This window comes from Coccinella septempunctata, chromosome 3 (genome assembly GCF_907165205.1).
Source record: "Coccinella septempunctata chromosome 3, icCocSept1.1, whole genome shotgun sequence".
Lineage (NCBI taxonomy): Eukaryota > Metazoa > Arthropoda > Insecta > Coleoptera > Coccinellidae > Coccinella > Coccinella septempunctata.
In genome coordinates, this window is record NC_058191.1 from 12311499 (window position 1) to 12553763 (window position 242265).

At 36.7% G+C, this 242265-nt stretch overlaps 4 protein-coding genes across 4 annotated transcripts; 1 reads left to right on the top strand and 3 right to left on the bottom strand.

Moving 5' to 3' along the window:
• Nucleotides 1-762: 762 nt before the first annotated feature.
• On the bottom strand, nt 763-1917 carry LOC123309030. Its single transcript, XM_044891878.1, has 2 exons — nt 968-1917; nt 763-903 (listed from the first exon to the last, which is right to left on the bottom strand). The coding sequence occupies exon 1, from the start codon at nt 1624-1626 to the stop codon at nt 1039-1041; it is 588 nt and encodes a 195-aa protein (XP_044747813.1). The 5' UTR covers nt 1627-1917; the 3' UTR covers nt 763-903; nt 968-1038.
• Nucleotides 1918-5738: 3821 nt separating this feature from the next.
• On the top strand, nt 5739-28830 carry LOC123309032. Its single transcript, XM_044891879.1, has 4 exons — nt 5739-5932; nt 8854-8989; nt 18423-18683; nt 28720-28830. The coding sequence occupies exons 2-4, from the start codon at nt 8855-8857 to the stop codon at nt 28801-28803; spliced, it is 480 nt and encodes a 159-aa protein (XP_044747814.1). The 5' UTR covers nt 5739-5932; nt 8854; the 3' UTR covers nt 28804-28830.
• Nucleotides 28831-30844: 2014 nt separating this feature from the next.
• Nucleotides 30845-72146, bottom strand: LOC123309027 (nose resistant to fluoxetine protein 6-like). Its single transcript, XM_044891875.1, has 12 exons — nt 71813-72146; nt 71583-71761; nt 60108-60331; nt 51265-51341; nt 51018-51208; nt 38579-38739; nt 37001-37166; nt 36753-36946; nt 36557-36689; nt 33174-33360; nt 31538-31680; nt 30845-31110 (listed from the first exon to the last, which is right to left on the bottom strand). The coding sequence occupies exons 1-12, from the start codon at nt 72012-72014 to the stop codon at nt 30988-30990; spliced, it is 1980 nt and encodes a 659-aa protein (XP_044747810.1). The 5' UTR covers nt 72015-72146; the 3' UTR covers nt 30845-30987.
• Nucleotides 72147-79235: 7089 nt separating this feature from the next.
• Nucleotides 79236-183220, bottom strand: LOC123309028 (glutamate receptor U1). Its single transcript, XM_044891876.1, has 8 exons — nt 183097-183220; nt 182820-182902; nt 87552-87716; nt 85711-86044; nt 83324-83488; nt 82917-83262; nt 82615-82865; nt 79236-79699 (listed from the first exon to the last, which is right to left on the bottom strand). The coding sequence occupies exons 1-8, from the start codon at nt 183161-183163 to the stop codon at nt 79479-79481; spliced, it is 1632 nt and encodes a 543-aa protein (XP_044747811.1). The 5' UTR covers nt 183164-183220; the 3' UTR covers nt 79236-79478.
• Between the last annotated feature and the right edge of the window lie 59045 nt (nt 183221-242265).

Below are 242265 nucleotides of genomic sequence, written 5' to 3' on the forward strand. Positions count from 1 at the left end.
TAATGCTTTTCCTTTCGTTGTTGTAAGACGTGAACCAAATAGGGTATTTTTGCTATTGAAATCTCCTCCGGCGACGAATTTGGGGCCCAGTGTTGAGAAATAGTCGTTGAAGTTTTCATTCTTGATGTTGTGACGTGGGGGGCAGTAAACTGAGGAGACTGCTATTTCGAATGATGCAAGTTCTACCTTTATTGTTGTGGCCTGTAACAGATCTTTCCTATATTCTGGCAGTTCGATATGACTTATCGAGTTTTTCACAATGATGGCGGAGCCGGCGTGAGCGGTGTTATCCGGATGATTCGAGTGGTAAGTAGTATAGTGCGGTATCTTGAAGTAGGACCTTTCAGTGAAGTGAGTTTCGCTTATCAGTAAAATGTCTATAGAGTTATGATGGAGGAAAACTTCTATTTCGTTTTTGTGTTGAAGAAGGCCATTGGCATTCCATTCTGCTATTTTTAGAAAGTTACTGAATTTTACTGATGAGAGTGGTTAACATGTTCAACATCATAGTGTTTTGTTGAATTAGTTGTTGAAACATAATTTTGAATTCACCCAGGAATCTGTCCATCATGTTAGTGATATCATTTGGTTGTTCAGGTTTGTTTATGTTGTTGGTTGCGTCTACATAGCTCCTTGTTCCTTGCTGGAAGTGATGTGGTAGTTGGGATGATTGTTCCTGATGACTTGATCGTAACCTTGGAAATTGTTGGTTATTCAGAGCTGGTGGTGTTTGCTGTATTTGTGTTGTGGAGGATGTGCAATATGTTTTAGAGTGTCCATATTGCTGGCACCTTGTACATTGTGTGATTCCTCTTGTTTTTATTGGTGGTTCGATTTGTACCGCTCTGTTTTGGAGGTAATTCAGTTTGTACACATCTTTGTTATTTTCAGAGGGTTCTAAATCTACAAAGAAAAGATTTAGCGGCTCTTTAGTTTGTCTATGCCTTCCATTGATTATGTTCCTTACTTTATGTCCGTAATTTTCCAGATCTTGCCTAATTATATTGATGTCTGTTGTGTAATGCATGTGTTTGATCACTACTCTATATGCACGATCTTCTTTGGGTTGGTGTGGTGAATTATATCACTGTCACGCATAAACTTTACGAGTTTTCTGTAGGATTCTGGTGTAGTGCTGTTTACTTTGATTGTGTTGTCTGCTAAGCATTTGGTGGTGTATTCTTCATCTTTTACAACAGCTTTTAATTTTCTTGCCATCACTGCATAATCCACAACCCCATAGATGTATATCGGGGGTGGTTTAGGGATTTTACTTGGGCTGTTGTTTGGTTGGGTATCCTCGTTCGTCCTACTCAGAGCATTAAATGTATTCCGAATTTCGATGGGGGTTGTAGTGCTTGCGTTTATTTTTCTTCTTTTTGTGTTTGTTGTTTTCACTATTTGCCATTCGTTATTGCCTGTTGCATTGCTTTCGAATCCGTGGAAATCCTCGTCACTTGTTGATGACATTCGATGGAAGTGAGCACTGGTTTTAGTTGTTGGGGCAGTTGTGCTTGGAGAATAATTCATTGGTGTCTTCACTGGGGTAACATTTGGTGTTTTTGTTGGGTGTATTACATGATGAGAATCGATTTCTGATTCATTTGGGGTCGGGGTCTGATTCATTTTACCTAATCAGCGGTACGCCACTGGTAAGTAATCAATGTTGACGAGATGATAACATCTTGACCATCTGCACTGATAAGGGACACTTTTTGAGTCCTTTTTCTCGTTAAAGTTCACTAGTTTTATATGTCTTTTGTCACAAGTTGCCAATTTTATTGTTATCTGATGTAGTATGAATATTTTGAATCACAAATAACTATACCAATTAGCATTTAATTTAATTCAATTTAATTCACACCTCGAATACGATTTTATCGCGTCAATATGGGGAGCGGATAAACAGATAACCATTCGCGGCGACAGCTGTTCATTGAATACATACAAAAATTGAGTAGAATTTTTGAATTTCGAGTTATTCCATGTATCAATCATTTATATAACATCATATTTGCATTTAGTTTTCGTATTATATTTCCCTTTCCTTAACTTTTCTCTCATGAAGCTCAAATTTTTGCAACTGTTCTAATAAACAGCATACATCAACAAATAATTATGTTTGATCTACTATTTCGTTTTCAACCATTTCATTATTGTTAAGCTCCTCGATAATTTGGTGTTTTCAACTAGTTCCCCGATATTCGAATAATCAAATGCAAGTGATTTTCAATTTTGCTGGAAATTTTATGCACAGATAACTAATATTGTATGCAGCGTTGCCGAAACCGTAGAATCAATGTATAGTTATCTTTTTCTAGCCCCTTGTTAGAGAATTCAATGTTGACTTCAAAACAATCCCGAAATATCGGGATTCATTCATAATAATGAATGAAATGAAATTTTTCTTTCTATGTCATTGATATTTCAAATTCTCAATTAAAAATTTTAAGAATCATTTTATATGAGGCGAAAATTCATGAGTGCCTCCAGATGAATCAGAACTAAAAGAGATCAAACCAAATATGTGCATGAAAACTATATACCTACCCAATATTATGATTTGTGATTGATTCATATTATCTTCGAACTTCTGTAGGAAGTTTTTTTGGAGAAATCAATTCCTCTCTTTACAATCAAAAATTCTGGAAATTGCAATAGACTTCAAAGCTCCCTTGCCATCTAGTCTAGTTTTTCCCATGCTTGTGGAGCCAAATGCACCTACCAATTTCTTGAATTACTATAAAAATAATTTTAAACAATGAAACAACTTACTTCCCAAGAAAGAAAAGAATAATAGATAGACATTATTATGTCTTTTCATATCAATCATCGACTGCTTTCTAGTTAAAGGTCTAATACGTGGCTAGTTTACAAGCTACAAGCCGGCTTTCTCACAAGCTGCTCGTAAACTAATCCAGTCTACACGACGCACTCGCTCCGTTAGCTGCTTGTGAAAGCACCCAGGAAAAAGTGCCGGCGACTTTACAAGGCTTTTGAGCGAGCTAGCTTGTAAATTATCCATGTGTACTCACAAATGGTTAGTAGCATTATAAACACGTGGTTTTTACTCGCCAGACCTTCTGGAAAAAAATATCATTCCAATAAACTATAAACCTACAAGGTTTAGAAATGGACACTTCTGAAGAGTTTTGTTGGCATAACATAAATATATTGTCTATATGTCCATAACGGTTATCAGCTGAGTATTGGAAATCTTCTTTATGAATTGAGAAATCTGAGATTGCTGTCTTGATGTTAGGGTCTGAAGCGAAATTTTTAGGATAGGGGGGAAACGTCTTTCTTCCCGGAGATTCAGAAATAAAACACCTAAAATTTTTGGGCGTACAACTCCAGTCAGATCTGAAATTTTCACAGCATATTAATCAGCAGAAGAAGAGTCTCTCGAGAGGAATCTTCGTTATGAGAAGGGTGAAACAGTTGGTCGGACAGCAAGCTGCAAAGGAGGCATATTTTGGTATCGTTCACTCAGCAATTGCATGTGGTGTATTGGTGTGGGGAAATATGCCTGGTAAAGAGAACATATTCCTGAAACAGAAAATGGCTGTTCAGATTATGTGCAATGCTGGTCGTACAACTAGCTGTAAACCATTGTTAAGACAGGAGAATATTCTCACTTTGACTTCTCTGTTCATACTTGCCTGTGTCACTTACATCTCTGACCACAAAGACGAATTACAGAAGAATAACTTCAACCACAACTATGCTACCAGAAATGCAACCGAATTCATCATTCCCTTCCACAGACTGACATCAACTCAACTAAGTGTAAATCACACAGCGGTGAAGATATACAATATGTTACCAGGAAAGTACAAAACGCTTAATAGAAGGAAGATTCGAACAGTACTCAAAGAAAAACTGGTTGAAAAAGCCTACTACAAATTGGAAGATTACTTCGCAGACCCAATAGACTGATATGCATATATATACGTTTGTTAACATTGGTTCTTTTTTGTGTTCTTGTCATATACCTTCATGTGTGCATTTTAAAGGTTAATATTTTAGTGAGCAATATATATATTTTTGATTTGTAATATAATACTTCTATTTACTAACACCCCATGTATGTTTGATGGGTCAAAAATTGTATATTGGTGATTGTACAATTTACAATAAACAATAAACAACAACGTCAAAACTGTTTCGATGTTTGTCCAACAGCTTTGAGAATTTGTTTGAGCGTTTGAACTCCGTCCAATCAAATAGTATTAATTGATACTCTTGATCAGTTAATTGATATTCTTCGGTGCAACCTTGGGGGTAGATCGCTGAAAAACTAACTTGCTAAATTTGCCGGCTCTAAAACGAGCGCAGTTATAGAAACTTTCTCACTAAAAATGGAATGAGTGGAATACTCACAAGGAATTACTTAGAAAGTTATCTTGAAATGGATACGGGAAATTAATGATATGAATGAATGTTGATTTACAGGATTCGTATAAAAAAAAAGAAAATCCTAAGGTGCCATTAATTAGCATTCCGGTTAAAAACCGAACGGAGCAATTACTGAAAAGACTCATAATTGATCAACTGATAAAGTTTTTTCACGTTTTTATCGAGGTTGTCCGATGTATATTACTCAGACCACTATCTAGTGCCGTATTAGGATCTACGCTATCGATAGTTTTGTATGATTCTTAGCGAAACCGTTCAACTTTCTTTTGAAAAAGAGTCAGTTTCAAAAATTTTGATTTATTGGGGTATTCCATCAAAAGAAAATCAAATCAAATATCATAGAGTTTCTAACTGCTTGCTCTTGCAGAATGTGTTTTATATTTATACTGAGTGACAAAGAACGTATGAAACCCAGATTTAACGAATTAATTAAAAATAGTGGGACCTTGAATGGAATAACATTTGGAGATTAAATCAGATTTTGTTTAGGCATGTATGAGGGCAGTGCAAGTGTGAGAAGGCGGTGAAAGACTATGGATCCTCAATTTTTTGTGGAAAAGCATGTGTACCATACTGTCGGAACTGTGATATGGGGGCTATTTATATATTTATGGTCTGGGGCTATTGCCTATGAAAGCAATACCTTTGGTATTCATCAGAGGCAAAATGACCAACGTGCGTTATATTTAGATACAGGAGGTGGAGGAAAAACCCAATCTGCCCTATATTCGGACGCTGTTCAGCCCACTTTTTCAAAAAGATCATGCTCGACCACATTTAGCCAGAGTTACGTTGCTTCATTTTGAAGACAACTAGCGGAACTGTGACAGCACAAGATGTCATGGATGACATACCTCTAGAGGAAATCCACCGCATCTTATTATTCTCATTAGGAGTATGCACTGTTGTGTTTCTAAATGCATAATAAAAGACATTTCAGAGGTACAGCCATTATCAATTTTTTTCCTTTTTTTCCAACGGTTGTATTTTTCTCGAATTTTGATAGTGCTCATCAACTACAAAGCAATATATAGGTATGCTGCATATTAAAAAAAAATGGAAAGTCCCATTTAGCATCATTAAGTTAGGTAATATCTTTCCTGAAAGATATTAAGTACCAACACCTTACCACCAATAACGTACTCATAAAAGTTTTCATTATTTTTTCATATTGGCGGACATATATGAAGTTATTTCTATATTTTTCTTCTTGTCCCACTTCCACATCCCAAAACACTAATAAATAATTAGAACTAAGTGACCAGTTATTTCTGTATCGTTACTTCTTGAATAGGTGTCATTAAACTTCATCAATATTCATCGAAGAGATGCAACGCGCGCCAGATAATATATTTCATTGCGAGCTGTTAGGAAAGTGAAAGTTCTTACTATTAGTGTGTTGGAATACCAAGTGTTACTCAACGGATCCTACCGGATTGAGCTCTTGAACGCCAGAACGTATGTACGTTATGTGAGAGTGACATAAACTTGCACCAAGAATTGATCTAGTCACGTAAGTTTAAATGGTTCATTCGGTCGAAATTATTATTCTTCTTTTCACTAAAACGATCTAATATTAAGCTCCACACGAGAAGTGTGAAAAGTGGAAGTTTATTAATACGGCAGAGGATATCGAAGGAATACAAACAAATCATTATTTGAACATTTTATATGTGTGCTGCTTGAAAATCACTTTTTTATATGAATCAACAACTCTATTTCGCATTTCAACACCGCTGTTTATAGTGGAGGAGCGGAATCTTCTTTGCCAAAAAATTGATTTTCAATATCGCAACATTCAATTTTTCGCCTCTCTTTTGAAATAAACGAAACGGAAATGAAATTTTTTCACACCAACTTCGTTGAGTTGAGTTTCCGCTTTCCGTATTTATCGTAAAGTGGGTACTTGAATAGAACACATATCTAAAAATGAACGAAACCATATTTAGGAACCAAATGAAATTTGATTGAAAATACACGTTGCTTCTTGGTTTTTGATAGAGAATCCATCATCCTTCAATCACTAGATCACTAGATATTAGGTGGGCAACATGGACTGTGTTTGAATTTAAAGCTTAGTAGTTAAGGCATTATTCGTTTCTGAATATTTAAAATATACAAGAAGCTTGTATTTTCAATTAGATTTTATGTGAACCAAAAAATGTCTCTTTCACATTTTAGATGTGGGGGTGGTCCATTTTCGTCCTCATTGTATATCTGAATATTCATTCAATTTGTAGCATATTCTCTTTGGTGTTAGATAGCTCTGATTCTTTAATACAACTATAATACCTCTTTATCGAGGGTGATATAGAAAGTCAATAAGCAATCGCAATTCTACTGAACTGCAACATTTTTTGGGGGGAAATAGTTATCTGTTATGAATCAAAATTCGAATATTCAACCTTAAACTTTCGACTATTTCAGCATTAATTGTTCCATTTGAAATGAAATACATCTATGAATTACAATAATAATATAGGTATTTCTGTTTCATGATATTTTAATTTGATAGAAAATACCTGTCATCTTCATTAAATGAATTTTGACAAAGAAATCATAATCTCCGACTCCAAAACCATACAAATAATACGATTTACTTTTATAAATCGATTTTCAAAATCATTTCGAATGTTCAACCTTCAATTTTCAAGTATTTCAGCATTCATTATTCCAAATGAGATGAAATACATTTATGAATCACAATAAAATTGATTATATTTTAATTTGAAAGAAAACACCTGTCTTTTTGATGAAACCAAATTTAACAAAGAAATCATAATCTCCGACTCCAAAATCATACCTACATATACTTAATTTAGTTTTATAATAGCACGTGGTTGGACAAATATTTTTCTTCTGAGTTTTTGTAATTAGAACTGATCGAGGTTGGCACTCATTAAATTTCGAATTGAATTGGAGCTGAATGACAAGAGTCGTTCTTTTTTGAAAGCTTTCCAATCGGCCGGTTGCATTCCCATGTTTCGACATGATATATAAATTTGGAAAGGCCTATTGATCAATTACTAAGCAAAAAATTTCAGTAAGGAGTTCAAAGTACAGGGTGGGCAAATTTCGATGTTTTAGCACTACAGCTTTTAAACCAGTGGAGATAGACAAAATCTGATACCCCATTCTCGGTCTCTTTTTCTGAGAAACTAATAGAGGAGTAGTCATTTTTGGCCACCTTCTTTTGTTTTCGAGTTATAAGCGAAAATTGGAAAAATGGCGATTTCGAAATAAATGTATATCTCTGCTAATACTCATGATAGAGTTCTGAAATTGAAACATTATACAGGCACTTTTTTGAGTAGAATCCAGTGGCGTGCTTGCCTTTTTAGCAGAATGTTTAATTATGGAGCTATGACCCAAAGTTATGTTTTTTTAGATGGGAACACTAGATTTCTGTGCAATTTTTTTAAAACCTTAATTTTTACTGATTTCAAAAATATATAACATCATATGGTTTGTATTAATATAAATAATAAAAAATGGTCAAAAACCTTTTTTCTCAATATTTCTATGGTTTCAACTTTTGATGAGAATAGAAAAATGTAGCATCTTATCATTACCACAGTCCCCTTATATTAGTCCTTTCATTTCTATGCTTCTTACTCAATTTCTCCAAGATCCAAATTTTGTGAAAATTGGTAAAAAGTATAGAAAGAAAGACATTTCCGGAAGGAGACTGCTCTTGTTATAGGAAGCTCTATTTTTCTGTGCTCGTCAAAAGTTGAAACCATAGAAATATTTAGAAAGAAAGGTTTTTGACCATTTTCTATTGTTTATATTGATTATTGATATAAATTATATGATGTTATATATTTTTGAAATCAGTAAAATTAAGCTTTCAGAAAATTGCACAGAAATCTGGTGTTCCCATTTAAAAAAAACATAACTTTGGGTCATAGCTTCGTAATTAAAATTCCTGCTAAAAAGGCAAGCACGCCACTGGATTCTACTTAAAAAAGTGCCTGTATAATGTTTCAATTCCAGAGCTCTATCATCAGTATTAGCGGAGATATAAATTTATTTCGAAATCGCCATTTTTCCAATTTTTGCTTGTAACTCAAAAACAAAAGAAAGTGTCCAAAAATCACTACTACTATTGTAAGTTTCTCGAAAAAAGAGAACGAGAATGGGGTATCAGATTTTGTCTATCTCCACTGGTTTAAAAGCTGTAGTGCTAAAACATCGAAATTTGCCCACCCTGTACAAAGCATCGATTTCAAAAATGTCATTAACATCAGAAAGGTGGTTTGTGTGATTTCACAAGCACCAAGCACAATGCTTTAGGACATACACGTAAACAACCAAAAATACTTTATTCGTGACAACACAATATGGATCCCACTCAGCTGATCAGGAGTATCTTTTATTAGATTTATATTTTTTCTTCAATGTATGTATTTTTTCATTTACGTTATTTTCCAGAATGAAACATATAATGATAATTTTGACATCTGCTCTATGTGCCAACACTTTGCCAACAGGAAGTGTATCTGGTGGTGTAGATATCCACGTTAACGACGTATCCAAAAATTTTCAGTTTCCTACAATCAACCCAAAGGTGAGTGAAAAAAAAGAAACAGAATATTTTGGGTCAGGAATTCAAGATAAATCACGATCAGCAACCATATTTCAAAAAAGACTTTTATAATCTTATTACTCAGCAGACTTTGAGTACGAAAGGTGGTTCTGAACCTCTTCTTCATTTATATTGTACTGGTACCTACTAAATACATTTTCTAGTGTGTCTTACAGAACATATTAGGTCATTTGACATTGAAAACACATACCTAGATAGGTATGTCTAACAGTGGGCTCATGCAGTGTTACTAACACGTGAAACTTAAGATAGGGACTAATCTAATTGGTAGTTGGCTTTCAGTTGATCGTATTTCTGATGCCCTTTCGATTGCTTTTTTTCTCTGGTCTATGTTCTAAGTAACACTCCATAGACCGCGGTGAATAAAAGTAAGTGTTCACAGTTCCGCATTTCCCTAGACAACAAGCTTCTGTGGATTTGTGGAATAAGCATGTTGACATTCCTGCTAGAAAAGCAGCAAAGACTCTGATGGCTTTCAGAACTCAGGCTATAACCAGTGCCGATTTAAGGTTCTTTCGGGCCCTGGGCGCAGGAGATCTATGAAGGCCCAATAGAGCTCAAGTTCCACATAATTTTATATTTTATAGTTCTGTGCTTCATGCAGTGCAACTCATTAAAACAATTTAAAATCGGGAATGTTGGATTCGGCAAACTGCTATTAGATGATTGCCGGTGATGGCATGCATACATGCATAAATTCGGCATTCAAAGAGCTTTCTAATGATGCCGATGGGAAAAAAACCAGATGTATTTGTAAAATGTGTCAATTTTGAGCTCATAATCATAATATAAAAGGCTCAAAGTTAGGATTCCTTCAGTTTTTGCCTGAAACTGCAATTCGATAGGTGCAATTGTAAGCTAGAAGCAGTATTTTAAAAGTTATACCATTTTCATTGAAAGTTATCAATAAACTCGAAACGAACAATGTGGTTCCATAAAACTCCCCTTTTAGTTACTTAGTTACTCGAGTATTTGAGTACTCAAATATCGAATCTTCAATGAAGAAAAACAAACTACTTAGCCATATTTATAGAACAGAAAATATAATTACGGCCGGTTTCATAATCAGACCTAAAGTCGCTTTAATTTTAAAGCATCCTTTAACCCTACTAAAAATGACAGTAACGTCCAGTTTCATAATCAAATTTAAAGTCACTTTAAGCTTAAAGCTTCCTTTACTGTCATTTTTAGTAGGGTTAAAAGAAGCTTCAAAGTTAAAGCGACTATAGGTTTCATTATGAAACCGGCCGTAAAGGAAGCTTTAAGCTTAAAGTGACCTCAAATTTGATTATGAAACTGGACGTAAAGAAAGCTTTGAGCTTAAAGTGACATTAAATTTGATTATGAAACTGGACATAAGTCGTAGATTTGAAATATTGAGCTGAATCAATAAGATTTCGATTCAATAACAGAATATAGGCTCAATTTATTATTCAGTTATTGATGAACGACTCAATCAGATCAGACTAATTTTCATTTAATAAGTTTTTTGTAACTCTTGGCATGTAACGTTCAGTTTCATTATCAAATTTAAAGTCACTTTAAGCTTAAAGCTTCCTTTACTGTCATTTTTACGTCCGGTTTCATAATCAAATTCAAAGTCACTTTAAGCTTAAAGCTTCCTTTACTGTAATTTTTAGTAGTTTTAAAGGAAGCTTTAAAGTTGAAGACGCTTTAGGTTTGATTATGAAACCGGCGTCCAGTTTCATAATCAAATTTAAAGTCACTTTATGCTTAAAGCTTCCTTTACTGTCATTTTTAGTAGTGTTAAAGGAAGCTTTAAAATTAAAGCGACTTTAGGTTTGATTATGAAACTGGACGTTACTGTCAATTCGGAAATTTTCATTGTTAAACTGAATAAGGTGTTCAATCGATTTCTGCTGCTGTTCCAAAAAACTTATTTGTTCTAATTTCGTTCCCTTTGCATCAATATCTACTTAAAACTCTGCTTTCATCTTGCTTTGTATTTCACGAATTATATCTACATTTCTATCATTTGTTATACAGTGCACGTCAAAATTATGGAACAAATTCATTTTCTCAGAAGAAAAATATTTGGTAACAAAATCCTGAAGCAGGTCAATGTTTGTTTAACTTTTACCAAATTTTTATGCATTTTTGAAGGATTTTTGTTACACCCTGTGCCATCCCTATATCAAGTCCTCTAAATTTTTTGAATAGGGAAAGTGGTTCATGTGGTTTTTTTGGCAAGGTTTTTGTATCTTCTTTACATGTGTGCAGAAATTTTCAAGAAAAATATTTTTTTTTGTGAAAAATTTGTTAGTTCAAAGGTTTTCACTAGATGCACTTTGTCACGGCTCATTTACTTTGAGACGATGGTACCGAATGAAAGTCGACCATTATAGTTTTGTTCATGCATAACTTTCAACCCCAAGCGCTTTGATTATTGCATCCAGAACAATGGTGGTCATTTTGAACATTTAGTTCAACTTATCTTGTAATGCACAATGATTCACCGGGTGGTAATTCAATGCCGAAATGAATTTCCAATGCCACTCCATTTTTTTCTCCATTAAAGGTTTCGTAGGGGTTGAAAGTTGTGCATGAACAAAACTGTAATGGTCGACTTTTATTCGGTGACAAATTTCATCATGTACCATGATGAAGATGAAGAAGATACCTTGCCAAAAAGTACCACATGACCCACTTTCCCTATTAAAAATATTTAGAGGGCTGATGGGGATGGAACAGGGTGCAACAAAATTCCTTCAATAATGCATAAAAATTTGGTAAAAGTGAAATAAAAATTGACCTGTATTAGGATTTTATTGCCAAATATTTTGTTCGATAATTTTGACGCGCACTATCTATACAATATTGAATCAATTCTCTGCATTAATTCTATTCAATTATTTCCAACTCAATCGCTTTGCATCTATCAATAATTTTTTCTTCCCTTGTCCCTAGATTTCTATAAGCTGGAGAGCTAGTGAACCCTGGGAGTAACGGTCTCCCTGTAAGGTTAGAAATTTGTATACTTACGATTTATGACATGCTAAGAGCAATAGCCATGACCTGGCAGGCGTCAGCCCTGCACGTCATCAGCCCCTTTATTTTTTGGACTGTTAAGTAAATTGAGTTTCAAAACTTGTTTCTGTAAATTTGAAAATTTAATAGGATAAAGTTTATTTATTGTACATCTTAAAAAAAAATTGACAGGCGATTACAATAAGCAGAAGTATATGACAGATCAATTAGAAAACGTACAGTTGATGAGGTAAAATAAACTTTATCCTGTATACTTAAAATTTTTATATGTTTTCAAGTAAACGTCTCAGAGTAAATATGTACAATGCCAGGCGGTTTTGAACAGCATAAGACCTTGACAGGCGAGGGGACAGCTGCTAAGGGCGTGCAAATAAGAAAAATTGTGCAGTGATATTGTGCATTGTTCTACTTAATATTAACATTTCACTAAAAAGTGTGCAAGATGGAATTGGAACACGTGGTTTGTGTGATTTGTAACGAAGACGACGAGACTACGTTGAATAAAAGTAAATCAATATTGAAAATAAGAAAAGACAATAATTTAAAATTTAAAGATATTTCTTTGCCAGAGGAAATTAACGCAAATACTGGTTACCATGTAAAATTTTATGAAAACTTTCTTGCTGTGATGAAAAAATATCGCACAATCATCATCAACTTCATTTAACTTCTTCAAATCTACCAGGTATTTTTTATGAACTTCCTATATTTTTTACTAGGCTTTATTCTTTAATTGTAACTATATTTTTGATTTTATTACGTGGTACAAATTTTATCATTATTAAATATATATTAAATAGAAATTATTCATAATAATGGTACTGTAACAATAATTATATTAATGTGCAAATCACGATTTATTAATTATTATTGACGGAAATAAAAATAATTACGTAAAAATAAAAATTATAATTAATTATTAAATATGAATATCTCAATGGCTTTTTTTTATAGAAATGTCATCGACAAACGTAGAAACAGTGACAGTAGCCCCTCCAATAGCTACTGAAGAAAGCGGAGCATCAGCATCTGCTGAAGTGCCCGTTACTAAAACTAGCCATGCTGATAGGCTATGTGTGTTTTGTCGAAATAAATATAAACAAGTGAAAGGGCGGTACCAACCTCTTCACTCGTCAGAAAGAGCAAGTTTGATACAAGTTTTGAAAGAATTTGGCGAAAATAATGAATTTTATGAAAAAGTTAGCGCAGATTTAAGCCCATTGATTTTTTATCATAATAGCTGTCGAACAATTGCCATATATACTTTACAAGAACAAGCGAAGACAAAATCACCACCGAAGAAGACTTGGAAATATTTTCACAAACTGGCTTTTGATGAAATGCAAATTTTTATCAGCGAGGAAATAATAAATAAAAAAAGGACATTTTCATTCACATACTTATGTGAATACCACTTTGAATTATTACAAGGAATACTCGAGGAAAATGATGAAGATGTTGATGTTAATTTTAGTATCCAGCGGTTTGAAGCTAAATTGTTACAGAATTACGATGAAATTACAATTATCATTTACTGTATGCGTTCATGTAACATATCTTATTTGCACGCCCTTAGCAGCTGTCCCCTCGCCTGTCAAGGTCTTATGCTGTTCAAAACCGCCTGGCATTGTACTTATTTACTCTGAGACGTTTACTTGAAAACATATAAAAATTTTAAGTATACAGGATAAAGTTTATTTTACCTCATCAACTGTACGTTTTCTAATTGATCTGTCCTAAACTTCTGCTTATTGTAATCGCCTGTCAATTTTTTTTAAGATGTACAATAAATAAACTTTATCCTATTAAATTTTCAAATTTACAGAAACAAGTTTTGAAACTCAATTTACTTAACAGTCCAAAAAATAAAGGGGCTGATGACGTGCAGGGCTGACGCCTGCCAGGTCATGGCTATTGCTCTTAGCATGTCATAAATCGTAAGTATACAAATTTCTAACCTTACAGGGAGACCGTTACTCCCAGGGTTCACTAGCTCTTGGACTATATATCTCGCATGACCAAGCATCGCGCCTTCGGCGCACGTCATTCCAGATTTCCCCGACTCTTCTCTCGACGATCTCGCAAAAATTTGACTCGGTTCAGTTATCATTCTTATCAATGTTATTATTATATATTGATCAACGTCATTATATTGACTTGTAAGTCCATAGATCTACCTTGTAGGTGGATTTACCTTTACAGGCTTGATTCGCCCTTTATTATATTCACTAGTATGGCTAGGAGATCCACCTTGTTGATGCAACTGTACAGGTTGATTCGCCTTTCGGACGTTTGCTCGGGCCTGCAGCCCTCGCGATTTGCTTTTTCGTAGACGTCAAAATTTTCAATTTTTCTACGTATTCTAGGTAATTTCCGTTGGTGCTCCGGGAAAAAGAATATTCCTATCCTGGAATGCGGTTCTTCGGGCTTAAGATAGCATTTTTTATAGTTTAGTATAGTACAGCCTCGGGTACAGCTGATTAATTTTCATGGCAAGAAATTGTATATATAGAAGAAACTAGGGTTCCGCAGGATCAAATTCGAATCTATACTCCACATCTTATGAAAAATTCGGAGTATTTTGTTCCCGAATTTTTCATTGAAAATGTTCATAAAATAATGTGTACTTGTTTTAGTCATCGAGTTTGCTATATAATTCCAAATATTTTCCCTCCAAATGCAGTCCTTATCTGATTCTAGCGTGACATCATGTAAAGGCGGGTTTCTAGAAACCAATCACGTCTTTGTGTGAGGAAAACGTCGTCATTTTGATACGCTCTTTTCCTCGGTCGCGAGGCAGCATTAGCCCGGGTGTCCACTGGAAGCGTATTCGAGCGGCTACACGCTGACGCGAAACGAGCGTTTGTAGCCGCTACAAAACAGGCGGCGCGGCGCTACAGAGGTTGTCCACTGGAGGCGGCTTCGTACGTTCAATTCAGTGTTGGAGCCGAAGGATCGTTCTCAATACAGTTTTGCTTGTTGTTTGCGATGGCTGCAATTTTTATAGCCAAAATCAAATCGAGAATTCAACCATTTCTACTCATTCATCACTGGTATTCGTGCCACTACATAGTTGATTATTTACCATTTCTACTGTCAACCGAAGAACGGACCTTATATATTTCCCAACTACTACTGAATGAATCGAATTTTATTTTACTGACAATGCGGTGAAAACAACGAGAAACAATTCTTCCAATAAGTATTCAATTGTTTGGACGACTCATCCAGAAAGACTATCCTAGGTTTCTTCCTCAGCTAATTTTTTGGTGACCAAAAATGCGTGTTTTCGTTTTTTTTTTCGATTTTATTTCCCCTGGAAAACTGAATATAAACAAAGTTCAATTTTTTTTATTATAGATCACTAAATTATCGATTGAGGCGGCGTTCCTCAACCTGTTTCCATATTAGAGGATATCAATGTTGAGCAAAATTTCAGAGATATTGTCGTTGACTGTCCACAAAATGGTCTATGACGTTTTAAATCTGAAATCTTAACAAAAAAATTGTATTTGTGTAATGAACGCGTGTTTTCAATCGATGTGAAATTTAATGCTTTACAACTTTTTTATACTTCTCTCATATATAAGCTGCTTCCAAAGATTTTTCCGAGAAATCAATATGAAATATATCATTTTGAAATGTTTCAGGAAATTGTCCCAACTTTGGGATCCATTAGTGAGAAAAAGTACACACTTGATCTCATTCGACGTAGAATTCAGTACTCTATAGCTTTTCTCGCAAGTAATCAGTCGATATCCGTATTTCTTGAAGACATATGATTGAAAAACTACAAAAAACCTTATTTCTTGGCCGCCAAAAGTTATGCTCAATTCCTTTGAAGGAAAAAAGCCAAGATGATTTAATTCGGTCACTGATGAAGCCATTTAAGCAATAGAAATCTTTTATAGTTACAAAATCCTTACTGAATCTCAATTTTACCGGACTGAAATGAATGAGCCAACGGGCGTGCACGCGCTACACTCTCTACAGATCCCATTTCAGGCGGATCGCGCGTACGAGCTCGTAGCCGCTTGAAAACGCCCGCTCGAAGTCGCCTGCAGTGGACAACGCTGTATTGAAATACGTTACTTGGGATCTGTAGCGGCTTGCCGTACGTTCACGCTCGTTTCGCGTGAGCGCGTAGCCGCTCGAGTACGCTTCCAGTGGACACCCGGGCTTACTCCTGGAGCGAACACGTCGCGAGACCGAGGCCACTCGATATCCACGCCAACTGGTCGTCTGAAATCTGAAAGTCTGGTCAGTGACAAACTCTTTTGTCTGTCGCGAAAGCTTGACTCTCCCTCTAGATTTCCTGCAAGACCGCATCGCGCCTCGGCGATTACCCCGACCCATCTCACGCCGATCAAGTACCCTAAAAAACTTGATACGATATAATGATCATTCTTATCGACGTTAATATGCAGGGTGTTTCATCATAAAAAACAAACATATCGATTTAAATTTATTCTGCATTTTCTGAAACTTTTTAGGGTTTTCACTCCCAATCTCTGGAACAAAATCAATTAAAAGAATTGAAATAAACGATTTGCTCCTGCGTAAATTCTTGCACTAATTTGTCAGGAGAAAAAATTGTTGCCTGACAATGAACTGAAAAAAGAACTTTGAAATTAATGTAAAATAATAAGCAACAATTCAGAAGATTTTCTGAAATTGATTTTCGTCTGATGAAGGAGTCTGATACACCTAGATCCCGAAACGTTAAATAATTATAATTTCAATGTTTTTTTTTCAGTTCATTGTCAGGCAATAATTTTTTCTAATTGATTTGCTTCTGACAAATTAGTGCAAGAATTTACGCAAGGGCAAATCATTTATTTCAATTTTTTTAATTGATTGGGAGTGAAAACCCTAAAAAGTTTCAGGAAACAAACATATATGGTTGGTAGGTGATACCGGGAGAATCATTTTTGCGTTATGACATACCTATAGGTACCCCGTTTTCGACGCATAAAGGTAAGCGCACATACATCGGCATCGGACGGACGGCATGGAAGGAACGGCACGGCAGCGGCGGAATTTTTATGAAGGTATCGCACATATAACATCGGAATCGCCGGAGGAATAGATTAGTTGCGAATATGTCTTCAAGCGGTGAGGAACTAGCGTTTGTTCTGGAGGAAGAAGAGTTTCAAAAGCGAAGGAAGCGTAGACGAATGTGGATACATGACATATGTAAAAAAGGAAGGATTTTGGAGAATATGTTCATTTATTTCCGGACTTGATGAAGGACGAAAAAAAAATGGTTGCTATAATTTCTGTCACTTAAATTGTATTATACAATTCATTATAATTTTGTACGCGCAGTATTAAGTTCTCCTGAAAACTCATGCTTCTGCCGTGAATTCGTATTTCTTATGACTACCCGTACAAGCCGCTGCATGTAGAGACTTGGAAAATGACGCAGATGCCGCGGCAATCTCCGATTGGTATCGCACATATGTCGGGATCGGCCGGCACAGTACGCATCGGTCGGAATTCAATTCTCGTTCCTCAATTCCCTTCGGATACGATGCGATGCGATGCCTGCCGTCCGCACATATGTGCGTTGCTCCATTCAGTTCCATTGAAAGTAATTTATTCCGATCCGTACCGTCCGTCCGATGCCGTTGTATGTGCGCTTACCTTAAGCGAGATACAGGACGTTCAACGTCGTATTTGATATAATTGTATATTTGTATAAATCTCAAAGTAACGGTTTCTCGTTACAGAAAAAATTTCTACAAAATGGCGGAAAACCTACAATATTCGTGATTTTTTTCTAGGTTGCCAAATTGAATTTCATTTTTTGAATGAATACAATTTCCGAAGAATATCCATGAAGAAGTTTTCTCCACAAAAAAAAAATTGTGTTCGATTTATGAAAAAATTTCTTCACGAAAATTATTCTAATATTGTGTAAATTCAGAAAATGAAATCCAATTTGGCAACCGAGAAACGAACATTGCAGGTTTTCCTCAGATGTGACCAGAAATACGACGTTCAACACCCTGTATCTCGCTTATGCGTCGAAAAAGGGGTTTATGTCATAAGGCAAAAATGATTCTCCCGGTGTCATTTACCGACCATATCTCTTTGTTCAGTTCATGATGAAACACTCTGTTTTGATAAACAGCTGAGAAACCTATTCTCTAACTTTATATAGCTTAATAAAACTATTTCGAGAATTTCTGTTTGATTGGATGATTAAAAATTACTTTCATCATTAAGTTTAATACTCAATACTTTCATTTAATTTTCAAGTGAACTGGACCATATCAGTAACTACTAATAATTTCCAAAATATGACATTACCTTCAATAACTATTTATTTGTTTCAATTTTTCATCCTCTGTGACAATGCATTGTTTTTTATTCCTAACAGGCATTCACCGTTCTGCCCGGTTTTCCCGATTCAGGCAGGACGAGGGCAGTTTTGGAACAAGAGACCCTACTGAGTCAAGTAGATTCGAAATACGGTAACCTTCAACAGAATGTCGCCAATATTTATAATCCGAAGCCAATAGTCGACACAATCAGAGAAGAAGAGAAATATGGAAATGATGGGGAGAAATTTAAATCGGTGGGACGGGTGCTTGTGAATGGCTACGAGAGTTTCTCGAACTTTCTGAACGCATTATTCGAGGTGAGTAAGCTTTTGCAGAACTGTTTATTGAAAATTTATTAACACCTCTGGAAAGATATATAGCAGCTCAGAACTAAGACTAAATCCAAAGAGCGATCACGTGAACGCGTTCTGTTAATATCATATATTGTCTTTGGCTGATAACTACTACATTGTACCAGTAACAAGGCATTCCTTTCAACTGTGATTGATCGATTGAAGAAAGAAAATAACACCGCGCTGGCTGAGCAGCGCTCATCAATCTTTTGACTTCAACATCCAGTCAGTTAAAATATTAGGACACCAGAAAATTTTAAGAAAATGCTTTCTGCATGAAATGATTTCCTTGAAACAAGTTAAAAAATCAATTAATAAGAGAACAGATATCGAAAACTTGAACACCGCCTATTATTACCTTATTGATAAGATCAGGGATAGAACTGATCGAAATTCATAATGAGAAATCAACGTTTCACATGTATGCATTCGCCACATATTGGAACTTAGAATTCCAAAATTAATCTATCAGTTGTTTTCCATCCGCTTTCTCTCGATGTTTTGTGAGGTGTATGTGTTTAAATTTTTTGATTACATGACTCAGACCATTTACAACTGTAAGTAAATTTCCAAAATTCTTTCAATTCCTCTGGTGAATATAAACACAATAAGAAGAATCTACCATCAACGCAAAAAGAGTTTTGACCATTTTCTTGTTTTCAAACTGGATATTTAACAACTCAATGAAAGCTGTGATATCATCACCATTTGAAATTCTTTCTTTTTATTTATTATAGCTAAAAATTATATCCAAACAGTTCAGTAATGTCCCCCTTTTTCTTTTGCTGTGTACGACGCTATATTTTAAAATGTATCTTTCAATGTAGAGCCCCAGGGCTCTTCAGCTGAGGATGATTTTAGAATAAAATCGAAACTAGTCGGCATTGTTTTAAGAAATGGTTTTTGTTCTATAAACCTGACCTTTTGCCTGTCAATCAACTGAAGAATCTTATAATAAAGGTCCCAAATCTACACTTTCATTTTATTTATCATCTCAAAAATTGAGTAATTTACTTTCTATATAATAAATACATGGTGTCCCATTCGAAAGTGTCCACCCTCAATAACTCAACAACGAATCAGAATCAGAATCAGAATCAGAATTTGTGAAGACACTCGGAGAGGTCAATTTTTGATGACAGGGGGACATGATCTGGGATACAAAGCTTGCTTCTATTTTTCTTTCAAAAGAAACCGACGGTATTTCCTCGAGCGTCGTGGATACCTATATAGTGGACATCGAAGATTAGATGGTAGAAAGAAAAAAAGGTTTTTTACTAATAAATTCTTCCATCAGTGTGTATGGTATTTAAAGGATGGGTGGAAAAACACACTATATGATTTATATATTTATACTTCGGCGATCGATTTCGGTTTACAGTGGAACCATCATCAGGCCAGCTGAAATTATCATTGATTAGGAATGAAAATTCTGGTATTTTTTTACATTTTAGAAGTATTAAAAGTGAGGTTAAGTAATAAAAACAAAAGAAGGAAGAAACAGAAGCGTGCAAGCGGACATACCGTTCAGTAATTCAGCTGAAGTAACAATCATGAAAAATTCTTGTTCATAATTAAAAAGACAATTGATCCTTAATTCCAATTTGTTGGCGATATTTAATGTATTTTTTTTTTTTTTTTTGGAGCAGGCATTCAGTCTAGAAACCAGAAAGATGTTTGAACGGAAACAGAGGTGCGAGATTACGGTAAGGAAAGGAGTGTCAAGGTTTGGCGGGTAAATTTAAATTAAATGCAGGGAGTTATCAGCTTAAAAATGTTCTTAGATGTTCGGAAATCTGATATGTCATTTAGGAGGTTCGAGTCATTCTTTTTTCTCAATATCTCGTATTGCTCTAACAGGGTTATTTTGTGGTAGTTTGTTTCTTTATGTAAAATCTCGAGGTTATCAAAATTGGTGCTGTGATCTTTTTCCTTTAGATGTTCTCCAAGAGCAGATATGGGTCTATTTTTTAAATGTTCGTTGAATCTCTTTTTCATTTCAATTAAAAATTCTTCTGAATTGATAAAGAACATTGAGATGACAGAATTAGATCCCGATAAAAATTACATCATAGCTTCATTTGACATCGTAAATTTGTACACCAACGTTCCCGTAGACCAGTGGTTCTTAACCTTTTAGTGATCAGGGACCATTTGACAAAATTGTTGTCTTGTCACGGACCACCAACTGTTCCGAGGTAATATTAAGTACGTAAATGTCAATTTTTGTAAATGAATAAACAAGGTGTTTGTAGTTATGAATTTGAATGAACGGGCTCGACTTCGATTTATGCCCCACCTCAGATTTTGATGATTATTTTTTATAGATAGAATTTTTCATGAGGAATCGAATGGTAGTAATCTCAATCAGCGGAAATTTATAGTTCATTAGCTATGATTTTTTGAAATGTTCGTTAAATGCACTCAATTATGACATTTGAATGTTTGTTCACTGTAATTCTCGATTAATTCGAATGTTTTTCTCAACAGAACGCAACCAATTGGGATTTTGAGGTTATTCATTGGAAGAAATGTAAATAATGCATCAATTTTGGCTAAAAATTGAACTGAATTAATTTGAGGTTAGGTTAGGTTGGGTTAGGACAGTGAAAAAATAATTTCATACATGATACATGAAAGTATCATTTTTGGCGATTTAAATTTAAGTTTGAAGGACCGAAAAGTGAAAATATAATTTTTCATGATAATATAATGATATAGCATGTATTTTGATGAAATTTTCGAAAAATCGTTTCTCTCAAATTGAAAGTTTGCCGGGATTGATAGTTGTACGAATAGATTCTGTATCTTCTCTTGCATCCAGGAAAAAATCGGCAAAAAAATCTGACGTAGGCACTTTGTCGAATTCGAGAAAAAGCACTTTACAAAAATTTCAAAAAATCATAACTGCCGAACTAGAAGTTTCCGCAGATTGGGACTAGTACCATTCGATTCGTTATAAAAAATTCTATCTATAAAAAAATAATTATTAAAATTTGAGGTGGGGTATAAATCGAAGTTTTACCAGAAGCTTTATTATTTCAATGCGATTTTTTTCACTGCATACTCTTCACCAATTTATGAATCCTTGGTTCAGTGCTAGGTACTTAATGCCAAACTGGCATGTCGGCACTGGCATCCAACCGATTTCGATGCTTGTTTTTAATTACCAGTAGAATCGAAAACCCCTGCTTGCATAAATATGTCGATGAAAAGAGAGAGTATTGGGGTCTAGTCTCCCCATTTTTTCTATTCAAGAAACCCAGTTCAATATAATACCCGTCATATTTTCGTTTTGGTGGCATTTTTCTAAAAAACTAATATAAAATAATTGTTATCAATAAGTGCTCTTCAGTGTGGTTCAACCATATGTCCTGTCGGATGGCTTCGCGGACCACTTCGGGTGCTTCCAGGGACCACCAGTGGTCCGCGGACCACCGGTTAAGAACCAGTGCCGTAGACGAATCCCTCATTGTGCTTAAAGAATACTTGGAGGAATACATAAACTCCGATGATGTTTTAAACCTAGATAATACGGACGTAGAAAACATTGGTAAACTATGTGAAGTGATTACTGAACAAAATTTTTTCATTTTCGACAACACAATATACCTGATGAAAGATGGTCTACCAATGGGCCTGCCATCCAGTGGACTCATAGCTGACGCATACGTGGACAAGGCAGAAAAACAAATTATGCAACTACAAAATAGTGACAAAATTATCCTTTGGAGAAGATACGTAGACGATATCTTTGTTATCTGGTCAGGCACCGAACAAGAGCTGTCAGAATTCTTCGACCTCATGAATTCAAAATTTAAAATCAAATTTTCTCTAGAAAAGTCAGTGTCCAATTGTATTAATTTTCTTGACCTGACAATATCCTTAGAAGAAGGTAATATTTTCTCATATAACATCTACAGAAAACCTACTCAAACTGACTTAATAATTCCGCACGACTCATATCACGCACCTTCAGCAAAGAAAGCCGCCTTCTCATTTCTATTCAGGAGACTCCTCAACGTTCCAATGTCTACAGAAAATTATAAAAAAGAAATAAAAACCATTTACCAGATCGGAGAAAATAATCAATACTCTGACAGATACATGGATACAATATTTAATTCCATTAAAAGAAAGATTATTATTGATAAGATATACCCACATACATCAACAAAGGATCGTTTCATATCAATACCCTTTTATAGAGACTTAAATCCAAAATTAATTTCAACTCTCAAGAAATATAACTACACTCTTTCTCACAGAAGACATGCAACCCTAGAAAATTTATTAATTAACTGTAAGAAGAGAAGAGAGAAAGAAGAAATGAGTGGTGTCTACAAAATCTCCTGCAGAGACTGCGAATCCTTTTACATAGGAATGACAACTCGAAATATGAAAAAGAGATTCAACGAACATTTAAAAAATAGACCCATATCTGCTCTTGGAGAACATCTAAAGGAAAAAGATCACAGCACCAATTTTGATAACCTCGAGATTTTACATAAAGAAACAAACTACCACAAAATAACCCTGTTAGAGCAATACGAGATATTGAGAAAAAAGAATGACTCGAACCTCCTAAATGACATATCAGATTTCCGAACATCTAAGAACATTTTTAAGCTGATAACTCCCTGCATTTAATTTAAATTTACCCGCCAAACCTTGACACTCCTTTCCTTACCGTAATCTCGCACCTCTGTTTCCGTTCAAACATCTTTCTGGTTTCTAGACTGAATGCCTGCTCCAAAAAAATACATTAAATATCGCCAACAAATTGGAATTAAGGATCAATTGTCTTTTTAATTATGAACAAGAATTTTTCATGATTGTTACTTCAGCTGAATTACTGAACGGTATGTCCGCTTGCACGCTTCTGTTTCTTCCTTCTTTTGTTTTTATTACTTAACCTCACTTTTAATACTTCTAAAATGTAAAAAAATACCAGAATTTTCATTCCTAATCAATGATAATTTCAGCTGGCCTGATGATGGTTCCACTGTAAACCGAAATCGATCGCCGAAGTATAAATATATAAATCATATAGTGTGTTTTTCCACCCATCCTTTAAAAAAAGGTTCTATGATGTAATATGCACTTTCAGTGGTGGTGAAAGCGTCTGCAGTTTGTAACGGGTTTAGTTTGCAAAGGGTTTAATGTATGATTTATTCTAATGTCCTTAATTTCATCGGGATAGGGAAATAATTGGTTAGAGGACTGATATAAAAAAATGGGTTTAATCTCGAGCGCCAGCTATTCTTTCAATAGGGAGAAATAGCAAACCCACCCAGGCACCTAGTGTCGGAGACAGAGTTCTGGGTTATCTAACGTGGTAGCGATAACAAGTACTTTAAAACCGAAATTATTACAATAATCTAAATTACAGTGAACCATACAATGATTTCCAAGTCAAGAAATATATACAGCTGATGACCCAGTTCAAAATGAGGAAAACAGACATGCAACAATTAATCTGTCACAGTGATCAGAAATTCAAAATCAACACAGTGAAATTAATGAATCGACCAATATTCAAATTAATTATATTCAGTCAAAATATCAGGTATTAGAGAAAGAAAGAAATCAATAGCGGTAACTTTGGTTCCTTCTGAGACAATGAGGGATGTACGGGGTTTACACAAAATTTACAGCAACCGGTTGTCCCAGAAAGAACCAAGTACCTGTAATCGGTTAATTTAGCGATGGGTTTGATCCCGAGCACTTTCAGTGATTTTCAGTGTACAGGCCAATCAGAATTGAAGCTATTCAATAAACGGGACGGGTTTGATTCAGGTGGAACACAATGCAACAATTTACAGGATAACGGGGTAGTTTATCGTGGCCTCTCGGTGGCAACCTTGGGTGTACAGGCCAAGCATTACCAGCAGAAAGACTTCGAGACCTCTGCCGATTGGTTTCCGTCACCAGAGAGCAAACGGGAAATCTAAACGGAACACAACAGGGGTAGGACTGGATAGGCTACTGTGGTCTTTCCGTGGCGACAGAATTCTGCGGTAAACGGGAAAACACGACAGGGGTAGGATGGGATAGGCTACTGTGGTCTTTCTGTGGCAACCTTGGGTGTACAGGGTGGGCAAAATTCGTTGTCTACTGAGAGGATCTCGAGAACTATAGCAGCTAGAAGAAAACGGATGACACATTCTCGAGCTCTTTTTTCATAACTAATTCAAATCTGAAAACAGAATCGGCCTATCATTTTTAGATTTCGAGTTATAAATAAAAATCGAAATTTTGACGATTCCGAAAATGTCTCATAACTTTTTTGTCTTTGAAGTTACAGATCTGAAACATGAACCTTCTTAGGTACTTTTATACGTAGAATCTACTAGCAAAGATTTTTTTCCAATTCAAAAATATCAAATTCAATGAAAGTTTGCATTAACAGAAATGAAAGTTCACCTAATGATTAGAAATGAAAAAATATTTTGAGCTCATTAGTGGCTTCTACGTAGAAAAGTGACTGTAGAAGGTTCAAGTTTCAGATTTGTAATTTCAAACACAAAAAAGTTATGAGAACTTTATGAAATTGTCAAACTCAAAATAGAAGTATCTTAGGAGGCTGCGGTTTTCACCATTCTTTGTTTCTCCTAATAAGAGCTCGGAAATGTGTCATCCGTTTTCTTCTAGCTGCTATAGTTCTCGAGATCCTCTGAGTAGACAACGAATTTTGCCCACCCTGTACATGCCAAGCATTTTACCAGCGGAACGACTTCGAGACTTCCGTCGATTGGTCTTGGTTCACCAGAGAGCCAGGCTACAGAAGTCTGCGTTAAACAGGGATATTAACAATGAGGATTAACAATTAAACAAATGAAAGAATGCAACTTTGAATCACGAAGTATGCGGTATCAAGAAAAGACTTACGGTTTGTTCCGGTACGGTCACACCACCAATAATAAAAAAGAAAAAGAAACAGATCACAGGATCTTCGAATTTAGAAAAATTAATAAGTAATGAATGACGAATGCCGAATAAAGAATATATGAATTGCCAATAAAGAATCACTGCCAAATAATGAATAATGAATAACTGTCGAACACTGAATAAGGAATTCCGTTCGTCTGGTGGTGCGGCCCTATTTATTAACTTTCCAACATGTGGACGGTCATGTGATCAAAATTGCATCCAAAAATTTGGTATTCTCGAATATGCTCCCCAGAATAAACATTCTCGGTGGCGTTTATCTCTTTATCGGTAAAGAGATGTGGACGGAAAAACAACGCCGAATGCAGAAAGACACTTTTTCTCTGTCTGATGGAAATTTCAATTTTACGGAATTTGAATTTAATTTTTCAAGATATGAAAAATGTTTCTAAAATGAAACGGAATATCTATATCAAAACTGAAATCTCCATCAGACGGTATTGCATTGCTTCAACTGGAAAATTCAGGGAAACGGACATCTAAAACGAGGCTCGATTTTCATAAAAACAATCAAGTATCGTTACAAGGTTTTCGAAGATGTAAAAGAAATCGTCAGGTGTATATACTTCATTCACTTTTATTTTAGCACTCGGTTGCTCCAGAAAATTAATTTTTCAATTTTTCATTTGACTTGTCCTATACAGTGTAAATGTCTTACTGGATCAGTAATATTCATATTATTTTTTATTATATACATACAGGGTGTTTCCAAATTGGACGTGAACCTTGGAAGAGGTGTTAGTATCACTCATTTGCTGCCGTTTGAGCCATATTTAGGGTGGGTTGTAACTCAGTTAGTTAACCAACTGGTTATGAGACCAATGGTTAACCTACCAAAGAAGGTTAAGTCCATTTCCGTTCCCCGTTCCCAACATCGAAATTCGGGAAGTAGTTAAGTAAACTTCCATTTTGTGTAGTTTGCCTATGGTTTTGTGTAGTATCCTAGCAACGAGCATTAACGTACAGTAAATACCCCATATCCGGACTAATTGTTGTCCTCAAGCATTCGGATAATCGAAGATGAGGGATTATTATACATATTATTGCAAAAATGATCATGTAGGTATATATTTATTGAGGAAAACAAAAATAACACCCAGCATACTCGGCAACATAAATAAATATTCATTAAAAATGAATAAAACAATGGACTAGATTCTTTTTGAATATTCACATAATACATTTATGTAATTGATTTCATTTTGGCTTGAAATATGCCATTATTTATTTTCCAGATAATCGGAAATCCGTCAAACTTTGTAATACGTTGCTGAGTAGTTTAATTATAATAATTTTTATTCGTCGTTTACCAGCAATTATTATTTATATTTATGAACAATATGAGCCCTTTTATCTTGATAAATAAATATTAAACAATTCGAAAATTCTGTTTTGCCCTTGGATATTTTTCCAATTCAACAAGTTCTAAAAAATCTTTATCGTCCGTTGAGTTAAATTCACGAAGATTCTCCCTTTTGTGTTTTTCATTAACACTTTTCTCTATTCATTTATGATATATAACATTCATCATATGATGGATATTTCTTAATTTAGGTTAGTTTATACCATACTCTCTGATTTTATATACATGTATTTTGTGCATCCTGGCCTAAACCTTGGTTGAACCCCCAAAATCGGATGGTAAACAATTCCATTGAAAAATTTGTTTGTTTGTGCCGTATCTTCAAAATCATACCCCGAAAAAAAAAGTTAAGTATGCCACGGGATTCTACGCAGAATTCTATAGTATTTCAGCAAATTTTGGAATTAGATCGGAAGTGAATATGGTTGCCGGATGGGTACGGATATAAGAATAAGAATTATGCGTTTGTGAAATCTCAATCTCGAAATAGGTATATTTTTTTTTATCCAAGAGAGATGGGGATCGTTCATAGTTGCTGGTGGGAAATGGACTATATATATATACTCTGTTTGGAGAAGTATGGGATGTACCGCAGAGCATGATAGTTAAACCTATAGCCTATCATTACTTGTTACCTATAAATACGTAATAATTTTTAATCATCACTGATGAAACTCATAGCTACCCAGAGAAAATTTTTGAAATTAATGTATTCAATTCTACTGAGGATAATTATTAAATAATAACTGAACGATAGATTTCTGGGAATGAAAACTACAATAGAACGTTTTTCGTGTCCTAGTTCCTATAACTTTACTGATAATGGATAAAGGACTGATAATGATTTGATTGTGAAAGCCAAGCCCTTATCATTATTTTATACAGCAGATCGATCGACTGAATTTGCCAACCAATTGATTTTCTTTAGAAGCGTTATCAGGGATGATTTGAGTGCAACAAACTTCCTTAATAGATAACACAAATTCAGATTCTTATAAATCTGTAAACAGCAAGTATGTCAGATTTATGCAAATTGAAGAAATTTTGTTGAAAATTGGGTAGAAATATTCATCGAAAAGAAAAGAAATTCGTCATCAATTCTATGATCAAAAGAAGCTAGTTGAACTCAAATCTGAAGTCAGAATATACTTAATTTTCCTCCGCTATTTTCAAGGAAAAGGCAAGTTTTAAGGTGCGAAACTTCTGTGTCTTTGTGAAGGGCTTCGCAAATCTGTCATCCGGAGTATCACAATGGTTAAGGCCCTCGCTGAGTGTGAATTTTTTTTTGAAGAGATTATTATTATTTTTTCTCTTGCGTAATTTTTCAATATCAAGATTTTTTACCTTGTTTGAAAAATTCTTATGATGGTTGAAAAGGGGCCTCAAAAATTGCCTAGGGACCCCTCATGGTTAATCCGGTCCTGTAAACTATTAGGTATATTTTGACACAGATTTTTTCTTGTTTTTTTTGAGGAGAAAATTTTGAAGTTACTCCATGCGCCGCACCGTTCCTCATTAGACCACGAAAATTGAGAAATATTGAATATTAAACAATGAAATTTTATATTTACATGTTTGGTTTCGAACATGTCGTTCTTTCCTTTGAGTTTTCAAGGCCCAAGGGGTTTATGGAAACTGCTTTAACGATATTCATTTTGGATTCATTTTTATCTTTCTCTTTTACAGTATCCCATGGAGAAGGCTAAACAAATTGGTAAACAAATCACAGCCAATCTCAACGCTATTGGTGGGAAATTAGTTGGTCTATAAACAAACGATGGTGGTACATGACTGGTCCAAAAAATAGGAATTCTTAATTGAAACACTTGTGTTCCCAGTACATAACTCTTAATGAGTAGATAATAAAATTTTATTTTTGTTCATGAACCTTTCATTTCTCCTAGCTCAACATCTCTTTTCACCGATCGAATTATCAATGACGGCTCGTCAGGGAATGCAGGGTCTGCCGGCCGACCTAAAAATAATCGAGAAATAGAAAATAATTATAATTATTTTATTCTTCAAAACTTATTCCAAATGATTCATTTCGATTTTCAAATCTCGATTAATTCCCTAGTAAACGTAGTGCAACTTATTTCGATCAACATGACGCCCCAGTCGCCCTGAATTAGTTTATTTCGAAGTTCTCTTTCCTTACGCTAAACACGCTAGGTCGGCCAGCCGCGCAACCCTAGCGAAACGCTTCAAGTTATGGTACTACACAGCACCTATGTCGCACGCAGTTATCACCATGTTAAACTGTATAATATATCGTATTACGTCGCTGCTAAATACATACATGGTCGGCCAGCACGAGTTGGGCCTACCTTGCTATGGTTTAGGCGTTTAGTTTTCATTTTTCATATTTCTAGATTTCCTCATTGTCTATTCCAAGATATTATATTATCCGATGAATAGTTAATCATTATGTCTATTTTAGAAAAGAGCGTATTCGTACCGTTCAAGAGTAGTTTAGTCAATGAAAATATAATATATCACTAATTAAAGTTAGATTTTCTGATTATTGAATGAATAGTTAAATTTTGAAAAAGGGTATCGTACCGTATAAAAGTAGTTTAGTGATTTTTTGACCAAAAAAATTCGTAATTCCTAGTGAATTTATAAGGGCACGGTGATTTCGAAGCTTCTTGAATACGCGTAAGATCGGCCGGCCTACCCTCGGAGTGGGGATATAATAGAATCGCATCCGCATCGCTGTTCTCATATTATGAAATGAATTAGGTCAGTGTCGTAGAATAAGAGGAAGGGGTGCACGTGTTCATCATTTCGTCAATTTTGATAATCTGAGAGGATTCTAAATTTCTTGGATTGTTGAATAATTGGAGTAGTAGCAAATCGAAACAAACTTTGCATCCTGTCACAAGATCATGTGACAGTAGAAGGAGGAATGGTGAAATAAAGAAAGGAAAAATACGTACAAAATCACTCAAAATCAAAATTGCAGATGTGTTTCAGTGAACTCAAAATATTGATTCGCATTGACGTTGATGTTTTTTGTTGTAATAAATTTGTTATCGGAATTTACAGAAAGACCCCGAAGAAAAATAAAACTGACTTCAAAAGCTTGGCGAAAACAAAGAAGTGTAGTACATTCTTTCTCCAAAAGCAAGCATGAAGGTATATATCGCATTGAAAACGAAACTTTTTTACACTGCGGTATGGAATAAAATTAATGTTTCTTCAATATTCATCAACCACTCAGAATGAAGACGCTGAAACTCACCAATTGCTTTTCAATTACCTTCTTCTCCTATCAATTAATAGTTTCTCAACCAATAACTTAACATCAATGATGCTGAAAAACATTACAATTGAGTTCTGATTGCACTTATTTTTGGGAAATAAAATTGAATATTTTTCTTCCACCCCTTATCCGCAACCCCATGCAACTTATATCTTTAGAAACTTAATTGACAAAAAATATATCAATATTTAAATTTAGAAAAACAAAGATTATGGTATGTTTCCGCGTTTTCATTTCCTATTGGTTGAAAAAAATAGATATTAATTTTATTCCAGGATATTCCTCTGTATATCTTGGGTCTTGCCGACCCACACCTTATGGGCACGAGCCGTCACTGCAAATTATCATTTTCGATCTTGAACTTTAATTAATATACCTGCAATTTCTCATTGTTTCAACTGAACAAATTGATAGATCAATATAAAAATTCTTTCTTTTGATATGGGTCCTCACGGAGTTAAATGTCCAAAAGGACCAATAAAGTTTATTTATTCATTATTTATTTTTTTTGGGATAAGATAACGAAGGATCAAAAAATAATACTAGTTAGTTTATTGATGTTTTATTCCAATAAGGCACCAAGTAGAATTTCATCATCACTAATATTGCCAATGCCGGTCCTGAATTGTCTTACATGGAAATATTACTTCAATTTCATCTGGTTTAATCGAATGATATCCTTATAAATGTCACATAAGGTGCAACTTTTTCAATAAGATTTTTTCCAGAATTATCACTGGGGACTCGAAAGCCAATACCCAGAAGTAAGATATAATACAAGTGAAACACAGATTGCCCCAGAAAAAGTAGCCCTAAAAACAAAAGAAATCATCTATTATTCGCTAGAAGTTATTTTTTGAAGGTATACACGGCTGTAATCTCAATGTAATCTACCAAATAAATGGAAAGAATCAGTTAGAAACTCTTTTCAATTTGGAATCCAATTTTGATCAAAAATACCTTGAAATTTTAAAAAAACTTGGTATAAAAATAGAGAATTACAATTTGAACAAACCAATGGTAGTCTAGAAAGTTTTGTTTAATTCAACAATATAGTATTATATCAAATTCAGGGTGCACCTTCTGTAATCGAATATTTGATCGTCAAAACTCCACATATTTTATGAGTTTTTTTCAACATCTTTTTTAGGTACACCAAAGAATAATGTTATCATGTAATTTTTACATCATTGACTACTATTCGTTAACAGATGGCCAAACTTTATTCTAAAATCTCACCATCATCAAATCACTGAAATAAATTGGACTCTTTGTTGAAGCGAACCATAATGTGATAACCATGTAATGTACTATGTAGATACTGTATGCGAACCTATTGAACACTTGATAGATTGGCAATGACAGAAACCAGTTAATTGGGCCTGAAAATAATCAATTTCAATGACTGAAATGTAAAGAGCAACTTACACGACAATGAAAATAAATTATTTGATAGGAATAAGAGCAAGACCAAGAAAAGGTTGCATTTGTACCACCCTTTTAGTCATTTAGTTTATAGTGTATCATATTGTGTATCTATCCATAAAAACGTTGAAATGTTAAAATTAATAGTATTAATCAACATACAAAGGTAGGTAATATAAACATAATTTATGAGTAGGTAAAATCATTTTCTTATTAATCAACGAATTCTGAAGAGAGTCATCTTCTGCAACATTGCTGGATTTCGAATTATCTTGACGTTTCATATCGTTATCACAAATACCTAAAAGGGATGAAGTAGAGAGGGTACTGAGGAAGTATAGATTTTTGTTGGTTTTAGGAATGAAATAATGAATATCCTACAGAGCCATCATTAGGTGAAAGTGAAACCTAGGATTACCTAAGCAAACAGCTGAACACACCTCATGTAAGTCCTATTGATCATTGCTATAGGTGCCTGAAATAGTGTAGAAATAAACTTTTCAAATAAATCAACATTTTTCAACAACCTTTGTGACTAAGAGCAAGTGTAATTCTTCACAAATGGTTATTGGCTGGTATCCAGCATTTTGTCTTGCCAAAAAAGCTAGTATTAGCGATACTTATTTTCATCTTCATCTCTGGCCTTCATCCTAGAATCATAACCAGCGGGTGGAAGCCTTGAGATGCTTCGCTTTCTCGTCAAAATATACTGATAAATCACATTAGCTATGAGTGCCTCGGAGCATTTTTGGTACATTTTCTGGGATTTTCTAGCAATAAATCATCCACTGATGTATCTTCAGCAGCACTTTAAATAGTTTCTCCACTCATTTTCACAAGATTCATTTCAAAACTTTCTGCTCACCAAACATGAGCAGTCCCTTTACTCCCTTCCTCTAGTCCGTTGCTCAGTCTTGTTAGTGTATGAGGAAAAAATCGCTTTGAAGAGCACCTCTGCGTATTGTATCCTCGTGAATCCCAAAATGTTGAAATCCTATGTATGTATAACCCTAATAATTTTAATGGCTAACCAGATGGCTGATATCGAAAGATGAGCCGAAAACATAAATTAAAAAAAAAAAAAATGAGCACACTTTTTCGGAATTCACAAAAATCGATATGGCTTCACCAATTAATGAGTATCAATCACAACCAAAATTCATTTTCCTATACGCCATTCAACAATTAGTGTTAAAGTTGTTTTAAAAAAATTTGTATAAGTAACACGATTATACTACACTATGTACTAGTGGAAATCGTATGATTCTGTTTTTATACGTTGTGTAACGTAACACCAACAATTTCCTGATTCAGAATTGGAAAAAAAAGGTTTATTTAGCTAATTTATATCGATTTCCGCTCAGATGGAATGTTTCACTTCGATAGGAGCAGACAATGAGGGGAAAAAATTTAATGATTATTTAATGAATATTGCAAAGTTTATCAATACCTCCATATCCTGAGATGCAAACTAGGATAATCCAACATATTCCTATGGCCCAATATTGCCTTATAAGTGCAATATGAAGGCTGTTGCCCCATTGTTGATATTCTGGAGTTCTCAGAGAATCGTGTCCAATGAAGATACAGACGAGTAACGATGCCAAACAAAATATCCATGTTACGAAAACTAGAATCTGTAAATTAAAATACTGGCTGAAACGAAAAAAAGCTAAACAGGTGCCCCAAAATTAGTAGTTAATAATTCATCACCACTACAACCAAAAATGTTGGGAGAACTTGAAATAATTTTTTTAGGAAAATGTTTCTTTGCGAAGTTACAGCCCTTCAAAAGTACGACCTCGGTGATGAATTTTTTTTATTTTTTTCTCATCTACCGCAGCTGAAATCATGAAATTTGCTAAGATTTTTTTACTTAGGATCTCATGCTACAACTTTGAGAGAAAGGTACTACGAAAATTTCAATCAGGTCGTCTCAAACTAGGGACTTCTAGTGTATACAACCTTTTCGTATCTCAATATTTTTCCATTTTGTGCCTACATTTTTTGAACCCAATGCTCTGAACTTGTAATATAACCCGCGGCTTCGTTTGCCTAATATTTCATTGTAAAACGCTAGTTAAGAATCTTCAATTAAGATAATAATAATAATAATATTATTGATCCCTTAAGGCATTCACAAGTCAAAATTCAATTGGGAAAATTAACTTTCAGGAACTTATTCTACAATGATATCCTTGTCATCAGAAACTCCTTAATACTGTAGAAATTTTTTTTAAGCAAGATACATTTGCTGGCTTTTTTTAATTTCATCTTATTGAGCAACTTTACAGTGTTAGGCAGGTGATTGTAAAATATTATGGTCTGATACACCAAGGAAGTCTCATATTTAGATGTTGCATGGTGTGGAATATACATAGTTGCATTATTTCTGGGGGAGTGATTATGAAAACTAGATAATGTAACTATGAAATGTCCGTGCTCCTTAATATAGACTAAACGTCTATAGACATATAGACTATAATTAGAATAAACAAGAAAGGTAATGAGCCTCATTATAATTATAGTCCAAACCGAAATTATCATTATATGATAACGTTATATTATTTCATTGATGCTTTTCCTTCACCATAAGGTCCTTTAGGAACAGTACAAGCTTTGCATTTTCTACACCAATCTTCCTTATTAAAATTAAGCCAATAAAATCGCTGCCTGACTTTTTCCAACTTCTTAGTTATCCAGAAATGTCCACCCGAAGTTCCATTATGTCGTTATCTTCCTCTTGTGCTCTTTGAATGTCTTGAGGTAGCCAGTCGTCTTCAATTACTGTGATCCGCTTTAAATCGATCTCCTCTTCCGACGTGAACAATGGCTGCAATTCTCGGGACAAGGTCTTCTTGATAACGCATCTGAATTGCGATGGCTGGTCCCCGCTCTGAGTTGACGTTATATTCCTGCAGCCTCTCGATCCATCTAGTCACTTGTGCTTCCGGCTTTTTAAAACTCAGGAGCCATTTCAAAGCAGAATGGTCCGTCCTTAGCAAAAATGTCCTTCCGTACAAATATTTGTAGCAATGTTCTACGGACTTGGTGACTGCTAAAAGTTCTCTCCTGGTCATGGAATAATTCCGTTCTGGTTTGGACAGTACCTTGCTGAAATACCTGATGACTCTTTCCTGTCTATTCTGGACTTGCAATAAACGCCACCAATGGCTGTATTCAGTAATACAGCCAGTGCCTGGTGTCGTGCACAAATTTACCTTACCGTAACTCAAAACTGAAGCTGTGACCAGAGCTTTTTCCAATCGTTCGTTCAAGGATTCAGAGCAACCTTCGGAACATATTTACTCCTGCCCTTCATCCGACAATTTCTTTCTAGGCTTAGCAACGTTGGCGAACCCAGATACGAATCTCCTATAATAACAGTAAAAGATTAAGAAACTTTCACACCTCCACATGAAACTATACGTGTCCTAAATATTTCACTTCTGTTCGAAATAGATTATATTTTAGGACTTAGCTTTAGGTTGGCATCTCGAAGTCGCTGGAAAATCCTCGTAATGATTTTCCCACTACTATCACATCATCTAGGTACACCAGACAAGTTTTTCGGGAGAACTCCCTCAATATTATCCCCATCAAATTTGGCAGGAGTATTGCATAGACCGAATGCATAATTTTAAACTGCCGTAGACCCGTTCCAATACTGAAGGCATTTTTTTTTTTGGTCTGTTGGATCTAAGTCAACCTGCTAATATCCACTCTTCAGATCCAAGGTGGAAAACTGACGTGATGTCGAGAGTGTGTACAGACCGAACAGGGTATCATAAATTCACGGTAAGGAATAGCTGTCCTTTTTCGTGGCCTTATTGAGCTACCTTGAATATACGCAGAATCTAGTGGATCCATCCTTCTTCTTCCTAGACAGGCGATGTCCAAGGGATGCTGTCATATAGGTTGTGCATCACTAGTGCACAACATCGTCTTTCCTGTTCACAGCTAAAGTAATCAATCAGTTATTATGTTAGTTCATCGCATGAGAAAGAAGATTACTCTGAAAATGCATTCACCCAGTGAATTATTCGATATTCAATTGGACCACTTCATATTTTGATTTGCCCCACTTATTTTCAAGTGAGTTGCACCTACTTGCCACGAATTTGAAGTATAAAGGTAAGATTTCGGCACTACGCCGGATGCATGCAGTGGCTGCAGAATGTGACTGCTTAAACGCAACTACCAATCAGCAGTCACACACTGTAGCACTGCTGCAGTGCCGCTTGGAGGGTTTTCCTCGGTCTCGTGGTATTCCATTTATTCGGAAAAGCATTTTCACAATCTGTATATTACCTACAGATCACGAAAATTCCACAGCGGATATAGGGAATGCCGTGAGAACGAAGAGAACTGTAGAAATGCAATCGCCTAGTGTATGAATAATTTTATTGCAGGTGATAAATTTTCGAATGTTCATATGGGCCGCTCTATAAATCAATTCTTAGTACGCTTCTTCATTACATAGAGACTGCGTTACTGATAAGTAAGGCAGAAGGCAGAGCTCACTTAAAAATAATTGGGGCAAATCAGATATGGAGCGATCCAGTTGACAATATTATAATTTATCGCCTGTAATAAAATTCTTCTATCAGTGGTCGATAGCATTTCTACAGTTCTCTTCTTCTATGTACGGCGTTGAATTTTTGGAATCTGCATATCTAGCGAATCGCTTGAAGGTTGAAGTACATCATTACAGGACTATGGTTACTTCACGTAGATTTTGTGGAAAATATACATCTTAATTCCATCTAATGATTTTCAGAATGCAATTACTTAGGTAAATAAAATCTATGATCAATAAGAGCTCATACATACCTTGTTCAGGCGTAAATTCCACTTCTTCAGCTTTATTTGGTGTATGACGTAACCAACAAGAACACCTGTTAGCCAAGTATTCGCTCTGGTATGGGTCTTCACATAAAACTGTGTGAGAAAAGCGGTAGAGTCCCTGAAATTTCAAATTTTTATTTTTGTACTTGGTTTATATAGATTAAAAATGAAAAGAACTAACCCATATATATTGCTCAATAAAGCAAGATAATGATTGCTCCATGCCAAACCAAAATTCGATCCACAGATTCCAATAATCACAGCTGTTATTCCAATAATAGTTTGCTTGGGAAATCTTTTCAAAAAGTAAAAAATTAGAGGTGACAGTATATATAGCTGCATATCCACAGCTAAATACCAACTGTGTCCTGCACACTGCAAAAGAGTGGTTAAGTTGATGTTTTTCCAGTTTTACCAAGAACCACTCACCAATTCATTTCGATCAAGATAGTTTTGAAAATAAAAAATCGTGGCCCACCAAACATCTTGGCACATTTTTTGATCTCTATGAACATTCGACCAATTTGGACCACTTCCAAGGTAAGGATAAAGTGTTGCTACCACTAGAGCAAAGGCCCCCAAAGCAGGGGTTAATCTGCAGAAATAAAAACAATGTGAATATTCTTCATCAAATATATACTCTACATTTCTATTTATTCGTTATTGATATTTTCTATATCTTTTATCGCAAGAGAAACAAACACTATACAGGGTATACCAAATTGCTTGATTTTGGCTGTTATTTCAGGTACATCTAGACTAGATAGGTTAAATGGTTAAAATATCGAGAGGAGCCGGTGGCTGGATTTTCCTGAAAAGTCCATTGATGGAAACCGCTTCACAATATCTTTTTTTGTCTTGAAGATATAACCAAATTTTAATATTTTGTCGATTTAGAAAATGTGCCATAACTGCACCAGGCTAAGCAGGACGTACTAGAGGATGAAGGCACAGACGCTGAGACAACTGGGGATTGAGGTCTTAATGACTTCTTCGCACAGACGCTCAAGACGAGTCGAAAACACTGCGTTTCAACACTCACAACTGTCGATTGGAAAATTCGAGCAATTGTGTGCTAGTGGGAAAGTCATCAGAGGATGACTCGAACAACTGGCGAGATGATACGTCGAGGTTGCGCAACGCCTTGATGGCATTTATGGCATTCTGATTTTCCGTACCAGCTGCTCAAGACAGAAACAAAAATAGCAGATTCTACTCGACTTCGACCAAGTGTTCGCTGGAGGTTAACGGAAAGGTAGTACTATATGGATATCGTGAAAAGGGTGGAACTTTTTATAAAGCAGCAGTCAAACCGATAATTCCTGATAAAATAGAGAGAGTCAACATAGTCGAAGCAGAAAATTCCACACTTCAGCTGTATCACGAGAGGTGGGGACACCAAGACAAGCGACACGTAAGAGAGATACTGAAGAGAGAGTTAGGTATTACTATTAAGCTGGTAAGAGATGTGTGTGAACCCTGTATTTTTGGCAAAGCACACACACAGCGAGTAGTCACTGGTCTCGTAGCAGAAAGGAGGTCCCAAAGGAAAGGGAAACAGCGAACTAACCTCCCTTCCACACAAGCTTCGTGGTACCTAGCTGATCGAGAAGACACAAGGTACTTCACTCAAAGTTGCTCAATATCACTTTGGTTCACTTAATATAAAGATCATGAATAGTGCGATAATTTCGACGATATATTAGAAGATTGCTGTTGGTTTTTTGAGAGAAAGATTTCGGCCCATCCGACGATGTTATAGTGTTGTCGTGTACTGCCCGTAAAAATTTCGCTCGCAACTAATTCAAAAAACGCCTCATAAACCGGAGTCAGGCAACCCAATCGGACATAGTTATTAATAATTAATTATTAATAATTAATTTTAGTTTAGTTGAGTGCATGAATTAAGCATAACAAAATGCATAACAAAAAATATCAAATCGTTAAAATACATTCGAAAGAAGATGAAAAAAAATTTCAGCATACGAAATGAATAAAAAAACTCACCTGATATATCTGTGTAGATAGTATATGATCAAATTGAATTTTTTTCCTTTCTCCATCGATTGCATGTATACGTAGGTCACTAAAGCTCCTCCAACAACAAAAAATGTATCCACAGACAATGTGCCACTTATTATAAGCATACTGTGTAGTTTGTCTGCCCACTGAAATCGCATTTTATGAATAGAAACAAATTATACATGTAAAAAATTGATTAGGTGTGTGATATCGTGCCAAATTTTTGTCATTGGAACGTTTCTTCTTATTAATCAAAGTGTCCATTTTCAAAATCACCATTTTATTTTCATTATATGTATACTCTCATTATAATTTATATCCAAACAATTTGTTGGACCCTAAGCTCAGCCTCACAATTACAAAGCGTATATTTATGTACAGGGTGGGCAAAATTCGTTGTCTACTGAGGGGATCTCGAGAACTATAGCAGCTAGAAGAAAACGGACGACACATTCTCGAGCTGTTTTTTCTTGACTAATCCAAAACTGAAAACAGATCCAGCCTAACGTTCATAGATTTTGAGTTATGAACGAAAATTGAGAAATTGTCATTTTCAATGAAGCTGAATAACTCTTTTATTTGAACTCGTATTCGAAATCCGTTGTTACATTCTACAGGCACTTTTTTATGAAGAATTCGAATATGATATCATTAAATTTCTTCATCCAGTCATTTTCGAGATACGACAGGGATTTCCGATTTTTCAAATGTAAACTATAGTTGAAAATTCTCTCATTCTGCTGCAATTTTTTTGCTGATTTCAAAAATGTATCATATGTTGCTATTCACATTAATATAACATAAGAAAAAAAACTCAATACTTTTTCCTGCTTTTCGATTCATTGTTGAATTTTGAGTAGGCTGGCGTAACCATAGCAACCGTTGAATATGCATTATATTTTGTGAACCTGAGCCTCTATGATTGAAATCACGGATTGCTGAATAAATATTTCGATGATTAATTTGCCATCGTTTGTTCTCGCGATGTTTGGCATGCTTATCTTACGATACTTCTCAATTCGAATACTACCGTGGACAGACGTAACTATTTTTCATCATCTTACTTTTGTAAAAATCATAATTATAGATGCTTCAGTATTTTATTTATTTGACTGACTCTTTAAGTTTCTTTCATGAATTGATAAACGATAATTTAATAAATTTTCTTCTTTAATAATCAGACGAAAGTCTTTTACTCTCTTTTAAAGGATATCGATCTCGATATATAAAAGAAATGATTATTCGACAGTCTATGATTCCTATCACACAAGGTTGAGTTCACATAGGCTTATGTGGAGTTCACAAACCATAATGTATTTTCAACGGTCGCTATGGTTACGCTAGCCTACTAAAAATTCAACAGTGAATCGAAAAGAAGGAAAAAGTATTGAATTTTTTTTCTTATGTTATATTCATGTGACTAGCGACATATGATACATTTTTGAAATCAGCAAAAAAATTGCTGCAGAATGAAAGGACTTTCAACTATAGTTTACATTTGAAAAATCAGAAATCCCTGTCGTATCTCGAAAATGACTGGATCAAAAAATTTTACAATATCATATTTGAATTCCTCATAAAAAAGTGCCTGTAGAATGTAACAACGGATTTTGAATACGAGTTCGAATAAAAGAGTTATTCAGCTTCATTGAAAATGACAATTTCTCAATTTTCGTTCATAACTCAAAATCTATGAACGTTAGGCTGGATCTGTTTTCAGTTTTGGATTAGTCAAGAAAAAAGAGCTCGAGAATGTGTCGTCCGTTTTTTTTTTAGCTGCTATAGTTCTCGAGATCCCTTCAGTAGACAACGAATTTTGCCCACCCTGTACTTTTCTACTCCTTTTCCATTGATTGTTCCTTTCATAGCGATTGATAAACCCCTCGACGACTTCTGAATTTCGGAAATTCATCGGAAGAAAATACATTCCTAATTCTGAATTGGATATATTTGCTATAAATTCAAATTGGAAGTACTAAAAACGTCTTTAAAATCTTCTCTCGGACTCTCGGAGAGTTGTATTTCATAGCAGAGCGAAAGAATTCCTGGAAATCATCCCCTGAGAATACAGGTAGGAATTTTTCACTCTTTTGATGGTTCTTTACAATCTTGAACTTGAATTTGATTTAGTCTCCGAAGCAAAAATACAGTTCAATCAGAAATCAACATAGTCCTATCGTGCCGAATTTTGTAGTTGTAGTAGTAGTTAATTTTTTTTCGAAATGAGCGTTTTTTCAGCTTCCATCAGTTTCAAATTTCAACTTTCCTTCGTCCAAAATCTGTCGACGTTGCCGGCTTGTTAAACATTTCCTTCCGAAAAGGAAACTTGACGTTGACAAATTTCCTTTTTTTCGATAGAATCAATCAGGCGTTCTTTTTTTTTCTATTCTTTGCTTTTTTGAACATTCAACGTGACATCTCAAATGGAAACGATCGATCCTGAAATTCAAAAAGCGATGAAAAAACGGTTATCTCAAAGGGATGATATTTCCGCGAGTGTTACATCCATTTACCGTAAATGTAAATCATATTCCGTTCCGTAGACAATATTGCCAAAGTTAACTACTTTGTCCACCAACTTTCTAATTATTCTCGTAAGTTTGTAGATGTTCAAGATCAAATAGAGACTCTCAAGGAGAGTTTACCTCAGAGGAATCGAGGAGATTTTAGTGTCCATTCATGAAATATGCAGTATACGTTGGCGGAACAGAGTGCAGCTCTGACCACACCTGATAGTATATACAGTATACAGTGTGTTTCCGAATTGAGTATCAATATTTATGGTGGTGATTTTTGCGCCCATTTTAAGAAAATATCTTCATATGAACATATGTCCTAAACTTCTTACTTTTTGAGATACAGGGTGGTTGAGTTTTTAAAAATGAATCATTTATTATTAATATCTACAACACCATTTCAGTCCGACTTACGGGTTTTATTTAAAGAAATAAAATCTACGTATGTCTCTGCATGTTGATATTGTCTTATGTATATGTATGTGTATTAACGGTATTGTTATGACCATGCAGAGAAACGGTTTTTATTTTTTTAAGCGAAAACCGTGAATCGGATTGAAAATAGTCAAGTGATCAACTTTGGTGAGAAATGATCGGGAATTTCAAAAATAATTTTTATTTCAGGAAAAATCTGTGGCATACCATCAATCTCTGCCAAAATAATAAGTAGCTTAAATTACGTACGAACGCCACTGGTGGAAATTTTAAAAAAGGTGACACATTAAAAAATGCCTCTTGATTTATAATACATGTTATGTATAATAAAAACCAATTATCGGGAATTTGGACTTTTATTGTGAATGTTAAATTACCTTAAATCTTCGCCGACGTTTCGGACACAAACTTGTTCCTTTATCAAGGCTAAAATGTAACAAAGTATAAAATTGCAGAGTTCACCCGGAAGAGCACGAAACAGGTACCCACCTCGAATTTTCATTAATTTAACATGTAAGCTTTTGGAAGAATGATCATTAATTTTAAAACTTTGCAACTCATTTGGTGAGATTTTTCTCTATCTTTCGGAAGTACGTGAACATATGAACGGACAACAAAGTTTTAGGTTGGAGCATAGAATAATGTTTTTTGTTTTTTCTTTTCTCAAGGTTTGTGATCCAGGTGGGCATCCGAATCCTGTCCTCCCAAGCGCCATCCGCATCAACATGATTAAAACAGTGTGATGTAGAAATCAAAAAGGATTTGACAAACAATCCACAAATCAATATAACACACATAAACAATCAATTGGGCAACAATACAAATACAATGATGTTACATAAATCTTCAAATATAATTTCGACAGATCACAGTTATTCGAGCATTACAAAGTTTTCTGAATATTAACAACATTAAAAATATATCACAGCACTACTACCTTCCAAAGATTAAAGAATACTATTCTTAAACAATTTCATTTTTGATGAGAAATATAGTCAAAAACCATCCACCAACCATTACTCTAAGTTCTACCATTATTATTCATTAAACTATCATAAATTTTGCTGAGGTGTTGAGTATCCTCTCTGAAGTTAACTGTGTTGTGCGTTCTGATGTGAATCATTTCACTAATTAACCTTCTGTTGTAATGTTGTTCTACGTCCAATATTGTAACCCCGCCAAAGTCAAATCTGTGTCCTTCTGTGTGAGTGTGTGCCGTCAGTGCCGTCTTTTGTGTATTGTCAAATTTCCTTGAGTCAATAGTATGTTGTCTGATTCGTTCTTGTAGAAGTTGTTTTGTTTGTCCTATGTAGCATTTTTGGCAATTAGAGCATTCAATCTTATAGACCAGTTCTGATTGTTTCAAAAGAGGTGTTTTGTCCTTTAATTTGGTGTAAAACAATCTTTTATTATCCATTTTGTTATAGAACGCTGCAGTACAATTGTGTTCTTTAAAAATTTTGTTAATTTTATATGACAAAATTGGGTAGAATACTAACTTGGAAAATTTTTTCAATGTGGTCTGTGATGATGATGTTTGTTGGTGTGGTCTGTCTGTATTGTCCTGAGTGTCAGCATTTGTTGTCACATTTGGTCTTCTTGTTTGTCGATAGTTATTGATACATGTTTTTACATAATGTATCGGATAGTTATTACTTGTCAGTATTTTTGTGACCTTTTGGAGATTTTCAAAATGATATTCTTCATTACTCAACACCACTGCTCTGTTTATTAAATTCATTGCAATGTTTTTCTTTTGTGAGGCACTGTGGTTGGAAAAGAAGTTAATACATCTATTTGAATTTGTGGGTTTCATGTACCAGTTAGTTTTGAGTTCATTTTTATCTCTGATTATTACTATGTCCAAGAAGGTAATTCTAAAATTTGATTCTCTTTCTAAGGTAAATACAATGTTTCTGTGAAATGAGTTAAATACGTCGAGAGTTTCTTCGGTTTTGTCTTTGGGAACCAAGATTAGGGTATCGTCAACATATAATCTTAACAGTGGAATTGCAAAATCCAATCTTGCGACCGCAAAATCAAACAAAGCATGCATTATCAAATTTGCGAAAGTGGTACTTTCTGGAGAACCCATTGCTGTACCTTCAATTTGTTGGTAATGAGCATTGTTGAAAGAAAAACAACCACCGTCAAAGCATAAGTCGACCAAGGTCAAAAAATCACTCCTACTTAAATTAGTGAAGTTTTTTATGTAATGCCACTGTGATGCTATGGTTATGCTAACAAGTTGTTTCGGTATATTTGTAAACAATGATACTACATCCAACGAAATCAACTCATAATCTTCTGGTACTTCCACCAATTTAAGTTCTTCCACTAATGTATAAGAGTTCTTCACATTAAATCTTGATGTTGACAATACATTGCTCAATATACCATGTAGAAATTTTCCAATTTTATAGCTAGGAGACTTAATGCTACTTACTACCGGTCTTAAGTTAATATTTTGTTTGTGTGTTTTTCTTAAGAAATAAATTTTTGGTGACACACTATTGTGAGTAATTAATGATTTGTATTCTATTTCAGATATACTAGAGTTTCACTTTAAATGTTTCAAGAAATTGTTAATTTTATCTTGTGTTTTTTTAGTAGGATCTGATTTTAGTTTTTTATATGTTGACTCATTATTTAACATTTTTTCAGCTTCAGTTATGTAATCTTCTCTCAAGATTATCTTGAGAGAAGATTACATAACTGAAGCTGAAAAAATGTTAAATAATGAGTCAACATATAAAAAACTAAAATCAGATCCTACTAAAAAAACACAAGATAAAATTAACAATTTCTTGAAACATTTAAAGTGAAACTCTAGTATATCTGAAATAGAATACAAATCATTAATTACTCACAATAGTGTGTCACCAAAAATTTATTTCTTAAGAAAAACACACAAACAAAATATTAACTTAAGACCGGTAGTAAGTAGCATTAAGTCTCCTAGCTATAAAATTGGAAAATTTCTACATGGTATATTGAGCAATGTATTGTCAACATCAAGATTTAATGTGAAGAACTCTTATACATTAGTGGAAGAACTTAAATTGGTGGAAGTACCAGAAGATTATGAGTTGATTTCGTTGGATGTAGTATCATTGTTTACAAATATACCGAAACAACTTGTTAGCATAACCATAGCATCACAGTGGCATTACATAAAAAACTTCACTAATTTAAGTAGGAGTGATTTTTTGACCTTGGTCGACTTATGCTTTGACGGTGGTTGTTTTTCTTTCAACAATGCTCATTACCAACAAATTGAAGGTACAGCAATGGGTTCTCCAGAAAGTACCACTTTCGCAAATTTGATAATGCATGCTTTGTTTGATTTTGCGGTCGCAAGATTGGATTTTGCAATTCCACTGTTAAGATTATATGTTGACGATACCCTAATCTTGGTTCCCAAAGACAAAACCGAAGAAACTCTCGACGTATTTAACTCATTTCACAGAAACATTGTATTTACCTTAGAAAGAGAATCAAATTTTAGAATTACCTTCTTGGACATAGTAATAATCAGAGATAAAAATGAACTCAAAACTAACTGGTACATGAAACCCACAAATTCAAATAGATGTATTAACTTCTTTTCCAACCACAGTGCCTCACAAAAGAAAAACATTGCAATGAATTTAATAAACAGAGCAGTGGTGTTGAGTAATGAAGAATATCATTTTGAAAATCTCCAAAAGGTCACAAAAATACTGACAAGTAATAACTATCCGATACATTATGTAAAAACATGTATCAATAACTATCGACAAACAAGAAGACCAAATGTGACAACAAATGCTGACACTCAGGACAATACAGACAGACCACACCAACAAACATCATCATCACAGACCACATTGAAAAAATTTTCCAAGTTAGTATTCTACCCAATTTTGTCATATAAAATTAACAAAATTTTTAAAGAACACAATTGTACTGCAGCGTTCTATAACAAAATGGATAATAAAAGATTGTTTTACACCAAATTAAAGGACAAAACACCTCTTTTGAAACAATCAGAACTGGTCTATAAGATTGAATGCTCTAATTGCCAAAAATGCTACATAGGACAAACAAAACAACTTCTACAAGAACGAATCAGACAACATACTATTGACTCAAGGAAATTTGACAATACACAAAAGACGGCACTGACGGCACACACTCACACAGAAGGACACAGATTTGACTTTGGCGGGGTTACAATATTGGACGTAGAACAACATTACAACAGAAGGTTAATTAGTGAAATGATTCACATCAGAACGCACAACACAGTTAACTTCAGAGAGGATACTCAACACCTCAGCAAAATTTATGATAGTTTAATGAATAATAATGGTAGAACTTAGAGTAATGGTTGGTGGATGGTTTTTGACTATATTTCTCATCAAAAATGAAATTGTTTAAGAATAGTATTCTTTAATCTTTGGAAGGTAGTAGTGCTGTGATATATTTTTAATGTTGTTAATATTCAGAAAACTTTGTAATGCTCGAATAACTGTGATCTGTCGAAATTATATTTGAAGATTTATGTAACATCATTGTATTTGTATTGTTGCCCAATTGATTGTTTATGTGTGTTATATTGATTTGTGGATTGTTTGTCAAATCCTTTTTGATTTCTACATCACACTGTTTTAATCATGTTGATGCGGATGGCGCTTGGGAGGACAGGATTCGGATGCCCACCTGGATCACAAACCTTGAGAAAAGAAAAAACAAAAAACATTATTCTATGCTCCAACCTAAAACTTTGTTGTCCGTTCATATGTTCACGTACTTCCGAAAGATAGAGAAAAATCTCACCAAATGAGTTGCAAAGTTTTAAAATTAATGATCATTCTTCCAAAAGCTTACATGTTAAATTAATGAAAATTCGAGGTGGGTACCTGTTTCGTGCTCTTCCGGGTGAACTCTGCAATTTTATACTTTGTTACATTTTAGCCTTGATAAAGGAACAAGTTTGTGTCCGAAACGTCGGCGAAGATTTAAGGTAATTTAACATTCACAATAAAAGTCCAAATTCCCGATAATTGGTTTTTATTTTTGATAACATGGACGAAAATCCTGATACACATGTTATGTATGTGTGAAAAATTTCATTGAAATATCTGAAGTAGTATTGTAGATATAATTAATAAATGATTTATTTTTAATAATTTTACCACTCTGTATCTCAAAAGGTAAGACGTTTACGACATATGTTCATATAAAGATTTTTTCTTGAAATGGGCCCAAAAATCACCTCCATAAATATTGACATTCAATTAGGAAACACCCTGTATAGTGAGAAGGGGTTGCAATTCACTGCGACCTCAAGGTCTATTGTGCCCCCTAACAGAGATATTCTCATCGCGCAAGACCACACTTGATACCACTAAAAGCTTGTGTTCGGAATCAACGTCGAACGTTCCCTTTTTTTTGTGTAGCAGGGAGAAAATCTGCAAGTCAGACGAACCACCCTCTCCTGAGGGGGAACAGTGTGGGGTTTCTCACTATCCTGAGCTCGAGACCCACTAAAAACCCTCAACTGCTTCTTGAATATTGATTCCGGGCATTTGCCTATAAACCGTTCATCTCTTAGTCAGTTTTCTTCTCGCACACTATCGTGCTGGGATTTATGTGTTTATCCTCTACTGAATAACACTTGATTGTTCTTATTTTAATCTTTTCTTAATTGATTTCTTCGTCTCCTTCGGTAAATTCGCATTCTCCTTTTGTCTTCCTCTGGGTCGTGGTCCACTAGTCTCCTGAGTTCTTGATTCGGATGGTTTTTCGCTGTTTCGAATAATTTCTCTGCTTTTCTGTTCATGAATTTTGTTATGGTTTCCCATTTTAGGTCCCTATAAATCTGTCTATTCCTGACAAACCAAGGTGCATCTATTGCACATCGAAGCAGCTTGTTTTCAGTGTCCTGAATTCTTTTGATATGGCTCTTTGCCGCGAAACCCCAGGCAACTGATCCATAAGTCAGTTGAGGCCTAGAAACGGCTTTGATTATCTTCAATTTTGTCTCGTTCGACATGTGGCTTCTTCTTCCTATTAGAGTATAGAGTCTATTCATCGCTTTGTCGATTGCTTGTTTGATATGACTTTTCCAAGTAAGTCCTTCGACAAGCGTTATTCCTAAATATTTGGCTTCATTTTTCCAGTCGATTTCTTCGCCGTCAACTTCTAGATTCGTTGTGGGTCGCAGTCTTCTCTTCTGTAGTAATATTGCTTGGCTCTTTTGTCCATTCAGCTTGATTCTCCACTTCATACACCAGTCATTTGTTTCGTCAATCGTTTCTTGTAGAACTCGTTCTATTACTTCTGGGTTGCGGTGTCGAGTTGCTATGCCTGTGTCGTCAGCATATAACGTTAGCATGGTTCTTGCATTCTTCGGGATATCGTAAATGTTTATGTTGTGCAGAAGTGGCCCAAGTACTGACCCTTGGCGTTCTACAGCCTCTATATCTCTTGTTGTGGAGCATTCTCCTTCCACTTTCACGTAAAATCTTCTATTTTTGAGATAGTTCCGGATCAACTTGCATATTTCGATCGAATATCCAGCACATCTCATCTTATATATTAATCCTTCATGCCATACTCTGTCGAATGCTCTGGCGACGTCTAGTAAAACAAGACCTGTAGCTTGTTTATTTTGGAATCCCTCTGTAATGTATTCTTTGAGCATTAATAATTGTTGCTCTGTTGAATGCTCTCTTCTGAATCCGAACTGTTAAGGTGGTATTTTTAGTTTCAGATTTTCGGTTTCCTCATTTAGCCTCGTGGCTATAATTCTTTCTACTACTTTTCCTAACGCCGACAGTAGACTTATCTGTCTCTAGTATTGTGGGAACTTCTTCTCTTTGAATGATTTATTGAACACCATAGTGAAAATAGCGGAAGTCATAACTTCCGCTATTTTCCATTTTTCTGGGTAATTTCTTTAACATAACATTTGTTATTTTATCGCTTCCGGGAGCTTTCCTCTTCTTCAAGCTTCCAATTATTTCCCTGATTTCATTTGGCGATGTTGGTTTGTCTATTTCAGTAGCCGCAGGTAATTCATCCATTTTTTCATAATTTTCTTCAATCAGTTCTTCATTATCGTCGTCTATCCTGTAATTTATTCTCGATTCTCGTTCGATAGAGTCCTCCAATGCATCTGCCTTATCAGTATTGGTATACGCCATTCCCCTTTCTCCATCTAAGGGTGGAATTTTAGTCTTTTCTCCTCGTAGGCTTTTTTGCATTCTCCATGCAGAATGATCAATTGTATTCAGTTCTTGAACACTTTTGTTCCATCTTCTTGTTCTTAGATCTTTCAGGGCATTTCTCAGAACTTGGCTATGGCGGTTGAGGTTCCTTTTATTCAGATCATTTTTATTCATCCGATATATTCTTCTGAGTCTTCTATTTTCTCGTATAAGATCTTTTACTTCTTTAGGCGTATCGCCATGCGAATGACTTGGTGCTGGTCTCTTCACACTTCTCGTGCTTTTTTCGTAAGCTTTCTCTATCCAGTCTCTTCCAGTTTATCAACCGCACATTCCGGATCCTCTGGAGTGCTTATTGTTGGAATTTCTGTAATTTTCGATTGTATTAAATTGCTGTATTTAGCCCAATTAGTATATTCTCTTATTTCCATCATTTTTTCTCTTGGTTCTTCTCCAATTGTCAATTCCACGGGATTGTGGTTTGAGGTTCCACCTTTCAAAGTTTCAATCTAGCATTCTTGAGTTAAATTTTTCAATATCGCGATATCTATTTCATCTGGTATTCCTATACCAAAAGCAAGATATGTCGGTAACTCTGGTCCAATCACTATGGCATTTTGTTCTTCGGCGAAATCCTTGAGTTTTTTACCATTTCTAATTTCCGTTCTGCTGTTCCATAATGGGTATTCACAGTTGAAATCTCCGATGCAGATTTTCGGGTTTGTTCCTTCCAACATGTTGTTTATCTCTTCTTCCAATAAATTGTTTTGTGGTGGCTTGTATGCCGAGGTAATTTCGACTCTTTGACGATTTAATTCGGCAACAATCGTCACTGTTTCTGTTTCTCCTTGTGTTTCGTCGGATCTACTTTTGACGAAGTGTTTCAGATCTGTTCTCACCAATATTGCTACTCCTCCTCCGGTGTTTGTAATTCTATCACATTTATATGTTTCATAATTCCTGAAATTCAGTCGCCTGTTCCGGTTTATTCTTGTTTCGTGTAGGGCTATAATATCAGGTTGTCTCCCTGATATTATTTCTTCTATCTCGGCTTTCCGAGTGTTGATCCCGTTTATGTTCCACGAGATTATCTTGAGGGATTTCTTCCTAATATCCATAAGGTCCACTTATTCAGTTTACTGAATAATACTTGGAGTTTTTTCTCCATTTCTCTTTCAATTTTCAACATTATCTTGTTGAAAATTTTTTCCGTGAAGATATCTAAATCATCGGATGATTCAGATATCTTATTCTTCTTCTGTTGACTGTTCACAGCCTGTTTCATTGGAGGCTTCTTCTGTTCTACTTTTTTCTGAACCGGTTTTGGAGTCTCCCTCTTATTTTCCTATTCTGCAGGTTTGGCCTTCAGTACTTCCTGAATTTTTTGAACAATAGTTGTTGTTTTTGTTACCGGCTTTTTCAGTTAAGCTGGTTTTCGGGAATTCTTTTTTCTGGTCACCAGGTTGAACTCGCTACATCCTTTGTAGCTAGCTGGATGGCCCTCTTCTCCACATAAGACGCATGTGGCATTTCTCTCTTCACCTTTTCTGGTGAGTGTGCAGTCATGCTGCTATGGCTTCCTGAGAAATTCACGCATCTCCACGGAAAGGAGCATTTGTCCTGCGCATGTCCGTACCTTTGGCACCTAAAGCACTGGCTTGGACTTCCAGGCATCTTTTTGTGTTCAACCACAATACAGAGATTCTAGAGTCGCTTCACTTAGAAAATTTCCTTTTTCTGGGTTTTAACCAGGTAGAGAGGTATGGGCTTCTTCATCTTGTTCGATGTCATTCTGGACACCTCAGCGTCTGATATTCCCTGGAATATCAGGTCGTCCTTAATCAACGCAAGATCAGCGTCGATTGGTAAATGCCTGTTGACGGCATATATATCTTCTTCTCCTCCTCCATTTGGTAGGTAAACAATTCTTTACCATGCTGTTCGAAAAATTTAGTACCTACTGCATAGCCTTTCAAAGACGGCTATAGACGTAATTCATTATTGGGTTAAAATTAACAGTGCTGTAACTAAGGGGGCGTAAGGACACAGTAACAAAGCCTACACAGAACACAACTGGTTCTCCGAACTCGTACAAGCTCACAGAGCTTCTGAAGGGTACTTCGGTACCTATACGGAGAATCAGGATAGTATGAAATGATATGAGAATATGATGAATATTTCCCCTATTATTTATATATTTCTGATATGTGGTACATAATTAGAGACTTCTTCGGTTTCATCGCTTGAAATACTCACTGTCATTATATCCAAATAATTGTATAAAGGAGCACCTAATCCAAGAGAATACGTGTGTCCCACCAGAACCCATAACATACTGTAGAATTTCAAGCCATTCAAACATTCCAACTGGTTGTTATTCTTGCTGATTGAGAACAGTTTTCCCGAATTCGTGTACATGGAAAATGCCAAAAATAACTGATTTGGTTCTAGAAATAACGGATATAAGTAATCTGAAATACGTAACAATATCTGTACCTATTACCTGCATGAAAATATTGGCAGTAGAGATCATAGCATGTTGACAGTAGCATAACGAGAAATATCAAAAAGAAGATTATACTGAAAAAACATAATATAATATGAGCAGAGAACTTTATGGATTGAGGATTTTTCATGATTCCAATTAGGAGTTCCAATATGTATTATGCACATTGTAAAATAAAATTGAAACAATAAAAAAAGGACAAAGTAAGAAATAAGTACAATTGGTTAGTAAATCATAGTTAGTAGCAAGAGAAAAAAATAACCCTCAATTTTTTAAATTTTAATTGTTGTTGATTATTATTAGATATTTTTATTCTAACGATAAAAGGCATTAGATTAGATCATAATATGTAGTACAGGTATTAACTAACAGGACTGGGGGAAATAATAATCCTGGTCTTTTTCAAGCCTAGAAATAGACCAATCAAACAAGAACATGCTATAAAATTCTTCACAACAAAAACAATATAATACAATGTTAAAATGCAGTGCTGAGCCTAAAGTGGAGCAAGGACACAGTAACGAAGCTTACACAGAACACAACTGGTTCTCCAAACTTGTACAAGCTCACAGAGCTTCAGGGGGGTACTTCGGTACCTACGGATAATCGGGATTAAAAAAAATGTCTGGCCTGCCTGGCAGCTATCTAGTAGATGGCCTGCCGGGTAGCCATCGAAACGACGTAGACGGTGCAGCCAGCCATGCCTTCTGTCCCATTCCTTTTTCCTCTCTCTTTCACATCCTTTATAAGGGTGCTCTTTCTGCTCCCATTTCTCTACCCCTCACCCAAACCGAGAAGGGGGAGCACAAACCCATGGAAATGGTGATAACGAGAAGCCTCGGAAACAAGTCGCTGCCTGGGGATCGTCAGGGCATGTCTGGAGCCGGCGCGGGATGTCGGTGGCAGGATGTTGAGGAAGCGGGCTCCTGCTGCAAAAGAAGCTACAGCTCCAAAGCAACAACAGCAACCAACGAGTCCAATTCAATTGCCGAGTCGAACCGCTGAAGGTGCTGGGCAGGATATTCAGCTAGTGCTCACCCAAGCGGGGTTAGTTAGAAAGCGCATGAAGTGGACAACGTCCATAAATGAAACTATTGTGCGCATATATAACACCATCACGGGGAAAGGACTGGGGCAGAACACAAACAAATATACCCTAATAGCACACAACGTCCATGGGACGTACAATTCATGTCCATTTAACGTCGGAACGTCCATGGACTTGATTTGTATGTCCTTTGGACGTCCGTTTCCGGACAGTTTTAGGACGTCCAAGATGGATTTTTAGTCCAATTTATATACAATGTCCGTATCGGATATCCATTGGATGACCGTGATGGACATAATACGGACTATATGACATATGTCCGTATCATATAGTTCCAAAATAGTCCCTGACCGACTTAATACAGGCAATGTCAAAAATATGTCCTTACTGGATATCCATTAGGTGTCCGTGATGAACATAGTACGGACATATAACTTATACATATATATTACATGGTCCGTATAACGTCCATCACGTACACCTAGTGGATATCCGGTAGGGACATCTTTTGAATGTCCTCACGGATATTCACTAGGAGTCCGTAATGGACGTAATATGGACCAAATAACATGTATATATTACATGGTCCGTATAACGTCCATGACGGACACCTATTGGATATCCGGTAGGGACATCTTTTGAATGTCCTCACCAGATATTCACTAGGAGTCTGTAATGGACGTAATATGGACCAAATAACATGTATATATTATATGGTCCGTATAACGTCCATGACGAACACCTATTGGATATCCAGTAGGGACACACTACGTCCGTAATGGACGTAATATGGACCAAATGACATGTATATATTACATGGTCCGTATAACGTCCATGACGGACACCTATTGGATATCCGGTAGGAACATCTTTTGAATGTCCATACTGGATATTCACTAGGAGTCCGTAATGGACGTAATATGGACCAAATTACATATACACATTACATGGTCCGTATAACGTCCATTACGGATACCTAGTGGATATCCGGTAGGGACATCTTTTGAATGTCCATACCGGATATTCACTAGGAGTACGTGATATGGACCAAATAATACATACATGTATATCAATGAACACCAAAATTTAATATTATTTTTCACTAAACTCCATTTTTCCGCTTTGTAGTATATTAATATCTTATGAATATTATATTATGTGTAACGTTATGATGAACGAAGACTAAATACTTGAGTAATTATTATTATAAAATAATCTATGTTTGTGTTTTAAGACTTCAGTTTTTATTATATGGTATTTCTGTATTAATCGACTACTATTCCATAAAACAGTTAACAATATAATGAATATGTTCCTACAAGTAGGTATATCGTATAGTCTCGGTAGCTAGGACGGTTGCAGCGAAGACTCAGTAATGCGATGTCCCCACGTACTCGCGAGTTCGAATCCGGGCCAAGTGAAAAAACTTTCTAGTAAGTATGGATGGAAATGAGAACAACACAGAAAACACCATCTGCGTCTGAGTGTAAGACATTGGGTTCTAGGACATTAAAATTCTAATAGATAGGATAGCCAACGTCGTGGTAAATTTTTGTACCGTTGAGATAGCTAATGATTGTCCCAACGGGATATCCATTGGACGTCCGCGATGGACGTCCGAATTCGGTTCAAAGTTGTGACATTTGTACGTCCCTCGGATGTCCATAGAACGTCCATTGTACCAGAAATGGACGTCCCATGGATGTCCGTAATGTCCGAAGAGGACGTCCTATGGATGTCCATAGGACTACTTTGTGCTATTAGGGTAAGAAAAGGCTCCATGAGGAAATCTGCAATGCCTACCCAAATCTCAATATAACTGAACAACGGGTGACAGACCAGTACCGCGTAATTTTGAGAAATGTACTTATACCAATGGCCCGAATCGACGCAATTAAACAAGAACTTCAGCGTCCGCTAGCAATAGAGAATAACACCTCTGATGAAATTCACATGCCTGGGCAACAACAACCAGAAGAAATTGATACTGAAAGTCCATCTTGCAACGCGTGGCGAACAGTGGCGGACAATAGCTATCGTTATGACTGAGCGACACGTGAAACTATCCAGTACATCACTGGAGGATGTCAGAAGTTCGCAGGCACGGAGCACAAAAATAGACATAATGCTGTTGCCAAGATTCTCCACCAAGAATTGGCACTAAAACACCAACTTCTAAGTTCGAAAAAGGTTCCTTATTACAATAACCATCCGGATGTTGTATTGGAAAATGAACATCACAAGCTCTACTAGGATCGCACGGTTCTCACAGACCGGAAAATAACCTTCAATAGACCAGATCTCATATTGCTCTATAAGGATGAGGACAGAGTACTTGTCAGGGCATATATGGAGCCGGCGCTGGACATAACAGCATGCGGGATGTCGGTGGCAGGATGTTGAGGAAGTGAGCTCCTGCTACGAAAAAAGCTACAGCTCCAAAGCAACAAGAGCAACCAACGAGTCCAATTCAATTGCCGACTCGAACCACTGAAGGTGCTGCGCAGGATATTTAGCCAGTGCTCACCCAAGCGGAGTCAGTTAGAAAGCGCATGAAGTGGACAACGTCTATGAATAAAACTATTGTGCGCAGAACACGAACAACTACAGGAAAAGGCCCCATGAGGAATTCTGCATCGCCTACCCAAATCGCAATGTCACTGAACAACGAGAGGCAGACCAGTACCGGGTAATTTTGAGAAATGTACTTATACCAATGGCCCGAATCGACGCAATTAAACAAGAACTTCACGGTTAGCTAGCAACAGAGAGCAACACCAACGCCTCAGATGAAATTCACTTGCCAGATTACAACAACCAAAAGAAATCGATATCGAAAGTCCATCTTGCAACGCAAGTGAGCCTGAGCACCAGGACCATAGGGAAGAACTCCACCGACAAGTCGACTCTGAGACATAAGGAGATGCGTTTCCAAACTGGAAGGAACAAATACTCTTAATCGAATAGCACCTTCCGGACTCAATACATCCAAGAAGCTGTCACTCAAAATCGACATCTTGAATTAGGACGTTTTACCCGAGTATCTACAAAACGGATTTCATTGGAATATCTGCATCTAGTTTTTAACTGTGTAGCGCTAACGACAGCGAAAACCATAGGGGCAAGAATACGTCAAATGACAACGATTGTCCAATATTACACAAATAACATGAGCCACCATGGCAGAAACGTCAACAAGACAAAATAGAAAGGCCAAGAAGAGACATTGGACGACTGACGCAGTACTTGAACGGAAATCACGAAAGAAAGGTTTTAAAAGCTACCGAAGTAATCATGAATACGAACACGACACATACAGAAAGGGAAACGAGGAATGCTACAGCTTACCACTGCCTCGACACTCTGAAACAGAAGCTAACTTTGTATGCGGAAGGCCTGAGGATATATAAGAGCAATTATAGCTGGAAAAGAGACAATAATTTATTCGAAAAAACGGAAGAATCTTTCTACCGGTCACTCAAATCGTCTGATGAAGAAAATGGAAACAATTATTAACGAAACCTCAGTTCAATGGAGATACCGGATTGCTTGAAAATAAAAAATCTGAAGCTGTGAAATATGAACCAATGCTGCACGACTTATAAATCACCGGATAAGGACATGCTGGAAGAGGATCTAAAAATGCTACTAGATGGAAGACACCCGAAAATCATAATTGGTGATCTCAACTGCAAATCGCAGGAGGGTGGAAAATACCAACGGGAGAAGACTGAAGATTTATGCTGAAAAATTTAATGCAGTTGTGATAGGACCTGATAAACCGACCTACATACCAAGAGTAAATGGACTACCCGATGACTGGACATTGTCGTAATGAAAGAAATCACTGAAGAAATCAGCATTGATACCATAGAAGACGGAACTTCAAACCACAATCCCATAGATAGTGGGACATGGCCCAAGAAACGAAGAAGAGACACAAACCATGGATCAAGAATTCACTTCAGGAGAAAATCAGGGAAATTCCCCAAATAAACACCCAGCATGAATTAGATGAAGCAGTTGAAAAATTGGAAAATCAAATAAAAGAAGCCTATGAAGACAGCACTATGAGAATAAAGAAACCAATTATTCCAAAACATTCACATGAAGATACGCCAAGGGATATAAAGAAACTTATAAAAAAGAACAGAAGACTCAGGAAAATCTACAGAACAACAAAGAGAAGACGACGAGAAGAAACTGAATAAGCCTAGTCAGATATTGAAAAATGCGTTAACAGAACTGCGTAATAACAGATGGCACTAGAGATTAAGGGAAATGAATGCAATAGGTCACTCGGTTTGGAAAATGCAAAAACGCTTACGACGAGAACGGACAGTTATACCTCCACTGCATGGAGCAAACGGAATGGTATATACGAGACTTGAAAAAGCCGAAGCACTTGCCGACTTAATTGCGAGAGAAGCCAGAATAAGCTGAAGAAATGATGATGATAATGAAGATCTAGAAAAAGAACTGGAGGCAAACGAAAAACTGATGATGCAACCACCGGAAACCTAAATCATTCCAAAACAGGCTTCACCAACAGATATCAAAGATATCATTATGAAATTGAAAAACAGTAAAGCGCCGGGAGAAGATAGGATAACGAATTATATGTTGAAGAAATTGCCTAGAAAAGGAAAAGCAGCCTTGACGAATATAACAAACGGAGTGATGAGGACCGAATACTACCCAAAGAGATGGAAAACTGCAGAAATGATAGTTTTCAACAAGCCTGAAAAAGAATGGAAATTTCCTCAAAATTATAGACCAATCAGTCTACTATCAACACTATGAAAAATCGTCGAGAGAGTTATCGCTAAAAGGCTGAATGAGGAAACAGAAATGTTGAAGATAATTCCACCCGAACAATTTGGATTTCGACGAGAACATTCGACTGAACTCCAATTGCTACGGCTCATAGAATACGTCACCGAAGGAATGCAGACCAAACAGGCCACAGGATTAGTTCTGATGGATATCGAGAGAGCTTTTGATAGAGTATGGCACGAAGGCCTAATCTACAAGATGAAAAAAGCAGGATATTCGACCAAGCTGTGCAAGATTATAAGGAACTATCTGAGGAATAGAAATTTTCATGTGAAGATGGATGGAGCAACTTCTCAAACCAGACAATTGGAAGTGGTAAGGCCTCAAGGATCTGTACTTGTACCTCTGCTTTATGTAATATAAGTTCATGATATCCCGAAGAATGCTAGGAATATGCTCACCTCGTACGCAGATGACACAGGAATAGCGTTCAGACATCGACGCCCAGAGATCATACACCAGAGATTGCAGGAAACCATAGATGAATTACTCAAATGGTGCATCAAATGGAAAATCCAAATCAATGGAAGAAAGACTCAAGCAATAATACTGCAAAAGAGAAGATTGAGGATGGAAGAAAACCTTGAAGTTGATGGAGAAGAGGTTGAATGGGAAAATGAAGCAACATACCTAGGTGTGAAGCTTGACAGAGGATTAACATGGAAAAACCACATCAAATGTGCAGTCGATAAAACAAAAGTCGCAATGAGTAGACTTCGCAGAAGAAGTCATATAAATAAGAACATCAAGTTGACGATGATTAAAACTATCGCGCAACTCACATATGGATCGGCGGCATGGGGCTTCGCAGCCAAGACCCACATCAAGAGAATACAGGCCACTGGGAATAAACTCCTCAGAATGGCGATGGATGTACCCTGGTTTGTTAGGAACAAACAAACCTACAAGGACTTGGATTGGGAACCAGTTACAGAAAGGATATTCGACAAAGCCAAACAAAATCCAAATAAGGAACTACGAAGATTAGTCGACTACGATCCAATAGAAGAAGCTAGAAGGTCAAGAACCTACCACCGAAGACCGAGAAATCAGCTAAGGATTTAAATGTAACCAAAGAAGAGCTTAACCTATAAAAGATATAGGCAGCATACAACTATCAACACGAGTATGCTCTTGTGAGAGTCCAGAAACCATAAGAGTCAACTGGTTAATAGGCAAAATGCCCGGAGCCTATGAAGAAGCAGTTTAGGGTTTTTAGTGGGTCTCGAGCTCAGGAGAGTGGGAATCCCCACACTTGTTCCCCCTCAGGAGAGGGTGTGTTCGTCTGTCTCGCAGATTTTCCCACTGCTACATAAAAAAAAGAGATGTAACCCCTTCCTAACAATCAATTATCTTTGACTCGAATTTAGTGTTTTTGTTTTATCAGGAATATTATTTTTCATGATGGGAATATAAAAATATTGTAATATTTTGATTCCAACATATCATAAAAACAATAAAAATTTTGTGCCGTTTCATCAGTTTTATCGCTCTTCTCAAATTTCTATTTGAATTTGTTTTATCTCATATTCCGTGTGATATTTTTCACCTGACAAGTAAATTGAAAGTTTTGAATACGTTTCTGCAATTTTTTCTATTTTTTTTTCTTGTGCTGACGGTGAATGCCTATAGAAACAAGGTTGTGAAATATTATAATATAATTTTACAATTAAAAGAAAATATTGGGGTTTATAGATTTAGCATTTCTTCATAAACCACCCTATATCTCCGAAACGAATACCCTTATGGGACATTTGAAACCCAAATTCTCATTCAGTTTGAGATCCTCTATCTCCACGTCACCAGTCACCCTGTATATTTGATGAGGAGTTCGGCGCTGATACGTTCTAATTATGTTCGACTCTCATCCCAAATTTGAAGAACATCTATAATATCGTGACAGCTTTAAATCACACTATAGGGAATTCTAACGATTTGTCAAAAGCAGCTAAGCGTTCGTTGCCGTGGGGCACACAAGCTTTTCCCTCCGTTGATTCGCATGCTCTTTTGGACGAGTATTGTGTTTTTTGAATGTTTTTGGAAAAAATGTTCTTCCCGACGTTAGATTATAGTGATAAGACTATAACTTTCTCAGAAATATCTCTTTATAGTGATAATAAAAAGCTTTGTGTGCCCCACGGTAACAAACAATCAGCTGATTTTGACAAATCGTTAGAGTACCCTATAAGGCTCGGTTGTTCAATTTTGGTTTAAACCGAGATTAAAGTTAATCCTGGATTAACCTGACAGATTTGAACGGAAATGTCAAAATTAATCCAGGATTAACTTTAATCACCAATTGAACAACCGGGCCTAAGATTCATATTGCGGCAGAGCCGATCGTTTTATTTCTAACTACAGACCCTTTACTTCGCTTCGATTGTATGGATCCCCCATTATAATACTTACATAGATCGATTAGAGAAAATTCATAAAAACTTTCTACGCTTTCTTGGCTCGAAATGTGGCTTACGATTGAGTAGAAGGAATCCTAGAAATTATGATATAAGTCTGGAATATTTCAGCATGGTCAGCCTGCGGAACCTTAGAGTCATGAGTGACATACCCTTTGTGAATAAATTGTTAAATAATCAATTGGAATCGTCGAAACTTATCACAAATCAACATTAATGCTCCACTGAGAAGATTCAGGAAGCTGGAGGCTTTCGAAGAATTATGCATGCGTCTGCTAATGTGTTCATATATGTAAACATATATATGTGTGTATGTAACTATTTGTATTTCCCTCAAATTTATTTTCTTCTCATTTTTGTTTCGTTTTTTTTGAAATCTTAGTAATTGTAATTAGAATTCGAAAAAATATTTTTTTTCCTCTGTTGACTTGCTTCTTTGCATATGTAATCTTCTGTAATTTGGTTATATTAATTGTGAACATTTTTTTGAATATTGATTTACCTGTTTGTATTCCTATAATAAAATAAATAAAAATACTCACATCGTTATTATGGCCCCAGTGGATAACTTTGTGTCGTCATCCATTGTATAACATTTCTCTTCTGTGAACGTTACATCCAAATGTGTTGAAATCACTCGCAGAATTGAATTGTACACTAATTCGAAAGAGTCAGAACTACACGAACTAGGGAGGCAAGCAGCCCATGTTATTGGATGACCTGCGGCTGAGCTTGTTAATGCAGCCGCATGCTTCCTCATTATTTGCTGAAATAGGAATTTTTAACTCTCAAATCACCTTTTCACCAAAAGTCATTGAGTTTTATAGTAATCGAAAATTTTTTCACGTTGTCTGGAATGATTTGCTCGAAGTGACTTCAACATGTTTTTACAGAAAAACATTTTCTTCTCAATCAGATATCCACGTTTTTGATTGCAGAATTTAGAAAATTACTACGATCCTTAAATAACATATTACAACAGAACTCCTCTACAACGATTCGTTTATAGAAAATTTCAATTTGCCTAGAAAGTACTCTTGCGGAATCTTCTATTGATGGATAACTCCAAAAAGTTCCTTCGGAACTTTAAAACTGCAAAATGCAAAGGTTATCTAGATCTCAGTGAGAATAACCTCCTCACTGATCTCACTGGATTACTGATTACGATGAGGATGAGTTTATCGGAAACTGACGAGTGTAGATTATGTGCGAGGAAGGGAGAGGAAAATCCTATGCACCTGCAGGTTACAGAGTGAATGAACGTTATAAGCCTTTTCATTGGCTGATGCTTTGGGTAACAAACTTTTAGCAGTGAGAAAGTAACCTTCCGAGTTTTCGAAGTATTAGAACTGGAAGGGCGGACGGCTTTCATGGGGGTTACAATAGACCTCAAAGTCGCGTTCCACCTCATCAAAGGAAATCAACTTTTAATACAGAGGCAGAGCCGCCCCGATATTTTGCCGCCATTTCAGAATTATATTTCAGCTTACTGCAAATCATCTTTATAAATTGATACATGTGCCGCTGTAGATTTGAAATCTAAAAGAAACTAAAGGAATACATGAAGGTAGGTATTTACATAGTGAGCCATTGAAAACGAATCATCGTATCGTATCAATAAAATTAACCAATTCCTGGAGTAAGGTTATCCCTTAGAACATAGATACGTGGAATGGAAAATAAACATTCAAAAGACTGGAGTTAGATAGTTGCTTAGTGTCGCCAATCACAATTGAGACATTTGTTTTGGAGATCAGTGTCATATACACTGACTTACAGAATATTGTTTCTATGAATTTCATTCATAATCGCTGATTGAAGTATACTTCAATCCAAAGATTATAGAGTGGAAAGATAGGAAACGAAGCGACTAAATACAGTGACTCTATCAAACACAGTGGCGACAATTGGAAATTTAGCAAGAATATGGCGGCTTAGAAGCACATATTTCAATGCTATGATCTCTAATTCGGAATGCGGATTGGCTCACGTCACGTCACGTGAACAAATCCGCCATATTCTTGCTAAAACGATGAAAAACGAGACCACAATTGTCTCCACTGTCTCGTTAGAGTCACTGTTCGATCGTGAATTGGGGTTGCCTGACTCCGGTTTGTCAAGCGCCGACGTCATGCAGGAGAAACACAAACTTGATCGTCTGTCAATCACGACAATTAATTCGTATCATCGTCGGACGCGCCGAAATCTTTCTCCAAAACAGCTAAAGTAATCTTCTTTTATATCGCCGAAATCATCGCACCATTTATCATCTCTGTATATTGAGTGAATCGAAGTGATATTGAGCAACCTTAAGTGAAGTGCCGGGTGTTCTTGATCAGCCTTTATCGTGCCACGAAGTTAAGTGCAGAAGGAGGGTTAGTTCCGTATTTCCCTTCCCTTAGGAGACCCTTTTCTGCTACCAGACCAGTGGAGACTCATCTGAGATTCAACTTAAGCCAGTTGGGGTAGGTAAGAGCATTTTCACCTGTTCAGTTACTCAATATCAATAAATCATGTGAAGTTAATCGCAAACTTATTTGCGATCAATTAGTCACCGTACGACTAAAGTGATGTGAGCGCCATCTGTGTTTCAAAAGTGTTTTTAAGACCCTAATACTGGTTAAAATATTAATTCGAGTGACATTTGCAGAAACATGAAATTTTATGAGATTTCAGATTGCCATTTCGATCAAAGAGGTTTTGAAGGTTTCGATTCTCGTACCGCCTTTTGTTTATCAAACTCGTTCTAGTTGGTGATTATAGAAATTTTTGTCTAATTTCTTGGTGAAAACCTCGAAATATCGTTCGAAAATTATTGTATGGTGAAGAACTGTGGATCAAATATAAAGAAAATGGGAATGTAAGTATTAAAACTAGTAACAAGTGACTCGGTCATTCATTGGTTTTTATTTTCAGTGCTACGAAGTGGATAAAATTTTCAGAGCATAAAGGCTTACAAATATTACCGACTACACTATGTGCAATGAACATTTTACTGCAAGTCAATTGAGTACTGTTCATCCACTTAAACTGTTATATGCAGGAAGCATCCCTTGCATGCAGGCCCTGTTTAGGAGAAATTATGACTTTTATCCGTCCATTAAAAGATTATCAATTGCTGCTCCTTCACTATATTCAAAAATGCAAAGGTTTTAGGTATTGATTTCATTTTGGGCATCGAGTGACTGTCAAATTGTTTCGAAAGTAAAAGTTTTATGAAACCTGCTATGAGTGTTCTGTTCATTCATAATCTATGGAGAGTAGAGAGAAGGAGAACGATCGCTGCTTGCAGACGATAGATTTTTTTTCCCTAAAATATGAACCAATAGGGTAGTTCATGTTTTTGCTAATAGGCGCGCTGGCGATCACGGGATGACGAAATTTTGATTTAAACTAGTTGAAGTTGGCTGAATAAACTCTCTTCCAGGTGACAGATGATTAGAATAATATTATTATTTTCGATTTTTGATAAGAGAACAACATATGACCATGGTGAAATATTGAAGCGTGCGCTAGTGTAAGAGTGTTTTGGCATCGAAAAGAAAAGGAGAATAAAATTTCCGAGTGCATTTTCGAGAGAATATTGAAAAAACCTTACCCCAACAATCGACTCGCAATCAATTAGTGTGTCAAGAGCACTTTTGCGATGAAGATATCAAAAAATATGATGGATTCATTATAAACGAAATCGAAATTGCCATCCCTCGTGAGAAGTGGACTCTTCTGAATGAGAATATATAACCAATAAAACTATATGATTCAGAAGTGGCTATTCTTGAAGAATTTTGTTGGCATAACATAATATATGGTTTATAACGGTTCTCAGCTGAGTATCTACTCTAATACCTAAGCTCAATATCAGACGCTGAGGTGTCCAGAATGACATCGAACAAGACGAAGAAGCCCATACCTCTCTACCTGGTTAAAACCCAGAAAAAGGAAATCTTCGAAGTGAAGCGACTCTACAATCTCTATATTGTGGTTGAACACAAAAAAAGCCTGAAAGTCCAAGCCAGTACATTAGGTGCCAAAGGTACGGACATGCGCAGAACAAACAAAAACTACTGTTCAAAAAATTCAGGAAGTAGCGAAGACCAAACCTACAAAACAGGAAAAGAAGAGGGAGACTCCAAAACCCGTTCAGAAAAAAGAAGAACAGAAGAAGCTTACAATGAAACAGGCTGTGAACAGTAAACAGGAGAAGAAAAAGATTCCTGAATCAGCCGAAGATTTAGATATCTTAACGGAAAAAATTTTCAATAAGATAATGTTAAAAATTTAGAGGGAAATGGAGAAAAAACTCCAAGCATTAATCAGTAAACTGAATTAATGGACCTTACGCGTATTAGGAAGAAATCTCTCAAGATAATCTAGTGGAACATAAACGGGATCAACACTCGGAAAGCCGAGATAGAAGAAATAATATCAGAGAGACTACCTGATATTATAGCCCTACAGGAAACAGGAATAAACCGGAACAGACGACTGAATTTCATGAATTATGAAACGTATAGATGTGACAGAATTACAAACACCGGAGGAGGAGTAGCAATATTGGTGAGAACAGATCTGAAACACTACTTCAAAAGAAGATCTGACGAAACACAAGGAGAAACAGAAACAGTGACGATTGTTGCCGAATTGAATCGTTAAGAAGTCGAAATTACCTCGGCATACAAGCCACCACAAAAGAATTTATTGGAAGAAGAGATAAACAACATTTTGAAAGGGACAAACCCAAAAATCTGCATCGGAGATTTCAACTGTAAATCCCCATTATGGAACAGCAGAACAGAGAATAGAAATGGAAAAAAACTAAAGGATTTCGCCGAAAAACAAAATGCTATAGTGATTGGACCAGATAGTAATACCAGATGTAATAGATATAGCGATATTGAAAAATATAACTCAAGAAATCTCGATTGAAACTTTGGAAGATGGAACCTCAAACCACAATCCCGTGGAATTGACAATTGGAGAAGAACCAAGAGAAAAACTGCTGGAAATAAGAGAATATACCAATTGGACTAAATACAGCCATTTAATACAATCGGAAATAACAGAAATTCGAACAATAAGCACTCCAGACGATCTGGAATGTGAGGTTGATAAACTGGAAGAGATTATATTGAAAGCTTACGAAAAAAGCACGAAAAGAGTGAAGAGACCAGCACCAAGTCATCCGCATGGCGATACGCCTAAAGAAATAAAAGATCTTATACGAGAAAATCGAAAACTCAGAAGAATATATCGGATGAATAAAAATGTTCTGAATAGATGGAACCTCAACCGCCATAGCCGAGTTCTGAAAAATGTCCTGAAAGATCTAAGAACAACCAGATGGAACAAAAGGGTTCAAGAACTGAATACAATCGATCATTCTGCATGGAGAATGCAAAAAAGCCTACGAGGAGAAAAGACTAAAATTCCACCCCTACACGGAGAAAGGGGAATGGCGTATACCAATACTGATAAGGCATAAGCATTGGCAGACTCGATCGAACGAGAATCGAGAATAAATTACAGGATAGACGACGATAACGAAGATTTGGAAGAACTGGTTGAAGAAAATGATGAAGAAATGGATGAATTACCAGCGACTGCTGAAATAGACAAACCAACATCGCCAAATGTAATCAAGGAAAAAATTAGAAGTTTGAAGAAGAGGAAAGCTCCCGGAAGCGATAAAATAACGAATGTTATGTTGAAGAAATTACCCAGAAAAGGCATAGCCGCTCTAACGAATATCGCGAATGGAATTATGGGGACAGAACACTACCCAGAAAAATGGAAAACAGCAGAAGTCATAGTGCTCAATAAATCATTCAAAGTTCCCACAAAACTACAGACCGATAAGTCTACTGTCGGCGTTAGGAAAAGTAGAAGAAAGAATTATCGCCACGAGGCTAAATGAGGAAACCGAAAATCTGAAACTAATACCACCAGAACAGTTCGGATTCAGAAAAGAGCATTCAACAGAGCAACAATTATTAAGGCTCACAGAATATATTACAGAGGGATTCCAAAATAAACAAGATTTTACGTGCAAGTGGAAGGAGAATGCTCCACAACAAGAGATATAGAGACTGGAGTACCCCAAGGGTCAGTACTTGGGCCACTTCTGTACAACATATACATTCACGATATTCCGAAGAATCCAAGAACCATGCTAACGTTATATGCTGACGACACAGGCATAGCAACTCGACACCGTAAACCAGAAGTAATAGAACGAGTTCTACAAGAAACGATTGACGAAACAAATGACTGGTGCATAAAGTGGAAAATCGAGCTCAATGGACAGAAGCCAAGCAATATTACTACAGAAGAGAAGACTGCGACCCACAGCGAGTTCACGGCGAAGAAATCGACTGGAAAAATGAAGCCAAATATTTAGGAATAACGCTTGACAATAGTCGCTTGGAATAGTATATAACATTACTATCAAGGTAAGAGGGTTTTTACTGGCGAATGGAGGAGTTACCTCCTTGAGCCAGTAAAACCCGTTACCTTACGTGTATTGTTTTATATTTTATTTGTTTCTCATTTGTAAAAAGGTTAGATAAATTCCAAAAAAATCTCAATAATTTGTCGCAAATGTCCTAAGTTATGGAAGCGTTGCCATGAACTTGTCTGTTTATTTTTCTTTACATTTGTTTTGGCGAAAGCGAAAATGAATGTACCAAAAGAAATTATTGAGGCAGCCAGCAGTTAGAAAAAGTGGTAGAAAGAATTATAGCCACGAGGCTAAATGAAGAAACCGAAAATCTGAAACTAATACCACCAGAACAGTTCGGATTCAGAATCGTCATTCAACACCAGCAACAATTATTAAGGCTCACAGAATACATTACAGAGGGATTCCAAAATAAACAAGCTACAGGTCTTGTTTTACTAGACGTCGCCAGAGCATTCGACAGAGTATGGCATGAAGGATTAATATATAAGATGAGATGTGCTGGATATTCGATCAAAATGTGCAAGTTGATCCCGATTTATCTCGAAAATAGAAGATTTTACGTGAACGTGGAAGGAGAATGCTCTACAATAAGAAATATAGAGGCTGGAGTACCCCAAGGGTCAGTACTTGGGCCACTTCTGTACAACATATACATTCAAAAAATTCCGAAGAATCCAAGAACCGTGCTAACGTTATATGCTGACGACACAGACATAGCAACTCGACACCGCAACCCAGAAGTAATAGAACGAGTTCTACAAGAAACGATTGACGAAACAAATGACTGGTGCATAAAGTGGAAAATCAAGCTGAATGGACAAAAGAGCCAAGCAACATTACTGCAGAGAAGAAGACTGCGACCCACGACGAATCTAGGAGTTGACGGCGAAGAAATCGACTGGAAAAATGAAGCCAAATATTTAGGAATAACAAAATTGAAGATAATCAAAGCCGTTGCTAGGCCTAAACTAACCTATGGATCAGTTGCCTGGGGTTTAGCGGCAAAGAGCCACATCAAAAGAATTCAGGCCACTGAAAACAAGCTGCTACTATGTGCAATAGATGCACCTTGGTTTGTCATTAATAGACAGATTTATAGGGACCTAAAATGGGAAAGCATAACGGAATTCATGAACAGAAAAGCAGATAAATTATTCGAAACAGCGAAAAAACCATCCGAATCAAGAACTCAGGAAACTAGTGGACTACGACCCAGAGGAAGACAAAAGGTGAATTTACCGAAGGAGACCAAAGATCAAATAAGAAGAGATCAGAATAAGAACATATATAAGAACTTATTGAAAAATCCAATAAAGTGGTATCCAATAGAGGATAAACACATAAATCCCAGTACGATAGTGTGCGAGAAGAAAACCGACTAAGAGATGAACGGTTTATAGGCAAATGCCCGGAACCAAAATTCAAGAAGCAGTTAAGGGTTTTTAGTGGGTCTCGAGCTCAGGAGAGTGAGAATCCCCACACTTTTTTTCCCTCAGGAGAGGGTGGTTCGTCTGACTTGCAGATTTCCCCCCTGCTCCATCCGACTATCATCTGTTTCCTCAACTGAATAAAAGTTTGAAAGGTCGTAAATTTTCTTTTAACTAATAAAAGCTGTTGAGGTCTGGTTTGCAGAGCAGGAACAAACATTTTTTTTAAAGGTCTCTAGAGACGGTACAGGTTCGCTGTAACGAATGTATCCAATTGAGGGGAAAATATGTCGAGTAATAAAATATTTTGACATTGAAATTTTGTTTGGTTCTATAGTAGGCTAAAATTTTTTCTATATATCCTCGTATATGATTTTCCAATAATATTGATGACGAATGGATCGATAATTGCGGCGATATATAAGACAGCGACTATGCTATTAATATTGTTTTGACTGACAGACCAAGAGTTTTGTTTCCCGCTCGTAAAGTGTCGCTAGCAACTGGGTCAAAAAACGCCTGACAAAGCCGAGTCTGGCAACCCAATTCACGCTCGGATATGCCGCCCGTCCAGAAGTGTCCCCATCAGTAAGATGAACCGAAAGGAGTGAACAAACGAAAGAAGCCAAGAACAATCTTCTGATTCGGAAGAGAACACAATTTGACGACTGCTCGACAAATTGTCCCAGAAGCAGCAGCAACATAAGCTACTCGAGTGGTGGAATCAGCTCCTGGAAAAACAGATGATATGCGGTCGATAGACCCCTTTGACGAGGACTATTGTCATCTAGAATGATGATAACGGTACCTGGAAGGATAGGAGTAAATGGATGGAATCACTTGTGACGTTGCTGCAAGGTTGCAAGTTCTCCTGACGCCAACGCTTCCGGAAGTCCTGCTGAAATCGTTGGACTAGTAGCCAACGAGACAGATGGTTCACAGACCCGAAACTGACATCTATATTAAGAGGAGCAGTGAGGTAGCGGAAAACCAGAAAATGCCCTGGCGTGAGGGCCTAAAAATCATAGGGATCAGACTATGGGAGATACAGAGGACGAGAGTTGAGGTTTGCCTCAACCTGAGTACAGACGGTGAGAAACTCCTCGTAAGTGAGTTTTTGCTCGCCGATACCGCCGATACCTACAGCGGTTTCCTAAAGGTCGCCAAAGCGAGGACTTGAAGGGGGTATGAATCGCCAGTCAGTTCCGAAAGACGAGGCTTCATCACACAGACTCCGCTGATGTTGTGGATTAGACAATAAGCGGCCAAGGTCACGAAGGTAGTTATGTGCACCCATGAAGTTGGTCCCATTATCTGAAAAGATAACGGAAGGATGACCTCGGCGTGCAACCAAGCGGAGATAAGCTGCAATGAAAGCTGGGGTGGACAGCTCAGATGCCAATTCTAGGTGAACCGCTTTGGTAGTGAAGCAGTTGAAGACAACTAGATATGCCTTTGTGCTAACGCCTCCGCATAATCGTGCACTCATCACATAAAATGTACCAGCGTAGTCAACGCCAGTGGAAAGAAAAGCCATAGCAGAGGATAACCGCTCAGGTGGAAGATTGTCCTGTATCAGAGGACGGGATATGCAGGAGAAGCATAGGTTGCATTTGCGTACTATATTACGTCCTTCCAAAAACCAGTACCGTCTACGAATGAAAGAATCAGTAGCTAAAGTATCGACGCACAGAAGACGATGATGGGCGTCGTAGATGATCAGATGATTGAGATGATGTTTTTTTAGCAGAATCGGATGTTTGTGTCTATATGGTAATAAAGGGCAGAAAGGCGACCGAAAGAGGTGGAGTTTAATGATAAGCCGATGACGAGAGGAATATTTCTGAAACTCAGCTAGCTCCTGAGCGAAATTAACAGATTGAACGGGACTTATTGATCAGATTTCTGTTTCTTGAAGCTCAATAGAGGAGCGAGGTAAATATGGACCACGAGCATGCAGTACGAGTCGAAACGTTCAATCATGGTTGGTTCATTGCAGATGGCTGCTAACATTAAAGCGGGTGGATCGGCTGAGCTTCGTCGTTTACTTGCTCAGTTTGAAATGAATCAACAGAGGAAAGAGGCCACGAAGATGAGTCGAGAGACAACCAAGAAGGACCACGCTATCACAATGGGTGATGATGAATGTCTGTTGGCATCAATTCTCAAGAGGCACAATCAGCTGGATTGTCCTCAGACACCACATGACTCCAGCAATCCGAAGGAATCAGATCCTGTATTTCAGCGACTCGATTGCCAACATATGTCTTGCATCTATGACTTCCACCTCGGATCCACGACAAGGCAATGGAAGAATCGCAAAAGGCTATATATTCAGCACCGAGATGCTGCAAAACGCTGGTTTTGCGAGAAGATGGGCACCGCAAAGTTCTTGACGTGGCGGGGTCACAGCTTTGCAAGGAGCAGTTTTGGATTTTGCCGCTAAAAGAGACAAATGGCATTGACCAGATGATGCAGAAGTGCGAAGATAAACGACTGCAGCGTAGCCCGATTCAGAGGCATCACACAAGCCGACCAACCGATGAGCAGAAGAAGAAATGTCAAGGATGAATCTTGGGATGTGAAGATATGCCAATGTGGAAATGCTGATGGGATTGGAACTGCAACCACAGGGGCTGAACCTCGTTTGGAAGAGGTTGGTCCCATTCCAGATGAAGTAGACAGAGCTGACCGAAGAAGATTTTGGCATAGAAGGTGACAGGAGTTAACCATCCCAAGGGATCGAAGATTCTGGCCATCTGACTCAGCATAGTCCGTTTGGACAGATTTCGATATTATCGTGAAGAGGAACCTCGACGACCGAAATATTTGGAAGACTAAAACAATTATGATTTTTTCAAAGGATTCAGACTATCGAAAAGATGCTTTTCCAGCATTTAAGATGAAATAAAGCATTTGATCGCTCATCCAAGAGGAAGGTTTTTGTCCGAACACCGTGATCATTTTATTGATTTTGCGAATACAGAATGCCCACATGACGGAAGTAAAAAAAAATTTATAGATTTGCTGAAGATACTCGGAAACCGATTTGATAAGATATCGAAGAACGTAGAACAGGAGTGATATCATGAGACGAATGATTTAATTGATATAAGCACCCCCAATTCTATAAGGACATATTAGATCGATATTCTTCATTCTTCATCAGTCATCTCAGCTATTTCCATTTGGAGTTTGAATAGTTTTCTACAACACTACATACATGTTTTTCGCGAAAATAAAAAGTTTTCCGCGAATCCCTAGGAAAATTTGACATTCCAGAAGAAATTTCTCGAAGAAAAAGTCAGGCTTTCCCAATTGTTAGGAAATATTCATGTGAGGAAATGATATTTCTTCACAGTTGTTCGTATTCTACATAAATGATTGAAAACACGATGTCTATAAGTAATTAATTCATATTTCATAAATCTCGATGCATTGCAGAATGGATTTTGAAATCAGTTTGTTATTTTTACAGTTTTTCGATAAGAAGTATGCCATTACTCAATACAATCGTGTTTTTACCCTTGCGATAGTCCATAAAACTTTTATATGTATATTCGTACTTTTCTCTTAGTTTTTTTGCAGATATTCTAATGCAGCTGTATTCACTGATTCAACCAGTTCTGAAGGAGTCCCAGGAATGAAAAATTCATCAACACTGTTTTATTTCCGAAAACAACGGCAATTATTAAATTTATATGCGCCAAGTTTGACAATTCAACATTAATACGTTTCCATATTAACGCAACCAATTTCATAACCAATTTCAAAGCACCATTTATTTAATAATAAATAATTCGCGATTTTCTCAAAATTAATCAACCTCTGTCGCATTTTGAACGATTTGTGGAAAAATAGTATGTTCACCTCGTAGGAAAAGCCACATTCCTGTACTCTGTGTTGCTAAGTCTCGGCTTGCGCTTCGACTTAGAAATCTTCACAGTCGTCCAGGAATGTTAGGCTTTCTCTACCTGGTGAAAAATGTACCATTACATTCCTCACCTGAGGATTCATCATAAGAAAAACACACGTAAAACTCAAAGAGAAAATCATGTAATTTCAAACCGTATACCTAAAGCCATATTTGAAACGTTATTATAGAAAATTATCTTCTCATCACCACAAACCTTCATATCGTGCAAACGATCAAATTGTCTATCAGCTGCTGCGAAGGAAATAGACCCAAGGCAATATTTTCCAGTTATTGTACCATCATCATTAGAGGACCCAACGCACTGATCAAATTGGCCTATATCATCGCTCAGTAATCCAATCCCTGATCTAAGTTTCGAAGTTGCATCCAACACTACAAGAAAAACTGTTAGGGAAAGAACAAGAGAAACAAGTACCTACCTACTTTTCCAAGCCCAAGAAAGTTTCAAACCTTCCAACTCTTCAAGCATTTGACTCAAGTCTAAGCCACACTTTCCCATAGCACCGTCCGAAATATTCATTTTTTTGAGTTGTTCTTTGAAAGCAATTTCGATGCCATCTCCAAAAGATCCACTAACACATAAGTACACCGAAAACAGGATCAAAACAACAGCTGAGGTTGCCATCGTTAATTCTCAAAAATTCACCTCATACTCCGCATATGCTTTGGCCACCGGTTTTATATTTCTATCCTGAATTGAAAATATTTTACTATCGCAGATTTTATCGAACGATTATTGATGGAAAAGATTTATTTATCCAAATCTTCGATGTATCAGTCATTGACATCCCATAATGTTTTTCGATTACGGGAGTTTTTGAACGAACCGTGAAATCATGTTGCCCGTAGATGTCCAATATTTTTGATGAATCTGCGTTTCAATGTCATTCACACTGCACTTCGAGTAGTTTTATCACTTGAATTAACGTAGATCTTTAGATAGTGAACATCGCATTGATTTTGAGTTGAATTGTCAATCGAATATACGATATACGTACTACATATATACCACCAAACATTTATGAAGTGAAAGGTGAACCATATATACATTGAAGGTGAGGCTTTTTTTCAACAGAGGGTAGAACTGGTCAAAATGAAGCGTTTAACCAAAAATCCCCGATACAAAACTTTCAAAATGACAAAGTTGAAAAAAAAAATTGATAATGATTACTGAAATAGATCCTTATATTACCTTAGACCGTTTGTTAGCTGAATTAACGCAAAGCATCTCGAAAGAGCCATGTGGTTTCTTTTAGGATATTGGCTCGTTCGATATTCACGTGGTAATGAAAATGGAAATTTAGGATTGCCGAATTGTTCTCATTTTTTTTTATTAACTTAAACGATATTATGAAATGGTTCATTTCGATACCAACTGACAGAAGAGACTTAGGACACATGAGTAAAAAATATAATAATACTTCAAAATATCACCGTTTGGATTAATAGTGCTCATGTGCAGAAAATTGATGCACAACTGAATCTATCCATGAGAACCATAACTGGAACTATTAGATCTTCACCTATTCAATGGTTACCAGTTCTTTCAAACATTTTACCGCCTCATATTCGTAGACAGACTGCGGTTATGAATTCCTGGAAAAAATTCCAATCCTATCCAGACTCGTTCCCAATTCTATCCTATATTCCCGAAAATACCATTCCAAGACTGAAGTCGCGTAAACCTTTATGGTCCAACTCTTTTCTTAATTCGAATATAAGGGACAAAGACCTTTGGCAGTCTGAATGGAATAGGTGCACTATTTTCAACAAAGAATTAGTAACTGATCCTTCGAATAGAGTTCCTGGTTTTGATCTTCCCAGGAAAATATGGTGTATTCTGAATCGTATAAGAACAGGTCACGGACGTTGCAATAGCATGCTTTTCAGGTGGAATTCAGTTGAAAGCCCTAGTTGTGAATGCGGGGAACCAGAAGAAACCATAAATCATCTAGTTAATCATTGTCCAATTTATAAATTTCAGGATGGTTTCAGAGCTATACATGCAGTTTCCGAATCTTTTTTGAATTGGGTTGTCAATTTTAGGTCAATCTGACATATTGAATCTAATTTTATTATTTTACGTTTTTCTGCTTTTGTTTTCTCTTTATTTCAGATAAAAGTTTCTGGTATCTTGGAGAAGACTTTCTGGATTTTCCTTTTTGTTGGAGAAAGAATCAATTTTTGCAGTGCGAGATGCCCTTCAATATGGAATATTTCAGCTTATTTCGTGAACAATTACAATCCACTACACTCACGGGGAGAAAGGGTTTTTTTACTGAGGTTTTTCCCTAAGCTCTTGTATCATACACCAATTTGTATGGTACCCCGTTACGCTAACCTCTGCTAAAACTGTATCTCATACACATGCTACAATTATTGTTTGCTGTTCAAGATTGTAATGCTCTATATCAAAAAAAAAATATATATATATATATATATACAATGGGCATCACAATCTTTTTGTTCGAACATTCCAACAATCGTCGTAAAAATGGGATGAAATGGAGAAACATCATAGCACTTTTTCAACATAACGAACATAAGCACTTCCAAGAAGCTGACTCGATTTTCTACATTTTTTTTCACCCTAAATTGCACGATACAACAATTTTGATTCTCTCAAAAGTGACCTGATGCATCAAATCCGATGAACTTGGTACTGAACTATTCATTGTCCATGTTTCATTCATTTCTATATTTTATATGTGCTGGGTGACTAAGACTATCGACACAGCTCTAATTTCGTCTGCTGATTCCAAATGAATGGGCCTTGACGGTGTCAATAATCAACAGGATTTACTTCACTCTTGAAAAAAGCTTTTTACGAAAAACACGTGATACAACATGAACATACGCAAAAGTAAAAATCTCAAAAATTTTGGATATTTTTTATAGACAATTTTAGGTGAAACGACTTATTTTGATGAGTTCTACTTTCTGCCAAAAAAAAAGCCTCACCTTTGAAAACACCCTGTAATATCGAAATTGAATATAGACTGATCATTCGGAAATAAGTTCAATTAATGATGAGGAGATTTAGTCATGGGATTAACAAGCAAAAAAAGGTCTGAACATTGCTGCCTCTACGTTGCATTACATGAGGGTTAAGAAGATTAACTGGAATACGTGCTCCAAAATGAAAGAAACGGTAAAATTCTGCCTAACATATTATGTCAGATATGTTTGACGAACAAACACTACAAACAGAAATGTTTGAGGAAATTTTGAAGGAGGTGGAAAAGTTAAGAAGCCGAAATGATGAGAGGGACGAAGGACAAATTAACATAATACCTACTGGTAAATCCTAAACAGGATTATAATAAAATTCAATAAAGTGGGTATGTGAATTGCAGAGTTGATACAATCATCTATCATTGAAAATGATATTGTTGGGAGTTCCAATTAAGCAAAAAATAACATGGCCCTATCTTGGCGACATTCTGAAGACTGAAGGAGAAAAGATATCACTGGATGCGATATGAAATCACAAAGGTACAACAAACGGTGAACAAGTTTGGCTTGGAAAGTGATAACAAAAAAAAACCAAACGAAGATCTAACAACCCATAGACTACGACGAGAATAGGCAATAAAGGTAAAAATCGAAACATTAATATGTATTCTTCTGTCGGCAGTAAAAAATGAGACAGAAGCCCCAAAACGAAGATGGTCTCATTTAAATTCATGAAAATAATTAGAAACAAACAAACTCTTAATGAATTTCACAACCTCAAATTATATACTTGATATCTTGATGAATATAAATACTTCAATTCAGTTCAATTGTGACTGATTACTAGACTAGAAGTCGATTATTTCGATAACTGTAATGATTCAAAATTTATACCTATACTTGTAAATATTCGTAGCATCCGTGAAACCACTCAGAGTTTTTGCAGTGTAAGTGCTTACATGTCATCAATTCAAGAATGAGGGCTAGAGGACTACCGTTTTTGTGCTCACCAGTTGGACCTCAGTTGTAGAGTGAGGTCCTGAATATGGACAAATCATCTATCATCTAATCAAGATTAGATCTTAATCTTGATTGACTTCTCATTTCACAGATCACAATATTGGAGAAATTGAATATAAAAATAGGTATTCGGTTACTAATCAATATCTTGCTCGTTATTTTTTGATTTTTAATTCGCGCATGTTGTATGTAAGACCCTTTCTAACAACGATTTGGCTTCACTACTTTCATAGCGTGAAACAAGAAATATCAATATAAGTACATATAATAGATATATGGAGACCATAAATTCATAATTAATCATATAGTTGGGTCTATGATGTGGAGCTTACACTACACTAGCACATCTAGCGGCGAATTCGCACGTGGTAGCCTTCATTAATGATATCCTGGTAGGCCTTAAGAGTCCAGACCCAGATTAATATCTGGTGACAAAAGATCCCAATTATTTCTGTAGTCATGAAACTAGATTACATACTTAAATACAAGGTGTCAGGGGTATTTTTTTTTAATGGAACAAAAAACAAAACTGAAAATGTCAAATTTTTTATGGGAAATTTGAATTGCAAAAATCACATTATCATGACTTTAGATTTGTGGCTTTCACACTCCTCTCCCTATAAACATTCACTCATCCCAGATATCTCAGATATCAAAAGGATTGAGCTCTGTGAGAGCCCTTTCCAGAATTTCCAGTAGGTACATAAAGAAGACAGGAAACCTCATAAACCTTTCACCTGAAATGGAAACTTTTTATCGAAACGCTCGTAGTTCACGGTGACCGCACCTCCTGGTGGATATTCGTGAAAGAAAGGACCGATGATGATGATGATGCCGACATTGAAGCTCAAACAATCATTTTGGATGGAGTGGTCAGTCATGTTTTCGCATAGGATTCACTTCCGCCCAGTAAAGACTATTTGGTTTTTTCAGACTGATTTTTAGTAACTTGATCGAGATTTATGTTTCGGGGTTGGAAGGGTGCCAGCACTTTGACAATGTGATTTTTGCTAACTAACTAAAATTCCCCATCCATCATTAAAAAATAAAAATGAAGAGAGACGATTTTGCTTTGTTTCCTGTTTTATTCGACAAGAATTATACCCCCAACCTTGTATAACCTAGAGAAGTATTTGAAATTAAATTGTGAGGAACTGAATCAGCATTCACAATAATTTTCTGAATTTGTTGGATTGATTCAAGATTAAAAACAAAAGTACAAAATTGAATAATCTTCCGCAGTGCCTAGACTAAATAGACTTATATTTAATTGATTTATAGATCAGTACCAATCTGAAGTCGAAATGTTAATTTATGGGCTATTGACAATTTAAAATCGAATTTCCTTGGATGTCAATAATCGTTGAATAAAGTATATTCGTCAGGATATACTTTCTACCAGGAAAATGAAATGTAATATTATTTTAGTTGAATTAATAGTTTAAGAAATAATATCGCAGATATTTCTTTTGCAATAGGATCAATCAAAACGTGCATAATCCTTCAAAATTAAACTCAAGAAATTCATCGATCAACAATTGTTATCAATATCAACATTATCGACACCTAGTTCAGTGAAGCCGACAGTTTGAGTTAAACTTTCCTCGCCGAAATTACAATTGTTTTATTTTTGTCCTAATTCCCTATAGCAATTTGTGATATTTCACTATGGACACTGAAGAATATGAAAAAAAGTTGCTCTCATAAAATATATATTTTTCAAAAATCAGTGTAAGTCACAAAATGTGTTCAGAATACATTCGAAAAATATAGGTACACAACACATACATCATGATGATAGAAATCACTGGAAACCGAATGTCTAATTATGCATCAATTTTAACGAGAACTTACTTAATTTATAAACTTTTTTCAAGTTTCATACCAGTTTTTCAATTAAAAGACATATTTTCTGCTTAATACGATAATTATCTCAAACCCACTTCAGGAAGATAATTTTAAAATGAAAATTTCCTGATTTTAACTCCTGATGTGACGAGTTCTTGATGAAAATCCATGATAGAACTGAGAACAGAATTATATGATTTTCACTATCATGTGTTGTTACTTTCCATTAGGAAAGTAACAACACAAAGGATATTAATCCTTTTTCTTCTCGTGGAGGACCTCGGGTTCTGTTTATTGTGAATGCTCTTCTACTCTCTTCTTTCCGTTACAGATAGAACTCCACCTATCTCTTCATCTCTTAGGTGGTCTTTACAATTATTGCCGGTTTTCCTTCCTTGGTGATATTCCGTTGCGGTCCATCCTTTCTATGTGGTCACGCTATTATCTTCTTCTCTTCTTCCCCATCAAGCTATGTCCTCTAACCTGCATGTTGCCCTTATCTATGCGTCATTGTTTCATACCCTGTCTCTAAGTGTTTTCCCTGCGATGGTTCTTAGGGTTTTCATCTGTGTCGTTTTCAGTACATATTCGTTTTGTCGTTGATTGCAGTATCAATAACTGATACTTCAAACAACGGTTTTTTTGCATTTGTTTCAGCTCGAGTACCGATATCATAGCTCCAGTCGTACGCAGGAACTGAAGATGCTATATTGATAGCGAAGCACATGTCGTGGTTAAACAACTCATGTTATAGTTGGGGAGCCCAATCATCAGCGTATCAGAGTAATATACGGGGAGATACCTTGGACCCTGTAGAGTACCTCTACCGAAAATTAGACCTGTATATAGGGGCAATTGTACATACTCGACCGTGTCAAATTAAGATATATGTCGTTAATTACATGTTGAAAAGTATATATTCTCTTATTCTGACAATTTAAGCGTGACGAAAATGTGTGGAAGGGCGCCAAAATGCAAAAAAAACGTCACACGTCAGCGCGGTGGCTTTTTTCGTATATTGAAGCTAGTGATTCAAGAATAACGGAAAAAATATAATCTGACAGTTTCTTCAAGCCGAAACAATAAGAATTGGCCATAAAGGTCACAAAAATCAGTTTTTTTTAATTATCTCCTCTACTGGTATTCAAATTATTTACGCATTCATTATAAAAGTTGTAGGGCATAACATTTTCTGCAATTATTTTCCGAAGCAATTTTTTCTACGTTTGAACGTTTTCGAGATATGGTGATGAATGTACATTAGACTATTTCTACATTGACCTTGGCCGTTCGCATATGCGGCTAAGCTCCTCGCCCTCATCACCCTCTAACTTGAAAACGGTAAAGAGTATGTAAAATTGCTTCAGACAAAAGTTGTATAGAATTTTATTATCTACAAATTTCTATTGAATACAGAAACGATTAGAGGTACAGGAAGGGAGATATTTTAATAAATGCCTTATTATCATCTTCAAACTGTCCGATTAAGACAACCCCCCTTGATTCGTGTCAGATTAATGGGCAACAAGTCTGCAACACTCTAGACATCTGACACGCTCGAAAAATTTTTTTGTTTCCATTTTTAGTCTTCCGTACGGCCAGCTCCACCACGAAAACTGTCAGTAGGGCCCTTATATCTTCTTAATCTGGCACGCTCGGGTATTTACATCTGACGATTTTTTTTTACATCTTTGAGAACCTGCAGACGCTTACCCCACCGCTGAAAGTGCATACATCGTAAAACTTTTTTTTCTTTCTACCATCTAGTCTTCAAAATCCACTACGTCTCCACGACGCTCGTGCAAATCCCGATTCAGCATCGTTGGCACCCCAACTATTAGGGAGAATCATATAATACTGTTTCCAGTTCGAACTGGAAGCATGTGAATAAACGTACCAAGATATCAATTAGGTACTTGAAATAAGTGAAATTCGAAATCCTATGATTTTCCAAGTAACTGTGCGTTGTAACTTGAAAACCGTAAAGTCAAAGAATTTATCAACAATTCTTCAAACTACTGAATATACTCTGACGAACAGAAATCAACACAATTCTGCTGAACATACAATCTGTTAAAACTTTCTGCGATAGAACAGATCAGTTTTGGAAATATAATGCGAAGATGGTCTCAAAAATAGGAAATCATTGTAGGTACTGAAAATGGTGAAAGGAATTTCAACATCTTCCCTACCCGGCAAAAATTCTCAGATTCTAATTAATTGCATAAGTTAGAAATCGGTTCCATATATTCGTATTTGCAACAATTCAGTTCGTATATTGAAATAGCATTGCAGATGGTGCTCTAGCAGGTATAAGTTTCGGTCCATTACGTCTCTCATCAGTAACCCAATATTCCCTTCCATTGATGATTTTTCTTTTCCCGCCATTTTGCGTGCTGAATAGAGTGTGGTATGCAGGCGGAGGCGTTTTGTTGAAGTTCAAAACGTTGGACTCCAAGTGACCCTTGTATATTGGTGTTATGCCTCCTAAAATTGTACAATGCTAGACATTAATTTTATCTTTGTGAGTTCTAGAGTTTCTCATGAAAATAAGGCCGGTTTCGAGAATAGATTGCTCAAACGCCATGAAGTCTATTTTGAGCTATATATATACTCAATTCACCTTTATTTAAGCACTCGGTTGGCACTCATGAAATGTCGTTATAATGTTATAATACCGTTGCCACAATTAATATCAATTAATATTACAAAAATGACGAAAGTGATTGAAAAATAGAGAAGACAGGGTTTCGGTGCTCTTTTGAATTGAGCTCATTAGTAAACGAAACTATTCAAGGTAGGTGAATTTATATAATGTTTCATCTGAATCTAAGCGACTTATATTTTAACTGATGATTGTTTTCCAATCAGAAAGATTGTGAATGAAGAAGATGTTAAGTACGAAAATGTGGGGTTATGACGCTTGTCAAAACATTTTTGGGTTTTAAATCAACGCTATGTTGCCCGATTTACGTGAAAGTTTCTGTTATTACGTATTTTATCACAATGTCAAATCTCTTCGTAAAATATGTGACGAACATAATTGCAGTTTATACAAACTGATTGAAGGCATACCAAATCCAGTTATTTGGATGGAAGATACAAGAGATCAGTATAATATCATAATATGCACTAGCTTGAGGAGTAGTAGGAGAGTTAATATTCATCATCTTCTTTGGCTAAGGTTTGAATACGTCATACATCAGTTGTAGATTTAAAAAATATTAACCCGAGATGAAATGCATTAAAATTAACAGATAATCACAAGAATGTTAAATTCTTCAATAAACATCATCTTGCATCATTATACACTGCGCAAAAAAAATAACGCACATTATGGAAATCTCAAATTTATTCTACAACTGAAGATGTTCTCAATGATAATTATTTTTATCAGAATTATGCATGCATATGTTATCCACTTTCAACGGTTTTCTTCAATACAGATGTTTTTTCCCAGCAGGAATAAAAAAAGATGATATTATCAGATTTTGAATGTATTGGCTCCATTCTAAAATCCGTTGTTCTCGATCAATTCTAGTGATCAATAGTTTTTCTTTCGTTCGATTTTCTACAGTCGATCGATATGCAACGCGAAACACGCAATTTGACCCAAGAGGAATGTGCCTAAGCGGTAGTTTTGCGAGAAAAAGGGTGGACATACACAAAAATTGCAGAAAGGTTTGGAGTTTCCCATACAAGTGTGTTCAGAATTCTGCAGCGATTCGAGGAGAGAGGTATGAATGTCCGAAGACCAGGACAGGGTAGACCACGGGTAACAACTACGATGACATTCATCGAAAATAATGTAGTAAACTTTTCGCATTAATTCACTCAAACATAAAATTCTCAAATGCCACTTTTTTGGGTCTCCCAATAAAAGGAAATTCTTAGTCATCCTCTTCATTCACAATCATTCTGATTGTGGAAATATTCAGCTGAAATATAAGTCGTTTAGATTCAGATGAAACATTATATAAATTCTCTTGCATTGAAATATGTTCGCTACTGTCTGACGTATTGTGAATTTCAGAATATCAGGGTATAACTATTTGAATGAGCGGACCTAAATTCTAAATAGCACTTCCTGAAACCCTGTCTCTTTTTTCAATCTCTTTCGGCATTTTCGTAGTAAAAATTGATATTAGTTGTGGCAACGGCGTTATGACATTAACGACATTTCAGGAGTGACTCCGTTCTAGTTACAAAAACTTGAGAACATTATTTCATGACCAACCGACTGCTAAAATAAATTTGAATGGAGTATACCTACAGGATTTTCGATGAATGTCATCGTAGAATAAGTTCCAGAAAATTAATTTTATTTTTCTCTTGACTTGTCCTATACATTGTGAATGTCTAATAAATATATAATTATAAACAGTCATAAATACGAGCCAGTTGTCCTGTTAATTACTATGGGGATGGCTGTGCACACCAGAGGATAAATTATTAAATAAATCAATCAGGAGTACTACGGTGTGGTATTTAATTTATTTATGTCAAAAACCAAGCGCTTTCGGTCTAAAACAAGACCATAGTTTCCTAGACGGGAAAACCCTGATGATGGTCTTGTTTTAGACCGCTTGGGTTTTGACATAAATAAATTAAATTAAATACCACACCGTAGTACTCCTGATTGTCCTGTTAATTGTTAATTCCTTTGAAATTTTTGTTCAAAGGTTAAGTTCCTCTTGCCTTGACACTAGCTTTATTTTTTTTACTTCCATCGATGTAGGATGACTTTTGTTGAAAAATTCAACATTCTCGTAATTAGCTGTTAATTCCTTCGAGAAATACCCATTCCCAACCACTGTATCATATGCATTTAATCTTCGGGATGATTTTTTTTAAACTACAACTGATGTCACGTATTCCTATTCCACCATTAGCCAAAGAATATATAACCAACATTAATTCTCCTCAAGCTACTTCCTATTATGTCTCAATAATTCAATGTCTTTCCATGGCAAAAATAAATATATTTAAAAGCTGATCTCTTGATTTTTCCATGCAAATAACTAGGTTTGGTATGTCTTCAATCAGTTTGTGTAAAAGTTAGTTATGTTAGTCACATGTTTTTGACTTCATATTATCCGAGATGATTCGACATTGTGATAAAATACTGAGACTTTTACGTAGAACAGACAAAGCGCTGATTTAACACCCAAAAATTTTTTGACAAGCGTCATAACCCCAAATTTTCGTACTATATAGAGTGGAATGGTCAGATTTCCATGGCCAACCGAGTGCTAAAATAAAAGTGAATGGAGTATACTTAGCTACACTCAATTATGGACGATATCCGATTTGATTCATTCTCATATTGAAGTGGCAACGCCTTGGTTATCAATCAGGGAGTCAAAATTTCATGATTGCAAAAAATGAACGATGTAACTCACCTCTTAAAGTATGTCCGTAGGAAATATCTTTCTCATCGTGTTCTTTGTGATAGTAGGTAATGACCAATTCTCCAATGAAAACTGCTATCGATACAATCAGTCCAACACCAACTATGAAATAAGTTAGTAAGAGATCGTTATTTTTCAATTTTCTGTCCTGACTTTGCAGTTGAATTGGGCACAGTTTAGTACCGGGTAGCTCTTCATTCAACTTGAACTTAATAACTCCTGCTTCCACTAAATGTTGCAATCTGGAAAAAGCCCTTAACACCCGTAGGGAATTTAGTTTCTTTTCAACTTACGCATCGTTGAAGAGCTCATAGTATTTAAAATCTCGACTGTATGCGAAAGCCCTAGCTGCTGTGAAAACATGGAATTTGGTCAACACATAAGTACATCTTTCTTCTTCTTTCACCCCATGCTTCACCTTCCGTTTATAGTCGTCATAAATGTCATACTCAACTATGGGTCTTTCTCTTATAAACATCATATCGTCCCTGGTAACATACGTATTCATTATGTCAGAATCCGATTCGTTAGGATAACTTGCACGAGGCCCGAGATTCGTTTTAACTTCTTCGTATTCCTCATAGATTTTTTTTTCAGTTGGAAGTGATGTTAATTTAATAACTTCTTCAACGACGTTTCCTGAAACAGAAACAAATTCAATTTCGATTGCGAACTCTGCAAACTTAGACTTTGACAGTACCTTTATTAGTTACCCATTTTTGCCTCATTTTCCCTATACTATCAGGTTCAGTTATTGGTAAAGTAAAATCTGAGAGAGTTAAAAAAGCTGTAAGGTTAGCAGTGTAGAAGGCTGTTAGAACTGTTATGAAGATCCACCATGTAGCGAAAAGTAACCTTGTTGAGTCTAAAAAAAAACGAAACGTTGGTAAAAGCCCATAAGTTGAGATTTTGTATTGCGGAATTCAGGTTGTTATTGTGAATGAACAGCGATCTTTAGAACTAGGTATTATATGCAAATCTATGTTCTGACCGCAATGAAAATTTTAATTTTATATGATTGAGACTTCACAGGAATAGGATAATGAATGAAATAGCCTTTTTCTTGACTACAGCTGACGTTTCGTTGGTATTTTCCAACTTTTTCAAGGCTGTAAAATTTAATTAAAAAAGTTTTAGTGGAATACAATGTCGAGACAACATGAAAAGGAACATACACTTAATCTACACAAACGTCTACGAATAAAATAAATAAATAAACACATAAGTAAGACAAATGTACCTCGAAACAAGTTATACGAACTCACCAAGTCAAACAAAGCCAAACTGAAGATCTTAATATTACGCATTGGACACTATCGTCACCAAAAGCACATAGGTACTACGAGCCAAAAAAACTGAAAGATCTTTTTGAAACATTCGTTCATCAGGCATTACAAGCACCCTACAATATTTAAATTCGACTATTATTTGAGTGGTTTTTAGCTTAGGCTTTATAACAATTGTATTATTTGAGAAAGTACTTTTTTTTTATTATTATTATGAAGTGACTAAGAAAACCAAAACAACAAACCCTGTCACAACTGCTCATGCTCACACCCACGCACGTATTGTGGGCTGCCTACACGTTATCAAGGCGGATTAACATTCAATTTGTACCTGTGTAAGATATTTGCATAAATGGAGCTCAGATTTTGTGTGTCCGTTCTGTTGTTGACAGTTTCATTTAATTTGATTCGAATCATTTCTCTGATGTTACGCTTCAACCAATTTTCTTCTCTGTCTAAAATTTTAACATTATCAAAATTGAAGTAGTGGTTGGTGAAAAGAATAGACAAAGAAGAGAACAAACTGCTTTGGCATCCCATCATTTTGAGACCAACCACTGGTTCAATTTTGATAATGTTAAAATTTTAGACAGAGAACAAAATTGGTTGAAGCGTAACATCAGCGAAACAATTTTTCCGTTTTATCTTTAATTTTTGTGTAAATAGTATTCAGCTTGTTTTCATTTCTAAAAACCACTGTATAGCCATATTTGTTCATGATGTTCTCAATATTTCCTCCAGCACCCATTATGTATGGTAGTACTAACATTTTTGTCAAATCTTTATTTTTGTTTTGTTTTCTGTTCGGTGTTGTAATGAAGGAAAATGCGATTCTTCACTATTTTTTCTATCAGTTTCTTAGGGAAGCCATTTTCAAGTAATACTCGCTTTACAAAGGACAATTTTTCCCCTCTATGTATAGGTGAAGTAAGTTTTATTGCTCTATCACTGAGTCCAATAGCCAAAATTGATAAAATGAGAAATAGAATTTCAGTTCAATTTATTCCAATTTGATCAAGGATGAAAATAAACGAAGTAGATAACCCAACATACAAGAACGAGTTATGATTGTTGATTATAAACTGAAGGAGGATGGATGATGGATTGTTGTTGATCTGACGTTTTGCATCGAGAACACACGTTGTTTCATCAGATATATTACCGTACATTTTGTGAGAAATTTGTTTGGCGTGGAGATTTCCCAAGAATATAATTACATATAATGTCTTCGCATCTCAGAGATCATGAATACAGATAACAATAACGATGGTGCTTGCTCTGTTGTAGAAATACTTATTTCATAGTGGTGAGAGAATTCTCTAGATTCCCGTCTTGTTGTTCTGTTATTTGTGATATTGTTCCAAAATCCTTTTTTTGTGTTCCTAAAGAGTATATAAAACTGTATAATATTATTGTAGTTATTATTGTAAGATCTGAAGTAGAGTAATTTCTTTTTAGACTTGAGAATGGCTACAACCAATAGCCGAAACGTCGTCATTGTTGAATAAAAATAAAGAGTATTTCACTGGAATAAATTCGGTCACCTATACCCAATAACCAAATATATATTATTCAAACAAAGGTGCAGAACTTAGTCGAGTATATGTATAGACTGCTAGAAAATTCCAGAAAACAATAAAGAACCCAGAAATTGTTTCATAAAATGCACTGGAAATCCTACCTTTGCGGAGCATTTGTTGAATGTAAAAAAAAACTTAATCTTATAGAAATTTTGGTAATAAATGCGAGTTATAGCAGGACTTACTCAATGACCAGATTGCTTAAGAAATCGAGAACTCACCTGCAACAGGACTCAAGGTGGAACCCTGCTTCAAAAGCGCCCCATAAACGAACCAAAAGCAAACTGGAAATGAATAAGGTTCATCCTCGTCCGAGCAATATTTTACCCTTATCTGAACAATGATGAATATGATAGGACCGACCACAAACAGCGACACCAAGATGAGAATCCAAACTGGAAAAGTAAAAGGTGCGAGAAGTCCTGTTCCAGTGGCGGACTCAGCAGGTCGTTTCATCAACACCAACCATTCTCCTACGTCCAAACTTGGAGAGTAATGTACTTTTTCTCGAAAATGACTGATGACGGGCATGAAGGCAACCGAAACGTTGACTTCCTGAAAATGATAAATGGTGCCAATTTCACATAATATTTGAATATTTTCAACTATCTTCTTCAAAGAATTCTCTTCAGTTTTCACCACACTCCAAAACTTATAAGTTTCATGCACTAGGGAAAAAAACTTTCAATCCCTCATTTGAGGGACTTGAATCAACTATCAATCTTTGAGATCAGGAAAGTTGACATTTTCAGAATTGGAGAAGGGTCTTCTTTTATGAAGGCACATACTCACTGGCGATCAGCAGTAGCAGCAAGAGCCATAAAAATTCCATAAAATTTCAAGACGTTGCATGTTGCACCAGTGAGTAGTTTCCGTCCTTTGTTTCGAAGCACGGTTTTTCTTACCTTCGAGCATGTTAAGGCGCGTACTCACTGGCGAGTAGCCATAAAAATCTCATAAAAATTTACGACCTTCCTCGTTCGTCGCAGCACAGCCCTCTTAAACACACTGTGTTAAGAGGGCTGTGGTCGCAGACTTCGAAGCGATCCAAGACTTGTATGTCGGTCTTCGCCACTCTCAAAGGAAAGTGAAACCGTGCTTCGCAACGAAGAACGGCTTCCGTCATTAAATTTTATGGGATTTTCATGACCGTTGCTGTTGCTGTTCGCCAGTGAGTACGCACCTTAAAATAACTCTCTGTGCTGCTCCTCACAAGGGCGTTTCGAACTAAACATCATTCAAAATTGATGCCCACTCCGAATCATTTTTAAAGACCCCGTATAATTCAAATCATATTGTGTTGAAAATAATGAATTTTGGTCTACCTTCTTTGAGTAGGCCAAAATAAAATGCAGAAATTCAAATCTGCATATTCATTTTGAGTTTCAGATTCAGATTATTTGTACTATTTGTAGCAAAATGGACTCAGTTTCTGAGTGTTTTCATTTTGTGCAACTTTGGAAGCCCAATCTTCTCAGCAAAGTACTACTCATAGTACTAAAAATCATTTAAAAGAAATTGTACCGGCTACCAACATCGGAAGAACAATCGTCGTTTTATAGAAAAATTGATGCCATTTTCATTGCTCTAAACATTTCTTGAAAAAGATCTTTGAGCGGCTCAATCAATTGGCATTTCAAGGATCAGTGTTGAACGTCTGTACGATTTCCTTCAGAACGATTGATCGCACCAGAAATAGTAACGATTTCGATTTTAGCACTGACACTGCAAATACTCGTAAACTCAAAATCAAGATGCAGTTTCAGAACTGCTAGTAGATCAGATCTCTTCTGACTACTACTAACATTTGATTTTCTGAACTTGATCTCGAAATAAAAATGTGATTTACTCATAATAGGGTAGGTCATGAACAATCGCACTCTTAGGATTAAACAGGTAAAATTTTAAACTGGGGCTGGGACAGTATTGAAAGATCAATAATCAATTATTTCACAGGATATTCTTTACATCTACATCTACTTAGGAAAAACTGTACTCTACAGAATACAAAAAAATATATTTCAGGTGTACTCTTTTAGCTCCACACTGTTATATCGCTTACCCCATTCATGAGCATCTTTATGACTCCCTCTTTCTCATCTCCATATGTATTTTGATGAGGCCAAATAACCGTATACGTGAACTCGAATTTCTTACGAAGGATTTCAAAAAGATCGAATGCTATTCCTGTACCTCCTGTAGCGTTCATTCCACTCAGTCTGTCGTTCTGAGGAGAAAATTGTTAAGTATTACATTATCATAGCCAGGATTTCGTCTGGGGGGCTAAGGGCTGGGAAGCTCACTTTATTGTATGATTGAAAATTAGAATTAGGCTAAATATATAGTGTTTCTGATGGCCAGAGAAGAGTTCCGATATTGTTAGACGCATTCAAATTACAATATAACCGGAACGACCAGGCCAATAACCGTCTCTGGGATACTGGCAGTGGCAGTACTGTTCGGGAACATCGGAACTACCCCTTTATGCACCGTTTCATTGAACAAAGGATGAATTAGTTAAAGCATACAATCTCTATGCCAACGCAAATAAAATCTTAAGATAGCACTGATTTTTCAGCGAAAAGTAGAGATATTCTAAAATGATTTTTCCGTTATTGATTCAAAAGGAACGTTGATGTATTATTATCATTATTCATTCTCTCCTCGAAACCCTTCAATTAGGGAAATATTTATTTTAATTCAATAACTTCACTAAGGAGAAGTTTTGCAAAAAAAAATTTGGCGGATGATGAAAACTTCTATAAAAAAGCACTTTCTGGTGATTTCTATCGGGTGGTTTGGATCTATGAAGGTTATGGTATAACTACTGTTTGTTATTGAAATATTGGTTATATTCATGCACAGAAAAAATTATTCATCAATATTTCAGTTAAGTACCTAGTAAAAAATTTTCAGACTTCCTCACATGTTCACGAATAAAGAATATGCAGACGAATGAATTGGAAGGGGAGGACCCCAACATTGGCCTGCTTGATACTCTGATCTGACTCCCCTCCATTTCTTTCTTGGGGTATATTTGAAGGCCAAGTTCTATGAAATAGACATCAGTGTCGAGTGAGACCTCGACCAGAGCAGACGTATTTCATAGTGCTGTAAAAGGGAAAATGGAAGAGAAAGTCGAAGCGAAAGTGTACACTAGCGAAGCTACGGAATTTTTGATTCCGTCTATAAACTTCCAAAGTTCTATATGTGTATGTGTTATAGAGCGAAAATTCGCTCAAATTCAGTCTATTCAGTGTGTTTTGTCTCTGCATTGAGTCCAGATCGTCTCCAAGATCGTTGGTTCCACAGATATCACTGGTGAGTCGATTTATTTTTCTAATAGTATAGAAAATATATAACTTAGCCACATAGCTTTATAGTAATATTGTAGTGAGGATTTCAAATATTTCATTATTATTCAGAAACATATCATAAATACAGACAAAAAGCCATGTTGGAGGTCTCAGAAAATGAGAGCTCCTACATGGAAGCTACAGACACTGAAGACTTCAGCGATGGAGAAGCAGAGGAGCTTGTAAGGCTCAAAGAAGAGAATGGGCAGCTGAAGGCTCAAATAAATAAACTAACTGAAACCATGGCTAAGTTGGTCGGGGAGATACGCCTCTTGAGAGAGAAAGTAAATAAAAACAAAGCTCCTAAATCCCCTAGTTTTGCTGGAATTGCACACAGAAATCACTCACATTTGGAGGAAGTGCGAAGCCGATAGCGGTCCCCAAAAATACCTCCAAACAGGAAGAAGCTCCAGAACCGGAAGTAAAGAAAAATTTTGCAACTCAAGTTGCACAGAACGCGCCGCTCACAAAACGTGCGCGTAAAGAAAGTTCATCTTTAGACGTTTTTCAAAGGTTTTCCCTAGAACGACTATACCGTCTAGATAGGCAAACGCTTTGGGCTCCATTTCGGGACCGATTACGGTATCCAGGAATCTCTGGAACGTGGCTGGACTTGCGTGTAAGCGGAATGGCATGACGGTAAACTGAAATAGCCCTCTTCCCGGGACCGTGAATGCTGTAATAGGCCGGCTATCCTTCTCTAACGGTATTTGCCAGTATCCCTCTTTCAAGTCAATCGTCAAAATGTATTTGGCTCTGCGTAATTCGTCCAAGATTCCCGAAACATACGGCAACGGATACGCATCTTTAACGGACACTTCGTGACTGCTCGAAAATCGATACAAAACCGGTATTTACCGTCCTTCTTTTTGACTAACACAACAGGTGAACTACACGGCGACCTGGAGGGTTCAATAACTCCCTCAGCCAGCATTCGGTCTACTTCCTGGTTGAAGATTTCCTGCATCTTGGGGTTCTGTGGCCGGTATTGCTGTTTAATCGATTCTGTCCCAGGTTTGAGTTTGATTTTATGTTCTATCAGTTTCGTGGTGCCGGACAGCTTCTCGAACTCTTTCATTTCTCTGGCGAGAAAAGCAACGAACTTCTTTTTCTGTGCCTTGGTCATTTCCAGTAAGTGTTCGCCGGTGGCGTGTACCTCCACAGTTTCTCCACTTCAGGTGTTGGTTTGGAGATCAGTCGGCCTTCCAGACAGCACTCGGCGGTGCTAAGGTTGAGGGAAAAATTGTACACTCCCAGTACGTCCATTCCTAGTATGAGGTCCACCGGTAAATCAGACACCAACAAAAACTTTATGTCGGTCAAAGAATAGTCAGCGACGTGCATGGCGGTAGTATAAAGTTTCGGCCTCTCGGTATACTGACCATTGGCAACTACCACAAAACCATCCTCAACAGGTTCTCCGGTGATTCCTTTGCATTCACATTGTTCTGCTACTTTCTGACTGATGAAACTCCTCGTGGCTACGGTGTCAATCAATGCATTGTAGCGCGTGACCTACTGGAACTGTACTGCGAATTCTGCATTCGAGTGACGTACATCAGCAGTTTTTCATCAGGACCCTGCGTTCTCCTTTTTATTTCTTCCAACAGGTTCTCCTCATAATTCACCGGTAAAAATGATTCCTTCAGTTGTTCCTTGAAATCCTGCCAGTTCCTGAATGTACCCCTCCTGGGAATGAACCAATCCCTGGCATCCTTCCGCAGTAGTTCATAAACTGACTCGAATACTTGTTGTAGGGACCCCTTACGAGATTCGGCCAATCTCTCCACCTTCTCGATGAAGCCAATCACACTACCACCAAATGAAATATTCCATTTGTGGATAGGAATGGTTGGCAACGGTGACAGTCGAGGTTCCGGCTCCAATGGTACTCTCTCTCTCTCTCTCTGGTCATGGTTCTTCCAGGGCTCACACAGTGTGTAGGTAAGTGTGGAAAGGACACTCTGCGGGTAGAATTAATCCATCTTCTCAGTGTCGGATCTTCAGGTGATGCGGTCCCACAGTCCTGTGACTGTGTGACAGGTATTGCCGGTAACTGCCGTAGTGTAGCGCTGTACATGTTTGCCTTGTCTCGTTCATAACATGTTCTAATGCTTTATTCCTTACAGGTGTAACAGTATGTGAGACATCAGCAGCTGTCGGAAGATTGACCAAGATTGACCCCATCTCCGGTTGGATCTGGGACATTCCAGGTGAATTGGGAACCTCCATATCCAAGAGGGACCGTTCCTGCTGACTGGATGGCTGTCCACGGGTGTTGCTACTACACAACTGCTCCAGTGCCTCCAAGGCCTTAGTTGTAGTCGCCTTCAGTTGTTCGATCAGTTGTAACTGTGCTTCATAAAGTGATAATAAAGTTCAGTTTTCCCTGAATGTGTGTTAATCTTGTGAATATTCGCAAAAATTCGTTAGCCGTATTAGCGTAGTTGTCCTCCAATCCATCTCAATGGTAAAGCAATACCACAAGCTGAAACAGTCAAGTATCTGGGATTCCACTTAGATACCAGACTTACTTGGAAAGAACATATTAAAAAGGAGAGAAAACAAGTAATAATTTTTTTTGTACAAAACAATAATAATAATTCCGATTTGGGCGTATGGACTTGAAATTTGGGGATGCACAAGCAAGTCAAATATAGCCATCATTCAAAGATGCCAGTCCAAGATATTGCGAATGATAGCCAATGCACCATGGTATGTCACCAACCAAACACTCCATGATGATCTGAAAATACCCTTTGTCCAAGATGTCATAAAAACAAGAAGTAGAAACCACCACTCTAGGTTGGAGGTACACACAAATATCCTTCTACAACCCTTAACACGAGACAACGTAGTGAGAAGACTGCAAAGGAAATGGCCAACTGACCTAATGGAATATTAAGAGATTCTCCCAATGGGGAGAACCTCCTCATGTTATGTTCTTTATGTCATGTAGAATTGTGAAAAAATTAGCTCATAGAATTTGTATTCTGATTGCTGATCAATAAATGCTTGAAAAAAAAAGTTGAAATTCTGAAGTGCTTCCAATAGATCGGTGAGTTTATTTTGGCGAATGTCGATATCCAGTGTGTGGTTCATTGATGTGCAAGGCTGTAGCGGTATGTCTGACTGTAACACTTGTCGTAGTAGACTCCGCTTTGTCATCACAGTGCTTGGTATTGACTGTCCTCTCAGTTCTAGTTCATCACTGAGCAGCCTGTTCACATCCAAGTTCAATGACATATAGTTCAACTATTTTGCCACCCGACTCACGATCCAGTAACACACACTCAATAAGTTCGATGCCCAGTATGAAAGAATGTAAAGTTAAAGTTCAAAGCTAACACACGGAATAATTCAACACTGATTTTAATGTTCGACTAAATATCACTGTCACTAAAGCCCGGATAAACAACTAACTCAATAAAATTCACTGAAGCCCGAATGAATAATCAATTCAATACAATTTACCAAGGCTCGGATGGATAATTAATTCAATAAAATTCACCGAATGAGAGGAAAAAGGGGGAGGGGGAGGGGGGAACAACCTCGAAAAAAAAACAGCGTTCATCTGGCCCGGATGATAGTACCCTGTTCAGTTCAGTGCGAGACCTCGAAGCGAGTAGACGTGTTGAATGATTTTTCGATCATACGATTTGGGAATTTGATTGAATACTGATTATTCGGGATAGTTCTGTGGATGAGTTTTGTTGTGTTATTATTGTATACAGTCCAGATCAAAAGATCGTTGGTTGTGCAAATTACATCAGGTGAGACTTTGTCTGTATAATAATTGGTTATTTTTGTTCTTTTTTCTTTTATTGATATTTATCGCCATTGTAAAAAACTAAAAACGTTTAGACATGTCGGAGACATCAGATAATGAGGGTTCCTACATGGAAGCTTCCGATGAAGGCGAGGAAGACTTTAGCGAAGGTGAGTCCGTGGGTCGGACAAATTTACGCGAAAAAAATGAAGTCATGAAAGCCAAAATCGCTAAACTCAATGAAACGGTTTCGATTTTGATAAATGAGCTCTGTCAAGCCAAAGTGGAAATTGTAAAACTCTCTGCGCTGAAGCCCCCAACCCAACAGAAATTGCCAATTCGGTGGAAAAAAGTAATTCCTGTGGAAATCAGGAAAAGCCCTACAACGCCTTTGGTCAAACACCAAAATGCGACTCCTACAAAGCGCGCGCGCAAAGAAAGTTCTTCGTCTGAAGAGAAGAAGTGCCTAAGAAGGATAAAATCCCACCCATCGCGATGATGGGCACCTCATGGTCATCAGGCATTTACCAATCGACGCTGATCTTGCGTTGATTAAGGACGACCTGATATTCCAGGAAATATCAGACGCTGAGGTGTCAAGAATGACATCGAACAAGACGAAAAAGCCCATACCTCTCTACCTGGTTAAAACCCAGAAAAAGGAAATCTTCGAACTGAAGCGACTCCACAATCTCTGTATTGTAGTTGAACACAAAAAGAGGCCTGAAAGTCCAAGCCAGTGCTTTAGGTGCCAAAGGTACGGACATGTACAGAACAAATGCTCCTTTCCGTGGAGATGCGTGAAGTGCTCAGGAAGCCATAGCAGCAATGACTGCACACTCACCAGAAAAGGTGAAGAGAGAAATGCCACATGCGTCTTATGTGGAGAACAGGGCCATCCAGCTAGCTACAAAAGATGTAGCGAGTTCAAGCTGGTGACCAAAAAGAAGAATTCACGAGAACCAGCTGAACAGAAAAAGCCGGTAACAAAAATAACAACTACTGTTCAAAAAATTCAGGAAGTAGTGAAGGCCAAACCTGCAGAATAGGAAAAAAAAGGGAGACTTCAAAACCGGTTCAGAAAAAAGTAGAATAGAAGAAGCCTCCAATGAAACAGGCTTTGAACAGTCAACAGGAGAAGAAAAATATATCTTCACGGAAAAAATTTTCAACAAGATAATGTTGAAAATTGAGAGGGAAATGGAGAAAAAACTTCAAGCATTATTTAGTAAACTGAATTAATGGACCTTACGGATATTAGGAAGAAATCCCCCAAGATAATCTCGTGGAACATAGACGGGATCAACACTCGGAAAGCCGAGATGGAAGAAATAATATCAGAGAGACAACCTAATATTATAGCCCTACAGGAAACAAGAATAAACCGGAACAGACGACTGAATTTCATGAATTATGAAACGTATAGATGTGACAGAATTACAAACACTGCAACGATGTTCAATAGATGCACCTTGGTTTGTCAGGAATAGACAGATTTATAGGGACCTAAAATGGGAAACCATAACGGAATTCATGAACAGAAAAGCAGAGAAATTATTCGAAACAGCGAAAAACCATCCGAATCAAGAACTCTGGAGACTAGTGGACTTCCACCCATAGGAAGACAAAAGGAGAATGCGAATTTACCGAAGGAGACCTAGAGATCAATTAAGAAGAGATTATAATAAGAACATAAACTTATTGAAAAATCCAATAAAGTGTTATCCAGTAGAGGATAAACACATAAATTCCAGCACGATAGTGTGCGAGAAGAAACCCGACTAAGAGATGAATGGTTTATAGGCAAATGCCTGGAACCAATATTCAAGAAGCAGTTAAGGGTTTTTAGTGGGTCTCGAGCTCAAGAGAGTGAGAATCCCCACTTAGGAGAGGGTGGTTCGTCTGAATTGCAGATTTTCCTCCTGCTACACCAAAAAAAAGCACCCTGTTAGGTCACCTCAGCTTGTGGGATATCTGCGTTTTGCTCTCGATTTGCTCTTTTCAAATCTGCAACTAGTTTTTCTCTACCACTTACCGGTGCCGAGATAAATCATTATCACATTAGTAGGGCACCTGAACGGATCTTTCCGATATTGATCCCAATCGAAAGCTCACCATTCAGATTTTTTACATATTGAGCTACAGACGAATATCTCCAACGGATAACAAAAAAAATCACAAGTGAAAACTAGGGATTCAGATTGCTCCTCAAAAATAAATCTAAACTACATATTTAAATCTGGAAATCGATTCGGATTCAATGACTTTTTCTCCAAAGAACCGACATTTGATATAGACCAGTCTCCTGTCAGTCTATGTGACTCGACTCAGCTTCCTGATGAGTCTGACTGACAACAGTGATTTAAGTTTTGAAAACTGGTTAAATATACAGTTTGTTTCACAAAAAGGTGACCCCGTCTCTAGGATAGGTAGAAAACTGAAAAATAATTGGGGTTTTTCCAATAAAAAATTTTCGAGACAGTATCCGTATTCAAGTTGAAGGGCGTTGAAGAAAAAAAATTATTACAAGACTGTTGTGCCCTACATACCATTTTTTAACACGTATTCGTTTTATCGATGGTGCAAAAACATTTTGATTCACATAATGAATACTATAATTCATTATCAATTATTATTATTATAATAATTAATAACTTCACCATTACCGACCATTATTTTACACCAGCATCGGTTTTTACTTCATAAATTTTAAGTCAAAATATTCCAAAACGGTTCACAGTATCGAGTTTCACCAAGAGTACCATTTAGATGTAAAATTGAATGATGTTTAAGTTCACTTGGAATTATAAACGATTTGGTACTAGAAGTTCACTAGTTCTTTCAAAGAAAGGATGGTCTGATAGCACCAGTCAGATGTTTTACAGTGAAGCGAAGCTTCCTTGTTGTTTTTCATTTGAAGGTTATAATATATATCAGCTGATAATTGTAGCGGGTACATAAAATTCACTGGCTCTTGCCGATATTGCAAGGCAAGAGCTAGTTGGTTGGGAAAATTGTCGATAGATCACCCGATTCTGAAAAAGTGGTCCAGATTGGTATCGGAAATAATGATTCACATTTATTTCGACTGTTAAGTCCAGTTTTGGGCGAAAAAGCTAAACAAAAATGTTTCAATGACCAAAAAAGAAAAAAGCAACCAACAAAGCTCTGTGATTTACCCAAATCCATAAGAACAGAACCAAAACAAATCCTCTTTCTAAGAGGTGTTGTTGCATATCAAGGAGAGTACTCAACAGCCATTAGATACTTTGTTGGGTACTTCCTTAGACCCCCTATAGTGTGTTATTACATGAGGAGGACACTTTCAATTATCTATATCTCGGTAATGATGAGAGGTAGAAAAAAACGAATTGAAGATTTGAAAAGAGCAAAACGCAGATATCCCACAATCTGAGGTGAGAAAAAAAATTGTTTTTCTTCTCCAAACCTCGTAAAGTATAAATGAGCAAAACGAACGGACTGATGAGCAAAACGGAGCAAAACGAGGGCTTTCGATCGAAACCAATATCGGAAAGATCCGTTGAAGTGCCCTGCTAGTGTAATATTACACTTTTTATTATCTATATCTCGTTACCGGTAAGTAGTAGAGAAAATCTAATTGCAGATTTGAAAAGAGCAAAACGAGAGCAAAACGCAGATATCCCACAAGCTAAGATGAGAAAAAAAATTTTTCTCCTTCAAAAACTCGTAAAGTAAAATGAGCAAAACGAACGGACTGGTGAGCAAAACGGAGCAAAACGAGATCTTTCGAATGATACCAATATTGGAAAGATCCGTTGAGGTGCCTTGCTGTTGTAATATTACACCAGCAGGGCACCAGAATTGTCTTTAGCTCATTGTATATAGGTGAGCAAAATAAACTGAGTGATGAGCAAAACGGAGCAAAATGAGAGCAGAATGAGATATTTATATTTACGCTGCATAATTCCTGACTAAGGTGTAAAATGATCCCAAGGGATCATCTTGTGCCCAAGTTGGGGGATCATCTTGCCCCAAGTTGAACTTTTTCATTCAGCATTAGCTATTATAACCTATACGTACGTCTTCAAGTCGAGAAATAATCGAAAATAAGCATATAAGGAAGCAACGAATATAAAAATCATTGTTATCAACCATTCACAACGAAAGTAGCATAATCTTAAAGTTAACCTAATCTTAGATTAAGCGGTCACAATTCATATTTTTCTCTGTGAATATCGACTGTTCGCTTGAACCGTGCTAAAAAATTGACTGAGGTAGAAGTGTGGTAGAGGCTACGTTATGGCATATAATTCAACCAGATAGCATTTTTCATATGAGTCCGTATTCGAAAGGGATCATCTTACCTAAAGATATTAATTCGTGCACTTTTTCCCTAGTACTTTTCTTGATTCATTATTCGACAATCGTTCATTCCTTTATTAATTTTTCTAAATTCGAAGATCCTACGATCTGTTTCCTTTTCTTTTCTCTAAGTGGTGGTGTGACCGTACCGTCTTTCCTTGATACCGCATACTTCGTGATTCAAATTTGCATTCTTTTATTTGTTTAATTGTGTTAATCCTTATTGTTAATCCCCCTATTTAACGCAGACTTCTGTCGCGTGGTGAACCAAGACCAATCGACAGAAGCCTCGAAGTCGTTCCACTGGTAATGCTTGGCGTGTACACCCAAGGTTGCCATGGAGAGATCACGATAAACTACCCCGTTATCCTGTAAATTGTTGTATTGTGTTTCACCTGCATCAACCCCGTCCCGTTTATTGAATGGTTTCAATTCTGATTGGCCTATAAACTGAAAATCACTGAAAGAGATCGAACGGGATCGAACGGGATCGAACCCATTGTTAAATTAACCGATTACAGAGACTTGGATCTTTCTGAGACACCCGGTTGCTGTAAATTTTGTATAAACCCCGTACATCCTTAATCGTCTCAGAAGGAATCAAAGTGACGGCTATTGATTAGTTTCTTTCTTTAATACCTGATATTTTGACTGAATATGATTAATTTGAATGTTGTTCAATTCATTGATTTCACTGTGTTAATTTTAAATTACTGACCGCCGCGACAAGTGAATTATTGCATTTCTGTTTTCCTCATTTTTGAACTTGGTCATCAGCTGTATATATTATTATATTTCTTGACTTGGAAATAACTATACGGTTCACTGTAATTTAGATTATTGTAATATATTCGGTTTTAAAGTACTTGTTATCGCTACCACCTTAGATAACCCCGAACTCTGTCTCCGACTAGTAGGTACCTGGGTGGGTTTGCTGTTCCTCCCTATTGAAAGAATAGCTGGCCCTCGAGATTAATCCCTTTTGCAAACTAAACCCGTTACAAAATTGACGACTCTTAAAACCGGGTTCAGTCTTGAATTAATTATTTTTTCAACTTCGGAGAATAGTTTTGAACGGTGAACCATACAAGTCAATTTGTTCAGCTGTTGGCTCGCAAGAAGTATTTTATCCGGCTTATATTTCTGAAATATAATTTATTCAGATCAGTTGGGTGACCGGTTTGCTGATTGCGTTGAGTTAACCTATTTGCCCTTATTCTGGGTTTCCACCAGTAGGAAGGGCATTGGCTTTTTAGTTATATCCGAGGTCATCCTTATGACCTCGGCCTCAACGATTCCTTGATCCTTGAGGGTAGATATCCCACTACTGCGTAGATTTTCTTCTCCTCCTCTCGTTGATGAGTGTAAAACTCCCTATTTATTTTTTGAAGGAAGTCCGTCATCCTTCTGTGATCTTCGGCGGTTTGTGGGACGATCCTGGTAATGGTTCTGGATAATGGTAATGCAATGATTTGCCGGCTCCTTTTATTCCATGTCAGTAGCGGATATGATGAATAAATACATCGTAGCGACATCTGACAGAGAAACGGGACCCAACCCAATTAAATTTCCTAACTCTCGGAGCGAAGATAGCAGTATGCATCCATATGCTTAAATCCCATATTGCAGATATCGTATTTTACAATAATTAAGCAAAGGAAAAAGCGCGGAAAGGTTCGAATCATGGCAGTAACCGATCTGCCTAGGACATGGAAAATAGTGAATGGATCACACCTTCATAGCAAGACAGGTAAATAATAAACGAATTAATTCAGATGCATAACATCCGCACATAATTGAATAAAAAATGTTACGATCTAAATCAAACTAACACACTACCATCGCTCGAAGTATCACCAGAAATTTTCATTTCGTCGATAAGGAGCCGGCAATTCATAGCATTTCGTTGACGAAGGAGTTTTGTTGCTATGACGAGGTCAAATAAGACCGAAACCATGGTCAGCATCTATTCTTTGACGACGAAATGAACATTTCTGGTAGGTCTATATCTCCAGCCCCCCAAATTTGAGTTTTTAAATTTTTTTGACACTAAAGTTTTGTACTAGTTTTGTACCGAAATGTACCGTTGGAAAAAAGTTTTGTACCCCTAATTAAAATGATGAAAATACGGTTTTTAGTTTGGGGGGGTCGTAGACATGCTCACCCCCCACTTCCGAATTGCAAATTTTTTTTATCTCAAAGTTTTGTACTAGTTTTGTACCGAAATGTACCGTCAAGAAAAAGTTTTGTTCCCTAAGTTTAAGGGGTCTTAGGAGGGTTTCAAATTGGGGGGCTGGAGACATGTTTTCGAAATAATGAGATTTCGGTTTCCGAAATAAGCTAAAACATGTGTACTATTATAGTTTTGTACCGAAATGTACCGTCACAAAAACGGCACAATTCTCTACCCCGGGGGTGTACCTGTGCATATAAAGTATTGAGGCTTCAGGGTTGTTTTTTTTACACCAAGGAATATGGGATATGGGATATTGGTTTTCTACTTTTTCGATACTGAAATGTACCTTCGATAAAAAATTTTGTAGCCCGAAATAGAATGAGTGAATTATCATTTTCAACAAGGGGCTATAGGCAAGTACCCCACCTTTGAAAAAGCAAATTTTCTCTATGTAAAAATTTCGTACTGGTTTTGTATCGTCAATAAAAGTTTTGTACTCTGAGATTTGGGGGTCTTAGGAGAATTCTACGGATGGAGACATCTTTTCGAAGTAATAAGATTTTGGTTTTCGAAACAAACTGAAACATGTGTACTAGTTTGGTAGCGATATGTACCGTTGTAAAAACGAAATTAATTGTGAGACTAATTCAATTTTTTTCTCAACATCCTCCGTCCCTAGATTCATCTCCCTTCTGCACACATCATAATTTTCTTCTTGATAAAGTCAAATTTGATTAACCTAATATCAGAAAGAAATACATTGTGACGCGACGTTGAAAAAAGTCATCAATTTTGCACTTGTTTAACGCTAAAGTTCTGTACCGAAATGTACCATTGAAAAAAGTAATGGAAATGATGAAAATACGTATTTCAGTTCGGAGGGGATGTTCACATACTCACCCCCCACTATTGAAAATTAAAATTTTTTCTCTTTCGAAGTACCGAAATATACAAAAGCAAACAGCTTTTATGATTGAATCCTACTCCAGAAATGCTCAAATGACAGAAGGGAAATCTAAAACATTCTCTTGATAAATTGAGTACCCCAATCTTGCTGTGAAGATTATCAATCTTTCGAAAGAACCTATTTACTGTTTCGCCATGTGTTAGCGTTTTCTGTGAATCAGAAAGTCTTGAAAGACAAAGAGGTTGTGGGTTTACCAAAGAAGAGCATACCATAGTATCAACAATGTTGATAGTATGTTGATTGTTCGTGCTTTATTTCTAGTGGTTGGAGTCTGTGTAAGAATATGCTACACGATTTTGAAAAAAAAAGACGTCAATGTGTTTCCATATTATTAGTATAGATTCAACTGCTATCAGAAAATTGAAGATTTTCATTTTTCTCGTAGAATGGCCTATGACCTCTCAATCTTAGATTTTAAAACTTTTTCTTGACGGTACATTTCGGTACAAAACTTTGAAATGAAAAAAATTGGGGGTGAGCATGTCTACAGTTTCCCCAAACTGAATTCCGTATTTTCCTCATTTTAATAAGGGTACAAAATTTTTTTCAACGGTATATTTCGGTACAAAACTAATACACATGTTTCAGCTTGTTCTCATTATTTCGAAATCATTTCTCCAGGCCCCCAATTTGAAACCCTCCTAAGACAGCTTAATCTTAGGGTAAAAAAATTTTTCTTTTGGGTACATTTCGGTACAAAACTAGTACAAAACGTTGGAAGAAAAAAAATTTGCAATTTCAAAAGGGGAAGGGGGTGAGTATGCCAATTGTTACCGCGAACTGAACTCCGTATTTTCTTCATTTTAATTACGGTACAAAACTTTTTTCAACGGTACATTTCGGTACAAAACTAGTACACATGTTTCAGCTTGTTTCCGAAACCAACACTTCATTATTTCAGAAAACATGTCTTCAGCTCCCCTAATATGAAACCCCCCCCTAAGACCCCTTAATCTTAGGGTACAAAAAATTTTCTTGAGGGTACATTTCGGTACAAAACTATTACAAAACTTAGAAGTATAAAAAATTAGCTATTTCAAAAGTGGTGGGTGAGCCTGTCTATTGTTACCCCGAACTGAACTCCGTATTTTCTTCATTTTAATTAGGGTACAATACTTTTTTTCAACGGTACATTTCGGTACGAAACTAGTACACATGTTTCAGCTTGTTTCGGAAACTGAAACTTCATTATTTCAAAAACATGTCTCCAGCCCCCCCTAATTTGAAACCCTCCTAAGACCTCTTAACAACAAGTACAAAACTTTTTCTCCACGGTACATTTCGGTACAAAACTAGTACCTAAAAAACTTTGAGATATAAGAAATTTGCAATTTCAAAAGTGGGGGGTGAGCATGTCTACGGCCCCCCCAAACTGAAAACCGTATTTTCATCATTTTAATTAGGGGTACAAAACTTTTTTCCAACGGTACATTTCGGTACAAAACTAGTACAAAACTTAAGCATCAAAAAAAGGTGAAAATTCGAATTTGGGGGGGCTGGAGACATGGACCTATTTCTGGTGAATTTCTGGTGATACTTCGAGCGATGATAGTTTGTTAGTTCGATTAAGGCCCGGTACTTTCACCTTCGAATAAATTTTATTCACTGTCAATAAGTATCCGTCAAATAATTTCCTATCTGAAGGATACCTTATTTCGGTGCTTTCAGATGAAATTATTTGACGAATAACAATTCTATGAAAACACGATAGGTATACTACTTTTCACTGATTAATGTAAAATAAGAGACCGCATTGTAGAAATTGTCATAATTCCAACAAATAGCAAATATTTCGTGCAAATCACACAAAGAATAACCATACATCAAAAATCTAAAAAATTCAACCAATAATGTCGTACCGACATTCGATCTATGACAAATAAAATTTTATTAACGAGTTTCAATGACAGATTTATTCGATGAATAACACTATCTGAAAGTGAAAAGACTGCATTTTTACTTATCCTAAGAATAAGACTTATTTATCGAATAAATTTAGTTATTCGCACGTGAAAGTACCGGGCCTTAGATCATAACATTTGTTGATTTAAATATCTGCGGATGTTATGCATCTGAATTAATTCATTTATTATTTACCTACCTTACTATGAAGGCGTGATCCATTCAATATAGTGAATATAATGTGAATGAAATCATTTTTAACTCCAATTTGGCAGAACCAGTTATCAGACGATTTATTATAAGTTTCAAGATAGCGTAGTTTTTCTTTCCATATCTGTGTATTATCAATTACACAACATTTTATCATGGTGAATGACAATTTTGAATGACCGAAAAAAGTATTATTGTTGTATACATTCAAAAAAATATTTGTTGAAAAAAAAATTGCAATTAAAAATTTCTAATTTCATTTTCACGAAGTGCTCTGTTCCTTAGAGACGTCTGAACACAAAACAACTATTAATTTAACATAATCCACAGGTGAGGCAACCCAATGATTCATTTATTTCGAGACAACGATATATATATATATATTCTTTTGAAAAAGAGTGTTACAAACTTTTACAATCTGAAAATAACAATGAAGCGGGTGTAAAGAAATGGAACAAGAGACAGATCCTAAAAACCTGTTTCTCGTTCCAGATCTCAGTGTAAGCAGAGGAAAAATGTCAACGGGGTACCAAACGTATCTTCGTATGATACATGAAAAAAACAGAGATAAAAACCTCAGAAAAAACTCTCTGTTTGCCCGTATAAGTGTAATGATGATGTATTTGTGTAAAGAATAAGCTGAAAATAATTGAAATTGAAGGACATCTTCTTCATATGACAAAATCCAAAAACTTCTTCCCATTCTTTCTACTATGATGGTTGACGAAGAATAATCTGAAAACAAAAAAGAAAGAAAAAAAACGAAAGGGGGGTATTGAATTTTATATTACTCATTAAATAATTTTGAAATTAGTAACCCAACTCAAAAAAGAATCGGTAACCGAATGAATACCTTCGAAACCACCCTGAAAACGATATATTCGACAACTCTTTACCAAGTGGTCTATAGTTTCTTCTTCTGCACCACACTCACATCTTGGACTATCAACAGCATTCCACCTAAAGAGCATGCTATTACACCGACCATGGCCAGTCCTCAGTCGATTTAGTGTACACCAAATTTTTCTTGGAAGATCAAAGCCAGGAACTTTTTTTGAAGGATCAGTAATCAAATCTTTATTAAAGAGATTACATGAATTCCATTCTGATTGCCAAAATTCTTTATGGTTATTAGTTGAATACAGAAAATCATTAGTCCATAAAGGCTTACGAGATTTTAATCTGGCACTTCTAGAATCTGGTAAATATGATAAAATTGAAATTATGATGAAAAACTACATGCAGGGTGTTTTTCTTGAGTTTGAAGTTGAATATAGCCTCACTGAGTCCGGTCCTGATTTTTGTCGAATTTTAATGTTCTGCGAGGTACTTTTTTCAGAATTCAATTCTTGTCTGTATACCGATAATTTTTTTATATATTCAATGTTCTGTTTCATTGAAACTAACAACTTAAACCCAAGTATGAATTTTCAGTCGAATCGATCGAGAATTTTGGAGTTATAGCGAAAATTTGAGAAATTCCAAAAAACCCTCTATATATCGGAAACGGAGTACACACATGAGATGTTTTTGAACTCAGCTCAATGCCCTCTATTGACGTTTTTCATTTGTCCGTTTACTCGTGAAACACCTTATATTAAGCTTCTTAAATTCGTCTACACAGTTGTCCGGTATTTCAATTAAATCCAGAAATCACCATCACTGCTCTTCTTTGTAACCGAAACATTCTTCTCCTTCCCGTGCAATTATCCCATTAATATACATTAAAGCAGATGCAATTCAACTAGACTGATATTTGATTTTTAGAACCCTAAAAGACACCATGTTCGCTAAGTAATGTAAAAGAATAGTTATTTAATCAACTAGTGTATTAATCGCAGCGATTAATGATTGAGATATCTTAACGTCTAGCGAAGCTAGAAGGTTAATTGAGAATTATCACAGGGAATTGGACAATAATTAGACAACTACAATTTATCTAATGTAAAACATGAAAAACAAAATACAAAGACAATACCTTATTATACAAAGTTGAAAACATAGTCACATCGAATGAAATAATTAGGGGTCGAGATGAGAGGCTGAAACCTGCATAATCCTTCTGAATTAAATAAAATTTCAACCATCAACAATTATTATTGATAAACACCTGGTCCTGATGCGAAGAAGTCGGCAGTCCGATGACATATTTCTGTCTTCAGTCAACGATCATTCAGCCAGCCAATATACAGTTGGAGCAGTAATACCAAGACAACCCCAGGCACAGAGGAAGACCAACACAAACGTACAAAGAATAAGGGAAACAGAATTATAAAATGAATTCATCCATTTGGTAATATGATCTTTTTCATTAGGCTGTTATAGACAACACTTAAGTGGTGTGTACCTTCTCTACGTATAATAACCGTTTATTGCTAAAAAAGACACTTGATATGGGGATGACCAAACTTCGGCTATACTCAAGATATGCGGGTTAGACATCAAAGTAATTAAATTTATTGTTTATGCCCTGCACATTAAGCTGGATTATCTTCAGATCCTTTTTTGAGTTTTGTTCTGTGAGCTCAGACAGCGGTGCACTCACTCCAGAACTCAGGCTCATATCGTAGGTTTTTTTTTTTTGGTGTAGCAGGGGGAAAATCTGCAAGTCAGACGAACCACCCTCTCCTGAGGGGGAACAAGTGTGGGGATTCTCACTCTCCTGAGCTCGAGACCCACTAAAAACCCTTAACTGATTCTTGAATATTGGTTCCGGGCATTTTCCTGTAAAATAAACCGTTCATCTCTTAGGCCCGGTACTTTCACCCTCGAATAAATTTTATTCAACCAATAATGACGTACCGACATTCGATCTATGACAAATAAACTCTTCTAATTAAGTTTCAATGACAGATTTATTCGATGAATAACACTATCTGAAAGTGAAAAGACTGCATTTTTACTAATCTTACGAATAAGACTTAATAAATGCGAATAAATTTATTTATTCGCACGTGAAAGTACCGGGCCTTAGTCGGTTTTCTTCTCGCACACTATCATGCTGGGATTTATGTGTTTATCCTCTATAGGGTAACACTTTATTGGATTTTTCAATAAGTTTGTGTTCTTATTTTAATCTCTCCTTAATTGATCTCTTGGTCTCCTTCGGTGAATTCGCATTCTCCTTTTGTCTTCCTCTGGGTCGTAGTCCACTAGTCTCCTGAGTTCTTGATTCGAATGGTTTTTCGCTGTTCCGAATAATTTCTCTGCTTTTGTGTTCATGAATTCTGTTATGGTTTCCCATTTTAGGTCCCTATAAATCTGTCTATTCCTGACAAACCAAGGTGCATCTATTGCACATCGTAACAGCTTGTTTTCAGTGGCCTGAATTTTTTTGATGTGGCTCTTTGCCGCGAAACCCCAGGCAACTGATCCATAAGTCAGTCGAGGCCTAGCAACGGCTTTGATTATCTTCAATTTTGTCTCTTTCGATATGTGGCTTCTTCTTCCTATTAGAGGGTAGAGTATATTCATCGCTGCTTTCGTTTTGTCGATTGCTTGTTTGATATGACTTTTCCAAGTAGGTCCTTTGTCAAGCGTTATTCCTATTAGCTTCATTTTTCCAGTCTCTTTTCTCCGCCGTCAACTTCTAGATTCGTTGTGGGTCGCAGTCTTCTCTTATGTAGTAATATTGCTTGGCTCTTTTGTCCATTGAGTTTGATTTTCCACTTTATGCACCAGTCATTTGGTTCGTCAATCGTTTCTTGTAGAACTCGTTCTATTACTTCTGGGTTGCGGGGTCGAGTTGCTATGCCTGTGTCGTCAGCATATAATTAGCATGGTTCTTGGATTATTCGGAATATCGTGAATATATATGTTGTACAGAAGTGGCCCAAGTACTGACCCTTGGGGTACTCCAGCCTCTATATCTCTTGTTGTGGAGCATTATCCTTCCTATACCAAAAGCAAGATATGTAGGTAACTCTGGTCCAATCACTATGGTATTTTATTTTTCGGCGAAATCCTTGAGTTTTTTGCCATTTCTATTATCTGCTCTGCTGTTCCATAATGGGGATTTACAGTTGAAATCTCCAATGCAGATTGTCGGGTTTGTTCCTGCCAACATGTTGTTTATCTCCACTTCCAATAAATTGTTTGGTGGTCGCTTATATGCCGAGGTAATTTCGACTCTTTGACGATTTGATTCGGCAACAATCGTCACTGTTTCTGTTTCTCCTTGTGTTTTGCCGAATCTCTTTTTGATGTAGTGTTTTAGATCTGTTCTGTTTCTGTTTCTCCTTGTGTTTTGTCGAATCTCTTTTTGATGTAGTGTTTTAGATCTGTTCTCACCAATATTGCTACGCCTCCTCCGATGTTTGTAATTCTGTCACATCTATACGTTTCATAATTCATGAAATTCAGTCGTCTGTTCCGGTTTATTTTTGTTTCCTATCGTAGATCCATGACTGTTTCATGTAAGTCCCTGGGAAGCGTTATCTTGAACGAAGAATATACGTCCGGACGCTTGAAGTTCAGTTTTTCACAAGAAACATCCTGTGTATATTGTTGAATGAAGTTTTTTAGTTCCAACACAGTAGTTTCAGGACTCAGTCTTGACACGTGAATGTGTAAAAGTTGCTTCTTCGGAACCACATGAAAACTACTCGTTTTCTGAGTACCAACTAAAGGTCTGTTTACTCTTCTAAGTTTTGGCTGTTTTTCATTAGTAGAACGAATCGGTTATTCCGATTTCCCCATTGATTTTTCAATGGGCTTTTTCGTTTTCTTCTTTGAAGTCACAAGCGTCCAATCAGTTGATCCTGTGGATTTCTCTCGGTTTTCATTCGAATTAGAATTTTCGCATATCTCGTTCGAAGGAATTGGGACGCATGTGATCGAGTCACAGATGCGGGAAGTCTCGATAGGCACCGTAGAGGATGAGTAATCGACGGAATCCCGGTATGGTTGACGGAGATTGTGGCACGTGCTGTCCTGTTGATAGGGTTCTTATCAGACTCCATGATTGGAATTTCTTTTTCTAGTTCTTCAATTTGTTTACTCTGGTTTGTAATTATTGTTTTCAACAAATCGATTTCGGTAACAAAAATAGAGGTGATCTCAGTGACTATTTCATTCTTGAGTGCTGAGAAATCAGCCCCTGAATAGGGATGATCTATTATTTGGACATTCTGATCGATGTTTTCGGGCTCGTTTTCTGTGGCCTGCTGAAATGCCTCACAATTCCATTTATTGTTGACACTTACACGAATTTCATTAGGCGTCTATAGACATATTTAGGCACTTGACATGGTAACTTGTATCACATATTTGACAATTTATTGAATCATCATAACGATCTATTTTCAGAGGACATCGGGAACAACATCATATTCCACGACCGCGCGACATGACGATCGAATGATATAGGGTGATTTATGAATAAACGCTGAATCTCTAAACTCCCATATCTTCGTTTATATCCGCTTATAGTTCACAAGCTTGTTTCTATAGGCATTCACCGTCAGCACAAGAAAAATAAAGAAAAAATTGCAGGACCGTATTAAAAAATTTCAATTCAGTTGTCAGGTGAGAAATATCACACGGTATATGAGATAGAATAAATTCAAATGGAAATTTGAGAAGAGCGAAAAAAATGATGAAAGATCTGTTTTTTGTTGGAATGACACAAATTTTCTATTTTTTTTATGATATATTTTGTATGAAATCAGAATATGGAAATATTTTTATATTCCTATCATGAAAAATATTCTTGATAAAACAAAAACACTAAAGATAATTGATAGTTGATAGTTAGGAAGGGCTTACATTTCACCACGCCCTGTACATCTCACCTGAGATGAGTTTGACTTATAGTCCGGGAGGTGATGTCACTTTTTCATTAGTGATTTATCTGCAACTCAAATGTGATTAATTAGAAAGTTGCACTATTACTGTACTCGAAATCGACATGGTCAGCGCGACCATGGTGGGCGTGGGCGTGGGAGGCGGTGGAACTCGCCGGAAAAATCTAAAAAAAAAGTGATTGATCTCCACGTGAAAATTTGTAATAATGTAAATTATTCATTATTATGAGTGAAAATGGGCGTCAGTCACTTTCCCAATGGTGGAAACATCGTCAGTCAGGCGGTTGAAGTGGTGACGTGACTGACGTCCATTTTTACGTCCAATTTGATTAAAATAATCATTTTTTAAAATTTCAAGTGAAGATGGGTCACTTGTCAATTTTCAGATTTTTCCGACGACTTCAACCGCCTGACTGACGATGTTTCCACCATCGGGAAAGTGACTGACGCCCATTTTCACTCATAATAATGAATAATTTACATTATTACAAAGTTTCACGTGGAGATCAATCACTTTTTTCGAGATTTTTCCGGCGAGTTTCACCGCCTTCCACGCCCACGCCCACCGCTATTGGACTGACTGACGCGCGGACCTCATATGTAGAAGGGGAGAACTACTCATCCTAAAAAATTCGTGTGAAGATCGATCACTAGTTCAAAAGTGACGCCACCTCCCGGACTATTACTTTAATTAGTCCCAGAACTCTTATTCATTCTACTAAACTGGAAAAAGTGGAACAATATTCCGCCTGATATGTTTCCAACAAAATTTACTCTTCATCAAAATAATCCTTCTACATTCTGCAGTCACTCAGTTAACATACGTTTTCTATTCTCTCCTAGAAATTATTGAGAAAGTGTCTGAAAGAGTGCACGTTCTGAGGTTAATTTCTATCCTTGCATATTTAAGGTATAGTACTACATGAAATAATTACTTCTATCGCAAACAAGATTTTTCTCGATTTTGCTTTGCTCGTAATAAAGAATATTCAGATTTAATTCCGTACTTCCTCATTCATTGTTATACGTTATACGATTGTTTCGACCTTATATTGGAAACTTAGTCGATAAGGATTTGTTATCACCCACGTGTTGTGGCGTACGTATTTCATTCTTAAGAATAATAATAAAATATTTCGGCTGCTGTATCCTAACTTTTCTTTCCTCTCCTTTTTTTCATTTTACGTGGTCTACCCGAATATCTGTCTTAAGTCTTCCCTAACAACCCAGGGAAGTGAAGAGTTTTTTATATTAGTCTCCTCCTATTTGTCAGCAAAAAAATGCCTCGCTCTTCTTCTTCTTCCTATCTGTCCCTCCATGGATCGCCGTCTAAGGAGTAATTCTCCTGGTTCGCGCACGGGTTCTTCGGAGGTTGCGACTGCTGGATCGACATCATCGGAATCTAAACATGATTCTCCCTTGACTTTGGAGCAATTTCATCAAATTATGAATAGAATTGGAGAAGTTGCTGCCAGTGTTCTTCGAATAGAGGAGCGTCAGGAAGATATCCTAAGCCGGTTGGCTGCTTGTTCAACATCTATCAAAAAGCATGCGAAATTACTATCTGACCACCAGGAATCACTTCTCTACAATCAGATGTGTTCAGCTTGAAATCACACAACGTGATTATCGCCAATTTGCCAATTTGAGAATGGGGATGATGAAGAGGGTGCAGCTATTGTAGAACATATTTATCGTTCATCGAGTAAATCCATAAATAATAATATATCTCGCCTACCTGGTAAAAACACGAACAAACCTAGATGGCTCATGGTTTCCTTCTCTAACCCTGATATCGCTAATAAAATTCTCAGAGGGAAAAAAGCTTTGTATGGAAATTCGCTTTATCCAGGCCCGGACTGGAGAGGTCCGCAGGTCCGCAATCGCGGACGGCCCCCGGACTGAGGGGCCCCCTTTTTTTTTTTTTTTATAGCAGGGGGAATCTGCGACCGTGAAAACACGGGGCTCTATCTCTCGCCCAGAGGAACCCATTTCTAGGGAACACTGTGGGGTTACTCACTCTCCTGAGTTCGCGACCCACTAAACATAACCTGCTTTTTGTTGGTTCCGGGCATTTGCCTATAAACCATTTATCCCTTAATCGGTTGATTTCTTCTTGCACATTGTCGTGCTAGGGTTTTCATGTTCGTCCATTTCGGATATCTCTTCTTAGTATAGTTTTAATAAGTTGTCGTACTCATTTTAATCTCTCCTCAATTGATCTCTCGGTCTCCTTTTGTAAATTCTCATTCTTCTTCTGTCTTCCTCCGGATCGTAGTCCACTAGTCTCCTGAGTTCGTTTGGATGTTCCTTCGCTGTTTCGAATAACTTTTCAGCTTTCCTCTTCATAAATTCGGTGATGGTTTCCCACTTCAAATCTCGATATATCTGTTTGTTCCTGACAAACCAAGGCGCATCTATGGCACATCGTAGTTGCTTGTTTTCTGTTGCCTGAATTCTTTGTATATGGCTCTTTGCCGCGTCCGTTGAGCTTTATTTTCCATTTAATTCACCAGTCATTTATTTCATCTATAGCTTCTTGTAATATTCCTTCTATGATTTCTGGCTTGCGATGTCGCATTGCGATTCCTGTGTCGTCGGCATATAGTGTCAGCATAGTCCTTGGAGATTTTGGTATATCGTGAATATATATGTTATACAGTAACGGCCCAAGTACTGACCCTTGAGGCACCCCTGCTTCCATATATCTGGTTGTGGAGTTTTCTCCTTACACTTTCACGTAGAATCTTCTGTTCCTCAAATAATTCCTAATCAACTTGCACAGTTTCATTGAATATCCAGCATATCTCATTTTGTAAATCAATCCTTCATGCCATACTCTGTCGAATGCTCTGGCGACATCTAGTAGTACAAGACCGGTTGCTTGTTTATTTTGGAATCCTTCTGTTATGTATTCTGTGAGTCTCAGTAATTGCTGTTCAGTTGAGTGGTCTCTTCTGAATCCGAATTGCTCTGCTGGAATGAGATTCAGATTTTCAGTTTCTTCTGTGAGCCTCCTAGCGATTACCCTTTCTACTACTTTTCCTAGGGCGGACAATAAACTTATCGGCCTGTAGTTTTGGGGGAATTTTTTATCTTTGCCTGGTTTGTTGAACACTATGACTTCTGCAGTTTTCCACTTTTCCGGATAGTGTTCAGTCCTCATTATACCGTTTGCAATATTTGTGAGAGCAGCTATACCTTTTCTAGGTAATTTCTTCAACATAGCATTCGTTATTTTATCACTTCTGGGAGCTTTTCTATTTTTCAAGCTTCTGATTATCTCTTTTATTTCAAATGGAGAAGTTGGTTTTTCTATTTTGTCGTCTACTGGTGGTTCGTCCATTTCTTCTTCGTTGTTCTCTACAAGATCTTCCAGCTCGTCATTATCGTCATCAGGTCTGTAATTTATTCTCGATTCTCTTTCTATCGAGTCCGCCAGTGCTTCTGCTTTATCGATATTCGTATATGCCATTCCTCTTTCTCCGTGGAGAGGTGGTATTTTAGTCTTTTCTCTTCTTAGACATTTTTGCATTTTCCATGCAGAATGATCGATAGTATTTAGTTCTTGATCTCTTTTGTTCCATCTATTTGTTCTCATGTCCTTCAGGGCATTTTTTAGAACTTGGCTGTGTCGGTTTAGATTTCTCTTATTTATATCTGTTTTGTTGAGCCTGAATGTTTTTCTTAGTCTCCGATTTTCCCTGATGAGATCTTTGATTTTTCTGGGTGTATCACCGTGTGGATGTATCGGTGCTGGTCTCGTTATTTTCTTTGTGCTCTTTTTGTAGGCATCTATTATATTCTTTTCTAGTTTATCAACTGCTCTTTCTAGGTCTTCCGGTGTGTTGATTGTCGGTATTTCTGTTACCTCCGATTGTATCAGATGGCTATATTTCGTCCAATCGGTGTATTCTCTTGTTTGCATTAGTTCTCTTCTTGGCCCATCTCCTATTGTTAATTCGATGGGGTTGTGGTTAGAGGTTCCGTCCCACAAGGTCTCTATCGAGAATTCTCTAGTGATATTTTTCATAATTGCGATATCAATTATATCTGGTAATCCATTTCCGAATGCTAGGTACATTGGTTCTTCAGGTCCAATAACGATAGCTTCATGTTTTTCAGCGAGATCTTTCAGTTTTCTGCCATTTCTGTTTTCCATCTTGCTGTTCCATTCTGGAGATTTGCAATTAAAATCTCCGATGCAGATTTCCGGGTTTGTTCCATCTAGTAAGTCGTTGATTTCTTCTTCCAATAGGTTATTTGGGGGTCTTTTATATGCCGATGTGATTTCGACTCTTTGTCGATTTATTTCAGCTACAATCGTCACTGTTTCTATTTGTGACTCGTCAGATCTTCCTTTAAAATAGTGTTTCAGATCTCGTCTAACCAGTAAGGCAACACCTCCCCCAGAGTTTGCGATTCTGTCACATCTATATATCTCATAATTCATGATATTCAATCGCGTATTTGGTTGTATTCTTGTTTCCTGTAAGGCTATAATATCAGGTTTTCTCTCTGATATTATTTCTTCTATCTCGGGTTTTCGAGTTCTGACCCCGTTTATGTTCCAGGAGACTATTTTATAGGGAATTTTTCATAGTTGTATGTTCCATTATTTCAGTTTACTGAACATTCCTTGGAGTTTTTTCTCCATCTCTCTTTCAATTTTCAACATGATTTTGTTGAAAATTTTTTCAGTAAAAGTGTCTAAATCGTCGGTGGATTCAGAGACTTTTCTGTTTTCTTTTGTTTTGTTGATCGTAGGTTTAGCTTGGGGCATTTTCGGTGTCTCCTTCTTCTGTACTGGTTTGGGTACTTCTTTTTTCTTGTCGTCTACTTTGGAGGGGGTGGGCTTCTTTTTCTCCTGGTCTTTTAGAGGAATCGTGCTCTGCTGAGCCGATTTCTGGCCTGTTTTCCTTTTCCTTGTAACTAATTTGAATTCGCTACATCCTTTGTAGCTTGCTGGATGGCCTTCTTCACCGCACAGAACGCATGTGGCATTTCTCTCCTCACCTTTTCTGGTAAGTTCGCAATCTTTTGTGCAATGATTGCCCAAACATTTGACGCATCTGTATGGAAAAGAGCACTTGTTTTGGGCATGTCCGTACCTCTGACATCTGAAGCATTGGCTTGGATTTTCTGCCCTTCTTTTTGATTCCACTACAATGCAGAGATTGTAGAGGCGTCTTATTTCGAAAATCTCCTTTCTCTGAGTTTTTACCAGGTATAAGGGTATAAACTTTTTGGTTTTATTGGATGTCATTCTGGACACCTCGGCGTCATGGATTCCTTGGACCTTTAGATCATTTTTTATTAAATCTAGGTCAGCATCTATTGGGAGATGTCTTATAACTGCATATATCTTTTTCTCTTCCTCCATCTGGTACGTGAAGTACTCCTTACCAATCTGGTCAAAATATTTTGTTATGTTCCTGTAGTCGTCCACAGTCGAGGCTACGATCCTGATCCCGTCTTTTACGACGGTTGCCCTGTTGTAGCTGAATTTCTTCAAGTAGAGAGCTTTTGAGATCTCTACCCAATCGGCTGTACCCATCGTCGTGATGGGTGGAATTTTATCTTCTTTAGGTAACTCCGTTGCTTTTTTTGCGGTCTCTTCGTCTGAAGATGAACTTTCTTTACGCGCGCGTTTTGTGGGCGGCGCGTTCTGGGTTTTAGCAACTTGAGTTGCAAAATTTCTCTTCTTTTCCGGTTCTGGAGCTACTTCCTGTTTGGAGGAATTTTTGGGGACCGCTACCGGCTTTGCAATTTCTGCAAATGTGGGGGATTTCTGTGCCGTATTCTGTTTTGCAATTTCAGCAAAACTAGGGGATTGAGGAGCTTTATTCTTGTTAACTTCCTCTCTCAAGAGGCGTATCTCCCCGACCAACTGAGACACGGTTTCAGTCAGTTTATTTATTTGAGCCTTCAACTGCCCATTCTCTTCTTTGAGCCTTACAAGCTCCTCTGCATCTCCATCGCTGAATTCTTCGGTGTCCGTAGCTTCCATGTAGGAGCTCTCATTGTCTGAGACCTCCGACATGGCTTCTTGTCCGTATTGAACTATATGAGGTATTTCGGAATAATAATGAATATTGGAAATCCTTACTACTATGTTACTATTAAGCTATGTGGCTAAGTTATATATTTGCTATACTATCAGAAAAATAAATCGACTCACCAGTGATATCCGTGGAACCAGCGATCTTGGGATCTGGACTCGACACTGAATACACTGAATTTGAACGAATTTCCGCTCTATAACACATACACTTATAGAACTTACAAAAAACTTCGGAAGTTTCCTAGACCGGTTCGTCTGAAGATGAACTTTCTTTACGCGCGCGTTTTGTGGGCGGCGCGTTCTGGGTTTTAGCAACTTGAGTTGCAAAATTTCTCTTCTTTTCCGGTTCTGGAGCTACTTCCTGTTTGGAGGAATTTTTGGGGACCGCTACCGGCTTTGCAATTTCTGCAAATGTGGGGGATTTCTGTGCCGTATTCTGTTTTGCAATTTCAGCAAAACTAGGGGATTGAGGAGCTTTATTCTTGTTAACTTCCTCTCTCAAGAGGCGTATCTCCCCGACCAACTGAGACACGGTTTCAGTCAGTTTATTTATTTGAGCCTTCAACTGCCCATTCTCTTCTTTGAGCCTTACAAGCTCCTCTGCATCTCCATCGCTGAATTCTTCGGTGTCCGTAGCTTCCATGTAGGAGCTCTCATTGTCTGAGACCTCCGACATGGCTTCTTGTCCGTATTGAACTATATGAGGTATTTCGGAATAATAATGAATATTGGAAATCCTTACTACTATGTTACTATTAAGCTATGTGGCTAAGTTATATATTTGCTATACTATCAGAAAAATAAATCGACTCACCAGTGATATCCGTGGAACCAGCGATCTTGGGATCTGGACTCGACACTGAATACACTGAATTTGAACGAATTTCCGCTCTATAACACATACACTTATAGAACTTACAAAAAACTTCGGAAGTTTCCTAGACCGGTTCGTCTGAAGATGAACTTTCTTTACGCGCGCGTTTTGTGGGCGGCGCGTTCTGGGTTTTAGCAACTTGAGTTGCAAAATTTCTCTTCTTTTCCGGTTCTGGAGCTACTTCCTGTTTGGAGGAATTTTTGGGGACCGCTACCGGCTTTGCAATTTCTGCAAATGTGGGGGATTTCTGTGCCGTAATCTGTTTTGCAATTTCAGCAAAACTAGGGGATTGAGGCGCTTTATTCTTGTTAACTTCCTCTCTCAAGAGGCGTATCTCCCCGACCAACTGAGACACGGTTTCAGTCAGTTTATTTATTTGAGCCTTCAACTGCCCATTCTCTTCTTTGAGCCTTACAAGCTCCTCTGCATCTCCATCGCTGAATTCTTCGGTGTCCGTAGCTTCCATGTAGGAGCTCTCATTGTCTGAGACCTCCGACATGGCTTTTTGTCCGTTTTGAACTATATGAGGTATTTCGGAATAATAATGAATATTGGAAATCCTTACTACTATGATACTATTAAGCTATGTGGCTAGATTGAGTATTTTCTATACTATCAGAAAAATAAATCGACTCACCAGTGATATCCGTGGAACCAGCGATCTTGGGATCTGGACTCGACACTGATTTCACTGAATTTGAACGAATTTCCGCTCTATAACACATCCACTTATAGAACTTACAAGAAACTTCGGAAGTTTCGTAGACGGAATCATACATTTCGCAGCTTCGCCAGTGTACACTTTCACCTCCGCTTTCACTTTTACGGCACTGTGACACTTCGACTTTCTCGTCCGCTTTCTCTTTTATAGCACTAGGAGCACTGTAGCACGTCTTCTCTTGTCAAGCGAATGACTCGGAATGAGGGGCCCCCATTAACGTAGATAAATATAATAGATGAAGTAGCTTCAACAAGTGAGTTGCTCACAAAGAAGCTACTTCAGGCCAAGGGGAGTAAAATGTTGAAGCATCCTAGTTAAGCCCCTTCTATTCCAGTTTAACAGCATTGTAAACTGAACACATAGATTTGTTTTTAATTTTAGTATTATTTTCACTAAAATCCGGTTTTCATTATTTTTATTACAAAAATTATTTTGACCCAATTCATTCATACATTTGGTGTGACTAAAATACTGCATTTTGGAACTAGAAACAGATTACATATATGATTTTCACATAAAATGAGTGGTCAACCACGCCACGTGTCTTGTAATTACAATAAGATCTTCTGGTGGTTGAGGGTAAACTGAAAAATTTGGTATCGAACGAAGAGATTTATAAACAAATACAGGGTGTTTTTAAGGTGAGGCTTTCACAAGCATTTTCAATGCGTTTTCTTAGTTCGTCCGCAACTACTTCACCGTCACTGTACACAAATTTTTCAAATTGACCCCAAAGAAAGAAATCACAGGGGTTTAGATCTGGGGAAAGAAATGGATCCGCCACGTCCTATCCCTCTATTCGGGAACACATTATTTAAATAATTTCGAACGTTTCTTCGAAAGTGGGGTGGTTCTCCATCCAGTAACAACCACATTCTCTGTCGAATATTGAGAGGAGAACTTCTACTAATCCTGGCAAACTGTTCTGGAGAAAATGAAAAAAGTCTTCACCTGAAAAAATGGCCCGATAAGCATTCCACACAGGATTCCGATCCAGGCATTCAAGGAAAACCTTTGCTGAAAATGTGTTATTCTGATAGCGTGAGGGTTTTCTGTAGTCCATACATGGGTACTGTAGAAGTTGTTTAATCCATTTCTTGTGACAGTGGTTTCGGAAGTGCGTAGAATGCATGCAGTGGCTGATGCAGAATGTGACTACCCATATATGCAACTGCCAAGTCACATTCTCCGTCACATTCGCATTGCATCCGAAGCACTACCGAAATCATACCTTGAGCCCTGGTGAAAATTTCATATAAATGGTTTTTGGTACCATAACTTAATTTTAGGGGTTCTAATACCTGTCAAAAAAAGTCTCACTTTTGAGAAAACCCTGTAGTTAACTCTCTACTCCTAAAAATATAGAGGGGACAGGGGTAGTTTCCAGAACATCAAAACATTCAGAGCAATTTCAGGATTTTTTCGTGTTTTTAATTGCTAATATAAAACAAACAAACAAACCAAGAAAACTGTCAAACAAAAAAAATAATTAAAAAAAATTGCATGTGAAATGAATAACTCGTTCAAATCTAGGGAAAGATGAAAGTTTTCGATAACATTATGCAATGATAGAAGGTTCACTTTGCTATATTATTTAATGACCGATCATCCGATTGGTACCTATTTTGTAATTGATCTGAACGTTCCGAAAATTACCATTATCCCCTCTAGTCCGATTTTCACCAACTCTGAAATGAAATTGCTCTGAATGTTCTGGAAACTATCACTGTCCCCAGTAGATTTTTAGAATAGACTAAAACGCTTGTTCAAATATCTTCTCCCCTCGATACCATATATTTCAGTTTAAGTTTACCCACCTAAAGATGCTAGCGGAACAAGTGTCGTGATTTGACAACCCTTTTTTGTGGAAATCATATAATCTGTTTCAAGTTCAATTAGGTATAATTATGGATATATTGGCCACATCAATTCAATACTCCACTTTTATTTTTAACTGCTTTGTAATTATTGGCAGTTCTACAGAATGTGTTTTCTAATAGTATCTTAAAAATACTGTGAGTTTCTAATTTTAATAAAAAATGAAGTCATCAGAAGTCGAAAATCATAATATTCGCATAAATACCTAGCTGAATTTTTTTTAAAGTGCTGAAATAGCGTAAAAACGCGTTTCCAACCTAATTCCTTTTCAAATATTTTCCGAGTAGAGCCCCGGACCCCCCGATGTAGGGCCCCTTAATAGGTCTCAGCTGAGGGCCCCTAGTCGTCCCAGTCCGGGCATGGCTTTATCGTAATATAATTATACGGGATAACAAAACGAAAAATCAGGTAGCTGAGCCGAATGCCCTTCGAACAGAACTGAAGAGAAGGCAGGATGGGATTGAGAAGAACTTAACAATAAAATATGAAAGAGGTCGGCCAGTTATAATATCGATGAAAGAGTCGCAAACTGACTTTAATACAAAAAACAAGCCACCATAAATTCATGGCCTATTTTTTGTACCAACGCCCAGTCCCTACTCTTCAAATTCAACGAACTAGTCGCTACCGTCCAAATGCTACAACCATCCATAATTTTCATAACTGAAACATGGCTGCACACTTCCATTCCTGATGGAGCTTGCCGTATTCCAGGTTATTTGCCATTTTTCGTCGAGACAGTGAAAGGACTATAGGCTATGGAGGGGTCTCCATCTACTTGAGAGATATCATCATGGCTTCCTTCAAGATATCAGTGCTTCACAATGATTGGTTCGGGATAGACAACATCTTCATAGACATATCAGATCAATATATAGCTTTCACTATAGTATGCATCTATAGCATTCCGAGTCAATCGCTTGACAGGAGAAGACGTGCTACAGTGCTCCTAGTGCTATAAAAGAGAAAGCGGACGAGAAAGTCACAGTGCCGTAAAAGTGAAAGCGGAGGTGAAAGTGCCCACTAACCAAGCTACGGAATATTTGATTCCGTCTGTGAAGTTGTGTAGGTTCTATATTTGTTATCGGAACTTTAATTCGTTAAAATTTTCAAAGTTGGTGTTCATCCTAAGTGTTCAGAGAATTTTTTTATTTTCTCGTTGGTACTGCAGAAAACATCAGGTGAGCTTATTTTTCGTATCTTTCTTTCTGATTTTTCTCATAGCGTAGAGAATTTTTGATGAGCCGTTTTGTTTTTATGCATGAGATACATTTTTCTTTTGTCTTGAAAAACTTTATTTCCAATTTCTTTGAGTAGCAAAGTAATTATTAATTAGATTCTAAAATGTCTGACCATTCGGACTGCGATTCCGTAATGGAAGAAGACGCGCCAGAAATCGCTACTGTCGTGTCCGAACACGATATTTTGAGAGAGGAGAAAGCAAGTTTGAAAGCGAGGGTGAATGAGTTAGATAGATGCGTATCTAGCTTAGTCGCTGAGATTAAAAATCTCAGGGAGAGGCTCGAGTTGCAGGAGGGAAATAAGGAAAGTTACTCCAAAGCACTCAAGAAGAACATTATTTTGAAAAATGTCCAAGAAGTGAACTTACCGGTTCAAAAACAGAAGATGGAGGTGGTCAAAACCCCTCAAACCAAAATTTCCCCACCCGCCAAAAGAGTGAGAAAGGATAGCTCCTCGTCAAATGAAGATACAAACAAGAAAAGAGTCTTGGAAACCCCAGACCAAGAGAAAACCACTCCAGTGGAGAGAAAAGAAAAAATCCCCCCTGTCACCCTGAGAGGTACGTCCGAATGGACTTCAATTTCGAACGCGTTAATGCGAAACGGTATTAAATACCAAAGAGCGACGACAGTAAAGGACGGTATAAGAATCGTCCCACAAAGCGCCGATGATCATAGAAGGATGACGGACTTCCTTCATAAAATAAATAGGGAGTTTTACACTCTTCAACGGGAGGAAGAAAAGAAAATATACGCGGTAGTGAGATACCTACCGCTGGATGCAGATATCCCGACGATCCTTGACGACCTCAAGGATCAAGGGATCGTCGATGCTGAGGTCATAAGGATGACCTCAAATAAAACAAAACAGCCGATGCCCTTATTGCTGGTTAAAACCCAGAATAAGGGTATCTTCGAGGTGAAAAGGCTCTACAACATGAACTGTGTTGTTGAACCTAAGAGAAGGACGATTGGGCCTGGACAATGTTACCGCTGTCAGCGATATGGACATGCCCAAAGTAAGTGCACTTTTCCATGGAGGTGCGTGAAATGCTCCGGTAATCACAGCTCCAAGGAGTGTACGCTTACCAGGGAGAACGAGGAGCGAAATGCCTCTTGTGTTCTCTGCGGAGAGCAAGGACATCCAGCCAGCTACAAGGGATGTAGCGAATGGAAATTGGTCACTAAAAAGAACAAGAGATCGCCAAGACAGAACCAGACCAGCTCGAGGCCAACACAAAATACACCGAGGCCATCCCAAAACTCTTCGGAAGTGAAGAAACCCCAGGAAACTGCAACCAAAGTGGTCAAAGACACGGAGAATCCAGAGAAAAAGAAGGAAAAGTCAAAAACCGTCAAAAAAGCCGAAACCAGGAAAAGAATTTCTGGAATCACAGAGGAACTAGATAAGTTCACGAAAAACCTCCTCAGCACGATGATGCACAATCTGGAGAAAGAGATTGAGAAGAAGATGCAGCAAATTATTAAGAATATTTAATGGCTGATACGACGATAAAGAACAATCTCATAATTGTCTCTTGGAACGTCGAAGGATTGAGAGCCCGCAGATCAGAATTCGAAGAACTGATTGAAGAGAAGAGACCGGATGTCATAGCTCTCCAAGAAACAAGACTTAACGCCAACGTTCGGATAGCATTTCCCAATTACGATATCTACAGAAATGATAGACCTAACAGCACAGGTGGCGTTGCTATACTGGCTAGAAGGAATATGGATCACCATTTCGACCAAATATTCAATGGACAAGAAGTAGAAGCAATATCGATTATTGTGAATACTAATCGAGGGCAAGTGAAGATTATTTCAACTTATAAATCACCGGATAAGGACATGCTGGAAGAGGATCTAAAAATGCTACTAGAAGGAAGATACCCTAAAATCATAATTGGTGATCTTAACTGCAAATCGCAGGAATGGAATAGTAGAGTGGAAAATACCAACGGGAGAAGACTGAAGATTTATGCTGAAAAACTTGATGCAGTTGTAATAGGACCTGATATACCGACCTACATACCAAGAGTAAATGGACTACCTGATGTACTGGACATTGTCGTAATGAAAGACATCACTGAAGAAATCAGCATTGATACAATAGAAGACGGATCTTCAGACCACAATCCCATAGAATTCATAGTGGGACATGGCCCAAGAAATGAAGAAGAGACACAAACCAAGGATCGCACAGACTGGGAGAAATATAAGAATTTACTTCAGGAGAAAATCACGGAAATTCCCCAAATAAACACCCGGGATGAATTAGATGAAGCAGTTGAAAAATTGGAATATCAAATAAAAGAAGCCTATGAAGAAAGCACCAAGAGAATAAGGAAACCAATTCCGAAACATTCACACGGAGATACGCCAAGGGATATAAAGGAACTTATAAAAAAGAACAGAAGACTCAGAAAAATCTACAGAACAACAAAAAGAGAAGAAGACAAGAAGAAACTGAATAAGCATAGCCAGATATTGAAAAATGCTTTAACAGAACTGCGTAATAGCAGATGGCACCAGAGATTAAGGGAACTGAATACAATAGATCACTCGGCTTGGAAAATGCAAAAACGCTTACGACGAGAACGGACAGTTATACCTCCACTGCATGGAGCAAACGGAATGGTATATACGAGACTTGAGAAAGCCGAAGCACTGGCCGACTCAATTGAGAGAGAAGCCAGAATAAATTACAGAAATGATGATGACAATGAAGATCTAGAAGAAGTGGAGGCAAACGAAGAACTGATGATGGAACCACCGGAAACCGAAACCATTCCAAAACCGGCTTCACCAACAGAAATCAAAGAGATCATAATGAAATTGAAAAACAGGAAAGCGCCGGGAGAAGATAGGATAACGAATTATATGTTGAAGAAATTGCCTAGAAAAGGAATAGCAGCCTTGACGAATAAAACAAACGGAGTGATGAGGACCGAATACTACCCAAAGAGATGGAAAACTGCAGAAATGATAGTTTTCAACAAGCCTGGAAAGGAACGGAAATTTCCTCAAAATTATAGACCAATCAGCCTACTATCAGCACTAGGAAAAATCGTCGAGAGGGTTATCGCTAAAAGGCTGAATGAGGAAACAGAAATGTTGAAGATAATTCCACCTGAACAATTTGGATTTCGACGAGAACATTCGACTGAACTCCAATTACTACGGCTCATAGAATACGTCACCGAAGGAATGCAGACCAAACAGGCCACAGGATTAGTTCTGATGGATATCGAGAGAGCTTTTGATAGAGTATGGCACGAAGGCCTAATCTACAAGATGAAAAAAGCAGGATATTCGACCAAGCTGTGCAAGATTATAAGGAACTATCTGAGGAATAGAAACTTTTATGTGAAAATAGATGGAGCAACCTCTCAAACCAGACAATTAGAAGCGGGAGTGCCTCAAGGATCGGTACTTGGACCTCTGCTTTACGTAATATACGTCTATGATATCCCGAAGAATGCTAGAAATATGCTCACCTTGTACGCAGATGACACAGGAATAGCGTTCAGACATCGACGCCCAGAGATCATACACCGGAGACTGCAGGAAGCCATAGATGAATTACTCAAATGGTGCATCAAATGGAAAATACAAATCAATGGAAGAAAGACTCAAGCAATATTACTGCAAAAGAGAAGATTGGGGATGGAAGAAAACCTTGAAGTTGATGGAGAAGAGATTGAATGGAAAAATGAAGCAACATACCTAGGAGTGACGCTTGACAGAGGACTTACATGGAAAAACCACATCAAATGTGCAGTTGATAAAACAAAAGCCGCAATGAGTAAACTTTATCCACTCATAGGCAGAAGAAGTCATATGAATAAGAACATCAAGTTGACGATGATTAAAACAATTGCGCGACCACAACTCACATATGGTTCGGCGGCATGGGGCTTCGCAGCCAAGACCCACATCAAGAAAATACAGGCCACTGAGAATAAACTCCTTAGAATGGCGATGGACGTACCCTGGTTTGTTAGGAACAAACAAATCTACAAGGACTTGGAATGGGAACCAGTTACAGAATTTATGAAGAGAAAGGCGGAAAGGATATTCGACAAAGCCAAACAACATCCAAATGAGGAACTACGAAGATTGGTCGACTACGACCCAACGGAAGAAGCTAGAAGGTCAAGAACCTACCACCGAAGACCCAGAGATCAGTTAAGGATTTAAATGTAACCAAAGAAGAGCTTAACCTATAAAAGCTATAGGCAGCATACAAATATCAACACGACTACGATCGTGTGAGAGTCCAGAAACAATAAGAGTCAACTGGTTAATAGGCAAAATGCCCGGAACCTATGAAGAAGCAGTTAAGGGTTTTTAGTGGGTCTCGAGCTCAGAGAGTGAGAATCCCCACACTGTTCCCCCTCAGGAGATGGTGTGTTCGTCTGTTTGCAGATTTTCCCCCTGCTACACCAAAAAAAAAAAAAAAAAGCATCTATAGCAAGCTACTCACTGACTATACAGGGTCTTTCACGAGGAACCTCACCCATATTTATACGGGAAACTACTGAACGTATTTTCATGAAATTCAGCACTTATAAGTATTTCACGATGCTGATGAAATCTAAAATATTTTCAAGGCATGAGCACCTCCGGTTTTTCCGGAAATGACGTCAACTTCCGTTTTACAAATTAGAACACCATTTTTTTATTGCATAAATAGATTCCTTAGAAAATTTCAAGTTATTTTGATGTAACATTTTTCAGTTTTGGTTGGAAAATTCAAGATGTAAGATTGATGTATCCACTTCAGCAATCGAGATCGCGATTCATGATACAGGGGGTGAAAAAATCGCTTTCAAAGTTAGGGATGACAAAATCGTGAAAAATCAATTTTTTCAAATTAGAACCCCATTTTTTATGGCAGATATTGAATCTACGTTAAAAAATAATGTGAGTGTATGCATCACACCCTTGCCCTAAAATGGATATTTTCTGAGTTATTCACAAAAAACTGTTTTTTGTCTTGAATTTTCAGCTATTTCTTTTCCCTTCACACCAAAAAGATGAAATTTTCAGGAACTGTTATTTGAACCATGCTGTAGATTTTTCACCCCTTCTTGAAACCGACTTCAAGTTACTATTAGGAGAACCATGGCAAACTCTCGCAGTTATAACTAGAGAAGATGCTCAAAGTTTTGACCGTTAATTTCTAGATATTTATTTATACGTCTCAGGAATGCTTCGTGCGTTGCTCTTCTCATTTCATCGGGAGGAAGAGATCTGCAAAAGTGTTTAAAAACCAAATTGAGTTTCAAAAATATGAATCTAAAAATCTAAACGAACCTGAACGCATTTCTGACTCGTTCTATGCAGTCCTCTTTATCAGTCAGGGGAGTTGAGTAGACAATATTTTTTATTTATTTTTTTTTTATATTTTTGATGACCTTGGTATCGATGTGTATAAGTGATTAGAGGTTTCTTTTAGGTCGAAATTTCAGAGACTGAATCAGACAAAATGCCGACGTTTCGATTTTATTTTAAAATCATCTTCAGGGCTCTAAAATAAATGACAAACTTTATAGTAAAAACAAGTAAAAATTCAAAGGAATAGAGAATGGAAGTCTCGAAACAGGAACATATAACAATTATTGAATAAGAACATTAATCAGACTAACAAAGTAATAAATATGATGAAAAGTATCTTTGAAATTATCACTTATATACAAATAACAATTAGAAGCTACTCATATTGCCAGTTGGTCTCTATTGTCAATTCGAAAATTAAAAACAACGAGGATGAAATAATAAAGGACATTATACGGTTGACTAACTTGTACGAAATAAAATACGTCAAGGAAAACGAGCTGGACGGATGACATTCAGTGTTAATCATGTGATAATTATCAAATAAGAAAAACGAAATAATATGTAGGTAAATTCAAGCGAACACGAACAATACAAATCTGTGGATGTTATAAATCTCGTATTCTCTGTATGAGATCAAAATAGGCCGTATTCAAGTTATCAATAACCAATTCGTTTAACAGGGTTGAAGGTCAGGTTGTTGGAATAAAAACCATCTCTCAGACCATTGCCGACATGTTTCGATTTTATTCTAAAATCTTCTTCAGGGCTCTAAAATGAATTACAAGATTTATTAATTAATAACACTTATAAATAAAATGTGTTGGAACATGCAATGGAACAATACATCAGTGCAACAAATGAATAAAAATCACATTAATATCTGCATATTACAATGCATAGACAAATTCTAAATTGAAAATATAAAAATTGAGAGAAACATTGAATATAATTCAGCTCAGTATACAGGTACATGATTTAACATTAAAACAGGGGGGACAGTTACTTACAGTCTTTTTGTGGTTTTATAGTCAAAATCATGAAAGATATGAAATTACATAACACTCTTGGACAACATCAAACGAGAATTCAACCAAAAAATGGATAAATCGGAAACAGAAACACACATATGTTATAAGTAAAATTGAATTGTGTTTTGATCTACCGAGATGACATTGACATTCAATATTAATAATTCGTTCAAGTTATTTTTCCTTTTATTTTGTTGATGAGATAGTAATAGGCTGTATTCAAACCCTCAATATCTGTTCTCCTGTTGATGGACTTTTCATCTTGTTTTATAGAAATCATCTCATGTAGTAACCTCTTTTTTAAAATTTTTTGGTGTCCTAATATTTTTATTGAGTCGATGTTAAAATCAAAAGAATGGAGTGTATTCGAAACATGTTCTTCTAAAGCGGTGTTGTTGTCTTTTTTCTTTTTTAGAGGGTTGAGTATGTTGAGGGAATCTCCATTTTTTGGTTAAATTCTCGTTTGATGTTGTCCAAGAGTGTTATGTTATTTCATATCTTTCATGATTTTGACTATTAAACCACAAAAAGACTGTAAGTAACTGTGCCCCCCTTTTTAATGTTAAATCATGTACCTGTATACTGAGCTGAATTATATTCAATGTTTCTCTCAATTTTCATATTTTCAATTTAGAATTTGTCTATGCATTGTAATATGCAGATATTAATGTGATTTTTATTCATTTGTTGCACTGATGCATTGTCCCATTGCATGTTCCAACACATTTTATTTATAAGTGTTATTAATTAATAAATCTTGTAATTCATTTTAGAGCCCTGAAGAAGATTTCAGAATTAAATCGAAACATGTCGGCAATGGTCTGAGAGGTGCTTTTTATTCCAACAACCTGACCTTCAACCCTGTTAAACGAATTGGTTATCAATAATAAAGGTCTCAAACCAATAACTCAAGTTATCAATGTCGCTTCTCTTGTTAACAGAATTCGCATCTTTTTTAATTTCAAGCATTTCACAGAACAATCTTTTTTTCAGGTTGGTTTGAGTATCTAAAATAGTGACACCTTCAAAATCAAAAGAGTGTAACGTATTCAAAGTATGTTGAGCTAATGCTGTGTTATTATCTTTATTTTTAATGGGATTGTGAATATTAACACAGTCTCTTTTGTGTTCAGTTATCCTCGTTTTAAGGTATCTATTCGTTTGACCTATGTATACCTTGTTGCAATCACGGCAAGGTATTCTATAAACAACATTTGATTTTGAGTCTAGTGCAGTTTTTGACTTCAATCTGGAATAAAATGCCTTAACTGTATTGACCGATTTGTACGCTATTTCTACTATTTCATCTCTTAGGAGGTGACCGACCCTCTCAGATAGCCCTTTAATATAGGGAACCTTGAAAAATCTTTTCGCCGTGGAGTGCGTTCTGGGGTGATGCGTATCATTTTTATTTAAAATTCTCTTAATCAGTGTTACAGGATAATTGTTTTTTATCAAGAGACTCGTGATTTTATTCAAATTATCATAACGAAACTCCGTGCTAGCTAAACGGGCAGATCTAAATTTGAGATTTTCTATAAGGTTTATTTTTTGTGTGAAAGGATGTTGAGAATTAAAATTCAAAAATCTTCCAGAAAAGGTCGGCTTATGATACCAGTCCGTCTTTAATCCGTCTGATGACCTAATGACAAGTACATCCAGAAAATGTAATTTGTTGTTATTCTCGATCTCTGAGGTGAATTTTAAGCGTTGATGAAAAGAATTGAACGCATTAAGAACAATATCAATGCTGTCGGCTGGTATTGAGGTGAAAATATCGTCAACATATCTTTTAAAAATTGGAACCTCGAAAGGTAACTGCGATAAAGCGAAATTCTGTAATTCCGACATAACTATATCAGAAACAATTGGTGTCAAACAGTTACCCATGCCAAGTCCGAAAGTCTGGCAAAAGTACTGATTATTAAAAACAAAATAACCGTTATTAACATAAAACTCGAACAATTGAATGAACTCATCAGCGGTCAGACGAGTGTGTGGTTCTACTTTGTCCCAATACTTTCTAATAAGATCAATCGCGAGTTCTATCGGTATATTGGTGAATAATGAACTAACATCTAATGAAATTAAAATGAAGTCATCTGGAATGTTGACATTAGTCAGATCTTCGGCAAAATGAAAAGAATCCACAACATACTTTTCATCCTTCTCAAATATATTCATCAAAAGTTCAGCTAAGTATTTGCTCAAATTATAGAGGGGGGGAGACCAAAAAGCTCTCTATAGGTCGTAGGGGGCATTCGATTTTGTGAATTTTTGGTAGGAAATAAAGTTTGGGGCAAATGCCATTATTACATTTTAAAAACTTAAGCGTAACATCATCAATTCGCCCTTGTTTATGTAAATTAGTCACTAATTTGTTAAGTTTGTTCTGTATGCTAGTGGTTGGATCTTTTGATAATTTCTTGTACGTATTCTGATCATTGAGCAAAGTGAGAGCTTTCTCATTATATAGATCTACTGGCATAATAACCGTGATATTACCTTTATCAGCCTTAAGGACTAATAATTCACTATGTTCTCGCGAAAAATGTTTAGTCTCTATTTTGCATTTAGTCAAAAACCGAGCAAATCTGGGTTGTATAGTAGAACTACGATGAACTAGTAAGTTGTTAAGATAATTTGTGGTGATGTTAATGAATTTATTTCGCTTTTCTGTGATGTCCAACTCATTTGTCCGAGAACTTAAACAAAACTCTGTATCAATCAATAGTTGTTGTAATGGGGGTGGTTTATATTTATTGTAGGGTAAGTTATATTTCTCTCCAAGACTCAGAAGATATTGAACATTAACAGGAATAGGAACCTCAGAGAGATTTCTGAACCATCCTGTATGTGAGTCAGGATTGTCACCCCCCATCGAATTCATTATTGGGTAATTGGGACAACCTTAAATTTGTGAGTTTACGTATTTGTTTTTTTTTTCACGATTGAAAATTCTTTTCTGTAACAAATTATTTGGTGATTATTAAATCTGCTGTAAATTGTTAAATTAACCGATTACCGAGACTTGGATCTTTCTGAGACACCCGGTTACTGTAAATTTTGTATAAACCCCGTACATCCTTTATGGTCTCAGAAGGAATCAAAGTGACGGCTATTGATTAGTTTCTTTCTTTAATACCTGATATTTTGACTGAATATGATTAATTTGAATGTTGTTCAATTCATTGATTTCACTGTGTTAATTTTAAATTACTGACCGCCGTGACAAGTTAATTATTGCATTCCTGTTTTCCTCATTTTTGAACTTGGTCATCAGCTGTATATATTATTATATTTCTTGACTTGGAAATAACTATACGGTTCACTGTAATTTAGATTATTGTAATATATTCGGTTTTAAAGTACTTGTTATCGCTACCACCTTAGATAACCCCGAACTCTGTCTCCGACTAGTAGGTACCTGGGTGGGTTTGCTGTTCCTCCCTATTGAAAGAATAGCTGGCGCTCGAGATTAATCCCTTTTGCAAACTAAACCCGTTACAAAATTGACGACTCTTAAAACCGGGTTCAGTCTTGAATTAATTTTTTTTTTCAACTTCGGAGAATAGTTTTGAACGGTGAACCATACAAGTCAATTTGTTCAGCTGTTGGCTCGTAAGAAGTATTTTATCCGGCTTATATTTCTGAAATATAATTTATTTAGGTCAGTTGGGTGACCGGTTTGCTGATTGCGTTGAGTTAACCTATTTGCCCTTATTCTGGGTTTTCACCAGTAGTAAGGGCATTGGCTTCTTAGTTATGTCCGAGGTCATCCTTAAGACCTCGGCCTCAACGATTCCTTAATCCTTAAGGGTAGATATCCCACTACTGCGTAGATTTTCTTCTCCTCCTCTCGTTGATGAGTGTAAAACTCCCTATTTATTTTTTGAAGGAAGTCCGTCATCCTTCTGTGATCTTCGGCGGTACCTCTCAGGGTGACTGGGGGAAATGGTAATGGTAATGCGTTTTTTTTTTTTGGTGTAGCAGGGGAAAAATCTGCAAGACAGACGAACCACCCTCATCTCCTGAGGGGGAACAGTGTGGGGTTTCTTACTCTCCCGAGCTCGAGACCCACTAAAAACCCTACTGCTTCTTGAATTTTGGTTCCGGGCATTTGCCTATAAACTGTTCATCTCTTCGTCGGTTTTCTTCTCGCACCATATCGTGCTGGGATTTGTGTGTTTATCCTTTATTGGATTAACAATTTATTGAATTTTTCAATAAGTTTCTGTTGTTTTTTCAATCTCTTTTTAATTGATCTCTTGGTCTCCTTCGGTAAGTTCGCATTCTCCTTTTGTCTTCCTCTGGGTCGTAGTCCACTAGTCTCCTGAGTTCTTGATTCGGATGGTTTTTCGCTGTTTCGAATAATTTCTCTGCTTTTCTGTTCATGAATTCCGTTATGGTTTTATATTTCAGGTCCTTATAAATCTGTCTATTCCTGACAAACCAAGGTGCATCTATTGCACATCGTAGCAGCTTGTTTTCAGTGGCCTGAATTCTTTTGATATGGCTCTTTGCCGCGAAACCCCAGGCAACTGATCCAGTTGTCAGTTGAGGCCTAGCAACTGCTTTGATTATCTTCAATTTTGTCTCTTTCGACATGTGGCTTCTTCTTCCTATCAGAGGATAGAGTCTATTCATCGCTGCTTTCGTTTTGTCGATTGCTTGTTTGATATGACTTTTCCAGGTAAGTCCTTGGTCAAGCGTTATTCCTAAATATTTGGCTTCATTTTTTCAGTCGATTTCTTCGCCGTCAACATCCAGTTTTATTGTGAGTCGCAGTCTCCTCTTCTGTAGTAATATTGCTTGGCTCTTTTGTCCATTGAGCTTGATTTTCCACTTTATGCACCAGTCATTTGTTTCGTCAATCGACTCTTGTAGAACTCGTTCTATTATTTCAGGGTTTCGGTGTCGAGTTGCTATGCCTGTGTCGTCAGCAGCATGGTTCTTGGATTTTTCGGAATATCGTGGATGTATATGTTATACAGAAGTGGCCCAAGTACTGATCCTTGGGGTATTCCAGCCTCTATATCTCTTGTTGAGGAGCATTCTCCTCCCACTTTTACGTAAAATCTTCTATTTTTGAGATAATTCCTGATCAACTTGCATATTTTTGATCGATCCAGCACATCTCATCTTATATATAAATCCTTTATGCCATACTCTGTCGAATGCTCTGGCGACGTCTAGTAAAATAAGACATGTAGCTTGTTTATTTTGGAATCCCTCTGTTATGTACCCTGTGAGCCTTAATAATTGTTGTTCTGTTGAATGCTCTCTTCTGGATCCGAACTATCCTGGTGGTATTAGTTCCAGATTTTCGGTTTCCTCATTTAGCCTCGTGGCGATAATTCTTTCTACTACTTTTCCTAACGCCGACAGTAGACTTATCGGTCTGTAGTTTTGTGGAAACTGCTTCTCTTTGAATGGTTTATTGAATACTATGACTTCTGCTGTTTTCCATTTTTCTGGGTAGTGTTCTGTCCTCATAATTCCATTCGCGGTATTTGTTAGAGCGGCTATACCTTTTCTAGGTAATTTCTTTAACATAACATTCGTTATTTTATCGCTTCCGGGGGCTTTCCTCTTCTTCAAACTTCTAATTATTTCCCTGATTTCATTTGGCGATGTTGGCTTGTCTATTTTAGCAGTCGCTGGTAATTCATCCATTTCTTCATCATTTTCTTCAACCAGTTCTTCCAAATCCTCATTATCGTCGTCTATCCTGTAATTTATTCTCGATTCTCGTTCGATCGAGTCCGCCAATGCATCTGCCTTATCAGTATTGGTATAAGCCATTCCCTTTTCTCCGTGTAGGGGTGGAATTTTAGTTTTTTCTCCTCGTAGGCTTTTTTGCATTCTCCATGCAGAATGATCGATTGTATTCAGTTCTTGAACCCTTTTGTTCCATCTGCTTGTTCTTAGATCTTTCAGGGCATTTTTCAGAACTTGGCTATGTCGGTTGAGGTTCCTTCTATTTAGATCATTTTTGTTCATCCTATATATTCTTCTGAGTCTTCGATTTTCTTGTATAAGATCTTTTACTTCTTTAGGCTTATCGCCATGCGGATGACTTGGTGCTGGTCTCTTCACTCTTTTCGGGCTTTTTTCGTAAGCTTTCAATATAATCTCTTCCAGTTTATCAACCGCACATTCCAGATCGTCTGGAGTGCTTATTGTTCGAATTTCTGTTATTTCCGATTGTATTAAATGGCTGTATTTAGTCCAATTGGTATATTCTCTTATTTCCAGCAGTTTTTCTCTTGGTTCTTCTCCAATTGTCAATTCCACGGGTTTGTGGTTTGGGGTTCCATCTTCCAAAGTTTCAATCGATAATTCTTGAGTTATATTTTTCAATATCGCGATATCTATTACATCTGGTATTCCTCTTCCAAAAGCAAGATATGTCGGTAGCTCTGGTCTAATAACTATGGCATTTTGTTTTTCGGCGAAATCCTTGAGTTTTTTGCCATTTCTATTTTCTGTTATGTTGTTCCATAATGGGGATTTACAGTTGAAATCTCCGATGGAGATTTTCGGGTTTGATCCTTTCAACATGTTGTTTATCTCTTCTTCCAATAGATTGTTTTGTGGTGGCTTAAACGCCGAGGTTATTTCTACTCTTTGCCGACTTAATTCGGCAACAATCGTCACTTTTTCTGTTTTTCCTTGTGTTTCGTCGGATCTACTTTTTAAGTAGTGTTTCAGATCTGTTCTCACCAATGTTGCTACTCCTTCTCCGGTGTTTGTAATTCTGTCACATCTATATGTTTCATAATTCATGAAACTCAGTCTTCTGTTCCGGTTTATTCTTGTTTCCTGTAGGGCTAAAATATCAGGTTGTCTTTCTGATATTATTTGTTCTATCTCGGCTTTCCGAGTGTTGATCCCGTTTATGTTCCACGAGATTATCTTGAGGGATTTCTTCCTAATATCCGTAAGGTCCATTAATTCAGTTTACTAAATAATGCTTGGAGTTTTTTCTCCATGTCCCTCTCAATTTTCAACATTATCTTGTTGAAAATTTTTTCCGTGAAGATATCTAAATCATCGGCTGATTCAGATATCTTTTTCTTCTCCTGTTGACTGTTCACAGCCTGTTTCATTGTAAGCTTTTCCTGTCCTTCTTTTTTCTGGACGGGTTTTGGAGTCTCCCTCTTCTTTTCCTGCTCTGTAGGTTGGGTCTTCGCTACTTCCTGAATTTTTTGTTCAGAAGTTGTTGTTTTAGTCACCTTCTTTTTCTGTTCAACTGATTTTCGGGAATTTTTCTTTCTGGTCACCAACTTGAACTCGCTACATCCTTTGTAGCTAGCTGGATGGCCCTCTTCTCCACATAAGACGCATGTGGCATTTCTCTCTTCACCTTTTCTGGTGAGTGTGCAGTCATTGCACAAAAGAATTCAGGCCACCGAAAACAAGCTGCTACGATGTGCAATAGATGCACCTTGGTTTGTCAGGAATAGACAGATTTATAAGGACCTGAAATGGAAAACCATAACATAAGAATTCATGAACAGAAAAGCAGAGAAATTGTTCGAAACAGCGAAAAACCATCCGAATCAAGAACTCAGGAGACTAGTGGACTACGACCCAGAGGAAGACAAAAGGAGAATGCGAATTTACCGAAGGAGACCAAAAGATCAATTAAAAAGAGATTGAAATAACAACAGTAACTTATTGAAAAATTCAATAAAGTGTTAATCCAATAGAGGATAAACACATAAATCCCAGCACGATAGTGTGCGAGAAGAAAACCGACCAAGAGATGAACGGTTTATAGGCAAATGCCCGGAACCAAAATTCAAGAAGCAGTAGGGTTTTTAATGGGCCTCGAGCTCAGGAGAGTGAGAAACCCCACACTGTTCCCCCTCAGGAGATGAGTATGGTGCGTCTGTCTTGCAGATTTTCCCCCTGCTACACCAAAAAAGAAAAAAAAGCAGTCATTGCTGCTTTGACTTCCTGAGCACTTCACGCATCTCCACAGGAAGGAGCATTTGTTTTGTGCATGTCCGTACCTTTGGCACCTAAAGCACTGGCTTGGACTTTCAGGCTTCTTTTTATATTCAACCACAATACAGAGGTTGTAGAGTCGCTTCACTTCGAAGATTTCCTTTTTCTGGGTTTTAACCAGGTAGAGAGGTATTGGCTTCTTTGTCTTGTTCTATGTCATTCTGGACACCTCAGCGTCTGATATTCCCTGGAATATCAGGTCGTCCTTAATCAACGCAAGATCAGCGTCGATTGGTAAATGCCTAATAACGGCATATATCTTCTTCTATTCCTCCATTTGGTAGGTAAGAAATTCTTTACCATGCTGCTCGAAGAATGTTGTGATTTTTCTAAAATCATCTACGGTTGACGCGATGATTTTTATACCGTCTTTAACTGTAGTTGCACGGTTTTAGTTTATTTTTTTTGTGTAGAGAGCTTCAGATATCTCTACCCAAACTGAGGTGCCCATCAATGGTAATGCATTTTTTTTTTTTTGGGTGTAGCAGGGGTAAAATCTGCAAACAGACGAACACACCCTCTCCTGAGGGGGAACAGTGTGGGGATTCTCACTCTCTGATCGAGACCCACTAAAAACCCTTAACTGCTTCTTCATAGGTTCCGGGCATTTTGCCTATTAACCAGTTGACTCTTATGGTTTCTGGACTCTCACACGATCATAGTCGTGTTGATATTTGTATGCTGCCTATAGCTTTTATAGGTTAAGCTCTTCTTTGGTTACATTTAAATCCTTACCTGATCTCTGGGTCTTCGGTGGTAGGTTCTTGACCTTCTAGCTTCTTCCGTTGGATCGTAGTCGACTAATCTTCGTAGTTCCTCATTTGGATGTTGTTTGGCTTTGTCGAATATCCTTTCCGCCTTTCTCTTCATAAATTCTGTAACTGGTTCCCATTCCAAGTCCTTGTAGATTTGTTTGTTCCTAACAAACCAGGGTACGTTCATCGCCATTCTAAGGAGTTTATTCTCAGTGGCCTGTATTTTCTTGATGTGGGTCTTGGCTGCGAAGCCCCATGCCGCCGATCCATATGTGAGTTGTGGTCGCGCAATTGTTTTAATCATCCTCAACTTGATGTTCTTATTCATATGACTTCTTCTGCCTATGAGTGGATAAGGTTTACTCATTGCGGCTTTTGTTTTATCAACTGCACATTTGATGTGGTTTTTCCATGTAAGTCATCTGTCAAGCGTCACTCCTAGGTATGTTGTTCCATTTTTCCATTCAACCTCTTCTCCATCAACTTCAAGGTTTTCTTCCATCCTCAATCTTCTTTTTTGCAGTAATATTGCTTGAGTCTTTCTTCCATTGATTTGTATTTTCCATTTGATGCACCATTTAAGTAATTCATCTATGGCTTCCTGCAGTCTCCGGTGTATGATCTCTGGGCGTCGATGTCTGAACGCTATTCCTGTGTCATCTGCGTACAAGGTGAGCATATTTCTAGCATTCTTCGGGATATCATAGAAGTATATTACGTAAAGCAGAGGTCCAAGTACCGATCCTTGAGGCACTCCCGCTTCCAATTGTCTGGTTTGAGAGGTTGCTTCATCTATTTTCACATAAAAGTTTCTATTCCTCAGATAGTTCCTTATAATAAGCATAGCTTGGTCGAATATCCTGCTTTTTTCATCTTGTAGATTAGGCCTTCGTGCCATACTCTATCAAAAGCTCTCTCGATATCCATCAGAACTAAGCCTGTGGCTTGTTTGGTCTGCATTCCTTCGGTGACGTATTCTATGAGCCGTAGTAATTGGAGTTCAGTCGAGTGTTCTCGTCGAAATCCAAATTGTTCGGGTGGAATTATCTTCAACATTTCTGTTTCCTCATTCAGCCTTTTAGCGATAATCCTCTCGACGATTTTTCCTAGTGCTGATAGTAGGCTGATTGGTCTATAATTTTGAGGAAATTTCCGTTCCTTTCCAGGCTTGTTGAAAACTATCATTTCTGCAGTTTTCCATCTCTTTGGGTAGTATTCGGTCCTCATCCTTCCGTTTGTTATATTCGTCAAGGCTGCTATTCCTTTTCTAGGCAATTTCTTCAACATATAATTCGTTATCCTATCTTCTCCCGGCGCTTTCCTGTTTTTCAATTTCATTATGATCTCTTTGATTTCTGTTGGTGAAGCCAGTTTTGGAATGATTTCGGTTTTCGGTGGTTCCATCATCATTTCTTCGTTTGCCTCCACTTCTTCTTCTAGATCTTCATTGTCATCATCATTTCTGTAATTTATTCTGGCTTCTCTCTCAATTGAGTCGGCCAGTGCTTCGGCTTTCTCAAGTCTCGTATATACCATTCCGTTTGCTCCATGCAGTGGAGGTATAACTGTCCGTTCTCGTCGTAAGCGTTTTTGCATTTTCCAATCCGAGTGATCTATTGTTTTCAGTTCCCTTAATCTCTGGTGCCATCTGTTATTACGCAGTTCTGTTAAAGCATTTTTCAATATCTGGCTATGCTTATTCTTGTTCTGTAGATTTTTCTGAGTCTTCTGTTCTTTTTTATAAGTTCCTTCATATCCCTTGGCGTAAGTTATATATCCGAGAACGATGAACTTCGTTGGAAGATCGCAGGAAGTGCAATCTCAGCATCGTCTCATTTTCCAAGAACTAAGAAAGTGTACCGAGGTTATAAATTATAATTTTATTATCATTGAATCAGTTCTGACATAACTTTCACTGTATAAACGTATTGTACGAAATATAGCTTTTTAAAAACGCTTTTCCTGCCTTAATAAATATAACTGGCGCAGTCGACGGAGTTTCACGGAGTTTTCATTGTGAAAAACTTTAGAGTTCTACCCTCTTTTTGGTGAAACGAGAACCTACCCACAGCAGTACAGTCAAAAATCCATCTAGGAGGAAGAAGATAATGCAGTTGTGGATAATCATAACAAGGTGGTGAGCGTATTTTTATTCATTGATGTCAGACTCCTCTAATCCTAGTATTGATTCTGTTGCGGAAACCAATTCTGAATTAGAGACAGATTTGTTAGAATTATTTAATAATCTTTCACTTAATAGTAATAATAAAATTTTGAATATGCCTAACGCACCTGAAAACTTTGATATGAAAAATTTAAGCATCATTCCCGATTTCGATGGGAATCCGAATAAATTACATAGGTTCATTCAAGCTTCGGAAGCAATTTTAAATCACTATTTTGATGTTGAAAATCAAAATAACTTCCAAAATGTGTTGATATTGAATGGTATTTTGAATAAGCTTCACGGCAAAGCGGAAGAAGTTGTCGCAATTCATGGAGCTACCAGTAATTGGAACGACATAAAAAATTCACTTTTATTACATTTCGGTGATCAACGAGATGAGAATTATCTTAATCAGGATCTAGTTAATCTGAGGCAAAATTTCGGAGAATCTCCTCATGACTTCTATGAAAAAGTAATTACATTATTAAATACAATTTGTAATTATATTGATTTGAAATGTGAAGTTGGATTTAGAGCAAGTAAAAGAGATTTTTTCCAAAAACAAGCTTTAAAAACCTTTTTAGCCGGTTTAAGAGATCCTTTGGGTCCTATTATTAGGGCTATGAGGCCTAATTCCTTATCTCAAGCACTACAATTCATAATTGAAGAAGACAATATAAAACATTGCCAAAAATCTAATCAAACGGTAATCAATAATTCCAGAAAATTCATGAATTATAGTAATCACAGAAATAATTCAAATAATTTTTCAAAATTTCGTCAAAACTTTTCCACAATGGTACCCATCGAACGACAAAATTTTGTTACGAATCAGCAATTTCCTAGCAGACCCATTACTATTCAAAGAAATATAAGTTATAAAGAGCCGAAATTTTTCAGTAACGCTCAAGTTTTCGGAAAGCAGCAACAACCTGCACCTACTCCAATGAGTATATCTACTAATCATACTAAACAGAGAACTCAACCAATGAGTACCTCAACAAATAATAGATATTTTACAAACAGGCAAAATCAATCCTTTCCTCAGAAACCAAATTTTATAAGTGAAGAGCTTTTTAATACCGAGTATCATAATAATCCGCACAGCTCTAATGAAGAATTCAAAAATGACGAAATTGCTGAAGATTACGAACAAAATTTTCGGAACGTTCAATTTCAGACCCACAGCACATAATAGAATTTCATGTTTCTAATGATAAACGCGAATTACCTTATATTGAAATTAAAAATCCCCCTCTTAAATTACTAATCGATACAGGATCAACAAAATCTTTTATTAATCCAGATTTAGCTAAAAAATATTATTCAAATTTCATATTCAAAGAACCATTCACTGTCTCAACAGTCCATCAAACCTCTCATCATGAATTTTGTGCCAATATTCCTATATTTGCTGAGTTTAATAGACATAATGAAAATTTCAAATTCTATCTATTCAAGTTTCATAATATTTATGACGGTTTAATTGGATTAGATAATCTAAAACTATTGGATGCGTCTCTTGATTTTCATAGTTCTAAGCTCAACACTCCTTTTTCAACAATGCCAATAAAATATCAAGAATCAGCAAATAAAGCTCCATTCAAAATTAAAATTGATGCGAATTCTAGAATCATTGCTAAAATTCCAATCAAACACCTATCTGGTGACGTGATAATACCGAAACAAATTATTCAATCTTGTGAAATTTCTGAGATTGTAACTTGTTCTAAAAATGGCCTAGCAAACGTAGAAATTTGTAATGAAACCAACGAAGATGTTATCCTCATTTTAAATAAACCGATTGAATCAATTTCTATACAGAATAATTTCGAAATCTTTCAAATGGAAACTAATAATAATTCAGAATATATAAACGTAGAAGAATTAATTAGAACCAATCATATGAATGAAGAGGAAAAATTTCATATTTTAAAATTATGTCGAAAATATCCAGATATCTTTAAGTTAGAAAATCAACCCCTTTCTTTTTCAAATCAGATAAAACACTCTATTAAAACTAAAGACGATATCCCTGTCTACACAAAATCTTATAGATATCCTTTTATTCATAAAGAGGAAGTTAAAAATCAAATAAATTCTATGTTAGAACAAGGTATTATCAGACCCAGCCAGTCACCTTGGTCATCGCCGATTTGGGTAGTACCAAAAAAAGCTGATGCATCTGGTAAACAAAAATGGAGAGTTGTCATAGATTTCCGAAAACTCAATGAGAAAACTATTGACGATAAATATCCTATACCTAATATAAATGATGTTCTTGATAAAATCGGCAAATGTCAATATTTTACAACACTAGATTTAGCTAGCGGATTTCACCAAATAGAGATGGATCCGGCTGATATTCCTAAAACAGCTTTCAATGTAGAGAATGGCCACTACGAATTTCTACGTATGCCATTCGGATTAAAAAATGCGGGTTCTACCTTTCAAAGGGTAATGGATAACGTACTCAGAGGACTTGAGAATTGTTTAGTCTATCTAGATGACATAATTGTCTTTTCAACATCATTACAAGAACATATTGTTAATCTTTCAAAAGTTTTCAAAAGGCTCAGAGAGGCCAATTTCAAAATTCAGTTAGATAAATCAGAATTCCTAAAAAAGGAAGTAGCTTATTTGGGGCATATTGTAACAACAGATGGAGTCAAACCAAATCCAGACAAAATTCAAGCTATCAAAAATTACCCAATACCTAAAACAACAAAAGAAATTAAAGGATTTTTAGGGTTATTAGGATATTATAGAAAATTTATCCGTGACTTCGCGAGAATTACCAAACCTTTAACAGCCTGTTTAAAAAAAGGTGCAAAAATCGAGCACACCACATCGTTTATCAACTGTTTTGAATACTGTAAAAATTTATTAATGAACGAACCTATTCTTCAATATCCGGACTTTTCAAAAGAATTTATTATAACTACAGACGCTAGTAATTTTGCCATTGGTGCAGTCCTATCACAAGGAAAAATTGGTAACGATAAGCCTGTCGCATATGCATCAAGAACTCTCAATGATAATGAGCAAAATTACAGTACAATTGAAAAGGAATTACTCTCTATCGTTTGGGCAACTAAATACTTTAGACCTTACATTTTTGGCAGAAAATTTAAAATCGTAACAGATCATAAACCATTACAATGGCTTATGTCACTTAAGGAGCCTAATAGTAAGCTTTTAAGATGGAGATTAAAACTCGAGGAATTTGATTTCGAAATTGTTTACAAAAAAGGTAGTTCTAACACAAATGCAGATGCTCTATCGAGAGTCGAGATTCACAACAAAGATTTTTTTGATTATATGGAGAAATTTAATAAAGAATTTTCCGAGAAAAATACGAATAACGATAACGAGTCGATGATTGTTAATTTGGAAGAAGCAGACGTTGAAGAGATATCATTCGAGAAATTTGAGAAGCTTTTTAATGCAAATGAAATATATTATTGTTCAACTGTGACCGAAAAAATTGGCAATTTATTTGATGCTCCGGAATCCGACTCCCTTGCTCATTGTGTATCTGAAGATTTTTATATGAATAAAGGTATTGCACTTGATTTCAAAGAAAAATTCGGTAAAGTTCAAGAACTCAAATCTCAGAATAAAAGAACTGGAGAAGTGGCTAAAATTTCGCACAACAAAAGAAAAATTTATTACTTAATAACTAAGGAATTTTATTACCATAAACCACGATATGAAGCAGTATTCGAATCACTTTCCAATCTCAAAGAATTGTGTCAAAAAGACAATGTTAAATCCTTAGCATTACCAAAAATTTCGTGTGGTTTGGATGGACTAGAATGGAGAAAAATATTCAGCATGATCAACTATATTTTTGCAAATTCCACCATAAATATTAACATTTATTACTTATCTCAAGACGATTTAATCAATTCCAAGAATATTGAAAATCAGTATGAATCGGATGGTAATACTATACATTCCAATCACGAAAATCCAATTCAAGAAGTTCCCATTTCTGAGAAAATTTTAAATATTTTTGACAATCAAATAGTTTTTGAATTTGTTTTTCATTCCCCGGCGGAGGTTAGAATAAAAAAAATTTTTTCGAGCAAACAAAGAATTTTTGTTCAAATATCTACTAACGATTTAAAAAGGGAAATTATTGACTTTTTCAAAACATACTTAAGACCTAATATTCTTTACGCTTTGTATTTCACAAAAGATAATTATTATGAAGAAATATGCGAAATTCTCAGAAAAACATTTAAACAATCCGCTTTCAAATTATTGAAGTGCAATGAAATCTTAGAAGACGTGGAAGAAAAAGACGAGCAGGTTAGAATTGTTAAAAATATGCATGAGGGAAAAACAAACCACAGAGGAATTTCTGAAACTGTTTCTAGAGTAAAGAGAACATATTATTGGCCTGGTATCCAAAATGATGTAACGGAATATATTAATAATTGCGAATTATGTCAAATTAATAAATATGATAGAGACCCTCCAAATCAAAAATTAATGCTTACACCCACGCCATGTAAACCCTTCGAAATTGTGCACATTGACACTTTTCAAGCACAAAACAAAAAATTTCTTACAATTGTCGATGCCTTTTCGAAATACGCCCAAGCATATCCGTTAATTTCTCTTACAGCTATAGAAGTAGTAAAATCTCTGGTAATTTTCATGACGCATCACGGTTCACCATCAACAGTAGTGATGGATAATGGAACAGAGTTCAAAAATAGTATTGTATCTGAATTTCTTGAACTACACCAAATTTCTCCTCATTACATCACAGTAAATAATTCACAATCCAATGGTATCATCGAAAGATTTCATTCTACTATATTAGAACATTTGAGAATTTTAAAAAGTAAAAACAATGATTCATCAAATATTGAAGACTTAATGCCCTACGCAATATTTGGATATAATAATTCTATTCATTCCTTGACGAAGCAGAAACCTATTGACATAATTAACGGCCATTTGAATAGTAAGGATCCCCTCAATATAGATGTAAACAAAGCCATTATTAATAACTATGTAGAAAACCATAAACAAAAAACTAGAGAAATTTACAAAAGACTGAATGAACTGATGGGGGAGAGGAAGCAGAACATCATAGAAAAGCAAAATCAAAATAGACATGATCCTTTAACGTATAAACCTGGTACTATCGCGTACAGAAAAATTAAATCCAACATGGGAAATAAGCTTTCTCCAAAGTTTTCGAAAGAGAAAGTACTACGTAATCAGAAAATTAAGATAGAAAGTGATAAGAAAATTTTGCATAAACAAAACCTCAAAAAACCTAAAACTGAATCTAAGAAACTTTTTCAGGCTAATCCTAATGATTCTGGTGACAGCACAGGACATTCAAATAATAAACCTGAAGGACAATCCGGGAGTCCTTCCAATTCTCCTAGGAAAAGCGAAAGTTAGAAGCAAATTTCACAGTTTCATACATTACTATGACCTTCAACCCATCGCCACACAGTTAAGATATTTAGAATTTCATTATAAGACAGTATCTAGTACTATTTTAAATACTTCAAGCTCCGTGTTTCTTACAGAATTGGAAAATCATAAAAAGTTTTATGAATATCAATTAAGCTCAGCAAAACAAAAATTGAAAAGTTTGATACCAATGGGAAGATCAAAAAGAGGAATTATTGATGGATTGGGAACCATAATAAAAAGTATTACTGGTAATTTAGATGCAAATGACGCATTGCATTATGAATCGGCATTAAAAGAACTTCAAAATAATCAGAAGGATATTATGTTCAATTTAAATGCAGGTATTTCATTAACCGGTGAAGTAATCGAAAATTTCAATAAAACTATTTCTGTCCTCAGAAATAATCAAAAAACAATTGCTTCCCAACTCGAAGGAATTTCAGGAAAATTTAATCAATTAAGTGATAACTTTTATATGTATATTCAGATTAAAAATCTCATGGACCAAATCGGAATATCTATCAATATTATTATAGAATTAATCGATGAAATTGAAAACGCCATTAGTTTTTCCAGACTCGGAATATTGCATCATAGCATTATTAAATTTTCCGAATTATATTCAATTATCAATCAAACAAAAAATTTATATGGCTCAAGTAATCTGATATTCGTCGACGAGAGAGAATATCACAGATTTTATGAATTGATAAAAGTAGATGCATATTTTGTTGAATTCAGAATTGTTTTCGTTCTTCATTTTCCTATTGTACACCCCGAATCTTTTTCTCATTACCATCTTTTTTCAATCCCAACTATAAACAACACTATTATTATTCCCAAAAATACCTATCTGACAAGCGATGAAAAATGGTATCAATACGCCTCTTCGCCTTGTATTGATTTACACCCACTATATTACTGCGAAGACGACAAACTCAATAATGGGTCAGAAGTAGAAGATTGCCTGTTCCAGCTACTGCAACTCCAAAAATCCACTGGTTCCTGCCAAAATCACCCTGTGGAAACTAGCAAGAACGTTGTCCAGAAGATTGGTAATGGAAGATTCATCATGTTAGCTCCAACTGGGATGAAAATTCGCACAGTATGCAGAAGAACCGACGTCAGCACATTGAAGGGAAACTTCCTGCTAAATGTACCAAAAGGATGTCATTTCGAAAACTCTCAAGAAAAATTCTACAACGACAAAGAAATCTTGGAGGGAGAACCAATGTACCTTCCTCAAATTGCTGCCGAGTTGAATGCAACAACCCTAACTGCATTCAAAATAAAACTTGAAGATTTTTCATTGGACCAAATACACAAATTGAAGAAGAAACAAGAGGAAATTCAACCCTTAATGGAAAAGCAAAAAAGTACCAAATCATTGCATGAAGTCCTGATAATTATCATTTATTTGCTATTTTTCATAATTATCTCCTATTTTGGATCGAGGAAAATTAAGTTGTGGCTAAGATCCAGGGTTCCAAGAAATCAAACAGAAACAGAAGAATTCCAACCACGAGCAGTTCCACGAAATCAACCAGAGAGAGAAGAATCCCAAGCTAGAGCAGTTCCATTCTTCACTACGTAGGCACCTTTCTGAGGATGGAGGAGTTATATATCCGAGAACGATGAACTTCGTTGGAAGATCGCAGGAAGTGCAATCTCAGCATCGTCTCATTTTCCAAGAACTAAGAAAGTGTACCGAGGTTATAAATTATAATTTTATTATCATTGAATCAGTTCTGACATAACTTTCACTGTATAAACGTATTGTACGAAATATAGCTTTTTAAAAACGCTTTTCCTGCCTTAATAAATATAACTCGTATCTCCGTGTGAATGTTTCGGAATTGGTTTCCTTATTCTCTTGGTGCTTTCTTCATAGGCTTCTTTTATTTGATTTTCCAATTTTTCAACTGCTTCATCTAATTCATCCCGGGGAATTTCCGTGATTTTCTCCTGAAGTAAATTCTTATATTTCTCCCAGTCTGTGCAATCCTTGGTTTGTGTCTCTTCTTCGTTTCTTGGGCCATGTCCCACTATGAATTCTATGGGATTGTGGTCTGAAGTTCCGTCTTCTATTGTATCAATGCTGATTTCATCAGTGATGTCTTTCATTACGACAATGTCCAGTACATCGGGTAGTCCATTTACTCTTGGTATGTAGGTCGGTATATCAGGTCGTATCACAACTGCATTAAGTTTTTCAGCATAAATCTTCAGTCTTCTCCCGTTGGTATTTTCCACTCTACTATTCCATTCCTGCGATTTGCAGTTAAGATCACCAATTATGATTTTAGGGTGTCTTCCTTCTAGTAGCATTTTTAGATCCTCTTCCAGCATGTCCTTATCCGTTGATTTATAAGTTGAAATAATCTTCACTTGTCCTCGATTAGTATTCACAATAATCGATATTGCTTCTAATTCTTGTCCATTGAATATTTGGTCGAAATGGTGACCCATATTCCTTCTAGCCAGTATAGCAACGCCACCTGTGCTGTTAGGTCTATCATTTCTGTAGATATCGTAATTGGGAAATGCTATCCGAACGTTGGGGTTAAGTCTCGTTTCTTGGAGAGCTATGACATCCGGTCTCTTATCTTCAATCAGTTCTTCGAATTCTGATCTGCGGGCTCTCAATCCTTCGACGTTCCAAGAGACGATTATGAGATTGTTCTTTATCGTCGTGTCAGCCATTAAATATTCTTAATAATTTGCTGCATCTTCTTCTCAATCTCTTTCTCCAGATTCTGCATCATCGTGCTGAGGAGGTTTTTCGTGAACTTATCCAGTTCCTCAGTGATTCCAGAAATTTCTTTTCTGGTTTCGGCTTTTTTGACGGTTTTTGCCTTTTCCGTCTTTTTCTCTGGTTTCTTCGTCTCTTTGACTGCTTTGGTTGCAGTTTCCTGGGGCTTCTTCACTTCCGAAGAGTTTTGGGATGGCCTCGGTGTATTTTGTGTTGGCCTCGAGCTGGTCTGGTTCGATCTTGGCGATCTCTTGGTCTTTTTAGTGACCAATTTCCATTCGCTACATCCCTTGTAGCTGGCTGGATGTCCTTGCTCTCCACAGAGAACACAAGAGGCATTTCGCTCCTCGTTCTCCCTGGTAAGCGTACACTCCTTGAAGCTGTGATTACCGGAGCATTTCACGCACCTCCATGGAAAAGTGCACTTACTTTGGGCATGTCCATATCGCTGACAGCGGTAACATTGTCCAGGCCCGGTCGTCCTTCTCTTAGGTTCAACAACACAGTTCATGTTGTAGAGCCTTCTCACCTCGAAGATACCCTTATTCTGGGTTTTAACAAGCAATAATAATAATAATAATAATAATAATAATAATAATAATAATAATAATAATAATAATAAGGGATTCAAAGCTCGCAAGAGCACCCCGTAGTCGGAACCGGCAGCCGAAACAGGACAGCACAAAGGGGAGGCCACAAGTGGACGCCCGAGCAGCATAGCCTGCTGTCTGCGCTATACAGAAGATCAGGACCCGACAGAAGGGGATACATGAATAGGCTGCATGGTCTGTGGTGCGAAAACTGTCCAGATCTCAACTACATGACGCAGCAAAACCTGAGAGATCAGATCAGTCATCTCAAAAGAAGAGGAATCTTGCAGCGGCCTCGAGAGCAAGGAAGGTCGGAACAACAAGCTGAGGAGCAGGTGGCAGATGCTTTGAGCCAACATCAGCAATTGACGGTTGACATAACTCAAGAACAAGCTGTAGCCCTTTTGAGTGATATCGCGGGCCGAACCAGGACTGGTACACGCTCCAACAGGCCAATAACGGAACATGTGAGAGATGTTCCAGATATAGAACGCGCTGAAGAGCAGGTGACAGATGCTCCAGACCAACAACACCAAGCGATGACTCACAGAAGTGAAGCTGTAGCCCTAGAAGCAAGGCCAAGAACGGAACAAGTGAGAGAAGTTCCAGAGATAGAACTAGCTGAAGAGCAGGTGACAGATGCTCCAGACCGACAGCAACAAAGGCCAAGGAGAGATTCATCAGAGTTAATCGACAATACAAAAGAGGCTTTTGAGGCTGCCGTTGGAGACCCACTGATCAAACCCACCCGGATAAAATCAAGACACAAGGCTGAAGATCTAGCCGTTTTGAATAGCATCATTCAAGATCATCTTAACGAGACCTGCTCACTGGAAGAGGTGGAGGCTGCAGTGAGAGCAGCCGCTTATCTACTATGTCCACCGAAAAGTACAGCTGCAAATAATAATAATAAGCATAGGAAAAGGCTAAATAGACTTGACATCAAAATAAAATCAATGAGGCAGCAGGCATCATGGTACCAATGTGTCATAGATGTTCTGAAAGGAAAAACAAAACCGAGCAAGAGAATGAGGGAGATGATTGAGGAGCTTCGTGCTATACATGGTACCGTCCATCTACTGAAGCAGAAAGCTGTAGATAAAATAAGATCACTTGCAGCAGCACGAAAGAAATTGATAAGGAGAAAAAGATGGATCGAAGATAACAACACCTTCACCGCGGAACCATCGAAATTATTTCAACCTCAACAGCAAGAGGTGCAAAACCCACCATCACCTCAGGACGTCGAAGAGTTTTGGAAAAGCCTGTACGAACAACCAGCAAAAACCAGGGATACTCCAGCACTACCCAGATTCCAGCAGATGTGTGATCAAACCCTACAGCAGAACGACGAACTTTCTGAAATATCACCCGAAGATATTAGACAAGCCCTTAAGAACAAGAATGATTTCACAGCACCCGGACCAGACGGTATTCAGAACTACTGGTGGAAGAGCTTTCCGGCTACACATAAACACCTGGCAAGATTATTCAGCGGAATGCTGATTCGCCGTGAGCCCATTCCTTCATGGTTGGTGGAGGGTAGGACAGTGCTGATACCAAAATCAGGGGACTTAGGGCAACCCAAGAACTATCGCCCAATCACTTGCCTCAATACACTGTACAAGATATTCACAAGTGTTATTCAAGATCGAATTCTGAGGGTTATTGGACCAGTGTGGGACAGTATCTACGAACAGAGGGGAGCAAAGAGAGGAGTGCAAGGATGCAAGGACAACTTGCTGATCGACAAGAGCGTATGCCTAGACGACAGACATTACAAGCGCGACCTACATACATCATGGTTAGACTACGCGAAAGCATTTGACACCTCGCCGCACGACCTGATCATACGACTATTAAAAATGCTGAAAGTCCACCCTAACATCATCCATGCGATAGAAAGCATCATTGCGTTGTGGAAAACGAAGTTTGCCATCCGAGCAGAGGGACGAACCGTGTGTACGGGATGGGTGAGGTACAGAAGAGGAGTGTTCCAGGGAGATTCGCTAAGCCCGTTATTATTCTGCATAACACTCATGCCACTATCAATTGAGCTGAGGGCAAGCAAAATAGGGTACAAGGCCGGTCCACCAGGCAGAAGAAACCACCTGATCTCCCACCTTATGTACGTGGACGACTTGAAACTCTACGCTCCCTCCAGGACCTCACTACAGCAACTATTGAATATCGTTTCCGACTACACCTCTGCAATGGGAATGTCGTTTGGTTTGGACAAGTGTGCTGTCTTTCATTTCCGCAGGGGCAGGGTTGATGATCCAGGAGAAGATATCCAACTGGAAGATGGAATGACTTTTCGACGTCTGGAAGAGGGAGAAACTTACAAGTTTCTCGGGATGAAACAGAGGGGAGTACTGGAGACAACCCAGATAAAGGACGCCTTATCAGCCAGCTACAAGAATAAGCTGAGAGACATCTGGAAATCACAGCTGTCAGGAAAGAACAAAGTATCAGCTACAAATATGCTAGCCATCCCGATACTTACCTACTCTTTCGGGGTGGTAAACTGGACGGTGAACGAACTCCTCGATCTTGATAGGTCAACAAGAAAAACGATGAACATGAATCGTAGCCTTCACCCAAATAGCTCGATTCAGAGGATATACCTTCCCCGAAGCCAGGGGGGTAGAGGATTGCAATGTTTGGAATATCAACACTATCAACAAACATTGGAAACAGCAGTAAGGGTCCTAAGAAGTGAAGATCCGCTTCTGAAGTTTGTAGCTCAGCATGAACTCGCGAACCACGGAGCCTTCCTATTCCGAGCTGGACAGAGAGCCTTGGAGAAGCTCGGTATAACCGGCGTGTCGATCGATTCTGAGCGTGCTGGAGCACCGATCACTCAAGCGGACCAAAGAAGGCTAGCAAGACTGATCCGGAAGTCTCAGTCGAATACATTACTCGAACATCATATGAGTAAGAGCCTGCACTCCATATTTTTCAGGAGTTTAAAAGACCAAGATCTGTCGGAAGAATTGTCTTTCGCCTTTCTAAAGTCGGCTAGCCTTAAGTCAGAGACGGAGGGATTTGTGATGGCTTGTCAGGATGGAGTAATAAATACCAGATGGTATAAAAAGAACATCATGAAAATGGACACCCCAACAACGTGCAGAGCGTGCCATAGTCAACAAGAAACGATTATGCACATTCTTTCCTCCTGCAGAGTCCATGCTCCATCGGGGTATATAGAGAGACACAACGCGGCACTCCGAGTTCTCTACTTCCATCTGAGGGCGGCATATGAGATAGACAAAGAACCGGTGCTACCATATGTGCCTCTTGAGATTGAAGCGGTGGTCCAGAACGAGAAAGCTCGAATATACTGGAACTATCCTGTCCCAACAACACGGCAGATCAATGCAATAAAGCCAGACATACTTCTTTTGGACAAAGAGCTGAAGGAATTGTTCGTCGTGGAATTCTCATCCCCTGCAGAAAACAACATGGTGATGAAGGAAGAGCAGAAAAGACAAAAATACAAAGATCTTGTTTTCGAGCTTGGAACTATGTACCCGGGTCATAAAGTCAAGATGGTTGTACTGATCATAGGATGTCTCGGAGGAATGAGAGCCAACTACGTGGAAGAATTGAAGATTATTCCGGCCTGCAGATCTTGGGCCGAGATACTAGCGCACAGAATGCAGAAGGCGGTGTTGCTTGGGTCACTGCATATCATCAGATCCCATGAACTCTAGATGCCACTTGCAGCTCATCTCTTTTGTTAAGGGACGCTGCAAGGGCTGGACGAAGAACTTCTCCGTGGAATGTGTGAGGGGTTTTTAGTGAGTAGCCAAACAAGATCTCGGAGTCTCACACTACCTAGAGTGCGGACCCTCTGGGTGCCCATAAAGGGTTTTCCCCTCACACGAAGAAAAAAAAAAAAAAAAAAAAAAATAATAATAATAATATTATATATCCTCCAGGACCGCACTACAGCAACTATTGAATATCGTTTCCGACTACACCTCTGCAATGGGAATGTCGTTTGGTTTGGACAAGTGTGCTGTCTTTCATCTCCGCAGGGGCAGGGTTGATGATCCAGGAGAAGATATCCAACTGGAAGATGGAATGACTTTTCGACGTCTGGAAGAGGGAGAAACTTACAAGTTTCTCGGGATGAAACAGAGGGGAGTACTGGAGACAACCCAGATAAAGGACGCCTTATCAGCCAGCTACAAGAAGAAGCTGAGAGACATCTGGAAATCACAGCTGTCAGGAAAGAACAAAGTATCAGCTACAAATATGCTAGCCATCCCGATACTTACCTACTCTTTCGGGGTGGTAAACTGGACGGTGAACGAACTCCTCGAACTTGATAGGTCAACAAGGAAAACGATGAACATGAATCGTAGCCTTCACCCAAATAGCTCGATTCAGAGGATATACCTTCCCCGAAGCCAGGGGGGTAGAGGATTGCAATGTTTGGAATATCAACACTATCAACAAACATTGGAAACAGCAGTAAGGGTCCTAAGAAGTGAAGATCCGCTTCTGAAGTTTGTAGCTCAGCATGAACTCGCGAACCACGGAGCCTTCCTATTCCGAGCTGGACAGAGAGCCTTGGAGAAGCTCGGTATAACCGGCGTGTCGATCGATCCTGAGCGTGCTGGAGCACCGATCACTCAAGCGGACCAAAGAAGGCTAGCAAGACTGATCCGGAAGTCTCAGTCGAATACATTACTCGAACATCATATGAGTAAGAGCCTGCACTCCATATTTTTCAGGAGTTTAAAAGACCAAGATCTGTCGGAAGAATTGTCTTTCGCCTTTCTAAAGTCGGCTAGCCTTAAGTCAGAGACGGAGGGATTTGTGATGGCTTGTCAGGATGGAGTAATAAATACCAGATGGTATAAAAAGAACATCATGAAAATGGACACCCCAACAACGTGCAGAGCGTGCCATAGTCAACAAGAAACGATTATGCACATTCTTTCCGCCTGCAGAGTCCATGCTCCATCGGGGTATATAGAGAGACACAACGCGGCACTCCGAGTTCTCTACTTCCATCTGAGGGCGGCATATGAGATAGACAAAGAACCGGTGCTACCATATGTGCCTCTGGAGATTGAAGCGGTGGTCCAGAACGAGAAAGCTCGAATATACTGGAACTATCCTGTCCCAACAACACGGCAGATCAATGCAATAAAGCCAGACATACTTCTTTTGGACAAAGAGCTGAAGGAATTGTTCGTCGTGGAATTCTCATCCCCTGCAGAAAACAACATGGTGATGAAGGAAGAGCAGAAAAGACAAAAATACAAAGATCTTGTTTTCGAGCTTGGAACTATGTACCCGGGTCATAAAGTCAAGATGGTTGTACTGATCATAGGATGTCTCGGAGGAATGAGAGCCAACTACGTGGAAGAATTGAAGATTATTCCGGCCTGCAGATCTAGGGCCGAGATACTAGCGCACAGAATGCAGAAGGCGGTGTTGCTTGGGTCACTGCATATCATCAGATCCCATGAACTCTAGATGCCACTTGCAGCTCATCTCTTTTGTTAAGGGACGCTGCAAGGGCTGGACGAAGAACTTCTCCGTGGAATGTGTGAGGGGTTTTTAGTGAGTAGCCAAACAAGATCTCGGAGTCTCACACTACCTAGAGTGCGGACCCTCTGGGTGCCCATAAAGGGTTTTCCCCTCACACGAAGGAAAAAAAAAATAATAATAATAATAATAATAATAATAATAGTTTATTAATCCTTTTTGACATGTGTATACATGTATAGGACAAATCAAATAACAGAATGAACTAGGTTCTGATACAATCATTTAAGTATTCATTTACACTGTAATAGCATTTTTCCAGTAACAAGGTTTTAACATTTTTGTTAAACTCGATATAATTCAAATTTCTTATAGTATATGGCAAATGATTATAGAGCCTTATGGACTGATACATAGGAGACATTTCATACTTAGCTGTCCTATGCTTAGGGACATATAGTAATCCCTCACTTCTGGTTTTATAATTATGAAAGCTAGATAGTTTAATCATACTCTGTTCGTTTTTCTTCACATGCAAAAGACCTTTCAATATGAAAATGGAAGACAAAGTAAGGATACTATTTTCAGCAAACAAAGCTCTACATGACTGGCGAGGAGGTAGGTTGTATATCATACGCAGAATTCGTTTCTGCAATATGAATGCCCTGCTAACATCCGAAGAATTTCCCCACAGAAGAACATTATACGACAGATGGCTGTATACCAAACTATAATACATAGTTTTGAGAGTATCTGGAGGAAGAAGATCTTTCACTCTACTTATCGCATAATAGGAACTGTTGAGCTTACTGCACAGTGCATCGATGTGAGTGTACCACTTTAAATTACTGTCCAAAAAAATGCCAAGAAATTTTGCACTTTCCTTGGATGGGATTTCTTCGTTCATATACTGAATAACGAGCTCAGGATTATTTTTACATAAGGTGAAATATATGCACTCAGTTTTTCCAATGTTGATCATCAGATTGTTTCCGTGGCACCAGTCCACGAAACAACCAACAAGAATGCCACACAACCTCTGAAGCTCTTCAAAAGATGGGGCTGTTACCACCACTGAAACATCATCAGCAAATAACGTCAACAGATATTTTCTTCAGAGAAATACCTCGATGAGCTAACTGATCCAAAAACATCATTCGTAGATTTACAGGGAGATCGTTGATGAAGAGCAAAAACAAAAGTGGTCCAAGGACAGAGCCTTGTGGTACTCCCAAGTTGACACCATGTTCCGCTGACAATGAATCTTCAAGCTTCACACATATGGCTCTACCTTCGAGATAGCTACGAAGCCAGTCTAGGAACACACCCCGAAAACCCAGGTTGTAGCATTTATCCAGAATGAACTGGAAAGACAGACCATCAAACGCTCGAGAGAGATCAAAGAATAGCCCTGCCACATAAAAGCCATTATCCAGACATTCATAGATGTAATCAACAACTCGAACCGCTGCCGTCTGAGTTGAACAACCCGATCGAAAACCATGTTGTGCAGAAGCCAGTATGTCGAATTTGTCCAGGTACTTTAACATCCTATCCAGTACGATTCTCTCAAAGACTTCAGAAAATGTACTCAAAAGAGAAATAGGTCTATAGTTTGAAATGGTATGTACGTCTTTATTATTTTTGGGAATCGGAATAACAATGCTCTTTTTGAGGACAGAAGGGAATACGCCAGAACTGATGGACAGGTTAATGCAATGAGCAAAATGACGAGAGATTTCAGAACTTATTAACTTCAGAAGTCTTGCAGAGATTGAATCGGCACCCGAACTCTTATTCTTTCTCAATGACTTTATAATGTCAGCTACTTCACACTCCATCACGGGATGAAAAAAGAATGTGGTGTTCAATAAACATGAGGTACTACAAGAAGTTGACAAAGCATTATTGTAATAACGGTTTAATGTGGATTCAGTTATTGTTGAGAAATATTCTGCAAAAATGTTTACTAATTCATCTGAGTTGTCATAAAAAACACCGTCAATATCCAGTTCAACAGACTGACCCCCCCCACTTCTTCCTGTTAAACTATTTACCAAGGACCAAATCGTCCTACTCCTATTATCTGAACTATTGATGAGATCATTATAATATTGTCGCTTAGATTTTTTCAACATTGAATTGTAGGATGATTTAGCATTCCTATATAAATTGCAGGTATTCGAAGTCTTCAAATTCAAATGTAACCAGTATAAATGCATGAGCTGTTTCTTAGCGAGGACAATCTCTGGCGTGAGCCAATTCTTGGATTTATCATTTCCACTTGTTACCCCTTAATAAGGGCATCGGCTTTTTTGTTTTATTTGAGGTCATCCTTATGACCTCAGCATCGACGATCCCTTGATCCTTGAGGTCATCAAGGATCGTCGGGATATCTGCATCCAGCGGTAGGTATCTCACTACCGCGTAGATTTGCTTTTCTTCCTCCCGTTGAAGAGTGTAAAACTCCCTATTTATTTTATGAAGGAAGTCCGTCATCCTTCTATGATCATCGGCGGTTTGTGGGACGATTCTTATACCTTCCTTTACTGTCGTTGCTCTTTGGTATTTAATACCGTTTCGCATTAACGCGTTGGAAATTGACGTCCATTCGGACGTACCTCTCAGGGTGACAGGAAATTTTTTCCGGTTACTTCCTGTTTGGAGGAATTTTTGGGGACCGCTACCGGCTTTGCAATTTCTGCAAATGTGGGGGATTTCTGTGCCGTAATCTGTTTTGCAATTTCCGCAAAACTAGGGGATTGAGGCGCTTTATTCTTATTAACTTCCTCTCTCAAGAGGCGTATCTCTCCGACCAACTGAGCTACGGTTTCAGTTAATTTATTTATTTGAGCCTTCAATTGCTCATTCTCTTCTTTGAGCCTTACAAGCTCCTCTGCTTCTCTATCGCTGAATTCTTCGGTGTCCGTAGCTTCCATGTAGGAACTCTCATTGTCTGAGACCTCCGACATGGCTTTTTGTCCGTATTGAACTATATGAGGTATTTCTGTGTAATAATGAATATTGGAATGGTAATGGTAATGCAATGATTTGCCGGCTCCTTTTATTCCATGTCAGTAGCGGATATGATGAATAAATACATCGTAGCGACATCTGACAGAGAAACGGGAACCAACCCAATTAAATTTCCTAACTCTCGGAGCGAAGATAGCAGTATGCATCCATATGCTTAAATCCCATATTGCAGATATCGTATTTTACGATAATTAAGCAAAGGAAAAAGCGCGGAAAGGTTCGAATCATGGCAGTAACCGATCTGCCTCGGACATGGAAAGTAGTGAATGGATCACATATTTATAGCTAGACAGGTAAATAATAAACGAATTAATTCAGATGCACAAAATCCGCACATAATTAAATCAACAAATGTTAGGATCTAAATTGAACTAACACACTACCATCGTTCGAAGTATCACCAGAAATTTTCATTTTGTCGACAAGGAGCCGGCAATTCATAGCATTTCGTTGATGCAGGAGTTCTGTTGTTGACGAGGTCAAATAAGACCGAAACCATGGTCAGTATCTACTCTTTGTCGACGAAATGAAAATTTCTGGTGATACTTCGAGCGATGGTAATTTGTTAGTTCGATTTAGATCATCATAACATTTGTTGATTTAATTATCTGAGGATGTTATGCATCTGAATCAATTCGTTTATTATTTACCTGCCTTACTATGAAGGCGTGATCCATTCAATATAGTGAATATAATGTGAATGAAATCATTTTAAACTCCAATTTGGCAGAACTAGTTATCAGACGATTTATTATAAGTTTATTAAGTCTTTCCATATTTGTGTATCAATTACACAACATTTTATCATGGTGCATGATAATTTTGAATGACCGAAAATAGTATTATTGTTGAATACATTCAAAAGAACATTTGTTGAAGAAAAAATTGCAATTAAAAATTTCTTAATCCATTTTCACGAAGTGCTCTGTTCCTTAGAGGCGTCTGAACACAAAAAAACTATTCATTAAACATAATCCACAGGTGAGGCAACCCAATGATTCATTTATTTCGAGACCGCGATAAATGCAGATAACGAAAGTGTTGAAATTATGACGAAAAACTACATGCAGGGTGTTTTTCTTGAGTTTGAAGTTGAATATAGCCTCACTGAGTCCGGTCCTGATTTTTGTCGAATTTTAATGTTCTGCGAGGTACTTTTTTCAGAATTCAATTCTTGTCTGTATACCGATAATTTTTTTATATATTTAATGTTCTGTTTCATTGAAACTAACAACTTAAACCTGAGTATGAATTTTCAGTCGAATCGATCGAGAATGTCAGGAGTTATAGCGAAAATTGGAGAAATTCCAGAAAACCCCCTATATATCGGAAACGGAGTACCTAAGACACACATGAGGTGTTTTTGAACTCAGCTCAATGCCCTCTATTGACGGTTTTCATTTGTCCGTTTACTCGTGAAACACCTTATATTAAGCTTCTTAAATTCGTCTACACAGTGGTCCGGTATTTCAATTCAATCCAGAAATCACCATGACTACTCTTCTTTTTAACCGAAATATTCTTTTCCTTCCCGAGCAATTATCCCATTAATATACATTAACGCAAATGCAATTCAACTAGACTGGTATGTGATTTTTAGAATCCTAAAAGACACTATGTTCGCTAAGTAATGTAAATGAATAGTTATTTAATCAACAAGTGTATTAATCGCAGCGATTAATGATTGAGATAGTTTAACGTCTAGCGAAGCGAAGGTTAATTGAGAATTATCACAGGGAATTGGACAAAAATTAGACAACTACAATTTAGCCGACGTTTCGGAACGATTCGTTCCTTTATCAAGGCTGTAATGAATTTATCTAATGTAAAACATGAGTAACAAAATAAAATGAATACCTAATTATAAAAATTCAAAACATAGTCATATCGAATAAAATAATTAGGGGTCGAGATGAGAGGCTGAAACGTGCATAATCCTACTGAATTAAATCAAATTTTATCCATCAACAAATATTATTGACAAACACCTGGTCCTGATGCGAAGAAGTCGACAGTCCGATGACACATTTCTGTCTTCAGTCAACGATCATTCAGCCAGCCAAGATACAGTTGGAGCAGTAATACCAAGACAACCCCAGGCACACAGGTAGACCAATACAAACGTACAAAGAATAAGGGAAATAGAATTCTAAAATGAATTTATCCATTTGGTAATATGATCTTTTTCATTAGGCTGTTATAGACAAAACTTAAGTGGTGTGTACCTTCTCCATATTTAACAGAATTGTGCATCTTTATCTGAATCATCTCACTCAATAAACATCTCGAATAATTTTGTTCTCTGTCCACCCCTTCAAAATTAAATTTGTATCCTTCCCTATGTGTATGCTGTGATAGGGCCGTTTTATTTTCACTATGGATGTTTCTAGCATCATTCTTGTTGTTGCTGATTATTATTTAATATTGATTGTTATAGTTGTTTGAATATGATCATGATATTTAGGAAAAACAGGATAGTTGACAGTTGTTGTTTCTGACAAGAATAATAAAAAATATAATTGGAACGTGAGTTGTAAGTTCTTGAAAAAAGTTATAATCAAGGTAGAAAATTAGGTTTTTGACGAATATAATTACTGTGAGCATCTAGGGCTTACACTTGTGCTGTTTTATTCTCTCCTATAAATATTGTTTCGTCTGAACTTGTACACTCTTTCACAATTCTGACAATAAACAAGATTAGATTCATTGATCGTGATGGAATGCTTTTGTGTTTCTTCAAGTCTTTTCAGTTTCTGTATATTGAGCGTTCGTACTTTATGGAATAGGGAAAAGGTGCACGAGTTGATCCCTTTGGGTAAGATGATCCCTTTCGATTACGCACTCATCTGGTTGAATTCTATGACATTACGTAGCCTCCACCACACTTCTTCCTCAGTCAATTTTTTAGTACAGTGCAAGGGAACAGTCGATATTCACAGTAAAAATATAAATTGTAACCGCTTAATCCAAGGTTAGGTTAAATTTAAGATTCGGCTACTTTCGTTGTGAATGGTTAATAACAATGATTTTCATATTCGTTGCTTCCTTATATGCTTATTTTCGATTTTTTCTCGACTTGAAGACAATGACGTTCGTATAGGTTATAATAGCTAATGCTGAATGAAAAAGTTGAACTTGGGGCAAATGATCCCTGGGGATCATCTTGCACCTTAATATTTTTTACCAACTGTTCTGGGGTCTAATAATCGTCAGAAAGATACCCATAAATTTTTACAGGTTTTTCAGTTAGGAATTATGCCGTGTAAATATAATTATTAATAAATTAACAAAGAAAAACCATTCAACTCGGATGGCCCAAAGAATCATGCAATGGCAAGTGCTATTGAGCTATTAAAAATGGAAGGGCAATTAAAAGAGCGAGTAGGGAGTTTTCAGTGTCGCTAATGTTATTGAAGCGAAGGACTAAAGAATTTAAGAAAATGTCTCGTGGTGCAGGGAAATATCCGGTAGTGAGAAAAACTGTTTTCATAATGAAAAAGAAACCGAGTTCGCGAGCCATATGAAGGACACGGAGCTTAGAATGTATGGATAAGATTTATTCCTTATATGTTGATTTTCAGTTGTTCATTCGGTTGATGATTTATAATGTTTTATGCCCAATAAAATAATCTCAACAGATATTTGTTTTACATACTTCATCTTGAAAATATGGAAGCTAATTGAGAAAATGATGAGATGATGATCCCTGGAATCATCTTAACCATACCATAGGGATCATCTTAAACACCTGGGTGTATAAATAAGATGATCCTTTTGTAACGTTTTAGAAAATCGAAAATATTTCAAAAAATCTTTTGTGACCGACTATTTCGAGTAGGACAATAGACAGATGAATACTTCTAAGAGGAGTACATTTTTTTGCTGCTGGAAAAAACTAACGAGTTCTTGGTTAAGGGGATCGTCTTGGGCACCTTTCCCCTATATACTCAAATTTATTTGTCGTGAACTGCTTTATATTATGATGAAGTTTCTTCATCCGGAATCGATCTTACACTGAGAGAAGAGTTTATTTATATTGAATTAAGCGTATTTACATTAAATGAATCCTGTATTGAAATACGGCGCAAGAAATCTTCATTTGTCATAAATCTACTCTTTAGTACGTGAAAAATAATAGGTATGAATATATATTTATTGATTATTAATATACTGTTTATTCATTTAAATTCATATTCTACTCGATAATAATTGAATTCATTTGTATTTAATGGTACATTTATTCTTTGGAAATAAATGAGAGTCATACTAAAAAATAATGATTTGTTATGAGCAACAGTACTTTCAAAAAATGAACTTAATTTTCCATGAATTGTTTCTCATTTTTTAAAATCAAAGCTTTTTTTGCCTGAAAGTCATGCACATTTCTGATTATTAAATATGAATACGTTTTATTCAAGCAAAATATATTTATGGAATACTAAATAATAAAGTATCCAGATAAAATAATCATGCCTTCTTTTATCTTTTATGATGATTTCGAAACAGGAAATATTCCTGGAACTCAAGCCGGTGTTAACAGGTGTCTACATTCAGTAGATTAGAGAAAATTTTTCTGTGGGTCTTAGTTAAAGGGTCCTCTTCAACTTATCCAACAAGAGTGTCCTAACTATCGATTCCTTGGTCTGAAAAATATTACTTATTTGTTGAAATAGTCGGGCAAGTCTTCTTCCCACGAATATTTTCAATAAATTTTGTCTCGGGATAAGAAATGATACTTATTAAAAATACTGCATTGAATTTTTCTTGGTAATTCCCTCGTTAAGATCCCCATCGATTCAAATTTTTATATGAAGAAAAAGTGTTTCCTCATTTATTTCGTTATTGACCAACAATTTTTTTCGGATCAGGTATATAGGGTTCGGCAAGATTAAAAAACATGGTGATAAATTACAGTATAAAACAAAATGCAAAATGTATCGAAAACTGATAGGCCATTGAACTTTTCCAATGATGTGTCCTTGAAAAGAATTCTTCTCAAGAATCTCAACTACTGAGCACCCCTATTTATCCATGATTCGTTTGAAGATTCAGCGAAAAAGCTTGTTAGCCAATATTGAAATAAATTAAAGTACATTACAAAATTCGACACTTGATTTCCACAGAAGGAAATTCAAACTCGAAAAATTCAACAAATTTACCATTTTACATTCACCAATTAAAAAAAAATGAGTTTTGTGTGAAAATCGACATAATTTTTTAAGATTGAAAAATGAAAACATAACCGGCATTCATTTCGGTTCTACATATAAATATCATTATCATTTCGTTATGAAAACCTATTGGGTATTGAAAAATGAACGTAAATTATTTATAACTTTATGTTTCTTGATGATGAATATATTTTAATTGTCTCAGAACAATATATACTTAACGAGATCAATTCCGGAATGAAATCGACACATATTGAAAAAGGTATTCATAATCAGAATCGAACGAGGTGATTGACATGTTAATCCCGAGATTTAATTTAACAAACTCATTTTTCATGAGCAAACAAACCACAGGCATATAATAATTTACTCACCTTCATGTTATTCAAACATTTTACATTCGATGTGCAACATCTGCCGAGTTCGGTTATCGCTCGCAACGTTCGTGAGAAATAATTCGAAAAGTGAAAACTGTGAAAAACCAGCGATTTAAAACCAACAATTATGAGTTCTTCCAGTAGCGGTGAATATACGGAAATGGAAATTGAAAATGATGGGCAATGGAAAAAAATCCGACATAAAAGAAAACGAAAACCCAAAAACCCAAAAACCCAAACTCTCCAACCCAACAAACCAAAAAAAATTGCATTTCCATCTGCGAATACTTCAGATGCGATAAGGTCGTCGTCACCATGTTTTGATTACTCAAAACGCGATAACGGGAATTCCAACATATATGTACATCCACAACACAAACAACACAAGAAATAAACATGGCAACTGTAAACAACAACAAAGGAAGCGTAATTCAAAAAGGACAACAAATAAAACAATACACCAAAAACAATTCATTCAAATTTTTCCATCAAGATGAAAGGTATTCAAAATACAGAATACGATAACCTTTTTTATATCATGGTAAACAACGAAGAAATCAAAGACAGAATTCAGATGTCCGACCTGTGGAACACAAAAAACTCAAAAAACAAAGACGTAATTTTGATAACCAAAATGGAATACTTGCTCAAATCCAACAACGACAAAGAAAATTACAAAAAACACTGGAAGAATTACAACAGCAGAAGAAAATAATATCATTCAAAGAAACAAAAGCTCGCGGCCCTAGAAGAGAAAAAACAGATCCACAACATACATATTCTGTTGTAATAGCAGGAATGGAAAAGAATATAAGAGACGAAGACATAAGCAACTTTCTGAAGGAGAATAACATGGATCATAGGTACTGCAAAAGAATAACTTCCAGAAACTTCAATACACCCACGGGATACGTCCGAATAATTACAGGACAAGCCAAAACCTTCGAAGATCTCCTAAACAATGGTTTATTCTATAAAAATAGACACTACGCGGTATTTCCAAGCAATCCTCCAGAACCCACACCGATCCCTTGCAACATCTGCTTTAGATTTGACCACACAACAGGGAAATGTTCCAGCAACCCCCAATGTTCCAAATGCCTTGGCCCACATAAAACATCTATGTGCAAATCAAACCAGCCTCCTAGATGCACATCTTGCGGAGACGAATCCTATCAAGCTTGGTCCCTGAAATGCTCACAACACCCAAAAAAGCCAATCGAAGGCATCCCAAATGCAAATATAAAGCCTCTCAACAAGAAATCAAGAAATATCGAAGAATTGAGCAAAAAACAATCAAGAATACACTCCTCCATAACTGTACACGATTCCATAATAAATACCTACATAAGAAAGCTGAACAAGCCAAAGAATATTAACAGAGAAGAACTGCTCCAAAAACTCAAAAAGAGATTCATTTCCGAGTATAATATTGATACCACAGCAGTATTTTCTGGAAACAGAATATACATCCTCATGTTTGACATAGAAGACCCTGAAGCCGCATCACCCACAGAACCAGCGAACAACAACCAAAACAACATGCAAATTCAACTCTAATATAAAACTCCTATACAACAATATAAACAGCTACATGCTTAAGAAATACCTGATAAATAATAATTACATAGAAAACAACAACATCCATTGCGCCATGTTTGTTGAAACGAAAATCAGAGACGACCAAGAAATCAAATATAGGGACTGGAATATACTGAAACTCAATGGTGTGAAAGAAATTAACGTACGAGGAGGAAGCCTGGTTAAATGCCATCCATGCTTGAGAACGGGTAAAGCGAACCCTCCAGCCTTGAATAACCCCAAGAACGAAACCATCCACTTCACACTTCCATTCAATAACGAAAAACTTCATATATTTCTCGTATACATTCACCCAAAGTCCAAAATAGAAGAAACAATACGAAAGCCTCGCAATACAAATATGCTATTGTCATAGGAGATTTCAACATGAACAAGGTTAAAAAATAACGAATTTCATTTAGACCAAACATTTTACAAAGTTGCATACGCCACCCATGTTCTTGATGGAGAATAACCCGGACAGCACACCTGATATAATACTGCATAGCTCAAATTTAAGGAACAATATAAGAAAAGTCGACTTGCTGCCAGATTTAGGGTCGAATCACCTAGGAATGCTGATAGAGTTGGATATCACATCTACACCAAGAGAAGAACCCAAACCCACCAGTTATAACTTCAAGAAATGCAATATCAGAAGAGTGAATAAGGAGACGAAAGAATTCATGAAGAAAATGGAAGATCGGGAAATTAACATCGAACATATTGAAGCATTCAATGAACACCTTTCCAAATCCATCAGAAATAACACACCTACTATATCGAAAGATTTTTTCCGGCATGAGCTTCCTCCCTATATAATTAAATCAATCAAGAACAAGCGAAAGATATACAGGGAATACTGCAATCTCGGAGATCCCACTTACAAACGAAAACTGAACGAATACAACAAATGCATATAAAAAATGATTGCACAATACAGAGAACATCAATGGACCACTGCCTGCAACCGAATAAACGAAGCTAAAGGAAGAACCTTCTACCAAGAAATAAAAAAACTTTCAGGATATAAGCCACATAATGATATACAAATCTTGGAAGAAAATGGAGTAGAATATGCTGAAGACGAAGAAAAAGCTAATTTATTTGCCAAACATTACGAGAACGCCTTTGCTTACGATAAAAATAGTATATACGATAAAGATCACGAAAATAGAGTAAATAAATGGTATGAAACATATTTCGCTGACATACAAACAGGAACAGAAACTGGAATGAAGATTGACAAAGACAAATATTATTCAACCATACAAAAATCAAAAAACAGTGCCCCAGGTAACGATAACATTCCATGGAGAATAATTAAAGAACTGAGTGTGGAAGTGCATGAACATTTAATAAAAATCTATGAATACTGTCTTCAAAACCAAATATTCCCCAACATCTGGAAACAAGGATGCACTATCACCATAGCCAAAGCCAATACTGACCATACCAAGACCGAAAACTACAGGCCAATTACTCTTTTACCAGTTCTGGGAAAAATTTATGAAAAACTAATGAAAGAGATAATGATAGATCATCTCGAAACCAAAATACCCAACACTCAATTCGGATTCCAATCGAAAAAGTCAACAATACACCCTCTGACCATCTTAGTATCAAATACTCAGAATGCATCACAAAAAAATTTTAAAACTGCTGCAGTAAGTCTAGACATAAATAAAGCGTTCGACAGTGTCTGGCATAAAGGGCTCCTATACAAACTACACCTGATGAATACACCACGTTTTATATTGAATATTATCAGAAACTTTTTAGAAAACCGAACCCTATTTGTCAAGATCAACAACCACAGATCAACCATATTTACAGCAAAACAAGGCACTCCGCAGGGCTCTCCACTGTCACCTGTCCTCTATAACCTATATGGTGCAGACATTTTCACAACAGAACAAGAACAACACCAGAACACTCAGCAATATATCCTACAATATGCAGATGATACCATCCTTATTTCACATGAAAAGAATCTCCCTAAGTGCATTAAGAAATCACAGGATCTCATGGACAAAACAGAAGACTGGTTTCGAAAATGGCGGCTAAGACCCAATCCACGTAAGTCGCAGTTTGTGATATTCAATCATAGGCCCTCAGCAAACTCCCCAACAATTAAAGTATGCAATGCACATAAAACAACCCAACAAACAATTAAATACTTGGGGGTATGCATAGACCAGAAACTCAACTTCAACCAGCACACAAAATTGATGAAGAAGAAAGCCATATCTCGAGCAAAGCGCTTCTCCAAGTTAGTAATAAGGAACCAAGGCCTAACCACGAAGAATGCCAGCAAGATATACGCAACAATATGTAGACCAATCCTAGAATACGCACACCCCATTTTTATTAATTGTAGAAAACCAGCTATCAAAAACTTGGAAACTGCAGAGAGAACAGCACTGAGAAAAATAAGCCGAATAAGACACCCATCAACAAATTGTACAATCCACCCAACCATTTACTGTACTCCATGACGAACATCGAACCTATCTCTGATAGAATCTCCAAACTGAATAAAAAATTTTTCAACAAACTACGAGAAATGGAAGACATAATGGACCTCTACCAAATTGTCCACCACAACAGATCCAAGAAAAAATTTCCTACAACTTGCCTGTTCCAAAAGATGGAAGAAACTTACAGCACATAACCTCAACATCGTATCACATTACATTACATATTTATATCTTTATAATATTAATTACTTCATTTTTTTTATGTAAAATGAATACTATTATTATTATTAATTGTACTGAGCTGAAGGACCGAAGGTCGATGGCTCTTGTCTGATATTCAGTTTCTCTCAAACATTTTAGGAAACACTCTACTGGGTAAGTTCCTCATACACGCTTCCTGCTACCACTGGCGAACAGAATACGTTGAGCTGAAGTAACTGAACACTTATTATTGAAATTATTTTATCGATTTTTATCTGTTCATAGGCGAATATTATATCCCACTTCTTTTTCACAACTAACCAAAATATTTTAATTATTAAGATTTCTATGTTTGCCAGAAATGAATCCTTATTAACAGTGAATAGGAAATTTAGTACTGAAATGGAAATATCAATTTCATTGTATGAAATAAAGTGTATTTCTCATAAATGAATTAGCTTTGAATAAATCATAGCTTTGTCATGAATCATTAGAACTCACTTATTTTGTAATAATAAATACAACTTATTTCTCCCGAATAAGAATTATTATACAGTACAATCGCGATACTATGAACACTCGCTCGTTAGAACGGCTCAATAGCGTGAACAACATTGTTTCTGCCAAAAAGGGTGCAAACTAAGATCTCACAATTTTTTCAACCATTGTAAATCTTCGATAAGAATGTATTTTAGTTTTATTAGATAATAAATCTGTATAGCAATATGTTTTAGAGTTTGTATTTCAGTGACCTCCGGTAACATGAACAACCTCTATTGTGTGAACAACCCTGGTTTTATTCTGTTCACGTTATCGCGATTGTACTGTATATAAATAAATCTGATTCAATCAAATACATATTAATTATTTATTAGGTACCTATATCATTTCTCCCAGTGTAGGCTGTTCATATGTTTGTCAATCGACCGCTGTAATTTCTCTTTCTTCCAGAGAGTGCTCTTTATCTCTAGATTGAGAGTAGACGAAAGTTCTTCATCATTTTTCCACCAGTCCAGGGTAAGGATGTTCCTCAAATTGAAATGAATATATCTGTTTTATATTATTCATAATATGGTTAGGGTATATCTTTAGTCTTCTGCACTGAATCGAAAATATTGTACGATTCTTCATAGATGCCAGCTTCTTATTGAGACTAACGAAATTCTTGTATAGACGACATACGTCAGCCTCATAATCCATCTCAATTCTCATAAACAATCCCCTCGGCAGAAAATATTCGTCAGTGTTCGTGTCCATGATGAATAGATTAGACAACTACAATTAAATTTTATCCATCAACAATTATTATTGACAAACACCTAACACCTGGTCCTGATGCGAAGAAGTCGACAGTCCGATGACACATTTCTGTCTTCAGAAATACAAAGACAATATCTTATTATACAAAGTTAAAAACATAGTCCTATCGAATAAAATAATTAGAAGGTTAATGTTCGAGATCATTAATCGATAAATTAATAAACAAGTTGATTACAAGATTTTTCCGTCGACTTCCTTTTGAATTGAACAATTCCAGAAGTTCATAGAGAGAATATTCGACATGTGATATTCTGAGTAATTCACAAAGATATCGGCACATGGAAATCCTCCAAAATAGTTTTATTCTACACACTGGGATTTTTTTCCTATGGTTTCATTCAAAAAATTTTATTTTTTATATATCAGACTATATACATTAGAATAATTGAAAAAAATTTATGGAATAAACAATGGTTTTTTAGATATCGATTGAAATTCAATCTGGAGGAATTCTGCTTTTTCTGAAATTTTTTACGGATTTCACTCCCAATCAATTTTTTAATTAATTTTGTTTCAGGGACTGGGAGTAAAAACTCTAAAAATTTTGAGAAAATGATGCTTTATTCAATTGAAATAATACTTCGAATATGTCAGAAGATGTAAGAAGTGTTAGAAGCTAAGAAGAGCACTTTTTTTAGAGAACTCTGAAACCTGAAACTCATGTAATTCAGCTTCTTAAAGTTCTTTAAGAACATTTCTTCGTTTTCAATGAGTTTTGTCCACATCAATTCAATATTTATAGAGAATTAAAACATATTGAAATTCTTACTGCGATTTATTCATATAAATTTTTTTTTCATATACATTTTTTTTTGTTATTTTCGCTGAATCATTTTTTCCCTTTTTTAAGGAAAGATCACAAATAGTTCTGAAGGATATAAATTGTTTAATTGAATATCAAAATTTTGTTCTTTTTTTTTCTATGTAAGTATTTGCACTTCTGTAAATCAATGTTAATCAGTGGACATTGGTTTTGGGTATTAATTTACCTGTATATGTTCTTGTTATGAATAAATAAATAAATAAATAAATTACTGAAATAGGTACAACCCTAATTGGAATTACAAAAAACATAATACCCGATTCATTCAAGATTCACGTCAGTAACGTATGAAAATTAGGATCATCGGTTGAAGTTTTTACCAAAAACTTTTCCAATCGCCCCAGATTGTTTAAAGTCTTGTCATCTACCTTAACGATAGAAATGCTTTTCGCACGTTGGGAGAAATCTGGTAGTAATTTTTTTCAAAAAGTGCCTTTCCATAATGAAAACTACAATACAGTCAATGTCAGCATCGTTTACATATTTTGGTTTTGGGAAGATGAATTGGTTCAATTAAAGAATTACGTTCGTTCGCAGAACATCAACCTTCTTCAGTCCAAAACCTACGACGACGAATTTTTTGAACGCACGTTAAATAGTGTCAGTAGCCATCAAAACCCTTTATAAATATTCTATGATAACATAGAATAATATAATTATATAAAATTAGAATAGCAATTTAAACTTATATAAAATTAGAAAATTGATTACGTTTACAATACAAAAATTCCTATACTATAAAAGCAGTTGATCAACAGAAACTTTTTAACTTCCTTTTTGAAAACATTATAAGGTAAGGTCTTGAATGTGTCCTGTGAATTGGATATTCAAGGGTGCTCTTAAGTCTTGTGTCATGTTTATGGAACTCACAGCATTTTTTTAGATTGTCAGAGTTCTTTTTAACAAATAATAGAGTTTCCAACATAAAGATTAGGAAAAACTCAATATTTTGTATTGTATGAACTTGGGTCTACAGGACTCCTGGGGGTCCAAATCGAATATAAGGTGTATCAGTTTCTTCTGCGTATTGAAAACATCTTCTGCTAATTATGAACTTCCCCATAAAACTGAATTATAGCTCATATGGGAATACGCCAGTGAGTAATAAACAACTAACAGTGATTGTCTAGGTAAAACATTTTTCAGTTTTTTTAGAGCATAAAATGCGCTGCTTAGTTTCTTACAGACAGAATTTGCTTGTTTCTGCCAATTCAATTGTTTATCGATTAAAATGCCTAAAAACCTAACGTGATCTGATGCTTTGATGTTACCAGTAGGAAGGGTTAGTTCAAATTCACACAGTGAACCACCTTTGAGTTTTAGATCTCACAGAGGCTCTCTGTACAACTGGGCATGCAGAATCAACCAAGGAAGTCAAAATATTGAAAAATTCTTCGAATGCACCATCAACATACGTGAAGGAATAAACACAATCAAAGCAAGTTGAGGTAGCCATCTCAGAGAGGATTCGAAGATTATCGTCCTTCAATAGTCGAAATGATCTCAGGACAGGTTTAGTGGTTTCGACATATGTATTATAATTAAATATTAGTCGTATGGCTTTGTCATCAGCTATATTACTCTCAAATATCCCGACAGACAAAAAATCAGTACTAGCATTCGTCAAGATGTAATCGATTTTACTAGAACTAGTCTTGCCGTTTCTATCCGTGAAAATTCTTGTTGGTTCCGTGGAAGTTAATTTAAGATTGTATCTCAACAGCAAATAATCAAGATAATTGTGGGGAGCGAAATAATTGATATTGAAATCACCACATACGAAAATCATATCGGATCTAGCAAAACAACAGTCAAGCGCGCATGATAATAATGAATTAATAAACATCGCGATATTAGCCCCAGGAGGCCTGTAGACACTTATAATGGAAACATTTTCAATGGATACTTTGAGGTTTATAACACAAAGTTCGCACTGCAGTTAGAGAGAGAACCCTTCAATCTGCTTAATATTTTCGGCTAAATAATCTGACTTGACATAAATGGCTTTACCCCCACGTTGATGCAATGATCTACAATATGAAGCAGCTATATAATAACCGTTTATTGCTAAAAAAGACACTTGATATGGGGATGACCAAACTTCGGCTATACTCAAGATATGCGGGTTAGACATCAAAGTAATTAAATTTATTGTTTATACCCTGCATATTAAGCTGGATTATCTTCAAATCCCTTTTTGAGTTTTGTTCTGTGAGCTCAGACAGCGGTGCACTCACTCCAGAACTCAGGCTCCTATCGAAGGTTTTTTTTTTGGTGTAGCAGGGGGAAAATCTGCAAGTCAGACGAACCACCCTCTCCTGAGGGGAAACAAGTGTGGGGATTCTCACTCTCCTGAGCTCGAGACCCACTAAAAACCCTTAACTCATTCTTGAATATTGGTTCCCGGCATTTTCCTAGAAAATAAACCGTTCATCTCTTAGTCGGTTTTCTTCTCGCACACTATCATGCTGGGATTTATGTGTTTGTCCTCTATAGGGTAACACTTTATTGGATTTTTTAATAAGTTTGTGTTCTTATTTTAATCTCTCCTTAATTGATCTCTTGGTCTCCTTCGGTAAATTCGCATTCTGATCCATAAGTCAGTTGAGGCCTAGCAACTCTCGTTCAACATGTGGCTTCTTCTTCCTATTAGAGGGTAGAGTATATTCATCGCTGCTTTCGTTTTGTCGATTGCTTGTTTGATATGACTTTTCCAAGTAAGTCCTTTGTCAAGCGTTATTCCTATTAGCTTCATTTTTTCAGTCGATTTCTCCGCCGTCAACTTCTAGATTCGTTGTGGGTCGCAGTCTCCTCTTATATAGTAATATTGCTTGGCTCTTTTGTCCATTGAGTTTGATTTTCCACTTTAAGCACCAGTCATTTGTTTCGTCAATCGTTTCTTGTAGAACTCGTTCTATTACTTCTGGGTTGCGGGGTCGAGTTGCTATGCCTGTGTCGTCAGCATATAATTAGCATGGTTCTTGGATTATTCGGAATATCGTGAATATATATGTTGTACAGAAGTGGCCCAAGTACTCACCCTTGGGGTACTCCAGCCTCTATATCTCTTGTTGTGGAGCATTCTCCTTCCTATACCAAAAGCAAGATATGTCGGTAACTCTGGTCCAAATACTAAGGCATTTTATTTTTCGGCGAAATCCTTGAGTTTTTTGCCATTTCTATTATCTGCTCTGCTGTTCCATAATGGGGATTTACAGTTGAAATCTCCAATGCAGATTGTCGGGTTTGTTCCTGCCAACATGTTGTTCATCTCCTCTTCCAATAAATTGTTTGGTGGTCGCTTATATGCCGAGGTAATTTCGACTCTTTGACGATTTGATTCGGCAAAAATCGTCACTGTTTCTGTTTCTCCTTGTGTTTTGTCGAATCTCTTTTTGATGTAGTGTTTTAGATCTGTTCTCACCAATATTGCTACTCCTCCTCCGGTGTTTGTAATTCTGTCACATCTATACGTTTCAAAATTCATGAAATTCAGTCGTCTGTTCCGGTTTATTCTCGTTTCCTATCGTAGATCCATGACTGTTTCATGTAAGTCCCTGGGAAGCGTTATCTTGAACGAAAAATATACGTCCGGGTCCGGACGCTTGAAGTTCAGTTTTTCACAAGAAACATCCTGTGTATATTGTTGAATGAAGTTCTTTAGTTCCAACTCAGTAGTTTCAGGGCTCAGTCTTGTAACGGGAATGTGTGAAAGTTGCTTCTTCGGAACCACTACTCGTTTTCTGAGTACCAACGAAAGGTCTGTTTACTCTTCTAAGTTTTGGCTGTTTTTCATTAGTAGAACGAATCGGTTACTCTGATTTCCCCATTGATTTTTCAATGGGCTTTTTCGTTTTCTTCTTTGAAGTCACAAGCGTCCAATCAGTTGATCCTGTGGATTTCTCTCGGTTTTCATTTGAATTAGAATTTTCGCATATTTCGTTCGAAGGATTGAGACGCATGTGATCGAGTCACAGATGCGGGAAGTCTCGATAGGCACCGTAGAGGATGAGTAATCGACGGAATCCCGGTCTGGTTGACTTTCGGAGATTGTGGCACGTGCTGTCGTGTTGATAAGGTTCTTATCAGACTTCATGATTGGAATTTCTTTTTCTAATTCTTCAATTTGTTTACTCCGGTTTGTAATTATTGTTTTCAACAAATCGATTACGGTATCAAAAATAGAGGTAATCTCAGTGACAATTTCATTCCTGAGTGCTGAGAAATCAGCCCCTGAATAGGGATGATCTATTATTTGGACATTCTGATCGATGTTTTCGGGCTCATTTTCCGTGGCCTGCTGAAATGCCTCACAATTCCATTTATTGACACTTGCACGAATTTCATTAGGCGTCTATAGACATATTTAGGCACTTGACATGGTAACTTGTATCACATATTTGACAATTTATTGAATAATCATAACGATCTATTTTCAGAGGGCATCGGAACAACATATTCCAGGACCGCGCGACATGACGATCGAATGATATAGGGTGATTTATGAATAAACGCTGAATCTATAAACTCCTATATCTTCGTTAATATCCGCTTATAGTTCAGAAGCTTGTTTCTATAGGCATTCACCGTCAGCACAAGAAAAAAAAAATTGCAGGACCGTATTAAAAAATTTCAATTCACTTGTCAGGTGAGAAATATCACACGGTTTATGAGATAGAATAAATTCAAATAGAAATTTGACAAGAGCGAAAAAACTGATGAAAGATCTGTTTTTTTTTTTGAATGGCACAAAATTTCTATTTTTTTATGATATGTTTTGTATGAAATCAGAATATGGAAATATTTTTATATTCCTATCATGCAGAATATTCTTGATAAAACAAGACCACGCCCTGTACATCTCGCCTGAGATGAGTTTGACTTACTTTAATTAGTCCCAGAACTCTTATTCATTCTACTGAACTGAAAAAAGTGGAACAATAATCCGCCCGATTTGTTTCCAACAAAATTTACTCTTCATCAAAATAATCCTTCTATATTCTGCAGTCGTTAAGTTAACATACGTTTTCTATTCTTTCCTCGAAATTATTGAGAAAGTGTCTGAAAGAGTGCACGTTCTGAGGTTAATTTCTATCCTTGCATATTTAAGGTATAGTACTACATGAAATAATTACTTCTATCGCAAACAAGATTTTTCTCGATTTTGCTTTGCTCGTAATAAAGAATATTCAGATTTAATTCCGTACTTCCTTATTCATTGATATACGATTGTTTCGACCTTATGTTGAAAACTTTGTCGATAAGGATTTGTTATCACCCACGTGTTGTGGCGTACGTATTTCATTCTTGAGAATAATATAAAATATTTCGGCTGCTGTATCCTAACTTTTCTTTCCTCTCCCTTTTTTCATTTTTCTTGGTCTACCCGAATATCTGTCCTAAGTCTTCCCTAACGACCCAGGGAAGTGAAGAGTTTTTTATATTAGTCCCCTCCTATTTGTCAGCGAAAAAATGCATCGCAACTGCTCTAGTTGTAATAAAAATATTACGGGTTCCCATCTTCGTATCGTATGCTCCAAATGTTCTTAAAAATTTTCACGCGCAATGCGCATCTCACATCTTACTAGAAGTGAGATTGATTATCTCACGGAAAAACTCGAAAATTGTATTTGTCCTATCTGTCACTCTCTGGAACGCCGTCTAAGGAGTTTATCTTCTGGTTCGCGCACGGGTTCTTCGGAGGTTGCGACTGCTGGATCCAGATCATCGGAATCTAAACATGATTATCCCTTGACTTCGGAGCATTTTCATCAAATGATGAATAGAATTGGTGAAGTTGCTGCCAGTGTTCTTCGAATAGAGGAGCGTCAGGAAGATATCATCAGCCGATAGGCTGCTTGTTCAACATCTATCAAAGACCATGCGAAATTACTTTATGACCACCAGGAATCACTTGATTCTCTACAATCAGATGTGTTCAGCTTGAAATCACACAACGTGATTATCGCCAATTTGCCTGAGAATGGGGATGATGAAGAGGGTGCAGCTATTGTAGAACATATTTATCGTTCATCGCGTAAATTCATAAATAATATATCCCGCCTACCTGGTAAAAACACGAACAAACCTAGATTGCTCAAGGTTTTCTTCTTTAACCCTGATATTGCTAATAAAATTCTCAGAGAGAAAAAAGCTTTGTATGGAAATTCGCTCCATCGTAACATAATTATACGGGATGACAAAACGAAAAATCAGGTAGCTGAGCCGAATGCACTTCGAACAGAACTGAAGAGAAGGCAGGATGGGGTTCAGAAGAACTTAACAATAAAATATGAAAGAGGTCGGCCAGTTATAATATCGATGAAAGAGTCGCAAACTGACTTTAATATAAAAAACAAGCCACCATAAATTCATGGCCTATTTTTTGTACCAACGCCCAGTCCCTACTCTTCAAATTCAACGAACTAGTCGCTACCGTCCAAATGCTACAACCATCCATAATTTTCATAACTGAAACATGGCTGCACACTTCCATTCCTGATGGAGCTTGCCGTATTCCAGGTTATTTGCCATTTTTCGTCGAGACAGTGAAAGGACTATAGGCTATGGAGGGGTCTCCATCTACTTGAGAGATAAAATCATGGCTTCCTTCAAGATATCAGTGCTTCACAATGATTGGTTCGGGATAGACAACATCTTCATAGACATATCAGATCAATATATAGCTTTCACTATAGTATGCATCTATAGCAAGCTACTCACTGACTATACAGGGTCTTTCACGAGGAACCTCACCCATATTTATAAGTAAAACTACTGAACGTATTTTCATGAAATTCAGCACTTATAAGTATTTCACGATGCTGATGAAATCTAAAATATTTTCAAGGCATGAGCACCTCCGGTTTTTCCGGAAATGACGTCAACTTCCGTTTTTCAAATTAGAACACCATTTTTTTATTGCAGAAATATATTCCTTAAAAAATTTCAAGTTATTTTGATGTAACATTTTTCAGTTTTGGTTGGAAAATTCTCTCTGAGCGGGAAAATTCGAAAAAAAAATCGAAAATAGAGCTCCGCTGAAACAAGAATAACTTCTAGGTTTTTGGATGGAAAATTTTCATTTTTGGGATTTTTCAAGATGTAAGATTGATGTATCCACTTTAACAATCGAAATCGCGATTCATGATACAGGGGGTGAAAAAATCGCTTTCAAAGTTAGGGATCACAAAATCGTGAAAAATCAATTTTTTCAAATTAGAACCCCATTTTTTTATGGCAGATATTGAATCTACGTTAAAAAATAATGTGAGTGTATGCATCATACCCTTGCCCTAAAATGGATATTTTCTGAGTTATTCACAAAAAACTGTTTTTCGTCTTGAATTTTCAGCTATTTCTTTTCCCTTCACGCCAAAAAGATGAAATTTTCAGGCAAACTCTCGCAGTTATAACTAGAGAAGATGCTCAAAGTTTTGACCGTTAATTTCTAGACATTTATTTATACGTCTCAGGAATGCTTCGTGCATCGGGAGGAAGAGATCTGCAAAAGTGTTTAAAAACCAAATTGAGTTTCAAAAATATGAATCTGAAAATCTAAACAAACCTGAACGCATTTCTGACTCGTTCTATGCAGTCCTCTTTATCAGTCAGGGGAGTTGAGTAGACAATATTTTTTATTTTTTGATATTTTTGATGACCTTGGTATCGATGTGTATTAGTGATTAGAGGTTTCTTTTAGGTCGAAATTTCAGAGACTGAATTAGACAAAATGCCGACGTTTCGATTTTATTTTAAAATCATCTTCAGGGCTCTAAAATAAATGACAAACTTTATAGTAAAAACAAGTAAAAATTCAAAGGAATAGAGAATGGAAGTCCCGAAACAGGAACATATAACAATTATTGAACAAGAACATTAATCAGACTAACAAAGTAATAAATATGATGAAAAGTATCTTTGAAATTATCACATATATACAAATAACAATTAGAAGCTACTCACATTGCCAGTTGGTCTCTATTGTCAATTCGAAAATTAAAAACAACGAGGATGAAATAATAAAGGACATTATACGGTTGACTAACTTGTACGAAATAAAATACGTCAAGGAAAACGAGCTGGACGGATGACATTGAGTGTTAATCATCTGATAATTATCAAATAAGAAAAACGAAATAATATGTAGGTAAATTCAAGCGAACACGAACAATACAAATCTGTGGATGTTATAAATCTCGTATTCTCTGTATGAGATCAAAATAGGCCGTATTCAAGTTATCAATGTCGCTTCTCTTGTTAACAGAATTCGCATCTTTTTTAATTTCAAGCATTTCACAGAACAATCTTTTTTTCAAGTTGGTTTGAGTATCTAAAATAGTGACACCTTCAAAATCAAAAGAGTGTAACGTATTCAAAGTATGTTCAGCTAATGCTGTGTTATTATCTTTATTTTTAATGGGATTGTGAATATTAACACAGTCTCTTTTGTGTTCAGTTATCCTCGTTTTAAGGTATCTATTCGTTTGACCTATGTATACCTTGTTGCAATCACGGCAAGGTATTCTATAAACAACATTTGATTTTGAGTCTAGTGCAGTTTTTGACTTCAATCTGGAATAAAATGCCTTAACTGTATTGACCGATTTGTACGCTATTTCTACTATTTCATCTCTTAGGAGGTGACCGACCCTCTCAGATAGCCCTTTAATATAGGGAACCTTGAAAAATCTTTTCGCCGTGGAGTGCGTTCTGGGGTGATGCGTATCATTTTTATGTTACAGGATAATTGTTTTTTATCAAGAGACTCGTGATTTTATTCAAATTATCATAACGAAACTCCGTGCTAGCTAAACGGGCAGATCTAAATTTGAGATTTTCTATAAGGTTTATTTTTTGTGTGAAAGGATGTTGAGAATTAAAATTCAAAAATCTTCCAGAAAAGGTCGGCTTATGATACCAGTCCGTCTTTAATCCGTCTGATGACCTAATGACAAGTACATCCAGAAAAGGTAATTTGTTGTTATTCTCGATCTCTGAGGTGAATTTTAAGCGTTGATGAAAAGAATTGAACGCATTTAGAACAATATCAATGCTGTCGGCTGGTATTGAGGTGAAAATATCGTCAACATATCTTTTAAAAATTGAAACCTCGAAAGGTAACTGCGACAAGGCGAAATTCTGTAATTCCGACATTACTATATCAGAAACAATTGGTGCCAAACCCATGCCAAGTCCGAAAGTCTGGCAAAAGTACTGATCATTAAAAACAAAATAACCGTTATTAACATAAAACTCGAACAATTGAATGAACTCATCAGCGGTCAGACGAGTGTGTGGTTCTACTTTGTTCCAATACTTTCTAATAAGATCAATCGCGAGTTCTATCGGTATATTGGTGAATAATGAACTAACATCTAATGAAATTAAAATGAAGTCATCTGGAATGTTGACATTAGTCAGATCTTCGACAAAATGAAAAGAATCCACAACATACTTTTCATCCTTCTCATATATATTCATCAAAAGTTCAGCTAAGTATTTGCTCAAATTATAGAGGGGGGAGCCCAAAAAGCTCACTATAGGTCGTAGGGGGCATTCGATTTTGTGAATTTTTGGTAGGAAATAAAGTTTGGGGCAAATACCATTATTACATTTTAAAAATTTAAGCGTAACATCATCAATTCGCCTTTGTTTATGTAAATTAGTCACTAATTTGTTAAGTTTGTTCTGTATGCTAGTGGTTGGATCTTTTGATAATTTCTTGTACGTATTCTGATCATTGAGCAAAGTGAGAGATTTCTCATTATATAGATCTACTGGCATAATAACCGTGATATTACCTTTATCAGCCTTAAGGACTAATAATTCACTATGTTCTCGCAAAAAATGTTTAGTCTCTATTATGCATTTAGTCAAAAACCGAGCAAATCTGGGTTGTATAGTAGAACTACGATGAACTAGTAAGTTGTTAAGATAATTTGTGGTGATGTTAATGAATTTATTTCGCTTTTCTGTGATGTCCAACTCATTTGTCCGAGAACTTAAACAAAACTCTGTATCAATCAATAGTTGTTGTAATGGGGGTGGTTTATATTTATTGTAGGGTAAGTTATATTTCTCTCCAAGCCTCAGAAGATATTGAACATTAACAGGAATAGGAACCTCAGAGAGATTTCTGAACCATCCTGTATGTGAGTCAGGATTGTCACTCCCATCGAATTCATTATTGGGTAATTGGGACAACCTTAAATTTGTGAGTTTACGTATTTGTCTTTTTTTTCACGATTGAAAATTCTTTTCTGTAAAAAATTATTTGGTGATTATTAAATCTGCTGTGAATTTCTTCTGGTAGTGATTGCAAAAGCCTTGTTTTAACTGTCTCAAGAAAATTTTACAGCAGATTTAATAATCACCAAATAATTTTTTACAGAAAAGATTTTTCAATCGTGAAAAAAAGACAAATACGTAAACTCACAAATTCAAGGTTGTCCCAATTACCCAATAATGAATTCGATGGGGGTGACAATCCTGACTCACATACAGGATGGTTCAGAAATCTCTCTGAGGTTCCTATTCCTGTTAATGTTCAATATCTTCTGAGTCTTGGAGAGAAATATAACTTACCCTACAATAAATATAAACCACCCCCATTACAACAACTATTGATTGATACAGAGTTTTGTTTAAGTTCTCGGACAAATGAGTTGGACATCACAGAAAAGCGAAATGAATTCATTAACATCACCACAAATTATCTTAACAACTTACTAGTTCATCGTAGTTCTACTATACAACCCAGATTTGCTCGGTTTTTGACTAAATGCATAATAGAGACTAAACATTTTTTGCGAGAACATAGTGAATTATTAGTTCTTAAGGCTGATAAAGGTAATATCACGGTTATTATGCCAGTAGATCTATATAATGAGAAAGCTCTCACTTTGCTCAATGATCAGAATACGTACAAAAAATTATCAAAAGATCCAACCACTAGCATACAGAACAAACTTAACAAATTAGTGACTAATTTACATAAACAAGGGCGAATTGATGATGTTACGCTTAAATTTTTAAAATGTAATAATGGCATTTGCCCCAAACTTTATTTCCTACCAAAAATTCACAAAATCGAATGCCCCCTACGTCCTATAGTGAGCTTTTTGGGCTCCCCCCTCTATAATTTGAGCAAATACTTAGCTGAACTTTTGATGAATATATTTGAGAAGGATGAAAAGTATGTTGTGGATTCTTTTCATTTTGTCGAAGATCTGACTAATGTCAACATTCCAGATGACTTCATTTTAATTTCATCAGATGTTAGTTCATTATTCACCAATATACCGATAGAACTCGCGATTGATCTTATTAGAAAGTATTGGGACAAAGTAGAACCACACACTCGTCTGACCGCTGATGATTTCATTCAATTGTTCGAGTTTTGTGTTAATAACGGTTATTTTGTTTTTAATGATCAGTACTTTTGCCAGACTTTCGGACTTGGCATGGGTAACTGTTTGACACCAATTGTTTCTGATATAGTAATGTCGGAATTACAGAATTTCGCTTTGTCGCAGTTACCTTTCGAGGTTCCAATTTTTAAAAGATATGTTGAAGATATTTTCACCTCAATACCAGCCGACAGCATTGATATTGTTCTTAATGCGTTCAATTATTTTCATCAACGCTTAAAATTCACCTCAGAGATCGAGAATAACAACAAATTCCTTTTTCTGGATGTACTTGTCATTAGGTCATCAGACGGATTAAAGACGGACTGGTATCATAAGCCGACCTTTTCTGGAAGATTTTTGAATTTTAATTCTCAACATCCTTTCACACAAAAAATAAACCTTATAGAAAATCTCAAATTTAGATCTGCCCGTTTAGCTAGCACGGAGTTTCGTTATGATAATTTGAATAAAATCAGGAGTCTCTTGATAAAAAACAATTATCCTGTAACACTGATTAAGAGAATTTTAAATAAAAATTATACGCATCACCCCAGAACGCACTCCACGGCGAAAAGATTTTTCAAGGTTCCCTATATTAAAGGGCTATCTGAGAGGGTCGGTCACCTACTAAGAAATGAAATAGTAGAAATAGCGTACAAACCGGTCAATACAGTTAAGGCATTTTATTCCAGATTGAAGTCAAAAACTGCACTAGACTCAAAATCAAATGTTGTTTATAGAATACCTTGCCGTGATTGCAACAAGGTATACATAGGTCAAACGAATAGATACCTTAAAACGAGGATAACTGAACACCAAAGAGACTGTGCTAATATTCACAATCCCATTAAAAATAAAGATAATAACACAGCATTAGCTGAACATACTTTGAATACGTTACACTCTTTTGATTTTGAAGGTGTCACTATTTTAGATACTCAAACCAACCTGAAAAAAAGATTTTTCTGTGAAATGCTTGAAATTAAAAAAGATGCGAATTCTGTTATCAAGAGAAGCCACATTGATAACTTGAATACGGCCTATTTTGATCTCATACAGAGAATACGAGATTTATAACATCCACAGATTTGTATTGTTCGTGTTCGCTTGAATTTACCTACATATTATTTCGTTTTTCTTATTTGATAATTATCAGATGATTAACACTCAATGTCATCCGTCCAGCTCGTTTTCCTTGACGTATTTTATTTCGTACAAGTTAGTCAACCCTATAATGTCCTTTATTATTTCATCCTCGTTGTTTTTAATTTTCGAATTGACAATAGAGACCAACCTTGGATAACAGACAGCCTTCTAAAGTCTATCGAGGTGAAGAAGTCTTTATGGCAGCGCTATGTTCGAAGAAGGTCTGAGTCCGATAACCGCAATCATCGCAACCACTGAAATCACTTAAAAGCCAAATTTGAAAATTATTTGGCGTTGGGGGGAAATAGAAAGAGGTTCAAAGATCTCTGGTTACGTCGACTCTACCTTCACAGTGGCGTTCAGTGTCTGTCACGGCTGTTTTCAAGAGTGGGGATAAGACTTCTCCTTCCAACTACCGCCCTATCAGCCCCGTGTCCTCGATCTCCAAAGTTCTCGAGAGAATAATCACCAACGATATTGTCGAATTTGCAAAATCTAACAAACTGATACCTGATCAACAATAACATGGCTTTCTTTCCAGTCGCTCTACTCTGACAAACCTTCTCATGGCGGTGAATGACTGGACCAAATCTTCAGACGCTGGTATTCCCACGGATGTTATATACTTGGACTTTCCGAGAGCGCTCGACAGAGTTCTCCACCGTCGCCTCATTTACAAGTTGGAGCACATGGGAATTCTAGGAGGGCTGCTTTCTTGGATCGATTCATTCCTCAGCGACAGAACATTCCGGGTCAGGGTTGGTGATGTTCTCTCTGGTACTGCCATGAGGGTAACAAGTGGAGTACCTCAGGGTTCCGTTCTTGGCCCCGTACTTTTTCTGCTGTACACGTCGGATCTGCCATGTCGGGTTGGCTCTAATTGCCTTCTGTTTGCTAATGACGCCAAGTTGTACAATACTCCTTCACTGACTAACCAGCTACAGGTGGATCGTGACGAAGTTGTGCGTTGGGCTGAGGAATGGCAGTTACCTCTTAACATCGATAAATGTTGTTTACTGCATATTGGCCGAAATAATCCTCGAATGCGGTATGCGTTGGATGGACGATTCCTCACCGAAGTACGCAGCCATCGTGATCTAGGCGTGATCGTCAACTCTGGTTTGGACTGGTCGGAGCACATTGCTGAGGTTTGCAGTAGAGCTAGGCGGACAACATACCTGATTCAGTTACCTTTCAGGGGCTGCAGTATCCAGACTGCAAAGTTATTGTTCACCCCATACGTGAGACCCATATTAGGGTATGTTGGTCCAGTATGGTGGGTCGCATTGAAATCTGAATCTCAGCTTCTCGAGTCGGTTCAGAGGTGGTGCACCAGAGTACCATTTTCCTTCTGCTCTCGACCGGACTATCCAAAGAGATTGAAATTGTTTGGGCTGACCAGCTTTGAGGACCCGCGAGCCAGAGGCGTCCTATGTAGGTTGCGGTCAGGGCGGTTCAAAACTTCTTCGGTGTGGACCTTCAGCACCTTTTCAGATTAAATTCTAATAATCTTCGTGGTCACAACTACAAATTAGCCAAGGAACCGTTCAGAACCTCCGGACGTATGAAGAGTGTTTGGAATCGTCTTTCGATTGAGGTGGTGAATGCGGCTACAGTGAACGAGTTCAAGAACAAGTACGATTTGTGGAGGAGTGGTATGGTGTGAGCAATCAGTTGTTTGATTTTTCTCATATTATTCCTGTTCAGATAACTGGTATGATGGTAGAATTGTTGTTTTCCTTTTTTTTTTTGATTTTTTGAGTGCATATAGGTATTTACCTCCTCTATTACTGTAATTTAATAATAATAATGTAAACTTCATAAGGACAAATTTTCTTCTAATAGTTTCTTAGGGGGTTAGACTTAAAAAATAACAGTGTTTCATCCAACATATGAATTTTTCAACGCAAATGACAGAATATTGAAGAAAATAATCATTTCCAATGATAAAAATGGATTTCAAGATTTGAAGGAATATTTGGAGCCAGGCTCATTCTAGCGCCTCGAATTCAGTGTTTGTTCTATCAGGAATATTATTTTTCATGTGAATTTAAAAATATTGTAATATTCTGATTTCAACATATCTTAAAAACAATAGAAAATTTGTGCCATTCAAACAAAAACCAGATCTTTCATCAGTTTTTTTCGCACTCCTCAAATTTCCTATTTGAATTTATTTCATCTCATATACCGTGTGATATTTCTCACCTGACGAGCAAATTGAAATTTTTGAGTACGGGCCTGCAATTTTTTCTATTTTTTTTCTTGTGCTGACGGTAAATACCTATAGGAACAAGCTTGAAATATCAGTCAAAATTTCACCATATTAACAAAGATATGGGAGTTTATAAATTTAGCATTTTTTCATAAATTACCCTATATCTCCGAAACGAATACTCTCACGGGCCATTTGAAACCCAAATTTTTATTCAGTTTGAGGTCTTCTATCTCCACTACTTCTTATCTCCGTTGTCCCTTACGTCACCATCAGTCACCCTGTATATTTCATTCAAGAATGATTGACACCCCAGTAGGCTTTGAAAGTCCAGAGGCAGCTTCTGGTCGCAAAAGATCTTCAATAAATTTTTCTACACTGAAACGACTTACATAAGTGTTCTTATTTCTCAACAAAAAAACCCTACAACTAAATTGTCTTATTTCTACTGTCAAAATTATCATTATTATCAATTTTTGTGTTTTCCACATCCCGAAACTAGCAATAACATAATTCGTGTTCATCTTAGAGGCCTTATAATTAGTTGCAATGTATTGACAATCTAGAAACCTTTGGGTTTCTAGATTCCATTTTAGTTTTGAATAACCCTATATGTTCCTTCAAAATTTATGTAAGCGTACAGAGTGTGTTTCACGTAAGCGGGTCACTAGATTTTGTACCTCATTCGTTGAGCAAAATCTTGAAGTGCAAAAACTATCTAACATAAGCATGAAAAGGTATTATTGTAAAAAACCATTTTTGAAATTAGGAAAACTTCTTCAGAGTCAACCGGCTCAGAAATTAATGGTACATAGAGACTATTTCAACCTTGTTATTTTCATTTAAGATTCTACCAATTCCATTCAAAATTACCCTGAGGAAATTTGAAATCGAAATTCGGAAACCATGCATCCATGTTGTGAATGGTTCAAAAAATACTTGATGTCAAATGTGAGAAAATGAATAAAACTAATTTGACAAATTTTAGTTTTTCAACCACACCTATGGGCAACATGGACATATTTTCCGTTGATGCTACTTACTCAGAGTTGTTTTGAATAAAATGGATTGAAATAAATATAAAACTAACATTATGAATATATTCATGCAGTTTGTAAATGAGTATTTATTTGAGGGTTGGTTCATAGCCGAAAAACAGTGGGTCTTTCATATGTTTTTGAGCAGCCCCTGTAATTTTCCGCCCCCTGAAGATGGCATATGAAGGGAAATGTTTAATTTTTTCTTAGAAACTAGAAAACGGACAGAAATCAAATGGAGTAGTTGTTCTTTATGCAATAATGTCAGCATATTATCCGCCAACTGGGTAAAAACTGTCACATGAACCTGGAAATGACGAGAGATCTTATTTGTTCAAAATAAATCAAGCTAAAAAAAATTAATTTCTCAAAAGTATTACATGAAGAAGGTTTTCTTCTACCCCTCGCAATTATATGGGAACATCGCGCAATTTTTTCATCGCATTCTCGTTCCCAAAAAAATTTTTTGTCTGTTTTCTGAATTGTAAAAAAAAATTAAAAATTGCTGTTCATCAAAACGTCTTAATCATGGCACCTCATTCTAGCTACTCCACTAAACCCCCACCTTAAAACTACTTTTTTCGTTCTTGAAGTGGGCCGGTCTGCAAGAAAATTTCCGGGCCGGTTCAAGGTAGCCAATCCGCCCCTGAGAAGTGCTGAAACGTTGAAAAACACGAACCAAAATATGATGAAAGCGGAGAAATTATTCGAAACAGCGAAAAACCATCCGAATCAAGAACTCAGGAGACTAGTGGACTACGACCCAGAGGAAGACAAAAGGAGAATGCGAATTTACCGAAGGAGACCAAGAGATCAATTAAAAAGAGATTAAAATAACAACAGAAACTTATTGAAAAATTCAATAAAGTGTTAATTCAATAGAGGATAAACACATAAATCCCAGCACGATAGTGTGCGAGAAGAAAACCGACCAAGAGATGAACGGAACCAAAATTCAAGAAGCAGTTGAGGGTTTTTAGTGGGTCTCGAGCTCAGGAGAGTGAGAAACCCCACACTGTTCCTCCTCAGGAGATGAGGGTGGTTCGTCTGTCTTGCAGATTTTCCCCCAGCTACACCAAAAAAAAAAAAAAAGATGGAAGCCCATCATTCACGAATTTAACTTCGTTAATATTTGCATCTTATAGAAGCAATTTTTTGATGTTACTTCTGATCAGGTGGTGTGATATTAGTCCTAAAAAATGCAATTTTGGTAGAGATACTTGGTTCTTCCGGTATCATCCGAATTCCTGTGGTCTGATTAATTAAATTTGTCACAGAAGACGGTGATGTTTGGTCACAAAGATCATGTGATTTGCTATCGTGAGATGATTTGTAAATTATGTATGTTATTCAAGAAGTGAAACTATAAAATAACGTTCACTTGTCATGCAAAGGGGGACATATATAGAGCTTCAAAAACAAAACAAATCTCATGATTTCGATCAATGTCTTCTTATTGGTGTTTCGAAATTTTTCAAAAATGAGTCCAGTTTGAAGTATTCTGCTACTTTCAATTAGAGGTTTCTCTTAAGGTGGCCAGTAAAAATAATATTCAAGCAATAGTTGGTTAATGATTAATCATCAGTTGAAATAGAGAGAGAATTGTCACTTACCATGACTGTGGTAACATAGAGATGTTTACCCTTTATTTCTGCAGCAAGTTTCTCCATTCTCGTCTTTCGCAGAGAAACTGAATCTGAAAACCATGAACTATTAATGAAAATAGTTGTTTATATTCTTTATTAGGAAATTTTATCGAATTAATATCAAAATAATTTTTGTAGTATCAGAAAATATTACGGAGAAATTCAAAATAAAAAATGTGTTATTTTCCCTTCTGCCTCGAGTTTACCTATTCATCCATTTAAAAGCAAAATGCGATAATCTCACCTGCAATTTGCTCATCCAGGCAAGTTGCATTTAAGCAAAGTCCAGATAAGAACAATTCTAACAACATCTTCACCTATAACGCGAACAAGTGATTACGAAAACTTCATTTCCTTCGATGCGACATGTTGATGGTCATATGCATATCCAGAAAATGAAAATTACCCAATGAAAATCGATGCGCATGTGTGTCGGACGATTGTTAACGTGAGAAACTTTCCTGTGTATGCCATAAATTTCACCCCATAAATTACATTCTTTGCGTCTATTATGATGTGGCAGGTCATTATGCACACTCAGACAATTTCCATCATTTAGAAGAAAATGGTTCCTGGTGAATTACACTTACTTTCCAACAGTACTGATTATTCATTGAGTGGATACATTTTCCATTGAAAAATGCTGGTAGAATTAATATTATAACAATTTTCGATTCTATATTGAACTGCATGAAGTTTATATGAAAACTAGATCGGATGTGTTGAGTGCAGGCTTTGTTATTGTGTCTTTTTATAAGACCAACCAACAGTATTGGCCAATTGCACAAACAAGGTCCCTTTAAGCTTTTTTCAGTTACATTTATATGGGAAGCTTTCAAGTAAAAGGGACTTCAAGTTTGATGAAACTGGCTGTGCATGTTTGGCGAACGTTTGGTATTGGTATTTCTGATAATGAATTCTTTGAAATCCAAACATTCAACATTTTGAGATATTCAGATGGCGTTTAAATAAATTCCATGAATTATTTTTATTTTTCTGTAACTGATGGAGGGAGTTCGGTGAGGATTTTCAGACTCCTCATATTTCTGGATCCCTGTAGAATGAACTACGACTATTGACATACGTCAAGTTCGAATTGATGAAGAATTATTAGAGTTAATTGTTTATATTTCTGACACCTCTTACGAAGTAACTTATTATCATTATAACCTTCACTTTCTGAAGGAGCTCTATTGATTACTAAACACATCTACCTAGTGGTTCAAAATTCATCCCATTGAAAATAATGAAGGTAATCAAATTTCTTTGAGGGGGATTCAGACTCCATATAGAGGGTGATTCACGAAGAACGTTCGTTAGAATACTCCAAAGAAAGACTCGAGATAAACACTTGAAATTTTACTGTTGAGCTTCGTTAGGAGAGACGAATTCTTGGAAAAAAATTCAGATCTATTCGATTTCTGGTTTCATCGGAAATGGTACCAACTTTCGTTTTTCTAATGTAATACCCAGTTTTTTCATTGATAATCAGATTACCCATTGAATTATACATTCTTTTATTGTGTCGCTTGCACATTATTCTCGAAAAACTCGTTTGAAATATGAAAAAAACAATGAAGTTTCCTCAAATACGGCTTCATTCCAATGTTTATAACTTGTAGATTTTTGAAGGGAAATTCGTAATTTTCTCAACTTTATCAGAAAATCAATTTATTTATTTTTTTATTGAATATTATACGGGTAAAATACCCTTTTAACAAAACTAAAAACTAAAAATACATTTTTGTGCAAGGCAGACAAAAAAGGAACAGAAAACTAACAATGGCTATATGAACAGTGGAAAAAATAATATTCTCCTGAATAATAAACAAACTCAATTCGGATAACTACAACTCCAAAAACTGAACATTAGTAAACACCAAAACCACAAACTAAAATAAACAATCATCAATCTCTCTCCTCAAAACAGGAAAAGAACTGTTGAAAAATTATAAATCAGCAGATGCAACAACATTGACATTACTGCTGATTAAATTAAATGAGAATTCTTAAGGAAGCCACACTATTCAAGTTTTCATCGTACATGTAGTAATTAATGAGCCTGATTGTTCATCAGTGAATCGAACACTAAAATTATAATAATATAATATAATAAAAGTCTTCATTCAATTCCATGAATTAGAAATAATCAATCAAATACAATATGAGGCAAAAGAAATTGAAAAGGCGAGATCCAGTACACTTCATTCAGCGCACTGTTCAATCTAACCCCTCGATTTATTGCTTCCAATTGAGGAAAAAAAGTAACAACATACAGCTCATAACACTTATTACAAATAAAAGCAGGTAGTGAAACCACTAAAACGTAAAAAAAAGCAATTTTAAGTGAAACGATTCCTACATACATCAATCCGTGAAAACAGTGTTTTGTTGAACCAAAAGCTTGCTGAATACCAAGGCTCGTAGACGACTCAGATTACTAACCGCCCTGACCTCAGTAGATAAATTATTGACGCACCGCGTAACATAGTATGAATAACATCTACGAAATGATTGTGTTCTAAATATAGGCGGTTTAGGGGTTTCTTTAAAACGTATATTCAAGTTGTGAACATCAGAGCGGAAAGCAATCTTATTGTAAAGGTACGGGGGAGTTCGGCCAATTAATATTTTCATGAACAATAATGTAGCATGAAGACATCTTCTGTTCTCCATATTGAACCAGTTGACAAAACGTAGAGTATGGCTAATTCTGTTAAATTTTCGTATTCCGAATTTGAGACGCAGACAGGAGTTCTGAAGTTTCTGTATCCTCTGCTTGTCAGAGAAGCTTAAACAGGGACCATAAACACTGTCAGCAAAATTAAGGTGAGAAAGAACCAGGGACTCACATAGCAGAACTCTAATATTTTGGGTCAAAGTTGACCTATTTCTATAAATAACTCTCAAGTTACCATATGCCTTTTGCAAACAAGCAGACACATGGTCCGTAAATCGCATATCTACATCAATCCAGATTCCCAAATCTTTAGTCTTGTCGCATAAATTAACGATATCTGAACCAACCATTATCGAATAACCCTCATCCAAAAATTTGATCCTGTCACCTTTTCTCCCAAACAACATGGCAACGGTCTTATTCCCATTGAGCTTAAGGCAGTGCCGATGAAACAATTCCCTGATAACATTTAATTCGTAGTTCAGAGCTGAAATTGCCTGAGAAGATTCTTTTAAAAAGAAGGAGATATACAGCTGAGTATCATCGGCATAATTATGAATGAAACAAAATTGAATGAACTTTTCAAACTGTGAAATGTAGATGAGGAACAATATCGGTCCAAGAATCGACCCCTGTGGTACACCCCCCTGAATTTTGAGAGGAAATGATAGATTGCCATTATAAGAAACTGCTTGATAACGTTCAGCGAGATAAGAAACAAGAAGGAGAACAGAAGCATCACAAAATCCAACATGTGCCAATATTTCTACTAACAGTTTGTGATTGAGACTGTCAAATGCCTTAGAGTAGTCTAAAAGTGCGAGAATAGTGAGTTTACCCTTATCAGTTGCCCTAATTATGTCATCGGTGATGTTCAGCAAAGCCGTGGTACAGCTGTGATTTTTTCGAAAACCAGACTGGGTGGGAGGAATCATCTTATTGGAATTCAAATGTGACCAGAGTTGTTTGCACATGATCGTCTCCAAAATCTTGGACAATGCTGGCAAAATGCTTATAGGTCGTAAATTCTGAATTGAAATTGGTTCTCAACTTCCATTACTGCCCGAGGATTCTCTTGTACCCAAAAAGGCCGATTTCTTCTGTTGAAAATCCTCTGTTGACAAAATTTTGCCTTGTCTGTTCAGATCCTGTAAAAATTCAGGAACTTCTTGAAGCCTCATAATAAATCCCTCACAAAAGGCAATTCTGCGTGAATAATCTACTGGTTGTTATTTCTGTAGCCTAATGAATTTAAAAGGAAGTATTATAGTTTGTGGCTTCAAAGAATTCTACTCATGGAAGCGTGAGAAATTCCTGAATCAGCAGGGAGCCGATCTGATGGACATACGTGGATAAGCGAGGAAATATCCTAGAGTATTAATTTCATTCAGAAATCGGTTTTGTTACATAAGATCTCACTACCTTTCACTGATAGAATCTATACAATTTTCCTCTCGTCATATGTGGTAGGTTTGCATTGAATGCTAGGCATGTTCTTTCCTAAGAACATAAATACATGGAATGGCGATTGATGTGCTACGAATGTATCTGTTGTTGTACACATATTTGATGCTTCTCTTTCCAGTGTGACACTAAAGGCAGATGAGTTGATTATATAAATTCAATTACGTCCTACCCATAGACTTAAAATACATGGACTCACTGTCACGTGACTTTTCAGTAGATCGAGGGGTTGTATGCATTAGAGAGAGAAGGGCTTATGCGTTTTGATCGAACAAGAAAGAGATGAACTGATTCCGTGTGGGCAATGTCAAAATTATATGATGGATATAAACGCAGACGTTGCCCACAAGGTGTTCATACGTTGAGTATTATTCACATTATATTTATTCTTGAATGAAACTCACATAATTTTTATATTTTCCATTTCGTAGGAATGTTAAGGAATTCCTGTTTGCCTTCTCGGAAGCTTGTTGAACATTTATTATGGAAAATTTTTACAATTTTCGCAGACTTTGCCCACAAGGTGTTGATACGTTGATTATTATTCTCATTACATCTATTTTTGACTAAAACTCACATATTTTTTGACATAATTGATTTCGAAGGAATGCTATGGAATTTCTGTGTGTCTTCTCGGAAGCTTGTTTAAAATTTATTGAAGAAAATTTTCGCATAAACTTGTGTTCTATAACCTTTTGACAGCTTGCCCACAAACTCTCCATCTTATTCAAGCAACCGACTTCTCTCTCACATGCGGAGTCCATGTTATTTATAAGTCTATGGTCCTACCTTTTCGTATTGAAAAATGATCTGACAATGATGTCAGAGTCAACTACATATCTCAATTGTGATTGACGACTATTTTACTCCAGTCTTTGGACAACAATTAAGGTTTATTTTGTATTCCTTATATCTAGGGTTTTTTCGAGTATTGAATGTAGATGTATGTATAGTAATAGTAACAGTAATAATTTATTTGCAATTCTACCATTATTACAATAATAAATAAGAAATGAGGTCAAAATACAGATCGATCATTATAGTGCACTCCTACAACCAGTGGAAAATTCATCAATAGAGCAAGGTTCAATTTTAACTAGGAACTGGTATACTTTCCTCTGATAGGAATTGAGTTCTTTAACTATTCTCAAACTGTCAAGAAGTGAATTATACAACTTCATGCACATATATTTGCCATTGGTCTGAGCTAGACTAAGAGAATGCTTTGGAAATAAGTAAGAAATAGAATTCAGGATATTTTCTAATAAATAATAAACACCTATGTATATAGAGACCAACTGCAGTCAGCGTGTTATCTCTCTTGAACACTCCCCTACAAGTTTCGCCAACTTTTGTACCCTGAAAACCGTATACAACTGGTTGCTATTGCCCCAAGTTACAATACCATAAGTAATCACAGATTGAAAGTTTGAATAATACAGGACCATCAATACATTTCTATCCACGCATTGCCTAAGTACATTAAGGGTATAAATAGTTTTACTCAGTTTTTGACAGAGACTGTAGACATGGGCGTGCCATTTAAGATTATAGTCCAACTGAATACCCAAAAATTTGACTGTACTAAGGCATGGAACCATAACTCCCTGCAACCCAACTGACGCAGGAGGTTGAACTCCAGAACGATTACTATGGAACACAGCACACTCTGTCTTGGCCACATTTAGGGGAGCTTATTTTTAGAGCACCACTTCCTGACACAATCCAGTATCGTTTCAGCTTTTATGAATGTTTCCTCCATGTTTTTGTTCTGAAGAATAATATTCGTATCGTCTGCGTAGAGCGTCGTTTCAGGGACTATATCGCGAAGAAGTTGATCCTCCTCAAGATCAGATGGTAGATCATTAATGTAAACTAGAGAAAAAAAGTGGGCCTAGAATACTACCCTGCATAACTCCAAGTTCAATCAGTCCTTCGCTTGATACAGATGTTTCTTCTTGGGTTGAGATCACTACCTTTTGTCTACGTCCTCCAAGGTAGCTCCTGATAAGGTCTAGTTGCTTGTCTCTGATTTCATAATGTTCAAGCTTCTTTAGCAGTTGTTCATGGTTGACAGAGTCGAAGGCCTTGGACAGGTCTAGAAAAAGTCCCAGCGGAACGCATCCATTATCCACAGCCTCAACGAGTCTACTTGTCAGCTGGAAGATTGCAGTCTCTGTATTCCTGTTCTTTCTAAAACCGTGCTGATGATTGGTAAATATTTCAAATTCTCCGAAAAAGGAGAGTAATCTGTTAGATAGTATTTTCTCAAAAATTTCATCAGAATTTGTTAGCATGCTGATTGGACGATAGTTATGCATTACGGAAGTAGGTCTGATAATTGCCAGAGTGCAGTCCGAGTCATTCGCTTGACAAAATAAGACGTGCTACAGTGCTCCTAGTGCTATAAAAGAGAAAGCGGAAGAGAAAGTCGAAGTGAAAGTGCCCACTAACAAAGCTACGGAATATTTGATTCCGACTGTGAAGTTTGTGTAGGTTCTATATTTGTTATCGGAATTTAAATTCGTTAAAATTTTCAAAGTTGGTGTTCATCCTCAGTGTCCAGAAGTTATTTTCGTTGGTACTGCAGAAAACATCAGGTGAGCTTATTTTTCGTATCTTTTTTCTGATTTTTCTCATAGCGTAGAAAACTTTCGTCTTTATACCATAGTTTTATATTAGACTATTTCAGTGAAGATTCCTGAATATTTTATAATTTTCAAATTGTTTGATATTTTGAGATTTTTGAGTATAAAACCATGTCGGAAACCTCAGATAATGAGGGTTCCTACATGGAAGCGACCGATGCTGAAGAATTCAGCGAAGGCGAACACGAGAAGCTTGTAAAGCTCAGAGAAGAAAATGGGCAGTTGAAAGCTCAAATAGTCAAACTGACTGAAACTGTGTCACAGTTGGTCGGTGAGATGCGCCTCTTGAGGAAGGAAATGACCCGCAATAATATGCCGAAATCTCCCACTTACGCCGCAATCACAAAACCGGTAGCGGGTTCCAAAAATAATTCCCTTAAAGCAATTGTTTCTCAACCCGAAACAAGGAAAAATGATTCAACGCAGGTCGCGAAGGCCCCAAACGCGCCCCCAACTAAACGCGCGCGAAAAGAAAGCTACTCTTCTGATGAGGGGACTGTCAAGAAGGCAACGGAAGTGCCTAAAAGAGATAAAATTCCACCCATCAGGATGATGGGCACTTCAGATTGAGTAGAGATATCTAAAGCTCTCTACACACAAAGGATAAACTACAACCGCGCAACTGTAGTTAAAGACGGTATAAAAATCATCGCGTCAACCGTAGATGATTTTAGAAAAATCACAACATTCTTCGAGCAGCATGGTAAGAATTTTTTACCTACCAAATGGAGGAGGAGAAGAAGATATATGCCGTTATTAGGCATTTACCAATCGACGCTGATCTTGCGTTGATTAAGGACGAACTGATATTCCAGGGAATATCAGACGCTGAGGTGTCCAGAAAGACGTCGAACAAGACGAAGAAGCCCATACCTCTCTACCTGGTTGAAACTAAGAAAAAGGAAATCTTCGAAGTGAAGCGACTCTACAACCTCTGTATTGTGGTTGAACATAAAAAGAAGCCTGAAAGTCCAAGCCAGTGCTTTAGGTGCCAAAGGTACGGACATGCACAAAACAAATGCTCCTTCCCGTGGAGATGCGTGAAGTGCTCAGGAAGTCATAGCAGCAATGACTGCACACTCACCAGAAAAGGTGAAGAGAGAAATGCCACATCCGTCTTATGTGGAGAAGAGGGCCATCCAGCTAGCTACAAAGGATGTAGCGAGTTCAAGTTGGTGACCAGAAAGAAGAATTCCCGAAAATCAGCTGAATATAAAAAGAAGGTAACAAAAACAACAACTTCTGAACAAAAAATTAAGGAAGTAGCGAAGACCCAACCTACAGAGCAGGAAAAGAAGAGGGAGACTCCAAAACTCATTCAGAAAAAAGAAGGACAGAAGAAGCTTACAATGAAACAGGCTGTGAACAGTCAACAGGAAAAGAAAAAGATATCTGAATCAGCCGATGATTTAGATATCTTCATGGAAAAAATTTTCAACAAAATAATGTTGAAAATTGAGAGGGAAATGGAGAAAAAACTCCAAGCATTATTTAGTAAACTGAATTGATGGACCTTACGAATATTAGTAAGAAATCCCTCAAGATAATCTCGTGGAACATAAACGGAATCAACACCCGGAAAGCCGAGATAGAAGAAATAATATCAGAGAGACAACCTGATATTATAGCCCTACAGGAAACAAGAATAAACCGGAACAGACGACTGAATTTCATGAATTATGAAACGTATAGATTTGACAGAATTACAAACACCGGAGGAGGAGTAGCAATATTGGTGAGAACAGATCTGAAACACTACTTCAAAAGCAGATCCGACGAAACACAAGAAGAAACAGAAACAGTTACGATTGTTGCCTAATTGAATCGTCAAAGAGTCGAAATTACCTCGGCATATAAGCGACCACCAAACAATTTATTGGAAGAGGAGATAAACAACATGTTGGAAGGGACAAACCCGAAAATCTGCATCGGAGATTTCAACTGTAAATCCCCATTATGGAACAGCAGAGCAGAGAATTGAAATGGCAAAAAACTCAAGGATTTCGCCGAAAAAAAAATGCCATAGTGATTGGAGCAGAGTTACCGACATATCTTGCTTTTGGTATAGGAATACCAGATGTAATAGATATCGCGATATTGAAAAATATAACTCAGGAATTCTCTATTGAAACTTTGGAAGATGGAACCTCAAACCACAATCCCGTCGAATTGACAATTGGAGAAGAGCAAAGAGAAAAACTGCTGGAAATAAGAGAATATACCAATTGGGCTAAATACAGTCATTAAATACAATCGGAAATAACAGAAATTCCAACAATAAGCACTCCAGAGGATCTGGAATGTGCGGTTGATAAACTGGAAGAGATTATATTGAAAGCTTACGACAAAAGCACGAGAAGAAGGAAGAGACCAGCACCAAGTCATCGCATGGCGATACGCCTAAAGAGGTAAAAGATCTTATTCGAGAAAATCGAAGACTGAGAAGAACATATCGGATGAATAAAAATGATCTGAATAGAAGGAACCTCAACCGTCACAGCCAATTTCTGAAAAATGCCCTGAAAGATCTAAGAACAAGCAGATGGAACAAAAGGGTTCAAGAACTGAATACAATCGATCATTCTGCATGGAGAATGCAAAAAAGCCTACGAGGAGAAAAGACTAAAATTCCACCCCTACACGGAGAAAGGGGAATGGCGTATACTAATACTGATAAGGCAGATGCATTGGCGGACTCGATCGAAAGAGAATCGAGAATAAATTACAGGATAGACGACGATAATGAAGATTTGGAAGACCTGGTTGAAGAAAATGATGAAGAAATGGATGAATTACCAGCGGCTGCTGAAATAGACAAGCCAACATCGCCAAATGAAATCAGGGAAATAATTAGAAGTTTGAAGAAGAGGAAAGCTCCCGGAAGCGATAAAATAACGAATGTTATGTTAAAGAAATTACCTAGAAAAGGTATAGCCGCTCTAACAAATATCGCGTATGGAATCATGAGGACAGAACACTACCCAGGAAATTGGAAAACAGCGGAAGTCATAGTATTCAATAAACCATTTAAAGAGAAGAAGTTCCCACAAAACTACAGACCGATAAGTCTACTGTCGGCGTTAGGAAAAGTAGTAGAAAGGATTATCGCCACGAGGCTAAATGAGGAAACCGAAAATCTGAAACTGATACCGCCAGAACAGTTCGGATTCAGAAGAGAGCATTTAACAGAGCAACAATTATTGAGGCTCACAGAGTACATTACAGAGGGATTCCAAAATAAACAAGCCACAGGTCTTGTTTACTAGACGTCGCCAGAGCTTTCGACAGAGTATAGCATGAAGGATTAATATATAAGATGAGAAGTGCTCGATATTCGATCAAAATATGCAAGTTGATCCGGAATTATCTCAAAAATAGAAGATTTTACGTGAAAGTGGAAGGAGAATGCTCCACAACAAGAGATTTAGAGGCTGGAGTACCCCAAGGGTCAGTGCTTGGGCCACTTCTGTACAACATATACATCCACGATATTCCGAAGAATCCAAGAACCATGCTAACGTTATATGCTGACGACACAGGCATAGCAACTCGACACCGAAACCCAGAAGTAATAGAACGAGTTCTACAAGAAACGATTGACGAAACAAATGACTGGTGCATAAAGTGGAAAATCAAGATCAATGGACAAAAAAGCCAAGCAATATTACTACAGAAGAGAAGACTGCGACCCACAACGAAACTGGAAGTTGACGGCGAAGAAATCGACTGGAAAAATGAAGACAAATATTTAGGAATAACGCTTGACAAAGGACTTACTTGGAAAAGTCATATCAAACAAGCAATCGACAAAACGAAAGCAGCGATGAATAGACTCTACGCTTTAATAGGAAGAAGAAGCCACATGTCGAAAGAGACAAAATTGAAGATAATCAAAGCCGTTGCTAGGCCTCAACTGACTTATGGATCAGTTGCCTGGGGCTTCGCGGCAAAGAGCCACATTAAAAGAATTCAGGCAATAGATGCACCTTGGTTTGTCAGGAATAGACAGATTTATAGGGACCTAAAATGGGAAACCATAACGGAATTCATGAACAGAAAAGCAGAGAAATTATTCGAAACAGCGAAAAAACCATCCGAATCAAGAACTCAGGAGACTAGTGGACTACGACCCAGAGGGAGTGCGAGAAGAAAACCGACTAAGAGACGAACGGTTTATAGGCAAATGCCCGGAATCAAAATTCAAGCAGTTAAGGGTTTTTTAGTGGGTCTCGAGCTCAGAAGAGTGAGAAACCCCACACTTGTTCCCCCTCAGGAGAGGGTGGTTCGTCTGATTTGCAGATTTTCCCCCTGCTACATAATATAATTGCCACCTTGAGGTCATTTGAGAAAATCCTCTCAGTGAAGGCATAGTTCCTTATGTAGGTTAGGGGCTCTGCAATTAGATGGATGGATTTCTTGACAATGTGAACTGGTATGCTGTCATGGCCACATGATGATAGATTTTTCATTTGTTTGACTGTGTTGATAACCTCTTGGCTGGTTATATCAAACATAAAAAAGCTGTTTTCTACCCTCTTTGTTTACAGTGAGAACTCCTCTGTAGTTATATTTGGAGCTGTGATGATAAAGTGGTGATTAAAGTTATTTTATCCCCATAGTAAGCCATCTTGGAGTCCTTGATCAATGTATCATATTCACGTTTTTATTTTTTTTTTATATTATTCAAGAAAAGCTCTATTTCTTCTTTATATTAGGAAGAGAATATCCAATCGATTCTTCAGATCACGAATCTCAGGTTTGGATTGCAAAAATTGTATGTGTGAATGGAAATGGGATCTCATTTTAACTTTTTTCAAGGAAAAGTTATGCAGAAAAATATTGTTGTAAGTACTTGAGAAGAAGTCCCACATGCTATCAACCTCAGTTCTCTCAATTTTTTCCAAATTCGACCAGTTTATTAGCTGGAGTTCATTGAGAAAGTTACCGATATTTTTATCACTATATTGTCTTATATTGATTATTCTTTGAGAGTTTCTTGATTTATAAGGCAGCTTGAACTTGACAGTTGTGCAAGATGGTCTGATAGGTGAGGTTGTAATGTGAAGGCATAGCCGTCATTGATGTTGGTAAAACATTATCAAGACAAGTTTGGCTGGTCTTTGTAATTCTTGTAGTTTCGTTTATCAACACTCGGAGTCCATATGCTTCCATGATCTGAAGAAGAGTTTCGGTGTTCTTATTAGTGGTATCGAGAAGGTCCATGTTGAAGTCTCCGGTGATCACAAATTTTATGAAATTTTCTGCTGTCAGTAATTCCAGGATTTCCATCAATTATCGGGTTATTTGGTCAATTTACAAAACTGATGTTCAAAACCTCTTTATTGTTAGAATACTGAACTCTAGTCTGATGTCCTCGAAAAAAAAAATAACCCGATATACTTCTGTATTCAATATTAATAGCTGATCGATACTTTCTTAGAGTTCTGTCGAGTACTCTGTCGTTTTCATCATATATTACAAATAAATCGATGATAATATCGTTGCAATTACTTTCGATGACCAAAAATAATTCTTAGCTTCTTATATAACGACTAGCTGACCCGGCAAACGTTGTTTTGCCATATAAATAATTTCCATGTTGTATCATAAAAAAATAGAAATTAAAAATTTTGTCTAAAAAATAAAGAAAAAATTTAGGGGTGGACTACCCCTAACATTTAGGGGGATGAAAAATAGATGTTGGACGATTCTCATAGATAGCTGACCCGGCAAACGTTGTTTTGCCATATAAATAATTTCCTAATGATTAAATTACTAAAATGGCTATTAAAAAATAAGGGTTGATCGTAGAAGGGTGAAAATTGAGGATTGTATGAATTTTTGTATGTTGTATCATAAAAAAATAGAAATTAAAAATTTTGTCTGAAAAATACAAAAAAAAATTTAGGGGTGGACTACCCCTAACATTTAGGGGGATGAAAAATAGATGTTGGCCGATTCTCATAGATAGCTGACCCGGCAAACGTTGTTTTGCCATATAAATAATTTCCTAATGATTAAATTACTAAAATGGCTATTAAAAAATAAGAGTTGATCGTAGAAGGGTGAAAATTGAGGATTGTATGTATTTTTGTATGTTGTATCATAAAAAAATAGAAATTAAAAATTTTGTCTAAAAAATACAAAAAAAATTTAGGGGTGGACTACCCCTAACATTTAGGGGGATGAAAAATAGATGTTGGCCGATTCTCATAGATACCGGATAAGCACAAAAAATTTCATCCAAATCGGTCAAGCCGTTTCGGAGGAGTATGGTAACGAAAACTATGACACGAGAATTTTATATATTAGATAGTAATTGTACATCTTCGACCAAGAATTGTAAAAATACACTTGAAAGATTAAGTGGATGTCCAATATGTTGCGAATTTTTTATGATCGAAAATAATAGCTGTGTTTTAGCATTTTATTTCTGCCGAAAATCCTGAGGCATATATTATGTAACGTAACATAATATCAATTAATAAATTTTTGTTCTTTTTAACCATGATTTCTGAAAATGGACGAAACTTATAATAATAATAATGTAAACGAGAATCAGACCATGAGAGTTTAGAAAAATAGCACTTTAGAGGAGTAGTATGTGTTACAATTTTACACTTTTTTGTAACGCAGATTTCTGCTGACAAATAAAAAAATTGGTTCGCCTTTGAAAAAACTGTGTTTTGAGGTTTTCGTCGTGACTGACGTTCAATTGAATTCTAATATACAGTGTGGTCCAGATCGTAACCAATCAATTTTAACCACGTATTCTTCATCAAAAATAAGCTCTAGTTTGTCATATAAACATATGTTGAGAAATGTTTCCTCTCCGAGATACGGGGTGTTAAAATTATAAAAAAAATGTTTTTTATTAATAACTTTCACACTGCTTGAAATATTTTCATGAAATTTGAGTCATGGGTTTTGAGCGTTCAGGAGCACTTTGCATAATATCATTTTTCTTAATTCTACCAGTGGCGTCCGTACTACAGCGAGACTGAATATTTTCAGATAGAAAAATGATGCCACTGGTTTTTCCGATAATAAAAACCACCATTTAAATCCTTAAGATCCGTACCGTTGGAAAAATATCCCTTATATTTGGCATCATGGACTATGGTAGAAGTATTGACGAGCATTGAAAAAAATGCAAAAATATAAGGGGTGTTCCATTTAAAAAATCACACATTTGTTGAATAATTTTATTTGGGAACATCCTGTATGTCAGAAAATAATTTCCTGAGATGCAGAATTGAAAGTACAAAGGGAATGCTTCTCAACTAAATTCCTAAAACGTCTGGTTTGGCAGTTATGGAAGCCTTACGCACTATTGCAGGACCCTGTATAATCAAACTATTGATGCAATGCATTTTTTGTATGAATTTCACATATTTTTAATAGCAGGAAAGCATTCTGTTAAGCAGTTGCGAAATTGAGAATGAACATATGTATCTATACTCCATTCACTTTTACAACTCCAACTCGGTTGGCCATGGAAGTTTGACACATTTCACTCTCTATAGTACGGAAATTTGGGGTTATGAAGATTGTCAAAACATTTTTGGGTTTTAAATCAACGCTATGTTGCCCGTTCTACGTAAAAGTTTCTGTTATTAATTATTTCATCACAATGTCGAATCTCTTCGGAAAATATGTGACGAACATAATTGAAGTTTATACAAACTGATTGAAGGCATACCAAATCCAGTTATTTGCATGGAAAATACAAGAGAAGAGTATAATATAAAATATGCACTAGCTTGAGGAGAGTTAATGTTCGTTATCTTCTTAAAAAGATTGAATACCATCAGTTGTAGATTTAAAAAATATTAACCCGAAAATGAAATGCATATGATGCAGTGGTTAGGAATGGATATCTCCCGAAGGAATTAAGAAATAATTACAAGAATGTTAAATTCTTCAACAAAAATCATCTTGCATTAATATAAGTAAAAGGAATTAAGAGAAGTTTTAAGTCAAGATGAACTTCACCTTTGAACAAAAATTTCACAAGAATAAACAATTAACAGGACAACTGGCGCGTATTTGTGGCTGTTCATCTTAATACATTGATATAATAATAATACCTTGAGACATTTACAATGTATAGGACAAGTCAAATGAAAAATATAAAAATAAATTTTCGGGAACTTATTCTACGATGACACTTATCGAAAATCCTGTAGTAAACTTTTCGCATCAATTCACTCAAACATAAAATTCTCAAATGCCACCACTTTTTTGGGTCTCCCGATATAATGAAATTCTTTGTCGTTCTCTTCATTCACAATCTTTCTGATTGTGGAAATATTCAGCTGAAATGTAAGTCGTTTAGATTCGGATGAAACATTATATAAATTCTCTTACATTGAATATGTTCGCTACCGTCTGCCGTATTGTGGATTTTAGAATATCAGGGTATAACTATATTCGAATGAGCGGACCTGAATTCTAAATAGCACTTCCTGAAACCCTGTCTCTTTTTTCAATCACTTTCGGCATTTTCGTATTCATGAGTGCCAACCTTACTCCGTTCTAGTTACAAAAACTTGAGAAAATTATTTCATGGCCAACCCACTGCTAAAATAAATGTGAATGGAGTAAGATATTTGTTTCTACTGTGTCTCAACGTAATCTTATCCGCGAATCTAAAAATCTGAACGCCTCATGACAAAATTCGAGCCAAACGTGCTATTTTGAATGTGAGGGAAAACTCTAGTTGATGGTTATCTTTCATCTTGTTATTATTCATAATTTGCAAGGGAATTGAATGATCAAAACGAGAGAATGAATGACAATTTGTTCAGAGAAAAAAATTCTCTATATGTCAAATATCTTGTAATTCATTCCCTTGTGAGGTCATATTCCAGTTTTTCACAGGACAATTGACTATCCACTTTCTTATTGTCCTGAGAAAAGCTGTATATCTAACTTCTGTATGTGAATTGATTTAAAAAAATTTAGGCTCGGTTTGAAGAGCCTTAATCTGTAACAGATGAAAATTACTCATTGAATGTTAAATTCAAAAACCATGGCGTTATGAAACAAAACCTCATTACAATAGCATTCGATGATAATTTGCATATTTCAATTCTAAAAATTGAAACAAAGACGTAGCCGCGTGTTTTCGTCATCTCCCATCCGACCATTCAAAAGACACCACCCCTCCACGTGTCCATCGAATACATATTTAGTCGTTTAGTTTTGGGTAATGTGCACATTATCCGGCTAAAGATGGAATTCCCTGACGCAAATAGGAATATAAACATAAGTCTAGCCAGCTAATCTTGAGTTTATGCTGACACTTATCCTTAGCCGTAACATATACCGTCAAACGGGGTGAAGGGGATCAAAAATCGAGGTTTATTAGGAATAAGATTCAAACTATCAGTGCGGGCGGGCTGGCGATTATAATATAGATTTTATGATCCTTTTGCTATCGATTGGCCTATTCACCATAATTTTTGGCTGCAAAGTTTTTGCAATTTTTTTGGTTGAAGTGCGATCCACTTCACCTCGTACTTTGGGGTGAAGTGGATCACACTTTAAATATCAATGGATATTCACTTTAACTATACGAGGGTGGAATTGGATCAGATCAAATGAAAAAAAAATCTAATTTGAGTCCTGTGAAATGTGCTGTGAAATCAGAACTAGAACCGCTTAAAGAATAAAAGAATCTTTATTCTTTCTGTGTAAAACTAAACATGTTTTATTTCAAAACAAAATACAATTAAAAACGAAAATAAATTTCTAATGAAGGTAAAAACAGTCTTTTGAATGAAGGCACTGGTGCAGCTAGGGAAGTGGGCAACTCCCCCTCAAAGATATCAACAATTCAAATTTTTTTCTAGTAAAAACATTGAACGATCGTTCGGTGTAAAACCCCTCCTAAACAAAATCTTGGCTGCTCCACTGAATGAAGGTATATGAATGTACTCTTTACTCTAGTCAGTCTTCATATAGGTAGAGATTTGTGGCGGCGTAGTTGTACCCATGGTAGAGGAATACTTCATCTCACCATGATGGTACCGAGGGTAGCCAAACGATGGCATCATTGCGCACGACGGTTGCGATCACAGGGTAGATTATACGTCTATCGCGGTGCAGCATACGCCAAACGATGGCGCCACCGGCGACGCAACACTCTATACCCCCGACGTAACCGGCGTTTATAGCAGGCACAAACTACGCTGCTTCGGCGATTGTCGTAGGTAGCTGCTAGGGTTCATTAACCTACCTGATGAGTCCGACCCTAGCAGTGGGACGAAACAATCACCCCAAGAGCACGCATTTCTTCAAATGGCGTGAACTCACCCCAGCACATACCGCCAAAGATTCAATTCTCGCTTCTTTGGCTTCCAGATTAAAGATGTGCCAGCCACGTGTTACTTGCTTTGAAGCAAGTTACACACATTTGGTGTCTTTCCGCAACCACAAGAGCTATATATCTTCTGCATGCGGATATACTAAAAGGGTATTTTTGCGACATGGCCCTTATGCAAGATTTTGAGTGATGTAACAAATATTTTTTTCCTAAAGAACTGTGGTGCTAAATTTGATTTCAAAATGGGGAATATCATTCCAACAAATTTATACGTAACTTGTAAAAGTTTAGGTGAGAATAACTATCGTAGTTATTGCCAAATATATAATTGAAGTTGAACAATTGAAAAACTGTTTATTCGAGAGAGTACGAAACTTTTTTTTGTGAAAAAACTAACCATCCAGAATTGTATCCAAGGCACCATTTAGCAATCTTAGGAGGTAACAGTAGACACAGAGTTTTTTTTGCGGCACTTTAGGGTCTTGTCTATGAGTTACGCGATAAAATATGCGGGAAAACACGGTTGATCCACTTCACCCCGCTATATCCACTTCACCCAGTCTGACGGTACACAATCAGAAGCACTAATTATGAATTTGTACGAATATAAGTACCACTATTCGAATTGATTAACAGCTGTTTGCAATCAACTATCTATCCATCGTTTCAGTGTTTCAGTTTCTGACGATAGAGAAAACCATTCTAAAAGATATCTACTGATAGATCATAGAAAAGAAATTGTTTTCTCCATTTTCACTAACTGAATAAATAGAGAGATAAGTTCATTAAAAATGGTTCTTAATCACTTTCTTAGATATATCGACTGATTTCAATGTATTTGAAATAGAATCACGTGATTTTTCAGGTAATCTGGATTCTTGTGAGTACATCACTATACTATACATATAAAACACCATATAGTTAAATTTTTCAATAGAAGTAATAAAGAAATCCTTTCATACAAAGACCAGGCTTTTTTTCGGCAGAAATCGATGGCTGTCGCTTTACACTTGAGCTTCAATGCTCAAAATTCAACAGCCAATATAAAAAGATTATATTTCCGAAATTGTTGAAACGTTTCACATTTCTTCTCAGAAATGATATATATTGAGTGCTTCTAGCCGCATTGAATCATCTAGATTATTCGTTCGATTTTGAAAGTTTGAGTCACGAATTTCACACAGTTTTGATAAAAACAGAATCGTAGAATTTTTAAAAATTCAGCTACATTTCTGATCAGAACTGGACTAGAAGGAAAACCTATTATTTTTTTTCTATTGGAGGCCTATGGCTTCAAAATTCCATCACATTACTGATTTGTAATTTGGTCAATTCCTAACCGAGAAATAACGATTATCGTAGCTTTCCTCTACTTCGTTCGATAGAAGTGTGCATTCCGAAGTATTCAGCGTGAAAGGTTTAACTAGAGCACAACTGTTTATATGTCAAATATTTATCTTCCAAAGTATGCCCAAGGGACAATATTTGATGGTGTAGGTGTGTTTATAAATTATGCATTTCGTTTCGGTGAGGTTCTTGTGGAAGGTATGAAAGGATACCTATATTCTGTATTTAACAACACTCACCTGCCTCATAATAAGTATAAAATGAACCTATTTGATTTTTATACGGTAATCCATTGTAGTAAGGGTTGCATTTTGAAACGGGAAATTTATATGAAGCATTTTTATGGTAGACGAATTATTTGACCACAAGTATATTCAAACATATTGCTTTTGTCTCGATTCTCGAAAAAATCTACCATTAGTTTCCTGAATTTAACACGAAACTGAATTACCTACATGATTTTCACTAGGATATCACTGATATCAGTTATTGAATCAATACACGTGTTCCATTATCAGATATAGTTATGTGTTTTTTTCTTTAGAATGGGGACACTTTCTGAAACGGAATTTTTTTATTGGGTTTGTATATGAGATATAAGCTCTTAAACGGCTCTGACGCTCTCATACCGTCGTCACGTATGCTTCCGAAGCATAATTAAGGAGTAAGCAAAAATAGGAACAAAGGAAATGCACTGAGACTGCATGCTAAGCAGTGGTCGAACTAATATTCAAATAATTATTGAACAGTCCTAAAACGATGATTCACATCATTCTTCCCACATCTTTCTCAAAAGTATTTTATCTTCGTCAACAGAAGTATGAAAATGGCAGAAGTGATTATTAAAATTATATCAAAAGGAAGAAGTTCACGTAGATGAATAAATTGTTTTAACCTCGATTATTGTGATACTTCTCAACCAGTTCATTTCATTCAAGTAATTCTCCAAAGTGTTTTCGTTCAATGCTGGTGCTAATTAGTTCTACGCAAAGGGTAATGTACACTCAGTTTCCTCAAAATTATTAATTACTTCATTTTCATGTTCTTTTCATGCTTTCATTCTTTATCACATGTGTCCACGTGTGAATTATGAAGAATCTTCAAATAGTTTTTTAATTCTTAATAGTACTGCTCAACTGATGAAGACAAAATTGAAGACTAAGAAGAATATTCCGGATGAATATAAACTAGATGAACAAAAGAAACCTCAACCGTCATTGTCAAGTTCTGAAAAATGCCCTGAAAGACATGGAGAATGCAAAAAAGTCCAAGAAGAGAAAGTACTAAAATTCCACCCCTTCGCGGGAAAAAGAGAATGGCTTATACTAATATTGATAAGGCAGAAGTATTGGCGGACTCAACCAAAAGAGAATCGAGAATAAATTACAGACAGAAAAACTGATCAAAGAAAACGAAGAAGAAATGGACGAATTACCAGTTGGTGACCAACGTCACCAACTGAAATCAGGGAGATAGTCAGAATATTCAAGAAGAGGAGCTCCAGGAAGCTATAAAATAACGAATATCATGTTGAAGAAATTATCTAGAGAAGGTAAAGCTGCAATGACGAATATCGCCAATGGAATAATAAGAACGGAACACTACCCGAAGAAATAGAAAACAGCTATGCTCCTACAGCAGTGCTTGAGGCCATACTTGATCTGCCTCCCTTTCACCAACATGTGAGGAAATGTAGCCTGCTAGAAGAAATAACAATATACCTTAACGGGAATCTCCGTAAACTGGGTTAGACATATGATGATATTGAATCAACTGGACACAAACCTCATGGCAAAACCATCTATATCACCACAGACAGCAAGGTCACGCTGAGGTCTCTGGAATCACACTGCCAGGGATCTCTGCAACATGGGAGTCTCGTTATACCATAAAGCAACTGGCCGGACCTAGCAAGGGTATGTGGATTCCGACTGTGAAGTTTGTGTAGGTTCTATATTTGTTATCGGAATTTTAATTCGTTAAAATTTTCAAAGTTGGTGTTCATCTTCAGTGTCCAGAATTTGTTTTCGTTGGTACTGCAGAAAACATCAGGTGAGCTTATTTTTCGTATCTTTTGTCTGATTTTTCACATAGCGTTGAAAACTTTCGGCTTTATACCATAGTTTTATATTAGACTATTTCAGTGAAGATTTCTGAATATTTCATTATTTTCAAATTGTTTGATATTTTGAGATTCTTGAGTATAAAACCATGTCGGAAACCTCAGAGGGTTCCTACATGGAAGCGACCGATGCTGAAGAATTCAGCGAAGGCGAAAACGAGGAGCTTGTAAAGCTCAGAGAAAAAAATGGGCAGTTGAAAGCTCAAATTGTCCAACTGGCCGAAACTGTGTCACAGTTGGTCGGTGAGATGCGCCTCTTGAGAGAGGAAATGACCCGAAATAATATGCCAAAATCCCCCACTTACGCCACTATTACAAAACCGGCAGCGAGTTCCAAAAATAATTCCCTCAAAGGAATTGTTTCACAAGCCGAAACAAGAAGAAATGATGCAACGTTGGTTGCGAAGGCCCCAAACGCGCCTCCAACTAAACGCGCGCGAAAAGAAAGCTCCTCTTCTGATGAGGAGACGGTCAAGCAGACAACGGGAGTGCCTAAAAGCGATAAAATCCCACTCATTACAATGATGGGTACATCAGATTGGGTAGAGATCTCAAAAGCTCTCTATACCAAGAAATTCAGCTATAACCGGGCTACTGTAGTGAAAGACGGAATCAAGATTATAGCCACAACTGTAGATGACTACAGAAAAATATCTAAATTCTTCGACCAACTTGGAAAGGAGTATTTCACATACCAGATGGAAGAGGAAAAGAAAATTTACGCCGTCATTATGCATCTTCCAATAGACACAGATCTGGAATTGATTAAAAATGACCTGAAATTCCAGAGAATCGATGATGCTGAGGTGTCTAAAATGACATCAAACAAAACGAAAAAGCCGATACCATTATATCTGGTTAAAACTCAAAAGAAGGAGATATTCGACATCCAACGACTCTACAACCTTTGTATTACAGTCGAACCAAAAAAGAAGGCAGAAAGTCCAAGAGACTCCAAAACCCCTTCAGAAAAAAAAGGACAGAAGAAGGTTACAATGAAACAGGCTGCGAACAGCCAACAGGAGAAGAAAAATATATCTGAATCAGCCGATGATTTAGATTCACGGAAAAAAATTTCAACAAGATAATATTGAAAATTGAGAGGAAAATGGAGAAAAAACTCCAAGCATTATTTAGTAAACTGAATTAATGGACCTTTTACGGATATTAGGAAGAAATCCCTCAAGATAATCTCGTGGAACATAAAAGGGATCAACACTCGGAAAGCCGGGATAGAACAAATAATATCAGAAAGACAACCTGATATTATAGCCCTACAGGAAACAAGAATAAACCGGAACAGAAGACTGAATTTCATGAATTATGAAACATATAGATGTGACAGAATTACAAATAACGGAGGAGGAGTAGCAATATTGGTGAGATCTGAAACACTACTTTAAAAGTAGATCCGACGAAATACAAGGGAAAACAGAAAAAGTGACGATTGTTGCCGAATTAAATCGGCAAAGAGTCGAAATAACCTCGGCGTATAAGCCACCACAAAACAATCTATTGGAAGAAGAGATAAAAAACATGTTGGAAGGATCAAACCCGAAAATCTCCATCGGAGATTTCAACTGTAAATCCCCATTATGGAACAGCATAACAGAGAATAGAAATGGCAAAAAACTCAAGGATTTCGCCGAAAAACAAAATGCCATAGTTATTGGACCAGAGCTACCAACATATCTTGCTTTTGGAAGAGGAATACCAGATGTAATAGATATCGCGATATTGAAAAATATAACTCAAGAATTCTCGATTGAAACTTTGGAAGATGGAACCTCAAATCACAATCCCGTGGAATTGACAATTGGAGAAGAACCAATAGAAAAACAGCTGGAAATAAGAGAATATACCAATTGGACTAAATACAGCCATTTAATACAATCGGAAATAACAGAAATTCCAACAATAAGCACTCCAGACGATCTGGAATGTGCGGTTGATAAACTGGAAGAGATTATATTGAAAGCTTACGAAAAAAGCACGAGAAGAGTGAAGAGGCCAGCACCAAGTCATTCGCATGGCGATACGCCTAAAGAAGTAAAAGATCTTATACAAGAAAATCGAAGACTCAGAAGAATATATAGGATGAACAAAAATGATCTAAATAGAAGGAACCTCAACCGACATAGCCAAGTTCTGAAAAATGCCCTGAAAGATCTAAGAACAAGCAGATGGAACAAAAGGGTTCAAGAACTGAATACAATCGATCATTCTGCATGGAGAATGCAAAAAAGCCTACGAGGAGAAAAGACTAAAATTCCACCCCTACACGGAGAAAGGGGAATGGCTTATACCAATACTGATAAGGCATAAGCATTGGCAGACTCGATCGAACGAGAATCGAGAATAAATTACAGGATAGACGACGATAACGAAGATTTAGAAGAAGTGGTTGAATAAAATGATGAAGAAATGGATGAATTACCAGCGACTGCTGAAATAGACAAACCAACATCGCCAAATGAAATCAGGGAAATAATTAGAAGTTTGAAGAAGAGGAAAGCTCCCAGAAGCGATAAAATAACGAATGTTTTGTTGAAGAAATTACCTAGAAAAGGTATAGCCGCTCTAACAAATATCGCGAATGGAATTATGAGGACAGAACACTTCCCAGAAAAATGGAAAACAGCAGAAGTCATAGTATTCAATAAACCATTCAAAGAGAAGAAGTTTCCACAAAACTACAGACCCGATAAGTCTACTGTCGGCGTTAGGAAAAATAGTAGAAAGAATTATCGCCACGAGGTAAATGAGGAAACCGAAAATCTGGAACTAATACCACCAGAACAGTTCGGATTCAGAAGAGAGCATTCAACAGAACAACAATTATTAAGGCTCACAGAGTACATAACAGAGGGATTCCAAAATAAACAAGCTACAGGTCTTGTTTTACTAGACGTCGCCAGAGCATTCGACAGAGTATGGCCTGAAGGATTAATATATAAGATGAGATGTGCTGGATATTCGATCAAAATATGCAAGTTGATCAGGAATTATCTCAAAAATAGAAGATTTTACGTGAAAGTGGGAGGAGAATGCTCCTCAACAAGAGATATAGAGGCTGGAGTACCCCAAGGATCAGTACTTGGGCCACTTCTGTACAACATATACATCCACGATATTCCGAGAAATCCAAGAACGATGCTAACGTTATATGCTGACGACACAGGCATAGCAACTTGACACCGCAACCCAGAAGTAATAGAACGAGTTCTACAAGAAACGATTGACGAAACAAATGACTGGTGCATAAAGTGGAAAATCAAGCTCAATGGACAAAAGAGCCAAGCAATATTGCTACAGAAGAGAAGACTGCGACCCACAACGAAACTGGATGTTGACGGCGAAGAAATCGACTAGAAAAATGAAGCCAAATATTTAGGAAGAACGCTTGACAAAGGACTTACCTGGAAAAGTCATATCAATAAGCAATCGACAAAACGAAAGCAGCGATGAATAGACTCTATCCTCTGATAGGAAGAAGAAGCCACATGTCGAAAGAGAGAAAATTGAAGATAATCAAAGCCGTTGCTAGGCCTCAACTGACTTATAGATCAGTTGCCCGGGGTTTCGCGGCAAAGAGCCATATCAAAAGAATTCAGGCCACTGAAAACAAGCTGCTACGATGTGCAATAGATGCACCTTGGTTTGTCAGGAATAGACAGATTTATAAGGACCTGAAATGGGAGACTATATCGGAATTCATGAACAGAAAAGCAGAGAAATTATTCGAAACAGCGAAAAACCATCCGAATCAAGAACTCAGGAGACTAGTGGACTACGACCCAGAGGAAGACAATAGGAGAATGCGAATTTAGCGATGGAGACCAAGAGATCAATCAAAAAGAGATTAAAATAACAACAGAAACTTATTGAAAAATTCAATAAAGTGTTAATCCAATAGAGGATAAACACATAAATCCCAGCACAATACTGTGCGAGAAGAAAACCGACCAAGAGATGAACGGTTTATAGGCAAATGCCCGGAACCAAAATTCAAGAAGCAGTTGAGGGTTTTTAGTGCCCCACACTGTTCCCCCCTCAGGAGAGGGTGGTTCGTCTGTATTGCAGATTTTCCCCCTGCTACACCAAAAAAAAAAAGCAAGGGTAGGTCACATGGGTGGTGATAGATCGGCAAACCTAGAGTCGTTGGTGGAAATTCCGATGAGAGAAAGGGATAGCGCGGTTAAGAAGGGAAGTGAGAAGAATAGCGGTGAAAGGATAATCACTATAGGACAGCGCGAAGAAAAGTTTTCGAAGGCTAAAGTAAAAGTTGTGAACAAAAAACAAGGAAAAAGGGACACACAAATGTTTAATGCAATAAGCGATTCAAATACACAGGGTGTTTCATGAGTCGTTGGTTATAGCCCAATGGTGAATGCAGATCATCCAGGCCCTTTCGTAAACTTGCTTGTTCTGTATCCTAAGGTTATTAGTTTCGGTGATACGGGGTGATTGATGAATATTGACCTAAATTTGCGATAGCCATAAATCTGGAATGCAAGGTCCGATTTCGATCAAATTTTATGGGTTTGTTCACTTCAGAAAGCTCTTCCAAACGGTTCATGAAATATCAATATTTTCAGGACAGTATTCAGAATATCATTCAAGCTCAAAAATCTATATTTTTCACATCCCTTGCAGAAATTTTGTCATGAAAAACTACATAACCCATTCTAAGGAATTCAGTTCTCACTTTACATGGCACACTTGTCACAAGAGAATAGGAACCGGAAGAATTCATATTTTATGTAATTCTTTCGAAATGCGTCCTGTTTTTATTCCTTAGGTGATAATATTTATCATCCTTTGCCGAAATTCTGAATTATTTTAAATTCTGTTCAACTCTTTTTCATTTTAAACCCTCAGATCCTACTGAGTGTGCGTAAAAAAAAAACAGACACCATAGATTAAATGAACAGAGAATAGATGGACCACTCGAAAAACAAACTTCAGCGTCATCTGTTTTTCGGTACATGTACTAATTTTCGACGAAACCAAATAAAAAATGAATCTGTAACGCTCATTTTTAATTTTCTTGCAATGATCAAGGCAGAATATATTTGAAAATTTCTGAGTGAAACTCAGAGAAAGATTCGAAAAAAATTGCTCATCAAAAAATTGCAGTGAGATAACGAATAATACGAATCTTTATCTGGATTTTTCTCTGATCCGAAGAATCGAATAAAAAATCAGTTCATAATTGAAACATTTATTGCATTGTTCTTCAAACACGGATTCATTTTATAATTGAAATAAGCTTTTAAATTAACTTTATTCTAATTACAAAACTTATTCATTACATAAAAACATTTCTCATAAACTACCACAATTCCTAATCACAAAAACAATTCAATATTTATACATAATATACGCATATTCTATTGAATATCAGCATTTCAGTTTTGAATATCAAACAATAAAGCATATGTATGACATGAAAAAGTTTCAGTATAGGTTGATATAATGAGGTACCATACAATTCGGCTTATGATATAAGAGCTCAGAGAAGAAACCTCAGTGAGAAAATCCTGCCTCCTCCAGAGTATTGTAGAGCGATGTTTAATTGTACTTTGGGGAAGTAGCGAACATCCTATGAACTTGTTTAATAAAGGTTTTAAGATCTTTTGAATTCAATGTAATTTCGCATAATTACCTTCTTGCATCACGATTTTTGCATCCAACAACACAGCATGACTTCACTTTTGCAGACATTTCGCTTCGGCTATTGAATAATTTATTAGAAAATTATGTCAATTCGTAAATTGATAGATAATCAAAAATACATCTGTCGGTCTATATACTTCATTCACTTTTATTTTAGCAGTCGGTTGGCCATGGAAATTTGACACATTTCACTCTGTATAGTACGAAAATGTGGGGTTATGAAGCTTGTCAAAACATTTTTGGGTTTTAAATCAACGCTATGTTGCCCGTTCTACGTAAAAGTTTCTGTTATTACGTATTTTATCACAATATCGAATCTCTTCGGAAAATATGTGACGAACATAATTGAAGTTTATACAAACTGATTGAAGGCATACCAAATACAGTTATTTGCATGGAAAATACAAGAGATCAGTATAATATCATAATATGCACTATAGCTTGAGGAGAGTTAATGTTCGTTATCTTCTTAGGCTTACATCATTTGTAGATTTCAAAAATATTAACCCGAAGATGAAATGCATATGATGCAGTGGTTGGGAATGGGTATCTCCCAAAGGAATTAACAGATAATTACAAGAATGTTAAATTCTTCAACAAAAATCATCTTGCATCAATATAAGTAAAAGGAATAAAAGGAAGTTTCAAGTCAAGATGAACTTCACCTTTGAACAAAAATTTCACATAAATAAACAAGTAACAGGGCAACTTGCGCGTATTTGTAGCTATTCATCTTATTACGTTGATGTAATAATAATAATTAGGTATTTATTAGTACCTTAAGACATTTACATTGTATAGGACAAGTCAAAAATAGAAAAATCCATTTTAGGGAACTTATTATCCGATGACATTTATCGAAAATCCTGTAGTAAACTTTTCGCATTGATTCACCCAAACATAAAATTCTCAAATGACACCACTTTTTTGGGTCTCCCAATAGAAGGAAATTCTTTGTCATCCTCTCCATTCACAATCTTTCTGATTGTGGAAATATTCAGCTAAAATATAAGTCGTTTAGATTCAGATGAAACATTATATAGATTCTCTTACATTGAATATGTTCGCTACCGTCTGACGTATTGTGGATTTTAGAATATCAGGGTATAACTATTTGAATGAGCGGACCTGAATTCTAAATAGCACATCCTGAAACCCTGTCTCTTTTTCCAATCACTTTCGGCATTTTCGTAATATTGATTGATATAAGTTGTGGCAACGGCGTTATGACATTAACGACATTTCATGAGTGCCAACCTAACTTCGTTCTAGTTACAAAAACTTGAGAAAATTATTTCATGGCCAACCGACTGCTAAAGAAATTTGAATAAAGTATAGATATCTTGATTAGTCGTTTGAATATTCGGCTGAGATCACGGTCATTCCGAGTGATAACGATCGAAAGCTCAAAATGCAGTGACACCTAACGATCAAATTTAGAATAATTTTTGTGATTAGTGTACCATAACAATAGGTGCCACTTGTCAGGGTGATCCATCTAAATTTTTTTATTTAATCTATGACAGACACTTCTGACTTCACGGGATTATTTGCGACCGAGAATAGAAGAAGCCTGTGCAGAAGTTAAACAAAATCCCGATATGATAAGGAGGGGATAAGAAGAGCCGTTTGAGAGAGCATTCTGAAGTGAACAAACCCATAAAATTTAATCGAAATCGGACTGTGCATTCCAGAGCAAATTTATAGGCCAATGTTCATGAATCACCCCGTATCTCCGAAAGTAATAGCCTTAGGATACAAAACAAGCAAGTTTTCAGAAAAGCCTGGCAGACATGCATTCACCATAAGGCTATGTCCAACGAAGCATAGAACACCCTGTATATAAAAATAAAGTGGGGTATCAAGGTGAGAATAGACCCAAGGTATCTAAAGCCGGGTCCAGACTATATAACAAAACAGGTTATATAGCAATGTTATATAACTTGTTAGAGAAATTCAATTGAAAAAGTTATAAAACACAATGTTATACAACATTTTTCTTGCTATATAGCAAATTTTATGTTATCCGTTGGGTGTCGGTAAAGATCAAAGAAAGTAATATAACTTTGTTATGAAACATGCCGAAACTTGTCCACATTTGTGTTATTAAACATTTACTGCAGCGCCAATCTTTCTTTTACTGGTATTGCATCTCGAAATGTCGTGTCTTTTTTGCCTATTTTATGGCCGATTTGATTTATTAGGTATTCGAAATCAGAACTTGTCATCCTTAAGAAATTTTTAAAACTACCATCACATTTAATGCCCCCTGTCAATGGGTCTATGTCATCCATTGCTAGATCCTTCAAAAAAGCAGCGCAAGCTGCTGCTGCCAAAATGACATCCTCTACGTTTGAGGACATTCTCAATACTACAGATGCCATTGCTTCCAGATGAGCACTTTTGTTTAGTTTTATTTTGTTACATAGTCTGGATGTCTCTGCTATTTTAAAACAAGTTATATAACAAAGTTGTATAACACATTTGTTGTATAACTTTGTTAATAAAATTTTTTGTTACATAGTCTGGACCCGGCTTAAGATGACTAAAACAGTGTCATGGGACATCGATACAGAGGAATCTCGGATGGCAACATTCAAGTTAAGGAAACTAAAATCATTCAAATCCGCTTCAAAATGAACAATACGAACTATTGCGAACAATGCGAACTATTGTGAACATTGCCTCATTCAACTCCTCAACCATCAATCCACCCTTTCGGAAGGCTGAAGATGTGATCCGTGCACGAGAGTTGTAAATAAAACTATTTATCCAGGTCATGACTCGACGAAGTCTAGAGTAACTTGAAATCGAGGAGACAGTACAAATCATTGGGTTCCTGCTTTTTGCACGATAATGACATTACCACATTCTTCAATTCTGGTGAATTTTTCAGGGATTCTGAATTGCGATAAGTAGGAGGCCAGGGTGTTCTGGGAATGTTCAATAGGGGGAAACCATGTAGCCATGATTGCAAGTTCGATCCGTCCAAGAAATATTCAGAAGAGCAACCTCGGGAAGTCAGATCAGCGAGATTATCAGAACATGATCAGTTGGACAGGGCGAAAGTATCTCCGGGCAATAAGTGCACCGTTTCCTCAACTCATAATCCCGCAGCCAGCAGCTGACACAACCCATCTCTCAAAAAGATGGCTGTTTCAATGTCTTTGGCGCCACTAATTATGTCATCAACATAAATCAGTATTCAACTCTCTGAAGAATTATCAGAAGGACGAATATATGTGCTGATATTTTCTATTCTCTGGAATTACAAGGGTTTGACGATACATTTTTTGTATGTCTGCGCACAAAGCTATGTAATGAAGACGAAATGCAGAAACGAAATTCTGTATTTCAGGTTGAAGTTTGGGGTCTTTCAACAGGCGGTCATTCAACGAGACACAAGAAGTGTCTGGGTCGGAAACATTAAAATCTACTTCCAATTTCATAGTTGAACTAGTTTCCTTCATAACAATCACGTAAGAAGAGACAGAGGGAGCAGGAGACATGTGACCTAAATTCAAATATTTTCTGTCATGAAGGCCTTATAGGATGCGTGCTTTTCAGGCTACTTCGTCAGTCTTTTCTCAAGATGAGAACAATAATGTTTTACCAGCATTAGACTCTATTGGGGTTGCATTTGGTTTAAAAGGAAGAGCCACTATGTAACGACTATTTTCATCACGAGAATGAGTATCCACGAAATGATTTTCTGCCAGGACGTCAAGTGGATCTTCAACAGGCGATAGAGAAATTTCCTCCGATTCCCAAAACTTCAACATTTTTCTTCCCAAATCAAAATGGACATGTAAAGACTCAACAGAATCCTCAGAAGGCGGTGATGATGTAGGACCGAGCAACACCCAACCAAAGACGGTATTGATTGCAGTAGGATTACCTGGGATTGATTGTATTCCATTTCTGACTGGTATTTGGGGAAGTAAATCAGCTCCAATCAAAAATTCTACAAGAGAAGAAATGTCAAACTCATGTCAAACTCAACTTGCCTCCGCAAATTCCGCAGGTTATTCAGAAGAAGGAAGAGTATGAGAAATCTCAGACAAGACTATGGCACGAGCCCTCACCGCATATGATGAAAATCTAGAAAATAAAGACACGTCTATAGTGTCAAACATTTTCAAGTGGGATTGTCATAAACCAGGTAGGTACTGAACATGAAGTTGAATCAATTTTTAAACCCAAGAAGGAAGCACTGGATCTGGTTGTCGTGGAAATGTGAGATAATAAATAGCGCGAAGTTTATGGGGAGTGCCGAATAGAGAGAACTATAATTGTACCCCAACAGTACTGGAGAAGTTGCAGAGAAAGCCATGCAAGATACAGACTCAGTGGATTCCGTTGAACCGGATAACCACCTTTTAGCAGCAGAAGAGGGGTGACGAGAAGTATAGTGTTTATTATTATAGTTTTACAAAGACGACAAACAGCTTAAAAATTACAGTTATCCCTTCTGTGCCGTCCTAGACAATTGAAACAACGCGAATTTTCTCTGAGGTATTTATACTTGTCACTCAAACTCATACCTATTCTGTTATTTCGAACATTGATGAATGAAGTGCGAATCTTTGCACAGCGAACAAGCCAAAGCTTTATTGGAGGAGGCGGCCGGCGGCCAAGGACGAGCTTTGCTGAGAATTTACCAATAATGAATTCGAACTGGAAACTCTCTTCTTTGTACCAGGCTTTAGAAATCTCATGATGCCAATTTGCTGTGTCACGAACTCTATCAACTGCTTATAAGTCGGTGTACCCTCTACTGAAAACTTATTTTCAAATGCGCGTTCAGTGTTAAAAGCTGAATGGTTCAAAGCACTTGAAAACAACAAAAATCAGCCAAGTCTGGCAATTCCAAAGATTTGGTTGACTCGACTGCCGTTTCATGAATTTGTATATACTCCTTAAGCGAAAACAACGACTGGTGTAGTGCAGTCTTAAATTGCAATAATTTGGAAAAATATGCGGATGGTATACCTACGTCTTCGATTTTGGTAGCGCTTAACTAAGGTATCATAAGCAATTTTATAATTTTCAGGTAGGTATAATTTGTAACCAAATTATGAGAGCAAGGGCCTCAGCCTTTAAAGAAGTTTTCAAATATTGAAATTTTTCCGTAACATCAATTGATGAATTATTGTGCACCAAAGAATCATACAATGCAATGATAGATAGATAGAATTGATTCATCTCCAAGTATTCACGAATACAAGTAATAATGTCAAAGAAAACAATATAAACCCTCAACAAACATGTGCTTATTCACCCTACAATAATCTAAGAATTCATTATATGGTTCACAAACTGAAATAACCTTCAGTTGATTTTTTTCAACATCGATAATATGAAATTTCACAGGCAAGGAATTGAACAACCTGATACACATATATTCTGTCAGTGTTAGACTATGTATTGGGTATGGTATTTATATATTTTACAATCTGTCTGGTCCTAGTGTTCACATTTCTAAATTCTTCGAAGAATTCTGGATGCTGTATGAGAAATTTAATGCTGTTAATGCAAGAGTAAGAATACTATTCATCTGGAAAACACCTCTACAAGTCTGTCCGTACTTCATACCTAGCATAGCAATGTCTCAATGCAATTTTTTGTTTAACGAATAAATAATAAGAAAATGAACTATTTCCTCAGCAGACAATACCATACGATAATATCGACTGAATATTTGCAAAATATGCTGTCCTCAAAGTGGGTACATCAACCGACCTTTTAAGTACATTAATAGAATTAATAGCAAGTTAAGTCTTTTTTCCAAACACTCAGCATGAACCCTCACTTACTCATTGGAATCCACGTGAACCCCAAGAAATTTGGTGGAGTTGCCTACCGAAACACATTTCACATGGTAATACACAGTTAGTTCTATGTGTATGAAAAATAACGCATTCTGTTTTACTTCCATTCAGACTCAAAACATGTCTATAGCACCAGTCCTTTACATTAATAAAGACCTCATTGAATTCATTTTGCACTCTACTCAAATCTTTCACAATTTTGATTATGTTAGTATCATCAACAAATATAATTAAATTAAGTGATTTATCAATGTAGTATGGAAGATAATTTATATAGATCAGAAACAATAAAGGGCCTAAAACACTGCCTGTGGTACTCCACAAGTTATATCTCCCTCATCAGAAATGAATACTTCACTGTCAATTACAATTCAAACTTTCTGTTTTCTATCTTTCAAATAGCTCTTTATAAGATCGACTTGCTTACCTCTTATTCCGCAGGTTTCCAACCATTTAATTAGTTTTTCATAATGAACACAATCGAAGGCCTTAGACAAATCTAAAAAGAAAGCAACAGGAATTTTTCCCCTCTCTATTGCTTTCACGGCAGCATTTGTCAGTTCAAAAATTGCAGTAGTCGAATTTTTTGGTGTGCATTAATTCATAGATTCCACAGGGTGTATAATCAGCTGCCTATGGGTGCCTATTCATTCCAAGATATATGGTAACGATGTTGCTCACTGACTGGCCAACGAAGGAAGATATGCAGATGCGCCCCCTAACGTTCTAGCAGGACCTCAGATACTGTGGCCAATATTTAAGAGATAACTAAGAACGCTGTGGGTCAATGACTTCTTAGAATACTCCAAGACCAAAGGAAGAATATATATTCAATACGTTGCCGACACCAAATTTACTCTCCCCCTGGTTTTCCAAGGTGGACAAACCCAGACGCTTCTTCACCACCATCCTACGACTTAAGTCAGGACACTGCCTGACCCCAGCTCACCTACACAAAAAAGGCTTAAAAGAATCTCCCCTTTGCGAATGTGGAGGGTTGAGTGATCTCCCCCATGTTTTCCTATCATGTGAAAAGTATCGGGAACAATCAAATGTTCTTTACTCGAAGCTTTGTATAATAGGGGATTTTCCCTTCCACTTAATATTTCCGATGTGATTTTTTCTGATCGGATAGAGATTTTGGAGCTTGTTGTGCAGTCTGTTTCAGAATGTAAATTAGCGCTGTAGTTTTTTTTTTCTTTCTTTTTTCTTGGCCTTTGCATGTCAGCCTGGAATTATCAGACAATTCAAGATGGCGACGAGTGAGGACGATATGGATTTACGTTCCGACAAAAATAAAAAGAAAAGTGAACAAAAATGAGCCCATTGTGCAAAAAAAAATTGTGGGAAGTGTTCAGTGTGGAAAATGCCTTGAATTTTTCTATCAATCTTGTATAAGTGTATCTGCAGGCCGCAAAGAAGTCGTCTGTAAACATCTACAAGTGGAGAAGATGTCGACGGAACATATTTCGTACGACGAATTATTTGCCCAATACAGAAACGTAAATTTTGAAAATGAATATTTGAAGAAGTTACTGCACGAATGTCAGGAACACAACAGGCTTTTACGAGAAAATAATAAATTGCTATCAGAAAAGGTTAGTTTCCTAGAACAGAAACAAGAAAAAAGTATTACAAAAAAATATAATTACAAACGCCACCCATACAGTACCACAGAGTAGGCGTAAAAATAATCAACCATCTGACTACGGTCATCGAATAGAAGTCAAGGAAACGAAGTCAACTACAATCTTAACTTAGCTTCGATGGAAGGTGAAAATAAACAAATCAAAGATATTCCACAGGTATCTCTGAAAAAACGGACATTGTAGCTGAAACCGACGATAATATGAGGAAAGAAACAAATGTCATTGAAATACCTTGGAAGAAAGTCAACTCAAAACGAATAAAAACAATCGGTACAGCGGAAGTAGCATCAAACAATAAGAATTACGCTAAATTTCAAGCAAGAGCCGCTACAACTAAAAAGTTATGGCTTTTCATTTAAAAAATCAACGGTGATATTCTGCTTTTATCTGTAAGAAAATCTGTAACTTTCCATAAGCTTACTGGAAAATTATGCATTTCTGGACGTTTTTAGTGATCTGTAGCTTACAGGAATCCGTATCTATTCACGATAAGTAGTTCAAAACTAACACTGTAAAGAAGATAGATGTCAACCGGACACAGACAGATCGATCGTACGCTACAGATTTGTAACTTACAGATGAAAAGCAGAATACAACCACAAGACTGGCGTAACCGAAGATATAATAAAGGCGTATCTCCCACAAAAACTGAAACCATCAGAGCAAGAACCAATGATGGTTACTCCATGGCAATCCCAAAAAACTGAAGCAAGAACTTTTCCAGCAGATTTTTGGACCCGAATCTTCTTAGGTCTGGGAGAGTGTGAGTGTCGCCATTCCATCGATTGTTGCTTTGTTTCTGAATCGTAGAAATGTACCCAAGTCTCATCTATAGTAACCATTCGGTTTAAGAAGTCTACATCGTTTTCAAATCGAGCACAGATCGAACGCAATGCTTCTACCCTTGCACGCTTTTGGTCAAAATTCAAACATTTGGGGATCCATTTTGCAGCAATTTTTCTCATGTCCAAATTGACGTGAACTATATGATGTTCCATTCCATTCCATTCCATTCCATTCCATTCCATTCCATTTCATTCCATTCCCTTCCCTTCCCTTCCATTTCGTTTCGTTTCGCTTCGCTTCGCTTCGCTTCGCTTCGCTTCGTTTCGTTTCGTTTCGTTTCGTTTCGTTTCGTTTCGCTTCGCTTCGCTTCGCTTCGCTTCGCTTCGGTTAGGTTCGTTTCGTTTCGTTTCGTTTCGTTTCGTTTCGTTTCGTTTCGTTTCGTTTCTTTTCGTTTCGTTTCGTTTCTTCTCGTCTCGTCTCGTTTCGTTTCGTTCAGTTCCGTTCCGTTCCATTCCGTTCCGTTCTTTTCCTTTTTCTTTCCATTGCGTTCCGTTCTGTTTCATTCCATTCCATGATATTCCATTTCATTTCTATCTATTTCCTATTTCATATCAATTCTTTTCGTTTCGTTTCGTCTCGATTCGTCCTGGCTCGTCTCGTCCCGTCACCTCCAGTCTCTTCTCGTCACCTATCGTCTAATCTTGTCACGTATCGTCAAGTTCAACCCAAATCAAGGACAAGGGTGGTTGTCCGTTCATCCTTAGACAATGAAATCATATTATACTTCTCAAGGAGTACGAGAGTCAGAAACAACTGTTTTTCTATGACGAGGGTTGTCTGTGGAGCTACACAAACAATGAATGAATGACTTTTTCCACCTAATAAGTTGACATACGAGGATGTATTGATATCTAGTTAGGCTAGACCAGTTCCACCCATAAAAAATATTGCGTTACCGTAGTATAAAACATTAACTCATTAGAAGTGTCAGTGTGAAGTTTGAGGTCAAAAAAGTAAATCAGAGTTGCGCAATAGATTAAAAGAAAGAAGATATCCACCGAAATTGTGAAAATCGAAAAATTGGAGTATCGAGCCATCATCAAGTACCTGTATTTAAAAGGGTTAAGAGGTAAGCAGATTAACGAAGATAAGCTTAATAACCTTGGTGATCAATGTCCTTCGTATGCGACCGTGAAAAATTGGACTGCAAGCTTCAAAAGAGGTAAATTTTCCAAGATGCTGACCGATCAGGAAGGCCAGTTTCTGTGTCAGTCCCCGAAAATCTCGATGCAGTTCATGACATGATTTTATCAGACCGTCGAATTGGGCCAAAACGGATATCTGAAGCACTGAATATTTCATACGAACGCGTTCATCATATAGTTCACGTCAATTTGGACATGAGAAAAATGGCTGCAAAATGGATACCCAAATGTTTGAATTTTGACCAAAAATGTGCAAGGGTAGAAGCATCGCGTTCGATCTGTGCTCGATTTGAAAACGATGTAGACTTCTTAAACCGAATTGTTACTATAGATGAAACTTGGGTACATTTCTACGATCCAGAAACAAAGCAACAATGGCGACACTCTCGTTCTCCAAGACCTAAGAAGATTCTGGTCCAAAAATCTGCTGGAAAAGTTCTTGCTTCAGTTTTTTGGGATTGCCATGGAGTAATCATGATTGATTGAATTGTTAACTTTAATTTTTGAAGACCATGTATATCAGATTGCTAAAAATATAGATGATCCAATATGTTGACAATAGATGAGTAAAATTTGGTTTTGATGCCTTCATTAGAAAACTAGTTTCAGCTATTTTAGGAAAGTTTTAGGAAAAAGTCGAATATCTCAGGATCGGTTCTATATAATACCAAATACCATGATTGTCATACCAAAGTTACCTTAAAATTTGACAAGGAATTCAAAAATGCAATAATATACAGGGTGTTCCATTTAAATTAGAAAGTTGATACCAACAGGGAAAAAACGGAGCATCCTATATCAAGGTGGGTTATGAAAAATAAAAGTTCAATCCATTACAGACAAGTTTTGTATTATTTGACTTTTTCTTCTAGCTCCTTTAGTTTCCACAATAAGTTATAGGGACACTTTTCTTTTCACAATGGATGTGAATTCGCACGATGTGATTAATTTATACATTGTTGGAATGTTAGAACATAAATACATGGAATGGACATTGACGTGCTATGAATGTATTTGTTGTGGTACAAACATTCGATGCTAAATAAATTTTTATAGCTCCTACCTTTTTGTACACAGCTCCAAGAATCAAAACGAACCGATATTCTGTCTATTACGGAGCGGATGTTCTCCATTTTTTTTCGATAGTTTAAAATGGCCGGCCAAGAAAATACATATAAAGGATGTATAGAGGAATGTTTCAGATTTACAAAGGAAAATTTTCGTTTCATTCCGACACTTCTAGAACCCCAGCCCCAAGAATCGAAACGAACCTATATTATGTCTATTACGGAGCGGATGTTCCCCATTTTTTTTCAATAGATTAAAATGGCCGGCCAAGAAAATTGATATGAAGGGTGTATAGAGGAATGTTCCAAATGTACTAAGAAAAATTTTCGTTTCATTCTGACAGTTCTAGACACTCAGCTCCAAGAATCAAAACAAACCGATATTCTGTCTATGATCTACATTTCCTTCATTTCGTCAGGACTATGGAAACAAGAATTTTTATTATTAGCGTACTACATATTTCGAATGAAATAACAGAATCAACTTTGAGTAAATTTTCTAAAATAAATCTTTCTTTGCATATTGATGGATTTGACAGAGTTTTCTAGTAATAATTATGATTATATGCTGTAACTGTTCTGTTTGGACCTTGGTTTATTAGTTCATTAGACAGCTCATTGCTAGTACACTCCTGTAATATCAATAGCGATCGTCAACAGTAGGTTTCTTTTCCCCTGAAGAGATTCTTGATGATTAAACTTTTCAGATTTCCAAAGAAAAATATTATTTGAGAACTGAATTCCCAAAATTAAGTTCAAATAAAGAGCCTGTAATCGAGATATTTAATAAAACACCAATTGATTTCCCAAAGTAACCCTCGTTGTATATTCCATTCATTTCCCCCGCATCATATTCATATAGATATTTAATTTGACATAGAAATGATAACTGATTGTTTTATTCAAGGTCGTCCTTATCGATCATTGAACGACAGTTATAACGTTTCATTCCATCAGGGACTAGCCTCATGATAATGAGTGCAACAATCGGTTCCCACTTGTTTGTATCCTAATGTCATGATATAGTTTGTGGGTCACATACATATTCATACCTAAGTATACCTACTCAGAGTATGTAACCTTGAAAGACGGACGAACTTATTATTTCCAACTCTAGTGGGGACTGATTCTAATGGGAATGAAGGCAGGTGCCCATCCTGAACTATAAAGCTTCAACTAGAAATGACATAGTTGTTGTTGCAAATATTTCAACCCAAATAAATGACCTGAATGTGGTAATAGGTTCTATTTTATTTATGAAATTCTAAATAATACACCCATTTCGATATAACTATTCACAACTCCAGATAACTTCTATCATTATATTGTTGAAAATGTTAGACAGTGCTAATACAAGAGTTACAAGACTATGGAGAGTAAAGAGAAGGAGAACGATCGCCATACTGCCCAAAGATATTACACACCAAGATAGAGCATAGTGAGAGAGAAAACGTCCCCGAAATAAGATGGCTATATGTTTATATTTTATCAAAACCAAAACAATAAACCACATGCAATGATTGGTTGAAAGAATCGTGTTTTCCGAAGCTATCCGAATGATGATCAAAACAAAAACCAAGGAGATATATAACCAAAGACCTATATCTCCTGGGCCAAAACAGTAAACCACATGCAACGATTGGTTGAAAGAATCGTGTTTTCCGAAGCTATACGAATGATGCCGAATTGGAATGGTCGGCATGTTTACATATTCTTAATTAAATCTAAATCAAAGACCTAATAAAATAATAACGTAAACAGACGTTGTTTTTAGGCGATTTATGTAAGAATGGCGATAGACAATGATTATTTGGAACGATATACTACAAAAATAGTGAATTGCTGTGTGGTTTGCAAAAAAATCGGCAGTAGGAGCAGTGGGAAATCCGTGTACTGGTAAGTAAACAATAACAAACATTATTTTTCCATAGGGGTAGCTTGGGACATAACTCTTTTCATTAGTATTGTTCAACTCATCACCAAAGAATTTTTCCTCTGATGATTGCGTTGATAAATATAATAATTATTTAATTCAAGCCCTGAACTCCTGCTTTCCGTATAAGACGATAAAGGCCACACTCATCGATGGTGGTGTGTCTTGATTCTCGAAAGACTTGTGTCGCATGCGTGATCATTTGAGACTACTAAACGATATGTATGACTATTATAGGGACGATGTCTCCAAAAAGCATCGCGATGCATATAGAAGATTTTATAGGTCTAAAATCAATGAGGCTAGAATAAGTGCGAATGACAGACTTATAAAAGAATCCAGTACTAGGTCAAAAACTATGTGGCGGTTAATAAAAAATACAAAGAGTCCAGTTTACGACAAAAATCGACATCAGAGTTCTCGGCAAATGATTTTAATAATTTCTTTGTTTCTGTTGCCATGAGACTAGAAAATTGTTGGGTAATAAATCTATGGATCCCATGGATCTGTTGCCGAGAGTAAACTGCAATTTTTCCTTCTCAGAGGTATCTCCCAATCAGATGAGGGATGCAATTAACTCTCTGAAATGTAGTAGGACTCCTGACATTTATGGTCTGTCATCTTTTATTATAAAAAAAAATATTAATAACTTTGTGTCTCCTCTGACCCGGCTGCTTAACTTGTGTATTAGGGAAAACATATACCCGGATTGTCTAAAAAAGTCGAAGGTTATTCCACTGTTCAAGAGATGCGAAACTAATGATGTCAAAAATTAAAGACCTATTTCTTTGGTTCCGGTGATCTCAAAAATCTTTGAAAAAGTATTATCCTCGCAATTGTTTGCTTATTTCGATGAAAATTCTCTTTTTAGTACCAGGCGATTCGGTTTCCGTAGAAATATGAGTACTAGTGATGATATTTTAAAATTCGTTGAGTATACCATGCAGTGCTTCGAAAGTGGGGATTTCTCATATACCCTTTTCTTAGATGTCGCTAAGGCTTTTGACTGCGTTGCGCGCCCCCTCTTGGTTGGTAATCTGCAGGCTTACGGACTTTCCGGTGGCAGTTGCGACCTCATTAACTCTTATCTGACTAACAGATCACAGGCTGTTTTTAGCGATGGTTCATGGTCCGACTTGCGCGAGGTGGATCTTGGAGTCCCACAGGGTTCCGTATTGGGGCCTATCCTCTTTTTGATATTCATTAATGATCTACCCTTGTATTTGAAAATCTGTGAAACCATTTTATTCGCAGATGACACGACTGTCTCCGTGAGGTCCAGGGGCTTGCGGACCGCCGTGGAGGAGGGTGAGGTGGCGCTAGCGAGGGCAATGGATTGATTCAACTCGAATGAATTACTAGCGAATGTACAAAAGACCGTCAAAATTGTCTTCTCGCTAAGACCTGCTGATTATATCGGCCTGGATGAGTCGGTCACTTTCCTGGGTCTTGATTTGGATCCAACATTGAGTTGGAATATCTACTCAGATTGCCTTGCTGTTAAACTGACACGATACCTTTCTCTTAAAAAATATGTCCAGCCGTCTATCGTCTAATGTGCTTAGGACTGCGTATTTTGCAGCGATTGAGTCCCACCTTAGGTATGCTGTGTTGGCGTGGGGTAATTCGTCATCCCGAACAAGGATTTTTGCGTTTCAGAGGAGGGCGGTGAGGGTTGTTGCTTCCCTTGGTTATCGCGCCGATTGTAGAATGGCGATTATCACTTATGGCATTTTAACTTTTCCATGCATTTTCCTGTTGGAATCATTATTATTCGTACACAGGAATAGGAGTGACCTGACACTGAACGGTGATTATAATGGTTATCCCACTCGTGGTAGATCTTTAATCAGACCAGACTTCTGTCGTCTGGCCAAGTCACAGAAGGGCCCATTTCATTTATCGGTGAAGTTATACAATAGGTTGCCGCTCTTCTTTGCGACACTGCCTGTTGAGTTGTTCAAGAGGAGGATGAAGTCTTTTCTTTTGGAGAGAGCATTTTATAATGTCGATGAATTCTTGAAATTCGACTTTCGATTGGTTTCTTCCTAACTACAGTTTTTTTGTATTTTTGTGTATGTATTTTGTATTATATTATTTCTTTAATTTAAGGGGCGTAGGGAAATTGATAGTAAGATTTTCTCTCTTATTTATTTCATCTTGTCTACGTTGTATTATACGCACATTGTGTACAAATTGTGTTGTTTTATATTGTTCCTTTTGACATGTGCAAGAAATATGTATTTTTCCATAGCACGAAATATATTATTATTATTATTATTAATCAATATATCTATGTACTACAACTCCAGCTTCCACCAGCTCCACACATTCTTTAACAGATATTATAGGGCACAATATCAATGTGATTCACTCAAAATGTCACAACTCGAATATGCCCTCCATGGACTTCTCGAATTGTTCGATCGGCCGCATAAATATCAACATTCCGATATGAACATTTATAGGGTGTCAAACTTGAGTAGGTATCGATAGAAAATTTTTGCAATCAAGAATTCACATTCAATTCAAAATGTGGTCGACGGAAAAATCTTGTAATCAACTCGTTTATTAATTGACCGATTAATGATCTCGAACATTACCGTGCTCGCTTCGCTTGCACGTTAAAATATCTCAATCATTAATCGCTTTCATTAATAACCTAGTTGATAATCTCACATCAGTGGTTCAGCAATTTTTTTAAATGGAATCTCCCTGTATTAAAAAATTTCCCTTGACGCAATAAGCGAATGGTCTAGTGTGAAACCTGAAACATCACGATGTATGGCAATGTTTTACTACCTATACTAAACAAAAGTATTATTTTTTTAAAGAAACACCAATTTGAGTCGCGAAGTTTTTCACGGAATATAAATTTTGAATACTTATAAATCTTGCATGAATATTTCGTTTTGACAGTCTGAAAATCTTCGTGCCTCAGATTGGTAACCCGAATTCATATCCCAGGGTTGAATAGGGGCGGTCTGCAAGAGAAATTTTTTTACGGAATATCACAACCATTTATGCGAAAATTTATTTTTGGCAGTCGTTAAAACTTCGTAGTTATATCGAAAAAAAATTCATGCCTCAGGTCATTTCAGTTCAATTTATTGAGAAATTATATCGAACAATTTTATTTTCCAAACGAGTTGATGGAATTATCAAATTCATATATACCCATCATCAAAATGTCCTAACACTTTTTAATCAAAGATATTACATAGTATAATTCACAACTTTTCAACTACGCCACTGGTTTCTGTTTACTGTTGACGCGTTTGTTTGTAAACATCAAGTACTTATTATCAGGACACAACATTCCATGCATAGAGTAAAGGGATGCTCCATCTTGTTGTGTAATATCTTTGGTACTACCCGTCCCCGACAATGGGGAAATAGAATAAGTGTGTCGCTGCGATCACTAGGCGTATATTGTGGAATTCTGTAATATGAAACTGCATTCATTTTAATGCAAGTTGAGTTAGTTCAGTTGCCTCTCTTGAATTTCGAATAGATTTCTCCAAATTAAATTAATCGAAATTCTGCCAATGTGAGTTATAAGAGATACTTACAAGCTAATGAAAGTATCGAAAATATGTATGTAGGAAGCTATTTTCATTATTCTTATTACCTTTTCGTTATTGTTGTTCCTATTGTTAGGTGTGATACCGATATAAAATAGGTAGGCTAAGGGGTTGTCAATTTGGACGGAAATTGAAAAAGACGTTAGTATTCAATTCTTCGAAAATTTGTTGAAAAGGGTTAAAAATAACATTAGTCGAGACGCGACTGTTATTTAGAAGAAGTTACGACGAATTTAATATTGAAGACGTAAGGTTGTATCAAAATTATGTGTTGCCGATTAAAGAGTGAATCCAGTAAGAAGAATATAATTAACCCTCCTACACCCTAGACAATTATAAAAAACCTACATTTTGGGGGCTCGTCAGGGATAAAGAAGAAAACCAAAAGTTGAGAACGAGGTGACTTTTTTCCCTTACGTTTGTCGAACTAGAAGTTCAAGAAAGTTTTTCGTCGAGAGATTTAAAGGCAGAGTAATGTTGAAGACTTCTGGACTGAGACGTGCTCCAAGGTAGAAAATCGTGATTAGGTAGCGAAGAAAAAGAACTTTCAACATCTGGACGTAGGAAGCAATAAGAGGACCTGCTAGCATAACCGGTGTTCAGTAAGGAAGTTGCTCATCAATTTTAATGAGTCATCTTCATCGCATGAAGCCATAGGAAGATAGAAATTCAGCAGAAGAGATCAAGGCGTTCGAGATTTTTATAGTTATCTATTGATTTGTTTTGAATAATTTGCTGATTTTTGATATTTTGATAATTAATATTGTGTAGACGTCGCAATATTCACGTTCATCGTAATTTTCTTCCGGGAATCAACAATTGTTGATAATTTTGAAGTGGTGACTCGACTTTTCGAATTGATTCACTATTTGGACTGAGAGCTGAATTATAAGTACTAGGTTGAAATTTCTTAAGATAATGTCGAACTTGGGAGATATTTCAAAAATTGGGAAAAACATTACAAGTAGTCCATTCAAAGCAATCAGGGTTTTATATTTGATAGCTTTTGGAAAAGAAGGGGAAAGTAGGAAAGCACGAAAATCTGTGCGTAGTTTTCATTTAGTTTAGAATTCTGCGGAATTTGCGCAAAAAATTAGTGAAGTGAAACAAATAGTGCAGTTGTCTGATCTCATTGCTGTGTGTCATATTTTAGATATTGATTATTCGGGTAGTAAAGATGAAGTGTTTGTACGTATTTGTTCTTTCATGAATGATCTGCAGTCACCGGTGACTGCAGATCCTATGATAAAGTATTGGAAGATGATGAAGATGTATCAGAGGAAGAGGATTCTGATGAAGAAAAGGATGAAAATGACGAAACTATAAAGAGTAGATCGATTCGAGGGACGCAAATGAAGAGTTCATTTGCATTAACGTTCCGAGACGTGAAAGAGTATAAGACCATTCGATGGAAACGAAAGCTATCCAGTTAGGAAATGGATTAAGGATTTTGAGGAAATTTCTGAATTGATGGAGTGGAATGAACTACAGAAGTTAATATTCGGGAAAAAATCTCTATCAAAACCAGGCGAAGCTTTTCGTTCAGAGAGAAAGTAATATCGAAATGGTCAATATTAAAAAGAAAATTAATTGCGGAGTTTGAGGTTCATGAGAGTAGTGCTCAAATTCATAAGTTATTGATGGCAAGAAAGAAGAAGAAAGGGGAGTCAGTGCAAGAATATGTGCTGATTATGAGGGAAATTGGTAGTAGATGAAACTTCGAATCGGAAGCTGTGATTCAATTAATTATTGAAAGTATTCGGGATGACACTACTGATAAGATTATTATTCTTTACGGATCAAGAAATTTCAGTGAATTCAAGGGGAAGTTGAAATTATACGACCAAATTATGAGTACCAAATGAACCCAACATCAAATAAAAGATGGAGATAACAAATTTAGAAAGAAATGGAAAAGAGAAACTGAGAAAGATGGAGGTGATTCGAAACATAAGAAAGAAACTTCAAGGCATTGTTTCAATTGTGGAGGACGAGGTCATTTTTCTAACGTATGTCCCGAAAAAGTGAAAGGACCGAAGTGTTTCATCTGTTCTACTTTTGGTCATTTGTCAACAAAATGTCCAAAGAGAAATAAGGGAAGTGGAAGCTCGAATCTGTCGATAATAGAAGTAGTACCAAAAAATTGTGTAAAACTGTGTATAGCAGATATTCAATTGATGGCACTTTTGGATACTGTGATAATACTGCAATACGACAAGATGAGTATGAGACATATTTCAAGGATGTCAATTTAAATGAAGTATCTGTAATTTTAAGAGGCATCGGTTCGAGGTTCGAGTAGCGATTCTACAATGGGTTCATTTGAAAAGGATGTTCTCATCAACGGTGAAAACTATCCTTACGAATTTATGTCATTCCCAAAGAAGCATTGAATTTCAAGGAGATCGTTGGAAATGATATTTTGCTTCAAGCAGATGTTATCCTAAGAGACGATGAAGTTGTCGTTTTCAAGAAAGAAAAGAAAAATTTCGTGTTGAATCTGAACAAAGAAGATGTGACAAAATTGGTACTGTAGGTAAAAGTAATATGAAGAGAGACGAAACTTTGGAAACCGCATTAGAAGGATACGATATGAATAATAATTGGAGGCATGAAAATTCCATAAATCTATGCAATAACAGGAAGGAAGAGACTGAGACATATTCGAATGAATGTATCCAGAAACTACAAGAGGAGAAACTTAAGACAGAACGCTATGAAGAAGTTATTTTACAGCTCCAGAAGAAAATATCAGAACAGCAAAAATAACTAGAAAAGGCTATAATACAGGGACATAATGAATTCAGAGAAATAATTGGATCAGAGTGCAAAAAGTATATTTCAGATGTACAGCAGGAGGAGAACATAAAAACTCGCAATCCGAGAAGAAGGAAACCAAAGCTTCATAACATGGGAGGTTTGATAGCTATCAAAAGAACAAAATTTGGAGCAGGCATTGAAATTCGCAGAAAATGCCTAGGACCTCATGAAATCACAAAGGTGAAGTCTAATGGTAGGTATGACGTGATGAAGGTAGATCATCATGAAAGACCAAATCGTACTTCCACATGTGCGCAATACATGAAGTCTTGGGTTAAAAATCAAAGTGAATCCGAGTCGTATTCAGTGTAGGATGGCCGAATGTCGGAAGCTATTTTCATTATTCTTGTTACGTTATTGTTATTGTTGTTCTATTGTTGTTCCTATTGTTAAGTGTGATAATGTTCAAAATCGAGGGTGTTATGATTTTGTCCAAAAAGAGTAATGGACTGTATGACAAAATAATTGAGTTGGAGATGGTATAAAAACATTTTTTGTATATCGTTCATAATCATAAAATGAATGTGCCACCTGCATGAAGCTAACACAGTATTGCAAACTAATATTAACAACATCTATAGACTCAGAGAGACATTATTCAACTAAAAACAAGAGATCGTCCAGAGCAGTTCAAATGAGAAGTCACTTGATATCAGACTTAGACGTTGACGAGTTCAATAAATTCAATATTAACACAACAGAGTGACACAGCAATGAATTGAAAAGTGATTGCGAGAGCCTCTTTATTCCATCAGAAAACGAGAAGGTTAGAATAATGAATTTTAAGGAGAAGACGCGAGAGTAACAGTGAAATAGACCAGAGGTGAAACTACAATATCGAAGTCTGATCATCAACATGAAATCGATACATTAAATGTGAGTTGATCAATAAGTATAATGTAAATATGAGCAGAACAAGAATCGCACAAGTTAAATGAGAAGCACAAAATTAATGGAATTGAGAAGCACTAGAATATTAAAAATAATAAATATAAATTCTAATTAAATGAGATGCTCCATAAAAATCAATTGAATGAAAGGAACAATCATAATTAATCTGAGAAGAACATAGTATAATTAATAAACATTGCGTTGGTCTTGAAGAGTGCAAAAAGTTATCATTGAATTCAACATTTACAGAGACGAACTGCTTACAAGTAAGCACGATTAGAACGTTCATCAGAAAAACAGAAGAAACAATTGAGAACTTACGAAAAGAACAAGAGAGTACTGAAATAAAAAAAATCACTAATCGTTGATTTTGAGATGTGCTGAGAGCTGAGAAAACAAACATGTATGTCGAGTTCGATTATTGAATATGAAAAGGAATCAATGAAAGTACAAGTTATAAAGAGTAGATCATACCAAATGAGTATTAGAGCAGACTTTCCAGGGTGGAGCCGAGGTCGAGAGTGTATCGAGCAATATCATTGATCGTTGAACCATAGTTGAGGTGTTCACTTCGTGTTCTGAGGGAAACTACTACAGCCAGGGTCCACCCTGGAGAATGTGAGGATTCATTCATCTGAAACTCGACAACACTTATTAGTTACATGTACATAGAGGTGGTCATAAGAGTTGTCTTGAAAAATGAGTAAACTGATTCTAATAAAAGAGAAGATCATGAGCAGACAATAAATCAGTTATCATTATTATTGAGAAGGACTTGAGAAGTTTCAATCCTGGTGCTACATACCCATTTTTATGTGAGAAGATCTAGAGAATTCTGAAAATCAATATAAAATATGAAATATAATAAAATATATATTTCTGAGAAGGCAATTGATTGATTTGTCTTGAGTGGACGTTTCAGTTGAGCGGTGCCACCAAGGATTATAAATCTGCTTCAAGATTCTGAAATATCTTGCACGTGGACTCATTTCATCAGAATGAAATTATCACGAAAATGGTGAAATTAATAATTTTGAGAAGACTGAGTGTACTTTATCTTATGAGAAGAACAATTTAGCGAGAAGGCTTGAAAATGAGATTACACTAGAAGAGGTGAACTAAAGCGAAATGCTACAAATCAAAATGATAACAATGAGAAGTAAATTCTACAGAGTTTACAAAGAGAATCAATAAGAAAATGTGTAATGTTTAGTTTTTCGCTTCTGAAAAGCACTGAAATGGGGCCGCAGCGTCGCGCGTCGTTCAACCAGCGCACCGCAGAATCGGGGTACCATACGTGGCCACCGAAGGTGGTGCGTCGACTAGAGAGAGGTCAAAGGGGGGCTTCGCTCAATTTTTAACAATACTATATATTTAAATCAGTAAATTGATTTGGATTTAATGACTTTTTCTTCAAAGAACCGACATTTGATATAGACCAGTCTCCTGTCAGTCCATGTGACTCGACTCATCATCCCGATGAGTCTGACTGTTGAGCCCTACATCAAAATTTTTTTAACATATATTCGTTTTATCGATGGTGCAAAAACATTTTGATTCACATAATGCATACTATAATTCATAAAAATAATAATTAATAGCTTCACCATTACCGACCATTACTTTATACCAGCATCGGATATTTCTTCATAAATTTTAAATCAAAATGTTTCAAAACGGTTCACAGTATCGAGTTTCATCAAGACTACCATATATGTGTAAAATTGAATGAAGTTTAAGTTCACTTGAAATTATAAACGATTAGGTACTAGAAGTCCACTAGTTCTTTCAAAGAAAGGATGGTCTGATAGCACCAGTCAGAAGTTCTACAGTGAATCAAATCTTCCTTGTTGTTTTTCATTTGAAGGTACTAATATATATCAGCTGATAATTGTAGTGGGTACATAAAATTCACTGGCTCTTGCCGATATTGCAAGAACCAGTTGGTCGGGAAAGTTGTCGATAGACCACCGGATTCTGAAAAAGTGGTCCAGATTACTATCGAAAATAATGATTCACATTTATTTCGACCATTAAGTCCAGTTTTGGGCGAAGAAGCGAAACAAAAATGTTTCAATGACAAAAAAAAACAACTTATCTTTGAAGTGCTTTCCTTCCAACCAACAAAGCTCTGTGATTTGCCCAAATCCTGAAGAACAGAATGAAAACAAATCCTCTTTCTAAGAGGTGTTGTTGCATATTAAGGAGAGTACTCAACAGCCATTGGATACTTTGTTGGGTACTCCCTTAGACCTCCTATACTGTGTTATTACATAAGAAGGGCACTTTTAATTATCTATATATCGGTAACAGTTAGTGGTAGAGAAAAACGAATTGCAGATTTGGAAAGAGCAAAACTGAATGGTGAGCTTTCGATCGGGATCAATATCGGAAAGATCCGTTGAGGTGACATACTAGTGATATCGAAGGCATTAATATCGGCTGATTATCGACAGTATTTGGGATCTGTCGAGGTTGCGTTATCCAGGGACTCTAGTGGATTCTTCAAGGTCATGTCTTATAAGAGAAAGTTCAGTAAATTTCCTACAAGAATGTGGTCGGGTGACAAGGAGGCGACCACCTCGGAGGGGATGGCCGATTTATTTGCTGATTTTTTCGAGAGTTTCTATGAGCCCTTAATGAATTCTTATGAGAGTTTGGAAGGTGTGGATAACTCTCTACTATGTCTATAACTGAGGACGAAGTTCTGGTTTCGTTGCTTCGGCTTGATTCTTCCAAAGAAGCTGGTCCAGATAATGTTCCACCGATGTTTTTGAAGAATTGTGCCCGCACCATTGTTGCGCCGTTGCTTATATTGTTCAAATAATCCGTTCTCACTTCTATTTTCCCCAAAATATGGAAGCTGTGTAAGATAGTTCCAATATTCAAGAGTGGACGAAAGTAATCTGTTCATGATTATCGGCCGATCTCTTTGATTTCGACCTAAAATTCCTAAATTGTGTGAATCTCTGATATATAGACACCTGTCGTTTCATGTAAGAAATATTATAATTGAGGATCAACACTGATTTATTAAAGGCCGTAATATAGAAACCAATCTGTTGAGGTTTTCCGAATACTTGCAAGTGGGCTTTCAATCCGTTGCGCAAGTTGATGCCATATATACCGACCTAAAAAAAGCTCTTGATAAAGTTGCTGCTGCGACGACTAGCTGGGGTCGGTATAGCGGGAGACTTATTGAGGTGGATAGAATCTTATATTACGAATAGATCCCAATTAGTTGCAGTGAATGGTGTGAAATCGAGGAGAATTTATGGAACATCTGGAGTGCCCCAGGGTTCGCACCTTGGTTCTCTTTTCTTTATCATTTACTTGAATGATATAACTTCATGCTTCAGGTGCGCGAGTGTTCTCTTGTATACAGATGATCTCAAAATTTTCTTGCTGATCAAGAGTGTGGAAGATTGTAGGCGGCTTCAGCAGAGTATTGAAGGGTTTTACGAGTATTGTGAAAGAAACCACTTTTTCCTAAGCTTAAATAAATATTTGAAAATCACATTCAGCAGGAACAAAAATCTGGTTAATCATTATTACCATATTGGGGATCACCCCTTGCGTGAGGTGAACGAGGTGTTGGATCTGGGCGTCACCATGGATTCTAAACTTTTATTTGATCGGCACATTGAGAGAATAGTTGCAGCGTCTCATAGGATGCTTGGGTTTATCATCCGTGGGTAAAGGCAGTTCCGACAGGACCGGACAAGTTTAACATTGTACTATGCATTTGTCTACAGCAGGATCAACTTCGCATCGGTTATTTGGAACCATCGTTACAAATGCTACATAAAAAGATTAGAGAGTGTTCAGAATAAAAAGTATGCGACAGAAATGGTATTTCCATAACAAATCACGATTATGCACAGGCTCGTGGGTTCTTCAATTGTCTGAGTCTTGAGGACAGGAGAAGGGTGAGCGATTTGTGCATTCTCCATAAAGTGGTCAACGGATCTTTTGCGGGAATCTTGGAGCTTCTGTCCCTCAGAGTACCAGAGAGAATAACAAGGGCGAGAGATGTTTTCAGCATACCTTTTAGGGGAATTAACTCAGAATTATCCTCTTTCTAGAGTGGTCACCTGCTACAACACTATGACAACCTCTGTTGATTTGTTCAGCACGTCCTTAAATGTTTTTAAAAAGAGGCTGAAATGGGAACTCCTTCGCTGAGACGATTTCATTTTTCATTTTTTGGGGTTAAAGTGTGTCTCATGTTCTTCTCGTTCATTTTTTTTGTATTTTTGTTGAGTCAAGAAATTTATCAAATCCTATCCATATGTATTGTGTCAATTTTCTGTTTGAGAGATGTTTTTCTTTTCTCAGCTAGGAGATTAGAATTTAATTAAAACATGTATGAATATATTTATCTTCAATTTTCAATTCAGTAGGTAGTGTTGTGGATTCACTATCTGTTTGTACCTTTTTCTTAAATAAATAAATTACACTAGCAGCGCACTTTGAATTACCCATATCCCGGTAACGGTAACTGGTAGAGAAAAACGAATTGCAGATTTGGAAAGAACAAATAGAGAGCAAAACGCAGATATCCCACAAGCTAGGGTGAGAAAAAAATTATTGGTGTATATAAACTACGACTCATTTGTGTAACGACCAGAGTCCGCAGTTAGCTAGTTCAATAAACTAGAAAATCTCAAACTTTTCCCATACAATTACCACCGTAGGATCATCACCTAATTCTACAGTTGGATTACATGAAAATATAGCAAAACACATGGAACTCTTAGGCCGGCCTAATATATCTTTCTGAATTCAGAATGTCCGGAATTGTATATTTCAATAGGCAGCACACATATTCAAATTTTTGCACATTATGAATGTTTCAGATCGATCTGTCAGACTAATACTGTGTTACGACGAACCATTCGATTCTTCTTTTTATTTCCTTGTGATTCTCCAGTCTTATTCAATACACACGTTGAATGAAAATCAAGATGGTACTAATTAAAACTACATATATTACAATCTCCTCTGTCGACAATACTTTTTTCTTGGTTATTCCTATCTATCTGTCCAGGTAGACTGCAGGTTTTCACCCTTGTAGTGGCGGTGGTGGTTGAGGCGACGTCCCTTGCAGGGGCTCCTCCAAATCGTGGAAATTTCGGAAATGGATGAATGTTCAGTGCAAAATTGTACTATCAGCACAATTCCCTGAGCTATAAATCATAAACTTAGGTGGCATATCGGAGAGAGCAGACGCCATTGTGAAACGATAAAAAGATCTTACCTTTCGATCTCGAACTTATCCGCAACAAAGCGCAATATATTACTATTATATAATATGTACATTGTGTATTCATATTGGGAGTCATTTCATAGAAAATTGAAGTACATAAATTGATTTATTGCGCACATGCTTATCTGCAGTTTCTGCATATGTTAATACCGATTGTACATTCAGTCTTAAATAAATCATCAGCAAAAGCATTTGTCTATTTCCTTCGAATTCTATATTAATTTCAAGTCGAGAAATCTAACAATTGGCGACGAGCATTTAACAAGTTGTGTTAATATCGCGTATTTTGTTGTGACGATCAATTGATCAAGAATATGTTAGAAACAGACGCGAAGAATCCACGAATGATCGGACATCTGCGAGAATTCGACGTTCACAACAACGAATGATCCATTTTCAAGCCACGTTTGCATAATTTTTTCGAGGCGAACACAATTGTGGACGAAGGAATGAAGAGATCAGTTTTTCTGAACATATTATCAGAAGATTCATACAGACTTCTCTTCAACCTGTGCCTACCGAAAAAACCAGAATCCCTGTCATTCAAGGACGTAATGAAAAAAACTTAAAGTATTAAGAAATTTATTTTATAATAATAAATAGTTTATTCATCAAGTACATATGTAATTAAATCCCAAGAATTTTTTTTCGTGTTTCTTCAAAATCAGTCTCCTGAATCAAGTTATATTTTATATCAGTGTATTAAATTTTCTAGTCCAAGTTCGATTCCTTGCTTCTTTCACAATCGCAGTTGTCACTATCATCGTCGCAATCAGAGTTTTTTCATCATCTGAAAATGTGTTAGCTCAATTACATAATACATTTTCAACTCGTATCGGTGTTGAACTTCCCAGAAACCATGTTGGTTTCAGGGCACCATCCAGAAGAAGCCAACCATTTATTCTCCGCACTAAACTTTAAACAGTTGTACTAAGTAGCATTGACGAAAATCGTCCTTTAGCACCTTTTGTTTTAATGACTTACAACACGATAAAATGTGGGTTGAAACAAACCCTTTGATTTTTTAATGAATTTTTCATTATTCTCTTTTGCCGCATACATCTTGTTGAACATGATAAATCGTCCAGTGTCTTTGAGATGAACTTTGGTGAGACTTATCATGTTTTAAAAAAATTTTATATTATTATTTGGACCTTATTCTAATTAGAATCTCTTATATGCATTGCGCCCGAACTATTCGTATAGCGCCCGAAGAAGGGTTAATACATAAATAATATCAACAGCGTTGTGTACAACGAGCTCCAACACGTGGTTATAATATAAGAATAATTTAGATGCACTATTGAGAACCCTAAGACTCCTTTCACACCACAGGTTTTTACCGTCGAGTTTTCCGGTAGGAAAACAACCGAATGAAAAATCATTCAACGGGTTTTATCCGTACGGTGTGCACATCCAGCTCTCGAATCTCGTGGCGATAAGCGCCGCCGAAAGTGCAATCTGGTTGTTTTCCAGTGCGAAACTAAACCGAAACACGTGTTCGAAAGATCATTACATCAGTAGATATAATTCGGAACATCGGGTAAGAACCCGATGGTGCGAAATGAGTCTAAATCTCTCTTACTTTATTTCGGATATCTCGCTATTTTAACAGATGGCAGACCTAACTTGCCGCTATTTATTCACAGGCAGCCATACATCATCCTATTCGAAAAAAAATTAGCTTTAATTTGATATCAAAAACATCCGTGTACGTCATGAACGTATAAATACATCCAAAAAGCACTTAAAATATTTTTTTTGGGAAACGGTTGAAATAGTTATTTCAAAATGTGACGTTTAAATGATATTTCATAAATAAAAACATCATTTTTTTCAGAAGGAGTATTCCCTATTGAGTGAAAATAGGAAGTTTGGAAATAGTTCCAAACAATTCTTCTAAATAAGACGATTATTTGGGTGCAAGAATATTTCCACAAATTATTAGATATTCGAAAAATAATGCAGCTTTCTGTCAAGTTTGCTGCTTTATCCGATTCACTATGTCCCTCACAATATCATGAGTGGAAGGGTAGTTATATTTTATAATCTGGGAAAAGCAAGAAGAACAGTCTATGAAAAAAAATTATGTTCCTCATCCTCATAGAGTATTGTTGTCATTATTCAACACTCATTTTATGACAAGTTATGTAAGAAATTGCTTTATTATCTAATTTTCTTTATACAGAAAATTTGTCAATTTCTTCAACACATTCGTCCTACGTGAGAGATACCACCACAGAAAAAACTTAATAGATTCATCAACGTCACATAAGTGAGTGCTTGCAGACTGATTTAAAAAATGTATGTTTGCTTATTTATGCTTTAGTTTTTGCCTGTTGAAGCTTCTGAATTAGTATGGCTACTATTTTTCCATTACAGTAATTCTAATAGATTTTTCAATGACAAAGGCCACACAGATATTAATTGTAATAAATTGGAATAAGGGAATTCGAATTACTTGGGATAATTTTTATACCTTGTTGCAGCAGTGCTGCAAAGGCTTTTTTCATGAGGAAATATGATACTTTGAGGCGGTTGAGACGGACGGTATAGAGCCGTGGGGAATCAAATAACAACCTGACCGATCAGTGAAGATAAAGATGTAAGACTCGGAAAGCAAAACGCTGATTGCCGCCCTATTTACAAGGATATATTGAAAAATTCTTAGGCTACAATAGAACCAAACAAAATTTCAATGTCAAAATATTTTATTACTCAACATATTCTCCTCTACATTGACTACATTTATTACATTGCATTGTCTCTAGACCTTTCAAAAAAATTGTTTCTTCTTGCTCTGCAAACCAGACCTCCACAGCTTTTATTGCCTCCTCTTTGGAAGGAAATTTACGACCTTTTAATTTTTTTTTCAGTTGAGGGTTGAGGAAAGAGATGATAGTCGGATGGGGCTAAATCTGGTGAATAAGAGGGGTGTTCTAGTATTTCAAACACTAAATCACGAATTTTTTGCATGGCAAAATGAGATTTGTGTGCAGGGGCATTGTCCTGCAAAAACAAAACACCTTTGGATAGCTTTCCGCGTCTTTTCTCTTTAATTTTTTCCTGTAAAGTGGTCAGTAATGTCGAATAGGAATCTCCGGTTATTGTTCTATCATTATACAAAAAATCAATCATGATTACTCCATGGCAATCCCAAAAAACTGAAGCAAGAACTTTTCCAGCAGATTTTTGACACGAAACTGCTTAGGTCTTGGAGAACCAGAGTGTCGCCATTCCATCGATTGTTGCTTTGCTTCTGAATTGTAGAAATGTACCCAAGTCTCATCCAAAGTAACAATTCGGTTTAAGAAGTCTACATCGTTTTCAAATCGAGCGCACAGATCGAACGCGATGCTTCTACCCTTGCACGCTTTTAGTCAACATTCAAACATTTGGGGATCCATTTTGCAGCAATTTTTCCCATGTCCAAATTGACGTGAGCTATATGATGAACTCGTTCGTATGAAATATTCAGTGCTTCAGATATCCGTTTCAGCCCAATTCGACGGTCTGATAAAATCATGTCATGAACTGCATCGATAGTTTCGGGGACTGACACAGAAACTGGCCTTCCCGATCGGTCATCATCTTCAATGGAAAATTTACTTCTTTTGAAGCTTGCAGTCCAATTTTTCACGGTCGCATACGAAGGACATTGATCACCAAGGGTATTAAGCATATATTCGGAAATCTGCTTACCTCTTAACCCTTTTAAATACAGGTACTTGATTTTGGAGGACATCTTCTTTCTTTCAATTTATTGCGTAACTCTTGTTTATTTTTTTAACCTCAAACTTCACACTCACACTTCTAATGAGTTATTTTTCGTTGCTATGATAACGCAATAATTTTTTTATGCATGGGACTGGTCTAGGCTAACTAGATATCAATACATCCTCGTAATTGATAGGGACTTCGGAACGGGCGAAAATGGTCAGCCATGTAGATTAGGGAAGATTTATTGGTCGAGAGGAAATAGTTTCTCAGCAGTGAACAAATAACCCATTATTTATTATTGTTCTCAGAATTCGAAGTAGCTGAAAAATCTTGTAGAAGCAGAGACTGGCAACTCTTATTTTTTCAACTTAGCAAGAGTGATCCTCTAATGATTTTTGTTGTGGAGCGTTGTGGCACCACCCATAGCGTGGGAGAGAAATACCGGGGGGAAAAAGTACCTCGGAAAAGCTAGTCAGTCGGTCCGGGGATAGTGATCTGAAATAATACCCCTTCGAGTAGGTACGAAAAGGCATAGAAAATATAATAGCTATTTTTGTAACAAGTACATAAATTAGGTCTTTATGTATGTGCTATAGTGCTCCTAGTGCTATAAAAGAGAAAGAGGAAGAGAAAGTCAAAGTGAAAGTGCCCACTAACAAAGCTACGGAATATTTGATTCCGTCTGTGAAGATTGTGTAGGTTCTATATTTGTTATCGGAATTTCAATTCGTTAAAATTTTCAAAGTTGGTGTTCATTCCCAGTGTCCAGATTATTTTTTTATCGTTGGTACTGCAGAAAACATCAGGTGAGCATATTTTTCGTATCTTTTTTCTGATTTTTCTCATAGCGTAGAAAACTTTCGGCTTTGTACCATAGTTTTATATTAGACTATACAGTGAAGATTCCTGAATATTTTATTATTCTCAAATTGTTTGATATTTTGAGAAATCTGAGTATAAAACCATGAGGGTTCCTGTATGGAAGCGACCGATGCAGAAGAATTCAGCGACGGCGAACACGAGGAGCTTGTAAGGCTCAAAGAAGAGAATGGGCAGTTGAAGGCTGAAATAAATAAACTAACTGAAACCGTGGCTCAGTTGGTTGGGGAGATACGCCTCTTGAGAGAGGAAGTTAATATAAATAAAGCGCCTCAATCCCCTAGTTTGCTGCAATTGCAAAACAGATTACGGCACAGAAATCCCCCACATTTGCAGGAATTGCAAAGCCGGTAGCAGTCCCCAAAAATTCCTCCAAACAGGAAGTAGCTCCAGAACCGGAAAAGAAGAAAAATTTTGCAACTCAAGTTGCAAAAACCCAGAACGCGCCACCCACAAAACGCGCGCGTAAAGAAAGTTCATCTTCAGACGAAGGGACCGCCAAAAAAGCAACGGAGTTAGCTAAAAAAGATAAAATTCCACCCATCACAACGATGGGTACAGATGATTGGGTAGAGATCTCAAAAGCTCTCTACATGAAGAAATTCAGCTACAACAGAGCAACTCAAAAATAGAAGATTTTACGTGAAAGTGGGAGGAGAATGCTCCTCAAAAAGAGATATAGAGGCTGGAGTACCCCAAGGATCAGTACTTGGGCCACTTCTGTACAACATATACATCCACGATATTCCGAAAAATCCAAGAACCATGCTAACGTTATATGCTGACGACACAGGCATAGCAACTCGACACCGAAACCCTGAAATAATAGAACGAGTTCTACAAGAGTCGATTGACGAAACAAATGACTGGTGCATAAAGTGGAAAATCAAGCTCAATGGACAAAAGAGCCAAGCAATATTACTACAGAAGAGAAGACTGCGACCCACAACAAAACTGGATGTTGACGGCGAAGAAATCGACTGGAAAAATGAAGCCAAATATTTAGGAATAACGCTTGACAAAGGACTTACCTGGAAAAGTCATATCAAACAAGCAATCGACAAAACGAAAGCAGCGATGAATAGACTCTATACTCTGATAGGAAGAAGAAGCCACATGTCGAAAGAGACAAAATTGAAGATAATCAAAGCCGTTGCTAGGCCTCAACTGACTTATGGATCAGTTGCCTGGGGTTTCGCGGCAAAGAGCCATATCAAAAGAATTCAGGCCACTGAAAACAAGCTGCTACGATGTGCAATAGATGCACCTTGGTTTGTCAGGAATAGACAGATTTATAAGGACCTGAAATGGGAAACCATAACGGAATTCATGAACAGAAAAGCAGAGAAATTATTCGAAACAGCGAAAAACCATCCGAATCAAGAACTCAGGAGACTAGTGGACTACGACCCAGAGGAAGACAAAAGGAGAATGCGAATTTACCGAAGGAGACCAAGAGATCAATCAAAAAGAGATTAAAATAACAACAGAAACTTATTGAAAAATTCAATAAAGTGTTAATCCAATAGAGGATAAACACATAAATCCCAGCACGATAGTGTGCGAGAAGAAAACCGACCAAGAGATGAACGGTTTATAGGCAAATGCCCGGAACCAAAATTCAAGAAGCAGTAGGGTTTTTAGTGGGTCTCGAGCTCAGGAGAGTGAGAAACCCCACACTGTTCCCCCCTCAGGAGATGAGGGTGGTTCGTCTGTCTTGCAGATTTTCCCCCTGCTACACCAAAAAAAAAAAAAACAGAGCAACCGTCGTAAAAGACGGAATTAGGATCGTAGCTTCGAATGTGGATGACTACAGAAACATAACAAAATATATGGACCAGATTGGTAAGGAGTACTTCACCTACCAGATGGAGGAAGAGAAAAAGATCTACGCAGTCATAAGGCATCTCCCAATAGATGCTGACCTAGATATTATCAAAAATGATCTCAATGTCCAAGGAATCCATGACGCCGAGGTATCCAGAATGACATCCACTAGAACCAAAAAGCTTATACCCTTATACCTGGTCAAAACTCAGAGAAACTAGATTTTCGAAATAAGACGCCTCTACAATCTCTGCATTGTAGTGGGATCAAAAAGAAGGGCAGAAAATCCAAGTCAATGCTTCAGATGCCAGAGGTATGGACATGACCAAAACAAGTGCTCTTTTCCATACAGATGCGTTAAATGGTTGGGCAATCATTACACAAAAGATTGCGAACTTACCAGAAAAGGTGAGGAGAGAAATGCCACATGCGTTCTGTGCGGCGAAGAAGGCCATCCAGCAAGCTACAAAGGATGTAGTGAATTCAAATTAGTGACAAGGAAGAGGAAAACAGGCCAGAAATCGGATCAGCAGAGCACGATCCCTCAAAAAGTCCAGGAGAAAAAGAAGTCCACCCTCTCCGAAGTAGACGACAAGAAAAAAGAAGTACCTAAAGCAGTACAGAAAAAGGAGCAACAGAAAATGCCCCAAGCTAAACCTACGATCAACAAAACAAAAGAAAACAGAAAAGTCTCTGAATCCGCCGACGATTTAGAAACTTTTACTGAAAAAATTTTCAACAAAATCATGTTGAAAATTGAAAGAGATATGGAGAAATAACTCCAAGGAATGTTCAGTAAACTGAAATAATGGAACATACAACTAGGAAAAATTCCCTTAAAATAGTCTCCTGGAACATAAACAGGGTCAGAACTCGAAAACCCGAGATAGAAGAAATAATATCAGAGAGAATACCTGATATTATAGCCTTACAGGAAACAAGAATACAACCAAATACGCGATTGAACATCATGAATTATGAGATATATAGATGTGACAGAATCGCAAACACTGGGGGAGGTGTTGCCTTACTGGTTAGACGAGATCTGAAACACTATTTTAAAGGAAGATCTGACGAGTCACAAATAGAAACAGTGACGATTGTTGCTGAAATAAATCGACAAAAAGTCGAAGTCACATCGGCATATAAAAGACCCCCAAATAACTTATTGGAAGAAGAAATCAACAACTTACTAGATGGAACAAACCCGAAAGTCTGCATCGGAGATTTTAATTGCAAATCTCCAGAATGGAAAACAGAAATGGCAGAAAACTGAAAGATCTCGCTGAAAAACATGAAGCTATCGTTATTGGACCTGAAGAACCAACGTACCTAGCATTCGGAAATGAATAACCAGATACAATTGATATCGCATTTATGAAAAATATCACTAGAGAATTCTCGATAGAGACCTTGTGGGACGGAACCTCTAACCACAACCCCATCGAATTAACAATAGGAGAAGGGCCAAGAAGAGAACTAATGCAAACAAGAGAATACACCGATTGGACGAAATATAGCCATCTGATACAATCGGAGGTAACAGAAATACCAACAATCAACACACCGGAAGACCTAGAAAGAGCAGTTGATAAACTAGAAAAGAATATACTAGATGCCTACAAAAAGAGCACAAAGAAAATAACGAGACCAGCACCGATACATCCACACGGTGATACACC

What these genes read in the sequence shown, in the direction of transcription:
- LOC123309030 (XM_044891878.1), bottom strand. Translation starts at nt 1,626, where the DNA reads ATGAATCAGACCCCGACCCCAAATGAATCAGAAATCGATTCTCATCAT.
- LOC123309032 (XM_044891879.1), top strand. Translation starts at nt 8,855, where the DNA reads ATGAAACATATAATGATAATTTTGACATCTGCTCTATGTGCCAACACT. An exon ending in TTCCTACAATCAACCCAAAG is followed by an intron (nt 8,990 to 18,422) that starts GTGAGTGAAAAA and finishes TATTCCTAACAG; the next exon opens with GCATTCACCGTTCTGCCCGG. An exon ending in TTCTGAACGCATTATTCGAG is followed by an intron (nt 18,684 to 28,719) that starts GTGAGTAAGCTT and finishes TCTCTTTTACAG; the next exon opens with TATCCCATGGAGAAGGCTAA.
- LOC123309027 (XM_044891875.1), bottom strand. Translation starts at nt 72,014, where the DNA reads ATGGCAACCTCAGCTGTTGTTTTGATCCTGTTTTCGGTGTACTTATGT. An exon ending in TATCTACACAGATATATCAG is followed by an intron (nt 37,167 to 38,578) that starts GTGAGTTTTTTT and finishes TTATTTCTGCAG; the next exon opens with ATTAACCCCTGCTTTGGGGG. An exon ending in ATTTCAGTGATTTGATGATG is followed by an intron (nt 31,111 to 31,537) that starts GTGAGATTTTAG and finishes TTTTGTTTTTAG; the next exon opens with GGCTACTTTTTCTGGGGCAA.
- LOC123309028 (XM_044891876.1), bottom strand. Translation starts at nt 183,163, where the DNA reads ATGTTGTTAGAATTGTTCTTATCTGGACTTTGCTTAAATGCAACTTGC. An exon ending in TAAAGATGCTCATGAATGGG is followed by an intron (nt 86,045 to 87,551) that starts GTAAGCGATATA and finishes TATCATTTTCAG; the next exon opens with GAAGTCAACGTTTCGGTTGC. An exon ending in AAAATGGGTAACTAATAAAG is followed by an intron (nt 83,263 to 83,323) that starts GTACTGTCAAAG and finishes TTTCTGTTTCAG; the next exon opens with GAAACGTCGTTGAAGAAGTT.